The 229,018-nt window shown below is 42.3% G+C and overlaps 6 protein-coding genes across 21 annotated transcripts; 3 read left to right on the forward strand and 3 right to left on the reverse strand.

Moving 5' to 3' along the window:
* Positions 1-498: 498 nt before the first annotated feature.
* Positions 499-42,209, forward strand: tnfrsf21 (tumor necrosis factor receptor superfamily, member 21). The gene is made up of 6 exons (XM_061811582.1): positions 499-1,776; positions 12,491-13,166; positions 17,679-18,245; positions 32,813-33,078; positions 37,681-37,921; positions 41,321-42,209. Exons 1-6 carry the CDS (start codon positions 1,750-1,752, stop codon positions 41,548-41,550), a joined length of 2,007 nt encoding a protein of 668 aa, XP_061667566.1. The 5' UTR covers positions 499-1,749; the 3' UTR covers positions 41,551-42,209.
* Positions 42,210-56,384: 14,175 nt separating this feature from the next.
* On the forward strand, positions 56,385-117,102 carry LOC133496245 (adhesion G protein-coupled receptor F5-like). Of its 3 annotated transcripts, none has more exons than XM_061811578.1 (28): positions 56,385-56,442; positions 60,631-60,795; positions 62,128-62,280; positions 62,778-62,948; positions 65,135-65,287; positions 65,919-66,089; positions 66,227-66,268; positions 66,337-66,489; positions 68,467-68,637; positions 68,748-68,792; positions 68,871-69,023; positions 97,985-98,155; positions 98,236-98,283; positions 98,614-98,727; positions 99,060-99,170; positions 100,465-100,571; positions 100,652-100,710; positions 100,786-100,925; positions 101,003-101,218; positions 101,296-101,499; positions 101,571-101,723; positions 101,807-101,985; positions 107,167-107,331; positions 107,416-108,813; positions 108,910-108,951; positions 116,392-116,457; positions 116,592-116,658; positions 116,737-117,102. In XM_061811578.1, the coding sequence occupies exons 1-28, from the start codon at positions 56,400-56,402 to the stop codon at positions 116,805-116,807; spliced, it is 4,731 nt and encodes a 1,576-aa protein (XP_061667562.1). In that variant the 5' UTR covers positions 56,385-56,399; the 3' UTR covers positions 116,808-117,102. The 3 variants fall into 3 exon arrangements, with proteins under 3 accessions (XP_061667562.1, XP_061667563.1, XP_061667564.1); XM_061811579.1 differs by lacking the exon at positions 56,385-56,442 and adding an exon at positions 57,390-57,751; XM_061811580.1 differs by lacking the exons at positions 56,385-56,442; positions 60,631-60,795 and adding an exon at positions 57,390-57,751.
* On the reverse strand, positions 74,723-76,155 carry LOC133496249 (autotransporter adhesin BpaC-like). 2 transcript variants are annotated; one of them, XM_061811589.1, is made up of 3 exons: positions 76,029-76,155; positions 75,921-75,950; positions 74,723-75,282 (listed from the first exon to the last, which is right to left on the reverse strand). In XM_061811589.1, exons 1-3 carry the CDS (start codon positions 76,081-76,083, stop codon positions 74,804-74,806), a joined length of 564 nt encoding a protein of 187 aa, XP_061667573.1. In that variant the 5' UTR covers positions 76,084-76,155; the 3' UTR covers positions 74,723-74,803. The 2 variants fall into 2 exon arrangements, with proteins under 2 accessions (XP_061667573.1, XP_061667572.1); XM_061811588.1 differs by having other exon boundaries at positions 75,909-75,950.
* Positions 90,031-91,678, reverse strand: LOC133496248 (uncharacterized). 3 transcript variants are annotated; one of them, XM_061811587.1, is made up of 3 exons: positions 91,569-91,678; positions 91,351-91,486; positions 90,031-90,705 (listed from the first exon to the last, which is right to left on the reverse strand). In XM_061811587.1, exons 2-3 carry the CDS (start codon positions 91,394-91,396, stop codon positions 90,050-90,052), a joined length of 702 nt encoding a protein of 233 aa, XP_061667571.1. In that variant the 5' UTR covers positions 91,397-91,486; positions 91,569-91,678; the 3' UTR covers positions 90,031-90,049. The 3 variants fall into 3 exon arrangements, with proteins under 3 accessions (XP_061667571.1, XP_061667570.1, XP_061667569.1); XM_061811586.1 differs by having other exon boundaries at positions 91,351-91,650; XM_061811585.1 differs by lacking the exons at positions 91,351-91,486; positions 91,569-91,678 and adding an exon at positions 91,070-91,344.
* Positions 93,940-96,755, reverse strand: LOC133496247 (adventurous-gliding motility protein Z-like). 2 transcript variants are annotated; one of them, XM_061811584.1, is made up of 4 exons: positions 96,628-96,755; positions 96,519-96,548; positions 96,302-96,379; positions 93,940-95,340 (listed from the first exon to the last, which is right to left on the reverse strand). In XM_061811584.1, the coding sequence occupies exons 1-4, from the start codon at positions 96,680-96,682 to the stop codon at positions 94,007-94,009; spliced, it is 1,497 nt and encodes a 498-aa protein (XP_061667568.1). In that variant the 5' UTR covers positions 96,683-96,755; the 3' UTR covers positions 93,940-94,006. The 2 variants fall into 2 exon arrangements, with proteins under 2 accessions (XP_061667568.1, XP_061667567.1); XM_061811583.1 differs by having other exon boundaries at positions 96,507-96,548; positions 96,628-96,697.
* A 9,360-nt stretch (positions 117,103-126,462) lies between the features above and the next one.
* Positions 126,463-223,262, forward strand: disp1 (dispatched homolog 1 (Drosophila)). 10 transcript variants are annotated; one of them, XM_061812386.1, is made up of 13 exons: positions 126,502-126,636; positions 144,254-144,446; positions 155,016-155,137; positions 173,202-173,306; positions 187,593-188,282; positions 205,187-205,216; positions 205,559-205,682; positions 209,854-209,981; positions 211,278-211,372; positions 211,536-211,633; positions 214,617-216,206; positions 220,092-220,355; positions 221,186-223,262. In XM_061812386.1, the coding sequence occupies exons 5-13, from the start codon at positions 187,627-187,629 to the stop codon at positions 222,932-222,934; spliced, it is 4,734 nt and encodes a 1,577-aa protein (XP_061668370.1). In that variant the 5' UTR covers positions 126,502-126,636; positions 144,254-144,446; positions 155,016-155,137; positions 173,202-173,306; positions 187,593-187,626; the 3' UTR covers positions 222,935-223,262. The 10 variants fall into 10 exon arrangements, with proteins under 10 accessions (XP_061668367.1, XP_061668369.1, XP_061668376.1 ...); XM_061812385.1 differs by lacking the exon at positions 144,254-144,446 and having other exon boundaries at positions 126,498-126,636; XM_061812390.1 differs by lacking the exon at positions 173,202-173,306.
* Positions 223,263-229,018: the final 5,756 nt, after the last annotated feature.

Genomic DNA, 229,018 nt, shown 5'->3' on the forward strand with positions numbered 1-229,018 from the left:
CACTGGAGAAGGTATGCGCCGGGTCGAGGAAAGACATACCTATGACATTTATGGAATGTTTTATGTCTCCTATGTATGGAGACTTATGGGGCACCCTGTAGAAACCATCCATACTATACAAAAGCACAATAAAACAGCATGCAGCTGTGCCACGTACGTCATGTGGACCATTTCAGAATCAATATGTATCTAACATTCTAACTCAAACATACACCATGTTCATCAGAGATTCTGATTAGTAAATGTAATATGTGTACAGATCTGTTTTTTGCAAGTTGGAGTTAGTTTACTTTGACCAACCAATTAGAGAACAGGCAAAAAAAGAGCAAATACTCCATGAAAAACTTGCAAATTATAACACAAACTGTTCAAGCCGAAGTTCAATGTGTTCAAAAGTATGATTAAATGAGTAAGGCTTTTTCAAAACCTCGGACAAACTAATTACAATTCTGGGGACCGAGGCTTGTATCCCGGCCCCACCTGTGTGTACTTTGCATGTTCTCCCCTTTTGCCTGCCTGGGTTTTCTCTGGGCACTCCGATCTCCTCTCACATCCCCCCAAAAAGCATTAATTTGACACTCTAAATTGCCCCTAGGTATGTGACTGTGTGTGCGACTGTTGCTTGTCTTTGTGCCCTGCGATTGGCTGGCAACTAGTTCGGGGTGTACGCCGGGTCGTCCCTGATTAAAGCTGGGGTATGCTCCAGTTTTCCCACGACCCTGGTGAGGATAAGCAGCCCAGGAAATGGTTTCATATGGTATACGCGCCCAATAGCAGGAGTGTTGTAGGGATTTGCAAGTTTGGACCCTACGCGTGTTCATGAGTCGAGGAAGATATGACCAATGATTAGAAAAAGTTAACAGCAAATGGATTTTTTTACAAAGGAATGTGCAGTACAGACGTCCGGGTCTTATCTAGGGATCTGCCACACACGAGACGTGTGTCTTCAGGCAGGATAGCCAAAGAAGAAGACAAAAGCTCCCCAGTAACACAAGGTTTTCATATGTATGGGTCCGTGGTAAAGGTGACTAACCCCCCCGCAGTCTGGTCCGGGCCCGGGATGGTAGCTTTACGCTCCTTATCGGGTGTCGTTCGTCTCCATGGCGACGCCTGGCAGAGGAGGATGGCGCCAGCCGGTTTTCTGCGTACAAAGATCAAGGACAATCACCGGCTCCACAACACATCCTTGTCTGATTAGCAAATGGGCAACACTTTATCCGTTGATTAAATGTATAACGTCATATTTAACCAATAATGAAAGGCAATAAAACTAAAATAGTCTTAAGCGTGCATCCTTTTGTCAGCAGTCACTCAACTGAACTCGCCTCGTCACATGAAACGCACAGGCAGAGTTGAGTGCACGTGCTTCCTCTGTCTTTGACCACGCCCCGCCATCTGCGTCATCGTGTCCGAGCTTTCCGCGGTGCTCGGCAGCGAGAAGACAGCCCCGCACTGCTCACTCAACAAGCATGCACGGGGTGAGGCGGCGATCCCCGCGAGGCCCCCATCCGTCACCGCTATGGAAATGACCGCAGCGTTCTTTGTGAGATCAGCCCTCGGCCCTCACTACCTTCGAGCGCTCCATCGGGACCCAGACAATAAAACAGCAGCTGAGCGGCTGCTTTCCTCCGTAGTGCACTGAGAAGGAGGAGGAGGATGAAGAGCAGGGACACCCACAGAAGTGTTTGTCTTGTCAACTCGCACATGGACGTTTGTTTGACCCCCATCTGAGTTCTGTACGGCTACACAATGTCCGCCGTGTGTATTTCTGCAGTGGTGAGTGCATTCATTTTGTTCTTTATCCGGAGGATCCCTTCAACAGATTCACAAATTAAAGGGGCAGTGCCTATTTTTCCACCCCACATCCTTTCCAGTCAGTTCCAGATTGAACTTTAGACGCAGTGTTCCTACATTTTCACAATTTTCACAATGACCATTTGTCCCCTCCACCCAATATTAACATGTCATCAGTAACCAGTTATTTCTTTGTGGGCGAAGCAACACAAAACTGCTTCCAGTGGTATGCTTGTTTGTCACGTTGCTCTTGTGTTCACCAAATGACTCGAAATGTCAGTCATTGAGCACATCACAGCAAAGATTTTTTCCTGATTGACTGAACTGAAAGTTGTTGAGACAACACTCGTTTGCACTGTTTTTGGAAGCCTATTTGACCCTGAAGTGAAGTCCTTGTCAGTCTTCTCAGAAAAAAAATACACAAATAAAGAATAATAATAACAATAATGGCGGCAAGAGCATTTGCCTCACAGTTCTGAGGACCTGGGTTCAAATAACCTCGCCTGTGTATAATTTGCATGTTCTCCTCGTGCCTGCGTGGGTTTTCTCCAGATACTCCGGTTTCCTCCCACATCCCAAAAACGTGTGGTAGGTTAATCGAAAACTCTGAATTTCCTTTGGTTATTAACATGAGTATGAAAAGTTGTTTGTTAATATGTGCCCTGCGACTGACTGGCGACAAGTTAAGGGTGTACCCCGCCTCTGACCCACAGTCAGCTGAGATAGGCTCCAGCACGCCCATGACAATCGTGAGGATAAACCATACGGAAAGTGGGTGGACAGATAGTAATAATAATGTCGTATTTTTCTTTGTTTTGTTATGAAACTGGAGGGTGGGTCTGTAGCCTTGAATAATCACCCACTCCAGCTCAGTGCAGTCTCATCCCAGTCTCACCAAGCCGGAAGGTCTGCAGTACAGGAAACCTCATGTTGTTTTTGTTGTTGTTTCGCTTCCTATCTGATGCAGACCGCAGAGTTCTAATCAAGATTAGTCAGTTAGGGCATAAATTTACATTGAAATTTTTTTCATGTTGTGATGGATTGGCTGAAAAGTAAGTTTAGAAACAGAAGTTGCTGTAGTTGCCAGCTGCCAGCTGTTGTTGGGTCACTTATAGATCTTGCAAAAAAATGACAGTCTGTGATGTATTCTATGATAAAAGAAAAACACAATTCTCTGGTTATGTTATTGTTTTAACAATAGCTATTTCTTCCACCAATATGATAACTGATGACTTACTGCTTCTCCAAAGCCTCCCAAATCATTTTATAATGGTTTAAATCAGGGGTCTTCAACAATCTCCAGGCCAAGGATGCCCAAACTGATGGCTCGGCGCTGGGACTCTTATTTGTGTTATGCTGTTTATAATTGTGTTTTATGTAAAAAAAACCTGCTGTATAACAAGATATCTTTTTATTGTCACAGTACACTCGTAGAATGAGATTGAGATGAAAGGCCGTGTATAAATGTGTAAATGTTGTGTTGTGCAATCAATATCAAGATTTTCAAACAAAATAGGTTCAATTTTTTTTATTTGAAACATAACAGTAGGAGAACATTTGTATCCATGTCTATTTAAAGACAAACAAACCCAAATTTGATTTCAGCAAATCCTGGCAACCACATTTTTTTTTTTTTTTTTTTACAGTAACAAGCAACAGTAGCCCCTGGTGACCAGAACACTACTGAATGAGACGGGACGCCTTATCGTTATTTTTATCAATATCGGGCAGATCAGTGTGATATAATTTCTTCCCTCGTATCGGTCAATAACTGCCGGTCCTTATAGTTATCGTGCATCCCCTGTTAAAACGTACAAGCTCCGCTTGGCGCACTCCTCTGAAAACTAACATTAGCAATGACATAACATGAACAACACGTTATAGTGCAGACAATACTGCAGACCACTGAACTTCGTGGTCAGGGCTGTTTGTTCGTGTTACAAGCAATGGATCATCAAAAACAATGTGTGAAGCATTAAACCGGTTGTGCCCTCTATTAGTGTCTGTAACCCACTTTAAACATGCATCCTGTTAAGTTTTACTTTATTATTTGAATCTTACTATTCCTCCAACGCACAACAAAGAGGATCTGTCCAAACCAAAAGCTTGTATCGAGTCATTTGCCCAACGGATGAGCACTTGTCAACTGTGATGTGACACAACCACACAAATAATCATTAGCTTTTGTCAGCAATGAATTCACCGTGAATGAATCCAAACAGTCTTCTATCACTTTGAGCGAAAATGTGCGGACACCCGACAACAGGTGCTCCTTGGTGTGAACAAGTGGATTGGGGGAGGGCTTCAGTAAATAAACACATACAGGGAGGGAAGGGGGACACGTGCGTATCGCTATCCTGAACATGTGTGCGCGTTAAGCCCAGCTTTAATTAGATAGTGAATGCCGCCGCATGCTATTCTGCCACCCACACCCAAACATATGCATGCACACCTCATTATGTAAACAGAAAACAGATTGTTTTTATCTGTGACCCACCCTTAATAACCACTTTAAAAGTTTTAAGACATCAAACGCTGCACCGGGCCCAACATTAGTAGCAATCTCTGTGGGAGCTTCTCATGGTTTTAGTCCCACAGCTTCAAAGTTTATACATACTGACGGTGCATGTTACATGTGATGGATAAAGACTTGATGAAAGAAGAACATTATGATCTTAAATGCTTATTTTAAAATTATGTTTTGGATCACCCGGGGCTGCTATGAGTGCTATGATTTTGATGTTGAGTTCTTGTGTGCTCCCAGATCTTGACTGTGATGTAGTCTTATTATAATCTAGTCCCCCATACACATTTTGCAACCTTTTAGTTGTGGTTCCCCTTCCAAAGCAAATAATTCAGTCACAGCTCTCTGCTTTTGATGGTCATCGCAAATGACATCATTTACACAATTGGACAGGCCAAAGTCATACTTTTTAGTTTTCAACACATCTTCAAACAAGCAGTTCAAATACAAACTGTGAACATTTCTTGAAAAAAAAATGCAGGTGAAATGACATTTGGCTTATTAGTAGTTTAAATTGGGCTCATAACGTTCTGATTGCCTCTCATATTATGTCCCTGGTGATTGACTGCCAGTCTGTCAGGGTGTAGCCCACCCTATACCAGAGTCATTGGGAATGGGGTCCTGCTCACCCGTGACCCTACTGAGAACAAGCATTCTAAAAAATAAATGGTTGGATGCATTTCAACTTTCCTTGTGGAAAGTCTTTGTGTATGAGGGCTATCACAGATGTAGTTTCAGAGCAGCAGTGTTTCTGTTATCTGTTGGATCGTCCTAGCTGTTTTTTTTGTACAGTAGACACAGAAACAAAAACTATTAGGTTACATATGCCACAACATGGTGGATGGAGGGATTGATACCCATATTTACAAGTACAGTACATGACAAAGCAGTCCTTTTTGGAAGTTAAATGATTTTTCAGTGTCTCGAGACTGGTCTAACAGCTGGCGCCTTATGTTGTATTACAGGTTGTGCTGCTCATTTGCTCTGGGACTCCATAATCTAGGGGTATGTGGGGTATGTATTGTTGTGCTGGGATGCTGCAGCGTGATGTAAACAAGATCTGTCTTACCAGCAACCACACCTTAAGATGTCCTTTGTCTCTCGTCGTTCTTCCTGTTAGTGAGTCACAGATTCAGTAGATTAAAAAGTACCTTTACCTCGTGGCTGCCTTTTTGATTGGGTGGTGTCTGTTTGTGTGGGGCAAAGAAAAGATCTACGTACGAGATGGAGTGATAGGAGCATAAGCATACTGCAGACCTGCCTGAAAAAAAAAATCGCTGCGTGTAGAGGTGCAAGACTGTCTGCCTATTGTATACATAAGCAGGAAAGTACTGGGGGAAAAAAGGACTTTGCTGCATATTTTTCCTCTTTTTCTTGTTACTCTTTCTTTTGTGCATAGTTGGCGCTTGTGGTTTATGGTATCTCATTTTCCTCATACTCTGATACAATACTAGCTATACTCGAAATAGTCTGTTGATTGTTTTCACCTTCATCCATCCATCCATCCATCCATCCATCCATCCATCCATCCATCCATCCATCCATCCATCCATCCATTTTCCATTCGGCCTTCCCTCACTGTGGTTGCGGACATGAAATAATCATTCGCCCTCACGTTCACACCTGTGGGCAATTTAGTCTTCTATCAATCTTACCATCCATGTATTTTGGATGTGTGTGTGTGTTTGTGTGTGGTGGTGGTTGTGGTGGTGGGGGGACCGGAGTATCGAGAGAAACCCCCCGCAGCTACGGGCACAAAATGGAAGCTCCACAAAGGCGAGGAACACGGATCCTCAGCACTGTGAGGCAGATCTGCGAACCAGTCTTGTCTTCACCTGAAAAATGAAATAATACAGAAATGTACTGTAAATCTAAAAATAATGGTCTAGCTTTTTTTTTCTGTCTTACAGAATTGTTAAAAAAAAAAAAAACCTCAACGAATCTGCCAAAGACGGTGTTACCCTTAATCCTTTGTTGCACTGCATTTGAGTCAATTACCCCAACAAAACGATTCATATAACTCTCAATGAGACATTGGCGATCGGGGTTTTTTGGCCCAATCCACCCTTGCAATTTGTAGCAAGAGTAACTGCCCCAAATTGGGTACTCCTTGCAGATACAATACATAAAGTAACTCTGACTCTGTTAAATAGGAATTTGATCAATGCTTTAACACTTGTATGCATAACATGGATCCAAATTAATCTGTGACTTTGTTTAAGTTCCAAAGGGCAGAAAAATCGACTGATCCATCTCAGAGGTCGCTGCTATTTACACATGGTAGTTATTATTCATATGCAAAACAATAACTTGTAATTTCCATGACCTGCCAACCTAAGAAGAGTTGAGGAATAAATGGTTTCAATTTGGTTTGTGAGAAATTCCCAGGCATTTTGGTACCAGAATTTTGCTACAGTATATTTGGCACATTTTGTAAAAGATGACTGTAATATTCGAGGAGTGCAGCTCAACGTGGACTTGTGCCATCATCATGCAGGCTACACACCTTTCCACCATCCATAAGCACTTTTATCTACAAAAAACATATTGAACAAAATCACATCACCACCACATCTGTACAACGCTAGTATGGACTGTCAATGTAGCCCCAGCAGCTGCAGCTGTATCCAGTCAGATTCAAGCAATATCTTGGTGACTATCATGATTATTTTTTGCAACAGCACATCATCAGTAAGGTTAAACGTTCCTGTCTTGCGACAGTTTGATTAGTGGGCGAACGAGCCAATGTGGCTTGAATTCTGTTTCATAACGACAGGCAGAGCCGATGTCAAAGGATCACAAAGCCAGCTGTCACCATGGTAACTTTTCTGATACCTGTTACAAACTTTGCAGCTTACTACCAATAAGAATAAGGCTGTTTTCTATTTTCAAATTACAGCGATATAATCAGAGCAATGCTTATTTAAATGTTGATTATTCTTGAGAAATTCACTTGTCTCATCTGCCAGGTGTTTTTGGACCAAGTCAAAGAGCTTGAAAAATGGGATATTGGGAATTTCCTTCCCAAACTATTTTGAAAACCCAATAAAAAGAAAAAAATATATGTTTAAGAAAAGTTGTAGCAATGGACCTTGAAAATATACATTCAAATGGACTGACAAAAATAAAATCAGATATATGCTTTAAATTGAAATTGGGCATTTGGAAAGAGATACTTATATTTTTCTTTAGTTTGTAGTGTACTCCTGTCATGGTACGCAACACATGTCACAGTAACCTTATTAGCGTAAAACGAGTTGCAGACAGAATCAGTGGTCAGTCTGCTACTGTTGAACTTCATTGGTGACAGATCAAAGGGATAAAGAGCCTGTCTACCAATTGTAAGATTGGAAGTTCTCGCATAGCATTGTCAAACTACTGGTGACCACACATAAATAGTTATAGTACAAAAAAAAAAAAAGGTATCTGCTGGTATCATTATTAGGGCTATGAACTGTGGGAAAAAGCCAGAGTAACACAGAAACCGAGGAGACCATGCAAAGTCCATATAGAAAGGTCGCAGCTATTGCACATTTAATGCACTAACAGACAAATAATGACAAAGCATTGATATTGGATCAGGGATGAGGCTGTTGTTTGTAGTGCGGCTTTGGCTGGATGACTAATATGTGAATTTTGGTGTGGGCCAAGCGCGTGTGCCTTCTGGCTTGCATCCATGTTGAAGTTGCCTAAGAAAGCGTGCCCTGAGTGGATTAATACACTGCGCTTCATTCCTGTAAAACAACGTCTGCCTGTGGAGTATGTGTGAAAGAGATTTCCTGTTTTATACCAGCGCGGGCACATCATCTGTTCTCCACCCTCATATGAACATTAAAGGTCAAACCAGGACATGGGGTTTCGATAACAATCTGACAGGAAGAGCCACAGTGGGGGCGTCCATTTACCATGATCAAATGATATTTTTCGCCAGTCCCCCACTGTTGCCTTGAAATGATAGCTTCTTTAATTACCCGCGTGTATCATGAACCTTCTTTCAGAACAAAGATTTAAAATCTGCATACATATTCAGGACTGGAAAGCCCTGGGATCTTCATTTACCATGATTCTAAGGCTGCTGCTAAGTACACAACGTGACTAGGGAAATCACTGGAAGAATGGTGGACTCAGATAACTTAGTAAATGCATTCACTGGGTCAGTTTATCAGACTTACTGGAAAACAGCAATTGTTTGTGTTTGTAAATATTACAGTCCATATTTTAATTTGAACATTTCTTGCACATTTATTTATTTTCATCTATTCATAAAATCAGAGATAAGCTAGTACCGATACCAGGTATATGCAGGCATTATTTCAAGGTATTGCGTGCCCATGAAGGTTGCGAACACCAGCAGCCGATATTTAAGGCAGCAAAAAATCTACAGAGTAAATCCTCCTTCTTAGTTGTCAGTGCTACACTGCAGCAGTTTGACATGGGCGAATCATTATGTGTATCAGAAATATTTTTTTTTTGTTTATAACCCTAACCTGTCATTGTTTTTATTAAAATTGTATGCTTCATAAGTAGAAGTGGTGTCACTTATTGATATCGGTGAGTGCTCAATATTGACTACTTGTACTGGTATTGGTATGAAAAAAAGTGGTGACCAACATTCTGACTATCACTTTTTAATTTGTATTTTGCTGTTTTTGGGAGTGTTTGATTTTAAAATAAATGTATGTAACCGGCAGAACAGTGGAGCAACTGGTTAGAGCATCTGCCTCACAGTTCTGAGGACCAGCGATCAAATCCCGGACCGTCTGTGTGGATTTTGTTCTGTCCGTGCCTGCGTGGGTTTTCTTTTGGGACTAAGTTTCCTCCCAAATCCCAAAACATGCAACATTAATTGGAGACTCTAAATTGCCCGTAGGTGTTATTGTGAGTGCGACTGTTGTCTGTCTCCATGTGCCCTGTGATTGGCTAGCATCCAGTTCAGGGTGTACCCCGCCTCCTGCCCTTGACGGCTGGGATGGGCTCCAGCACTCATGTGACCCTTGTCAGGATAAGCGGAATGTAATATGAAAGAATGTATGTAACCTAATAGCATTTTGGAAGATCCATTTTTACAACACTTTTTGCACATGCATAGCACTATAGATTCTGTACTTGGCGAAATGTCTAAATAATGCCTAAACTGGTCGAAATCCTATAAGACTACAACACTTGAAAGTTAGGAAGAAAAACAAACTTTTGCTTGGTCTAATATCTCTACTGTTTCTCATGGATGACAAGCTTTCACATGTCATCAGCAAAAATTTTCCCCCTACCTCATCATTTTCAAGCCGACCATGCACTTTTTGTCCTACATACCAACACAAGCTGCTAATCTCTTTCAATATTTGTCAAAGCCTACACAATCTACTGTGAAAAACACCCTTGCAGATCACAGTATAGATAAACCCCACAAACAATTTTCTTTTTCAGCTGATTCCACCTTATGTAGTTGGGAAATAATTTTAATTAAACAAAATTTGACCTACTTTTAACTTCAGGATAACATGGAAATTGAAAACCTAGGCATAGAGATGCATGGTTTACTGTGTGTATTGCATTGAAAATACTGTATTACTACCCATTATCCTACTGTAATTCTTCAGACCTGGTGGGCAGGCTTGCTGGATTTGTACATATGTTAAACCGCAGTAGCTCTCCTTATCAATGTCCAATATATGTGTATGTGCATAAAACACAAATTAAAAGCTCAGAAATTATTTTTCTTCAGTTTGGCAGGAGGAACACATGTTTAAATGACACATCAGATCCCCCCCAGAATTTTAACCCTACATGTGCATATCAGAATTGCAGATTGTTGTGGTGTTGAGGCAAAAAATTTAAAAAAAAATTAAAAAGGTTGACCCTAGCGCAGGGAAGCATGGGACTCAGGTGTTCAGTATTTATAAAAATAATAAGAATAAAAGCATTTTGCACTGTTTTATGCATTGTGTGCGTTTTGCAAGAAATGACAGTTATTCATTACTGCTGAGTGGAGTATGGGTTTGAGACTTATTTTTCAAACTTGTTTTGGGGGGTGAGTAAAATTTTGAATTGTATGATGTCAGAACAACATCGGTATGTCTACGTGTTATTCGCAACGTTTTGGGTGCTTTTTCTTTACACAAGTACAGTGCAACTTTGTGTAAGACTTTCAAGGAGCTGTTTCCCTCTTTTGGAATGGAACAGATTTAGAAGAGATATTCATAATAATCCAATGTATACGTTTGTGTGTGCGTGCATGCGCCTTTGTGTAGGGGGATCTATTCTTTCTCACACAAATGCTGGATACTGTCTTCAGTGTTCCCAGTTTAGGAACATAGTTGCTCAATTTAGCTACTTTTCCAACCTCTCGTGATCATTTTAGAGAAAATGCAGTCAACAACACAATTTAGCTATGTTAATTATATATAGACACACACACACACACACACACACAACACAACACACACCACACACACACACACAGGCGGCACGGTGGGTCAGCTGGAAAGCGTTGGCCTCACAGTTCTGAGGTCCAGGGTTCAATCCTGGACCTGCCTGTGTGGAGTTTGCATGTTCTCCCCGTGCCTGCGTCGCGTTTCTCTGGGCACTCCGGTTTCCTCCCACATCCCAAAAACATGCAACATTAACTGAACACTCTAAATTGCCCCTAAGTGTGATTGTTAGTGCAGCTGTTTGTCTCCATGTGCCCTGCAATTGGCCGGCAACCATTTCAGGGTGTATGTTGCCTCCTGTCCTTTGACAGCTGGGATAGGCTCCAACAGTCCCACAACCCTCGTCAGGATAAGCAGCTAAGAAAATTGATGGATGAATATATAGTATATATATATATATACATATAACAAATAGGGGGACGCCCCGTAGCTCAGTGATTAGAGCACTGGTTTTGTAAACCAGGGGTTGTGGGTTCGTATCCCACTGGGGGCCTCCACTCCCTGATGATACGCTGTGGCGATGCCGAAAGATACACACATATAAACATATATCAAATGTGGCCTTGCCTGTGCGTTCCTTTTATATCTCCACTCTGTTTGCTTGAACATTTTTTTAAAGGAGCCATATATTGCCTTTATTCTCCATTTTGTCCTTGATCTAACATTAACCTACCAGACAAAGCTTACAATGAATTAGAGGCATAACAGGCGTGCCAACATCATTTCTCTGACATGATTGTGTCTGTCCGTTCACACAGTTAATGAGACGCATCCATTGTGATGGGTCGAGATTCAGATTTCAGGCAGAAACAATTGCTTTGAAAAGCAGAGTCCTTCGGTGCTGAACTTTACACCTTGATCCTGGGTTTCGGCTATTTCCTTTCACACAGTCGCCCCAATGCCTTTATTCATCTCGAACTCTACCTTGGAAGATGGAAGACTTTGGGGTCAAAATGCACCAGTGCCTGTCACAGGGGACGATAACACAGTAAAAAAGCAAATTTGGATGGGATTTTCCATCTGCTCTGCCCCGCTTGTGTCTGCCAATCAGCTCCTTCCTTTCCCTGGCATCTTCTGCAGCAGAATTTAGTCAGTTTTTGTGAAGAAATTGTTAATTCAACTTGTCTGGAAGGAAATTATTTAAAATGGCCATGATCCAGGCTGAACTACTAAGACTGGTACAGCTAATCGATGCAGCCATGCTTTGGAAAATGTTTCTGGGAGCAATATTCTGCTAAATATGACTAATATTTTAACTCTTTCTCTTTTTTCCTAAACATTCAGAATGAGATTATGTTGCAATACTTAAAAATCCATAAATTTTCCAATTCGCGTATCTTCACAAGGGTCGCGGGAGTGCTGGAGCCTACCCTCGCTATCATCGGCCAGGAAGCAGGGTACACCCTGAACTGGTTGCCAGCCAATCGCAGGACACACAGAGACAGACAACAGTCATACTCACAATAACACCAAATGGTAATTAGGAGTACATGTTTTGGGGATGTGGGAGGAAACCAGAGTGCCTGGAGAAAACCCACGCAGGCATGGGGAGAACATGCAAACTCCACACTGGCGGGTCTGGGGTTTTCACCACGTTCCTCAGAATTGTAAGGCCAACGCTCTAACCAGTTGCTCCACTGTGCTGCCATACTTAAAAATAACTAATCAATATTATTTCTCTCATAGTCATTAAATTTATGTTGAATGTCATGCCGTAATGAATATATCTCACTGTCTTCCTCAGGTCCTGTGGACATTGGTGGTTGAAATCTCAGCACGGGTTTTGACCACAACTAACCCAGCTGATCTGCCCTTCCTTTCTCCCCGCCACTATCAATATAAAGACCCAGAGTCAGGCTCTCAGCTGGTCTGTGACAAGTGCCCGGCTGGTACCTATGTGTCTGTCCACTGTTCTCGAACTGCAGTCAGGGAGTGCAGCCCCTGCCCTGAACATACTTTCACACGAGGTGAGAATGGTGTTGCGCAATGCCATCACTGTCGGGCTCCATGTCCTGGAGGCCTCATTGAAAAGGTACCCTGCACTACCACCCAGGACCGTGTGTGTACGTGCCCCCCAAATAGCTTCCTGTTGGAGGAAGCTGGCACAGAATGTAAGCCCCATTCGTTGTGCCCTCCTGGGACAAGAGTGAAAAAGCGGGGTAGTGAAACAGAAGATGTTATTTGTAAGCCGTGCACCAAAGGAACTTTCTCTAATGTGGAATCAAGTGTGCTCAAGTGCCGAGCCCATGTGGACTGCCGAGCTCAGGGGTTGACGCTGCTCATAGCGGGGACAAGAGAGACTGATAATCTCTGTGGACCCTTGTCTACAGTCCCCTCATCTGCATCTTCCTCCACAGCCACTGCACAAGGACGAGAATTAATGACATCCAAATCTTCCTCGTCACCATTAGATCACAAAGGTGAGTGCCTCATTAGTGTCATCACATTCATGGAATCCAATTCAAGCGAGAAGCTTTAAGGAGCACATTCTTAGGCATGGCAACAATGTGCTCACTTGTACTTGCTTTAGGAATGTTACTATTTGTAGTCATGCAGAGGTCAAGCGTTCTTCTTCCTCACCATTCCTCAATTATATGTCGGATCAAGGATCATGAGTAATTATCTCTCCCTTTTGTTGATCTCCATCTTTCTCATCACCTCTTCTGTTAAGTCATTGGGTGATTTCTGGGAAGCAACCAGCTATGCCCGGTATCCCGCACCCCCTCCCACACTCATACCTATAATGCTGTCTGTAATTTTTGTGTTTTGGCACGGCACCGATAACACTCAATGATGTCACTAGTCAATGGGGATGACAAAGGACCAATTTATTATACACAGCAAAAGAGCAAAGTACAAAATGTATATACAGCATTGTCTAATTGTAGTTTTATTAATGTTATCTGATGGTTTTAAGGCTTTTTAAATGTTAGTCAATGAAGTACTCTGAAGTACCAGTTTCTGGTAAATAATGAACATAACAAAATGGTTCACTGCACCATACTTGCAAGAAGACATTAATACTGGTTTCACTGAAAACTTTTATTGGACTTTTAAGTAGCTTTGAGGCCGAAACATCAGGCTGTCAACATTTCATTTCATTGGGTTTTAAAGAGTTTGGATGTTTCAAATTGCTGATTGTCACAATATAAGATTGTTCGAATGTTTTTAGCTTGTGCTATCAAAAGTGTTTTATGTGTTGCTGACATTAAATTATATGGTTCAGAACCATCCAACATCCTCCTAACATAATGCCTTTATAACATTTAAAAAATGTATATCCACAATACATGCTTGATTAAAAAGTCATTTCAAGATAATTATTGTAATGTGTACTATGAGTTATTATAACAATATTACATTTATATCATTATTAATAGTTACAAAAATAACAAAGCACTATAAAAGTAACGCAGTCCTGGGTTTACGATAGTTCTGTCCTTATAGTACTGAGGTGCTCCAAGTATGTGCAAACTTCATCTGAGAATGATAGTAACAGATGGTGTCTTCTTGTTTCACATAATTATGTGTTTTTGTGCTGCTGAGCAAATTGGTATATTGTGCGTTTTTTTTTTAAACCCAGAAACGTTGGACATTAGGGCATCATAAATCAAAGATCTACTGTATGTATTTATAATTACAATTATTTCTTTCCAACCCTAATTTTCTTCTAATGAACACTAACTGAAAAGGGTCTGTGTTAAAGTCACGAAGAGCACAATGAATGAGAAGGGAATTTAATCAGTATAATAGATAACGAGGACTGTACGAACCTCTCATTAAGTTAGGTTACCCAATTTAAATCAAAGATTAGTACAGTAGATACACTCTTGAACATTTCATTTCCATACAGTTTATCCTCACAAGGGTCACGGGTCTACTGGAGCCTATCCCAGATGTCTCTGGACGAGACGCAGGGTACACCCTGGATTGGTCACCAACCAATCCATGGACACATAGAAACAAACAACCATGCGCCTTCACATTCACACCTACGGGCAATTTAGAGTCTTCTATTAACCTATCATGGATATTTTTGGAAAATGGGAGGAAACCAGATCACCCAGCAAAATCCCATGGAGGCACGGGGAGAGTATGCAAAAACCAACCATCCAAGGCCAGATTTGAACCCACATCCTCAGAACCGAGAGGCAGGCAGATGGGCTAACCAGTTGGGTACCATCCCGCCCCTCTTGAACCCATCCATCCATCCTTCCATCCATCCATTCCTCCATCTTCAACCACTTATCAGGTTGAGTCGCAGTAATAGCTTTAGCAGGGAAGCCCAGACTTCCCTCTGCCCAGCCACTTCATCCAGGTCTTCCGGGAGGATCCTAATGCGTTCCCAGGTCAGCCAAAAGACATAGGATTTTGTTCTTTCGGTCACAACCCACAGTTAATGACCAGAGGTGAAGGTATGAACGCAGATTGACTGGTAAATTGAGAGCTTCGCCTTTCAATTTAGCTCCCTCTTTACCACAATGGACCGGTCCAAGGTCCACATCACTGCAGATGCAGCACTGATCCACTTGTCAATCTCGAGTTCTATTCTTCCCTCATTCATGAACAAACCCCAAGATACGTAAACTCCATTTAGGGCAGGATCTGATCCCCAATCTGGAGAGGGCACGCCACCCTTCTGACTGAGGACCATGGTCTCAGATTTGGAGGTGCTGATCCTCATTCCAGCCGCTGCACACTCTGCTGTGAACTTCTCCATGTGAGTTGAAGATCACTGTTTGATGAAACAAATGGAACCACATCATCTGCAAAAAGCAGAGATTCAATATGTTGGCCACTGAACCGGAGCCACGCTATGCCTCGACTGCGCAAAGAAATTCTGTTCATCAGAGTTATGAACAGAATTGGTGACAAAGCGCAGCCAACTGACCCTCCTTTTTAGCACCCCAGCAAGGGTGAGGAGTGTGATCCACCTGTAGTTGGAACACACCCTCTGGTCGCCCTTCTTAAAATGGGGGCCCACCACCCATTGGTGGACTGGTCCACCAATCCAGAGGCATTGTCCCTAATGTCCATATGATGTTGCAGAGGCATGTCAACCAGGACAGCCCCACAACATCTAGAGCCTTTGGGAACTCTGGGTGAATCTCATCCACTCCCGGGGCCTTGCCATCAAGGATCTAACCATCTTGGTGAGTTCAACACCAGAAATAAGATCCAGTGATATATGTATATGGAATAAATGTCATGATCCTGCCGCTCCAGCACGAGCTGTGCGGGTGCCCGCGTGGGTGCCCGTGCGGGTGCGCTGATGGAGGTGCACACCTGCGCCTCATGCAGCCTGATTATGCTGTGTATTTATATGACCCCGATGACAACTGGCCGGCGGCAGTTCGTTGATCTTCATGTCCCGTTCGTTTGCTCCGGTATCCCTGATCGAACCTGTGTGTACCGACCTTCGCCCGTTCTCCGACCACCCTTGTAAGCCTGACTCCTTTGATACTTCTGCCTGCCTTGATCGTTCTCCTGTGTACCGACTCCTGCCTGCCCGCTCACCTGCTCTCTTCACCCGACGTCCCAGCTACCGCTGCTGCACCGAACTGCCTGCTCGATCCCCGACCTTGGCATATAATAAACGTTTCTCCTTGAATTACCTTGCATCGTCCTAGTTCTGCATTTGGGTCCTACTCTCATTCCGATGGGACGTGACAATAAATGTTAATGCTGACCCTCTCATAATTTCCTTTTGAATTTTCTTTTTTAAAACTTTACTGTACTTATGTGTAATACGCACAATTAATGTTGAAGTTTGTTTTTTGGGGGGAGAAAAACATGCATTATACATGACAAATTACCGTTATCATGAGAATTCTGTCCAGTCAAAATAAATCTCTCAGTTTATGATTCAACCCAGTGGTTTAGGTTCACACTTTAACTCGTTCACATACTGAGGCACACTTCTATAGTACATGCCATTTACAAGACAAGCAGCTTTACATTAAGTAGTATACATCCGCTATACTGACTGTTTGGTGAATGAGTCCTATTTCTTTCTTTTGTAGAATTTGCCAAATGTTGTAAAGTAGGGAAGTTGAGAGATTTATAAAACAAAACTACACTTCTGGCTGGCATGCTCGCAGCTCAGGTCAACTCAACTGTGAAAGGAACAAATCAGTGAATGTATTTATTACATTTAGTATGTTCACTCAAAATATCTGTTTGCTTGGCGAATTGTTTGTGAATGACACAACACCATAGTGAGAACAAATAGTATTTAGGGCTTCTGCCTCAGTGTCAAGCAGTCCTTGATTTTTATTTCAGCTGAGGCCTTTTGTGTAGACTTTGCATGTTGTTCGAATGCATTTGTGTGATTTTTCTGGGTACTTTGGCTTCTGCTCCCATTCTCAAATCATACTTCTTAAATTCACTGCAGACACAACATTGTGAATGATTGTTTTGTATTTGTACCATGTAACGAAAAAGTGAAAAAGTGAAAAAAGGTGGACTTTAAAGGCGGACTAACAGGTCTCTGAGGGTCAGAATTCTAGTTGATAGACAGGTGTTCAAATACTTATTTGCAGCTGTCTCACACAAATAAATCGTTAAAAAATCATACATTGTGATTTCTGGATTTCTCTTTTTAGATTATCTCTCTCACAGAGGACATGCACCAATGATGAAAATTTCAAACCCCTGAATGATTTCTAAGTGGGAGAACTTACAATATAGCTGGGTGTTCAAATACTTATTTTCTTCACTGTAACTCCATAACAGTTCAGGGTGTACCTGACCTCATTTCAGATGGGCTTGGCTCAAACTCACCCTTTGTCATGCTCTTAGTTTCATTAAGCCATAATTGAGCAACTTGCTTGAGAATGTGAGTTGCACTCCTAATGTCAATTATTTTTTTACTTCTGGTATATTTTGTCACTAATCCTTCTCTTTATTTTTATCCCTGTGTCTCAATCTAGGAATCAACAGCCATTCAGCTGCCATTCAACTTGGAGAAAACCAGAGTGTGAAAGAAGAGGGTATTACACGCAATCATGCAATAAGCACCATTCCAGCAATCCGAAACCCCCCTCATGCTTCACCCTCCACAATGCGAAAAGATCTGGTGCTTCGCAACCAACTTTGGGATGAACGAAATTCCAACCTCTTGCATGGGCCCAACAAGATGACAATAGAAGGATTTGACAGTTCAGAGGTCAGGGTTGGGATGGGGATCAGTAAGATTGCCGTGCAGTCGAACAGAGACAGAGTTTCCAATTATAACCGTCCCACTCGAAGAGGATCACCACGGCCGAGCACTCGTGATCACTTTGACATAAACGAACATCTCCCCTGGATGATTGTCCTGCTGCTACTGCTCGTTCTTGTGGTGATTGTCATGTGCAGTGTGAAACGGAGTTCCCATGTGCTGAAGAAAGGCCCAATGCAGGACCCAAGCACAATTGTTGAAAGGGCAATTCAGAAGAAACCTTCTATGCCCTCTGGACAGGTCAAAGAGAAGTGGATCTATTACTCCAATGGACAAGGTTTGTCGGTTGTTACAATCACTTTTTACATCATTGATACTTAAAGTGGGACTGTCATCCCTATAAACATTCTAAAATAGATATTGTAATGAAAAATACATATAACAGTATTCACTTCAATGTCTACACACAAAAAAAAAAGTGAGCGGAGAGCGCGTCATCCATGCATAAAGTTGCGCAATTGAGTGTCCCTCGACATCCAAGTGGTCGCCATACTAGTCGCGTCCTCTGTCCTTGACGTCATCATCACTTCCGCTGTTGAAAACGCACAGTGCCTGCTACTCTGGAAGCCAAACAACGCCCCTTCTGACACCGAAGCTCTTTTCGAAAAGGACAGCACCACGCAACCGAGTGAAGTTAACGGGCAATATTACACTATTGTTTCGAGCCATATTCAGATGATATCCGATCTCGGCCAAATCGTATTCCCGTCCGATCCACTTCCACGTCGGAGATTAGCCATCGCAGCTCATCGCAGCCGGCCGGTGTGGTTTATGACAGAGCCGAGCGGCGCTGCTTTAGGGGGGTGTTCACAGATGCCGCAGTACTGAGCAACACAGTCGAGCCGGGGCGCTTTATGCGCGCACGCAACTGAGTAACGCATTCTCGGCTGGGTTCTTCAGAGCCGCCCCCGTCGCAAAGCCCAACACGCAGCCGTGCCGCTTTGCAGAAGCTGTGACTGTCGAACGCGGCGCCTCAGCCGGTGTGGCTGATTTTTGGCGGCGTGGTATATAAAGAGGAGGTGGAGCTGAGCCATGGTGCTTTTAGGAGTGTGTTCAAAGCCACTGCAGTACGCGGTGAACACTATCGAGATGAGGCTGAGTGAGACATTGTTGGCTGGGCGCCGTGCACATCGACACATTTCATACACGGATCTTTTGTTACGTTATGAGAGAGACCGTTTACGTGGTCCGCCCCAAACTATTATTTTTTTTTAGTAGCTGTATGTGCACATCAACACATTTCATACGCGGATCTTTTTTTACGTTATGAGAGAGACCGATTACGTGGTCCGCCCCAAACAATTTTTTTTTTTTTTAGTAGCTGGATACACACCTACCTGTTATTTGGAAGACACAAAGCTCTCGTCCTCTGCACCCGTGCAATCTATTTTTCACAACAAACAGGGTCTCTTTCAAACTTATGAAGGGTAATTTTATTCTCTCGAGTGTTCAAGCAATGTCCAGCAATACAATGAGCCGGCATTTTGGCTAACACAAAGGAACAACGAGATACCTTCCCGGAGGTAAAACTAATGGAAACAAACGAGTCCACAAGGGGGCACCGCTGTCCTTTACGTCTTTTCCTGCTTCTTCTCGAAAACAAATCACTGACAGGATTTTCATGGCGGGAGTTACAAAAAGCTATATACGTCAAAATTATGTTTTGTGGTGAAAAAACACATGGGACCATATTGGCTGCGAGTTTTTCATTAATAATATACCAAAAAAATCCGTTTGACGACACTTGACCTTTAAACCACCTCTGAATCACCCCTATAAATGCATGATTTTTAGTATGTTATTAATGAAAAAACGGCAGCCGACATGGACCCATGCGTTTTTTCACCACAAAACATGATTTTGACGTATACAGCTTTTTGTAACTCCCGCCATGAAAATCTTCTCAAGGGATTTGTTTTCGAAAATAAACAGTAAGTGACATAAAAGACAGGGCCGCCTTCAAATGGACTCGTTTGTTTCTATTAGTTTTACCTCCCGGAAGGTAGATCGTTGTTCCTTCGTGTCAGCCAAAATGCCGGCTCGTTGCATTGCTGGACATTGCTTGAACACTCGGGAGGATGGATTTACCCTTCATAAGTTTGCAAGGGACCCGGTTCGTCGTGAAAAATGGATTGCACGGTTGCAGAGGACGAGAGCTTCGTGGGTTCCAAATGACAGGTAGATGTGTACACAGCTACTAAAAAAAAATAATAGTTTGGGGCAGACCACATAATCGGTCTCTCATAATGTAACAAAAGATTCATGTACGTATGACAGGCGTCCTAAATGTGTTGATGTCCGCATCGGACGGCATCAGGCTGTTGCGTCACTTTGCCAGCGAAGGCTGCGCGTCGGGCTTGCGGATGGCGGTGGCTCTGAAGAATGCAGCCGACAATGCCTCACTCAGCCGTGTGCGACGACAACGCAATAAAGCGCCCCGGCTCTACGGTGTTGTTCATCGCATAGTGCGTTACAACCCCCTAAAGCAGCAGGGCTCGGCTCCGTGATAAGCCACCTCGGTGCCGAAAATGAGCCACACCGGCCGGCTGTGATGAGCCTGTTTGTCTCCCATAGTAGGATCCACCGCGTGTTTTCATTGGCGAATGTCCGGGTGACGTCACGTTAGCCAAAATGTTGGCTCGTTGTATTGCTGGATTTTGCTTGAACACTCAGGAGGATGGATTCACTCTTCATACATTTCCAAAATAATCGGCGTGAAAAATGGAAAATCTTTGTGGCTTCTAAATGACAGGTAGGTGTGTACAGAGGTATTAAAAAAAATAATAGTTGGGGGGGCGCGACGTAATTCTTCTCTCAGAACGTAACAAAAGAACCGCGTACGTAAGTCAGGGGTACTAAATGTGTCGATGTGCACGGTTGGCCTTGTTCATCAATGGCGGGCCCGGCATTGTTCATCGCCGCCAGGGCCAGCGTTGGTCGCCGCCACCGGGGCCGGCATTGGTCGCCGCCGGCATGGCTGGCGTTGGTCGCTGCCGCCTAGGTCGGGGTTGTTCATCGCCGCCGCCACCAGAGCCAGCGTTAGCTCCGACGCGGCGGTGGATCAGGCGGTGAGGTGGTTTGGTCGCGCGTAGGAGGAGAAAGGAGCACTCTCGGCCACCGGTGTCTGGTCACCTCTGAAGTATTTACTTCGCCCGGCATGGGTCCTCCTGAGTACACTACATACATGCTTTTGGGGAGTCTGTTTTTAGTTAGAAGTGATCCGCATATCAACTAAGTTTGGCTCGAAACGATAGGGTATTATTGCCCCGGTCACTTCACTCGATTGTGAGATGTTGTCTTGTTCGAAAACAGCTTCCGTGTCAGAAAGGGTGTCAGAAAAATCCGAAAATATCAATTGTTCCTCTCCCATAGCAGGTTGCACTACGTGTTTTCTATGGCAACTGTCGCAATGTGACATCTGCCAATGACGTTGCAGACAATTTGGCCGCCACTGGGATGTGGAGTGAGGCTTTGCGCATTCATGACATGCTCTCTGTTCTTTTTTTTTCTTTACAGACACTGAAGTGAATAATATTATATGTAGTTTTCATAACAATATCTATTTTAAAGTGTATACTGGGCTGTCACTGGCCATTTAAAGGTTAACAGTATGGGGGTTTACATGTAAACTTGTAATCTGTAATTGATTTAGAAGCCCAAACCAAATAAATAAGATCCAAATCAACACCTTAGTCGGAATAACCAAATCCCAATTCCGGTTTCACAGGAGTGGATTATTCCTTTTGCCAAACTGATCAGAAGTAAATTTTAATCATGTAAACCACAGGTGTCAAACTCAAGGCCCGGGGGCCCACAACATGATTTTATGTGGCCTGCGAAGCCAAATCTAGATTGTCAATTTCCATGATGCTTGTAAAAATCTGTACCAAAATTTCAGATTGTCATATATCATAAATGATAATGTTGAGATATTACAAGCATGTGTTAGCAAACATGAATAGTTGAAAAACACATTACCTTTGATTTCTGATTCCAAAACTAGTTCGTAAATTAATGATGTAAATATGATGATATGATGTGATTTTTTTTGTTGCATAGTCATAACGGCCCTTTGAGGGAAACCAGAACAACAATGTGGCCTGTGAGAAAAATGAGTTTGACAACCCTGATGTAAACTGATTTGGAATGGTGTTGGAAATTGCATGTTTATGCACATAAATATGGCAGCTTCAAACCAGAGTTCCTATGTGACAGAAATCTTATTACATGTCACTTTTTATCAAGCAGTTGTTTTCACAAAAGTGAATAAATAATCCTGACAACTGCCCTCTATCTTGATAAATTACATGATGTTCATGTAATTTATATACCTGTACTCAATGAGAATAAGTCACACCAACGAACGGTGAAATATCTTCAATCAGGGTTGGAAAAAAAAAACATTTGCATGTAAACCCAACCATTTAGGCAGTTGAAGGCCGAGGTAATGCTTCCAGTTATATCACTGTTACAGAACCACTCTAGGTGTGTGAGCTGCCCTGAGACTCATCGTGTGGAGGGCACTGGTTGCACAAGAAGGGCCCATTATAGAAGAACATTGCTGTCGCTTTCCACACAGGCTTCCACACAACACTCAAGTTTTGCCAGCAATTGCTTTCTATCTCCCTTCTATTCTTGCCTGCTCTGTTCAACCTCGTTCAAAAGAAGAGAAAAACGTCTAGTCACGATTCTGTTCTCTGGTTCCTTCCCGGCATTATGTCTGCATGGTTCTTTACATATTTTGCAATCCCCTCCTGTCTAAGTCAGTTTTTCTTGTTCTCTGGCTCTCTTATGCATATCTGTTGACATAACAGCGAGACATAACAGGTGGAGAGCTCATTTTCCCACAGAGAGAAGGAAAGAAACACTTTAAAGCAGATTGTGTGTTGTGGATAAACTGTATGTGTGTGCATGCTTGTGTGTGCTCATGCACTAAGATAAAGAACAACCCTCCCTGTCTCTGCTCAATGACTGACCACCGCGAACTGGAATTATCTGGTTTCAGCTGCATCGAGTTTCGTTGTTTTTGTACATTCACAGGTCAAACGGGCCCCCAACAGTGAGACAAAGAGATGTACAGCATTGATACAATGATGTGAAAAAGACAGTGGTCAAAACGGTAGACTTGTTAGTGCAGTGCGTGCGTTCATGAATTTACAAGTCAGAAAGTTAAAAAAGGCATTGTCGTAAATACTCTCTCGTCAACTTTATCTCCATCAATAAAATGTTACTACTGGTACCTGTACATTACATAAGTAGTGAGTGTGATGGCTGGCTTTTTCTATATGTGCTCTTTAATTGAAAAGTTCTGCCTTTTGCTCGAAAGTCAAATAAAGGATAAGGAGTATTAAAACAACTGACAGATGTATGGATTTTAACATTCTAAAATGTCATCCATCCATCCATCCATGCATCCATCCCTCTATTTTCTGAGCCACTTATCCTCACAAGGGTCGTGGGAGTGCTGGAGCCTATCACAGCTGTCATCAGGCAGGAGGTAGGGTACACCCTGAACTGGTTACCAGTCAATTGCAGGGCACATAGAGACAGATAACAGTTGCACTCACAATCACACCTAGGGGCAATTTAGAGTCTCAAATTCATATTCTAAATCCTGCATCCCGCAAAGTGAAAATGTCTTCTAAATTTGACAAACCATTGAGAAGAGTTTTGTTCCAAACGGTACCAAATAAAAATTTTAAAAAATCACCCTTTGTGTAAAATTAGGATTCAAAATTATGAAATTCAAATCATTCACTCAGCTTTCAAGCACCATGGGCGGTGTTTATCACTAAAACCCAACCCATCAGGAACCATTGAATTTCAGCACTAGTCAATTCGGAAAGTTATGTTTCAATTAAGAACAATCTGTTAACATCCCTATCGGCAACCCCTATCCCCCAAAGGAACACCACTTTCCATCATCCTCTGAGCTCCGTTTTCACAGCCATCTTGATGACATTATGTGTGATTTATATAAATACATTTATTATTATTGACTGACTTTGGACTGTTGTTCAAACCCCATTCCATTAAGCAAAAATGCTCTAAAGCCTGAGTTTTCAGTATTTGTACATTTCGCTCAGGTTTTGTTTTTCTGATTGGATGACTAATCTTGTGCCCAAGTGTATGTATTTAAATGTCGAAACGTATGCACATAAATAACAACCCAACAGACATTTTACACTGCTATTTACCTTCTGGAACAATGACTAAAACAGCTTTTTAATCCTTTCAAGGTGCATGGTTGGCTCCCCTAGAAGGATGGAATGTCCATTTACTAGCGTAGTTAAAAAACTTAGACAATAAATGAAGAAAGAAAAGGAAAGGTGAAAGATCTCCCACAGACCGAGTTCACCATTTGTTGAGAAACAGCCAGTAAGTGATGTAAATACATACTCCTCTAAAGTCTTCTTTTTATGATTGTTGCAAGGCAATATTTTTAATGCACGATATCCACTCTACCACCTCTTGTCTTGTCATTCTCATTACGAGATAGATGATCTCCAGTGTGCTCTCCTCTTGTACCTGATTCAGACCATAAGTCATTTTTTCGGCAACTGAAGGAGTGTCTTTTATGACACATGATATCACAGAGATGTTCGATTGGTTTTTGGTCTGGGGTCACTTCGATGCAGAGAGACTCCTGAATTTTGAGATTGAGGATTGTTGGAACCTAACCCTTTAAGTCAAGGCCCTTGAAGGAGTTTGTTTCTGACAGTTTAGACAGAAACATGCACCTATTTGGCATAATGATTGTCCTTGAGGAGCTGCACTACCAGTATAACTAATGTAAGTCACCAGTATCGGAACAAATACTACAATTGATTCTAGTTTATGTGTCACATTTTCAGTTATAGTACATATATATATATATAGTATAAGCAGTAGTTAAACGCGCACGTCTGTTTTCCAGTGTTCCACTCCCAATTTCAATGTAGTTGTGATATTGTGTGGATTATAGATAGAACAGAAAACAAAGTTTTGAATTTTTTTTAAACCTATATTCAGTTGAATACACTACAAAGAAAAAAGATTTTTAATATTTAAACTGGCCCCGCCTTTTCTCTGTTCTCTGCATGCCTACATGGGGTTTCTTTCTTCCTCTCACATCCCAAAAACATGTATTAATTGGAGTCCCTAAATTGCCCTTAGGTATTATTTGTTTGTCTTGTTTGTCTCTATGTGCCTTGCGATTGTCTGGCAACTAGTTCAGAATATACCTTGCCTCCTACCCAAAGATAGCTGGGATAGCCTACAGCACTCTCACGACACTTGTGAGAATAAGCGACTCAGATAATGGCTGGATGGATGTTTAAACTAGTACTCCAGTTGCCTCTCACGAGCCAATAACATCTATGGTAGTTTCACTGAAGACTCTAAATTGCCTGTAGTTGTGAAAGTGAGTGTGAATATTTTTTGGTCTGCGGTTGGCTGGTGACCAGTTCAGGATGTACCCACCTCTCACCTAGTCTCAGCAGGGTTTGGCTTCAACACACCTGCAAGCCTAGTGAGATTAACCAGTAAAAAAAAAAATGGATATACATATATAAATATACACATTTATTGACAGGACAACCAACGTTAAGGCACCATTGCAGTAAAAAATGGCATCATTGTGTAAAGGGTATTGCCTCATGGACTCAGGAACACTTCAGAAAACTACTGTCAGCACAGTTTATCGCCACATTTCCAAATGCAATTAAAACTCGCCCAACCGACCAAGCTGTGTATCAGCAACACCCTGAAATGCCGCCAGCATCTCTGGGCCCGAGCTCATCTGGGATGGACTGACACAAAAGTGAAAAAGTATGCATTGGTCTGACAAGTCCACATTTCAAATTGGTTTCGGGAATCATGGATGTCATGATGAGTGTTTTAAAGATATTGAGTTCATCCACGGGGGAAGGTTTTGGGTTTGTCTGACTGCTATAGCTCTATAGAGTCAGAATTCACTATGTCAAAATGGTGGTGGCCGTGGGCAGGATTCGTGCACTTGTCAGAATAAAGTAAGCTGTATTTTATACTTTGACTTATTTCGATTTAAATGCAGAATTATGATTTTGGATTCATTTTTTTAAGTGTACCTGTGAGTAAATCCGAATTGCCACTCATTCCTAGGTAGCACGAATAATTCCAGTGGCATGGTTGGATTTGGATCGGTAGCTAAATAGTGAGTAGCAGTGGTGTCAAGTCCTCTCTCCTCTGTTGGTGCATGAAATATGTTGCTGCAAGTACAGCTTTCCTTTTTTATGGTTTCCATGGTTCAATTCTCCGGTCACAAAGAAGACTGCATCACGTTGGATGGTTTTGTAGCTAACAAGTGCCTCGTGTACTGGAGTTCCAACGGGACAGTGATCCACTTGTCCTGAAATATAAACATCACCGGGAAGGTAGAAGAAGCATTATTTAATGTTCAGGAGCTCCAAAACTTTCCAGGAATGTATGAGAAAGGGTCTGTGGTCATCACATCTGAAACGATTTCAGCTTAACACGGCGTGTCTTGTTATTGAGGTTGCTTTCTACCTGCTGTCTGTGCCATTTGCACCACAGCAGCGATAGTAAAACAGATTGGTATCACAGAACTGTGATTGGATTTGCAGGCTTGGTTGGGTCATCTTAAAAATCACAGCCGTGTCAAAGTGGCTTCCTTCCTCCTCTCTTTTTTTCATTGCCAACAACACAAACTGTACATTGACCATGTGCAGCTAAGCTGTCATGGAGTGTAACAGATTTAAAATAGGTCAAACCCTTTGGCACAATTTCTACACACCAGATTAAAATGATCACGTTTACAGAGACATATGCAGACTTCCATCTTATCCTAAAAGATGGAACAAACCCTATTTATTTGTGTCTATGAGGAGAGGACATCTTTTTGGGTGAATAAATTGAGTCCACTGTCATGCCACATTGTTTCTTTCCACGGCTGATCAACCCAGGTTTAATATTGTTCCAACATGTTAGTCTTTATAGCGTTTTGGCCTTGGCAGTTTGAAGAAGCTGCTCTGTGGTAATTGCTCTCATTTTTATATACATCAATTCAAGGCCTTTTATCTGGGTAGTATGCATGATTGGGATTAAAAATCCTGTATATGTAGCTGCAGGACGGCAATATTTAAGTCTTGTCGGCTTGTCTCGTTAGGGGTCGCCACAGCCTGTCATCTTTTTACATCTAAGCCTATCTCGAGCAGCCTCCTCTCTAAGACCCACTGTCCTCATGTCCTTCCTCACAACATCCATCAACCTTTTCTTTGGTCTTCCTCTCGCTCTTTTGCCTGGCAGCTCCATCCTCAACACCCTTCAACCAATATACTCACTCTCTTGCCTCTGAACATGTCCAAACCATCGAAGTCTGCTCTCTCTAACCTTGTCTCTAAAACATCCAATTTTGGCTGTCCCTCTCATGAGCTCATTTCGAATCCCATCCAACTTACTCACTCCAAACGAGAACCTCAGCATCTTCATTTCTGCTACCTCCAGTTCTGCTTCCTGTTGTTTCTTCAGTGCCATGTTCTCTGATCCATACATCATGGCCGGCCTCACCACTGTTTTATAAACATTTCCCTTCATCCTAGCGGAGACTCTTCTGTCACATAGGATGTCAGACACCTTCCGCCAACTATTCCACCTTGCTTGGACCCGTTTCTTCACTTCCTTACCACACTCTCCATTGCTCTGTATAGTTAACCCCAAGTATTTGAAGTCATCCACCCTCGCTATCTCTTCTTCCTGGAGCTTCACTCTTCCTTCTCTGCCCCTCACATTCATGCACATATATTCTGTTTTACTTCGGCTAATCTTTATTCCTCTTCTTTCCAGTGCGTGCCTCCATCTTTCTAATTATTCCTCCGCCTGCTCCCTGCTTTCACCGCAGATCACAATATCATCTGCAAACATCGTAGTCCAAAGGAATTCCAGTCTAACCTCATCTGTCAGCCTATCCATTACAAACATAAACAGGAAGGGGTTCAGCGTGGATCCCTGATGCAGTCCCACCTCCACCTTAAATTCTTCTGACACGCCTACAGCACATCTCACCGTTGTTCTGCTGCCCTCATACTGTCCTGTACTATTCAAACATTTCTCTGCCACGCCAGACTTGTGCATGCAGTACCACAGTTCCTCCTTGGTACTCCGTCTTAGGCTTTCTCTACAAAGACACAATGTAGCTCATTCAGACCTTCTCTGTACTTTCCAAGAGCATCCTCAGGGCATCTGTGATAGTCTTTCTAGGGATGAAACATACGCACGCAGATACTTACTTCTGTCCTGAATCTAGCCTACACTACTCTTTCCCATAACTTAATTGTGTGGCTCATCATCTTTATTCCTGATGTTATCGAGCTGGGCTAGGCAAGGCCGCGTAGCTTCAACGCGAATGAATACGGCTCCATTTTGTACTAAGATTACACAGATGATGGTTTTAGTCTACTGAAGTCGTCACCAGGGGCGTCCTACGTCAAGTATTCACAACATTCGGTCCAAATTGTCAAGTATTCACAATATTCGGTCCAAATTCAGCAGGATTTATTTATTGTATGGTCTTGCAGGTCGGCGCCTCCTCGATTTATTGTCACCAGTTCGGGAACTGGAAAATATGACGCTCTTCAATTTACTGTCAAATACAGTGAACTCCCTCCTGTGACTGTTCATTAAATCACCTTCCATCCATACATTTTCTATGCCGGTCATCCTCACAAGGGTCGCGGGAGTGCTGGAGCCAATCCCAGCTATCAACAGGCAGGAGGCAGGGTACATCCTGAACTGGTTGACCTAGAGACAGACATCCATTTTTTTTTGTCCTGGTTAACCTCACTAGGCTTGCCGGCGTGTCGAAGCCAATCCCAATGTTTTTGGGATGTGTGGGAGTAAATTGGAGTGCCCAGAGAAAACCCACACAGGCACGGGGAGAACATGCAAACTCCTCACAGGGAGGGCCGGATTGAACCCGGATCCTCAGAACGGTGAAGCCAACACTTTACAGCTGCGCCATCGTGTCGCCACTTCACCTGTTTGATTTTTTCTGTGGAACCTGTTGATGGTATAAATTGGGGTCTAGAGTAGTCTGTAGATTTTTTTTCAGGATCAAGTCATCTGGAAGGAGTTAATAATTAAGGTTAATGTTTGTGATATATTCAAGGGTCATACAAAAAAATTCATTTTCTATGGGTATTTATGGTAGAACTGTACCCCTACACAAATTGGGCTTTACTGTACTGAAGACTTGATGGCCTTAACTCTCAAAATAATACCAAGAATTTGGGAAATGCACTGACCACATGATCTGAAATGAAACAAATAATATTTGTCAATCCATCCATTATCTAATTCTCATCATTGTCGGGGTCACTGGTTAGCTGGAGGTGATCCAAGCCAACGCGGGCCATGGAAAAACAACATCGTGTTACTGGAAAAGAACCTCACAAGTAGAAGTCTGTGCTCTGTGTGAAAGAATTTAATTTGCAACATATATTTCCGAAGCAAGTTGGAAAATGCAGTGGAAAACATGAAGAAAAACAAGGTTATACCTGTCCACTATCCCCCCTTGTTAAATATCCACACCGTTAATAATGCCAAGTTCCACATTATGGCCCAGCGGGGATCCGTGTGTTAGGATCTACTGTGTGCTGCAGTACCAGGGTGGGCCTAGGTAGCCTGTTCTCATACCAGCCTGGGTGTGATCATTAACAGCATCATTCCAATGGAAGGTTCACCCAAGGACAAGTTTCACAAATTTTAATCAGGTGATCTCCATTTGGAATGAATCTAAGTCTGTGATGTATTTTGTATAAAATCAAAGGTATACCAGAGGGTGAGGCTTATTGGCTGACACAGATATGAATGAATAAAGCAGGTGAAACATTGAACAAAATCAAGAAGCTCATACGGGCAGAAGTAAAATCAAAAACTTGAAAAGAAGGAAACAGACTTCGGAATAATGTAAATATCAACACAATGTTGAAAATATATTAGCTGGAATATGACTGCATGGTCCATTTTCTGTACCGCTTCTCCTCACAAGGGTCGCAGGTGTGCTTGAGCATATCCCGGCATTCATGTACATCCTTAACTCGTTACCAGTCATTCGCAGGGCACAAACAACCATTGGCACTCACATTCAAACCTGCAGATAATTTTGAATCTTCGACCAACCTACAGTGCATGTTTTGGGGATGTAGGAGGAAACTGGAGTATCCGGCGAAAACCCACGCAGACATGGGGAGAACATGCAAACGCCACACAGGCGGGGCCGGGATTTGAAATACAGTCCTCAGAACTGTGAGGGAGACTAAGTAATTGGAAGTGTTGTACAATGCAGTTTTAATGGGCTTGCCCAGTGTTTATTTTTTTTTTCAGGGTGGGGGGTGGAATTTTCTCTCCAAACTGCAAAAAAAAAAAAAAAAAAAAAACGTTTGGGAACCTCTGGGTTTGCCTAAGACAGGAGATAATGTCATGAATGGAATTAAGATGAGTCATTGTCGACACACAGTGAGTTTGTCAGCTGGGCCTTGGACTCAAGTGTTGCTTGTCAACACAACAAATGTTACGACAAAAAAAAAACAAAAAAAAAAAAAAACCTCTCATTATGTGCTGTTGCTAACCATGCAAACCCATATCCTCCGGTATCCCTTCTGGGCAATTTATATTTGCTCTGAAATGTTAAAATTGTGTCCAAAGGAGATATTAGCAGCACGGTTCTATAATGTGACAGCATTTGAGGAACTGTTAGTCGAGATTGTTTTCCACACAGATCCATAGACGCACATTCTCAGGGCTACGACTTCCTCGTGCAAAGACATAAACAGATCTGCTGGCTGTCAAAGTGAATCATCACGAGACTTATATAGGCCGTCCAAGTGCGTCCAGATAACAGGGACAGTGAGGCATGCAGACTGAGGGGATTTCTCGACTGTCGCTGTCTGTTATTGCCAATGAGGCGGCAGGCTTTTGACCCACAAGGCTCGCACGCGAGGTCCTGCGGGTCCGCATGAAGCACTCGTCTTTATTAATCTTGAGTCTGAATGATGGATTTTGTCTGTGGGTTTTTATGCATTTACGTCTGACTGTTACGGTGGGCATGGACTCTAGCCATTAGAAACATTTTGGAGAGGAATTTTTACAAAAGTAGGTCAAAAGTGTGGCTGATGAGATAGGGTAGTTCAGTAGGTTTGCACCAAAAAAAAAAAGTGTAGCAATGTTGAAGTATTTACACTGCGCGTCATGTACTGCGTTCATCACATCACTGAACATATCTAGTAAATGTGTGCACTCCACACATGTCTCATTATATTGGCCTCTAGACCTACTCTATAATCATTTATATTATTTAGTGTGTGTGCGTGTTTGTGCGGGATCTAGATCCCCCTGCAGTGGTTTATTCATTTAATCTCTCAGAATCATTCTGGATTTGTGCATTTAGTGTATTTGCCTGTGTGGGCATCAATTAGGGCTCAACTTGATCTTTATCAAAGTAGATGAATAATTCATTGTGCATGTGCGTGTGTAGAGGCTTTGTTGCAGTCAATACGCAGTCAATACGCCACTCAAAAGTTAAAAGGCAACTCAATGAACTCAATAGGAAACTGAAGTGTGCTGTGTACTGCATTAGTGATTTTATTGGGAAAATCAAAGCAAAAACAAAACATTTATTATACTTTAGTTTTAATATGTATCTGTCTGTGTGTAGTTACAATGTTTTATTATTTATTGTTATTATTGTTTTGTTTAGGAAATCATTTTATGTCCTTTCTAATTTGAAAACTAATGGTCCCACACCCTGAGTGTGGCCCAGTGTCTATTTCAAATTAAAATGTAGACAACTTGTAGTGGTGATTGACAGCCTTGTTTAGCACCCGTCTTATTATCATGATCCGTGTTTTTGTTGCCGTTGATTTAATTCGAATTACTTTTGTCATGCAATGTTGCTTGTGGATGTTAATGGTTTGTCCTGCTTGTTAGGTTTTCCACCTGATCTCATCAACTCCCCTCCCCCGACCAACCAGCTCCTCCAAGCCACTCATATTTTGTTCAGCCACTCCTTAATGTCTCATCAGTTGGCTTGCATTTAGTTCCCCGCTCATTTATTGAACATTGTTAATTCAGTCATTTGTTGGTTATTCCACATGCATTATTTGTGCTTTTGTTTTTTTTTTTCAATTACATTTTAAAAAAAATTCAGCCTTGTGTCCCTGCTTCCCTGGTTTAAAGTTTCTCGGGTCCCATGGTGAAGAGAGATGAATAAACTTGCAACAAGAAAAAAAGCAAACCGAAAACTCACAAAAAACTTTTGCAATGCGTGGTAGTGTGATTTGGCGACAGTCGAGTGTCCAAGGGAATCATAAAGCATCATGGGTGAAGATTGATGTCCCTCCTAGCCAATGTGATGCCAGGAAGATGCTGCAGCGATAGCCAATGGGATGCCAGGAAGATGCTGCAGCGATAGCCAATGGGAAAGCAGTTCTATCACGCCACACAAACCAAGACACAGGATGTTTACGTTTGGTGGAATTTGGGGAATCCAGCTCCAATATTTTCCTTTCGTGAATTTTCTTTGTAACTAGAGACAATTTTTCTGAAGAGGCATGTCGTAACCTGAATTTTTTGCGACTCAAGACAAGACGTAGAAGCACCACTGTACACTACTGTAATCATATCGTTCTGCACTACGACATTAATTAGATTTAACACTTGTTTCAGTGCTGCTCTTTATTCACTGAAACATTGAATCTTCTTGTCTGTATTCTTGAATTGTAAAATTCATCAACCTGCCTTCTTTCTTCATTTATTGCAAATTTAAGGAAAGTTCGTCTTTTTAAATCCATTTGTTTATCTTTTTCTTAGGAGTGGACATTCTAAAACTGGTTGCAGCTCAGGTGGGCTCACAGTGGATTGACATTTATCAGTTGCTGGCCAACGCCACAGAGCGGGAAGTGGCAGCATTCTCTAGCGGCTACTCGGGAGATCACGAGCGGGCATACGCTGCGCTGCAGCACTGGACAATTCGGGACAGCGATGCCAATCTGGCCAAGCTGATCAACGCCTTGCACCGACAGCGCCGTATCGACGTGGTGGAGAAGATCAGACAGGTCATGGAGGACAATCCACAGGTAGGACAGAAAAATTTGGAGAAACCGGTTTGGCCCACAAAGTTTGGGATACAAATATTTTTGGGACAATTATGTGACATACTTGCAATCCCGGTGAGCAAACTGCCACAAATGCGTGAAACTAATTAGCTGGTATATTCTCCAGCACTCTCGTGACCCTTGTGAGGATAAGCAGCACCCTGTTAAACTAGAGGGCAAAAATATAAAACAACTCAATGAAAAACAACAAGTACGTCTGCAGCCTTTTTGTGGCGTATGACGATGTATTGTTTGATGCACACGGTCAAAATGTTATAAATTGGTATTGTCATAAACCAAGGATTAAGTATACATACATTTCAGTCAGTAATGTATCATGTTTGTTGACAAGTTAAATGAAAAGACTAAAAATGTATATTACATTCATTATGCAATTGGCCTTTAAATACTGTAGGTCTTGTAAATATATGTAGCTGGCTTTCTTGTCTTTGCAATCTCCTTGCTATTTAACATGTTTTTTGTTTTTTTTTAATATTCCAACCGGCAGTTGCTTGTGTCTGATCTAAAACAACAGAATGACGTGTAATGTGTATCTTTGTTATGTTGAACTACGTATTAACATGTTGCTGCTAGTGAAAGGTTGAAAAATTCAAGCCTGTTTCTCATGTTTTGGAATGCACAGAGGTTGTACAGTAGATGACCATTACTGTATATGCCCAATTTTCACCATTTTGTCAGTTGCCATTTTTATTTGGGGTGCTCAATACACTTTTATTTCAGACTGGCATCAGGACAAGTATATACTCCTAACTATTCACTGATACCGATACCATTAGTACTTTTAATAGATCAAATTTCAATTCAATGATAACCAAAATTCATTCCCCAGTTGAAAAAAATCGCAGGATTGCAGATTTGACTCTGTTGTAAGATGAAAAGATTATAAATACAGTTTCAAAACAAAATTGCAAAAAAAGAGTTAAAAAAAAAAGCATCAGCAATTTATTGCAAACAAAGTGAAATATAGTCTTCATCAGCCTTTAACTAAAAAAATCTGCTCAAAAATGTAATTTTCTGTCAGCTATTCACACTGTCATGAAAAGTTCTTTTTTTTTTAACTGCATAATCATGGCTTCATTTTTAATCCTTTACCAACATTTTATTTTTTTAATAATTACCTATCCTTGGTCATATAACTCCAGGTCAAAGCCCAACAATTAAAGGTATTGTCCACTTTCATTGACTTTCTGTCTATCAGTACAGACAATTGTACCTCTCGTTGCTGCTTAATAACCAGTGGAAGATTTTCTGCCGCTGCATTCTCTGGCTTTATTATTTATTGTTGAGTTTTATTGCACTTCACAAATGGTTCATCAAGGGAGGCATGCTGATATATGATATATATTTAGACGATCACAGTCCATTGCAATAGAACACAGCTTTCATTGCTAGTTAAAAAGATTTGAAGTACTTTCTTTTCATTTGACCATTTTTTAGTTCGTCAGATGGTTATGGTTATGGCTTGTAAACACTGTAAAAAAAAATGTGAGTGACTTAACATCACTGTTTCGATTGTTCTTTTTCTCTGTGAACTACTTCATTGTTCAGTTCATTGGGGAGGAGGCTGGGTACACCACGAAGTGGTGCACAAGCCAATCGCAGGGCAATGGGACAACAGCCGTACACTTTTAGCTGACTGCATATTATGACCTGCAAAATTGATGACAAAGACCCAAGCATTGAGTTTCCCTAGCCCCGACACGAAGTCCGGGCCAGGCCAGACGGGGAGGGGGAGTGCATATCAAATTATCCCAGGCAAAAGAGTAGTGGACTGGATTCCCTCAGTATTCACTGACTGCAGGTATCTGACCTGCAGGGGTAACAGAAATAAAACACAAAGCTGGACAGAAGTTTAGCGGTAAATGTTATACGCAATTGGATTTTAAATGAACAGGAATAAAATTAGAAAAAATAATCATTCTTTGAAGTTGTCTTACAGCCTGTTGTTTTCAGCTTTTTGTAAACCAGTTTCTGGGATGCCATAGTGCTCTGCCTGTTGTTGTCTGTGTTAGTCTGTTCTTCCAGTTTCATCACATACATCTCTAATGCTGTTCACCTCCTGTTTTTTTCACACCTTGCCTATCTCCCAAGTTTTCTTTGTATGATAATAATACAGTGACTGCCCTTTATTTGGGGTTGGGTTCCCATGCATAGAAAACACACTTTCATCTTTCTATACTTCCTGTTTTTCCTTCTGTATTCTCTCCGCGTCATTCAACTAAGAAAAACAAAACATTTCCTCGCATGCTACGATGGAAACCAACAATAAAGCAAAATTTCTTCCTCAAGCGATCATTTATAAGTGCTCTCTATCCTTTCCAGTTCAATTTAATAACTAAACAAAATGACACCCAAGACTGATTTAGAAAAGGATGGAAATTTGCAAGGGTTAACTGAGTCAAAGACATCATCAAAGTGATTTTTTTGTTGGAACCTGTGATGGGAAAAGCCAAAACTCACAGCATGAAACTGCACACGAAATATCTTATACTGTAAATTAGTGGCAACAATGTAACTCTTCACTGTAGTTAAATTAATAGCTCATCTGCTTCAGGGATAATGACAAAATTAACTGAAGAAATAATATGGTTATGAAGGTTGAATCAAATTATTGTATTTTAGTAGGGGAATTTCTTTCACTCAATTGCCAGGCATACTAGTCATCGATTGGAAGGAAGGCGTCAAAGTCCACATATACTATTTAGCAATGCTGCAGAATGAAAAGAAAACAAAAGCGCCAAGAAAAATATTCAGTGGGTTAAAACAGGCGTCTATTTTCGTAAACAGCACATTTGTGGCATTTGTGCAAGTGCAAGCATTTGTGGGCTTGTCCACAAATTTGCCAGACTCGTCTCTGCCACGATGGTTTTTCCTGAACAACGTGAATGTGTCCCTTGAGATGCACCAGGCGTTGTGACAATTTGGTAGCAGCAAGCCGGTATAAGCTTAAACCTGCTCATATCATGTCTAAATACTGGCATGAGGTCAAATGTGGCATTAGTGTAACATGATTTTGGTGAACTGAGATACATGCAGAGTGATACTGAAGTCAATGGTCACATATAAGTCATCAGCTCATTCTGTATTGAATTATTAATTCAGTGTAACTGCTCCTATTGCCTTCTGCCGTACCACACCAAGGCAGTGGCAATGCAAAGCACAGATCATTGCGATGATGTGTCGCCCTCTTCTGTACAGAGATGTCGCCATCGAGAATGTCCTTGTGCCACATTTAAAGGGAATGAGTTTGCCACCACCACAATTGGTGGCAAATAAAGCTAGCAATAAATACACCCATATCTACAAAATGACCAACACCAGTCCAACCCGTCTGATGTACAGTTTCAACAGGTGCCATACCGAATTTACACCAGTCATAAAAATAGGGCAATGAATATTAAATTTAGTCAGTTTTCTCCTGACTTATGACACCACTAAATTCCTGCGCCCACAGGTTTGTAAATCTGTCATTCTCTTATGGGTCGCTTTTATGTCTGCATCGGTCCTCCAATATGTTCCACTTTCATCTGCTTCTGTTTACTGGGTAATTGTGTTTTGTGGGTTTATACAATTCTGCTTGCAGGAAATGCACTGATATGGCAGTATTTGTTTTTTTCAGAACTGTGGAGCAGTGATGGAGTTCTCAATGAATTGAAAACATATAAATTAGAGCAGTGGTTACATTTCTGCTGCTCACCTCAGGCTGGGAAAAACAAGACTTTCCCCTCATGAGCTCATCTCCAAACCAGTCCTTACTGGTTGGAACTGAATGTTCATTATTGCTCCAGAGGGACAGACGGGAGAGGAGAAGGGTTTGCACAGATAGGACAATAGACAGAGGATAGTCTGGAAATACATAACGTGGACATGATAAAAAGAAACATATCAGTATATAACTAAAATATATTCATTTCAAATTGCATGAACACTTGTCAATTTCTATATCAATCTTGTCAATTTCATGTACAAGGAACAGGTTTAAGATGGAAGAAATAAATGTCCTAAATTTCCTCGCCAGGGGAGCTTTCCACAACACCATCTTATTTTGTAGGTGTATACATTACTCCAATTTCAAATGTGGCTTTTTTGTTGTTGTGGTTGTTGGAACTGCTCTGGAAAATGTACTCATCATTTTATTTTCTTCTGCAAACTGTTATGGAAGCAAACTAGTAGGACTGAAATTACGTGGTCCAAAATTATTTCATTACCAAAGACAATGTACAGTAAGTAGTAATCATATCCTACATTGATTTAAATGTGTGATCGAGATCGAATGCCACTTCAACAATGCAATGATACGTTTTAATCACAATTTTGGGAGTAAAATGCCAGTTTAAAATCATCTGTACCTACATTAGAATATGAAGTGCTGGAATGGAGTGATGTTCTCTGCGCTTTCAAAGTAAACTTACCAGTCAATTTATGGTCACATAACATTGATTTGGTTTGGTTAGATTCCTAATTTTCCTCGTTAATCATCATTGCAGCATATTCCTTTGCAAATACCAAGTCCATTGCAAAACTATTCACCTTACTCATATTTTGTTGTCTGTCTTTCCCCAGTTTGACATAAACCAGCTGATGACGTCAGTGAATGTAAGCCAAAGCCTCAGTCCCATTCACAAGCCTCCTGAGTCTCCCAGCAGCACTGGCGGCAGCGGCAGCAATGCTGTTGGTGTCGAGCAGTCGCCGGTGGACCGTACCAAAGGCTTCTTCCACGACGAGTCGGAACCGCTGCTCCGTTGTGACTCCACCTCCAGCAAAGACTCTGCTCTCAGCAGGAACGGTTCATTCATCACTAAAGGTGAGTGGGAAACTAGTTGTGGCAGAAGGGACGTTTTACGCCTCTACAGATGTCTAACCCATGTGAAATTTATTTCTTGACGTGGTGGTGTTAGAGCTTGTTGCCACCCAAACCTTTTTGCATGTTCCCCCCAAACCACTTCGTTAGATCACCTCTTAGTTTTCCATCCATCCATTTTCCGAGCTGCTTACCCTCATGAGGGTCAAGGGGGAGTGCTGGAGCCTATCCCAGCTGTCATTGGACAGGAGGCAGGGTACACCCTGAACTGGTCGCCAGCCAATCGCCGGGCACATAGACACAAACAACCACTCACACTCACAATCACACCTATGGCAGTTTAGTGTGTCCAATTAAAACCCATGCATGCATGGGGGAGAACATGCAAAGTCCACACAGGCGGGACCAGTAATTGAACCCCGGTCCTCAGAACTGTGAGACCAACCCTCTAACCAGTTGCATCACCGTGCTGCCTTCTGTTAGTTCGTCCAAATTGAAATGAATTGAAAAAAAGTCAAAAATAATACAAGCGGGACGATGGCACAAGGAGGAGCTCTCTGGCTTCCTCCCTTATTTCAAGAACATGCATGGTAGGTTATTTGAACGAAATTGTCCATAGGTGTGCAAGTGAATATGAATACTCATTTGGAAATTAAAGGAAAGATGAATGAGTTATGATTGCCCTCTTGTGGTTGTCATTGACATTGTACTCTACTACCTTTCACGTTGCACTTTATTTTGATTTTTATGTTTGTGATTAAGAAATAGGGAACATGTGAACAAGAATTTGGATAAAAACAACAACCTTAAAATGACATCCTCACACTGCAGGTGATGCCTATTTCGCATCTGACTGTGCTGTAAACGCTGGATTGGGCCCCACCCTTAAAATGGCGCATTTGCATGAGGAGCAACTCACACTGAGATTCACATCTTTTGGAAATTTTGAATCTTCAATTTACCTATTATACATGTTTTTGGAATGTGGGTGGAACCCAAAGGATAACGTGCAAATGAGATTTGACTCCAGAACCACAGAACTGCGAGGAACTGCTACCATATTGCATATATAAGACAACATATATTGTGTTTTACCCCTCCTCGAGCCGTCACCTTATCGTGGTGGAGGGATTTGTGTGTTCTGATGATCCTAGGAGCTAAATTGTCTGGGGCTTCATACCCCGGGTAGGGTCACCCATGGCAAACAGGTCCTAGGTGAGGGACCAGACAAAGTACGACTCCAAAACCGCTATGATGACTACAAAATTGGATCTTGGTTTCCCTTGCCCTGATGCGGGTCACCGGGGCCCCCCTCTGGAGCCAGGCCTGGAGGTGGGGCTCGAAGGCAAGCGCCTGGTGGCCGGGCCTGCACCCATGGGGCTCGGCCCGGCACAGCCCGAAAGGGTAACATGGTTTCCCCTTCCCATGGTCTCACCACCTGTGAAAGGGGCCATAGGGGTCGGGTGCAATGTGAGCTGGGCGGTGGCCAAAGGCGGGCACCGTGGCGATCCAATCCCCGGCTACAGAAACTAGTTCTAGGGACATGGAATATCACCTCTTTGGCAAGGAAGGACCCCGAGTTGGTGCGTGAGATCAAGAAGTTCCGACTATATATAGTTGAACTCGCCTCTACGCACCACTTGGACTCTGTTCCACTCAGGAGTTGCCCACAGGGAGAGACGCCGACAGGTGTGGGTAATGCCCCCCGGCTCTGGGCCTGTACGTTGGGGTTTACCCCGTTGGATGAGAGGGTAGCCTCCCTCCGCCTGTAGGTAGAGGGACGGGTCATGACTGTTGTTTGTGCTTATGCACCAAACAGTAGTGCAGGGTAGCCACCCTTTTTGGAGGCCTTAGAGGGAGTTCAGGAGAGCGCCCCCTCTGGTGACTCCATCATTCTACTGGGGGACTTCAATGCCCACGTGGGCAATAACAGTGAGACCTGGAAGGGCGTGATTGGGAAGAATGGCCCCCCCGATCAGAACTCGAGTGGTGTTGTGTTACTGGACTTCTGTGCTCATCACGGATTTTCCATAACAAACACAATGTTCAGGCATAAGTGTGTTCACATGTCTACTTGGCACCAGGACACCCTTGGTCGCAGTTCGATGATCGACTTTGTGGTCGTGTCATCGGACATGCAAACACATGTCTTGGACACTCGAGTGAAGAGAGGTGCGGAGCTATCAACTGATCACCACCAGGTGGTGAGTTGGCTCCGATCTTAAAGGAAGATGCCAGGCCGACATGGCAGGCCCAAACATATTCTGAGGGTCTGCTGGTAATGGCTGGCAGCTTCCCCTGTCAGAAGGTGGACTTTTAAAAGCGGACAAACAGGTCTTTGAGGGTCAGAATTCTAGGTCATAGACAGGTGTTCAAATACTTATTTGCACCTGTATCACACAAATAAATCGTTAAAAAATCATACATTGTGATTTCTGGATTTTTCTTTTTAGCTTATCTCTCTCACAGTGGACATGAACCTACGATAAAAATTTCAGACCCCTCCATGATTTCTAAGTGGGAAAACTTGCAATATAGCAGGGTGTTCAAATACTTGTTTTCTTCATTGAATTTATTGAACATGAGCACAAAATAATGAACCAGAAATATGCAAATGAACTTACAGGAAGCTGTAGACAATAGTACTAACAAGTATGCATAAAAGCACAAATAGGTGCCACTAAAGTAATATTTTACTCCAGGGTTTCCCCAAACAAGTTCCAAAATGGGTCGGCAGTAGGAGTGATTCTAGAATCGGAAATCTAAGGAGGCTGAGCCTCTGGCCAGGAAACACATATTTTACACTTTTACACATTTTAACACAATTTGTATGAGTGAAAAGCAAAAAAATTCTCCTGGCGCTCCGGTTTCCTCCCATATCCCAAAAACTTGCATTCATTGGAGACTCTAAATTGCCCATTGTTGTTATTGTGAGTGCGACTGTTGTCTGTCTTCATGTGCCCTGCGATTGACTAGCAGCCAGTTCAGGGTGTACACTGCCTCCTGCCCGTTGACAGCTGGTATAGGCTCCATTTCTCCCGTGACCCTTGTGAGGATAAGCGGCTCAGAAAATGGATGGTTGGCAGTTAAACAAGATGGCTTTTTTTCTTAAGAGGATCAGCAGCTGCTGTGTCAACGATGAAAAGCAAGGGAGACAGTACAAAACCCTAGTGGTTACCTGTGTTTGCGGATATGACTGAAAACTTGCTTCTTTTCACCAAATCATCTCTCTTGGAGTATTTCCCTCTTGCTGCAAAAGATAATTGCATTCAACTGTTCCTTTCAGACTTAGAGCAACTCATATTTTTTAAATATATGTTTCTTGGTGGTACGAGCAGAATTAGTGTAATTGAATTAGTTGTAAAAAATTTGATTTTCTACTTTTCTCGGTCATTCTTCCAGAGAAGAAAGACACAGTGCTTCGTCAAGTGCGCCTGGACCCCTGCGACCTGCAGCCCATCTTTGACGACATGCTGCACATCCTGAATCCCGAGGAGCTCCACGTTATCGAGGAGATCCCCGCTGCTGAGGACAAGCTGGACCGGCTTTTTGAGATCGCTGGAGTCAAAAGTCAGGAGGCCAGCCAGACACTGTTGGACTCGGTCTACAGCCACCTCCCCGACCTTTTGTAGACCAAGAAGTCACAGAGAGGAGCAGATAAGGTCATAAAACTTGCAACAAGCCGATCTGAGTCCGTTCTGATTGAGCTCAAATTTAATCTGACACAGTGATCCATCATCATCATCATCATCATCATCATCATCCGTTTTCTACTTTGTTTGAAGCTTCTTTTATTGAGTTTGACCTTTACTCTTCCTATTATCTTGGATTGTGTGTTTGTTATTCCTTCATCCTCTAATACAGAGGGTCAAAGTCAATACTTGTTTTCTCTTTCTACCAATTGTATCAAATACATTCTGACTTTTAAAATGCAAAATGGCTCAAGAGCTTCTTGTTGAACATATCGTTGCTATCCAATGAAAAGTGTCACCAAGTTTTATTCACGATTCATGGAGATAAATGTTTTTCCATTTATAATGACAATATGTCAGATTTAATGAAAAATACAAAGCACTTTCTTTATGTTAAACTTGCACCATTCATGGATGATAGTGGATTTTCTGGCATCAGGTCTTACAACATAATAAAAAAAAGTAAAAATAGAAAAGTAAAATGAGGTTTGACTTCAAACAAGTCAGTGAACTGGTATCGTTCATCTTGTTTTTTTTTTTTAAGAGGCTCTTCAACAATCAAACATACATTATTCACATTTATCAATGTATTACCAAAGGTGCAGTGTAGACTGATGGTAAAGCGTTGGAGTTCTGATGTCCCAGGTTCAATCCCGGATCCGCCTGTGTGGAGTTTGCATGTTCTCCCTGTGCCTGTGTGGGTTTCCTCTGGGCACTCCGGTTTCCTCCCACATTCCAAAAACATGCAACATTAATTGGACACTCTAAATTGCCCCTAGGTTGGATTGTGATCGTGGGTGTTTGTCGCGATGTGCCTTGTGATTGGCTGGCAAACCAGTTCAGGGTGTACCCTGCATCCTGTCCTTTGACAGCTTGGATAAATTCTAGTACTCCCCGCAACCCTTGTGAGGATAAGCGGCTAAGAAAATGGATTGAGATATATATACATGCAGAATATAAAGCTCATAAAATGGAAGCAGTATAATTTTTACATCGCCAGTCTGCTTTTATAGAATTAATGCCATATGTCCTGAAAGATATAATAGTTCACGATACACACATTTTGTTCTCTGCTAACTTCCTTTTCCCATTCACTTTGTAGTCTCTGTGTCACTATGATGGAAGTACCTTTTAAAGTTTGTGTCAAAATGTATTAATAAGGCACTCATTATTTTGTGGTTATTAGTCCATTACAAATGTTTGTGTGTGTATGTGTGTGTGCGCAGACCACTAGTGCTAAAATCTGCATTTTGTGAAGTTATGGCTTCGTTGTTATTTCAAAATGGGACAAAATGGTGTCTGTTTTCAGTTCTGATCAATCCATGATATCAACAAAGGTTTGATAAAATTATGGCAGCGGGGGGGGGGGGGGGGTCAACTGGTTAAAGCATTGGGCTCACAGTACTGCGGACCGGGGTTCACATCCTGGCTCCACCTGTTTGGAGTGTACATGTTCTACCCATGCTTGCATGAGTTTAGTTTGCATACTAAAAACATGCATCAATTGGAGACTCTAAATTGCCCGACATTTTCACTTTCCGGGATGTAGGATTTAGAACATGAATTTGAGACTCTAATTTGCCCCTAGGTGTGATTGTGAGTGCGACTGTTGTCTGTCTCCATGCACCCTGTGATTGGCTGGCAACCAGTTCAGGGTGTACTCTGCCTTCTGCCTGAAGTTTGCTGGGATAGGCTCCAGCAGTCCTTGTGAGGATAAGCGACTCAGAAAATGGATAGATGGATGCTAAAATTGCAGTTAGTAACTTGTCCACTGGGTCGATCTTTTATGCTTTAATTGCGCATCACTTCCACTTGCATACTGGAATCCATGAGAAGAAAAAAAAACAGATATCTGGTACAATGCATTCTGGTCACTGAGGTTCATGTATTTTCTTTTTTCCTGTCTTTCATTATGAAATGTTGTTAAAATAAGCTTGACATTTTTTTTTTTTTTTTTACTATTCAGTTTCACAATGGTTTGTCGCAACCCCTTATTACCATTTTGTTCGTTTATCCCCCCGCCCCCTCCTCCTATGGTTCTTGTGTGTATTGCCCCCTCCTTGGCATGACACAATTACAAGCTGGACTATGATATGCATTCTCCAACATTCTATACTTGAAATACTGTATGACTACATAGGCCATTTGATTCAAAAGAATGACATAATGCACTCTGATTTCCTTGAAATGTACTTTAAAACGAACTGAAAAGTACAGATAATAACAATAAAACATGGAACTTTGGTGGTCAGTGTGACGGTAGCAGCAACCTTGACGCTGAGTGTGAAACAATCAGCAACGAGCATGACACATGCGCAAACTCAATCCTGACATCTTCATTAGAGTATTCCTGAACAAGAATTGAAAGATATGCTGCTGTGTAATCAATCGACAGAGGCAATGAAAGAGGATAACAATGATGTCCTGACTCAAAACTCAAGAGTGAGAGGGCTGCTTTTTTTTTTTTTTAATTGATGTATGAAAAAGGACGAAGGTGATGGTGGATAGTGGTTGAGTTCAATATTCAAAAGCATAACCGCTATGTTTACTTTGTAACTTTAAAATCAATCAATAAAAGCTAATATTTGTCATAACATGGTGTGTGATTGTTACTCATGTCGCAGTACTCAGGGAAATGGGGATTTCATACATAGTAAAAGTATTGAATGGATTGCAATAATGTAAAATAACTATGAATGACAAATTTAATTATTGAATTATGAAGACAACAAAATGTGATGCAACAATATCAAACACCACAAGACAATCATAGAACACTGCAGAGAAATGTTAATCAACATTCCAATAATTCATCTAGATTGAACTGACTTGGTGCAGGCATTCCGGGTTCAATTCCCGCTCAGTGACGGTGTCGATACGTGCTCCACGACTGACTGGTGACCAGGTCAGTTGTTGTCCACCTTTTCGCCAAATTAATGAAATTATGAGGATAAGCATCTTGGAAAGTGGATGGATGGGTGAATTGAAACTGGACATAGAAAACAAAATCAGCATACTGTACAGGCACTCACAAAATACTAATATGAGACAAATGGAAAGAATATGAGAGCAGATGGGCAGCGAACTGACTGACAAAAGTGGGATAGAGAGGTGGACAATGATAAACACATTGAAATAAGAGGAAGAGTTTATATTTCAAACTTGTTCTTCCATAGTCCACATCAAACACAGTAAAACACTAAACATCCCTGTTGTTTCTCATATAAAACCAACAATTTTGCATGTCTCAACACCTCAGGCAGGTTGTTGCAGAGTTAAGGAACTTTGGTTTTAAAATGGATAGTGATTTTAAATTATATTGGCCAATTAAATTAAAATTCAGCTTTTTTCTATTTAATTAGGTGACTGGCAAAGGTAAAATCCATCCATCAATTTTCTGACCCGCTTATCCTCACATGGGTTGCAGGAGTGCTGGAGCCTATCCTCGCTGTCTTCGAGCAAGATTTGGGGTCCACCCTGAAAATGATTATAAATGAATAGATATACGTACAAATATAAAAACCATTCATGCACATATTCACACACTTACTGGCACTTTAGAGTCTACAATGAAATCATGTTTTTCAGGACGTGGGAGGAAACGGGAGTGCCCAGTAAAAAAAACAAAAACACGCAGGCACGGGGAGAATATGCAAACTCCATTCATGCAGGGCCGGGATTTGAACCATGATCCTCAGAACTGTGAGGCAAACATGCGAACCAGTCAGATCCTGTGTGATTCACTGTCCAAAGGAGCACAAAACTCGGGCTACCTACATTTGAAAATTCTTTTTACGGGAACATAGTGAAATTTAATCTATGTGTGTAATAAAAAGACGGGTTTCCCCAAGAAGCCCCCTTTAATAAGAAAAGCATCACTCCTTTAATGAATTTTTGTATGAAGCAATATGAATATGAATCAACGACCAAGACTGTTTGAACACTCTTAACTTTAATGTTGAATGATGAGGATACTGCAGGTTTTCATTGTTTTACATTATCACAGAGGCGTGTCTACTTTAAATTACACTATTCTGTATACATTTAGATGTTCAACTGCTAATAGATATGCTATGAAAGGGTAATCAATAAGGCTAGGTGTTTATATTTATTTTTGTTGTATTTATCTCCGGAATGATAATCAATTAAATGTATTCAATATAAACTACTGATTTGAACATGAAATTATTACTGTACAAGAGTAAAACTTTCTTTCGGCTTGTCCCATTAGGGGTCGCCACAGTGTGTCATCTCAGATGGACGCTCATATTTGTTTGGCACAGTTTTTACCCCGGATGCCTTTCCTGATCCAGCCCCTCTTGGGGAGTATTACTGTACAAGAGTAACCCCTCATTAATCACAGGGGATACATTTCAGAAAATCTTGTGATATACAAAATCTGCAAAGTGACAACTTATTTCTGTATTTATGTCAATTAAAATGTTACTGTGATACTTTTTGAAGTGCACATATTCTACTTGTCCAGTTGAGGTCACCATCCAATCAGTCTACATACTGCCTTTAAAATATAGGTACACTTTGTGAGAGTGACGTGTGTTCAGTATGTACTTTTGATTCTTGTATTTTGCTACTGTTTGCTAAATAAAATGGTCAACAACATTTCTGTGTTTACATCCTCATTCTTTCTTTATCCCTTGGTTGAGATCACTTTTCCTATTCACAACTGGTGTTGGCAAGACAAAGCATCATGGGAGGAGGTATTGCAGAGTGCGTGGGTTTTCTCTGGGCACTCCGGTTTCCTCCTACATCCCAAAAAACATGCAACATTAATTGGACAGTCTATATCGTAAGTGTGATTGTGAGTGTGAGTGATTGTTTGTGTCTATGTGCCCTGCGATTGGCTGGCATCTAGTGCAGGGTGTACCCTTCCTCATGTCCATTGAAAGCTGAGATAGGCTCCAGCACTCTTGTGGCCCTAGTGATAAGTGGCTAAGTAAATGGATGGATGGATGGATTATTATCCTCTGAGTCATTACTGGCACATTACAATCAGATATCCAATCATGTTCACGGCAACGATAATAAATAATAAATGATAATTAACAAAGATGATAACAATAAATTAAAGAAAAATCATTGTTGCTGAACCTAGATCTAGTGAGGGATTTCTGTACTGTACTTCAATTAACAATTCAATCAATTAATCAACTATCAAATGTCTTGTTATTTTACAGGTAAATTTGGCTTCCTCATTCCAACTCATCATCATTATATCTTGTTTCATTTTTTTTTTTTACTCCATATAAACAAAGGAGGTGACACGGTGGTCAGCTGGTAAAGCGTTCGTCTCACAGTTCTGAGGACCCGGGTTCAATCCTGGCCCTGCCTGAGTGGAGTTTGCATGTTCTCCCCGTGCCTGTGTGGGTTTTCTCCGGGCACTCCGTTTTCCTCCCACATTCCAAAAACGTGCAACATTAATTGTACACTCTAAATCGTAGGTGTGATTGTGAGTGTGAGTGGTTCTTCGTGTCTATGTGCCGTGCAATTGGCTGGCATCGAGTGCAGGGTGTACCCTTCCTCCTGCCCGTTGACAGCTGGGATAGCCTCCAGCACTCCCTGCGACCCTCGTGAGGATAAGCGGCAAAGAAAATGGATGGTGGATGAACTAAGGAACCGTCTCACACATAATCTTCAAGCATGTTCTTTTCTTGTCTCACCTGATCTCAACTACCTTTTGTTCTCAACTACAGGGCCACAATGAACAGATGGCTCTAGTTTCACTATTGCCACCTCAAAGGTGCTTCTCATCCCCACCAATAAACAAAAAACGTTTGTGAAGTCACGCACCAGAAGAGAAATTAGAGAAGAGAATAAAGGGTGGTTCATTCAGAAACCAATCATACAGTGGCTATGTTGGGAAAGTACAACTCAGAACTGTTCCGAGTGTAATTAAATTAACCCGGGTCAAACATACATAAAGAGAAGGGGACTGGAGGGTGCAGACTGGCCAAGACGATACAGTTTTTTCATTTTTCTTTTCTTTATTCAATAATTTGGAAATTATTTAAATGTCATTTCCTTGGCTTTCAAGCTCTCTCGGGATGCCGCATTGTTCATGCTGTAGTTTTTCCATTATTCAGACGCTATCTAAAAAGATAAATGTTTTAGTAATCCCACTTGGGAAATTAAGGATAATTAATTTGGCTCCAAGAGTAGCAAGATTCTGACAATCCAAAGCTTGCAGCTAAGGCTAGAAGTATTTTTTTCCAAGTGGTTAATGAGTAAAATTAGAGTGTTCACCACATAATCACATGAAACATATAAACAACCATCACATTCACGTTCTCACGTAGAGAATTTAGAGTGAAGAGGTTAAGTGAAGAAGTGAGGCAGCTGGGCTAACTATTAAAGTATTGTTCCGTTCCCAAAAAATAAAAAAAGATTGAAATGAAATACAATTGTCCCAGCATTAATACATTACATTAATTTTATTTACAAGCGCCTAATTAATTTACTTAAATGAATAAATGAATTTAAAAAACGTCCACATTTTAGGGGCAATAAATAAAATGCATCCATCCATCCAATATAAAATAAAAGCCCATATCGATTACCACAATGATTACTATACAGAAATGCCTCCGGTAACTATACTCTTTGATTGGCTACTTTTATGTTCAGTTGTAAAAATAATAATGGAAATTAAATTACAATTAAATTAATTAGATGCGTCCAGAGATGTGTAATTTTTCAAAAGATCATTTTCATATTATTCCACTCTTGGGTCATACGGATACAATATATGACAAAAAGGAAACAGTCACTTTAAGACATGTGTTTTTTAAACAACACAGAGACATTGACAACATTGACAAGATTAGTTCTAAAATCTAATCATGCTCTTCAAATAACCTGTTCTAGATGAGCAGCGGGCTCCCTTAATATTTTATTGTAGAAAAGTGATGTATTGGTCTTGTCACTATTTGAGAGAGTATATTTGCTTTTGTACAGTGGTGCACTTTCTGTGACTTGAATAATAAGTTTGACCCTGATTAGCATGGCACGCGTGTCTGTAGTTCTAATTTGTTATTGGTGTCAAACTCAAGGCCCAGGGGCCAGATCCAGCCCACCACATGATTTTTTGTGGCCCGTGAAGGCAAACCCATACCAAAATTTCATATTGTCATGTATCATAAATGATAATGTTGTGACATCACAAGCATTTTTTTGTGTTACCAAACATGACCAATAACTGAAAATACCATTACCCTCAATTTAGGATTCCAAAACTAGTTCCTAAATTTCACGTGCAAATATTTTGAGATGGTTAAATATTTTTATGGTTTTACACTCATAACAGCCCTATGAGGGAAACTGTAACTACAATGTGGCCCCTGACAAAAATTACTTTGACATCCCAGTGTTCAGAGAATCAAAATACTGCAGGGAAAACTGAATGATATTCATTTCATTGTGCATACTCATACAGTATATATTTGCCTTCCAGTTCGAAGGACATTTGTCTTGTATCTTTTCATCATCGGACAGGACCATCTGCACAGTTCCATCAAGGGTAGTAACAAGACCTGTCAAGTCCGTCTGAGCAGTCTACGCAACCATCAAACCAAACAATTTAAATCAACCAAGCCATTAAAGAGCTTGTATGATAAGTAGCGCTGTAAAGTAAAAATTAAGTGACATTCTTGATACTGTAGTACAACTGAGATCCTACTATTCAAGAAGTTCCAGGCCCACATTGTCATAATACTGGTTGGAAATTTACGAAATCACTTCCAGTTAAAACAGTTGAACGAAGTTAGTTTTTTCCTGATAAAAAAAAAAAAAAAAAATTGAACCCCAAATAAATATATGAAACTTGTGACTCAACCATTCTTGATGGGTGCAATGATTCTGTTTCTGCCTGATTTGACTGTACAGGGAGAGAAGAGCTGACGATGAAATGACACGGGCTCGGGATAATAGTTTTTTCGCTGCTTAAGTTGGTGAACTCTCTCTCGGTTTCACAGTCTACGGAATTACATGCTGTATGATATTTAGATACTGCAATGTAAATTCATTGAAGACGCGAAAACACTCACAAGTGTATTTGATGTCATGCTGCCATTGTGTTGTGTATACCTAATGTCACAACCAGTTGCAGCTTACATGGACTAGTTAAATGTGAATGTGTCACTATTTTGCTGGAGGCTATTCATTCTCAAGTTGTTATTACATGACATAATTACATAGCAGAATTTCATTTGGATTCTTTTGTTTTTTAATTAATGCTGCAATTCTTATTTGGAAGAAAAGACAAAAATTACACACAAAGAGTAGTAAATACACACAAGGAAATTGGTGAAAATTGTCATCATATTCGAATGTGTGTGTGTGTGTGTGTGTGTGTGGTGTGTGTGTGTGTGCATGTGTAGATGTGTGTTTGTACGTGTAGGTGTGTTTGTGTGTGTCTTTGCGCCTTACCAAATTTCAGGAAGTATTTCGAGAGGCATATTTCCCATAGTGCAGGATACGGGTTTGGCAGCCTTTTATAAGCAGTAAGCGTCTGTCATGAAATGTACTAAACACAGAAACAAAAGGACCAATATCAGAAGGAAAGGGAGGCTATCCAATCTAAGGTAAGAAAACTATATATATATATCCACCGATTTTCCAAGCCACTTATCCTTGTTATGGTACCGCTTATGTTTATTTTTTCAGTAACGGATTAGTTGGCTGACCGCTTTTCTTACAAAACATGGGAAATTATTGACAGCATAGTATTGGAGTTCATCATCATGTATATTAACTTGGGTTACTCATTGTGTATGTACAATCTGGTATCAAGTTCAGCACTGAACTTCAGTTATTTTATGTTTCAAAATATTACGCTATGTAGTTATTTACATGATGTTTTTGGAATTAAAGATCAATGTTCACATTACATTTCAGTAGATTTTTAAAAATGTTTTTAAAAAATAACAACAGAACAAAATGCATTTAATATATAATAAATAAATTTATAAACGACACGATTTTTACTTTTAAAAATGCTAATCATAATAATAATGACATGTTATTGTTTCAGCAGCCAAACAAACCAAATTAGCCAAGTACGTAAGAGAAGCAAGCTGATTCAATATTACATTCATAATCATCCATCCATGCATCAGTTTTCCGAGCCGCTTATCCACATAAAGGTCACAGGAGTGCCATCTATGGGCAGGATGCAGGGTACACCTGAACTGGTCGCCAGCCAATTGCAGGGCACATAGAAACAAACAACCACACACACACACACACTCACAATCACATCGAGGGGCAATTTAGAGTGTCCATTTAATGTTGCATGTTTTTGAGATGTGGGAGGAAACCGGAATATCTGGAGAAACCCCACTCAGGCACAGGGAGAACATGCGAACTCCACACAGGCGGGGCCGGGATTTGAACCCCGGTCCTCAGAACATTGAGGCCAACCAGTTGCCACAACATTCATAATAATTTTGTTGAATTATTTTTGTCATTAGATTCTTAAGTAAGCGGCACGGTGGATCAGATGGAAAGCATTGGCCTCACAAATCTGAGGACCCAGGTTCAATCCCAGCCCTCCCTGTGTGGAGTTTGTATGTTGTCCCCGTGACTGTGTGGGTTTTCTCCGGGCACTCCGCTTTCATCCCACATGCAAAAAACATGCAACATTAATTGGACACTCTAAATTGCCCCTAGCAGTGAGTGTGGCTCTCTATGTACCCTGCGATTGGTTGACAACCAGTACAGGGTACCCTATCTCCTGCCCGTTGACAGCTGGGATAGGCTCCAGCAATCGCGCAACCCTTGTGAGGTTAAGCAGCTAAGAAAATGGATGGATTCTTAACTCTGAATAGTTGTCCGTCTTTTTCTGCCCTGTGATTGACTGGCAACCAATCCAGGGTGTTGGCCGCCTTCTGTCATATTCCCCTTGAACAGAATAACTAGTATAGAAAATGGCTGCATGAATGCTGGCTGGTCATTGTGGTCAAAATATCCCACCAGTAAAGAATTACAGCACATTTACCAATCTTTTTATACCCTTTTACACCCTTTTAAAATCATGGTGATTTGAGGCTCTTTATCCTCACCCCACTTCCCCCGAATGTGCGGTGCTCTAAAGCAAGTACAGATTTGTATTTAGTATCATGACTAGTGGAGGCACGGTGCATCAGCTGGAAAGCGTTGGCCTCACACTTCTGAGATCCTGGGTTCGATCCCGGATACCTACTGTGTGGAGTTTGCATGTTCTCCTCGTGCCTGCATGGGTTTTCTCTGGGCACTCTGGTTTCCTCCTACATCTCAAAAACATGCAACATTTATTGGACACGCGAAATTGCCCAGGGATGTGATTGTGAATGCTGGCAACCAGTTCAGGGTGTACCCCGCCCCCTGCCTATTGACAGCTGGGATAGGCTCCAACACTCCCAGCAACTTTTGTGAGGATAAGCGGCTTAGAAAATGGATGGATGGATCATGACCAGTGCTCGAGGGTGGTTTGTGTCGCCCCGTAAAAACTGTAAAAGCATCGACTGTATTTTTACTGTAATGTCGCACTCCATAACTAAATATGCAGCAGACACCTCCCCATATACATTAAAAATAATGATGACATTACAATTGCCCAAAATTATCAGTTGGCTGCTTTCACAAGCACGCATCACAAAAAAAAAAAAAAATCATTACATTTCTTTGAAATTTCATGGATTGAATTGATTCCATGAATTTGGAATTGATGGGCAGGCACACATGACCCAATTATTTGTATTCAAACAATTAAAAAGTCATTTTTTGAAATAATACAGGATATGTTTGTTTATTTTCCTTATTCAAATGCAGTTTGTGTTGTGATCACAAACTTTCCATGTTGATATTACAGATTCCTGAAACCACATCTTTATTTGTAACTTAAACAAGGTGCAATACTTGATTCCATGAGTTATCAGTTGTTTTGAAATCAGTGCATTACATAACATCATTTTTTTACTTCCCTTGCATCTAAAGTAGGGTTGTCCGATATTACTCAAAATTCACATCACATTATGAATGTAATCCCTTCATGGTAAAAATATATATTGACGTACAAATACAATTTAAAAAATATGAAATGGGTTAGTTATTGACTTTGAAAAATAAGTTTAGAAAAACTAAAAACAAAGACAAAAATGCCATTTTGAGGACATATATTGTACAAAAGTAACATCCATCCATCCATTTTCTTAGCCACTTATCCTCACGAGGGTCATGGGAGTGCTAGAGCTTATCCCCGCTGTCATTTGGCAGCAGTTGGGATACACCCTGAACTGGTTGACAAACAACAGCCGCACTCACAATCACATCTAGGGGCAATTTAGAGTGCAATCAATGCTAAAGTAACATAAAATGAAAAATAAAAATGGTAGAACCAAGGCCGACTGGTTAGCACATCTGTCTCACAGTTCTGAGGCTCTACAAACAGTTCCCCCAAACGGTTTTCACGTCTTTTGTGGACTCAGAGAATCCATTCAATTGCATACATTTGGGGGGTACTTCTAGAGTATGGTGTACCGAACTACCTTTTTGGGCTGTTTTGTCCCTCAATGACCAGTGTTTGAGTAATTTATGTATTTGTTTCCGGTGAGCGTCGGACTCTGCCAAGGCTTCCCTTTGTCACCGATTCTTTTCATAACATTTATGGACATTCGTAAGGAATACATTGAGATGGACTGTAGGGCAAAGGTAGAGGTGGCGAAGGCTGAACAAGAGGCATATGACGACATGTACTCCAGGTTGGATCCGAAAGAAGGAGAAAACAGGTTGGCCAGACAGACGGATAGAGATGGGAAGGATGTGCAGCAAGTAGAGGTAATCAAGGATAGCAAAGGAAATATGTTGACTGGTGCAAGTAGTGTGCTAAGTAGATGGAAAGAGTACTTTGAGAAGTTAATGAATGAATAAAATGGGAGAGCGCGTCTCAGCGTTTTTCACTACGAGGCTGATTAACAGATTTCAAATACTTGCTAGATAATTGCATTGCTCAGGTGCAAGCCATTTTTTGTTTCACGAAAAGACTTTCATGTCCTGTGCAGTTGCATCGTCATATTCAGCATGTCATAATTAACAGAAAATACCAAATGGACTCAAGTAATGCTGATACATGTTGTTGACGAAAAGCTATTGAGGCTGGCAGAAGTCATGAGAAGTTATTTGTAAGTACAGTATATACAGTAGGTGAAGGATGAATGGGGAAAAGGTACCGGTAGTTCATTGAATTCTTGTTTTTTTTTTTTTTACCTTCTTTTTCTCTCTCTTAGGAATGGCAACATATAAGAATGGCCTCATCATTATTTTCCTCGTGGTAACACTCTGTATTCTGGAAACAGGAAACATCGTCAAATTGTCAAATCTGGTGTCACCGGTAAGTTCACTGTGTTTCTGTTGTCCATTTTATGACATAGACCAGTGATTCTCGATGTGTGGCAGTTGCGGTGACAAAATAATCATTGCATACTGTGAGCACTGCACATTTTAATTAGATTTAACTTGAGCTCAATACCTTTGCTCTTAGTGTTTAAGAATGGTGTGTTGAAATGGTTTGTTTGAAAACATGTAATGTGTACTTGTATTATTATTTGAGGTTTATTTTTCAATATTTTGGAGCGGTCTTAATGTAAAAACTGTGCATACAACCACATTTACAACCACATTTCTGTGTTTAGGAATAAAGTCTCTTTTTTGATGAACACTTGGGCCCAGTTTGCTACTGTACTGCATTTTAATGTTGAGCTAATTCAGGGGTGTCAAACTAATTTTTCTCACCGCCCACATCATAGTTATGACTTATGACCCATATATGTAAATAAAAGATTACCCCATCTACTGAGATAACATACAGTATACTCAACACATTGATGAATAGCCAGTTTTTAAATCAGAAGACTATGAAAACAAGTTTTTCATACATTCATTTACATTTCTAGGCGGATTCGTCACCAAAAAATGCTTCCAAGTATCTCAGTGGTATTACACAAGAACACAATGAGCAATTTTGGTTTGCGTTTGCATGTCAAATAAAAGGATGTGGCAGGTTTGATCTGGCACCCGGGCCACTAGTTTGACACCTTTTTAGGCTTTGTATAAAAGTTTGAGAATCACTAACATAGATGACACAATTAAAATGTTTTTTTTTTTCATTTTTTAAACATATTCAGGTACGCTCCAGAGAACAACACAACAGTAGGGAGAAACGGGCTGGTGAGTGAGAATAATTGTGCAGAAATTTTTTGGGGGAAATACAGCAGTCCAAACACAATCCGTTCCAGAATGAAATTTCCCACTTGTTACCCATCTATCCATTCCCAAGCAGCTCATCTCATAAGGGTCACAAGAGAAACAAACCCTATCCCAGCTAACTTTGGGCCAAAGGTAGGCTACACACTGAGATGATGCCAGTCAGTCGCAGGGTACTTATCAACACCATCACCGAGCCGGACACGATCCCAGGCTATCCGCACCGAAGTCAGGCGTGTGTACTACTACACCATCAGTTTGTTGTGATTACATCAATATTTCCCCAAGATGCCTTGCTGAACTGTCGTTTTACTGTGGTGGAAGGGATGTGTAACTAAATTATCTGGGATTTTAAGACCCTGACATGGTCACGCATGGCGAACAGATCCTTAGTGAGGGAACAGACAAAGCATATCTCAGAAAGCTCGATGAAGAACAGTACTTTTGGAATTAATTTTCCTTTGCCTGAATGTAAGTCTCTCTGCCCCCTCTTGAGCCAGGCATAGTGGTGGGACTTCGTGGAGTGTACCAGGTGGCTGATCCCCAGCTATAGAAGCTTGCTTTAGGTACATGCAATGACACCTCTTTGGCAAGGATGGACATTGAACTGGTGGATTAAGTCAAGAAGTTCCAACAACAACTGTGGCTGAAGATACAAGTTGAATTCGTTCTGTGACCATACTCTTATTTCTAAAGGTCCACAGACACATAAAACATAATTTTTAGTATGGTTTTGATGAAGAAAAAGTCAGCTGGAATGGACCCATCCGTTTTTTCACCACACATCAAGATCTTGTCGTATGTGGATCTTTGCATCTCCTCCCATGAAAATCCTCTCGAGGCATTTGCGTTGAAGAACAACCAGGAAGTGACATTTTCTGCAGATACCCACACAGCAGGGTTCGTGTGTTTATACCTCTTTTACTGGCAGGAAGCCACAACCAAGGCGCATATAGACAAATGACCATTTGCTTATACATTCACATCTAGGCTATAACAACTTGAAATTGAAAGACTTCATTTTGCACAAACATTAGAAATGTGAGTACTCAACACCACTGTACCTAATGTATTGTCCCAAGAAAATCAATGTTAATTGGTGATGGCTGGACATTGTTTCATCTGCTGCCTCCACCTGTCGGTGGGAGGTTGAAAGCGCACTCGTTACACAAAATCTGGACAGGTGGTCACTGTTGTTTGTGCTCATGCACCAATTCGTGGATCAGCTTTGCGGTTGTGTCATCGTACTTGTCAATCGGGTGAAGAGAGTGGCGGGGCTGTGTGATGAAACATAAGAATAGATCATACTAACCTAAGTAAACTACACAAAAATCATTACAAAAAGAATAAAAAAAGAAATACACCATCATTAAATTGTTCTTGATTGTGTGTAATTTCTGAGATCATTAATTTTTTCTCCTATAGATCTGCCTGGCCAGTATGAGTATGACGTGTCCATTGAGTTTAATGTGACAAGTATCGAGACAGTGGACCATCTTCGCAGCCTGTTGGACAACATTAGCTTTCCTCTGTCTATGGGTCCAACAGCCAATTTGTTAGACACTGATATCACCACAGGTAGGCACTTAAATGGAATCATGCCATGTTTTTGAATGTTTGAATGGAAAAGAAGGCCAACACCCACATTGTGATCAAAGCAGGGTCATGCAGTTTGTCTGCTTGGCATGTATAGCAAACCCCAAAAAATATTTATTAAAAAAAACAGGCTCATTCTATATATAACAATGAATCTTCGGTCCTCCATGGAATCTGTTTACTTTGTTTAAAGAAATACCCAAAACAACAATGTCAGACAAAGATCAGACAAAGAGATTATCACAGTTTTATGTTTCAGAACACACTGGGCCAGTGCTGTGCCTAGTCACGTCAAGTCAGGTTTTTCTGGTTATTTCTATTGTGAAAGGTGGCTGTTGTGATTATAACTAGTGAGAGGAATGTTCTTTCTAATACATGTGTAATTACAATTACAAATGCATGTATCTTCTTCTTTTTCTACAGCGTGTAATCTTTTCCATCTAAGCCTATCTTCCTCTCTAACAGTCCTCATGTCCTCCCTCACAACATCCATCAACCTTTTATTTGGTCTTCCTTTCGCTCTTTTGCCTGGCAGCTCCATCCTCAGCACCCTTTTACCAATATACTCACCCTCTCGCCTCTGGACATGTCCAAACCATCGAAGTCTGCTCTCTCTAAACTTGTCTCCAAAACATCCAATTTTGGCTGTCCCTCTCATGAGCTCATTTCCAATCCCATCCAACCTGCTCAGTCCGAGCGAGAACCTCAACATCTTAATTTCTGCCATCTCCAGTTCTGCTTCCTGTTGTTTCTTCAGTGTCATCGTCTCTATTCCGTACATCATGGCCGGCCTCACCACTGTTTTATAAACTTTGCCATCCATCATAGCGGAGACTCGTCACATAGAAAACCAGACACCTTCCGCCAACTCTTCCACCCCACTTGGACCTGTTTCTTCACTTCCTTAACACACTCACAATTGACCCGTCCGTGGATATTGCGCAATCCGCGTCACTGACCAGATCAGAGGCCAGAGATCTGCATAGACCAAAGCCCGTTTTTGCTCCCGCCATTTTCTCTGACAACATTGAATGGTCCAGTATAGGTTTAGTTAGCGTTTTATCGCGTATTTGGGTTATTTAACAAAAATATGGTGAAGAGGTGTAGTCACGGACTTTGTAATAGTGACGACAGGTATCCTGAAAGGCTAGTTGGTGGAGTTCGATTCGTACCCTTTCCAAAACCGAAGACCAAGTACGAAAAATGCCTTCGATGGATCAAACTTTGTGGAAGACCGCATCATCAACTAAATCCATCTAATATCAACCGGAACACATATGTTTGCACGAAGGTATGCCCTATATTTGATTTTCAATAGATGTCTCGTATAAATGAATTCGAAGTTCTTCGCTAGCATAACACTGCTGCGTGTGAACGATTGCCACACTTATTCTTTGTTGAGCGATATTTAGCGATGATCGGACTGCACAAACGTATTGATTTCTTGCTTACTCGCGGCCAGAAGCTTAACCACACGGTGTTTGCACGAAGATATGCCCTAAATTTGATTTTTAATACACGTCTCGTATAAATGAATGAGACGTTCTGCGCTGGCATAACATTGCTACGTGCGAACGATTGACACACTTATTCTTTGTTGAGCGATATTTAGCGATGATCGGACTGCACAAACTTATTGATTTCTTGCTGGCTCGCGGCCGAAGCTTAACCAGACTGTGTTTGCACGAAGATATGCCCTAAATTTGATTTTTAATACACGTCTCGTATAAATGAATGAGACGTTCTGCGCTAGCATAACATTGCTACGTGCGAACGATTGCCACACTTATTCTTTGTTGAGCGATATTTAGCGATGATCGGACTGCACAAACGTATTGATTTCTTGCTGGCTCGCGGCCGAAGCTTAACCAGACTGTGTTTGCACGAAGATATGCCCTAAATTTGATTTTTAATACACGTCTCGTATAAATGAATGAGACGTTCTGCGTTAGCATAACATTGCTACGTGCGAACGATTGCCACACTTATTTTTTGTTGAGCGATATTTAGCGATGATCGGACTGCACAAACGTTTGATTTCTTGCTGGCTCGCGGCCAGAAGCTTAACCAGACTGTGTTTGCACGAAGATATGCCCTCAATTTGATTTTTAATACACGTCTCGTATAAATGAATGAGACGTTCTGCGCTAGCATAACATTGCTACGTGCGAACGATTGCCACACTTATTCTTTGTTGAGCGATATTAGCGATGATCGGACTGCACAAACGTATTGATTTCTTGCTGGCTCGCGGCCGAAGCTTAACCAGACTGTGTTTGCACGAAGATATGCCCTAAATTTGATTTTTAATACACGTCTCGTATAAATGAATGAGACGTTCTGCGTTAGCATAACATTGCTACGTGCGAACGATTGCCACACTTATTTTTTGTTGAGCGATATTTAGCGATGATCGGACTGCACAAACGTATTGATTTCTTGCTGGCTCGCGGCCAGAAGCTTAACCAGACGGTGTTTGCACGAAGATATGCCCTAAATTTGATTTTTAATACACGTCTCGTATAAATGAATGAGACGTTCTCCGCTGGCATAACACTGCTACGTCTGAACGATTGCCACACTTATTCTTTGTTGAGCGATATCTAGCGATGATCGGACTGCACAAACGTATTGATTTCTTGCTGGCTCGCGGCCGAAGCTTAACCAGACTGTGTTTGCACGAAGATATGCCCTAAATTTGATTTTTAACACACGTCTCGTATAAATGAATGAGACGTTCTACGCTAGCATAACATTGCTACGTGTGAATGATTGAATGAAATCAGAAGCATGGCGTCGCTCTCAGTTAAGAATGTATTGTATTGTATTTGCCATTTTTACTGTTTGTCTTACGTGAGCGCACGTGGCGTGATGTCACTTCAGGAGGCGTGGTTAAGTGCCCTGTACGGAGGGGTCAATTGCGCTGTATTGTTGACCCCAAGTATTGGAAGTCGTCCACCCTCGCTATCTCTTCTCCCTGGATCTTCACTCGTACCCCTCTGGCCCTCTCATTCATGCACATATATTCTGTTTTACTTTATGTAATCTTCATTCCTCTCCTTTCCAGCGGGTGCCTCCATCTTTCTAATTGTTCCTCCGCCTGCTCCCTGCTTTCACTGCAGATACAAACATACAAATATACAAATGCAAATATATGTATAGGTCACTAAAATAAATAAAGAGTGAATTACAAAATTGTTATTGGACAATGATATGGTAAAAACTCACGATAACATAAAATGAGAGGGACCACTGCATGACACATGTGGGTGTGAAGAGAGTGAAAAAAAGTAAATGAATCCAAGGTTGAAAGGAGTTTGTTGCATAGGCAAAATACATTAAGAAGCTCCAAAATTGCATTGCTCAATAGATAATATCAAAATCAGAATCAGCTCTATTGGCCAATTTTGTCAACAACACAAGCAATCTATCTCCGGTAGTTGGAGCCACCCTAGTACGACACATTCAGAGTATAACACCAGACAGTCAATTAAAAGCAAACTTTTTTTTTTTTTTAACTCACAGTTTCGCAAAGGATGCAGTCTTCTTGCGTTTAGAGCAATTACAATGCCTATTGGAGCGATAGTCCAGTAGAATGACCATTGTGCGAAGGGAGTCAAGACTTCTACACTTCTTGTATTGCAGTTTAAAGGGACTTGTCGTTCGATAGTCTGGGACCACGTCAGTTGTGCAAAATGTTGCAGGTACTACTCAGTCATTGTTGCGATAATTTTTATTTCTGGCATCACAGAAAATGTCTGCACTCCTTGTCACCTCTCATTTCGCTTCCGCCTCCTTGTTATGGTTATTATGCACAGCGTGCTAGTGGCCACCTACTGTACCTTTTAATTGTGGAATTTAAAGACCCCAAATCATCCATTGGAATTTATTTTTTTTATCAATCACTTTGTGTGTGCTGAGTTCATCTTTTTGCATGTACTCCTCCAGAACCTACAAAATGAAATGTGCAGCAATTACAGCAATGCAAAAAACAAAAAAACAAAAAAACCCTCCTAATGTATAGTTCTCTGTTTTACTGGTTTTAATCTTGAGCAGACCCAAGAATTTTAATGAATCTCCTACAAGGGTTTTGAGTTCAACATGTGTCATGTGCATAGACCCTGAGGTTATAAATTTTGTTCACATTCTTTGTGCTCACTTCCTGATTAGTTTGCTATGCCAACGTGAGCAACTTCCAGTGCCGATGTGAGGATGGCTTTTTTTGGACATATGACAACTGTGAGACATATCAAGCCTGTGATGAGATCGTTGATGATACTTGCACATGTATCAACAATATTCCCCTCAAAGGGCAGTATTGCCTTCCAAAGACAGGTGATACAGTCTATTTTGATCATTTTGTGGAAATTCATCTTCTTCTGAAAGCACTATACTTTTATATTATGAAATATACTCTGCTCCTCCCTCGTTGTATTGCAGTTAGTTGTAGGAATTTTTTCAGGTACTACATGTTGACTTATTTTCTCTGATAATGGCAGACAGTTATTAAATGTGTGAATGCTACACTAAGAGACATATATTCAGAGGAGAAGTGGCGATCCCCCCCGACAATTCTTCCAAGTATGCAAACTGCAAGGGAAGGGCAATGTTGTGATGGTATCTCCTCAAACTGCCCAAGTTGCATGAATCAAATAACTATGATGTCATTCTTATGCCGAGGGATTTTACAGTAATTGACCAAAATTTCCAATGAATTATGGAATTTTGGTTGACGTCACATCGGTTGTACTTTGGATGCAAAGCATCCAGCATCCAGCATGCATTGCAACATAAAATGTTGAATGTTGCTGTTATAAAGACATTAACCCTTCATGTTGATAAATGATAAGGATTAATGTAACATTTATCACATGTAAATGTTACCCGTTGGTTATTACAGGTCTGTCTTATTTAACTCTTGCATTACATTTACAGTATGTTGCATTTTGTTTTCCTAAAACACTGACTGAGGTTTATGGTCAATAAGGTGACATCTCTATCACAAAACAATGTTCAACCAAGTCATTTGCTAACATAAAGTATACAATATATTCTTTCCAAATGAATTCTGTGTGCTTAAAATGTTCATCCTCACTGGTATAGCAGTTTGAAAAATGTTTTTCTGTTGCTTTGGGAAAACGGTCTTGGCTTAAGAGCACAAAGGATTTTGAAGTGCTTATTTAGAGATAACCTCCATCCAGCTATTTTCTGATTTATCCTCACAAGGCTAGCAGGATTGCTGGAGCAAATCCCAGCTGTCATTGGGCAGCAGGTGGGAGACACCCTAAACTGGATGCCAGCCAATCACAGGGCATATGGAGACAGACAACAGTCACACTCACAATCACACCTCGGGAAAATTTATAATCTCCAATTAATACATTTTTTGGGGATTTGGGAGGAAACCGGAGTCCCCAGAGAAAACCCACACAGTAACTGTATGAACTTTAGCTTTTCATAACTTTTACTCTGTTAACCAATACAAACTATACAGCCTAGGCTTCAAAACAATTGAAATACAGAGCTATTACAGCTGGAGTGAAAAATTAATGATTTATTCGATGCAAAATGATTTTTTTCCCCACTCACAGCTATACTTTTGTCTTGCTCATGTGCCTTTCGACAATTTGTTATTGTGCCATGCTCCCATTGAATGTCTCCCAACAGCATCTCCATTTGTTTATGAAAACGTCATCTCTATCGAGTTGATAACCACAGATATGAGTGTAGTGAACCTACTGAGGACCAGCCTGAGAAATACTACTTATCCCATATATTTCAACAGCTACTCAAAGGTCTCTGCCATCAACATAACTACAGGTAAATAAAACATGTCATTTTTGAAGTACCAATCCATTTAAGTGTGTGATACATGACTTTTGTAATAAAGATAAGACTATTGAATTACAACAATACCATGCTGTTACCATGCACAGTCATTAAACTGACAATATTGCTTAATACTAAACACGGTATTTTACTTTATATAAGGTGAATTTCTTTTAACTATTGCAAGGGACAGGTCAAAAGGTAACTAAAATACCCTTAAAGTCTTTGCACGCGATGGTTTGATCATGTCCCACCTGAGAACAATGCTTTTATGAATTTATATAGTATACTCTATAGTCATTCTCACACTTTCACCAATAAAATAAAAACATTACCTGAAGATGCATCTCACTAGTAAGTGGTGCTTATTTATTTTTTTATTTATATGGTTGAAAAATAATGTGGATAATTAAACTGTGCTGCTTCTGTGTTGGTAGCCCCTGATTTGAGAAGGAAGGGAGGTAACCATCATTTTCTTCTCATTATAGTTTGCAGTCCAAGCAGTGATGGTTTCCAGTGCAAATGTGAGGATCACTACAGTTGGCCATTTAACCAGTGTTTGCTGCATGGATCGTGTAACAGCATCACTAATGACACATGCGGATGCATCAATGCCATTCCTTCTGGTGGACAATATTGCCAATCTGTCGATCAACACAGTAAGACATTTTGAAACAATGACATTGGTTGTAACACACAAACAATTGTCGGTAAGCTGAAAACAATCCCACGGGCAATGACAGTGAGACCTGGAAGGGAGTGATTAGAAATAACGCCCCCTCTCCTCCCTCTGATCAAGTGAGGACTATTGTTTGTGAGCAGGCAACTGCCTGAAGGCTAGTTTTGCATGTGTGCAATGAGGATGTGCGTATTTTCTGTCTACAACCTGGTGTGACCTGTAATGAATAGTGTGGATAGAAAGAAAGGTGGAAAAAGTTACATTGGCTTGCTGCAGCACACTTTACATTTTCTTGAGCACCGACGCACAATCACACTTAAACTTATGCAGTGTTCTGTTATTGGAGTTCTGTGGTTGTCACAGACAATCCACATCATGTTCAGACATAGATGTGTCCACATGTCCACTTGGCTCCAGTAGGCTCTAAACCGCAGTCTTATGATCAACTTTGTGGTCATGTTGTTGTCGGATTTGCAGGTGCATGCTCTGGTGAAGAGTGGAGCTAGCAACCAATCACCACCTCGTGGTCAGTTGACTGCAATGGTGGTGGAAGATGCTGGTACAACATAGCAGACCCTACCGTATTGGGAGGATCTCATGAAAATGTCTCTCCGAATCCCCTATCAGAAGACGTTTCTGCTACCACTTTCAGCAGAGCTATTCCCACGTCCTGGGGTAGGACAATGAGTCTGAGTTAACCATGTTCTCCGCTTCCATTGTTGAGGCGGCTGACGGGGGCTTTGGTCATAAGGTGGTCAGTGCCTGTCTCCGAACCCATTGGAGGACACCAGTGCTAAGGGACGCCGTAAAGCTAAAAAAAAGAGATCTAATTGGATGCCAGTTAATTATCCATCCATTTACAAAGTACGACAGTATGATGTCCTCATTTTTCAAATAAAGTTAAATCGAATGATGCAGTTGTTCACTTCTCTCACCCTATTTGGGCTTTTTGGCCAATGGGACTCTGCAGGAAGCTGATAGTTATCTGCTGAGCAACCAGACCGCAGGTTAAGTGTGGCTGAGGCAAAAACACTGATGTGGGAGGAATTTGGTGAAGCCATGGAAAACAACTATTGAATGGCTACAAGGAAATTCTGGTCCACATTCCAGAGTTTGGGGACGGGAAAACACTGCACCATCAACACTATGTATACTGATGATGGGGCACTGTTCTCCTCACTTTGAGATATTGTGAGTCGGTGGAGAGGGTATTTAGGTGTGTCCCTCACGGATTCCTCTGGAAGGTACTCCACGAGCATAGGGGACAGGGCTATTGAGTCCGTGTACTGCATTGTCGGCAGTCAATTGAACACTTTTCCAATGAGGGCTGAACTTTGACACGGGTGCTCTTTGTCAAGGATTCTCTTCATTCCCTCCATTGACAGAATTTCTAGGCAAACTGTGATTTCGGCTCTCACTTGAGGTGTTCATGGGCAACTTTTAAGTGACCAGGATGAAGAGAGCACTTTAAAATCTGAGACCCTAGATCTCAGTTTCCTCTCCAGGTCGTGGAAGAGATCCTGTCACAAATTGAGGAGTTAAATTATCTCGGGGTCTTGTGAGGGAAGAATGGAGCAGGAGATCGAGAGGCTTCTTGGTGGAATGTCTGCAGTGGTGCGGACTTGATATTGGTCTGTCAGGCTGAAGAAGAAGAATGGTCACGAGCTGTGGGTCATAACCGAAAGAAGATCTCGGATACAAGTGGCCGAAACGAGTTTACACCTCAGGCTGTCTGAGCTCTCCCTTAGAGATCGGTTGAGACGCTTGGTGAACCAAGACACTTCACGTTGGGAGGAAGCCCAGGGGAGGGCGTATAGGACACGCTGGACAGACTACATCTCTTGCTGGGCTTTGGGACGCATCGGTATCTGCTTGGAAAGCTGGATGAAGTGCCTGGGGAGAGAAAATTCTGGGTTTCCCTGCTTAAGATGCTGCCCCCGCATCCCAGTCTCAGATACGCAGATGTAAATTGAATGGATGGAATTTGCAAATGTGTCGGTACAATGTTTATCTACGTAATTTGCATAATATTAACTTCTGACTTCACATATGATCCCGTTACAACACCTTCACCAACAGCAACGTGTAACTAGACAATTTTTATTCAAACGAATGTGAAACAAGTGATATTGGAGACAAGGATTGTTGACTTTGTTTTCCCTCCAGTGCCTTCATTTGATCATGAATACCTCTTCTCCATTGAGCTCCACACAACAGACTTGAGTTTGATAACCCAACTCAGGAGAGTTCTGAATAACAGCTTTTATCCCATATACATCAACAGCTACACAAAAATATCTGGTGTCAACATAACTACGGGTAAATATATATATTTTTTGGTGGGGGGGACAATCAGTCATATGAAATAAATGAGCTCTATTCTTTACATGAAGGTACAGACTGTTGAATGACAATGACCATATTAAATACTGTTAATAAGTACAGTTATAAAAAAGTGAATATATCGCATAATATGAGCCAGTGTAATGAACAGTACAATACTTTATTCATGGTAGATTGTTTGAGATTATCAACTAGTTAGTGGTAGTAGTTGGCAAGTCTACTTCACAGTTGTGCTGTCCCAGCTTCAAATTCCGATTCAGCCCCTCGTGTGTCTCACGATATTTTGCCTTTTTCCCATGTTCCAAAAACACCCATCTTAGCTTTATTGAGGGCTTGAAATAGGTTTGAAAATGTAAATGGTTGTTCATCTATATGTGCCCACCTCTTGTCCAGCCAACAGGATCGGCTCTGTTTCAACCTTATTTAAAAAATAAGGACATCATAGTACTTTGTAAATGGATGGATCCTTAATCGGCATCCAAATGGCCCTTAATGTCGAATACCTCTTTGTCTTTGTGAGAAACTAAATAATAATAATAATCATTTGAATATAAGAAATTGGTGTAGAGGATATGAAGGTAATTGTTCACTTCTCTATTATTTTTAGTTTGCAGTCCAAGCAGTGATGGTTTCCAATGCATTTGTGAGGATCAGTATCGTTGGTCATGTGACCAGTGTTTCCTGCATGGATCGTGTGACAACATCACAAATGACACATGTGGCTGCATCAATGCCCTTCCCTCTGTTTTACAATATTGCCAACCTATCAATCGACACAGTAAGATGTTTTTAACCAATGCTGTACAATAGTACGACACAAACAGTTGACATTTGAGTTGAAATGTATTAGTACGTTTTTGTTGTTGTTTCTTACATAATTAGCATGATGTAATTTTTTCTCCTTCTAACTTACAGACTTTACTGTTTGTTCTGTTACAACGTCTCCAACAACAACAAGTAAGTCACTTGACATTTCTTACAATTGGTGTTGGAGAAAAAGACTTTTGATTGTGTTTTCCCTACAGCTTCTCCATTCAATCATGAATACCTCATCTCTATTGAGCTCAACACCACAGACACCAGTGTGATTACCATTCTAAGGAACCTTCTGAAAAACACCACTTATCCCTTAGACTTCAACAGACGTGCAAAAATCTTAGATATCAACTTAACTACAGGTAAATGTAAATATCTTTGGGGTTCAATCAATATTTTACACTGCAATACATTTATCTGTACTCCGCTAAAACTATGCAATGACAATGATGAAAAGTAGTAAACATGCACAGTAATAAAAGTTACTTTATCATGCAATATGAAGAAACTTTCTATGAACAAGTTTAAAGTTTAAAAGTTCAAACTCTGGTCCGCGGACCATCCAGTTTTCATTGGCCCACGTCAACTTCTTCAAATACAGTACACTACTGTATATAACTGAATATGGCCTGCAAACCAGTGGAATGGTGGCGCAGATTTAAAGCACACAGTGGACTCACTATTCTGAGGACCCGGGTTCTATCCCGGCCCACCTGTGTGGAATTCGCATGTTCTCTCCGTGCCTGTGTAGGTTTTTTCCGGGCACTCCGGTTTCTTCCCAAATCCCAAAAACATCAGAATCAGAAATCCTTCCATTCCTTGACCTCGTGTAAAAACCTTTACTGTGAGTCAGCAGAAATGGCAGCACTGAAGAAACACAAGCCGTGAAGATTTCAGTGGGGACTGAAAAATTTCTTCAAAGTCAACAGAAAGTGTATCTGTTTGGTCTGCAAAGAAGATATGGTTATGAAAGAGTATAATATACGTCAGCATTATATCAGACTTACACATAATACATACAGTACATCGGTGCCGAAACATCACAGAAAGTCAAGGAAATGGCAGCCAGCCTGCAAGCTCAACAGCAGTGCGATGCTAACAAAGCACAGGAGAACACCACAACAGCAACCTGTGAAGTCGTGAAACTTATTGCACAGCACGGCAAACCATTCTCAGACGGAGGTTTTATAAAGCAGTGCCTCATTAAAATCAGGGAACTACAGTAATGTGCCTGGAAAAAGTGCAGGATTTCAACAACATGAGCTTATCCAGGAATACAGTGGTGAGGAGATTCGAGGACATGTACAGAGGACCTGATTGATATGATAAGCCCCCCCTCCCCCAACAAAATAAAAAAAAGGCACAACGACTGGGAGAGATATGTTTGCAGCGGTGTCAGCTGTGGTCATTGATGGTGTGCGCTCAGGTAAATAAGAGTCTCAAGAACCAAACTTTTTCCAGACATGTCAGCGATCCTTCAATTCGGACAGCATCACTGCTCCCAGAGAGTGCATAGTCACATTATAGGCCAGTTAGAAAGGCATGGAACACAAAGTAAAAATCCATCCATCCATTTTCTTTGCTGCTTATCCTCACGAGGGTTGCGGGGAGTGCTGGAGCCTATCTCAGCTGTCAACAGGCAGGAGGCGAGGTACCCCCTGAACTGGTTGTCAACCAATTTCAGGCCACATAGAGACAAACAACCACACTCACAATCACACCTAGGTTGTTGCATGTTTTTGGGATGTGGGAGGAAAGCGCCCGGAGAAAACCCACGCAGGTACGGGGTGAACATGCAAACTCCACACAGGTGGGGCGGGGATCGAACCAGGGTCCCCACAACTGAGCCGCCGTGCCGCCACACAAAGTAAAATTTAATTCCATTTGTTGATTACTGTATTCCGTATTCCTTGACAAAAATAATTAAAAACAATAATCATAAAAAACAATTGTGAAAAAAATTCAACGATATTACTGGACGGCATGATAGATTTATACATATGTCAATTATCAATGATCTATTCATTGACATAGGGAAGTTTGAAACCTCTAATGTGCAGCCTGGCCCTTTATTTATTGGTCTGCATTTGGCCCTCTATAAGTTTGGACACCCCTGCTTTAAAGGAATATACTGTACCTTTCAATGTCATAGTTCAAAATCTTGACCTGAGTTAGCAAAACCATATTGACCATGTGATATTTGAATTCAACACTGTGTAAAATAAGGAAATACATCTTGGGCAAAAAAATAGTTGTTTACCAGCATAATTGACTTTTAACATGACAAATGATTGGGATAGAGGACATGAAGGTAATTCTTATCCCCATATTACTTTTAGTTTGCAGTGCAAGCAGTGACGCTTTCCAGTGCATATGTGAGGCTCAGTATCGCTGGTCATGTGACCAGTGTTTCCTGCATGGATCATGTGACAACATCACAAATGACACATGTGGATGCATCAACGCCATTCCTTCTGGTGGACAATATTGCCAATCTGTCGATCAACACAGTAAGACATCTTGAAGTAATAATGAAGTATTACACAAAGAGTTGACATTTAGGGTTTTTTTTTTTTTACAAAATTAGCATCATATTAACTTTTCCCCTTCTTCCTGACAGACTTTACAGCTTGTCCTGTTACAACAACATCTCCAACAACAACATGTAAGTGTCAACATTTGTTGAAAACCATGGAAAAGAATTTGCTTTCAAGATAAATTATTGACGCTATTATTGTCGCAGCTGGTCCAGCCATTCATGAATACCTCATCTCTGTTGAGCTGAGCACCACAGATATGAGCATGATAAACCTACTGAGGAACATTCTAAGAAACACCAGCTATCCCATATACATCAACAGCTACTCAAAAATCTTTGAGATCAACATAACTACAGGTAAATAAAAATGTCTTTCTGAAGGGAGCAAACAATATTTTACCTACCGACAGCCCCATATACTTTGTAACATTAATATTATAATGAAAATTACATACAGTGAAGAAAATAAGTATTTGAACACCCTGCTATATCACAAATTTGCCCACTTAGAAATCATGGAGTGGTCTGAAATTTTCATCGTAGCTGCATGTCCACTGTGAGAGAGATAATCTAAAAAGAAAAATCCAGAAATCACAATGTGTGATTTTTTAATGATTTATTTGTGTGATACAGCTACCAATAAGTATTTGAACACCTGTCTATCAGCTATAATTCTGACCCTCAAAGACCTGTTACTCCGCCTTTAAAAGCCACCTCTACTCCATGTGTTATCCTAAATCAGATGCACTCGTGTGAAGTCATTAGCTCCATAAAGACACCTGTCCACCCAATACAATCAGTAAGACTCAAACTTGTAACATGCCCAAGACCAAAGAGCTCTCCAAAGACACCAGAAACAAAATTGTACAACTCCACACGGCTGGAAAGGGCCATGGAGAAATTGCCAAACAGCTTGGAGCAATCATTAGAAAATGGAAGCAGGTAAACATGACAGTAAATCTCAATCGGAGTGGAGCCTCTTGCAAGATATCACCTCGTGGGGTCTCAATGATCCTTAGAATGGTGAGGAATCAGCCCAGGACTATACGACAGGATTTGGTCAATGACCTGAAAAGAGCTTGAACCACTGTTGGTAATGCACTAAGACGTCAAGGTTTGAAATCATGCATGGTACGGAAGGTTTTATATATATATTACCAATACTGATTGGACCAGCAGGATTTGAGTAAGTGTCCTAACATGGCACAAGGCAGAAAAATACTGGGTTCGCTGATCAAGAATTTAATTACTTAATTGCTTTTGACTTCCATTGATCTGTCGCACTTGCCCGACGGAAGGAGCTGGAATAGCTGGTGGCCAGGATGTGGAGGATCCGAAAGGATCCTGTCTGCTATGGACCTAGTTCGTGTTGCGTGAAAGTCGTCAATATAGGGTAGCATGTTGCCAACAATCCGTTCAGCGGTTTTGTTTGTCCATTGCATTGTGGCGGCCCCAAACCAGACTGTCATGGAGGTACACAGTACTGATTGGATAACCGCTGTGTAGAACAGTCTCAACAGCTCTTGTGACAGGCCGTGCTTCCTGATAAGACACAAAAAGTACATCCTTTGCTGGGGGGTTTTGAGGATGGATTTGATGTTCATCTCTATTTCAGGTCCAATGAGACCGTAATTCCCAGGAACTTGAAGTCTCGACGGTTGACACAAAACCATTGGACAGTGTCCGGGGTAGCTGTGGTGAGGATGCCTCCTGAAAGTCCACCATCATCTCCACAGTCTTTAGAGTGTTCAACGCCATGTTGTGTTGACTACATTAAAGCCCCTTCCTGTCTATACGCAGACGCATCGACGTCTTTGAACAGGCCGATGACCGTGGTGTCATTTGTGAACTTCAGTAGTTTGACAGTCGGATGCTACGAGGTACAGTCGTCCGTGTAGAGCGAGAAGAGCAGAGGGGGGAGGACACAACCTTAGTGTGCCCGGTGCTGATAGTGCGCGTGGATGAGATGGGGTCCCCCCGGCCTCACCTGCTGTGTCCTGCCCGTCGGGGAATTGTAGATTCACCGGCAGATGGCAGGTGAGATGGTAAGCTGGAGAAGTTTGAAGGAGAGGAGTTCAGAGAGGATTTTGTTAAACGCAGAGCTGAAGTCCACAAACAGGATCCTCGCATAGGTACCCTCACTGTCAAGATGTTCAAGGATGAAGTGCAGACCCATGTTGACGGCATCATCCACAGACCTGTTAGCTCCATTGGCAAACTGCAGTGGGTCGGGTTGGGGATCTGTGACGCTCTTGAGGTGGTCCAGCACAAGGCGTTCAAAGGATTTCATGACCACAGATGTCAAGGCAACAGCCCTGTAGTCATTAAGACCTGAGACTGCTGTTTTTTTGGGGACCGGTATAATGGTGGAGCATTTGAAGTAGGTTGGTACTTCACACAGTGGTAGAGACCTATTGAAGGTCTTTATGAAGACAGGAGCAAGTTGATCTGCAGACTTTGAGGCAGGATGGGGACAGAAGGTCTGGGCCCAGCGCTTTATTGATCTTTTGTTGTTTAAAGATGTCTTTAACGTCGCTTTCATGGATGTTGTAGTGGAAATGTGGTGCGGCTTGGTGGGTGTTTAGTGGGGAAGTGTCTATTTCAAATCTGCAGTAAAAGCGCTTTAGGTCGGCGGCTAGCCTGCTCTTGTTTTCTACTGCGGGAGAACGTCGCTTGTAGTTAGTGAGCAATTGTAATCCGTGCCAAACTGATTTGGAGTCATTAGCGCTGAGATGTTTTTGCAGTTTAACTGGATAGTCCCTCTATGCAATGATAATTTCTTTAGTCAGCCAGTTTCTAGTGCGATTGTAAAGGACCCTGTCCCTACTACGATATGCAATCTCTTGAGCCTGGAGGAGATGTGTAAGTCTGGCTGAAAACCACAGCTTGTTGTTATCGAATGTGCGAAAAGTTTTTGTTGGTACACATAACTCTTCACAGAAACTGACATATGCGGTAACAATATCCGTGAATTCATCTAGGCGGCGCGTCAAATTTTCAAAGGCACTCCAGTCTGTGCAGTCAAAGCATCTTTTTTAAGTTCTAATTTTGCCTTGTTGGTCCACCTTTTAACAGCTTTTACTAAAGGCTTTGCACATATACAGTAAGTGCTTGCCTGTATGTAGGTATTAAGTACAGCAAGCAGTGATCAGAGGAGCCAATGGGTGGGCGGGGGTTTGCACAATATGCGTTTTTAATGAATGTGTAACAATGGTCTAGAGTTTTATTTGTCCTTGTTGGACATTTCATGTCCTACTTGTATTTAGGGAGTTCGTGGTTAGGTTTAGCTGTGTTAAAATCTCTTAGGATAATTAGCGATGAATCTGGCTGTTTTTTCTCAATCTCGTTTATCTGCTTGGCGATAACAGCGCTGTGTTCATGCTAGCTTGAGGCGGAATGTAAACACCGACAAGAATGTAAGATGTGAACTCACGTGGTGAATCAAACGGCTTACAGTTCAAAAACAGCAACTCTAAAAGTGGGCTGCAATGCGTGCTGAGTTTAACTTTTTCCGCCAATCCAGCGTGCGCAGATTCATACATATATTTTCTCCCAGCTGTCAAAGTTTTCCTCCTCCTCTGTCCCCCATCATGCTTTATGCTTGTCACTCACCTTTCCCTTCGCATAGTAACCCAACGCCAAAGGTAAATGAACATAACTTTTTTTTATTATTATTTACATTATGTACTTTGGGGGGGGGCGATCACAGGTCTTGAAACGGATTGAGCTTTTTACATGTAAAATGCGCTTCTACGTAGAAAAAAAAATCATGTTACGAAACCAATTCCAGAACAAATTAATTTTGTAAGTAGCTGTACCACTGTATTATTTTTACCTCTTCAGTTTCAGTTTTTACACTCATTTCTACGGATTTTGTGCTCTCGTTTTATTGATAGCGACCTGACGCCTTTGTTATAGCAATGAAAATTGTAAACATGGGGGATGAAAAATTGTCAAGGGGGGGGTCTGAAATAATACACCCCACCCACGTCATGATGTTGCACATTCTCTATACAGTTTGAAAACCACTACACCAATTTAAATGAACAAAAAATAATTTCATGTTTTGTCATATTTATCAGGCACTGTTGAGCTAAACTTTTATATTTCAGCATACTTGTTTCTTGAGAAATTTCCGTGGAATATATATATATATATATATATATATATATATATATATATATATATTTGGTAGTTTTGACTGACGTATACCCACGTAAAGAATTTGTACTTTTTTTTAATTCTTCAGGCTGTAGTTCATAGAAAAGGTGACTATTTACTCAGTTCTTGAGGAATAATTTCGGTGTAAAGTTTTCACTAGTATTTTTTGGAGGCATACGATATACTTGATTCATATTGTCAAGTAACAGTACTTTTACTTGAGGACAGTGTTCAATCATCCTCGATTGCTACTCTTATGTTTAACATTTTTGCTTATCAGTTCATCCTGTGTGGTATTTCTTGTGCTTGTTTTTATTGTATTTTCGCACTGAGGTGCTCCAGGTAAGGGCCCCGGTTGTAGTCAGAACTGGAGCACACATAACATCGGCAACCACAGCTAATCTGCTAGTACATGTTGGATTGAGAAATACGGGTACAATTGTTTACTGACATTAATGTTTAATGTATTAAGTGATTGACCATGGTCTGATCTGGGATCATTAGTGGAGCACAAGCAAAACCTTCTGGTGGTTGAAAGCTAAAGCAATACTAATATTTAGTGTATTAAATTTCAAGGTTTAGGTTTTAGCCCAAAGACACATTTTGGATCAATATCCATAGTTGGTGATCCGTTTTCCCATTCCAAAAAGGTGCAAAAGCCATGGCTTATACATATATTTTTATAATAATGGATCCAAAACAGAACAGATTCAAATACACGTTGAGATCCTGGCTATTATATCAATATATCCAACACAAAGTACATTTATTTCCCCAAAAAAAACCCAAATATTCAGTTTACAGAATTGGATTCTGCATCTACGAAAACTGGAAAAAAACAAGATGGTCCAGGAGTGCAGTTCTTTGGAACGGGGTTCAAATCCCGGCACGGCCTGTGTTGAGTGTGCATGTTCTCCCCGTGCCCGCGTGGGTTTTTTCTGGACACTCCGGTTTCCTCTCTTATCCCAAAAACATGCCTTCATTGGAAAGTCTAAATTGCCCATAAGTGTGATTGTAATTGTGACTGTCTCCATGTGCCCTGCAACTGGCCGGCAACCAGTTCAATGTGTCCCCTGCCCCGAGATAGCTCGGATAGGCTACAGCACTTCCACGACTCGTGTGGCTTAGCGGCTCACAAAATGGATGGATCGATGGAAAAAAATGAATAAAGTAGCACATATTTTTATGAGTCATAACTGAGAACGTATTGTGATGTATAGCATACATGCAAATAATTGACCCTATGTTGAAATTTGCTTTTGAATTCAAAATGGGCCATTTTGGTTTGCTCAGTGTTCCTGGGGGGTTGGTGTAGGGTTACCGTTATCATTTGCTGTTTCATACTCCTTGAACATTGGGAGCCAGATCCATTCCACACAGATAATTGTGAAAATTACTCCACGGTGGACTAAAATGTGAGCGCATCAACCTGACGTTGCCCCTGTGCGTTCTGGACCTGCTTTGGAAAAGCTGCCAATGATGGGCCCTGCAGTTATTTTAAGTGTACTGAGTCATTCCATTCAGGCCTTCGAAATGATTTGTTCACTGAATCATTTAGTTCTTTTCCACAAAATCATTCAAATGTTTTCGTTCCGTTAACTCATTCAATCCCAGCCATTTTTCAAAAAAGATAACCTCCCTCACTCCCAGCCATTTTTCTGATCCTTCAAAGCTCACAGCATTGTGACATGTGCTTGAGGAACAAAAATAAGTGAACAATCTTCGCTTTGAGCTCTTTAGACTTCCAAATTGCCTAGTTAAAAATGAATAGGGAACTCAGCAGGTGCATAAGTATATCCTGAGATGTTTGTCAACTTTTTATCACACATATTGAAAAGGATTTCACAACATTCCCATGTACCTATAGGCCAGTAGTCTTTAGCACCAGTTATGAGAACGTTTAAGGTAAAATTTTTTAATTTTCAGATAGATGTTACATTAAACAGATCAATGCTGCAGCCATCAAGAAATACATTTCAAACATAGACAGCAAACACACTATCACCGACACTACCATTCTGGTCGCTGTTACTTATGTCAGACAGGTAATGATTCTCACTTTGGTGGCCCTTGGCGCTCGCGTTGTGGCCCAAGGCGTCGTCCAGGTGGCCCTTGGCGCTCGCGTTGTGGCCCAAGGCGTCGTCCAGGTGGCCCTTGGCGCTCGCGTTGTGGCCCAAGGCGTCGTCCAGGTGGCCCTTGGCGCTCGCGTTGTGGCTCGGGCAGTCATGGCTCAAGACGTCGTGCAGGTGGCCCTTGGCGCTTATGTTGTGGCTCAAGGCATAGTCCAGGCGGCCCTTAGTGCTCACGTTGTGGCTCAAGGAGTCGTCCTGTTGGCCCTTGGTGCTCAGGTTTTGGCTCAAGGCTTCATCCAGATAGCCCTTGGCTCTCACGTTATGGCTCACATTGTCACTTTTTTGGTTGTAGCTCACTTCGTCATGTTGAATTTGTTCACCACCTTGACAAAGGGGAAGAAAGGAGAAAAATCATTAGTCACCACTCAAAACTAGATTCAAATACTAATATGTAGTCCATTTAATTTATACTCAAACTGATTGAACGTTCCAAGTGTATATTGTGATAATGTCCAACAGTTTATATAATTTTTAAAAAAAAAATTGTTTCCAATATAAAAAGGTACAATAATTGACATGGTCTTCACCACTAAACAAAGGAAAACATTACTGCATGTTAAAAATTGAGACAATGTGAAAGATGTGAATTATTTTTATATACACTTGATTGGCCCACAGAACTTTAGAATTAAATTCATTAGTTTCCTAAAATGTGCAACGGCATGGCTCTCATTGCACGCACACGTACTGTAGCTCAATTAAAGACTCTAAAAATAGTGTTTCAAAAGATAAACCACAATTTTCCCACCTTTATGTTACTTCAGAAAAGAATCCCAAGACTGACAAAGTTCCATTAAGTCAGGTAAAAAATGTCTTTGTCAAGCAAATAAAGTAAGTCTTAAGATCTCAAAAAGGTTTCAACCAAAGATACCTAGGATAGCATCCAGCACACCCACAACCTAGATGATGAGCAGGACAGAAAATGGCCTGATGGAATAAATTTTCCCACCTGTGGACATACCTTGTTTTACCCCAGGTGGAAAACAAAGGCCTGCAACACAAACATATTTTAGCATGTAGAGATGCATTCTGCTTGCAATACAAATATGGGTCAAGAAATGATGAAAACCTTTATCCTGCAAGACAGTATTCAGCAAAACAACCACAACCCAAAAATGAGCCATCGCTTCAGTGTCAGTTGTGAAGGGGCCTGACTCAAGGAGCTTTTATAGCAGATGACAACAGATCACACCAGGTGCCCATTGGCTCTAATGAGTACTAGCTATTATGACCCAACATAAAAAAATAAAATAAAAATCGACCCAAATGGTGCAGATGAAAATACACGTTAAGCTCCTGCCTATTATATGAATTTATCCAACTCAAAGTATATTTATTGAAAAATATACAGATTTATATTTTGAAAGAATTGGATTCTGCATTCATGAAAACTACAAAAAACTGAGGCAGTACGGTGGAGCAATTCTGAGGACGGGGTTCAAATCACGGCCCCACCTGTGTGGACTTTGCATGTTCTCCCCATGCCCGCGCGGGTTTATTCTGGGCACTCCGGTTTCCTCCCAGATCCCAAAAACATGCATTCATTGGAGACTCTAAATTGCCCCTAACCATGATTGTAATTGTGAGTGACTGTTGCCTGTCCCCATGTGCCCTGCGATTGGCTGGCAACCAGTCAAGGGTGTACCCCGCCTCCTGCCTCATGACAGTTGGGATAGTTTCCAGCACTCCCATGACCCTTGTGAGGATAAGCGGCTCAGGAAATGGATGGTTGGCTGGAAAATTTGAACAAAGTATCACATATTTTTGTGAGTCATGATTATAGTTGAGAAAGCATTGTGATGTATCGCATACTTGCAATTTAGCCGCCTTCTGGTGAAATTTGCTGTTTTGAATTTGAAATTGGCCATTCATATCCCCTTGGGTTTCTTAGAGGATGGGGATGGGGTTGTCGTTGCCGTCATCATTTGCTGTTTCATACTACTCGAAGTTTGGGAGCTACATCCATTCCAAACGTCCACACACAGATATATAATTGTGAATAGTTCTCCATGGTGGACTAATATGTGAGTGCATTGCCCTGAGGTTCCACCTGTGCATTCCGGACCTGCTTTGAAAAAGTTATTCATGATGGGTACTGCAGTTATTTTGACTTACCAAGGGGCAATTTAGTGTACAATCAATGTTGTGTGTTTTTGGGATGTGGGAGGAAACAGGTGTGCCAGGAGAAAACCCACGCAGGCACGGGGAGAACATGTAAACTCCACACAGGCGGGTCTGGGATCAAACCTTCAACCTCAGAACTGTGAGGGCAACACTTTTCAGCTGCGCCACCATTCCGCCCTCATTCAAATCAGTCCTTTAGAAAGATTTGTTCAAAAGATTTGTTCACTGAACCATTATATTCTTTTCCACAAAATCGTTCAGATGCGCCCTTGTTCAGTTAACTCATTCAATCCCAGCCATTTTTCAAAAGATAACCTCCCTCACTCCCTGCCATTTTAGATAATTTTGACCGATTCTTCAAGGCACACAGAATATTGTGTTCAGTGGCGATATAGACATCAAATGAAAGATCAGACACTCATCTTCCAAACAAAAAACCCGTAAGGCCGATGTGCTCACATATTAGTCCATCGTGGAGTAATATTCACAATATATCTGTTTGTGGATGTGTCGAAAGAACCTCACTGCCAATGTTCAAGGAGTATGAAACAGCAAATGATGACAGCAACGGCAACCCCACCCCCAGGCCCCAGGAAAACTAAACGGATCGAAATGGCCCATTTTGAATTCAAAACAGCAAATTTCACCAAAAGGCAACTGATTTGCAGGTATGCTATACATCAAGATAATTTCTCAACACTAATCACGACTCCTAAAAGTAAGTGCTACTTTTTTTCAGTTTTTTCCAGTTATTGTGAATGCAGAATCCATTATTTAAAAAGGAAAATCATTTTCTGTGCTGCTTCTCATCACTTAGGTTGTGGGTTTGCTGGAGCCTATCTTAACTATCTGTGGTTGAAACCTCTTTATGATCTTAAGACTTGTTTTATTTGCTACAGATGTGCTTAACAAAGAAATTTTACCTGAGTTAATGAAACTTTGTCGGTCTTGGGAGTCATTTCTGAAGCAACATAAAGGTGAGAAAATTGGGGTATTTGTTTTGTACTCTATTTTTATAGCCTTTAATTGCGCCACGGTATCTGTGTGAGGGAAATGAGAGCCTTGTTTTTTTTTTTTTTCTCCCCCCACATTTTTTAGGGAGGGGACAAAAGACTGTGGGAGAATAGAAGGCAAGGCGAATTTTCCCTTTGAAATTAATGTTAATGCCGTTAATCCGTTCCAGACCCGGTTAGCCACCCTAACCCTAAACCGGCCCCTGTGCGTTCCGGACCTGCTTTGGAAAAACTATTCATGATGGGCACTGCAGTTATTTTGAGTGCACTGAGTCATTCAAAGTACTCCATTAAAAAGATTTCTTCAAAAGATTTGCTCACTGAATCGTTAAGTTATTTTCCACAAAATCATTCAAATGCTGAAATTTGGCATGGGAACTGAACTATGTGCAGTGGAACTGTGAGTGTGTGCATGTGTGTGTGTCTACAATCCATAGTATTTACACTTGCCTTGGCGCAGCATCTTTGTTTTTTTTTTTTGGTGGGTTTCAAATACAATGGTACCAGGAGATGTGAGTTTATTTTATCTCGTAACTGAGCTCTTACCTCAAGTTTCTATTATCCATACATCCATTCATCCATCCATAAATCCATCCATTTTTTTAGCCGCTTATCCTCACAAGGATCACAGGAGTAGTGGGGGTTATCCCAGCTGTCAACGGGAAAGAGGCGGGGTACACCCTGGACTGATTGCCAGCCAATCGCAGGGCACATCGAGACAATCAGCCGCACTAACAATCACACCTCGGGGCAATTTAGAGTGTCCAATTAATGTTCCATGTTTTTTGGATGTGGGAGGAAACTGGAGAGCCCGGAGAAAACCCACACAGGCATGGAGAGAACATGCAAACTCCACACAGGCAGGTGCGGGACTGTACCCGGGACCTCAGAACTGTGAAGCCAAGGCTTTCCAGCTGAACGACCATTCCGCCGAAGTTCCTGTTATGTCAAAGTTAATGTAAATCCCATTAATCCGTTTCAGCCCCTAAAATTACCCCATTTTTTATTTTTGACATGTCTTTAAATAATAACTGTATTTTTAAATAACAAATGCAGAATTGTAGTATATAAATATATCAAAGAAAATGGAAAGAAAGGAACTGCTTTCATAAAGTGTACTTAGCTTAGAGGTGTGGTGACTTTTGGAAACAGAAGATACTGGTGGAGGTGGAGGTTGGAGAAGGCAGATGGAGGATGTGGTTTCCGAGTCGGTTTCACTCTTTACTCTCTATCTCTAAATTACAATTTGTTTTTCTTCGACTTTTTCTTAACTTGTGTCATTACACTTGGCTCCTTAGCCATACTCTTAATGTTACTGTATACTTAATGAACTTGAATGACCTTAATTGCTCCTGTCATTTTTTTTTTTCAGTTTTGCTTAATTTTCTTTGTCTTTTCACTTGCACGATTTGGGCCTTTTTTGCAACACATTCTTCTGTGTCAACAGATGGCTATTTCAAAAAATACCTGTCCAAAGAGGTTTCAGCCTCTTTTTGACCATGTTTCTTAAAGCCCAAGTGTCATCCCTATAAACATTCTAAAATAGATATTGTAATGAAAAACACATATAACATTATTCACTTCAATGTTTATACGAAAAAAATAAATGTGAGCGGACAACGCATCATCCATGCGCAAAGTTGCAGAAGTGTCATTCTACGATATCCAAGTGGTCACCATATTGGCGGCGTTGCACCCTAACTATGGGAGGCAAACGTGCCCCTTCTGACACGGAAGCTCTTTTCGAAAAGGAGAACACCACACTACCAAGTGAAGTTACCGGGGCAATATTACACTATTGTTTTGAGTCCTCGAGGCAATATTACACTATTGTTTCGATATGATATGTGATCACGGCCAAACCCCATCCCCGTCCGATCCACTTTCGCGGTGGAGATGAGCCATCGCGGCTTCTCGCCCCCGTCCGCAAAGCCCGACGTGCAGCCTAACCCTAACGCAGCGCCTCAGCCAGTGTGGCTGATTTTCGGCGCCGTGGTGGCATATAATGGAACCAAGCCGTCCTGCTTTTAGGGGGATGTTCATAGCCGCCGCAGTACTCGATGAATGTCGTCGAGCCGGGGTGCATTACTGTGCGCTCACGCCTGAGTGAGACATTCTTGGCTGGGTTCTTCAGATTCGCCGCGATCCGCGCAGCAGCCCGACGCCGTCCGACGCGCACATTGACATATTTTGTACCCGGATCTTTTGTTAGAGACCGATTATGTGGTCCGCCCCAAACTATTATATATTTTTTTTAGTAGCTGTATTCACATCTATCTGTCATTTAGAACCCACGAAGTTCTCATCTTCTGCACCAGTGCAATCCATTTTTCACAACGAACCGGGTCTCTTGCAAACTTATGAAGAGTTAATCCATTCTCCCGAGTGTTCAAGCAATGTCCAGCAATGCAATGAGCCAGCATTTTGGCTAACACGAAGGAACAACAAGCTACCTTCCCGGACGTAAGACTAATGGAAACAAACGAGTCCACTTGGGGGCGCCGCTGTCCTTTATGTCACTTCCTGCTTCTTCTCGAAAACAAATCCCTCGAGAGGATTTTCATGGCAGGAGTTACAAAAAGCTATATACATCAAAATCATGTTTTGTGGTGAAAAAACACATGCGCACATATTGGCTGACGTTTTTTTCCATTAATAACAGTAGCCCTTTAAATCTGTAAGGCATGTGTCATTACATAGCGCCAATGCACGAGCAGTTGAAACTTTTTCTGGATGGTTCTTCACCACAAAGTTTGAAACTTTCTCTTCCTTTGTCTCGGTGGTAGAAAAACTTTCTCAGTCTTCTCATCAGAATTAATCTCACTAAGCTGAAAGAAACTTACTTACACACGTCTTTTCCTGCTATATCTGTTGCTCTTTTCTTCCTTTGTCAGCTCATAGCTTCAAAATAACTTTCACCCCCTTGACTGGTGCAATCGACTTGAATTTGTTCTGCTTGAGAATCGTTTCTAATGTAATACTGTACCTGGAACTTTGCGTGTGTAAGTTTGCGGGAGGGGGGAGGGTGAGCGTAAAGTAGACTTGGTGGGAGAGTGAGTGGGCGGGCAGAAGCTCGCTGTTAAGAGTGTTAAATGTGTGCTGCCGAAGGGTTATATAAAAAGTGATTAAAACCCAGTTGTGACTCCTTTTCCTCATCGCCCTTGACCGAGGGCATTAAAATATGGATGACGATCTTATGTAATTCTTTGCCAAGTCGATCACTCGTACACCCTGTTTGCATTTTTCTATTATTTCACGTTTTAATTCTATCGACATCATCCTCTTCCTCTTCTCACCACTTTCATTAGCACTTGCTTTCGTGGGTTGCATGGTGGAAAATGGTTGAAAATTCAACTGTACTACATGCAACATAACAAAATGCGAGCACAGCTGCACAGAGAATCTACCAATCTGAAGTACACATATGGACAGACCGAGTGAAGCTCAAAGAGCTGAGTAGAAACTCGATGTTTCAGCATCTTAACAATTGCAGTGCCATCTACCGGCAGTCATTCATACTTCAAATCCTGGCTTGCAAGACAAAGCAAAAAATTGTCCCGGTGGTGGGTTGTAACTCGCCCTGACTATTGTTGGGCAGCACAATATTGTGCTACCTGCCTGCCGGTATAAATGAAGAGGGTTGCGTCAGGAAGGGAATCCGGCGTAAAACTCAAACATATATGAGTATTCATCATACGGATTCCATAACGGTTAGGTCGTGGCCCAAGCTTCCTACGCCCGCACCCGGAAATGTTAATCTGCAAGAAGTAGGTAAAAATTCTGATTGGTCAAAGACAAAAAAGAGGAGGAAAGCGGCTTAGTCAGCAGAAGAAGAAGAGAAATGCACAGACCATACAGCTGTTTGTAGGGACTTTGAATATTGGGGGGACTATGTCAGGAAAAGCTCAGGAGTTAATTGACATGATGATTAGGAGAAAGGTTGATATTCTGTGCATCCAAGAGAACAAATGGAAATGTAGTAAGGCTAGAAGTTTAGGAGCAGGGTTTAAATTATTCTACCACGGAGTAGATGGGAAGAGAAATGGAGTAGGGGTTATTTTAAAGGAAGAGCTGGCTAACAATGTCTTGGAGGTGAAAAGAGTATCAGATCGGGTGATGAAGATGAAACTTGAAATTGAGGGTGTTATGTATAATGTGGTTAGCGGCTATGCCCCACAGGTAGGGTGTGACCACGAGTTGAAAGACAAATTCTGGACGGACCTAGACGAAGTAGTCCTGTGCATCCCAGACAGAGAAAGAGTTAGGATTGGTGCAGATTTCAATGGACATGTTGACAAAGGAAACAGGGGCGATGAAGAAGTGATGGGTAAATTCAGCATTCAGCAAAGAAACTTTGACGGGCAGATGATGGTGGACTTCGCAAAGAGGATGGAATTGGCAGTGGTGAACGCTGATTTCCAGAAGAGACAGGAAGAGAATAGAGTTGTCATGCTCCTGGCTTCTAGCCCGGGCTGGGCGTGGCCAGCCGATCAGTAGACACACACCTGCACCTCATGAACTCAAATGACACCCAGAATAGGACCTTGGGTACCACTGGTCCTTTGCCAAATCGTTGCAACTCATGCCCCGTTCCTGCACTCCCGTATCTCTGATCGTGAACCCGTGTGTACCGACCTCCGCCAGTTCTCCGACCGACCCCATAAGGGTGACTCCTTTGACACTCCTGCCTTCTTTGATCGATCTCCCGTGTACCAACTCCTGCCTGCCCGCGGACCTGCTCTCTACGTCCTGACTACCGCTGCTGCACATGACTGTCTGCCCGATCCCAGACCTTGGAACAAGAAACGTTTTTCCCGAATTATTTCTGCATCTCCCGAGTCCTGCATTTGGGTCCTCTCTCCGTCTCGATGGGTCGTGACAAGAGTGACCTACAACAGCGGAGGGAGAAGCACGCAGGTGGATTATATTTTGTGCAGATGATGTAATCTGAAATTTATCAACTGTAAGGTAATGGTGGGGGAAAGTGTGGCTCGACAGCATAGGATGGTGGTGTGTAGGATGACTCTGGTAGCAGGTAGGAAGATTAAGAACACAAAGGTAGAGCAGAGTATCAGGTGGTGGAAGTTGAGAAAGGAAGAGTGTTGTGTGGCCTTTTAAAACGAGGTTAGACAGGCTCTAGATCTTCTTCTTTTCCTTTCGGCTTGTCCCATTAGGGGTCGCCACAGCGTGTCATCTTTTTCCATCTTAGCCTATCTTCTGCATCTTCCTCTCTAACCCCAATTGCCCTCATGTCTTCCCTCACCACATCCATAAATCTTCTCTTTGGTCTTCCTCTTGGTCTTTTGCCTGGCAGCTCCATCCTCAGCACCCTTCCACCAATATACTCACTCTCTCACCTCTGAACATGTCCAAACCATTGAAGTCTGTTCTCTCGAATCCAAAACATCCAACTTTGGCTGTCCCTCTAATGAGCTAATTTCTAATCCTATCCAACCTGCTCACTCCGAGCGAGAACCTCAACATCTTCATTTCTGCTACCTCGAGTTCTGCTTCGTGTTGTTTCTTCAGGGCCATCGTCTCTAATCCGTATATCATGGCCGGCCTCTCCACTGTTTTGTGGACACCTTCCACCAGCTGTTCCAACCTGCTTGTACCCGTTTCTTCACTTCCTTACGACACTCACCGTTGCTCTGGATTGTTGACCCTAAATATTTGTAGTCCTCCACCCGTGCTAACTCTTCCCCCTCCACCTTTCTCATCCACGCAAGTATATTCTGTTTTACTTCGGCTAATCTTCATTCCTCTCCTTTCCAGTGCATGTCTCCATCTTTCTAATTGTTCCTCTGCATGCTCCCTGCTTTCACTGCATACCACAATATCATCTGCGAACATCATGGTCCAAGGGGATTCCAGTCTAACCTCATCTGTCAGCCTATCCATTACCACGGCAAACAGAAAGGGGCTCAGAGCTGATCCCTGATGGAGTCCCACCTCCACCTTAAATTCTTCTCTCACACCTAAGGCACACCTCACCATTGTTCTGCTGCCATCATACATGTCCTGTACTATTTTAACATATTTCTCTGCCACATCAGACTTACGCATGCACTACCACAGGTGTCAAACTAATTGGCCCACGGTGTAAATATATTTGGCCCGCGAGTCAATTTCAAATTAATATTAGAGCTGGCCCGTCGGTATTACAAGTATTACACACTTGTTTGGTTCCATATTAAAAGGTTCATTTGTTGGCCTGCGGCTTTGTTCATTTTAAAATTTTGGCCCACTGTGAACTTGACCCCAAATGGTACAGATTTAATAGATGTTTAGCTCCTGGCTATCATGTGAATATATCCAACATGAATATTTCTTGAAAAAAAGATTTTCAGAATTGGATTCTAGATTTAAGAAAATAAAAAAAAAAACATTTTTGTGACTCATATTTATAGTTTAGAATGCATTGTGGTATATAGCATACATGCAAATCAGTTGCCTTTTGGTGAGATTTGATGTTTTGAATCCAAAATGGGCCATTGAGAGCTGGTTAGTTTTTCCTGCGGGGTGAGGATGTGGTCGACGTGCTGGCATCACATTGTTTCATACTCGAACATTTGCCACAAGGTCTTTTCCACACATCCACACACTGATATAATTGTAAATATTACTCCACGGTGGACTAATATATGAGCCGTCGGCCTGAGGTTTCCTCTGTGTGTTCAGGACCTGCTTTGGAAAAGTTACTTTGATGGGCACTGCAGTTATTTTGAGTGAATTGATTCATTCAAATCATCCATCCATTTTCTTACACACTTCTCCCTTTACTGGTTCCCAACCAATTGTAGGGCACATGGACACAAAACATCACTCAATTACAATCACAGTTAGAAATTTAGTCTCTGATGAATACATGTTTTGGGGATGGAGGAGGTAACTAGATTGCTCAGTGAAAACCCACACAGGTATGAAGAAAACATCCAAACACCACACAGGTGGGCCAAAATTTAAACCCCAGTCCTCGGAAATGAGAGACAAAACTCAACAGCTGCGCCACCGTGCCTGTCATTCAAATCAGTCCTTTGAAATGATTTCACTGAATTCTTTTCCACAATCATTCAAATGCATCCTCATTCTGTTAACTTGTTCTATCCCTGCCATTTTTCAAAAGACAACACCGCCACCCCCATTTTGACCAGTCCTTCAAGGAACACAGAATGCTGTCTATGGGCTATATAGACATGAAAGACTAGACTTTTTCAAATAAAAAAAAAAAAGTCATAATCTTTAATTGCAAATTGATTAGTGAAAAATGGTTAGTGACTTTAGTAAATTCTTTTTCAGAATAAAAGTACTTGGAACAAAAAGGTGTTCATATGGTACAGCTTGAAGCAGACACCATGTGCTGGAATTGATGGGCCTAGCTCAAGCTGGAGACCAGAACAAATTGGAGAGGGGAGAAAGTACTTCATGTACTTCAGCAGTATACAAAAGTGTGAAGAACTTTTGTGCTCTTTAGTGTTCCCAAATTGAGTCATTAAAATTAAGGGAATGGGACAACTGTACAGGTATACCAAGATGCTTGTCAACTTTTAATGTCTGAGAACCAACATTTTTGTGCATCTACTGAAAATTCCACAACATTCCCATGTACCTGGATATTAGTAGTCTTGAGCATAAGCCACTATAATCAGTTTATCCAAAGAAAGTTTTTCAGGAAAATTTTTTAATTTGACAGGTGTTACAAGAAAGATTAATGCCTCCAATCATGCTGCAGCCAATAATCCAAATATTCACAGCAAACTCTTCAACAAAACTGTCATTCTGGGAGCTAAGGCCCGAGGCGTCGTCCAGTCGGCCCTTGGCGCCGAGGCGTCGTCCAGTCGGCCCTTGGCGCCGAGGCGTCGTCCAGTCGGCCCTTGGCGCTAAGGCCGAGGCGTCGTCCAGTCGGCCCTTGGCGCTAAGGCCCGAGGCGTCGTCCAGTCGGCCCTTGGCGCTAAGGCCCGAGGCGTCGTCCAGTCGGCCCTTGGCGCTAAGGCCCGAGGCGTCGTCCAGTCGGCCCTTGGCGCTAAGGCCCGAGGCGTCGTCCAGTCGGCCCTTGGCGCTAAGGCCCGAGGCGTCGTCCAGTCGGCCCTTGGCGCTAAGGCCCGAGGCGTCGTCCAGTCGGCCCTTGGCGCTAAGGCCCGAGGCGTCGTCCAGTCGGCCCTTGGCGCTAAGGCCCGAGGCGTCGTCCAGTCGGCCCTTGGCGCTAAGGCCCGAGGCGTCGTCCAGTCGGCCCTTGGCGCTAAGGCCCGAGGCGTCGTCCAGTCGGCCCTTGGCGCTAAGGCGAGGCGTCGTCCAGTCGGCCTTGGCGCTAAGGCCCGAGGCGTCGTCCAGTCGGCCCTTGGCGCTAAGGCCCGAGGCGTCGTCCAGTCGGCCCTTGGCGCTAAGGCCCGAGGCGTCGTCCAGTCGGCCCTTGGCGCTAAGGCCCGAGGCGTCGTCCAGTCGGCCCTTGGCGCTAAGGCCCGAGGCGTCGTCCAGTCGGCCCTTGGCGCTAAGGCCCGAGGCGTCGTCCAGTCGGCCCTTGGCGCTAAGGCCCGAGGCGTCGTCCAGTCGGCCCTTGGCGCTAAGGCCCGAGGCGTCGTCCAGTCGGCCCTTGGCGCTAAGGCCCGAGGCGTCCAGTCGGCCCTTGGCGCTAAGGCCCGAGGCGTCGTCCAGTCGGCCCTTGGCGCTAAGGCCCGAGGCGTCGTCCAGTCGGCCCTTGGCGCTAAGGCCCGAGGCGTCGTCCAGTCGGCCCTTGGCGCTAAGGCCCGAGGCGTCGTCCAGTCGGCCCTTGGCGCTAAGGCCCGAGGCGTCGTCCAGTCGGCCCTTGGCGCTAAGGCCCGAGGCGTCGTCCAGTCGGCCCTTGGCGCTAAGGCCCGAGGCGTCGTCCAGTCGGCCCTTGGCGCTAAGGCCCGAGGCGTCGTCCAGTCGGCCCTTGGCGCTAAGGCCCGAGGCGTCGTCCAGTCGGCCCTTGGCGCTAAGGCCCGAGGCGTCGTCCAGTCGGCCCTTGGCGCTAAGGCCCGAGGCGTCGTCCAGTCGGCCCTTGGCGCTAAGGCCCGAGGCGTCGTCCAGTCGGCCCTTGGCGCTAAGGCCCGAGGCGTCGTCCAGTCGGCCCTTGGCGCTAAGGCCCGAGGCGTCGTCCAGTCGGCCCTTGGCGCTAAGCCCGAGGCGTCGTCCAGTCGGCCCTTGGGCTAAGGCCCGAGGCGTCGTCCAGTCGGCCCTTGGCGCTAAGGCCCGAGGCGTCGTCCAGTCGGCCTTGGCGCTAAGGCCGAGGCGTCGTCCAGTCGGCCCTTGGCGCTAAGGCCCGAGGCGTCGTCCAGTCGGCCCTTGGCGCTAAGGCCCGAGGCGTCGTCCAGTCGGCCCTTGGCGCTAAGGCCCGAGGCGTCGTCCAGTCGGCCCTTGGCGCTAAGGCCCGAGGCGTCGTCCAGTCGGCCCTTGGCGCTAAGGCCCGAGGCGTCGTCCAGTCGCCCTTGGCGCTAAGGCCCGAGGCGTCGTCCAGTCGGCCCTTGGCGCTAAGGCCCGAGGCGTCGTCCAGTCGGCCCTTGGCGCTAAGGCCCGAGGCGTCGTCCAGTCGGCCCTTGGCGCTAAGGCCCGAGGCGTCGTCCAGTCGGCCCTTGGCGCTAAGCCCGAGGCGTCGTCCAGTCGGCCCTTGGCGCTAAGGCCCGAGGCGTCGTCCAGTCGGCCCTGGCGCTAAGGCCGAGGCGTCGTCCAGTCGGCCCTTGGCGCTCAGCCCGAGGCGTCGTCCAGTCGGCCCTTGGCGCTCACGCCGAGGCTCGAGGCGTCGTCCAGTCGGCCCTTGGCGCTCACGCCGAGGCGTCGTCCAGTCGGCCCTTGGCGCTCACGCCGAGGCGTCGTCCAGTCGGCCCTTGGCGCTCACGCCGAGGCGTCGTCCAGTCGGCCCTTGGCGCTCACGCCGAGGCGTCGTCCAGTCGGCCCTTGGCGCTCACGCCGAGGCTCGAGGCGTCGTCCAGTCGGCCCTTGGCGCTAGGCCCGAGGCGTCGTCCAGTCGGCCCTTGCGCCGAGGCGTCGTCCAGTCGGCCCTTGCGCCGAGGCGTCGTCCAGTCGGCCCTTGGCGCCAAGGCGTCGTCCAGTCGCCCTTGGCGCCGAGGCGTCGTCCAGTCGGCCCTTGGCGCCGAGGCGTCGTCCAGTCGGCCCTTGGCGCCGAGGCGTCGTCCAGTCGGCCTTGGCGCTCACGCCGAGGCGTCGTCCAGTCGGCCTTGGCGCTCACGCCGAGGCGTCGTCCAGTCGGCCCTTGCGCTAAGCCCGAGGCGTCGTCCAGTCGCCCTTGGCGCTCACGCCGAGGCGTCGTCCAGTCGGCCCTTGGCGCTAAGCCCGAGGCGTCGTCCAGTCGCCCTTGGCGCTAAGGCCCGAGGCGTCATCCAGTCGGCCCTTGGCGCTCACGCCGAGGCGTCGTCCAGTCGGCCTTGGCGCTAAGGCCCGAGCGTCGTCCAGTCGGCCCTTGGCGCCAAGGCGTCGTCCAGTCGGCCCTTGGCGCCAAGGCGTCGTCCAGTCGGCCCTTGGCGCCAAGGCGTCGTCCAGTCGCCCTTGGCGCTAAGGCCCGAGCGTCGTCCAGTCGGCCCTTGGCGCCAAGGCGTCGTCCAGTCGGCCCTTGGCGCTAAGGCCCGAGCGTCGTCCAGTCGGCCCTTGGCGCCAAGGCGTCGTCCAGTCGGCCCTTGGCGCTAAGGCCCGAGGCGTCATCCAGTCGGCCCTTGGGCTAAGGCCCGAGGCGTCGTCCAGTCGCCCTTGGCGCTAAGCCCGAGGCGTCGTCCAGTCGGCCCTTGGCGCCAAGGCGTCGTCCAGTCGGCCCTTGGCGCCAAGGCGTCGTCCAGTCGGCCCTTGGCGCCAAGGCGTCGTCCAGTCGGCCCTTGGCGCCAAGGCGTCGTCCAGTCGGCCCTTGGCGCTAAGCCCGAGGCGTCGTCCAGTCGGCCCTTGGCGCCAAGGCGTCGTCCAGTCGGCCCTTGGCGCCAAGGCGTCGTCCAGTCGGCCCTTGGCGCCAAGGCGTCGTCCAGTCGGCCCTGGCGCTAAGGCCCGAGTCGTCCAGTCGGCCCTTGGCGCCAAGGCGTCGTCCAGTCGCCCTTGGCGCTAAGGCGAGGCGTCGTCCAGTCGGCCCTTGGCGCCAAGGCGTCGTCCAGTCGGCCCTTGGCGCCAAGGCGTCGTCCAGTCGGCCCTTGGCGCCAAGGCGTCGTCCAGTCGGCCCTTGGCGCTAAGGCCGAGGCGTCGTCCAGTCGGCCCTTGGCGCCAAGGCGTCGTCCAGTCGGCCCTTGGCGCTAAGGCGAGGCGTCGTCCAGTCGGCCCTTGGCGCCAAGGCGTCGTCCAGTCGGCCCTTGGCGCTCAGGCCCGAGGCGTCGTCCAGTCGGCCCTTGGCGCTAAGGCCCGAGGCGTCGTCCAGTCGGCCCTTGGCGCTCACGCCCGAGGCGTCGTCCAGTCGGCCCTTGGCGCTCAGCCCGAGGCGTCGTCCAGTCGGCCCTTGGCGCTAAGCCCGAGGCGTCGTCCAGTCGGCCCTTGGCGCTAAGCCCGAGGCGTCGTCCAGTCGGCCCTGGCGCTAAGGCCCGGGCGTCGTCCAGTCGGCCCTTGGCGCCAAGGCGTCGTCCAGTCGGCCCTTGGCGCTAAGGCCCGAGTCGTCCAGTCGGCCCTTGGCGCTCACGCCCGAGGCGTCGTCCAGTCGGCCCTTGGCGCTCACGCCGAGGCGTCGTCCAGTCGGCCCTTGGCGCTCACGCCGAGGCGTCGTCCAGTCGGCCCTTGGCGCTCACGCCGAGGCGTCGTCCAGTCGGCCCTTGGCGCTCACGCCGAGGCGTCGTCCAGTCGGCCCTTGGCGCTCACGCCGAGGCGTCGTCCAGTCGGCCCTTGGCGCTCACGCCGAGGCTCGAGGCGTCGTCCAGTCGGCCCTTGGCGCTCACGCCGAGGCTCGAGGCGTCGTCCAGTCGGCCCTTGGCGCTCACGCCGAGGCTCGAGGCGTCGTCCAGTCGGCCCTTGGCGCTCACGCCGAGGCGTCGTCCAGTCGGCCCTTGGCGCTCACGCCGAGGCTCGAGGCGTCGTCCAGTCGGCCCTTGGCGCTCACGCCGAGGCTCGAGGCGTCGTCCAGTCGGCCCTTGGCGCTCACGCCGAGGCTCGAGGCGTCGTCCAGTCGGCCCTTGGCGCTCACGCCGAGGCTCGAGGCGTCGTCCAGTCGGCCCTTGGCGCTCACGCCGAGGCTCGAGGCGTCGTCCAGTCGGCCCTTGGCGCTCACGCCGAGGCTCGAGGCGTCGTCCAGTCGGCCCTTGGCGCTCACGCCGAGGCTCGAGGCGTCGTCCAGTCGGCCCTTGGCGCTCACGCCGAGGCTCGAGGCGTCGTCCAGTCGGCCCTTGGCGCTCACGCCGAGGCTCGAGGCGTCGTCCAGTCGGCCCTTGGCGCTCACGCCGAGGCTCGAGGCGTCGTCCAGTCGGCCCTTGGTGCTCACGTTGTGGCTCTGGTCGTCTTGGCTGAAGGAGTCATCCAGTTGGCCCTTGGTGCTCACATTGTGGCTCTGGTCGTCTTGGCTGAAGGAGTCATCCAGTTGGCCCTTGGTGCTCACGTTATGGCTTAAGACTTCATTTCTCACATTGTCACTTTTTTGGTTGTAGCTCGCTTCGTCATGTTGCGTTTGTTCTTCACCACCTTGACAAAAAGGAGAAAAATGATTAGTCGCCACACAAAGCTGAACTCCAACTAATATGGAGCACATTGAATTTCTACTCACATACAAACTGCATAAATGTTCAAAGCATACATTGTGATCATGCCTGAAAAATTAGTTTTAATAAAAAAAAAAAAGCATAAAAAGTTCAATTGACATAAAGTGGTCTTCAACATGGGAATCCATCATTGCATGTTAAAAATGGCAAGTGCAAAAGATGGGATTCCTCCCCCCCGACACATTTATCTTTTCTTCCACAATCTTTTGTACCCTTCCTAAAAAGGTGAAAAACCCATGGCTCTCATTTCCACACAAAAATATCCATCCATTTTCTTTGCCGCTTACCCTCACAAGGGTCACGAGAGTGCTGGAGCCTCTCCCAGCTGTCAACGGGCAGTGTACATTCTGAACTGGTTGCCCGCCAATCACAGGGCATATAGAGAAACACCCACACTCATGATCACACCTACGAATAATTTGAAGTTTCCAAATGTTGCATGTTTTTGGGATGCGGTAGGAAACTGCACACAGGCGGGTCTGGGATTGAACCCAAGACCTCAGAACTGTGAGGCCAATGCTTTACAGCTATGCCACCAGTTTAAAACTAATACCCCAATTTTCCTCACCTTTATGTTGCTTCAGAAAAGACTCCCAAGACCGACAAATTTCCATTAACTCTGGTAAAATTTGAAACTAGCTTGATGGAATCATTTTCCACATTTGTGGACATATCTTGTTTTACCCCAGGTGGAAAACAACGACCTGCAACAAACATATTTTAGCATGTAGAGATGCATTCTTTTTGTAACGCATACGTGAGTCAAAAAAAAAAAATCCTGAAGACCTTTATCCTGTAAGACTGCATGCACCAAAACAACCACAATCCAAAAAGCAGCAATCACTTCAGTGTCAGTTGTGAAGGGGCTTGACTCAAGCAGCTTTTATAGCAGATGACAACAGACCACAGCTGGTGGCCATTGACTCTAATGAGCGCGAGCCATTGTGAGCCAATATTAAAATAAAATTTAAAAAATGACCCCAAATAGTCCAGATTTAATAGATGCTTAGCTCCTGGCCATCATATGAATATATCCAACACGAAGAATATTCATTGAAATAAAAAATAATTTTCAGAATTGGATTCTAAATTTATGAAAATTACAAAAGCACGTATTTTTGTGAGTCATGTTTATAGTTTAGAATGCATTGTGATGTATAGCATACATGCAAATCAGGTGCCTTTTGGTGAGATTTGATGTTTTGAATCCAAAATTTCAAGCCGCTTAGTTTTTCCTGCGGGGTGAGGATGTGGTCGACGTGCTGGCATCACGTTGTTTCGTACACCTTGAGCATTGGCAACAAGGTCCTTTCCACACATCCACACACAGATATAATTGTGAATATTACTCCACGGTGGACTAATATGTGAGCCGTCGGCCTGAGGTTTCCCCTATGTGTTCCGGACTTGCTTTGGAAAAGTTACTTTGATGGGCACTGCAGTTATTTTGAGTGAATTGATTCATTCAAATCATCCATCCATTTTGTTAGCCACTTGTCGTCACTGAACTGGTTGCCAACCAATTGCAGGGCGCATGGAGATAAAACATCACTCACAATTACAATCACAGCTAGGAGAAATTTTGTCTCTGATGAATACATGTTTTGGGGACAAGGGAGGTAACTAGATTGCTCAGTGAAAACCCACACTGGCACGATGGAAACATGCAAACTCCACACAGGTGGACCGAGATTTGAACCTCTGTCCTCAGAACTGTGAGTCCACCGCTCTACAGCTGTGCCACCATGCTTGTCATTCAAATCAGTTCTTTAAAAAGATTTGTACACTGAATTGTTCTTTTCCACTCATTGAAATGCGTCCTCGTTCTGTTAACTCGTTCTATCCCAGCCATTTTTCAAAAGACAACCCCCCCACCCAAATTTTGACCGATCCTTCAAGGAACACAATGTTGTCTATGGACTATATAGACATGACAGAAACAAAAGACTAGACATTCATTTTTCAAATAAAAAAAACCTTTTGATTTCATGTCATCTTTATGCAGTTAAAGATTTTAATTTTAGAATTGAGTGAAAAATGTGGTTAAAGTTATTTTAGTGAATTCTTTTGCAGGACAAATTTTTTTGGAAGAGAGGTTCATGTGGCACAGCTTGAAGGAAGCATCATGTCTATGGGCACTGCAGTTATTTTGGGTGTATTGATCCATTCAAATCATCCATCCATTTTCTGAGCCACTTGTCCTCACGAGGGTCACAGGAGTGCTGGAGCCTATCTGAGCTATCAATGGGCAGGACAGAGGAAATACCCTGAACTGGTTGCCAACCAATTGCAGGTCATCTGGAGACTTAACTTCATTCACAATTCCAATCACAGTTAAGGGAAATTTAGTCTCTAAAGAATACATGTTTTGGGGTTGGGGGAGGTAACTAGATTGCTCAGTGAAAACCTACACAGGTATGAAGAAAACATGCAAACTCCACCCAGGTTGGCCAAAATTTGAACCCCAGTCTGCAGAACTGAGGCCAACACTACAGCTGTGCCACTGTGCCAGTCATTCAAATCAGTCCTTTAAAAAGATTTGTTCACTGAATTCTTTTCCACAATCATTCAATTGCATCCTTGTTCTGTTAACTTGTTCTATCCCAGCCATTTTTCAAGACAACCCACCTGCCCCAACCCCTGATTTTGACCAATCCAAGGAACACAGAATGTTGTCTATGGGCTTCTGTAGACATAACAGAAATGAATCTAGACAATTTTTCAAAAAAAAAAAAAAAAAAAATCCAATTTCTGCATCTTAAATTGCAAAATGATTTGTGAAAAATGTGGAAGTGATTAGTAAATTTTCCAGAACAAAAGTACTTAGAAGAGAAGGCGTTCATGCAGGACAGCTCGAAGCAAGCATTACGTGCTGGAATTGATGGGCCTAAATCAAGCTAAAGACCAGAACAGAGAAGGAAAAAAAAAAAAAAAAAAAAAAAAAAAAAACCGTACTTGAGCAGTACACAAGTGTGAAGCCCTTTAATGTTCCCAAATTGCTTCATTAAAATGAAGGGAATGGGGGAACTGTGCAGGTATACCCAAGATGTTTGTCAACTTTTCATGACAGAAACATTTTAGTGCATATACTCAAAATTCCACAACATTCCTATGGACCGGTAGGCTAGTGGTTTTGAGCACAAGTCACTATAATCAGTTTATTGAAAGAAAAGTTTTAATTTTCAAAGAGATGTTACATGATTAATACCTCCAATACAACTACTTCAAATATTGACAGCAAACTCATCACCTAAACTGTCATTCTGGGAGTCGGTGCTCATGTCAGACAGGTCACTCTGGTGACCGTAGCTCACTGAGTCGTCGAGTTGGCCCTTGGTGCTCATGTCAGACAGGTCACTCTGGTGACCGTAGCTCACTGAGTCGTCGAGTTGGCCCTTGGTGCTCATGTCAGACAGGTCACTCTGGTGACCGTAGCTCACTGAGTCGTCGAGTTGGCCCTTGGTGCTCACGTTGCGGCTCACTGAGTCGTCGAGTTGGCCCTTGGTGCTCACGTTGCGGCTCACTGAGTCGTCGAGTTGGCCCTTGGTGCTCACGTTGCGGCTCACTGAGTCGTCGAGTTGGCCCTTGGTGCTCACGTTGCGGCTCACTGAGTCGTCGAGTTGGCCCTTGGTGCTCACGTTGCGGCTCACTGAGTCGTCGAGTTGGCCCTTGGTGCTCACGTTGCGGCTCACTGAGTCGTCGAGTTGGCCCTTGGTGCTCACGTTGCGGCTCACTGAGTCGTCGAGTTGGCCCTTGGTGCTCACGTTGCGGCTCACTGAGTCGTCGAGTTGGCCCTTGGTGCTCACGTTGCGGCTCACTGAGTCGTCGAGTTGGCCCTTGGTGCTCACGTTGCGGCTCACTGAGTCGTCGAGTTGGCCCTTGGTGCTCACGTTGCGGCTCACTGAGTCGTCGAGTTGGCCCTTGGTGCTCACGTTGCGGCTCACTGAGTCGTCGAGTTGGCCCTTGGTGCTCACGTTGCGGCTCACTGAGTCGTCGAGTTGGCCCTTGGTGCTCACGTTGCGGCTCACTGAGTCGTCGAGTTGGCCCTTGGTGCTCACGTTGCGGCTCACTGAGTCGTCGAGTTGGCCCTTGGTGCTCACGTTGCGGCTCACTGAGTCGTCGAGTTGGCCCTTGGTGCTCACGTTGCGGCTCACTGAGTCGTCGAGTTGGCCCTTGGTGCTCACGTTGCGGCTCACTGAGTCGTCGAGTTGGCCCTTGGTGCTCACGTTGCGGCTCACTGAGTCGTCGAGTTGGCCCTTGGTGCTCACGTTGCGGCTCACTGAGTCGTCGAGTTGGCCCTTGGTGCTCACGTTGCGGCTCTGGTAGTCTTGGTTTAATGAGTCGTCGAGTTGGCCCTTGGTGCTCACGTTGCGGCTCTGGTAGTCTTGGTTTAAGGAGTCGTCGAGTTGGCCCTTGGTGCTCACGTTGCGGCTCAATGAGTCATCCAGTTGGCCCTTGGTGTTCATGTTATGGCTCAAGGCTTCGTTACTCACATTGTCCCTTGAGTCACTTTTTTGGTTGTAGCTCGCTTCGTCATGTTGCATTTGTTCTTCACCACCTTGACAAAGTGGTGAAAGGAGGAAAAAAAAATGCTTAGTCGCCACACAAAGCAGAATTCTAGTCCTAATATGGTGAGAATTTAATTTTTTCTAAAAACTGCATGTTAAAAGTAGTTTGAGATGGGATTTTTCTCTCTTCTATATACTTAGCTCAGTTAAATTTTAGAATTATAAAAACATTTCTGATCTAGTCTCCCACAGTCTTTCGTTCCCTTCCTAAATTGCGCAGAAGCCATGGCTCTCATTTCCCCTCACACAGGTACTGTGGCAGTCACTTACATTTGACACCTGCACATCGGCACGGTCAAGCACAGAAAAATCATGCGTGTCAAATCTGTTTGTTTTGTTAAAATCAAAAAAAGATTCCATGAGCATAGACTGTTCAATAATTGACATGAAGTTGTCTTCAACACTATAAAAAGGGAAACCATCATTGCATGTTAAAAATGGTGTGGGACGGTACAAGAGATGGGCATTATTTCTCTATATACACTTATTAGCTCTGATAAATTTTTGGAATAAAACATACATTTCTGATCTATTCTCCCAGAATCTTTTCTACCCTTCCTAAGAAGTACAAAAGCAATGGCTCTCATTTCCCTCACACACAGGTAGTGTGGCTCAATTAAAGGCTGTAAAGTTTAAAACATTCATTAATTCATTTTCTTAGCCGCTTATCCTCACAAGGGGCACAAGTGGTGAAGCCTCTCCCAGCTGTCAACAAGCAGGATGTGGGGTACACCCTGAAGTGATTGCCAATGCAGGGAACATAGAGACAACCAGCCACTCACAATCACACCTTGGAGCAATTTAGAGTGTTCAATTAATGTCGCATGTTTGTGGGAGGAAACCGGGTTGCCTGGAGAAAATCCACGCAGGTGGGTCCGGGATTGAACCTGGGTTGTCGCTTTTTCAGCTGTGCCACCAGTTTAAAAATAAAACAAAATACCAATTTCTCACCTTTATGTTGCTTCAGAAAAGACTCCCAAGACTGACGAAGTTTCATTAACTCAGGTAAAATTTCTTTGTCAAGCACATCTGTAGCAAATAAAACAAGATCATAAAGAGGTTTCAACCACAGATAATTAGGAGAGGCTACAGCACACCCACAACCTGAGCGATGAGAGGCAAAACAGAAAATGGCTAGATGGAATATTTCACCCACTTGTGGACATACCTTGTTTTACCCCAGGTGGAAAACAAAGACCTGCAACACAAACATATTTTAGTATGTGGAGATGCATTCTTTTTCCAACACATCTATGGGTCAAAAAAATGCTGAAAACCTTTATCCTGTAAGACAGCATGCACCAAAACAACCAAGAGCCAAAAAGCAGCCATCCCTTCAGCGACAGTTGTGTAAGGGCCTGCCTCAAGGAGCTTTTATAGCAGACGACAAGCGACCACAGCTGGTGCCCATTGCCTCTAATGAATACTAGCCATCGTGAGCCAACATTAAAAAAAATAAAATAAAATAATACCCAAATCCATACCCAAATGATACGGATTTCATCACACATTGAACTCCTTATATAAATATATCCAACACAAACTATATATATATGGGACAAAAAATAGTTTTTTTCTTTCTTTCTTTTTTTTTTATTTGAGAAGTGGATTCTGGGTGGCACGGTGGCACAGCTGTAGAGCGTTGGCCTCACAGTTCTGAGGACCTGGGCTCCAATCCCAGCCTACATGAACAAAACAGTTTGCATGATCTTCCTGTGACTGCGTGGATTTTCTGTGGGAAATCCAGTTTCCTCCCTCATCCCAAAAACACGCATTGATTGGGGAATCAAATTGCTAACTAAAAGACTAAATTACCCCTCGCTGTGGTTGTAATTGTGAGTGAAGTTGTGTGTCTGCATGTGCCCTGCGATTGGCTTGCAACCACTTCAGGGAGTACTCTGCCTCCTGCCTGATGACAGGTGGGATTGGCTCCAGCACTCCTGCGACCCTCGTGAGGATCAGCGGCTAAGAAAATGGATGGGTGTATATATATACACGCACACATATTTACGCACCTCGTCCCACGTGTTTGTAATGTAATCGTAAACTGGAGTACCCAGGCAAAACACACAAAGCCACAGGGAGATCATTCAAACATTACACAGAGAGGCTGAATTTGAACACGGGACTTCAGAACTGTGATGGGAATGTGCTAACCAGTCAATCACTATGCTGCCTGTGACAATGATGAAATGGTTAATTACATGCACAGCAATTAAAGGGACATTATGACACAATATGAAGCATTTTTAGTAAACTTTACTTCTGCTTTATATGTTGTAGTTTTAGTTGACTATTGTAATTGTATTGAAATTTATTTAAATTGTGCTGAATAGCCAATATCCATTCTGCATTCTAAGTAATTGAATGATAAAAGGAAGAAAATATTGATGGAGATCGAGGATAGAATACCTCAGTGGTTAGAACATTGGTTTGGTAAACCAGGGTTCGTGAGCCTCTACTCCTCAAGAGGGATTGTGTCAGGAAGGGCATTCAGCGCAAAAACTTTGCCAAATAAATATGAGCATTCATCTGAGATGGCACACTGTGGCGACCCCTAATCGGACAAGCTGAAAGAAACTTACTTACTACCGAGAAAGAAAACCCTCATCATTTTTTTTCTTTTAATCGTAGTTTGCAGCCCAAGCAGTGATGGTTTCCAGTGCACATGTGAGGGTCTGTATCGTTGGTCATGTGACCAATGTTTCCTACATGGATCATGTGACAACATTACAAACAACACATGTGGATGTATCAATGCCATTCTTCCTGGTGGACAGTATTGCCAATCAGCTGAGAAACTCAGTAAGCAATGTTGAATTATTGAATATCCATTTTGGTTATCAAGGTGTATTTATAATGTCTGTTTTTTTTGGGGGGGGGAGATGATACTTTTTGTCCCAGCACAACAACAACTACCTTCCCTACAACATGTAAGTAAGACAAAAATTTTTAACAATCAATGTGAAGCAGCTCCATGGGGGAAAAAAATCCTCCAGCATGCGACAGGAGGTTATGTTTGGATTTATCTTGTTGTATTTAATTATTGTTGATACATAACCAACATAACCCCAAATTATACAATGTTAAGCAAATATTCCTGCAGCTCTATGGGAAAAATATCCTCCAGCGTGAGACAGGAAGTTATGTTTTGATTTATGCTGTATTTGTTTATACTGTACATTACCAACATAACCCCAAAATTATATATATTACATTGCTTCACTCGGAGATTATAATAATGCTTAATCTTTTTTTTTCAGACACAACCCTATCAACAACGTCTGTAACAAATACCACGACAGCTCTATCAACAACGCCACCAACTCTAGCAAATACTACGACAGCTGAAACACTCCCAACAACAAGATTGACAAGTAAGAACCTATTTGTACATTGTGTTGTAAACTGATATTAATCACAAAGAAATTGCTGTTACATGCAAAAGTGATCCTTTACCCAAAAGTTTGTGTAGTGGGCAGTTCCTGTGTTTAAAGGCTGTTTTTAAATGTCTCACTTTCCCAAGTTGATTAACTTTTTTTCAATACTTCCGACTAAATATTGAATATCTTCTACAACAGCTTCACCAACAACAGGTAAATTCAAGTATATCACATTAACAACGCAGCAATAACAAATAATAGTGAACCGTTTCAATTGGTACTATGTTTAAGCTGAGACAATATAATGACTTACCAAATCCCCACAGTAAACACTCCGGTTTCAAAAGAAACTACGACTTCCACGACTAAAACGTCCACCACCAACACCACCAGTACAACTGTTTCTGGACCAGTGACAACAACTCCTGAAAAAACAGGTGTAGTAAAAATTATAATTGATTATTTTAATTTTCAACTCATAACAAACTGATGTTTAACCTGAGTCATTTCCATCAATCGTGTTGACGAAACAAATCACCAAAGTAAATGACCAGAACTACCATGTAGGCTACCACCACAAAAACCTCCACGACCACCACGACGACTACAACCTTGAAGATCAGTCCTTAAATAACAGCTATAGTATACAGTATAATTCATACATTTCTTTTGACAAAAAAAAATGGATGCTTTTGGATTATTTGGCAAGAGAAATTATTATTGAAAAGTAAATATGATCAAGCATTTATTGAGTGGAAGCATCTGACCTCTTCAACATAAGATGTGCTCTGGTGCCAATTCTGGAGTGGGTATAAAGCCAGCCCCAGCAGGCAAGTATCATTTGAATCTACCTTGGCCACAAACCTGTTCCAAAAATCACCAGTCTACTGTACCGTGAAAAATTAATCAGACCTTGATTAGAACGTGAGAAACATGACGGGCGCCATTGAAATGTGACCGGCCGTCAAGGAATGTACTGGAATCTATGGAACAGTTGTGGAGCTTTAAGCAGCAGTGCGTTCCCTCCCACAACACTTAAAAGTTACCGTGATAGCAGTTGCAGATTGTGCATTTGGGAGCAGACCCCCCTCTCCCACCTCATTAACAAATGAGAAAGCTTCATGTAATGTTATGTAGTGCAAGTCCTCACAAGTAGCTTCAGACCAAAAAGAAAAGAGAAAAATTCTGATGTTATGGGGGGCCTGCTCTGTGGTGCTCTTTATTGAATCCAATTAATTCTGAAATGTGAACTAAAATGAAGAAACACACATTTTTGTTGTGTGTATTTGTCATCGGCCAGCAATCTTGAGTCTGAAGGCCCTGGGAAGATCGCAATCATATGATAAGACACAAATACAGTAAGATGAAATCTGATTAGATTCCAAAAATTAACCCTTAAATGATTGGAGGCAGCTCTGGAAAAAGACACACTATAAAATTAATAGAGACCGTTGGACACATATTGATACAATTTTATGTAAGTTGTAAATTCAGGTCAGTGCTTTTGAAAAACCTTTGGCCAACAGAGCAGGCTCTGAAAGTCCCCCCACTCTATGCCTCTGCAAGATAGACAGTCATAAAAGTCAGTAAGGGTTGAACATGGAAAAGAAATGGGCAAAATCAACCTTCGCTTCAAAAGACCGACTGGTGACAGATTTGGGATAATTATAATTATCTTTATATCCATGTGTCTACTCTTTTGTGTTTTATCTTTTTTCTCTCTCTCAACAGTATTCCAATTAGAAATGTCCATCAGCTTCGATAAAGAGTACACTGCACAATTGAGCGATCCAACAAGCTCTGATTACATGACCTTTGAGTCTCAAATCATTGGTGTGGTAGGTCCTAGGAGTAGGAACATATCTTTTGTACATATATTTTCACTTTTCCAAGTCCTAATGTTGATGCTCACTCACAGTTACATGACCAATATGAAGACCTAGGAGGGTTCGTTCATGTTTTTGTGAAGAGTTTCAGGTAAACATGGTACAAATACAGTCAGACATTTGTTTAAAAAAAGGTCTCATTGGTTGCTTCTGCTTCTTCTTACAGTCCAGGAAGTGTGATTGCAGAGTATGTTGTTGAAACATCAGAAGTTGACAGTGAGAAACTGATTCAGGTGAATCAAGGACTCCCTGAAGCATTGCAGGACATTGCTCCTGTCCTTGGCCCTGTTACTGCCCGTTACAATAGTAAGTTTCACATTTTCTTTTTGTTTGTTTTGGCAACTTTATCCAACTATCAATCGTTCCATATATGTTTTCCTAAGGTCCAAATGAAATCAGATTTCCGGCTGTGACATATACTGGAAGGTTAATGACATTGACATGTGGCCCTGCTTCTGACGGCATTAATCTGGGAAGGATCGCTGAAGCCAAATGGAAATTTAATGGACGGGAAATCAAAACTGGTGGACGAATTCAAATAGTTTTAACGTCTACAATGTCTAATCTAATAATTAATAACGTGATTCAGGCCGATGCTGGTAAGCAAACTAATATTTGTTGATGATTGAATTACAATAAAGCCGAATAATTACACAACCACTTTTTCTTTTAACAGGTATTTATGAATGTAATATGAGGTTTAGTGCTTTGACTTTTGTGCAAATGGGAACTGCAAAAGAAATCAAAGTAGCTCCAAATGTGCGAGTACCGGGTAAAGTCAATGTTCAGTGTGCAGATGGAGAGACGCATCCACTTCAATGTTGTGTGCAGTCAAACTATGATATCCAGTGGTTTCTGGGCACAAGTACTTTAAACTCAGGTAACCCAGAAATGAGAAGTTCACCACCCCACCATGGCATTCTTCTGAGCAATATTTTAAAATGTTCACAGACACAAGTAGTGATGGAGAAAGCAACTGCATTTTGCACGGATACAGTTTGAGTGGCTGTGGAGATTCTCCCCGAGAATTGAGTTTCACATGTAGAGTACTAAATGAAGCAGAAGTATTTGAAGAAACAACAAGAATGATCATTTTTACTGACAGTAAGAGAAACATTTAAAGCACTACTTTCCCTTTTAATGAAATATTCTTACCATATTTTGTGTAACTTTATTTTTCCCTAAAGATGCCATATGTCGTAATTCGCTGTATGGGAACGGACGACCAGGTGACATCGCAACCATAGCGTGTGATCCTGGTCAAGAGGGGAACAGGATGGCAAAATGCAGGGATACAGGGGAATGGAGTCTTTTTGAAGACAATTGCATTGTGACTGAAATCAAGGAATTGCTCATTGATTCTGAGGTAGGTGATCAAATTCAACATACGGTCTTTCCCTCTTCATACCAGTGGATGAGTAAAAGAGTGAACGGTCCAAACATAAATTCAAGACTTCCTCGTCTCTCCACTGAGAGCACCCAGGGACATGTTCCCTGTAGAGTCCTTTCAGTAGGACTTGTACACATCACCCCGCAAATCCCAAGAGCAAGGTTCCTACTGCTGATTCGTCACCTCGCCAATGGCTAATTGAAATAAGATGTGGCGAAGCAAATACTGCCCACGTTGCCATGATGGTGAATCAAAATTTCCTGTGTGAAAACTCAAAAGCCGTTCCTGATAAAACTTAAAGTGAGAATAAATAGACGTACAGTCTTAGGGGTTTAGCTTTTCCCCTATTTCCATAAAATGCTTCAATCCACTGTTAAGTGCCTGCTGGCTAATTACTCAAGCCCAGCGTCGTTTCCAGCTATGGAAGCGGTGCATTGGAGAAGACCCAACTCAAATCCACTTGGCACTAAATTGAAGTGTCATGATCCTGCCGCTCCAGCACGAGCTGTGTGGGTGCCTGCGCGGGTGCGCTGATTGGGGCGCACACCTGCGTCTCATGCGGGCTGATTAGTCTGTGTATTTATATCACCCCGATGACGATTGGTCCCCGCCAGTTCGTTGAGCTTCATGTCCCGTTCCAGCGCTCTCGTATCCCTGATCGTAAACCTGTGTGTACCGACCTTCTCCTGTTCTCCGACCAACCTTGTAAGCCTGACTCCTTCGTTACTTCTGCCTGCTTTGATGTTCTCCTGTGTACCGACTCCTTCCTGCCCGCTCACCTGCTCTCTTCGCCCGACGTCCCAACTACCGCTGCTGCACCGGACTGCCTGCTCGATCCCCTATGTCTGAAGTGTCCTGCAAGTATTATAGTGTGCTGCAATTCACATTAATTCTTGCAGCGAGCAAGCTCCGTTCTTCATCAATACATGAGCAGCTAATCCCACTTTGGTCATCATGCTGAGCGGCAGTTTCACTGGCTTGACACAGCCCTGTAGATAGTCATTTGGGGACTCAAGGCAAACATATTTACAACCCCTGCTTGCCCACTTATGTAATTTAGACCACTTTGTCCTGTATTTGAACTTGGTTACAGTTTTCTGACAGATACTTATACAATTAATATTCACCCAATATTTAAATTAGTGATAGTTATCTTGAACCAAAAAAAATAATTTTGGATCATTCTTTATCAAGGCTTTAAGATACGTCTTGAGGATAATCGAATAAGTGAATTATCTCGATACTAACACTTTAAATGGAAAGAACTTTAATTAACATTTAATATAGTTTCCCATTTGAGCCACTTTTATACGCAGATCATGACGATGAAAAGCATCGTTCAAGTCACTCCACTTTGGGTCTATACTCTCTGTTGCACAACAAAATTGTTCCTGTTCCTGCACAAAAAGCATATAAGTAGATCTCCTATTCTCCAAGGCCATGCAGCTGGGAAGATCAGTTAAAAAAAAAATTAAAAACAAAAATACACAGAATAAACAAGGTAAGGACATGGCAGGACCAGTTGTGAGACATGTATAAATGAGAACCTTGAATTCAGAGCAATGTATTTTCCTCATGTTACAGAGACATGACCAAATTTCATAGAGGTTAACAACCATTGAGAATTGTTTTGTTTAAAAGTAGCCTCTGAAAACATATGTCCAGTTGATTATATGTTTAAACGCCATTTCAAATGAGTTTGCTCTGCCATCAAAGGCATACTGCCTGCCATGACATCAAAAGGCCTCTGTACTCTACAGGATTAGACTACATAATATTTGTGTTTTATACAAGCTGTCTGTAAGAATGATTCCCCCAAATCACGCCCTTGGGTTTCAGAAAGAGAAAAAAAATCACATTATGCCAGGTTTGGTGCATGGGGTGGTTTCCATCACAATGTCATTTTCGCCCATGAAATGCTGGATGCTCGGAGAGTTGGGATCAGGGAATGGCCATTGTGAAACTGTCAGGGCACTGCCGGTCCTTGTCCAGGCTGTGCCGGTCCCCGACGCGGCACACACCTGCAGAAATCAGATGAGGCGCACACCTGCGCCTCATTTCAAGTAATCGTGTTCCCGCATTCTCCTGATCCTGTTCTTGCTCCCACGTGTACCGACTCCTGCCTGCCTACTGACCTGCCTTTCATGCCTCCTGATTCCCTTACTGGTGCTCCTGTGGACTGCCTGTTGGGTTCTCGACACCGGACTGAATAAAGACGCTTCCCAAACTGGCTTTGCTCCTCCTGAGTGGTGCATTTGGGTCCAACCCCGTGTTCTGGTCATGACAGAACGATCTGGCCAAAACATGGACCAAGGCGACTTAGCTTCGCTCTGTCACTACCTGCAAATCCAAGGAAGACGTATCACCGAGCAGGAAGCTGCTCTCCAAATGACTAATTAGGCTACAGGAGATATGTGCTCGGCTGGATTCCTGAGTCACGTCCAAGCCCAGTGCTAGCGGCGCCTGTCCGAAGGCAGCTACAAGTCCAGGTCTATCCGAGCCCGCTTCTCTTCAGGTCACTGACGCCCAGCAGACCGTGTGTTCGCCACTCTCCTGGCCCGAGCGGTTCCCGGAGACTCGGGTAATATTAAGCCCTTTCTCACACATTGTAATCTCCACTTTGAGTTACAGGCCTTCGCCTTTCCCACCGACCGCTCCTGGATAGCTTTTGTGATCTCCCACCTGACTGGGAGGGCAGAAGCCTGGGGCACAGCAGAGTGGAGCCACGGTTCCGACACATGTCGCACCTGCGCCTCCTATGTGAGAGCAATGATGTAGGTATTCCAATACGAGTCCCCGGAACGTGAGGCAGTGACTTCGTTGATCTCGCTAAGGCAGGGGAAACGCAGAGTCACAGAATGCAATCGAGGTCTGCATCGGGTGGCCGAGAGCCGGTGGAATGAAGGAGCACTCCTTGTTGCATTCTTCCTGGAGCCGTGATCAAAGACCGCCTCATCCCATTGGAACTGCCTACGAACCTGGACTCACTTATCGCCCTTGTCTTGAGGATCGACCAGGGGCTTGCAATAAAGGAACGGGTCGACTCACTACAGAGGGATGCCTGACAGAAACCCTGACCGCACACCGCTTTTCAACCAGCCCAAGTTGATGGGATGGAGCCCATGCAAGTCGAGGGTGTCAACGGCTCCCCCGAGGAGAGGGAACGACGCCAGCGACCGGGCCGCTGTTACTACTGTGGACGGCTGGGCCACCTCATGGTTTGCTGTCCAGTCAACCCCGGACAACCCGCTCTCAGGGTATCCACGACGGTGAGTTTAAATTACAACGCAGGCAGTTTGACGCAATCCCTGTTTCATGTGACACTAAGCACAGGCGGACGTTCATGTATGGCTACAGCGTTCATCAACTCCGGTTCTGACACGAGTCTCCTGAACCCACGAGTGACTTATTGGGCTTGGAGTCATTTAGAACGGCAAGTTTTTGTTCCGAACAACCCACCACACTCAGAGTATGGACATGACGTTCCCTGACACGCACACCGAACACTTGAGTTTCCACGTTTTCTACTCCCAGAATAGTGGAATTATTCTGGGGAGCCCCTGGCTCAAGCAGCATAACCCTCTCATTGACTGGCCCTCTGGCCAAATCAAGTTATGGGGCTCGAAACTTGGCATCCTTGGACACTCCGGAATTACCGCGGGACTCGCAGCCGGAGCCGAACTTGACTCTAGTGCCGCCCTGCTATTCTGATTTGAAGGAGGTATTCACCGAAGCAAAGGCTAAGTCTCTTACGCTTCACTGGCCGTATGACTGAGCTATCAATGTATTGCCTGGCACCTCACCCCCGCGGAGGAGACTCTTCTCTCTTACAGGACCACAACACCAAGTCATGAGGGACTATGTGGAGGGGTCGCTGGCGGCAGGCCTCATCCGACCCTCGTCATCACCCGCCGGAGCCGGCTTCTTCTTTGTTGAGAAAAAGGAGACAACCCTGCGCCCCTACAATGCTGTGACAGACCACAAGAGGATGAGGGCACCGAACTATAAAGTAGGACATGCGTCTGGCTGTCGACAAAAGGATTCCCGGTCCGTATGGAGTCCCGCAAGCTGGCTCCCAGATTCGATGGCCCTTTCCCTGTCACTAAGGTGATTAACCTGGTTGCAGTGTCTTTAAAGCTCCCGAGATCGATGCGGGTCAACCTGACCTTTCATGTGAGCCTGCTCAAGCCAACTCGACCATCCCCGTTGGTCACGCCTGTCGATCCCCCTAGATCCCCCTGCATAGTTGATAAAGGCCCGGTCCATGCTGTCCACCTGCGCCTGTTGTCCCGCCATCGGGGGAGGGGAGTTCAGTACCTGGTGGACTGGGAGGGCTACAGTCCCAAAAAACGGTCTTGGATCCCGTCCCGGTTCGTAGTCAATCACAAACTCATAAAAGACTTTTACGCCTCCCACCATGAGGCGCCTGGCCCGTCTGGGGCCGGCCATTAAGGGTTGGGGGGTACTGTTATGGCCCTGTCGGTCCCTGGCCGGGCTGTGCCGGTCCCCGACGCGGCACACACCTCCAGCAATCAGTGGAGGTGCACATCTGCGCCTCGTTTCACGTAATCATAGTCTATCCAAATCGGACCTCACGTACAGTTTAGCCTTTGCCAGATTGTTGCCTCATGCCTCGTTCCCCCACTCTCCTGAACTTGTTCTTGCTCTCATGTCTACTGATTCCTGGCTGCCTACTGACCTGCCTTTCATGCCTGCCGATTCCATTACTGTTTCTGCCGTGGACTGCCTGTTGGGTTCTCAACACCAGACTGAATAAAGACGCTTCCCAAATTGCGCCTCCCGAGTTGTTTGGGTCCAACTCCATGTTCTGGTCGGGACAGAAACAGCCACAAGTTGTCCCTGAACAATGCAAATGTCACGGACCTCTTTACAGACATGCTGGATGATCGTCCAGCCCTCCTTTCGTTGTTAAAAAAAAAAGTTTGAGTGTAGTGTAAATATTTCGTATATTTTTCATAAACAGTGACTTCTCAAGTTATGTAGTGTAAGTGAAATTCAAGTCGAGTCACTTGAATACCAAGTCAAAAAGAAATGTACATTTTAGGCAAGCAAGTGCTACTGGTTCAAATGGCTTGTTGGCTGATGAATACAGAAATTTACATAATTCCAAAAATGTTTGTAATCTTGAATTTCCAGGATTTGGTTGTGGAAGAAGTGCCACAATTTGCTGCAGAACTTAATGATCTCGTCCAGAAAGAAAAAGAAGAAATCACAAATTCATCTGCAACCATATCAGCCATTGTTGACATTCTGAACACCATCGCCAAAGTTTCAAATGAATTGAATGAAACTGTCATGACGGTATGAGGTCTTTTTATTATCATTGAAAATGGAGCATAATCATACAATACTGAATGTCACCTGGAAATATTTCTTCTTTTGTAGAATATGCTGGAAACAGTTGACGTCCTTATTGGTGACGACGCGAGAGAATCTTGGGAATTTCTGAGACAAACTGGTCGCAATGACAGCTCACGATTGCTTAATTCAATGGAAACGCTGGCTGATGAATTAGTTGGACAGTTTACCATCAGAACCGGATCAATTCTACTCAACACGACAATGTTCAATGATTCCTTCATGGCAAACTTTAACTCCAGTGTTGTCATTGATATTTCAAACACCAACAGTACCAATCTCACTATCACCACCATTGTTTTCTCCACCCTCGATAATGTCCTACCACCGCGGGACTCCAGTTATAATGCCACGGTTACAGATACCAACGGCACATCTGCTTCCTTTAATGAAACCATTAATGCTGCAGTGGCACTTGTCACAGTAAAAACAGAGATTCAGAATATCAGTCTGAGTTTCATAAAACAGAACTACTCCTTGACACAGAATCCACAGTGCGTTTTTTGGAACTTCACGCTTTTTGACAATTTAGGCGCTTGGGATGATGAGGGTTGCACGTTAGTGTCCGATATAAACAATACCGTGACTTGCAATTGTGATCACCTCACCTCTTTCTCAATTCTGATGGCAACAGATATCCCTGAATCAATCCGAGTTGCTTTGGATGTTATCACATATGTAGGAGTTTGCATATCTCTGGCAAGTCTCATCATATGTCTCATTATTGAAGGATATGTTTGGAAAGCCTTGACTAGAAACAGCACTGCGTTCATGCGCCACATGTGCATTGTGAACACGGCTCTGTCTTTGCTGATTGCAGACATTTGTTTCATAATTGCTGCTGCTTATGCCAAAAACCCCCTTGAAAACCCCGGAGAGGATCATAAAGTTCCCCTGGGACCATGTACCGCAGCAACATTTTTCATGCATTTTTTCTACCTGGCTCTCTTCTTCTGGATGCTTGTGTCAGGTCTTCTTCTGTTCTACCGAACCACTTTGGTCTTCTCCCATATGTCTAGATCAACCATGATGGCTTTTGGCTTTGTTTTGGGCTACGTTTGCCCTCTTATTATAGCTGTTGTTACTGTTGCTGCCACAGCCCCTGGAAACGGATACATCAAGGAAAATGATGCATGTTGGCTGAACTGGTATAAGACCAAAGCCCTGTTGGCCTTAGTGATACCGGCCTTGGCTGTCGTTTTTGTAAACATTTTGATTACAATCGTGGTCTTGTACAAAATGCTGAGGAGAGGTGTCGGAGATGCAACCACTTGTGATGAAAAGCACACGCTGGTTGTCGTTTTCAGATGTGTGATCATTTTGACTCCTTTATTTGGACTGACATGGTCTTTGGGAGTGGGAACCATGATATCATCTACAAATGAGGGGATCCACATTGCTTTTGCCTTCTTCAATTCACTACAGGTATTTTCTTCTCTTCAAGCCTAATTGTCTTGCTAGGATCTACATTTTGTGTGATGCACTGTAACTTCTGTCTTCTTTTAAATTATTATTTTTTAGGGTTTCTTTATTTTAGTGTTTGGGACGCTGCTGGATTCCAAGGTAATTTCAGTCATTTTCACTTATCAAAACAGTTATGTCACATTAAATGTATAGCACTCAGGTAGTTTAAGAATTACAATCTCCCACTTTTATGCCATCAAAATATTTTTTTCCCCTACTGTTTTATACATAAAAGTGTCAGTGTCTTGTGGGGGCATATATGGGACACTCCCCCTTAAATGCATAACTCTGGCCCCCCAAATGAGTTGTGCCCTGACACAGGTCCGTATGGTGTAATCTTTTCATGCCAATGTTTATAAATACATTTTGGGGGCTTTACACCTATCAGGATTTTTGGGACCAATCACCATTCTGCGAGTTTAAAAAAATGAAAACTGATCACCAATCCGATCAAAAGATTGAGCAATGTCTCTCTTTAAATGATTTGTTCATTTATTGTATATAGTTGTGAACTGTATACTGAGTATTCTCTCATCAGGTCATGATTTCTAATCTGTCATGTCAAACCAACATTACAAAATGGCAGAGATAAAACTCAAAGTTAGCACATAACTTAGTGTAATTAAATTACTTATTTGTAATAAAATTACTTCAGACACACCAAACCTTTATAGCGTGATTGGACAGGACTCCAACATGTTTAGTAGAATCATTAGTGCTAGCACTATCTTGCTAGGCTACATCACAGTTTGTTGCCTGCTTGTAAGCCATACATTTTCTTGCAGTAGTGTGACATACTGACCCAAGCCCGGATAAATGCAGAGCGTTGCGTCAGGAAGGTCATCCGGCGTAAAACTTTGCCAAACACAATGAGCATTCATCAAATGAATCCCGTACCGGATCAGTCGTAGCATGGGTTAACAAAGTCCGCCCTCGGCCCTGTTAACCTGCAGGGCGTCGGTGGAAATTCAGCTACTGTGGGTCGAAGACAAAGAAGAGGAGGAAAGCGGCTTAGTCGGCAGAAGAAGAAGAGGCACAGAGCCTACAACTGAGTGAAGGGACTTTGAATGTTGGGACTGTGACAGGAAAAGGTCAGGAGTTGGTTGACATGATGATAAGGAGAAAGATTGATATATTGTGCATCCAAGAGACCAGGTGGAGAGGTAGTAAGACTGGAGGTTTAGGAGCACGGTTTAAATTATTTTACCATGGAGTAGATGGGAAGAGAAATGGAGTACGGGTCATTTTAAAGCAAGAGCTGTTAAGAACATCCTTGAAGTGAAAAGAGTAGAGTGATGAGGCTGAAATTTGAAACTGAGGGTGTTATGCATAATGTAATAATGTAATAATAATATAATGTGTCTCCGAGAAGGCTGTGAAGAGCTTAGGCCGATGGTACAATGCTTCTCTTAAGGACAAAGAGCAAGTAGAGCAGCTCCGAAAGGAGAAGGCCAGTGGCCTGGAAAGAATTGACAGAACCCTGCTTCCTGGGTATTTGAAGCTCTGGTGCTTGCAGAATGGGTTACTTCTTTGACTTCTTTAGGCATTCACCCTCTATGATATCCCACCTTCAAAGGTAGAAAAGCTGGAGAGACTTATTAGCTCGTTTGTGAGGAAGTTCCCAGGTGCCTCAACAGCATTGAGTTTTACGGTAAAAGGATGCTACACCTGCCCATTTCCAGCCTTGCAGAGCAGTACAAGTGCAAGTACAAAGTAAGACTGGAAATAATGCTGCTGGATTCCAGCGATCTACTGATAGCCCAGACTGCCCCCATCCTGGTCACTGGGAGGAAGTGGACACCAGTGGCTGCAACTGAGCAGGCAAAGGCAGCACTCAGACACAAGGACATCATTGGTGAGTGCAGGAGGGGAGACGTTGCCTTGGGCTTGGGGCCATTAGACCAGTATGGAGCAAGGCCAATACTGCTGAGTGGCACAAGCTGGTGGTCCAGGAGGTACGTCGAGAAGAGGAAGCACAAAGGTGCGTACAAGCCTGTGTCGCAGGCCAAACAAGGGCAGTGGTTGGCCTGGGATGGAGTGGAGGCAAGGAAGATCACCTGGAAGGAGCTGTGGGAGATGGAGGCATTCAGGGAAAGCTTTACCATCAGAGCTGTATATGACGTCTTGCCTTCTCCCACAAACCTAACCCAGTGGTATGCCAAAGATCCCAAGTGCCTGTTATGCCCAAGTCCTGAAACACTGAAGCACATCCTGGTTGGTTGCAAGACCAGCCTTACTCAAGGCCGTTACACCTGGCAGCATAACAAAGTGTCTCGCTGGTGTTCTAGAGAACTAGCAGATGAGGGTGAATGCCCTCCCACCCTTGTCAGCCAACTGGAACCAAGGCTGTTTGTTCAGGAGGCGGAGAGTCAAACCGGCCACATGAACAAGCCACCAGACAGCAGACAGCTGGGCAGTGCACGAGACTGGAAACTGCGGCAGACCTGGACAAGAAGCTCTGCTTTCCAGTTGAGATTGCAACTACCACCCTACAACCAGATTTAGTGCTTTGGTCTGCCTCTCTCAAGCTCATCCACATCATCTAGTTCACAGTGCCCTGGGAGGGGGCAGTCGAGGAGGCATATGAGCGGACGCGGCTAGGTATGCAAGACTTGTGGCCAAAGTGCAACAGCAAGGCTGGAGAGCAGAGGTACGCCCGGTAGAAGTTGGCTGCAGAGGGTTTATAGCCTCCTCAACATCCAGGCTACTCAGAGAGATGGGAGGCCGAGGGAAGGCCCATAGGCAGGCTGTCAGAGATCTCTCCAAGGCGGTGGAAAAGGCCAGCCATTGGCTGTGGATAAAGAGGAAAGACCCAAATTGGGACTTCAGGAGAATTGATGGCACCTAGGGGGTGAACCTGGGACGCTGGTATTCACTCCTGAACCCTCTTGACAGTGTCGTGGGCCTATCAACGATACACTTGATGACGGAAGGAAGCCCACTTGATAAGCTGTAGAGTGCCATCATTTATTTGAACATCCCACAGAGTCTCATCAGAGCCAAAATATGCATAAATAGAGGGATTTTAACATCTAATCCTACATAATAAATCTGATTAGCGGATATGCCCACAGGCAGGATGTGACCGAGAGTTGAAAGAGAAATACTGGAAGGAATTCGATGAAGTATTTCTGGGCATCCCAGACAGAGAGAGAGAGTTGTGATTGATGCAGATTGCAATGGACGTGTTGGTGAAGGAAACAGGGGCGGGGAAGAAGTGATGGGAAAGAACGGCATCCAGGAAAGGAACTTTGAGGGACAGATGGAAATTTGTTGACTGGCGCCAGTCGTGTGCTGAATAGATGGAAATAATACTTTGAGAAGTTGATGAATGAAGAAAATGAGAGAGAAGGAAGAGTAGAAGAGGCAAGTGTGAAGGACCAGAAGGTGGCAAGGATTAGCAAGGGGGAAGTTCGATAGGCACTACAAAGGATGAAAAATGGAAAGGCAGTTGGTCCTGATGACATACCGGTGGAGGTATGGAAGCAATTTGGATAGGTGGCTGTTGAGTTTTTGACCATCCTATTCAACAGAACAGTAGCGGGTGAGAAGATTCCTGAAGAATGGTGGAAAGGTGTGCTAGTTCCAATTTTTAAGAACAAAGGGGACTTGCAGAGCTCTGGCAACTATAGAGGAATAAAGTTGATGAGCAACACAATAGAGTTATGGGAAAGAGTAGTGGAGGGTAGACTCAGGTCAGAAGTCAGTATCTGCAAGCAACAGTATGGTTTCATGCCTAGAAAGACTACCACAGATGCATTATTTGCCTTGAGGATGCTAAATGAAAAGTACAGAGAAGGTCAGAAGGAGCTATATTGTGTGTTTGTGGATCTGCATGTGGAAGTCTAGTGTGTTGGAAAAATATGTTGGAAAAGGACAGGACATGTATCACGGCAGCAGAACAATGGTGAGGTGTGCTGTGGGTGTGACAAAAGAATTTAAGGTGGAGGTGGGACTGCATCAGAGAGCAGCTTTGAGCCCCTTACTTTTTGCTTTGGTAATGGATAGGCTGACAGATGAGGTTAGACTGGAATCCCCTTGGACCGTGATATTCGCAGATGTTGTTGTAATATGCAGTGAAAGTAGGGTGCAAGTAGAGGAAACAATTAAAAAGATGGAGGCATGCACTGGAAAGAAGAGGAATGAAGATTAGCCGAAGTAAAACAGAATATATGTGCGTGAATGAGAAAAGTGGAGGGGTAAGAGTGAGGCTACAGGGAGAAGAGATAGCGAGGGTGGACGACTTCAAATATTTAGGGTCAACAATCTAGAGCAATGGTGAGTGTGGTATGGAAGTGAAGAAACGGGTCCAAGCAGGTTGGAACAGCTGGCGAAAGGTGTCTGGTGTGTTATGTGACAGAAGAGTCTCTGCTAGGATGAAGGGCAAAGTTTACAAAACAGTGGTGAGGGCGGCCATGATGGATGGATTAGAGACGGTGGCACTGAAGAGACAACAGGAAGCAGAACTGGAGGGAGCAGAAATGAAGATGTTGAGGTTGTCGCTGGGAGAGAGCAGGTTGGATAGGAATAGAAATGAGCTCATTAGAGGGACAGCCAAAGTTGCATGTTTTGGAGACAAGGTTCGAGAGTGCAGACTTCGATGGGTTGGACATGTCCAGAGGCGAGAGAGTGAGTATATTGGTAGAAGTTTGCTGAGGATGGAGCTGCCAGGCAAACGAGCAAGAGGAAGACCAAAGAAAAGCTATATGGATGTTGTGAAGGAAGACATGAGGACAGCGGGTGTTAGAGAGGAAGATACACGAGATAGGCTTAGATGGAAAATGATGACACGCTGTGGCAACCCCTCACGAGACAAGCCGAAAGGAAAGAAGAAGAAGAAGTCTGACATAGTCCAATTGTGAAAGACCAAATTTGTCTTGTAGTCTGATCCAGGTGTTATCGGCCTCAGACGTGTTGTCTGTCCCACACTGACGACTTTTTTTAATCTTTTTTGGTCGGATTTTTTCAGTACTATGTCAATAGACATGCAACAAGGCTAAAAATAAACTGGGTTTTGGATTCAAATATACTGTACACTTACAGCTAAATGTCTTTTGCAGAGCTGATCACTGGCATCATTGATCAGATTGGCAAATTATCACATTGAAGCTGACTAGCCGATTAGCATAAAATGCTAATTATCGGCCGGTAGTGATCAAGTTAATCAAATCAGTGTAAATTCTAAATAGTAGCAGCCTACTCAAGAAATAATTCTCCCCTTTGAGAAATGCATTTTCAGATGATGACCACACAATATTCCATAAAATAAAAGGCCCACGTCGGACAAGCTGGTGTTTGAGGGGTGTGACATTACACAAGTGAGTAAAAGCATTAAAAAGTGCTAACCTCGCCAACCAAACGCCCACCTGTCCGACACACGCTGGCGCTGACGTTGATGCGTAATAGACTGAAATAAGTCTCTGACCTGGGTTATGGTTGTCAGCCAAGCAGTTTATCAAGTGAATCCAATTGACCCCTCCGTGGATGTTGCGCAATCCGCGTCACTGACAAATCAGAGGCCAGAGATCTGCATTATCTCGGACTCAAATCTCAGACAACGCTGGCTGGATGGTCCAGTATAGCTTTTGTTGTCGTTTTGTCGCATATTTGGGTTCTTTAACAATAGATATGGTTAAGAGGTGTAGTCACGGACTTTATAATGGTGACGACAGGTATCCTGAAAGGCTAGTTGGTGGAGTTCAATTCGTACCCTTTCCAAAACTGAAGACCCAGTACGAAAAATGTCTTTGATGGATCAAACTTTGTGTAAGACCACATCATCAACTGAATCCATCTAAAATCAACCGGAACAGAAGACCGAGTACGAAAAATGTCTTTGATGGATAAAACCTTGAGGAAGACCGCATGATCAACTGAATCCATCAACCGGAACAGATATGTTTGCACGAAGGTAAACCCTAAATTTGATTTTCAATACATGTCTCATATAAATGAATTAGCAGTTCTTCGCTTGCATAACATAGCTAAGTGTGAATGATTGACACACTTGATCTGTGTTGAGCGATATTTTGCGATGATCTGACTGCACAAACGTGTCTGTTCGGCGCTCCCGAGCGAAGCTAAACCGGACTTTGTTTGTTTGCACGAAGGTATGCCGTATATTTGATTTTCAATACATGACTCATATAAATGAATTAGCAGTTCTTCGCTTGCATAATATAGCTACGTGTGAATGATTGTCACACTTGATCTGTGTTGAGCGATATTTTGCGATGATCTGACTGCACAAACGTGTCCCATTGTTCGCGGCAAATTAGCTAAGCTAAACCGGACTAGCAGTCCTAAAAGCCTTGGACGTGCACCGAGACACCAAGACTGAAGGAAGGATGTTTGAGGACACTAAAGTAGTGATTGTCGTACTCGGTCGGGACTTGCGTAGGTTCGGCACTAATTCAAGAATAATTATTGAGGGGAGCGCGAGACGTTACACAAAGAAAACGAGACAAACAACTCGTAAATCAAGCCTCGCCTTCTTTTCTTTCATACGGTGGTTCACAAACGGCTATACAGATACATATACAGATTCTGCACACAAGTGTGATATGTAACACGAAAATAGGAAACTGTCAATGACGAATTCGTCTTTGGGTTATAATATATTATATTATGTGGCTTCTCGGTCTTCCTCTGACTCTGGAAAGATCTTGCGCTAATATCAATGGTTTCTCCGTCGATATGCATATAAATACCATTGAAATACCCCTCGCTGAAATACTTGAACCCTGCTGTCTGCTTTTCAACAATATTTCACTGTTAGCTAAGAATGCGAGTGAGAAATCAGCCGGTAAATCGGACAGTTTCGCTCTATTCCTTTCTTGCTGCGCCGATATTTTTCCTAATTGTTTGTTTGACGTCAGCGCATGTGGCGTGACGTCACTTCAGGAGGCGTGGTTAAGTGCCCTGTACGGAGGGGTCAATTGTCTTTAAACAACAAACTGCTTCGCAAATGACACGTTTTGAAATCTCAGATGTTGTGATGTAGTTGTGCCAATTAATATTCAAGTATCAGCCCAATTCATGATTGCTACATGGTCTCTTATGTCAGGATAAATGGCTGAGTGACAAACCGCTGTGTCTGGTGTAATGCTTAAACCTACAAAATTCAAAGGAGTTGAGGAATACATGTATGTCTTGAATTTATTTTTGAATAAATTCCTAAATACTTGGAACCAGAATTCTGGCCCATTTCATGGAATATGACTTGTTAAACATAGGTTTTTACACACTGGAGTTTTCACTCATTTGATGCTTCAAGTAGCTCTGCTTCAACTTCAGGCCAAACTTAAATTGGGACTGGTCGACGTCACACATTAAACCTCATTGTGAAATAGCAAAGTTGAAAAAATAAAATAAATCACTTGGTCAACTTTCCGGTACAACCTCTAAACGTGAGTTTCAAATTTATATCCAGACTACTTTGAAATTTCATTCGAATACAAATACAATTGTTTCAATGTTAAGTGTTTGCATGACTATATTACTCCCAACTTTAACCACCACCTCTGATTACAATTGTAGATCAGAGCCATTCTCTCCAAAAAACAACTTGTATCAAGCTCAGGCTCCGGCTCCAATCAAACTGCAGTAAGTCTTTTGCGACATCTCGTTGCACCCTTGCATGTCAAACAGTACAATACAGAACAGTTACTGTACTAAAGTAAGTTCTCTTCTGTTACTTTCATTTTTAATGACATTTTCTCGATATTCTTTTAATTAAGAGTACAAGTGGTGGGATTTCTTCATTGAGTGGTCTAAAATGGCTTGGAAAACTTCGTGGAAAAAGATGTAAGTTATTTAATTTTTTTCCCAAACCTACATATTTGAATTGATTTTCATAGTAACACCTTGTTTTTGGTCCTGCAGATGTCTACCGTGTGTCAGAAGCTCTGAACTCAAGTAGCACTGGTGGCTCTGAGTCATTCTCGAATATTTGAATCATATTATCAATCCCTCATAAAATGGGCTTCGTTCCAGATTTTATAAATCAAACTGCAGCGAGTCATTTCATATTGCTTTTTTTTGCTAAAATAATTGGCACAAACACTTTTCATGCGTTCACTGAATAACGTATTCTTGTATTGTGCTGCATGTATTGTTTTAAGGTCAGCTTCAGTTATATTAAAAGGTAGAATAATAAAACACCTTAACGTTGACAGCCATGTGACAATGTATTTGGTGACACTGTTCCTCATATGTAAATAAATAAATAAAAACAAATGTTAAATTCGTAGTTAAGGTCTTATGAGGTCCGCAGAGATTTTGCGAGGTTTCGTGGAAATTTACAAGCATTTTTTCATAAGCTTCAAGCTTATTAACAAAATGTGGAAACTCAGACACTGTTCGTCCTTGACTGTATACCATACGGCTTTCTAGAACACTATTAGCTGCAACTGCATTTATAGGTCAAGTGTCATGAAATGGAGGATTTTTAGTATGTTATTAATGAAAAAATGTCAGCCAATATGGGCCCATGCGTTTTTTTCACAACAAAACATGATTTTGATGTATACAGCTTTTTGTAATGTTATGAAAATCCTCTCGAGGGATTTGTTTTCGAGAAGAAGCAGGAAGTGGCGTAAAGGACAGCGGCGCCCCCAGGTGGACTCGTTTGTTTCCATTAGTTTTACCCCGAGGAAGGTAGCTCGTTGTTCTTTCGTGTTAGCCAAAATGCCGGCTCATTGCATTGCTGGACATTGCTTGAACACTCGGGAGAATGGAATTACCCTTCATAAGTTTGAACTAGACCCGGTTCGTTGTGAAAAATGGATTGCACTGGTGCAGAGGACGAGAGCTTTATGGGTTCCATATCACAGGTAGGTGTGTATTCAGCTACTAAAAAACAGTAATAGTTTGGGACGGACCACGTAATCGGTCTCTCATAACGTAACAAAAGATCCGCGTATGAAATATGTCGATGTGCGCGTCGGACGGCGTCGGGCTACTGCGCAGATGGCGGCGAATCTGAAGAACCCAGCCAACAATGTCTCACTCAGCCTCGTGCACGCAGTAATGCGCCCCGGCTCGATAGTGTTTATCGCCGACTGCGGTGGCTGTGAACAACCCTCTAAAAGCAGCACGCCTCAGCTCCATTATATGCCACCACGGCCCCGAAAATCAGCCACACTGGCTGAGGCGCCGCGTTTGGCAGTCACAGCTTCTGCGAAGGCTGTGCTTCGGGCTTTGCGGACGGGGGCAGCTCTGAAGAACCCAGCCGAGAATGCGTCACTCAGCCTCGTGCGCGCAGTAAAGCGCCCCGGCTCACTATGTTGTTCATCATACTGCGGCGTCTATGAACACCCCCCTAAAGCAGTACGGATCGGCTCCGTCATAAGCCACACCGGCCGGCTGCGACGAGCCGCGATGGCTCATCTCCGCCTTAGAAGTGGATCGGACGGGGATGTGGTTTGGCCGTGATCGTATATCATCTGAATATGGCTGGAAACAATAGTGTAATATTGCCCTGAGGGCTCAAAACAACAGTGTAATATTGCCACGGTAACTTCACTCGGTTGTGTGGTGTTGTCCTTTTTGAAAAGAGCTTCCGTGTCAGAAAGGACGTGTTTGTCTCCCATAGTTAGGGTGCATCGCGGGTTTTCATTGGCGAATGTCTGGGTGACATCACCTACAGAGGATGCGGCCAATATGGCGACCACTTGGATATCGTAGAATGACACTTCTGCAGCTTTGCGCATGGATGACGCGTTCTCCGCTCGCATTTATTTTTTCATATGGAGATGTGCACTGCAATTGACTGGCATGATTGACCACTTCAGGGTGTTCCATGCCTCCTGCCGATGATAGTTGGGATAGGCGCCAGCACTCCTGTGACCCTCCTGAGGATAAGCAGCTCATAAAATGGATGAATGGACAATGAATGCTTCAATGACAATTACTAAACTGTCATGAGCAAGACTTGGCCACTGCCAAGGTGCGTGGCCACGCCACTGCTCTGGGTGATGTCACCTGTCACCGCTCACAGCTGTTTCACATTGCGACTGTAATTACACAGTTAAGTTGGAGTTTTTGTCGCTTGCGTTTGCCAGTTCGTTGCTTTGTGTTTGGGTTAGGGTTTGGGTTAGAGTTGCATTCACTGCCTGTGGGCCTCTCCGCTCTACGCGTAAGTTAGAGCAACCTTAGTCACAGCAATTCTCCGCCCTTTTATTTGTTCCTCTCCTGTTGAGTTGTTAGTTTGCCCCATAGTCATCGGACCTTGCTGCATGTCTTTTGGATCCCGCCTAGCCTAGCATTTCTGTACCTCTACCTTGTCGGACTGCTACACCATGTATGACCCAGTTTCCAGAATAAACTACATTGAACGTTATGCCTCTGCCTCGAAGTCCTGCATACCGGAGTTTCGTGACAGAACGAACAGGCCAGAACAGGACCCAGTGGGAAAGGTGAGGCATCGGCGACCACATCGCTGGGGACGCCGCCCGCTCAAGGACCAAGAATCTTCCATTCGGGTGGGCTCCGTTATATCGTCCTCTCCTGCCCGGTCAGCCACACCGCCCGTGCGTCACAACTACGTGCCAACCGTGACCTGCTCACCACCGCATATCCTTTTGGACTCAGATTTATCGTATTATGAGGAAGACCTAAATTTATGACTGGCTGCCTGAGTGTGATTCAGATATTGAATCTGAATTTTACCTCCCGGTGATGAGTCTCAATGAGTTTGTTTTGCGCTGCGCAGTGAGCAAAAGACACCGCCATCGTTCATCTATGCCTCGCTGGCAACGACCGAGCCTGGGGGCCCGGAGGTGATGGCTTAACTTCCAGCCCAGAGGGAGGAGGGGTCCGCAACTCCCGAGGTGCAGCGACGCAACGATCACGACGTTTTCTATCTCAAAATGCGGGCGGAAATAGAGCAGCAGTGTGCCGAACTTAAGGTCCTCACAGACCAGGTTCGTTGGGAATTAGATCACCGGGAGAGCTACAGCGTCAAAGTTAAACAGCGGACTTGGCGAACGAAGATAAGCCTGACATAGCGCCTCCAGTGTTTGTTTTCCAAAAAGACAAAACTCAGAAGTGATTTGCAGAGGGCTTAAGTACAGAGGATGGAGAGGATTGAGATAAAGACGAGACAAACTATTTTCCTCCAGGGAAAAGGGGGAGGACTTTATTACTCCCGTCGCTCCATTCTTTTTCCAAGAACAATGAATTCATGTGCCCCAGTTTCTGCCAGTCTCCCACCGGGAACTCTTACCCTGAACCAGACAAGAAGCCAGTCGGGTTCCATCTAAACCTTCGACTCTCAATCATGGGCAAGCGCCCAGTTCAGGTGTGCTAAGTCAGAAAGCACAACAACAACAACGCAGCATTCTGCGACCTACGGTTCTTTAGGAGCCACCTTCCAAATCCTACGCTAATGTTCAGGCGGCGACGACTCAGCGCCTGCTTCCGGCTCCTGTCCTGGCGACCACGACAGGTATCCGGCCGGATACCTGTCGCGGCCGCCTCAAGTTCCTGTACAAGGAGCGGCGAAGACTCGTCGACGGCCTCACGTTCCTGTCCCGGCAGCGGCAACAGCTCGTCAGCCGCCGCAAGTTCTTGTCCAGGCTGTGGCAAAGGCTCGTCGGCCACCTCAAGTTTCTGTCACGTTGGCGGCGACAGCTTATCGTCTACCTCATGTTCCTGTCCCACAATGGCGAAGGCTTGTTGGCTGTCTCACGTTCCTGTGCCAGCTGCGGTAAGGGCTTATTGGCCGCCTCACGTTCCCGCCCTGACAACGACGACATCAGGGCCCCCTTTTTACCGGTGCCGGCGGCGACAGGTATTTGGCCATCTCATATTCTTTTCTCGACGGGTGGCGGCTGCTGGCTCTTGCTACGATGGCGACCCATCCCCGGCCGCCTCTTGCGGCTGCGTCACGTTCCCGTCTTGACAGTGATCGGCACGAGGCTGTCTCACGCGCCTCCGCGCAGCGACAGGTATTCTTCCATCTCATGTTCCTGTCTCGACAGCGACAGGTACACGGCCGCATCACGCCCCAGTCTCGACGCCTGCTGCCTCCCTCTCCTGCTTTGATGGCGACCGATTCCCGGCCATCTGAGGACAACACCACAGCGGCAACCGTTCCACGGCCGCCTCATGACCAAGCCTCGGCGGAAAACGGTCCCTGGCCACCTCACGATCACGTCCTGGGAGATCTACGTCTGGAGCCGTCTCCTGCTCCCGTCTGGTTCCTGCTTCGCCTTTGGGTTCCTCCTCGAGGATGTCCACCTGAATCACCCCGTGGGGACCCTGGTGCTTGACATCCGGGCCAACCTCCTGACCTGCTAGATCGGACACCTCGCTTTGGGTGGCCTGGATGTCCACCATATAGACTGGGGTAGGGTGTTTTTTATTTACTGTTGCATATAAGAAATGCTATTCATGTTACATACCGCAATTAAACAACAACAAAATATATTAGGCCTGCTTTGTACATCCAATTAAAATTTGGACCTCAGTTTCATGTGACATGCTGTGACAAAATAATTCTGATGAATCATGTGGGATATTTTTTCGTCTTCACAAAGATCTTCAACAGGTTTCTAGACCTGTGTGAAGTACCATCCTTTCTTCAATCGCTCCACAATCATGTCGCTCCCAAAGAAAAGCAGCAGTCTCAACTCTTATGTAATGACTACAGCCATGTTGCCTTGACATCTGTGGTCATGAAGTCCTTTGAACGCCTTGTGCTGGACCACCCCAAGAACGTCACAGGTCTGCAAGTGAACCCGCTGCAGTTTGCCTATCAATCCAACAGGTCTCAGGATAATGCCGTCAACATGTGTCTGCACTTCATCCTTGAACATCTTAACAGCAAGTGTACCTATTCGAGGATCCTGTTTGTGGACTTCAGCTCTGCGTTTAACACCATCATCCCTGAACTCCTCTTCTCCAAGCTTCTCCAGCTTAGCATCTTGCCTGCCATCTGCCAGTGGATCTACAACTTCTTGAAAGGCAGGACGCAGGAAGTAAGGCTGGGGGACACCCATAGGTTGCGTCCTCTCCACTCTACTCTTCTCTCTCTACACAAATGACTGCACCTCAAGGAACCCGGCTGTCAAACCCCTGAAGTTCGCAGATGACACCACAGTCATTGGCCTCATCAAAGACGGTAATGAGTGTGCGTATCGACAGGAAGTGGCGAGAGTGAAACTTTGGTGTGGCCAACACAACCTGGCTTTCAACACTCTAAAGACTGTAGAAATGATTGTGGACTTAAGGAGGAATCCTTCACCACAGCTGCCCCTCATGATGTCCAACTGTCTTGCGTCAACCATTGAGACCTTTAAATGTTTGGGAATTACATCGAACTCAACCTGAAGTGGGAGATGAACATCAACACCATCCTCAAAAAAGCCCAGCAAAGGTTTTATTATATTATAGACAAGGTTTGTGGCTTCTGAGGAAGCATGGCCTGTCACAAGAGCTGCTGAGACAGTTCTACACATCGAGGCAGTACTGTGTACCCCCATCATAGTCTGCTTTAGGGCTGCCATAAAAATGGACGAACTCCGACTGCAACAGACAATCAAAACCACTGAACAGATTCTCGGCACCACCTTACCCTCCCTTGAAGACATGCACGCCACTCAAACTAGGTCCAGAGTGGGCAGGATCCTTTCAGACCCTCCACATACTGGCCACCAGCTATTCCTGCTCCTTTCATTGGATAGACACTACCAATCAATCCTAATCAAAACTAGCAGGCATTCAAACTGAACCTACCATTTTCTGCCTTGCTCCATTGTTGCGACACATTATTAGTATTAGTAACATATACTGCAGACTATCGCACGATTCCTGACTTTGCACTGCACCCGTTGTACAATTGTCATTGCACTGGTCTATAACGATGAACCGTGAACAGGTAAGGGCACTCTGTACAATCTTGACAGAATGTGGGCAGTTAACCCAGTCTAACTGCTCAAAACACGAGAAGACGCAGTATCTTTGCACACCTGTGATTCTGTCAGAACTTTTCCTAGAAAAACAGCTAAAACAAGTCTGAGGACTGTAGAGTGAACTCAAACCAACCAAGATTGTTTTTCTCGCGAAAAACAGATAGGGAGAAACACTGTGTGAGTGCGCTCCCTCAGACTGCCAAAGTGGTAGTCCCTGTCTGCTCTTTTTATTGCTTTCTCAGGTCAAATAGTTACATGGTGAAAATTCTGACACAGATGGCTACACCAACAGCACATAAACATTAAGGCTGCAAGAGTGTCCTGATAAACCCACAAGAGACAAAGCAGGGAATTGTTTAAAGAAACGTTTATGGCATTTGGGGGTATCATCTTGTGGTAGAAAGGCGTTATCTCCTCCCAGTGTTGAGGAGTATTTGCTTAAGATCAAAAGGGAAACACGCTGAGGTCACGATGGAGACATCGCTTCCCAGTGTTCAGGAGTATCATCTTGAGGTTGGCAGGGGGGCATCACCTCTCAGGTGTCACTGAGTCACACTTCAAGACATGCATGCAGCTCACAAAGAGAATAATTCAGACTAAGACTAACAGAAACAAACACATGACAAAACAATCCTAACAGCAACTATAGTAGATAGATATACTTTTATCATGAAAACTAACATAGTCATGAATTCCTTAACACACTTTTATAAGGAATACTTCCCTATTAATTGAATGTCTATTGTTCTTTGTTCTTATTAGTTGTTCTACTCAGAACTCAACATGAATGTCGCACCAGGGCGACACTGACTGGCAAAGACAATTTCCTTGTGTGATTACAAACTTGGCCATTAAAGCTGATCCTGATATGAGCATTACTGAGTTCCAAACCAGTGACGCTGTGAATATGTGTCCAAATGTATGTCTGTGTCTATATATCACCTGCCACTAAATAAAACCCAGTGAAGTCCAGAGGTGTGAACCTCATAGAGTGGGGCTGCTTTTCAACAAATGGTACTGGAGACTTCGCATCATTAAAGGAAGATTGAAGAGACAAATCTAATGAGACATTCCTGACAAAAATCTACTGCCGTTTACATATGAGGATGATGAAAAGAATGAAACCATCCAATGCATACTGTCAAGGAAATCTCCTGGCATTAATCTAATTGTAAAACCTAGGATAATAACTGAAACTCCATCCATCCTCCATACATATTCTCAGATGTTTAATCTCACAATGGTCATAGGAGTGGTGTAGCCAATCACAGCTATCTTCTGGCAGGAGCCAGTATACACCCTGAACTGGTTGTCAACTAATCAAAGAACACACCTAAACAAACAACCATTTGCTCCCACATTCACACATACGGGCAATTTAGAATCACAAATTAACCTATCACCGCCGGGCCTCTCGCTAGAGTGAGGCTGCTTCCAGTCAGAGCCAACATCGACGACCTCACCACACTTACCACAACCAAGGCCTGCACTGCACGATTGTTAAAAAAGCTGCAGGAAAACATCGAGCTGGCACGCATGAAGATAAAGGCGAGTAAATCTAAAAGCATTTCCATCATCAAGGGAAAACTGTCAAACCACCAATTTCATATTGGTGAGGAACCAATTCCAAATGTCTCAGAGAAGCCTGTGAAAATCTTAGGCCGATGATACGATCCCTCTCTTAAGGATAAAGAAGTAGAGCAGCTTAAAAAGGAGGTGGCCAGTGGATCTGAAAAGAATCAACAGAGCCCTGCTTCCTGGGAAGTTGAAGCTCTGGTGCTTGCAGTACGGGTTACTTCCTCGACTCCTTTGGCCACTAACCCTCTATGAGATCCCGCTCTCAAAGGTAGAAAAGCTGGAGAGACTGGTCAGCTTGTTTGTGAAGAAGTGGCTAGGCCTTCCCAGGTGCCTCAGCAGCATAGGGGCTCTACAATAAAGGGATGTTACACTTGCCCATTTCCAGCCTGGCAGAGGAGTACAAGTACGTCAAAGTAAGATTGGAAATTAGGCTATTGGATTCCAGCGATCCACTTGTAGCCCAGACAGACCTCATCCTGGCCACTGGGTGCAAGTGGACTCCACTGGCTGCAATTGAACAGGCAAAGGCAGCACTCAGACACAAGGACATCGTTGGCCGAGTGCAGGAGGGGAGGAGTGGCCTTGGGCTTGGGGCCAGTAGACCAATATGGAGCAAAGCCACTACTGCTGAGTGGCGCAACCTGGTGGTTCTGGAGGTACATCGGGAAGAGGAAGCAAAAAGATGCACCCAAGCTGTGTCGCAGGTCAAGCAGGAGCTGTGGTTGGCCTGGGAAGGAGTGGAGGTAAGAAAGATAACCTGGAAATTCAATTCAAGGCAAGCTTTACCAACAGAGCTGCATATGACGTCTTGCCTTCTCCCATGAACCTAAACCAGTGGTATGCCAAAGATCCCAAGTTCCTGTTATTCCCAAGTCCTACAACACTGAAGCACACCCTGGTTAGTAGCAAGACCGACCTTACTCAAGGCCATTACACCTGGCGATACAACTGCTGAGAGTGTCATGGGTCTATCAGCGAAACACTTGATGACGGAAGGAAGCCCACTTGATAACCTGTAAGGTGCCATCACTTAATTGAACATCCCACAGAGCCTCATCGTAGCCAAAATATGCATGAATAGAGTGATATTAACATCTAGTCCTACATAATACACCACGCATCCTTCTGGGATGTGGGAGGAAACCAGAGTGCCCAGGAAAATCCATGCAGGCACAGGGAGAACATGCAGGTGGGTTCGGGATTTGAACCCTCGTCCTCAGAACTGCGATGAAGATGTTCTAACAAGTTGCACCACCATGCCTAAAGGTTATGAACAGAATTGTTGACAAAGGGCAGCCTTGGGGGAGTCCCACCATCTCTAGAAACAAATCTGACTTACTGTCAGCAATGTGGACCAAACACATGACACTGGTCATACAGGGAACAAACAGGTCGTGTTAGAGTACAATCCAAAATAGTGCCAGAGCACCCCCTATACCAAGGCAATATTCTTAAAGTCCTGTTGTAAAGTAAATGTAGACTTGTTGTGAACTCCCATGCACCTTCCTGGACCCTATTGGGAGTGTATTGTAGAGCTGGGCCACTTTTTCCGCACCCAGGACAAAATCAATGCTGCTCCTCCTAAATCTGAGATTCAACTTCCCATTGGACCCACCTCTCCAGAAACCCTGAATAGACTTAACCAGAGAGGCTAAGCAGGGGTGTGATCCCATGTAGTTGGAACACCCATCGCTCCATTTTTGTTTCATTAAGCTCACTATGGTTGCAGGTGTGCATTCACTTGTGGTGTTTACATAATTCACCCGCGGGACCTCGAGTTGGGGTGCGGAATTTGGTTAGGTGGGCTGGTCGATATCCGGGGACACCCACGCGCTCTGCCCTCGGCTGGGCTTTCTTGTGAAAGGTGATCCCAGGAGAGCTGGTTTCGACTGTTACCATATCTTTAAAAAGTGAATGAGATTGAGTGTGTTGGTGGGCTGGTCGATATCCGGGGACACCCACGCGCTCTGCCCTCGGCTGGGCTTTCTTGTGAAAGGTGATCCCAGGAGAGCTGGTTTCGACTGTTACCATATCTTTAAAAAGTGAATGAGATTGAGTGTGTTGGCCACATCCAATATGGCAGCTAGGTCGACGTAGAAACCACATCCAATATGGCAGCTAGGTCGACGTAGAAACCTTCACGAATGGGTTATCTTTGTATTTATGCATATGTCTGTATTGCAAACAAACTCTACGCAGCTGCCCGCTACAGCCAACCCACTTCAACGTGCTGCCTGGAAAGCGGATACTTCAGCTGTTCTATTCGGCAGCAACGTTCCTGGAGGATTAGGTACAATTTCCCTGTCACGCTTAAGAGCTCTTTGTGATTTGCCTCCATGAGTGTTAGTAACCCTCTTTGGCTCTCAAAGTACACAACGTGTTGTTCAACCAGCTGTTTTAGTTTGAGATGTCCGCTTCACTTAGCTAAGACACTGGACATTTGCTAGCACAATGAACGATACCTTTCCTCCAGTTAAGAGACGATTATACTTATTTGGTGGTTGTTTCGGAACATTTAATGGCGATGGAAAAGGTTTGGGTACAGGTTAGCGCAAAGAACCAGCTGTGATTTAAAATCAAAAGAGCGAAGCTTTGAATCGGTGCACCTTTGACATGCTTAAACGTGTATTCTGCGTCCTCGTGACGTCACTGTTTGTTTACGACCCCATATTGCCGGTCAACCAAAGCTGCTCAGCAATGTGGGAATTGCTGAACCGGAGTAGATTTTTCATAATGCCTGAAACCTGTTGTGCTGTTTGTTGTCACAATAAATGAGACAGTTCTTCAAAGATATAATTTTATAGAATACCAGTTGAAAAGACCAGAAAAGGTCAATGGATTTTGGCAATTAAACAGGATGGATGGTGCCCTATGAAATACTTTTAATTAAATACATTTAATTTCAGGTAGGAATTACTCATCTCAATTTCAAATTATTAAAAAGTATTTATAATGCCATGTTGACTCATTTGAGAACAATGCGTTTTTAAAAATAAAACGTCACAGAGAGTTTTACGAAGGACACCTCCCTGTCCTAATTTCCTTTTTCACAATTTGGTATTTGTATTGAAAAAAAACTATGTGGGATTTATTCCTGATTGAGTACAAATCAAGGGAAATTGTATACTTTTAATTGGGCCTGTATCTAGCCTCTGCAACGACGGATTACCAACGAAGTATTTGTCTGCGTCCAGACTTGTATACGCTTTCAAACTTAATTGTGTAAATCTCAATGACTTTCTCACCAGATACATGTGTATATCCAGTTGTCCAAGACAGGGAAGTGAATTAATCGTCAAGGTTCTTATTGGCGAAAACATCCTCTTTGGCATTAAATATGGATCCTCTTTGCCAAGGGTGCTCAATCCGTCAATCACGATCGACTGGTCGATCGGGAGGCAGTTTCGGTCGATCGCAACAGCGTGCTGAGAAAAAAAAAAGACATCAGCTGTATTTTTTTTTTTTTTTAAAACTTTAGCTCACCGCCCATGTGCAAACAATGACAGTACAGGAAAACAGGCTATCAGTGACTTCACCCCTATTTTAAGCTCTCGCTTAATAAATCTTAACAAACGTGAGTATGGATACTCCAGTAAAGAAGACAAAAAAACGTATCACTTTCACACGAAATGGGAGGCGGACAATTTTTTAACAATGTCATTTTCAAAGTGCGTTTGCCTCATCTGCCAATGAAGTTAAATGCTTAGCAGCATTTTCAAACTGTTCATGGAAAATACGACACCGACATTCCGCCGAAAAGCAAGCTGAGGATGAGAAAAGTGAATGAATTAAAATCCCAATTGGCCGCACAGCAGTCACATTTCACACAATATACCTTAATTTTTCCACGTACCTCTGTTTGTTTTCACCTTCTAAATGTTTAACAGTATCAGACAAAACGGAATTAACTTTCAACAATGCTTTGTTTGACCGGCAGTATGGCAGCATAAATAAAAATCCCGTAATTTTATGACGTAGGTGCATTCCCTCTATGTGATATAGACATTGACTACTGTAAAAGAAATGCCATACAATAGTAATTATGTCTCAGTTTTGGAAAAACAGTTGTGTACAAGCATTGGTGAATATGTAACTGCTTTACACGTTCCAATCTACAACGTTAGGACTATCTTTTTGAAAATGTGGCTTTATGAATAACTTCATCATTGAATGAAGCAATTTTTACAATTTGTACTGCCAAATAGAATCTTGTGCAGCCCTCTTTCATTGCTGATACCTCTCACATGAGGATTTAAAATGTTAGAAATGCCTTTCAGTGTGATAGTTCTGTATACTACAGCCACAGCAATAATACTATCATAAATTATGTACTAAGTCTTATCAGATGTCACACCTATTTAATTATTTTGAACTAACGCACATATAAGATTCAGGGGTTACACGGTGTTACCCCATCAATCAATTTTATTTCAAATAGCACTTACCGTTTTGGTGGCTTTTGCTTGACATTCACTTCAATTAAAACATATGACTATTAATAATTGAGCCTCTCTGTTGGGGCTTTATGCGCACTTTTATCATGTTAACCATCTAAGTATGTACACCAAATCTATCAGTTTACAAAGGTGACAAAGCTGTCTTTGCGTGATTGCTTCAAATAACAATGTCTCAGGAGTAATGTTTACATCATCTGTAAATACACGCTTATGGCACTGCTCGTGAATTTGCATGAAGGAATGACCTGTTGGAAATTGCTATTTTATATATGGATGTAAATTCATATATTGTAAGATAAAAATCACAGTATGGTATGTTAATTGAAGATTTTAAATTAGTAGGTGTGGAGTGTGAATGGTGGTTTATACTGGCCCTGCGATTGGCTGGAAACCATTTCAGGGTGTAACCTCCCCACCCACCTGCCTGAAAATAGCTGGGATTGACTCTAGCACTTCCTTGACCCTGACTCATAACGGTCATAAACGGACAGAAAAATGGATAGATGGAAAAACTTTTTTTTTGTAGAGCGACTTGTTCGATTACCCACTTAAAACTGTGACATGCTTTTGATTTGTTTTTCTCTCAAGTTTTCACACTCTAATCCTCTTTTTATAGCTTCCCAACAATATCTGTTGAGTTTTAATGAATATTTTGAAGATAATGTATGTACCGGTAAATGCAATAAAACTGATCATGTCAACAAAAAGAAATTCAAGGACTCTGGGCACAATCCATTTTTTACACTTTGAAAGTAATTGTAATAAAAATAAGTCTTGGAGTCAAAGATTCGCACAATCAAACACTGACGCAAAAGTAAGTGGTTTAAGTAATCTTTTTACACTAAATGTCAATTAAGTGTGAATATAGGCCTTGATGAAAAACATTTTGATTCCCAAAAGTAAAGCAGAAGTTAATAGTATGTATCTGAGGTACAAAAAACCTTCATGTAACTCGGGAAAAAAAAAATATATATATATATTGGGGGGAGGGTGATTCTCTCGAGATCGCTCATTGTGATGCAGTCACCAAGAGAAGATTGGAATGAATGAGGTCATTTAGTGTGCATATTGTAAGTACCTCAAAAATATTTCGCACACAGCCAGGGGTGCACCATACTGAGATATTTTTTTGGGATGGATAGATTTGTCCAGATGCTATTTTTGACACATATTAAGATAGCCACTTGGGGGCAGTGTTGTGAATGCTATGGCGCAACAGAAGTTCTGTTTTGTATATCACAATCAAAACGTATTAAGACCTGCTAGAGTGTATGTAAGGTGACTAGCCTTTTTTGCAACAAAAAAATTAATAAAACACTTCATGTTCAAAAACATTACAAACCCTATTTAACTGTGAATGTCATTTCCTGACTGGTAATAAAAAAAATGAGCAATAATAAATATCAAAACTATTTTGACCAAATACCCCTAATAAGTACGAATTTTCTTCTATCCAGATCAGCAGGTGATCCTTGTGTGACGATATATTGCATATGGTATAATGCAGTACACAGCCACCTCTTACAACAACCTAAAAATATGCAACACTTTTAATGACTCAAAATGAAAACAACTTCCATGCATCCATTTTCTTAGCCGCTTAGCCTCACAAGGGTCACGTGAGTGCTGGAGCCTATCCCACCTGTCAACGAGCAGGAGGCAGGGTACATAGAGCAATAGCAATCGCACATAGAGAATAAAACAACTCAATATCCATATTGAAGACAATACAAATGCACTCTCCTGTAAATAGTTTGACTTTAAAATTATATTTTAAGTGATGACTGTCACCGTTGTTGTTTTTATTTTCTTTCTGTACCATTAGCAAAACTTAACCCTTTTGCTTCTCATTTTGCTACCAAGGCTAAACTGATCCTCACAGCTGATTTGATGTTGACCCAAAAATTCGAGATAAAGACCTCGTGATGCCAAAAAACCATCTCACTATGTTTACACTTGAAACTGTTACACAGTATGGCTGTTTTAGTGGTGGCTGACTGACTGGAGCCATTTAGAAGGAAATCTTCAAGCGGATCTTTTCGCTACTAGTGTTGTTTAGGGACATGGCTTCAGATATGTTCGAGATAAATATTTTACTTTTCAACAGGGATGAAATCCTACCCAGGATCCAGATTTTGACATGCTGGTTAGTCTTGCCTTAAAAGCCTTGGCTAACCTCTAGGAATTTTAGGCATGTATCCACCATATTATTGTCTTAACCTTATTTAGTGATACAATATATCCATAAATGTTGAGATAATTTTACATGTTTCAAATGATCAGTTTCCCTGTGCCATCTTTGCACCAGCCCGGCAGCAACAGAAAGAATCCCATATTGAGTGTTTTCTATTTGTTCATTCATTTAATTTGCTTTCAATGTTTGCAATTAGTGGAACAGTGGCTGAGTTGGAAAGCGTTGGCCTCACAGTTCTGAGGACCCGAGTTCAATCCCCCGCCTGTGTGGAGTTTGCATGTTCTTCCCGTGCCTGCGTGGTTTTCTCCGGGTACTCCGGTTTCCTCCCACATCCCAAAAACGTGCAACATTGATTGGACACTCTAAATTGCCCCTATGTTTTGTGTTTTTGCTCCCTGTTTACATTTGTGTGTTTTTCGGTCGTCTTGGGACTCAAGTACACAAGAAATGACTTGCTAACCATCAGAGTCTTTTCCGGACTTTTTTTTTTTACAACTCTCGGCAATTTGCAGAATGGAGTTCTCCCTGTGCCTGCGTGGGTTTCCTCCGGGCACTCCGGTTTCCTCCCACATTCCAAAAACATGCAACATTAATTGGACACTCTAAATTGCTCCTAGGTGTGATTGTGAGTGCGGCTGTTTGTCTCTATGTGCCCTGCGATTGGCTGGCAAGCAGTTCAGGGTGTACCCCGCCTCATGCCCATTGACAGCTGGGATAGGCTCCAGCATTCCCACAACCCTCGTGAGGATAAGCGGTGAAGAAAATGGATGGATGGATATATATAGTTGTCATTTTTATTGTTTTTATCCCGTTTTAAATGTTTTATCTCTTTGTTTTCAAATGCTTTTCATCATGTAAAGCATATTGAGTTACTTTGTATGAAATGCGCAATACAAATAAATTTGCTTAGCTTTGCTTTATGTCAACTGTTGAGACTTTCAAGTTCTTGGGAATTACAGTCTCACAGGACCTGAAGTGGGAGACAAACATCAATTCCTTCCTCAAAAAATCCCAGCAAAAGATGTACTTCTTGGGGCTTCTGAAGAAGCACGGCCTGTCACATGAGCTGCTGAGGCAGTTCTACACAGTGATCATCCAATCAGTACTGTGTACTTTCATCACAGTCTGGTTTGGGGCTGCCACTAAAACAAACTCCAACTGCAACGGACAATAAAAACCGTCGGCACCACCCTTTCCACCCTTGAAGACCTGCACGGCACACAAACTCGGTCCAGAGTGGACAGGATCCTTTTGTACCCTCCACATCCTGGCCACCAGGTCTTCCAGCTACTTCCATTGCGTAAGCACTACCGATCAATGCGAGTCAAAACTAGCAGGTATTCGAACAATTTTTTTCCCTCAGGCAATTACGTCATTAAATTCTTGATCAGTGAATCTACCATTTTCTGCCTTGCGCAGTCTCTACAACGGGACACATTATTATTATTATTAATACCTACTGTAGACCACGGGTGCCCAGACTGTTTTACCCCAAGATCTACTTCTCAAGCAGCCTCTCGCAATGGGGTGAGGGGGTGAAGGTGACTTTTTTTTTTTTTTCGAATGAACAATGATGAAATAGAAATACCAAGTCACAAAGATCTACCCACTACAAAAATGCAAAGCACATTTATTTTAAAGCATATTGAGGATTCTTTATGTGTAAATGTATGTTTGTGTGTCTTGCATAACTGCATGAGCCAATATTACACAACATAATTAAATAAAAAAAACATTTTGTAACTATCTGAGTTCACGTTGATGATCACTAAACGCCATACGAAAGAAAATGCACACCTGGGCTGTGCCAATCACGTCAGTTGATTCGTCCAACTGCAGTGAGAAACACAATCTCCGATGTCCTTCCACACATCACCCATGGCTTCACAGTGCCGTATAAATACTCCTTTACAGCTGCAGAGATTTTATTGAAGATAATATTTCCACCTTATTTTTAAAGGTCAAGTGTCATCCCTATAATCATTCCAAAATAGATATTGTAATGAAAAATAAATATAACATTATTCACTTCAATATCTATACGAAAAAATAAATATGAGCAGAGAGCGCATCATTCATGTGCAAAGTTGCAGAAGTGTCATTCTACAACATACAAGTGGTCACCATATTGGCTGCATCCCGTCCGTGACGTCATTCGGAAATTCGCCAATGAAAACACGCGGTGGACCCTACTATGGGAGACGAACACCACCCTTCTGACATGGAAGCTCTTTTCGAAGAAGAGAACATCTCACAACTGAGTGAAGTTACCGGGGCAATATTACCCTATTCGAGCCATATTCAGATGATATGCGGTCATGTCCAAACCGCCTCCCCGTCTGATCCACTTTCGCGGCGGAGATGAGCCATTGCGGCTCATCGCAGCTGTCCGGTGTGGCTCATATTCGGCGCTGAGGTGGCTTATCACGGAGCCGAGCCAGGCTGCTTTAGGGCGTTGTTCATAGCCGCCGAAGTACGCGATGAACAACACCATCAGCCGGGGCGCTTTACTGCATTGTTGTTGCACGCGGCTGAGTGAGTCATTGTCGGCAGCGTTCTTCAGATCCGCCGCCGTCCGCAAGCCCAACGCGCAGCCTTCGCTGAAGCCGTGACCGGCGGACGCGGCACCTCAGCCGGTATGGCTCATTTTCGGCGCCGAGGTGGCTTATCACGGAGCCGAGCTGGGCTGCTTTAGGGCGTTATTCATAGCCGAGCAGTATGCTACAAACAACACCGTCGAGCTGGGTCCCTTTACTGCATTGTCATCGCACGCGGCTGAGTGAGGCATTGTCAGCAGCGTTCTTCAGAGCCGCCCCCATCCGCGAGCCCAACGCACCGCAGCCTTCTCTGGCGAGCCCGACGCCATCCGAAGCGCACATCGACACATTTAGCACGCCTATGATTATGCAGATCTTTTAGTACGTTGTGAGAGACCAATTACGTGGTCCGCCCCAAACTATTATTTTTTTTTTAGTAGCTGTATACACACCTAACTGTCATTTGGAACCCACAAAGCTCTCGTCCTCTGCACCTGTGCAATCCATTTTTCACGACAAACCGGGTCGCTTGCAAACTTATGAAGGGTAAATCCATCCTTCTGAGTATTCAAGAAATGTCCAGCAATGCAACGAGCCAGCATGTTGGCTAACACGAAGGAACAACAAGCTACCTTCCCGGAGGTAAAACTAATAGAAACAAATGATTCCACTTGAGGGCGGCCCTGCCGTGCACGTCACTTCCTGCTTCTTCTCGAAAACAAACCCCTCGAGAGGATTTTCATGCATTTTCATGAAGTTACAAAAAGTTGTCTACGTCAAAATCATGTTTTGTGGTGAAAAAATGCATGGGTCAATGTCGACTGCCGTTTTTTTCATTAATAACATACTAAAAATCATGCATTACATGACAGTTGCTTTTTAAAGGATTGCAACGAGCCAACTATGCTTCTTTATGTGTGATGTGACAAAATTACGCTTCAGGGACTGGTGTGCGGCCAATTAGGATTTTAGTTCGTTCACTTTTCTCATTTTCAGCTTGCTTTTCGGCGGAATGTCGGTGTCGTATTTTCCATAAAAAGTTCGAAAATGCCGTTCTACATTTCACTACACTGACAGACGAGCCAAACGCACTTCGAAAATGACATCGTGAAAAAAAAGTCCGCCTCCCATTCCATATGAAAGTGATAGGTTTTGTCTTCTTTCCTGAGGCATCCATACTCATGTTTTTTAAGATTTCTTAAGCGAGAGCTTAAAATGGGAGGGGAGGGGGCACTCACTGACAGCGTGTTTTCCTGTACTTTCATCGTTTACACCTGCGCGGTGAGCTCAAGTTAAAAAAAAATACGGCTGATGTCTTTTCTTTTTTTCCTCGGCAAGCCGTCGCGATCGACCGAAACTGCCTTGCGTCGATGGACGCATTGAGCACCCCTGTTGTACACGATGTAGACTGTTTGACATTGCAAATTTGATGCAATAAATGGATTAAAATAAAGACTTAATTTATTCGTGATTATGATGAGAAAGTAATGAAAATGTGCAATAATACAGTATTTAGTTGTATTCTTATCCTATTGTGTTAAATTGTGATAATTGTCCCACGGTAATTTACATAATTTTAAAAATATGGAAGTTCAGACAAATCGTTCCAGAAGCATGTTTTTATTGGTCAGCAACTCTCAAAGTAATTGCTTTCTGTTTTGGCCATGGGTTTGGCCATTTTTATTTTCATTTTGTTTTTGGTTGTTTTGGACATTAATATTTATTTCAGTGTACAGTATCACTATTTTGAACTCAGATTTACTAGAATACTCAAAACCATCATATGGATGCAAAGTGTAATTCTGGTAGTAATCATAGCGTCCATGTGACGTTAGTAATCTCACTTGTGATGTAAATTTCAGTCTATAGCAGAGAGCGACATTGCCCCAACATGGCCACACTCAGGAATAGGTGAAAAATTGCATTTATCTGTTTAATTCTTATACCAGAAATGGCATAAGAATTAAATGTTATTTAGACTAATGGCAGCACATGCAAACTATCCATCCATCGATTTTCTTAGCCGCTTATCCTCACAAGGGTCGTGGGCAGTGCTGGAGGCTATCCCAGCTGTGAACGGTCAAGAGGCGGGGTACACCCTGAACTGGTTGCCTGCCAATCGCAGGGCACATAGACAGCAGTCGCACTCAAAATCATACCCTAAGGGCAATTTAAAGTGTCCAATTAATGTTGCATGTTTTTGGGATGTGGGAGGAAAACGGAGTGCCCGGAGGAAACCCACGCAGGCACCGGCAGAACATGCAAACTCCACATGCAAACTATTCTTCTGTAAAAAAACAAATGTTGCGTTTCCTTTCCCCTGACATCATCAGGGTTAGGCTTTCACACTAAACATTATACCTTGTGATGGAAACACAAGTTCTCTTTTTTTTTTCCAATGCACATGACTAAAATCATTTTAGTAAAGCTTGAAGTTTCATCTTATGTCTCTCAGATAGGTCGATTTGGTTTGGTTCAGGAATGCAGAACATTTAGGCTGTGCGTTAAATGAGCCAAATGCAGAACTCCAGGGTCAGTCTGTAGCAAGAAACATGTCCCTGGGAGGAAAGGTCCTGATTACACCCTCAAGCCAGTCCACATTCCTGTGTTTCTACAACACATCCTAATGAGGCTACACTCTGTGCGGGGAACAGACCATGACTTTTATCTGAATAGCTAAACAAGCAACCCAAGATCCATTGAAGGAATCCGCTCACTTACAATCTCATGCTATCCCTCAAGTGTAAATCACGAGTGATGAGGTAAGACATGTAAAGCAATTGGAAGAGCTAAGATGTTTCTTTGAAAGCTTTAGCCCTCATTTTTCAATTGACTATTGAAAAAATCCAGACTTTGTTAAACTGTTATGCATATTGATTAGAATGTTCTTATGAAGTTAAAATAACCATCTTTATTGTATGGGCTAATCATTAGTATGTCCATAAAGAAAGACGTTGTGTAAATGCCAGGATTGACTTCAAAGACCAACTCATAGTTTAGCATAATATCGATCCCTGACAAAAAAAAAAATAGATCCTAAATGTCAAAGTCAGATATTCAATATATTCCATCTTTGATTGGTGTTTGAACAAACTCAACGCAACACATTAGCCAGGAGAGACAGTGGGATGTAAAATGTATTGATCTGTATAGGGAGTTGGTCCACGTGAAGTGTATTAATGTTTTCTTCCGCAGTGCCTCATCCAGTTCCTCAGGAAAGTTCCCTTCTTCCTTAAGGAAATTTCAAAAAGTCAGATTGCCAAAATTTTTTTTATGCCAAGTCTATTGATGGCCGAGTGGAGGCACTAATATGCAACACCTGTTTCTTTGTGGTATCTGTCAATATATCAAATATACAAATGGTGACAGCTGCAGTGCCAGTGGTGACACAGCAGGTCTTGATTGATGTGAAACACTAAGATAAAGGTTTTTTTTTCTGCCAATATTTTGGTTGCACACCCTTTGTTTCTTGTTTCTATTTACTTTTGCGCTCTAATTTTTTTTTGGGCTTAGTGTGGCCCTCGAGTTTTACAAAAATGGCACTTTTACAGTGTTGTGTGCAAAGTCAACCAATCATGGTGGGGTGTATGGCTCTCGGGCACGCGCAAACAGGGAAATATTTTTCTGAGTGAGTGAAAATTACAGCAGCGTTGCCATGTAGTGTTTTACTAGTAGTTTTGTACACAACTTGTTGACACAAGCATCTTTTTATCTTTTTTAATTCATTCATTTTCCGAGCCGCTCATCCTTACCAGGGTCCCGGTGGTGCTGGCGCCCATCCCAGGTATCATCGGGCAAGAGGTGGGGTACCCTCTAAACTGGTTGCCTGCCAATTGCAGGGGACATGAAGACAGACAACCGTTGCACTCACAATCACACTGAAGGCCGAATTCGAGTCCATAATTAATGCATGTTTTTGACGATGTGGGAGGAAACCAGAATGCCCGGAGAAAACCCATGCAGGCATGGGTAGAACATGCAAACTCCCCACAGGTGGGGCTGGGATTTGAATCCCGGACCTCAGAACTGTTAAGCCAATGGTCTAACCAGTTTGGTCCACTGCGCTGCCTCCTAGTTTATCTTAATGTGTTCAACTTTTTTAAAAAAATATATGTTTGAGAAGATCTTGACAAGTAGATATCTTTTAAATTTCTAGTTGAAATTGGCCGCGAGTACATGTGTACCGATACCGCAGGCCAGCCTCAGCCGGATGCTGCCTCCAACGGCTCAAAGGTGAAATGAGTTTGAGACCCCTGCTCGAGGGGAAAGTGGAATCCTAGTGTTTGTCGAACCGAATTTCAGAAACATTGAATTGGTATTGGTAAAAGATCATTGTATGCATAGTGTACTGACTAAAATATACTCAGAGTACTTTATACTGTATGTACTATAGATTTTTATTTTTTTGTCATTCTAAATGTATTGTTACGTATCTGTATCTCGTAATGACAATCAGCAGACATGGAAAGATCTTCTTCCCAGACTAATATAACCTTAACATCTCAGAGTTTTGTACATCCACTTTATGGACATATCCAAATCAGTTTCAGTACCTTTACAGGTCATGGTGGCCAAACACTCATTGAATTATGTTTACAATGTGTATTTGGGACCAAGTTGATAAGCCCCGCTGCATACTGTGCAATATGGTCTTATGAAACCACATAAATCTCGCAGGCTTATTTTCATTTTTGCTCTTTGATTATTTTTTTCTTTTAGTTATTGTCGGTTTTGAATAAGATTAATTGTGACTAATGTTTTGAAATGATTTGTCTTTTCCTCAATTTTAATCAAGAGAATGTATTTGAACAGGACTTTGTTGACTTTTTTATATCCACTATATTGTGTTTTTTTTTTCTTTTAATTTGCTAACATGTCACTAGTCATTTATCCCAGTGATTGCTATGTAGTGTGAGTGTGAAATCTCTCCTGCCAAAATTTATTCAATTGATTTTCATTCTTTGTCTAATTGATGCTTCCATTCACCACTTATCCTGTTGGTCGCTGGGCGCTAGATCCAATCCCAGCTGACTGGTGAAAGTAGGAATTTGAACTGGTCTCCAGTCAGTCAGATTCACACTGTCACTGAGTGGAAACTCAATTCACGCTGCCCATACCAAAGGCAGGTGAGTGTACCACGACACCATTAAGTGACCTCTTTGTCTGATGTAGGTGAATAATTTGTGATAATTTTATGCTGGTATGTTTACTAAATGTAGCTGTTCATTATTATTATTTTCAAATTAATACTTGTTAGTGTTCCTTCACACCTTCCATGTAAGATATTGTTGTCACTTGTGAACAACCAGTACTTGTTCTTGTGTTTTTTTAGACACAAACGACATACATTACTATAAACATGCATATTTTAGTATACCCTGCTCACAAAGTTTTCTTTTTATCCTTCCTGATTAATGAGTAGCCCACAAAATAATATCTATGATAATAATTGAAAAATAATAATGCAACTTTACACAGCATACCTGTTGGAGAATTGTCACGCATATGCACAAATAAAACCCTTTAAGCTAATGGTTAAGAAATTCCCCAAAGTCTAATACCTAATTTCACCACACTGCATGGCCACTTCTAACATGCACTCAACTATGCTACTCTTCACACTTAGTAGAGTGTATACATTTTCTGCGTTTACACCTCCAATATGGTTTGTATACACGTGTGAATCCAAATATGCTTAACTGGGTGACATTTGCCAGCAACATTTTCTTACATTTTCTTGGGAAGCAGCTCAGTTGTTAGGGCTACAAGGGTTGAATAGTAGAAAGTTCACTGTTTACAGTCATTCAACAATGCTCCTTTTACTTAAGCTTTCAGGTGGACACAGCAGCTGTAGGACGTAGCAATGCTAGGGCAAGGTCAGTGGACCCATGACCGTAGTTTATGTCCTTGGTTGGCTCTTGGGGACACAGTGTTTTGGCATTGCCTCCTGCCTTCTTTCTTCAAGTCTATATACTAATGGTGTTGGCAGATGCCCACTCTCCATTATATGGGCTCTTGTCTGCACTGCATAATTACATTTGGCAGGGGCAGAATGTTCATAGCAGGCCTGGATTTAAAGCACAATTGAGCTTAATTTAATCTTTTCCTTTTTCCACTCACATACTTTTTGTGAATGAACAAAAAATATTTAAATGAAATAGTAAAGCTCTACACTACATTCAGTGAAGAAAATAATTATTTGAACACTCAGCTATATTGTAAGTTCTCCCACATAGAAATCATGGAGGGGTCTGAAATATTCATTTTTGGTGCATGTCCACTGTGAGAGAGATCATCTAAAAAGAAAAATCCAGAAATCACATTGTATGATTTTTTTTTCTAATGATTTATTTGTGTAATACATCTGCAAATAAGTATTTGAACACCTGAGAAAACCAATGTTAAAACAATGTGAAAACAGAGGTCAAACATTTCCTGTAGTTGTTCACCAGGTTTGAACACACTGCAGGAGGGATTTTGGCCGACTCCTCCACACAGATCTTCTCTAGATCAGACAGGTTTCTGGGCTGTTGCGGAGAAATACAGAGTTTTTGTCTCTGGTGTCTTTGGACAGCTCTTTGGTCTTGGCCAATTTACAAGTTCGAGTCTTACTGATTGTATGGGGTGGACAGGTGTCTTAATGCAGCTAACGACCTCAGACAGGTGCGTCTGATTCAGGATAATGTGTGGAATTGAGGTGGACTTTTAAAGGCGGACTAACAGGTCTTTGAGGGTCAGAATTCTAGCTTATAGACAGATGTTCAAATACTTATTTGCAGCTGTATCACACAAATAAATCATTCAAAAATCATACATTGTGATTTCTGGATTTTTCTTTTTAGATTATCTCTCACACAGTTGACATGCACCTACGATGAAAATTTCAGACCCCTCCATGATTTGGGAGAACTTGCAATATAGCAGAGTGTTAGGTTATTCAAATACTTATTTTCTTCACTATAATTGGTGCAAAGATTTGTGCATGTGACTTTATTCAGTCAAGTTAGGAGTCCTTCAGGACATAAAGGTAGTCTATTACACCTTGAGGTTACCACTTGCCTTTTCAAATTTTCAACGAATTCTGCACACGTTACCAAACATGGCTTAAAGCCCTTACCCCATTGCTCGTATATTTAATATCTTGTAAGAAAACAATGCTTTATCGGAGTTTAATGAATTATTATTATTTTATTATTGAATAAGCTTTGGTATTCAAAGTGCAAGATGTCAGAAATATGTTCTTCCTTATCTAAGGAAATGTATTTGTTTACTTTGAAATTCCACCTCATGGTGTCTGGTTTGAGTGAGTGTAACAGCAGGCAAGACCTAATGAGCTCACTGTGATCTAAGAGCTATACCACCTACAGGAATTCACGCAGGCCTCTGACGAATACCAAACTCACAAACTGGTTACTTTATGAGGAAGAGGTATGCTCACATCAGGCTTTTTGATCTTTAAAGTTAGTTTGGTGAAGTTTAATCTAATATACAACAATGTCCATTAATGAAATGGATGATGGGGATAAATGAAAGTGAGAGGTTACACAAAAATCCCGACACTCACCCCTGCACTCATCCATTCCTTCCCCAAGTAACCTTTGGCATGAGAGGTCATTATTTTCTTCTGCTAGATGACCTTTGGTAATAAGAAGGAAGGTCTGCGGGTAACCTGGAAATGCTTTGTCTCCACTCTCTTGGGAACACAAATAGTGACTGAACTCAGGCATACAAGAACAGCTGCAAGGTCATCGTTGTCCTGTTTTGCTCTGCTGAATATTTTCATTTTGTGTGAAAAATGATCAGAAAACTATCAATACAATTTGGACCATTCAGTCTCCCATTCCCATTTTTCTGATGTTTTAAATCACCACAACTGGATTTACAATCTCTTTAGGATCCCAAACCGATTGAAAATGTGCTAGATAAACACCTCAGTCGGAATAAACAGGTCAAACCTGATTTACAAATAATATTTTTACCATACCAATAAGAAGTACATTTTTGTCACATTCGTCTGTTCATGCTCTGCCTTGAAATCAGTGCCTATTGATATCATTTACACACTTAAAAACGTCATCACTTAAACACTGGTTGCTTCCTACCAGAGCTGGTCAATGACGGGGGCGTTTTTAACTACTTAAAACTAGTTTTTAATCAAGCTGTTAGGTCAAAAGAACAAGGTAAAACTAATTGCTACATGTTGTTCTATATGAACTACTGAGCTACATCATGATAGATGACTACATATTCGCGTGGTAGCCTCGGTACATTGCACCCTAGTATTGTTTACGTTTTTGTGTTTTTTTTGCTCGTCTACGGACTCAAGTACACAAGAGATGACTTGCCAGCCATCAGAGAGTCTTCCACACACTTTTTTTTCCAGCAAATGTGCTCTTTTCCACAAGCCACTCACCGGAGCAGCAATGGCCAAAGTGTCTGTACGCAAAGGAACGTGGAGGAGGCAAAGACGGCACAGGCGGACAGGGGGCAGAATCCAAGTGAAACTCCGCAGGAGAGGACACAGAGTGGCGCTCCCGTCAATTCACCTTGCGAATCTACGCTCTCAACAATGTAGACTATCTTCATCTCCTGATAAGGAAAAGCAAAGACTTCCGGCTTGCCGCCGGCCTGTGCTTCACAGAGAGTTGGCTGTGCGAAAGCATTTCCGATGTAGCTATAGATCTAACCAGCTTCCATATTCACCAGGGGGATGGCATCCTAACAAAAACAGAAGACGGTGGGATATACTTCTCTATGAATGAGAACTGGTGCACGGACATCACACTGCAACCTCCTTTTGGAGTCACTTCTTGAACTGTAACCCATTTCACTCATCCTGTGAGTTGGCTTCGTTTATATGCAATATTATTTGGCCCCCTTGCATTAATACTTTGTAGCACCACCTTTTCCTCCTAATACAGCTGCAAGTCACTTGGGGTATGTCTCTATCAGTTTTGAACATGGAGAGACTGAAATTTTTGCCCATTCTTCTTTGTAGCTCGAGCTCAGTGAGATTGGATGGAGAACGTTTGTGAACAGCAGTCTTCAGCTCTGCCCTCTGATTCTTCATTGGATTCAGGTCTGAAGTTTGACTTGGCCATTCTAACACCTGTATACTTTTATTTGTGAACCATTCCATTGTAGATTTGGCTTCATGATTTGGATCATTCTCCCGTTGGAAGATAAATCTCTATCCCAGTCTCAGGTCTTTTGCAGAATCCAACAGGTTTTCTTCCAGAATGGTCCTGCATTTGACTCCATTCATCTTCCCATCAATTTTAACCATCTTCCCTGTCCTTGCTTAAGTAAAGCAGACCCAAACCATGAGACTGCCATCACCATGTTTGACAGTGGGGATGGTGTGTTGCTTTTATGCCAAACATATCGTTTGCATTGTGGCCAAAAAGTTCAATTTTGCTTTCATCTGACCAGTGCAACTTCTTCTACTTTTGGTGTGTTTAGAGGGACGGCCGGGTCTTGGTAGATATGGAGTCGTCTGATACTCCTTCCATTTCAATATGATGCACAGTGCTCCTTGAGATGTTTAAAGTTTGAGAAATGTTTTTGAATCCAAGTCCGGCTTTAATCTACTCCCCAACAGTATCTTGGACCTGCCTGGTGTGTTCCTTGGTCTTCATGATGCTCTCTGGACTTTACACAGAACCCTGGAACTATCACAGAACAATTGCATTTATACAGAGACTTGATTACACACAGGTGGATTCCATTTATCACCATTAGTCAACATTGAATCATTCAGAGATCCTCACTGAACTTCTGGAGTACGTTTACTGCACTGAAAGTAAAGGGGCCGAATAATATTGCCTGCCCCACTTTTCAGTTTTTTATTTGTTTAAAAAAAAAGTATAAAATATCCAGTCAATTCTGTTCCACTTCACGAACGTGTCCCGCTTGTTGTTGATTCTTGACAAAAATGAAAATTTTATTTCTTTATGTTTGAAGCCTGATATGTGGCAAAAGGTTGATAAGTTAAAGGGGGCCGAATACGTCACAAGGCACTCTATATAAATTGGAACTCACATTCACACCTACGGGCAATTTGAGAGTCTTCATTTACCCAACCATCCATGTTTTTAGAATGTGGGAAGTAACTGGATAACCTGGAGAGAAAACAGATGTGCAAAGAACATGCAAAGTCCACACAGGCTGGATTTGAACCTGAGTCCTCAGAAATGTGAGTTAGGTGTGCGAACCAGTCTTCTATTGTGTCACCACATGTAAATGGCTGACCAGAGTTTGTCATCTGGAATGTATTTAATTTCAATTACATAAAAAGCCTGCATTTAAACATATCTTATGTTCTTCCTGTTATCAATCCGAATCATCTTTTGGTGACTATATTTACTTTAGCCTACGTATACCTTAGACCAAGTACGCCCACACTTTTTTGACCCAAGATTTACTTTTCAAGTAGTCAACCCTCACAATTTACCGTGACTGCCGTGGACAAAACAAGAGACAGACGGTAAGTGGGAAGCCAGCTTGCTAGAACCCGCGCCCCCTTTTATGTGCACATGCACGCCTTTATGTGCACTTGTCCAGTGACATGTCAAAAGAGGCCAGAATAGGTCAAACCTAATGTCAATCAATCTACCCATGTGGTCGACATACCAAAAAACATGCATTAATTGGAGACTCTAAATTGCTCCTAGGTCTGATTGCGAGTACAAGTGTTGTTTGTCTCCATGTGTCCTGCAGTTGGCAACCAGTTCAGTGTGTACCCTCCTCCTGCTGACAGTTGGGATTGGCTTCAGCACTCCCATGACCTTCTTAAAGATAAGCGGCTCAGAAAATGGATGGATGTTCCCTGTGAAATGTGGCATTCAGAAGCAGTTCCACTATCTGGAAATAAATCAAACATCTGAAATAAGGAAAGCAGCAAGTAGAGCAGGTAGCTACTTGTTCCATACATCCATGGGCTACAAAGATTGCTAATCTTGCATTTTTTTTCCTGCTTATGGGAGGACAGGTGCTCTGTCCCAATGGAGTGCAAACTTCATGAAATACAGGATGTGAAATCGAGATATGAAAGTATACGATTTGATGTCAACTGGTAGAATATGCGCAAAGCCATAAAATATTGATCTTTTATCACCTATTGAATATGATAAAATGTTTATTTTACAGTGCCTTTAAAATCATTCATATACATTCATATTTCACATTTCCCACCTCACAACAACAAATACCGTTTTTATTGGGTTTTTATGTGATAAACCAACACATTTTGGAATGGAAATAATACATATTTTCAAGCTTTTAAAACCAATTTTGCAGAATGTGTATTTTTGTATCCAGCCCCTCTATGGGAGTACTTTGTAGAGAACCACCTTTTGCTTCAATTTTGGTTCTTTTGTGGCCAGCTATGCACATCTTGACACTGACATTTCTGACAACTTTTCTCTGCAAAATAGCTCAAGCTCTGCCAAATTAGATGAAGAGCATCTGTGAACAACAATTATTTAGTCTTGCCGCTGATGCTAAATGGGATTTAACTTTCGACTTTGACGAGGTATTCTGACACACGAATGTTCTTTGACCTAAATCATTCTCCTGTACCTCTGGCTTTATGTTTGGGATCATGGTCTTTCACGAAAATGAATCTCCTTTCCAAGTTTCAAATGTTTTGTAGCCGTCACTTGTTTTTTAAAGTATTGTCCTGTATTTAGCTCCATCCATCTTCCCATCAACTCTAACCAGCTTCACTAGTCCTGCAGAAGAAAAGAACATCGACAGTATGATGTTTCCACCATCCCATTTCACAATGGGGATGATATGTTCAAGATAGTGAACAATGTTACCTTTACACCAGATTTTTTTATTTCCTGAGCTCCTCTAAAGTGAACATCGCCCTCTTGGCTGCTTCTATGCCCAGTCAGTTTAGGTGCATGGTTTTTCCATTTTTGGATGATGAATTGAACGGGGCTTTTTCATATTTTCAAAACTTGCAAAATACTCTATGTACACTCTATTCCCAAATGTTTTCACTCATGCATCAAATAATCAGTCAGGTGTTTCTGTCACTTCTATAGCTGCAGGTGTATAAAGTCAAGCACCTAGGCATGCAATCTGTGAAATTATGGCTCAGTGAATTCCATTATGCACCTGCATTTGGATGCCATTTGTGCAACAAGTTCAGTCGTGAAGTTTCCTCTGTGCTAAATATTTCAAAGTGAACTGTCAGCTGCATTATAAGAACATGGCCCCATTTGTAATCGACAGGTAGTAGGCTGCATACAATGACGGAGTGGGGTCACCAGACCCTGAGGCGCATAGCTCGAGGAGGTCAATAACTTTCAGCTAAGTCGGTTGCTACAGATCTCCAAACTTCACATGGGCTTCAGGTTAGCTCAAGAACCCTCCATTTTTGCTGAAATCAAACCATTTTTCAGGGAAGAGTGGACTAAAGTAGCTCCACAGAGATGTGAAACAGTCATTGCCAGTTATAGAAAAGGCTTCATTTTAGTTGTTGCTCCTCAGGTTATCCCTATTATTAGGTTTAGGAGGTCATTGCATTTTCCCACACAGGGCCAGTTAAACCAATAGGTTTTTTTCTTTAATAAATAAAATCATCATTTAAAAACAGCATTTTAAATTCACTTGGTTTGTATTAGTCTGATATGCAAAAATAGAAAATTTGAGATGAGGACCAATACTTTTTCACAGGACTTTGTGTGTGTTTGTGTACATAAAATGTTCATCATATATAACATGCACCTACTCAGTTGACCTCAAAATTCAGGAAAACTCTTTTACCCATGTATAATGCATTTTAACAATGCACGATTTTTACTTCTACCCATACGATCTGATCTGATGATGATTCGGAAGTTCAGCACTTTTTTGAGTACCTAATACTTTATTTCCCTGCTCTTATTTTGAGATTGACAGCCCTATTTTTATTTTGTGAATGACAAAACACTCAGTTGTGCTTATATGTTTGATTACCCAGGAAGAACTTGTGAGATGTGTACAATTCTTGAAGGAAATCATTGATCAGGTGAATCACAATTGCATTTTAATGGGATTCAAATTAAGGTAAGGTTTTCAGAAAAGCATTACCATCAGTTGTATTAAAAAAAAAAAAGTATTTCACAAATTCTGCCAGGGTATGTAAAGTTATGTCCACAAGTGTACATATACGCAGTCATATGTACCCCGTCATATTGGAATGTAAGTGTAGGCTACATATTTTTCAAATTCACACTTATATGCTACTTTGTGTTGGTCTATTGCACAAAATACCGGATGTATGAATGTATGAATGAATGAATGTATCTATTCAGTACATTCATATTTGTGATTTAAAGTCACTAAATGTGGAAAAAGTTCAAGGGGTTTGAATACTGTTTAAAGGCAGGGTTCTTGCTCAAATTTCAGATGATCACATCCAAGGGCTTTTCATCTAAGAGGTATTGTGATCAGTTCCTTTGATTTTGGTTAGAGCATTGGTTTGGTAAACCAGGGGTTGTGGGTTCGTATCCCACTGGGGCCTCCCCTCCCTGAGAAGGGTTGCGTCAGGAAGGGCATCCGGCGTAAAAATTGTGCCAAACAAATATGTGCGTTCATCTGAGATGACACGCTGTGGCAACCCCGAAAGGGACAAGCCGAAAGAAACTTACTTACTTACTTTTACTTCAGATACTCCACTATTTGGATTAAACCTAACATTCAGCCTTTGAAATTGTGCTGGCTGACAGCCATTTGGTCTCATTCCACAAACCAATTTTATTTTCCTATTGTCACTCACTAGTGAGTTGACATTAATTTTATTTATTACTACAGACATTGAAAAGATGGACTGTTTTATCATATCAGGTCATGTCAGTAACCTCAAATCTTACATTGGCCAAAAGTGTTGTGATGCGGGCTGCAGTTTCTATCCTGCAGTGTATTGACCTGTAATTGGAGCTTCAGGAGACTTCACTGCGGCATTGTCTGTCTGAAGGAAATGAGTCGGCTATCCAGAGACATTTCTCAAATTCCTCCCCTTGTGTCATTACGGCTAAAGCAAATAACGGCTTAAGGGAGAAAATTCCACCACTGAATCAACAGATTGTGTCTTCGGAGGCTCACTGCAAATTGTGGAAAGGTAAAAGTAGTCTAATTTGCTGAGCCTTTGTATTGTTAAACTCCCTTGTACTATTAAACTCATGACCGGAGTTGTTAATCACCCCCGTTACTGAAAAAAATATCCAAAAATATCATCCTGGTTCTGTACAATAGTTCCTTTGAAGGTTTTAGGGTTTTTGAGGAAGTTTTGTAAAGTTTTGTTTGTGATTTTTTGACAGTTTTTGATTGCACAGTTTTTTTCAATAATTTATTTTTTATTAGTGTGACACTAAGACTGCTGATGACCTCACCGTGTTGTCCCACACACATCAGCAGATGCAAGAGAAAACCACAGAATGACAGAGAATTTCAGCAGAAGTAGGACTCAACATCCACCGGGAGAAGACCCAGACAATGGGAGTCAATGCCACCAGCAACGAACCAGTTATACTGGAATGTGATGCCCTGCAAGAGGTGGACTTATTTCTCTACCTTGGTAGTAAGCAAGCAGAGTGCAACAGGTGAAAATGTGAGCTCCCAAATCAGCAAGCCCCAAGCAGCATTCATCCATCTGAAAAATGTCTGGTGCTCCAGAGTGCTCATCCGCTGAACCAATCTTGGGTTCTTCAACTCAAACGTGAAGTCAGTACTGCTGTACGGAGCTGAGATGTGGAGGCTCACCAAAGCCACCACACATCGAATCCAAACCTTCATCAGCACCTGCCTTTTGGAGATTCTCTCCATCCTCTGGCCAGAGACCATCAGAAACTCCGAACTCTGGGAGTGGAGAAACCATTGAGTACAAGTGGACCATGCTCCGCACCTCTATTGCCGAGGTAGCCGACCGGAGATGTGGCCTTAAGTTAATCAGCCTGTCATGGCGGCAATTCCCGAAATTGTTTGTGGACACCAGCTGTATGGAGTGCCATCAAACAGAAGTAAGCGTCTTATCAGGCTTTTTGGGCCTGTGGGAAACTCTGAGGCAGCTGATGGGTAATGGCTGGTCAAGCGAAATGCAGCTTTGGTGGTCACTGAGGCAAAAACCCGGGCATGGGAGGAGTTTGATAAAGTCATGGAGAATGACTTCCGCCTGGCTTTGAGGAAATTCTGGTCCACCATCTGAGGTCTCAGGAGGGGAACGCAGTACACCATCAACACTGTGTATAGTAGGGATGGGGCGCTGTTGACTTCAACTCGGGATGTTGTGAGTCATGGGAACAATACTTCGAAGACCTCAATTTTACTGACGTAGCTTCATATGTGGAAGCAAAGTCTGGAGTTTCTGAGCCGGGCTTTCTTATATCTGGGGATTAATTCATCAAGGTTGTTAAAAAGTTCCTCGGTGGGAATGCCCTGAGGGTGGATGAGATTCACTCATTTCTTGAAGGCTCTGGATGTTGTAATACTGTCCTTGTTGATACACCTCTGCAACATTGCGGGGATATGGGTTACATTGCCTCTTGATTGGCACACTGGTGTGGTATTGCCCCTTTTTAAGAAGGAAGACTGCAGGGTGTGTTCCAGTTACAGGGGGATCACACTCCTCAGCCTCCCTGGTAAGGTCTATTCAGGGGTGCTGGAGAGGAGGGTTTGTCGAGAAGACAAATCTCAGATTCAGGAGGAGCAATGTGGTTTTCGCACCCCCCCCCCCACACACACAAGAGTAGTGTGATTCATTTAAAATCTGGAAGGGAAATGATCTCGGGAGGGGGGGGGGGTCTGCCAGGCATGACTGGCTAACAACAAACCCTCCTCTCCCACCCACCCACTACCTGGGGTGTATATGATGCATTTAGAAAGAGGGATGCATGTGTTTCATGCATTTAAAATCAAGCGGGCCAGGCAGGGCAGACGGACCAGGAAATTGCACTGATGTTTGAAAACTCGACACCCACACCCCCGCGGACCCATACCAATCCTTCAGTAACTCTATGATATGTTTCTGTGCCCAGATGTAATTAGCGAGAAAATTATGTACAATGAGTATGTGTTAAGTGAAGGATTAAGAGGCATGGGTCCAGGAAGGTCAGGTCCATCAGCCCGGATAGCCACCGACGAAGAGGGGTCCCCCAACCCTAACCCAAAAACACTGCAAAAAATTTTACTCTCAAGGGATTTGTTTTCGAGAAGAAGCAGGAAGTGACGTACACGGCGGGACTGCCCTCAAGTGGACTTGTCTGTTTCTGTTAGTTTTACCTGCGGGGAGGTAGCTCTTTGTATCTTCGTGTTAGCCAAAATGTATTGCTGGATATTGCTCGAACACTTGGGGGGATGGATTCGCTCTTCATACTTTTTCTAAAGACCTGGTTCGTCGTGAAAAATGGATTGCACAGGTGCAAAGGACAAGAGCTTCATGGGTTCCAAATGACAGGTAGGTGTGTATACAGCTACTAAAAATAAGTAATAGTTGGGGGGGGGCGTAATCCGTAAATCAGGGGTGTTAAAGGTGTCATTATGCCACTTCAGCCGAAGCCGTGATCAGCGGACGCGCGCCGCCGTGATGGCTCGTAGCAGCACCGGACCATGGTGGCTCATCTCCGCCACGGAGTTGGATGGGACAGGGAGGCGGTTTGGCTGCACCGTTGTTGTCGCTTGCGGCTGCAGGCGCTGTTGTTCATCGCGGCCGCAGAGATGGTTTGACCGCATGCGGTTTGACTGCGATCCGCATATCATCTAAATATTGCTTGAAACGATAGGGTCATATTGCCCCGATCACTTATCTCGGTTGTGAGATGTTCTCTTCTTCAAAAAGAGATTCCGTGTCAGAAGAGACATCGGAAAAATCCGAATAGCTCTGTTGTTCGTCTCCCGTAGTAGGTGGCACCGCGTGTTTTCTATGGCGAATGTCCCAGTGTGATGTCACAGACAGAACATGCAGCCAATATGACAACCTCTTGAATGTAGAATGAGAGTTCCGCAACTTTGTACATGGATGACGCGCTCTCCGCTCATATTTATTTTTTCATATAGACATTGAAGTGAATCATGTTATATGTATTTTTCATGACAATATCTATTTTAAAATGTTTATTTTTTTTACACTTGACCTCTAAATCAGACTGCTTAGTGGTGAAGTGCTTATTTATTTTTTAGTTTTCGCTGCTATAACTTTAGTAACTTACGTATTCCGTTTCTACCTCTGCTCTTTTTTTTCATATAAAACGTCTTTCACCTTTTATCCGTTTCCGGACAATTATCAATTACTTAATTTCTGAAAATATTTGTATGGGATTGCTAATTTTTCCACATTGTGTGACTAGCTACCGCATTAGTGGTTCTTTGAATTAACATGAAGAACAAACAGTAGTTGGATTTGAGAAAGAAAATGTGCTGACTAGTGGTGGTCTACAAAACCTATCGCATGAACTGATGAATCCGACTAGGGTGAGAGGCCAAACATTTTCAAAACAACCACAAGTGTCTAGTTGTGATTGATGTAATGCTGTGTGAATGAAATGACCTGGATGAATGACAAGCATGTTTTTCATTTGGGTACAGCTCTTTCAGTTTCATGACACCATCATGTTCAGAACGTTGGCCTGCAAAGCTCATAAGCCTGATTGAATTCAAATATCACTCGAAACCCCTGACACCACTTGTTCAGACATAGCTAATGAATATCCATCCATCCATCCATCCATCCATCCATCCATTTCTGACCCGCTTATCCTCACAAAGGTCGCAGAAGTGCCGGAGCATATCTGAGCTGTCATCAGGCAGAAAGCAGGTTACACCCTGAACTGGTTGCCAGCCAATCGCAGGGCACATGGAGACAGACAACAGTCGCACTCACAAGCACACTTCGGGGCAATTTAGAGTCTCCAATGAATGCATGTGTTTGGCGATGTGGGAGGAAACCGGAGTCCCCGGAGAAAATCCACGCAGGCATGGGAGAACATGCAAACTCCACACAGGTGGGGCCAGGATTCGAGCCCTGGTCCCCAGAACTCTGAGGCCAACGGTCGACAGCTGCTCCACTGTGCTGCCCCCGATAAAGCTCGTGGTGCTTTATCTTTTTAACTTAAGGTTTACCAATTAGACATTCATTGAACTGGACAAAAAGGAAGCAAAGACACCAGTTTAAGTCTCGCGAGGAGAGGAACTGTCTCGTACAATTCACCACTGCACTCTCTGATTATCCTCTCCTGAGCACCTCTATTTAGTTTTAAGACCGTCTTTATTTACATGGATGTTACAAAAAGGAGACGGCAAGCAAAACAGTTGGAAACAAAGTGTACTTGTTTGTGTATGTGTATGTGTATATGTGTGTGGAAGATTGCTGAGTACATGGGTGGTCATCATTTCTTTAAAAAGCAGCAGTTCTAACAGTTCTGATGATTAGATGTTTTTGTTCTTGCTATCTCCTGATAACAGTTCTAGAAGAGAAGCCATAACGTCATCACCGTGGTAAAAAATATCACTTGTCATAACCCTGTTGTTCCAATAGTGTATATATGTCTGCCAATTTTGAATTTGTCGGGGCAATAGCAGTGGTTATAAGTTGGTTAAGTGTTACCTTTATGCAGGGAATACAACAACATCCACATAATGCAAGAATAGGTGCAAACAGCTGTAGAAACTAGGACAGAGAACACCAAGTTTTTAGATTTGCCAAACTCTTTCTTTCAAACCACTCAGACCAGGCTGATGTGTTTACACCAGAGTGGTCCTTCATCTTGTGGTTCAGGGTGCGGAGGCCTTGAATGGCCCTTATGAGTGACCCATCAGGTGCTGTGATATTTGGAATAGACAACACTGGTCACCGAACATTGAGCAGTTGCCACCCTTCTCGGCCAGGAACATGTCGACCACTATGCAGTTCCGGAACGTCATGAGTGAGGTTGCAGCTGGTTGTTCCCTTATGGCAATAAAGCCTGCTTCCGTATAATTACCTAGTTTCTGTACATTGTAATGCATGTAATTGATTCTGTCAATGTTTTTATTCAAAGTTATCCATAACAAGATGGATTCTCATCCTGCAGCAATAAGGTTAGCCAACTTATACTCATTCCATTTGCATCAATGTATGTCGGATCTCCATCTTTCCAAGAGGACCTTCGCCTTCGGGAGAAACCAAGTGGAGGTCCAAAGATGAATGCGGCCAATTGTATATCCTCTGCTTTGGATGTAAACACAGTCACAGATAAGAGCAGTGATACCAGTGCACACGTTCCTGGTGCATTTATCAGTGTGTCATACAACTTTTGACCAACACACCACCACCACAAATTGCTGCGTGGGACCAGTCGGGCAGTTTGCCGATGGATATCATAACACCATGTTTTTTTTGAGACTTCCCACCTTAACACCTGTCCCTGTAAAGCTAACACAGGAGAAGCTAGCAAATGCAACATTAGTAGAAAATATCAGTTCATCATTTACTGCCTTAGTTGTTGGATAAACACTATTCCATTTCTGATAAGTGGTGAAGGAGTTGTTTTAGTCATTACCTCCAGGGTACACTGTGTTGGAATGTATGCTGTAATGCCACGTAGTAGTGGTCTATGGCCCTTGCATGTGATGCAACTATAGTTTACCCAGTTAGCTGCATTCTACATTAACAACCAGTTGTTTCCTATTTGTAAAATAATAATAAAAAAAATGTTCCTCACGCTTTTTCAGGTGAAATACTACAACTCCCTCCATAGTATATGTACTCTTTTGTATGGCATTCGGGTTCAAGGTAGCATTAAATTGGCAAATGGTGAGAAGAAAATGGGGGTTTCCTTTAACATAAGCCCATAGATGGAATGCAATTAGACTTGGCCAAGGAATTAAAATACTGCTTAACTGATTCATTGGGAGGCACACACGGAGTCCTCCCCTCATTCCTCAGTGACTGCCTCATAGTTGTTTATCAATGTTATTTGAAATGAGGATGCGCCTCTTTATCTTATGTGTGGTAGGTACAGTTGACTGAGTATAATTATTGGTTCTGTTGTTATGTGTTTTTGTCAGCTTTACAGGTGCCCAAAGGTACTATATGAACAAAAATATAATTACAGCTGTCAATGTTTGCAGCCCAACATGCTATATTATTTAGCTATTTCGATGTCATGTTGACCAAGTCACCCCTAAATGAGTCAGGTGTCTTTTAAATCTTCACCAGCCTTCAGGTATTTTCAGATACTATAAATATACCGTATGGTGGACTTTGCTCACCTTTCCCTTTGGGTGACTCAGCTGGGATGGCCTTTTACAGTGTGTAAGGTGTATCCACGTGTTTATTTCTGCTATTTTGTCCATGTCATTCAGCTCTTCCTCAGTTTATGCCAGTGTTTGGGGAAAACTGCACGTACAGTAGATGTTAATTCATACACAGACATAGGATGAATAGACAAATGGCAATAATAAAGTTATTAAAGCACAGTAACTTCTTACATTTTTTTTCCAGTCTGATAGTGTAGTGCAGGGGTGTCAAATTCATTTCTCTTGTGGGCCACGTTGTAGTTCGGGTTCCCCTCACTGGGCCGTTTTGAGTGCAGTCAGCTCAGTGACGGTGTCGGCATCTGCACCGCGACTGGCCGCCGACCAGCCCGGGGTATAGTCTGCCTCCGCACCAAGTTAGCTGGGATAGGCTCCAGCTCTCTTTCCGAATAAATGCAGAAGGGTTGCGTCATGAAAGCCATCCGGCACCACCATGACAATGGGACAAAAATGATTTTACACATCAATGCTGATAAATTTCCGAATTTGTTTCCAATCCTATCAATTTGATGCATATGAAATTTCCTAGTGACACATGATTACAAAACAATGTTTTTTGTTTTTCAAAAGAAGTTAATGGATACACAGAATCCCCCAACTTTCTTTTTTTTTTTTGCATTCGTTATCAATTAATATCACTGGTATTATCTGCGGATCTGTGCAAACAACACAATCTTTTGGACACATTTTTTGTATGTAGTTATCCAATTAGTTTTAGTTTTGTTTTTTTTTTTGGGGGGGGGACTTTGGGTGGTAGCCACAGGTACCACTCGAACAGAAAAATTAAAATAACGGGTAGCGTTTTCATCCAACACCCAAAAGCAAAAGTTAACTGTTTAGTCACCATTATGACAGCAGTCTCCCATGTGTAAGCGGACTACAGTGACCTTGGCAGTGGCCAATAAAAACAATGTAGTTTTTTGTGTTAACAATGGTTTCAAAAGCAATAACTTTCTTGCAATCGACAAATGAACTCAAGTATCCCTTTTTGCAATTTTTTAAGCTGTTTGGGGTTGTTAACTCCTGAAAGGGACCCACTTGTGAGGTTTTTTTTCGTCATCATTCGTCTATCTTCCATTGTATGGAAAATATTGGTAATTTGTATGGTCTCCCAAACAGTGTTTTGAATGGAATGAGACCTGTCGTGCTTGAAATGTACAGTATGTATAGTTACACTAAATCTATCCATTGTGTCCAACAGTGAGTACGGCTGTTTGTCTCCATGTGCCCTGCGATTGGCTGGCAACCAGGTCAGGGTGTACCCTGCCTCCTGCCCGTTGACAGCTGGGATAGGATCCAGCACTCATCGCGACCCTTGTGAGGGTAAGTGGCTAATAAAATGGATGGAGGGATGGATGGATGTGTAGCTTGAGGAAACTGACCACGTTTTGGATGCACATTCCCTTGTGGATTATGTTGAGCACGGGTCAGACAAACCCTACAAAAATTTTTTTGCGTAAAAGTTAAATCCATGGATCATGTAATGCCTTTGTACCAGGGCTACCATTCCCCCTGTTGAGACCTGAGACTTCCCATGGCTCAAGATTGCCGCCCACTTGAAAAAAAACTGTTGGAAGACTTTTTATTTTTTTTTTTATTTGTGCTGACATAATTCCCTTTTTGTAATGTAGCACCTTTATTTTTGCACATTTTTAGTTTTGCTGGTAAGCTTTGTTGTTGCATGTTGTTTAACACATCATCTGAAAGTATGTCTTCATTTGTTGCATAATCAGCTAATCCCATAAAGGTTTTGGCTGCTACTTCTTTTGCTGTTTTATCTATAAATCAATTTCCTAATGATACTTTGTCTGTATTTGATGTGTGTATTGTACATTTACATGGCTATTTCTTTTGGTAATTGAACTGCTATGAGCAAGTTTTGTCTTAGCTCTGCATGTACCACTGTTGTCCCTGTCATTGTCACCATTCCTCTATGTTTCCAGTATTGTCTGTGTGGATTTTGACACCACTGTGAATACAGCAGCATTTGGTCTCAGATTGTTTAACACTGTCCATTCAGGTATTGTATGTACATTTTAGTCGTCCCAATTCAAATCTGGTTCTTTTTTTGTCCAATCAGGAACATTTCGTAATACCAATACAATTTGTCCCAAACTCTTCCACTCCTGTTAAGTTTGTTTGTGCAATGACGTGTGTGGTGGTGTCCATTCCTTGTGTAATGCATTTAGTTTGTCAGTCAATCTTGTTCCTGCCACCACGGCTGATATACCATCTGAATATAGATACTCAATCATGATTTTGTCTGGTGTGGGCTGTTATACGTTTACAGTATCTTCTACTACATAGTCACATGCAATGAGTCACTTCCTCCGTCATTTTGTGGTTGTTCAATCACGTCTTGAGTTGTTTGCAGCAAGAAATCTCTTGTTCTTGTGGGAGGTTTGTTTGGAATATGTAAGTTGTGATAATAGAGCGCTGGATTCCTATTTTGTAAGATATTTAACTGTCCTCCCAGGAATTCCTTTTTTTTTTCTTTTTACTTCTATATTTCCCGTCAGAGAGGGAATTAAGCCCAGTCCTAGTTTCAGCAAGCCATCCCTTCCCAACAAACGTATGTGGCAAATTAAAAAGTTGCATTTGGGAGCATTAGTTTTGACATTTTTGATGGGGAGATGGCTGCTTTAGTTATGCGGTGGTGTGTGTTTTGTTTTTAGGGCAGCCATGTGAAATGTGACCTTTTTCTCCACAACACCAGCAAATAATTTCTTTTTGATCCTCCCCATTACTCTTCCCCTGCCTCTTCCTCATCTGCGGCCACAATTATGAAACGTTACGCATAAAGCTCCATAAATTTCTCCTTCCTCTGTCAGAAAGGTGTCAATTTTCTTTTTCTCATTTTGTAGCACTCTTTTTGCGTGTAGTGCTTGGTTAATGTATTGTTACAGGTTTGCCAACCCAATGTTTTTCAATCCATTGTTTTGTAGCATTATTTGAATTCGCATGATGAGCATTTTTTTAATTGCTCTTGATACACACTCCCTGGAGTGTGATCTTCAGGAATACCACTGTTTGCTTTAAAACATGCAGTCATTCCAATTCTGTATTCTTCAAATAGTTGATTGTTGTTTTATTTTGGTCTTCCAATGGCAGAAAAATTAGCTTTTTCTCTAAATCTACCAGAAGTGCACTATATTAACCCTTGAACTCCCTGCTACTGTGAGAACGTACTTTGCTGTCATCCAAATTTGTTGTACTTCCACACCATTTAAGTGTAAAGATTTTCTCAAGTCTTACGTTCCCTGGCCGAATTATCTTACATCAACTTTATGAGATGTGATACCTTTTACGGCCGTTTTCACATCTGGAGTCCATTTTTTTGTGTGTATGTGTGTGTTTCTCTCTTATTTTATCCTGCAGATTAAGTATATATATTTTGTGTGTGTGTGTGTGTGTGTGTGTGTGTGTGTGTGTGTGTGTGTGTGTGTGTGTGTGTGTGTGTGTGTTGAGCTGGGCAGCAAAGCCATATTGTGTTATCCACAAATTTAGATGTTTTGTTTTAGTAGGACATTGGCTTTCTACAAACTTCTAGTCCTTACATATTCATTTTTTCCCAGATGTTCTGTTTCATCTATTTTGCTATTTATAAACTATTTTGCTATTTGTTTTCTCCCTGTTGGAGTCAGTGGTTCACCTAGGGTGACTATACTGACTTCCCCCTGAACACGGTGAGAATTAGGTTCTGTTTGAGGTAATTCTCAAGCTTCTACCACAAGTGGCAGAGAATTCTTACCTCTGCATCCTCAAACAGTTGTCACTCAATTTCCTGTTCAAATGAGGTAGCGAACCTCCACTCACACTTTTACACATGAACATGTTTCACGGAGCTCATATACAGGACACACGTTGCCCTTTTCTCAGTTTTATAGACTAATTAGTCTACTTGATAGAGACTAGTATTCTCGAGGTTTGGTTTATCCGCAGTCACCCAGACGTGCATTCACCCGTTCTTCATGAGTGTGGGAGTTTCCTACTCACCAGAGATGCCTTTACTTCCTTCGACTTCTCGTCAACCCTCAGCCTCCAGACGCAAAGTTGAGGCCCAGTCCCAGAAAGGGTCTCAAGTGCTGTGGCCATGGTCTTTGCCTGGACGTCGACTCAGCCCCTGGAAACCTCAGGTATCTTGAGATCCGGCTCGAAGAACCAAGTAAATGTCAGGTTTACCAATTAGACATTCATTAAACTGGACAAAAAGGAATCAAAGTCACCAGTTCTGATGATTAGATGTTTTTGTTCTTGCTATCTCCTGCTATGCGGCTGCCATGTTATCTAGAGCAGAGCAAAGCATTTCTTTACTGGAAGCAGATGTATGATAATTATATTCACAATTATTCCAAAACTTAATGTTTACATTTTTTCCATCCTTAATAGTAGTTGGTTTACATCGCAATTGTTTATTATGTATGCAACCGCACATTTTAATTTTGTTGAGAGATCCCTGAATAGGCAGAATTGTGGGCAATTGGTTAGCACATGTAACATAAAATTCGTTCTCACCTGTGTGGAGTTTGATTGTTCTCCCAGAGCTTGATTGGGTTTTCTTTGGTATTCCAGTTTCCTCCCAAATTTGAAAAATGGCCTTTCCACGATCAGGATATTTGCGCTAACAATGAGTTTAACAAAAAAAAAAAAAACAATCTGATCACAAGACAGAGCATATTTAGTCAGGTCATGTATTCTAATCAGTCAGGTCTAAACAACATTAAACCATGACAGAAATACTGGGTGCTAACTTAATCTAACTAAATTACTTCACATATACCGAAACTTTAGAGCATGGGTCAACATAACGCCGGCATGTCTATGTGCTAGCGCTAGCTTGCTAGGCTGTATAACGTTTTGTTGCCTGCTTGTGAGCTGTATTCTATTAAAAGCACATGACCACGCAACAAATAATCCTTGAATTTACGTCTTCTGCCGAGCACTGGTTACCACCACCTTTTTACCCCATTTCATTTTTTTCACCAACACAGTGTACACATAATCAAATTGGGTTAAATATGGTGAAGCCTTGTAATTGTAAATGATGTCAAAAGGTATGCAACAAGACAAAAAATAAAAATGCTTTCGAATTCAAATATACTTTATATGACTGATGCTGAGTAAATGTCATACTTTGTCATACTAGTGTCCAGAAAGAGTCCCTCTGACAGCTACTTCTATTTGACCCAGTTTTGTGTCTGCTATTTCCATATTTGGCTAAGACCACCGCCTTTCATTGACCGGTTGCCTCTGTGTAGAAGACAGAAACCCAACCCTCACTACTGAGAGCATGTTTATTTTACGTCATCATTATAGAGAATTGCCCCGGTGCCGTCTGACACCAATGAAAGGTTGGAGCACATTGCAACTACATTTGAGAGTTCAACAGCAAGAGATTTAAAAAAAAAATAAAAAAAAAAGAAAAACACTTTACTTTGGTCACTAATAAATAATCAATGATATAAATATTCTTTTCTTTCACTGTTGAACTCTCAAATGGGTGGCAGGCAAGACTTGTAGCGACACACAATAAGCACCACCTGCCGCACATTACTGTTTTTCCATTTCTTATGATAATTGTGAGAAGGAAAAATTGTTATCGTGATTAAAGTCAAATTAATTGCCAAGTCCACACATCAATTATATTATTTTGTAAGAATTGTGAGATGTTATTAAGCCCATGTGTCTGCCTTCATGAATAATGGGGAAATGTGAAATGTCTAGCTCTTTGTGGTCTGTCAATCAATATTAACTTTTAATCTTTGTATTTTAATAAACAGAGTAAACATTATTTCCATTTAAAGTCTATGGAAGGTCCTCAATGCACCTTTTTACTCATACAGTTTTTTTAAGCAGAATTCGAATCTGAAATCCGTTATAAAGGGTTAGGATTAGGAAACATTTTTATTTTTCGATTATCGGCAAAAAATGATCGCACATTGCTGGATTTGCCGGAAAAAGACGGAAATGAATCGGAAACAGCTGTGTAGGAAAATGACGTCAGAACCAGTGACAACAATGGCGAGCCTTGGAATACAATGTAAGAACGCAAATGAATTTTCCGATATTTCGAGCAATGAACACTATTCTGAAGGGTCCCGTGAAGACAGTGAAGAATACGAGCTCTATAAAGGCGTTTAAGGTTATCATTTTGAGCCAGTTAGACAGCATATACGTCCGAATGCAGAAGAAATAGCTGGCCATGAAGAAAGTGCCGAGCATGCATGGAGCAGGATATGTATGGCTCATGTTGGACACAAAGACTGCTAAGCATTGGTGAAGTTTTTGTTTGGTTTAGTTAGTCATAACCTGATAAATAGTAAAGGCTTCAATATCCTGAATGTATATACGAGGTTTATGTTCTTGTTTTAAAATTATGCAAACGCAGTGTATTTAGTAAATAGGTACGCGACCACCCAGCCGTTCATTTTACAGCGAAATGGATCTGCCTGTGCTTGTAGACTGTCTGGCGTACAATGTGTTTACCTGCAGTGAGGTCAGAGGTCGCAGCTAATTCATAAACATTTATATTTTTGGGTAAAAATATCAAAAAGGTTATGCATTTTATGGTACAGTTGAACATATATTTTTGTCTAGATGAGATAATTTGCATTAGAAATTAGACATTCCATACACTTTAAAGAATATATGTACTCTATGTATAATATTACCGAATTGGGGCATATTTGGTTGACGACTTGTCAGACAATCTTGTTGGTTGTGTTGGTTTCACTCATTTGTCCAGTTTGAAGTTAAATTCTGTAGACTGTCCCTCTTTCTACAATTCTGAAATGCGCATTTTTCAGTTTTGGACAACCTTGCCTAATTTGTTCAGCTGCTGGAAGTTCACCACTTAATGTATAACTGTAACTGTTTTCTCTCGTTCACTTTTATTGACTGTATGCTTATCTGGTCACCCGGTAATATCTGTCACACTTCTCAATCATCACTTTTTGATTTTTCTTTGTGATAAAGTTTCCGACAAAATAACTGACAGCACCATCTAAAACTAATAAAAACATCGGTAGACAAAATAAACTTCTTTAAATCTGTATGTCTTTAGACTTGTTGACTTAAAACAGCATGATCCAGACTGTATTATCCAGTGACTGATGCCTCCACCCCTAGTGCTATCTTTCTGTTTAGCAGCTGTGTTGACTGTCTCGTGCTTGGGAACCCTTGTTCATTAGGCTGACTGTACAACTATAGTGAGACTGGCTGCCATTTCATCACACAAAACAGCCTTTTAACTTTGATCATGCTAACCTGTAAATGACTATAGGACTGTTTTCAAAGGCCTCCGGTTCTCCACCAGGCTTTTCTTTTTTTTGTCTAATGAATGGTTTGGGATGTTTATCAATCTTGGTCTGGCTGAAATTGCCTCTGGCAATGTTGACAATCACCATGTTTGCTTCATTAAACCCTTCAGCTGCAATGGCTTTAGGATGATGTCTTCTTTCAAGTTCATATGTGATAATGTGCTGTTTCTTGATGTGATTGAGAGGTGTTAAATACGTAACACAAGATGAATGAATGATAATTTGTGACAAAGGTATAGAAAAATGTCATTTTTTCTCTAGTCTTCTTAGTGTACTGTAGGACATAAAAGACTCAATTTTTGTTTTTTTCCAGTTTTCTTCAGTTTGAGCCATGTGTATCTGGTGTTCTTTGCGACACTCTCAACTGATCTTTTTTTTAGCCTCCCCTCTATTTCTCTGTGGATTCCAGTCCAGTGCCTGCCTTGCGATGTTGTCTAACCAGTTTAAGCATCTGCCTTACATTTCTGAGGACCGGGGTTCAAATCCCAGCTTCACTTGTGTGGAGTTTGCCTGTTTTCATCGTGCATGCGTGGGTTTTCTCCGGGCACTTCAGTTTCCTCCCACATCCCAAAAACATGAATGGTAGGTTCAATCTTCTTTTCCTTTCGGCTTGTCCCATTAGGGGTCGCCACAGCGTGTCATCTTTTTCCATCTAAGCCAATCTCGCGCATCTACTGTGCCACCTCGTGTTGAAATGCCAGTCATTGCAAGAGAAAATCAAACGAGGTCAGACCTTAATTCTCCACCAATCTTCAGTGGGCCGTAGTTGGCCTACCTGACCTAGACCATAAATTAAGCTCATGTGTAAACCACTCTTTAAGCACTATTCACTTTGCCCTTGCAGCACTGTATACATTACCCAGATGATTATTCTGCTACACTGTTGATAAATGTCTATAATTTAATACACTGACCATAATCCTCAAACGAGTTCACTGCTGCTCATATAGTCATTGCCACACGTGTATATATTGTATATAGCAAGTGCAGTTCTAAGCAATTGAGCCAGATTGACCATATATATTATACTGTCCATCATATAAGAGACAATGTACATATTTTAGACAGACCAGGTTATTTATATTTTGTTCATTTATTTTGAACAACATTTTTGCCTTGAGGGCGTTGATGGAGAAGTACAGAGAAGGTCTGAAGGAGCTACATTGTGTTTTTGTAGACCTAGAGAAACCCGATGACAGAGGATCAAGAGAGGAACGGTGGTACTGCATGCGCAAGTCTGGTGTTAGCAGATAATTATTTTTGGACTCTCAAGAGTTCTTTTCAGTCTCCTGGTAATTCTACAAACTCCTCAGGTCCTACTGATAAGTATGAAAATACGTTAAAGAACAAACAAGTCAGTTGTATTGCAACAACACTGTCCTCCCCAGTTACTGATTGTACAGTTGGTGATGATGCAAGCCTCAATGACAATGTTGATAGCAATGTCAAGTTTGATGATGTGAGTGATAATGCTTCACCAAAGTGAGAGCATCCTCTTCTCTAACACCCACTGTCCTCATGTCCTCCCTACCAACATCCGTCAACCTTTTCTTTGGTCTAACTCTCGCTCTTTTGCCTGGCAGCTCCATCCTCATCACCCTTCTACCAATATATTCACTCTCTCGCCTCTGAAAATGTCCAAACCATCTAAGTCTGCTCTCTCTAACCTTGTCTCCAAAACATCCAACTTTGACTGTCCCTCTAATGAGCTCATTTCTAATCCTATCCAACCTGTTCATTCCAAGCGAGAACCTCAGCATCTTCATTTCTGCTACCTCCAGCTCTGCTTGCTGTTATTTCTTCAGTGTCACTGTCTCTAGCTTCTATCTTCCTCCTCCGCCCCTCACATTCATGCACATATATTCTGTTCTACTTCGGCTAATCTTCATTCCTCTCCTTTCCAGTGCGTGCCTCCATCTTTCTAATTCTTCTTCCGCCTGCTCCCTGCTTTCACTGCAGATCACAATATCATCTTCGAACATCATAGTCCAAGGGGATTCTAGTCTAACCAAAGGACAGGTCAAGATTTTTGACGGAATTCAACCTTTCTTCCAGTCTCAGTGGAACTAGTTCCTTCTAGATTTTTTTTCGTTCTGTTTTTGGGTGGGGCTGTAGCATTTTAGCTGATTCTGTTGAATTTGCTTTGAGCTCTTCCAGAGTGATGCCATATGAACCCCCAGTCTTGCTCTTCATTTTAAGATGAAATCACCCTTTAATGAACCAGTGAGGAAAAACTGAGAGAAAAAATAAAAAAATAACAATACATTCTATGAAACAGTTACACAAAATGACTTAAGTCTACTAGCAGAGTTGCCCAATTTATTTTTGACTTACTGTCACAATATTCAACAACAATTCCAATCTGCTTGCTGAAAATAGTTTTATCTTTATTTATGGTTGGATTTTCAGTCATTAAGGTAATGTAGAAAAAAACGTACAAAAACGACTTTGGGAATTATGCTACTAGGGTGCCAACGCAGAGTTCGAATTGAGTCTCTGATGAGTCAATTAATTTGAGGTTGAGATGACAGAGTGTAGTGACTAGTTATGGCCCACACTGCTGGTGTGTTGTACATTCTGATGGCAATGGCTACAAATGAAGGCCGAAAGTGCTTGGTTCGGCTCCTGGGTAGAATAATTTTGAAAAAAGTTTTATTATTGCGTCCTTGGTTGGTGAACATGTGGATGCTCGGCACATTGTTCCATTTACTAGGTGATGGATTTTCTATTAGTCTCCCTATGTGTGTCTCTCATATGTTGCCTGGATGATGAGTCCTGCTTCTTCTGTCATCTTGTAAATGAACCCCCTATTGTCTACTTTTGGGCTCTACTTCACTATTGACTGTTAATTTCCCAATACTCTTCTCTGAAGTATTTTCCTCTGCATATCTTGACAGTGGTTTATGATTTCTTTCAGCTCTTTCCCCTTTTAAATTCTTCAATCTAGTTTCAGTTAGTTTAGATAGAATCTTAATCTAGTTCATGAATACGTGTAAATTCTACTTTTTATAAACCTTTGACATACACAGGTACAATTATTGTCACCCAGCTTGACATAATGTCACTAAGCGATGCAATATAGAACTTAAAATAATGTGATGTAATATAATATAGCTAGTTGGGATAGGGTCCAGTGTCATGCTCCTGGCTTCTTGCCCAGGCTGGGCGTGGCCAGCCAATTAGTCGGCGCACACCTGCACCTTGTCCCGGCTGATTGCACCCGGTACATATAGAACCCGGGGGACGACTCGTCCTCCGCTAGATCGTTCCCTTTGATGCCTCGTTCCCGCAGTCCCGTTTGCCTGACTTTTGCCTTCTGTGTACCGACCCACGCCTGTCCCCTGACCACCCTTGTCAGCCTGCCGTTACTATTACCTCTGCTTGTTTGGACTGTCTGCCTGATCCCTGACCTTGGACCGAATAAAGGTTTCCTCTGTACTGCCTGCTTGTCTCTGGAGTCGTGCATTTGGGTGCGCCCTCGAGCCTCGTTCGTGACATCCAGCACTCCTGCAACACATGCGAGGAGAAGCGGCTTGGAAAATGAATGGATAATATAAAATTACATAATATTCCACAGAACCCTCATAATTTATACTCAGTTCCATTAATATTGAAGCATTGACACGTTTCACATCTTTTTGGCTGTAAACACCACCACAGTGGATTTGAAATAAAATTATTTACATGCCTCATTTTTTTCAAGGAAACCAGAAGTATTGGGGCACCTGGGCAGTTGGGCATGGATGGTTTTAATAAACTGGGGATATGCATTCATAATATTTCATTTTAGTCTTCATTGTCCAGTGTTATGAATCCTTTAGTGGTACTGTCTCCAGAGTTTTACTGGTATTCTGTCATGAAAACAACTCTCAATCAGGAACTGTCTGGTGTCATTTTCACAATTTCTTTTTTGTCCTGGGTTTACTTTTTTCTTCTGGTCTGTCTGCTCATGACTGTGACGATATACACTTCCTTTAACTGCCAATTCAAGCCATTACTGCCAGTGGATGGATGTCTTATACAGTACTGTATCCCTGTATTGGGCCAGTGGTGTATGTGTTTTTAAATGCCAGTGGGGAAGGAAAGACTGCAGGCTTGTAAGTGTCTTGTCACAAAGGGCCCTTTTCCCCTCCCACTCATTTTCCTGCCAAGCTGGGAAGAGTAAATATTTATCATCCACCACAACAATGGCAATCTCAGAGGGAAAAGAGACTTTAACCTGAGCACATGCAAAGTTGGTATCAGGTCTGGGCCAAAAGCTGGTTTGTTATAAGGTCTTAGATGAAGCATCTCAGTCACCCACCTCATCAAAAAAAAAATGTTGTTTTTTTTGGTGTTGTTTTTAATACTTGATGGGCAAATCAAATATTAGCACCAGGAACCCATTAATGGAAGAGTCTCCCAAGATGAAGCATGCGCTCTTTTCTTCATTTCATTTTTACTATTTTTGCTAAAGAATTTTGATGGAGGCGTCACGGGGGCTCAGCTGGTAAAGCCTTGGCCTCACTGTTCTGAGGTCCCGGGTTCAATCCCGGACCCGCCTGTGTGGAGTTTGCATGTTCTCCCTGTATTATACTTAACATTTTCTATTAGCATTCTTTGAATCTGTCAACTATAGCATGATGTGCCATGGTCAGAAAATTGATGCTGAAGGAACAGACAGGACCAAAGAGTCTTTGTCCATACTTCTTGTCACTTGTCATCAAATGACATCAAAGACCTTCAGGCTGCAGGCATGGAGTATGATTAGATTGTAACAGTGCATTTGTGAACAGAACTGGGCAACAATTGTTTTAAGTCTCCCCCCCAACAAAGAAGGGTGGGTTTTTCTGCAGCAGTGTTTAGTATGCAACATGTGGCACTTGTAAGGCTGCATTTGTAAAGAGATGAAACCAAAAGATATTTGCAATATTCAGTTTAATGCAATTTTTAATCAAGGATTATTTCATCACTACTTCAGTGATGAATGTGCTTCACATATTCACTTTCTTAAGCAATGAGAATTTCTTTGCTGCTTGACTTTGTTTTAAAATGTGTTGTTGGCTTTATTTCAAAGAATTGTTTCACCTTTGTGATTCAAAGTCAGGAGTAAGGAGGTTTCATGTGTCGATTTGGTTGAACAATAGCTGCGAATTCATTGACATAGAAGTCTAGCATCCTGTGGTTACCACAAAAATACTTGGTTGAGTAATAAAAGGAAACTCATCACCTATTGTGGGACCCCATAGTAGTAAAGTTTGTGTAATCTACTTTCACGTTACACACTATATTTTCACTATCCGTAAATATAGAAAAAAAATATAAAACAACTAAAATCATCCATTAATTTCTACTTTCCATACTGCTTATCCTCACAAGGGTCATGGTCATGCTGGAGCCTATCCCAGCTATTTTTGGGAAAGACGGAGGGAACACCTCGAACTTGTCATCAGCCAATCACAGGGCACATATCCACAAACAACCGTTCACACTCACATTCACACCTACGGGCAATTTAGTCTTCAATCAACCTACAATTCACGTTTTTGGGATGTAAGAGGAACCTGAAGAAAACCCATACAGGCACGGGTAGAACTTGCAAACTCAACACAGTCGTGGCCAGGATTTGAACCCCGGTTCCTTAGAACTGTGAGGCAGATGTTAACCGATTGTTTACTGTTCCATTTACTGTAAACATATGTCATGATCCTGCTGCTCCAGCCCGGGCTGTGCGGGTGCCCACGCGCTCGCACTAATTGGGAGGCACACACCTGCACCTCATGCGGGCTGATTATCCCGTGTATATATAGGACCCCGATGAGGACTGGTGCTCCGCCAGATCGTTGAGGTTCATGTCCCGTTCCAGCACTCTCGTATCCCTGATCGACAACCCGTGTGTACCGACCTTCGCCTGTTTTCCGACCGACTCCGTAAGCCTGACTCCTTTGAGACTTCTGCCTGCCTTGATCGATCTCCCGTGTACCGACTCCTGCCTGCCCGCTCACCTGCTCTCTTTGCCCAACGTCCCTGCCCGATCCCTGACCATTTAATAACAAACGTTTTTCCCCGAACTATCTTGCATCTGACGAATCCTGCATTTGGGTCCTACCTTCGTTCCGATGGGTCATGACAACATATCTTTTATTTTCTGCTCTGGTGTACTGCAACTTTTATTTTATTTTTTTTTTGTAACAGCACCGTCAAAACTGCAGCTATCACTCGTGTGTTGCTGCTCTTACCATCATTATTTTTTTCAGGGGTAGCTCTAAGACTCAAAGCATGATGTAATTTCTTCAGCCTGTCACTAATAATTTCTCTCTCATGTTTAATGACTCCCAAGATTAATGCCAGACCATAACTGGGGGCCCCCATCATTTTTAGATTTTTTTTTTTCCCTCATCACCATTTTACATGCCAAACATATAAACCCTCATCTTGCCATGGCTCATGTTCATTCTGCAGAGTATGACTGGATTTGAAACAAGGGATGTCACACTCATCGGATTTACATCCACTAACGAAGAGCAAACTATTGCATTAAATGCATTAAATCTGGACTTTTAAAGTGGGCATTAACACCCTAGAGACTCTCTTTTTAAAAGTTAAAGTACCCAGTACACTTAGACTGTTGGATTGGAAACCAAATTCCACTTGCATGTACACTATACTTCCAACGAATGAGTACAATTGCTGGCTTTAAAGTGCATGCCTCAGTCTCAGTGGTGCAAATATAACTTTAATAGTCACATGAAGTATCTTTGAAATGACATCAGTTAAAAGAAGTACATTGTTAAATGTTTATACATGTGAGAAAAACATAGCTGTTTAAGATATTGTGACATATGTGAAACGTTAAACAATGACTTTGCGACAATGCAAATCTGTAACTAAACAAATGGGCATGTTTTAAAAACAGTTCCTCTGTAATTACAAATGAATAGAAATGGTGAAAAAATTGTTAGTACATGATAAGTGGGAAAAAAAGTAACACTGGTAAACAGGCAAACATCCAATACTCTTCAATTCTGCCTCTCATTAACCTAACCTAATGGTAGGCCATGCATTTTGTACTTGGGCCTTCACTGGGGACTAAACTGATTTTACCCACCTTAGCATTTTCCCACTTACCCACTGTGAGATCAGTTATAGAAACCAGAGCTACCATACAGTCACACAAAAGCAGCCCATAACTGGGATGCACATCTGGAATAGTTAAGATTTTTTTTTAAGCTAATAACCTTCCAAAAATGATGATTATTACATTTACGGCATTTGTGGGGCAGGGTGCTACAGGTGTGTTTTGCTGGTCAAAATTGACTGTAACAAGTTTTGCGCTGATCAACCAGTAAGAAGATATCTGATGGCATTGAGGGCCAGCAAGCTGGCCAAATAGATATCAGGCTAGACCTGAAAAATCAAATTTGAAATCTGATTGATTAAGGAAACAGGCCCAATGCTATTATAGCTCATTACATATAAAATTGCATGACCTCACAACTCACTACGGTTGTTCATCATTTAGCTCGTTGTTCCTCATTTCTCTGCATGTCCTGTCCATTCCACAAATCTTGCCATTTTATCCTTCCCTTGCATAAATCGCAAATCAAAATGTAACCATGGACAGTGGTACCTCAACTTACAAATGTAACTAAAAATTCAGGTTACGAAATGCCTCCTTGGAAAACAATTGTCTCTAGTTATTAAGGAAAATTCAGGATATGAAAGGAAAAAAATAAGTGCTGGTTTCGGAGCGCCCAAATTCCACCAAATGTAAGCATCCTGTATCTTGGTTTGTGTAGCACGATAGAGCTGCTCTTCCATTGGCTATCGCTGTAGCGTCTTCCTGGCATCCCATTGGCTAGGAGGGACATCAATCTATACACATGATGCTTTGTGTTTCCCTTGGACGCTTGGCTGTCACTTAATCATGCTAGCACCCATTGGAAAAGTACAACTTTGAGGTTTTTTTTTTTTTTTTGGCGAGTTTATTCATGTTTCTTCAGCATGGGCGCCAAGAAACTTAAGTGCAATTAAGTGGTGTGCGTGTGTACATTCGTATGTGTTTTCTCTCAGCTGTAAAACGTCTGCCTCCTCCTCCGTCCCCCACGATGCCTTTTGCTTGTGACTCATCCTTCTGTGTGCAGTACTTTACATTATGTACTTTGAATGCTTGAGTGACAATTTTTGATGGGGGTGGGAAGGTTGGGGGCTTGGAATGGATTAAGCTATTTGCATGTAAAAAGTACTTCTACTTACAAAAAAATCAGATTATGAAACAACTTCCGAAACAAATTAATTTCTTAAGTAGAGGTGCCACTGTATTTTCATTCCTAGCACCAGGTCTGTAGCACTATCTTCCAGGATTAATTGGATAGGTGACATCTTTAGACTATTTTCAAGAAGAGCTAAAAGTCATCTATTTTTCAAACATTTCTTTATATCTCGCTTTATTTTATTCAAATTGATTTCTCTTGTGGTCATGTTTGCGACATTTTCTACTTTGTCATTTTTAATCCGGCCCACATTCCCAGAAATGTACTTTATTCACACCTGTCAAGGAATACAGTTGCAGACACATCAGCACCAGGATATATCAAAGTATCGTACGACAATTACCGACCTGAAAAACTTGAAAGAGATCCACACTGGAGAATCTACTCGAAGCTTATTGGCTGGCGGCTCAAGACATTTAATACATAAGGAAGACAAAGCAACATAGTTAGGATAGATATACAATTAAAACTCTACAGACAAACCAAAACAATTCACGACCTTTAGCCCAGTCAATAGCTTCATGCAAATTACAATACATAGACAATAGTTCCATTTTTAATTTCCTCTTGAAGATGGAGAGAGAGTGTGGGCGTTTTTGAAATGACCACCAAGCTGATTCCTGATCTGTGGACTGTGTCACACCTCATTTAGGCTAGTGATATTTAGCCTTTGCTTTCCCCCATGATAAGGTCTTTGTGCCTCGTGTTGTGCGCATGTAGAGAATAGCTAATCAGGATTAGTTCATTGCGTCTGGATTTCAAACTCTCAATGACATGATGAATATTGGGAAGTCCTAATATCTATGAAGCTATTTGTAACTGATTTAAAACTGCTATATGAACAAATCTTTATTTGTATTATAACCCCATTTTAGTCAAGTGTTGCATTTAATTTTTTTTTTTTACTTTATAGTTGTAAAAGTACGGGTTGAAAAAACTAAAAGGGATTATTTTTTTTTTAAGAGTATAGATGTAGTTATTCTAAGACATTTAACTGACACATTTATGTGGAGGCAAACCTGCAATTTACTCATATCTCAGAAGCTCCCTCAACAGCCCACGGGTGATCCTGCGAGATGACACAGGATAAGGTGATTCCTGTCCTTATTCTCACTTGGTTGCTTGTGAGCTCGAGCCTGTCTGGAAAATAAATAAAGATTTCTAGCATGTTTTATGTAAATGAGTCACCTTGAAAACCTTTCTTCTGTGGGGCAATAGGGCAGAGACTGTGCAGTCATCTGACCGCCTGGGTCCTTTGATTGGTCAAATTGAGTCAAAAATGTCACTTGTAATTATTTTGGATTGGTGAAAAAGCAACAAATACATTTAAAGAGGAACATTGATAAAACAGACCCTATAATAATGGGTATCGTGGTCCGTCAGGACTGAATAGTTTGCATTTGTCGCTTAAACTGCTGTGAACAAACTGTTAATTCCAGAATTGGCAGATGATGTTAACTGACAATGTGGTGGAATGCGGGTAGAGAATGGTACTGACTTATATCTGGGTTACAAAAAAAAAATAGATACAATTTTAAAAGACGTGCCTGCATTCTCTAAGTGGTGAGCATGTTGAATGTGAGGCATTTACGTGGAGACCATGTCATGATGGCTATACCTAGCTATGGTACCATGAAAAAGTATTCGCCCCCCCCTTCCTGATTTCTGTTGTTTTTGGATATCTATCACACACAAAGGTTTCAAATCATCAAACAAACTTTAACATCACTCAGAGACAACCCGAGGAAATGCAAAATGGAGTTTCCAAATGATAATTCAATTTATTAGGGCACAAAAACCATCTAAAGCTTTCTGACACTGTGAAAGAGTAATTGCCCCTGAACCAACTAACATGTTGTCAGTCACTCACATTTGAAAAATGTACAGGTGTGGTCAATCATGCCCGCAGGTATAAAGTTACGGGTGTGGCCCACCAGTCATCCCCGCAGATATAAAGTTGCGGATGTGTGTTCTGTTGGTAATTATGAGCGTACCCCTTTAAGAGCAGAGGAGGGGTGTGTCAGGTAAACTAGGAAATAGAAGTAGGTTGAGCAGCAGCGTTGTACAATGAGACCGTGTGCTTCCGTGTTAAAAAAAACATCAGGCTGTGGTTCTCTGCACTGGATCGTTTTTCATGTGGGCTGAGAGTGGGCGACAAGGGCGCAATTGTGCAGTGGCGCATCTTAAAGGGAACATTGGTCAAGACGACACAAAATAAGTGACGTCTTTCAATATCTACGTATTTCTACTCGTAACAAATTTTATGTGTGTGATTTTTCGTGCTCAACTGTAGATTTGCGAGTGCGATGGTGCACCGGCACGTATGCGTCTGTCAAATCAGAGTGACTGGGTTGTGCCACCCTTGGTAGCAATAACTAAAATCAGGCATTTGCGATAATCGTTGATGAGTCTTTCACATCGCTCTAGAGGAACTTTATCCCATTCTTCTTTGCGGAATTGTTTCAACATAGACAGGTTTTCTAGCATGAACTGCCCATCTAAGGTACCACCACAGCCTTTCAAATGGATTTAAATTTGGATTTTGACTTTTTTTTTTTTTTTGGGAGCCATTCAGTGTTGGACTTACTGGTGTAGTTTGGATTGTGTTCCTGCTGCATGATCCAAGAGTGCTTGACCTTGAGGACACGAACTGATGGCCGGACGTTCTCCTTCAAGATTTTCTGGTCCAGAGCAGAATTCATTGTTCCAACAGTCACAGCAAGTTCTCATTGTACTGAGACAACAAATCAGCCCCAGACAATCACACTGGCACCATCATGCTTCACTGTTGACATAATTTTCTTTTTATCAAAAGCTGTGCTATTTTTATGCCAGATGTAATGGACCGCACACCTTCCAAAAAATTCACTTTTTCACTTGTCAGTTGTTTCTCCAAAAGTCTTGAGTATCATCAACATTTTTGTGGGGGCAAATGTGAGACCAGCTTTGTATGCTTTGCTTACAGCAGGGGTTTTCCCCTGGGAACTGTCCCATGTATCTCATTTTTGGCCAGTGTCTTTGTTTATGGTAGTCATGAACACTTAACATTTACTGAGGCCAGAGAGGCCTGCAGGTCTTTAAATGTTGTTGGAGGTTCTTTTGTGAAAACCTGGATGAGTCGTCGTCACACTCTAGGAGTAATTTTATTTAGTCATCCACTCCTGGAAAAGTTTTCCAGTTTCCAGTTTTCTCCATTTGTGGATAATGGGTCTGACAGTGGCTCGCTGGAGCCCCAAAGCCTTGGAAATGGGTTTGTAACCTTTTCCAGACTGATGGATTTCAACCACTTTCTTTCTCATTTCTTCTAAAAATTTCTTTTGATTGTGGCATGATACATTGGTTCTTGAGATATTGTAGCCTACTTCATGTTCTCTGACAGATTCCATTTAATTGATTTCATGATTCAACACATATGGTAGTGATCAGGTTTGGGTGTAGCTTGTGAAATTGAACTCACCTTTCCCAAATTTGTGGTTCGTCAGCGTGACCTTTTGATTTAACGGGGGGCTTTTTTTTTTTTTGGTGCCGTGATAAATTGAATTCTCATTTGAAAACTGCGTTTTGCGTTTCCTTGGGTTGTCTCTGAGGGATATCAAAATTGGTTTGATTATTTGAAACCATTGTGTGATATGCAAAAAAACAAAAAAAAAAACAAATTTGGAGGGGAAAAATACACTTTCACAGCACTGTATTGTAATTGACTCGCACCGCAGCGAGAGGCGGGATACGGCGGCAGTGTTAACTGAGGAATACAAACACGTCTCTGGAGTCTGAAACCACCTTAGAGTTTTTTTTTTTTTTTGTTTGTTTTTGTAGAGCCATTCACCTTTGCCACTGGATTTGGAACTAGAATGCAGATGAATTCTTCGCGGCTCATGAAAACAACTCTCCTCTGAGTACTCTGCATCAATAAGATCTCAAGTATGTTAAGTTTGGGTTAGATATGAAACTTTACAACATTTTCAAGCTTTGTTTTTACATGTATTTACAAAGGATTTGTACTGTGCTGGGTGTTTTAGTCTATAAAAAACAATCTTGTATTGTACAGTAGTATTAGTGCATATGGCTTCCCATAATAAATAAAAACAACTATTTACTCGTACATGCAATGGAAAATCTGCTATAATGGTATCCCCCATGCTTATTCTGTTCTGTCGAGGTTCCACTTAATCTAAAAATACAATTAGCGACTAGAATTTATCTTAAATTCATGGAGTACAGTAAAAGTAGTTTCTACGTACTATAAATACTGAAGTAAAAAGTGTGTTGCATTAAAACTACTTTGACAAGTACTATTTATCTAAAAGGTTAATTAAGAGTAAGAGTAACTGTAGCTCACCGACCTTTGCTCATAAATGTAAGAAAATATTTATCTGATGTGTTTTACAGAGCTGCTATGATTCTGTTCTGTTGTGGTGAGCAACAACACAGTGCAGTGATGTCTCTGCCCTAAATGTAAAATAGTCCCAACCCAAAACTAAAGAACCAACCATGCAATCAACATTCTGTGAAGTGATATATTTCAGCTCATCTGTCCACGATGAGATCAATAATGGCCAGATCCTCCGAAAGCACATCACGATTGGTGAAGAGAGACATTTTAATGTGACCAACAAGTTAAAGAGGATGTTCTGGACAGCCCTTGTTTTGTAATCCATCTGCAAAATGTGGCAACATTTTGGTCATAATGTCTCTTGTACTGATCGTCGCTTATGAATTAGTTGAAATCCATCTTCACAGAGCTCCCCTCTGCCACTCTTGTTAACCTAATGACCTTTCTCTCCTTAATTCTCACATTATGCTCATTTTTTTCCTCTCTCTCCCCTTTTTCCCCGTATTTCCACCTATGTTTGAGTCTGTCAGAAATCCAAAAAGGTTTATTACAGCAGGACGTGATCTCATTCCTCCTCCAACATTTTCAACCACACAAAAAATGGCCTTCCCAACTCCATCTAGTCCACCGCCCTCAGAGGCCTCAGAGAAATTTGACATTCGGATGTGATCTTTCAAGGATTTATCACAGTACTTCTTTCAGAACACTGCTACTCTTTTTAAATTTTTACTCTCAGACAGTCTGTACACATTTGAGTTGAAAATTAAATTACAACTTTACAATACCATGCTTTTTCCATCCTCTCTTTAACTACTCTTAAACGGGACTCAGGCTGTATCCAAACTAGGATTAGATGCTATCAGAAAAAAAAAAAATTAATCCAGCCAAGATTATGATTTACCATAGTTTCTGAATTTAACAGAACTACTTTTCAGTACCCTTTGTTGGAGTACCGATTCCAGTGGTTTTTATTGATTGGTCAACAGATTATAAGACTTCTTTCATCATAAAATAGAATAAATTGAATTAAATGCAATTCATTTTGTTGTAATTATGTTGATGATGTAATTAAGACTAAAGATCTATTTTGTTTGTAGTTACTACAAGAGCAACATTTTTTTAATTAATTTAACTAATCAATGAAGTCAATTTACTTTTTTAAAATATCTTCTCAACAGCTTGGTCATTCTGAATGCTGGGTTTGTCTATCTACTGGAACACTTTTTTTTCTGTGTGACGGGAGTTGGAAATACTCCCTGTGTCGTTGCATGTCTTGTAATATTTAATGTGAATGAAGTCAGACTGAGCATGGTTTGTGAGGGAAAGATCTGAGAATTAAAGGCACGAAGCGGAAAAGAATAATGGTACTTATGATTACATAGTACTCTTTGAAGTAAATGCTGTGCCACACTCTGTGAGAAAGGAATGTACCAAGTAGCAAGTGTGACAGGGCACGAGTAGTAGTAGTACCAAAGTATGGTAGGAAGGGCTACGTAGTGCCTCAATCCTGTCGGGAGTCCAAAATACAAACGAGAGGACTGTCCAGGGAGGTCATGTCATCATTAAATCTCTGTCAGTGTGAGTGGCCCAAATCAGGCAACTACACCCCATAGGTTTGGCTTCATAGATACATGAGTGAATCAACACCCTCACACGTGCATGTTAGTCGTGTGGTGTCAGGAGTTGCAGGGCACTGAAGGACTTTCCCTCACCCATCTGAAAGAGAAGCACGGGCTAATGAAAGGTCTGAAAATTTGGTGCCATTACAGTCACTCTTCTATTTCTAGCCAGCATTGATGCTTTAGATTTGGTTGCAGCTGTTTCGTGACATAACTGGTTAGCTAAATAGTAATCTCTAAAGTTGGTTGCTTCCAATTATCTATCAGATTTATTTCTCTAAAGATGGATATCCTAAAACTACTTTCTTATTGTTAGTATGAAAATTAATCCAGGGTCTATAGTTGGAAACAACTTTTGTGTGTTTAAATGGTATCATTGAAAATTAATTAATTTGGGGTAAAGTTATTCATTTTTACAATGCCCATAAGCAAGATGTTACTTCAGCTAGAGGTATTACTATGCCGACTACACATTCCTTTGTCATAATGCCGGATTGATTAGAGTTTACGAGCTAGGCATACCATGGTGATCTGAACTGTATGGCTTTATAGAAACATCTCTTTATTGTAACCCATCACAGTAAAATAAAATGCTATTTGTGACACCCACTGGATTAATGGACAGTTTGGCATCTCCTACTGTGACAGGGGGCGCCTCTGATTTAATATCCCTAAATACCTGATTTAATATGCCAAATGCCTTGTGTCATTTGGTCACAGAAGGCATTCTTAATCACACAAAAGAAAGAAGTATTTACAAAGACCTATGGAAAAAAAATGAAAGGTATTAAACAGAGTACCGGTACACGGCTGATAGTTTGAGTGACTGACGTTGCGATTGCGTGTAGAGTGACATACTGTACACTTTGTCACAAATGTATATTGTGCACTTATTTATGGGATCATAAATACTAATATCTTTTTAGCATGGAGGATAATTATACCAAAACATTTTTGTGTGGATTTGTCCACTTTAGATCAATCAGTGTAAGCTACCTCTTGTTCTTCTGAGTCTCCTTTAAACCACCCTGTGTCACTGACACCCTGCTTGTGTTTAAAGTTTGATCCAACCCCAGGACTGTGTTCAAGCAAATTAAGACCTCTTCTTCCCAACTTTGCTCTTTGGTTTGCAAGTATCCCTCATTTGCAATGTTTCCATCTGCTTTTTCCTTCCTTCTACTTGATAAAGACCCTCGGTTTGCATACCACCTCTTTCTCCATCTTCTTTTAGGTCAGTCCCTCCCACACTAGTCTCCCTCTGAAAGACAACAATAAAAGGAGTTCTGATTGAACCATGTCCTTTCCCAGACAAACAAGTGGCTCTGTCCCTCAGAAAAAAGGGGAGGGAAGAGAAAGTCATTGGTGTTGTACTTTGAGAAATTATAATTGCGTAAAATGGCTACTCTAAACTACAATAAACAATTCTTTACAATAACAGTATAATACTGAGTAAAAGGATTCTGTCAAAAGTCTTATGTTGAAGTGGCACAAGCATGTTCCTAATTTATTTGCATGACATTGTTCCACTGCCAAATGTTAACAGAAGTTCACCACCGATTTTGCATGCTGCTGAAAAAACAATTTCAGCTAATGAGCATAATAAGGTCTGTAACTTTCCTAGTTTTATGCCATGACTCATAAAATGTTATGAGCCATGTATAAAGTTGATGTTAATGGAAAAAATACTCATTCCATGAATAGGTAACTTTTTCAGTGTACTTTTACTGCCTGCCAGTTGTTGTTATTAAAGTAAATATCTAAATTAGTGAATGCAATATTTTCTAATCTTCATGTGTTTTAAAATTTCTCTTGCATATCTAAGAGAGTACAAATCTGGGTGAGATTGATTGGAATTAGTAAGAACCTCAACAATACTCATGCTCTGTTTGCTGTTGACAAGCTCACAACAACCCCAATCAGATAGATCCAGAACTCGTAAAGGCTGACAAATGCAATGAAGTTGCCTGTTCTTTTAGCAAAAAAACACAATCCATCAGGTGAAATGTCAGCACAAATCAGCTAATGATTTTACATGTGAAGCCACCCAGGGAAAACTCTATAAACTTGTTAGAATTTGATACAGTTGACCAAGAAACTGTATGGAAAAACGTTCAGCAGTTGTAAACTTCGAGCTGTCTCGACTCAATACCATCTGAATTTTTCAAAGCTATTGTGAGGTCAGTGCTACCTGATTTGCAGCAAATAATCAATTGCTCACTTCAAAGTGGCGAGTTTCCCAAACCTCTTAAAACATCTGCTGTCAAGCCTCTTCTAAAAAAAACCACACTGGATGATTCCATGTTAGCAAGCTATAGACCCATCTCAAATCTCCTGTTCATAGCCAAGATTATTGAAGAAGTTATTTTTAATCAACTCAACAGTTTCTTGAATTTAAATGGACTTTTTGACATATTTCAATCAGGTTTCTGAACTCATCAAAGTATAGAATCTGCTCTTATTAATGTGATAAATGATACAAGGTTGAATACTGACTCTGGAAGGTGTCAATTTTGGTCTTGTTGGATCTCAGTGTGGCTTTTGATACGGTTGATCATAATATACTGCTGAACAGGTTGGAAACAAAGGAGCTTCTTTCTCACCATTGGAAGTACTCAATCTCAACAAATGGCAATGACCAATGGGGTCCCTCAAGGATCAATCTTTGACCCCTCCTGTTCAGCCTTATATGCTACTCTTGAGTCAAATTCTTCAAAACTTTAATTTTGATTTTCAGAGCTGTGTAGATGACACACAGTTATATATAGCAGTGTCTCCAGATGACGACAGTTCAATGAGGTATTGTGCCACTGTCTAAAGAAGATGAACAACTGGATGAGCCAATATTCTCCTCAACTAAATCACAACAAGCATTTACGTTGAAAGTCATCAACATAATGAGCCATGTCAAAGGAAATTCAGTTACACCAGGGGTACTCAATGCGTCCATCGTGACGCAGTTTTGGTTGATCGTGTGACGGCGTGACCAACAACAAAAAAAAGACGTTAGACTATCATCCACCTCGTCGCTTGATTCACCCGCACCCCCCTGCATTTGCGCACTTGTCATACACTCTCATCGCAGAGGAAAACAGATCCAGCGCTGTGGACTACAACCTGACGTGGTTTTTTTCGTGTGTTTTAAAACACGGCAGCACACTGCCTCTTACTAAGAGCTGCTGCTCGGCCACACCAGGCCACACACACTACTTCCTAGTTTACCTGACGCGGCCCCCCTCTCCATTTTAAAGGGCTACACTCATAATTACAAACACCGGGGTATGTGAATAATAGAAGAAAAAGTGGTGAAAGTGAATGAGATTTTCTCTTTTTTGAGTGAGAAAGGTCTGGTCTGAAGCCAAAGTCGAAAGTGCAGGATGAGATGGTGTTTAATGTTAAAATTCACGGCACAGACAGCACAGACGATACATTGCCCAAAAAGCTAATTCTTTATTTTAAATATAGGAGGCAACCTTAAAACTGTTTTGGAGCATCATTCAGCTTTCAACATGAATTGGGAATGATATTCTGCAAGCAATAATTCAGTTTTACACCAAGAAAAACAGACGAGGATATCATTGTGGATTAAAAAAATATGAAACAAAGTTGCAAGCGACATTTCAAATTTATAGTTAATAGTTGGCTTGGTATGTATTTTTATTGTAATGTATTTTTTTTGTTTGTTGGCATTTTCAGTGTAAGTTTGCAAAAACACAAAATTGTTCTTAAAAATGTTCTGATGGGAATGTCATCTGAACCTTTTAATGAGCCATGTAACTTCAACGGATGACACTGATTGACCACAGTGCATACGTCTGATGTTGCTCACAGTGGTCAAAAGGAGCACTCACGGCCTTAGTGTGTTTGTCTAAATTGCCCCTAGGTGAGATTGTGAGTGCGGCTGTTTGTCTCTATGTGCCCTGCGATTTGCTGGCAACCAGTTCAAGTGGTACCCCGCCTCCTGTCTGTTGACAGCTGGGATAGGCTCCAGCACTCCCGCGACCCTCGTGAAGATAAGCGGCTAAGAAAATGGATGGATGGATGTTTAGCATGTGGTTACTCAGTATTTGCAAGCTGTCTTTTTTACATCTAAAGGCTCAAAACAGATAAAGGAAGTACAATCTCACCACTTATTCCAAATGTGAGTACGATGGGACACCACCATATTTTATTATAAAGTTCTTGCTTGATTAAATGCAAAAAAACAATGGCTCTCTGTACAACCAGATGACGTCCATGGATGTAAAGTGTTTGTCGTTGCATGGTTGTAGTCATCCATCACAGTCAAAACAGCAATGGCAGAACACAATGCCGTAGTAACGTTTGTGCAAAACCCACATTTACGGCATTGCCATATGCCTTGATCCGTATAATACAGTACAGTACATATTCAAACTGAATTAAATCCTGGAGGAAAAAAGTAATGTGGCTTGGGCAAATATTTTTCAGCATAAAACTGTGTATTACAGTGTAGCATTTTAAAATCATTATTGCCGGTCTGTCTGTACGGGAATGATTAGAATGACATTGTGATCTGCACATGAACCTTTTCAATTACCTAAACTGAAAAGTGTTTATTTTTTCAGCATGTAAAACAGTTTTACTTCTTTTACTACTAACTACAGTTGGGTAACATAGCGCTTAATGCTATGCTCCTGATACTTTCAGGCAATTCTCCGTCCCCTTGGGTCCTTGTCAGCAGATGTCTAGGGTGTTGGTGTTAATTTGGGGGGATATGTCTGTTCTCACTGCAAGGGTGTCAAAGGGATTGAATTTCTTTAGTTTTTAAATCTTAGCTCAAGAGAAACCAGGGAGCAAATTGAGCAGAGCTGCTCAGGTTCAACTGTTGTTTTTGTTCTTATTCTCACATCTTTCATTTTTACTCCAATGCATTGGTCGTGGTTTTCAAACGTGTTGAGTTATAAATATGATAAAACTCTGGTTCCTATCCATTTACTCTTGATTCACTTTTTTAATTGTCATCCTATTTTCTGGAGATTTTTCTTCTGTCCACGTATTATGACAATGCACAGCAATACAACAAAGGAGCAGAACTAAAATAATTGCAATGCTTCCAAGTTTATCCTTTCTTTTTAACATGAATGCTGAAAAGATTATTTTCTTGTACTCCCACCCTTCTCAGATTTATCTCCCTCTCTTATATTTTTGCTGTTGTCTGCTACACTCGTCACGTTGATGAGTAGTGTGCAGTCGTCTTAAGAGCCTGTGGGTTTTCCTGTTGGGCCTCTGTCCTTCCTAAGGGCTTTGATGTGGTTTGCCGTTTTTGGCTTCATGCAGACCAAACCCTGCATTGCCGTTATACTGCCACGTGATACTCATGGTAAGGCAAAAAGATAAGGATGTCACCATGCCTCAGTCCGTTTGGCACCGTTATTATTATTAGAGATGATCACAAAGCACTTAACGACTTGGGCTTTGACTGGCCTGGAGGCCAGATGCGTTAGAGTGCCTCATGACTGCAGATGATTACTGTTCGCCAGATGAACTGTGCCTTAATCTTGGCAGACAGCTGGATTTAAAGCCAGGTACGGGCCTTAGATTTCTGAGCATTCTCAGTGATAAAATGTCTTCCCTGCTGAGGAAATATTTTTGGGAAAAAATTTTTATTCACATGGTCCGTGAGGTTTCTTTTAGAAAAGTGCACGAATAGTGGAGACAAAACGCGCTGATAATTTTTTATTTAATTTCTGCAGTGTGCATTTACGTATGTGGCCAGCATGAGTTAAAGATTTGACCAGTCAAAATTAAAGTCCACTTTGGACTGCATTGTATTAGCATTGTGAAATGAAACGTTTTAATCTTTAAGACTTGAAAGGGAATACTAAATTTAAAATATAATTCATTTTTGCAGAGAGACTGAAGCGCCTAGGTGGGTATGATGATGGAGTTTTTGTCAGTTGGTGGCTAAAGTGTCTCACTGGCTTAAAACACTTATTGATAGGAAAATTTTCTTTGCCAAAAGGGGAAGTGCTACACCTAAACACATTTTTTTTCTTTCACCACGCCAAAAGGGATGGTGCTGGAACATCAATTTGGGTCTGTCTATGCACCCCCCTGCTGTTTGGGAATCTGGAAGAAAGGCAGAGTACCCAGAAAAAGTGCAAGCATGTGAAGAACATAGAAATTCCACAACCGCAGGAGTGTCACATGAATACGCTAATATGATTTAATATTGTTGTAATATTGAATTGTTTTTAAATCAGTTATTTATGAGGACCAAAAAATCATGTTGCTTTAAGTTTTCATCTGTGCCATTTCTCCAGCCAAAATGCTGAAACTAATGTATATACAGTACATATAATTACACAGTTATTTACATGGTAAATGTTTTATGTTAATTGGCATGCACATATTGGCTAGCATTTTCCAACCGTTATTGAGCGAAGGTATCTGTTCGAAATTGGACAAAACTTTCAGCACACTAAACAAAACTTACAAAAAGCATGAGTGGTAAAATGATGATCTTTTCTCAATTTACTGTACTGAAATTGAAATAGTTTGAGATTTGGGCCTGTTTGTTTAAACACATGGCTGATATACTAGTAATGAGCCATAACTTCTGTTGCATGGATGGCAACAGGTAGATATACTTGTGCATTCTACCAAGCACCATGATCTTAAGATCTTTTAAATGCGATACCAGTACTACTAGTAGTACATGGGGGGGCGGGGGGATGTGTAATGTTACTGGAGTTTTTTTTTAAGTCCCACGGTACATTTAAGCACCTGTTGGTCGTTTAATTTTAAAATGGAATACATTTGCATTTAATCTTTGAGAAATTGATTGTGCTCCATTTTTTTAACGAGCTTAATTAATTAACATTTATCATTAATATATTTCAATAAAATAATTTTTCTATAGTTTATTTTGTTTATCTTGAAATAAAGTGTGGTTAATGTTACAGTGCTTACAATAGTATTAAATGTACTGTATTTTTGACGAATAAAACTACTCCCTCATTTTTGATGGACATGTCGACCACAGGTGTCAAACTGAAGGCCCCAGGGCCTGGAACCGGTCCACCACATAATTTTATGTAGCACACAAAAGCAAATCATGTGTGTCAACTTCCACACAACTTGCTAAAATCTGTACTAAAGTTTTCATATGTAATTATAAATAACATTTTGGTATCGCAAGCATTTTTGTTCCCAAAGGGCATTTTAGTTCAGAGTATCTTGAACAATAGTTCATCATTAGTCATCAATAGTTTATAAAATTTGTTCTCTATGTACACTGTAATAATGTGATGAGGGATTTAAACATTTATATGATTTCAAAGTCTATAACAGCCCTTTAAGGGAAACTAACGACAAGGTGACTCACAACAAAAATAAGTTTGACAGCCTTGGTTTAGGCTTACTACCTACTATGTTTTTATTGTGGTCATGGTAGTTGTTCTTGGAGAGGGATATCCATCCATTTTCTCACCCGCTTATTCTCACGAGGGTCGCGGGAATGCCAAAGCCTGTCCCGGCTATCTTTTGTACAAGTGGTGGGGTATACGCTGAGCTGGTTGCCAGTCAGTTGCAGGCTAATGGCAATTTAGAATCCACAATTAAAGCATGTCCTTGGGATGTGGGAGGAAACCGGAGTGCCGGTGAGTGAGTATGTATATATAACCTAATCCTATATATACGTTCATTTTCTGAGCTGCTTATCCTCAGCTTTTTTTTTTTTTTTTTTTTTTTTTGAGGGAGGGGTGCTTTGTGTGAAACGTTTGAAAACTACTCATGGGAAAGCCTTTAATGTTCAGCTTGTCACTATCCGTAGCTGTCATAGACGAACAAAGATATTTGTCAGATATCAGATAAGTTGAGTGCAGTTAGGCCCCGGCCCTCCCTCGACCCTTGTGAGGATAAGTGGCTCAGAAAATGGATGGATAGGCTCATTTCTTAAGGCACCCCTGAACTGATCTATTTTTATGACACACTAGAATACCACGTCACCCGAGTGGGGAATTGTTGCACTTCTGTGGCAGTGAGCGGGTTAAAGCCGAGAAGGCAGCTGTCCTATCAGTGAGTTGCGGTCCCGACAGTCCCTGCCCACTGCCTCCTCCCAACCTGCCTCTGGAGAAAACACTGGTGTGTGACTACACCGCTGTTGGCCGTCTGACACGCTTCTGTCTTTCCGGGCTGTCGGTGTTCATTCAGTCTGCGGATATTGGTGCTGCACGCGAGGACGTTTTTTTTTGTTTGTTTGTTTTTTTTGACGCCGCGTGTTGCAAGGATTGGGATAAAACCACCGCATACGGTAGGTTGAGACTCAAAAGTGGCGTGTTTCTCATTTGTGTGGGGGTTGCTTTTCCTGTCTTGAGGCGCTGTCTTGAGTTAGCCAATCTACCAAAGTCAACGCAAACGTGCACACAAGCTGTGGAGACATCGTTGTGATGTTGATGATGGGGCTACATGTACGTATATTTGTGATTATTTTGTACGACGATGATGTGGCAAAAGAATTGTTTGAATAAAAAAAAGGAGCACGTATACGATCTGACTTTACAGTTAATTGTTTGGCATTCAGCAACTGGAAGTAAGCATGAAATTTAAGTTGAAAGATTTGAAGTAAAATGGTTTCAGCAACTCTTCTAAATGTGATTTTAATGTGATGGTTTAAATGTAAAACAGTTTAAAACCAAACCACCTCAGCACCCCCCCAAACTCTCTCTCTCTCACACACACACACACACACACACAACACACACACACACACACACACCACACACACACACACACACACACACCTCGATAGTGTATTCCAAATCCCCAAATTTTCTTCTTTGTATCACCAAAATGTTGCAAACCGTCCTCCGCGATTCTTCCAGTGCACTCACCAGACTGCACTGTGATGCTGTTGTGGCTAACCAAGTGTTTTGTTTCGTTTCACTGCAAAGCAAGTTTATTCACATTTGCTATATGTGTTAGTGTGAATGTGTAACAGAGAAGACACTAATTTGAGTCTTGTAGTAGTACTTTGTTGTCCACTATTTAAATTTGAATTAAGGTGAAAGAATTATTCCCAAATGTCTATTCTCCTCAATTAAATCCCACAAAAATAGTGTTGAAAATTGATATTGTGTTGCCATGGCGTTTCCCTCATTACAATAGCCAGCAGACGCAACAGCAACCAAGTTTCAGTGAGGCTGCCCAGTTTGGTATGTTAAACAGCCGAGCAGTAAAAAGCAACACTTGGGGGTCGACTTTGGGGTCAAATATATCCGTAGTCTCTCCTGACAACTAGAAACATGTCGAAGAGTACATCAAGATGTATCAAGTGGGGAGTGTTGCATGTTAATGTGAACTGTGGGTCTTAACCATCTCCTGACTGAGACCTGGTAATTACTGCATATTAGCCGAAATTAAAGGGATTCTAGATGCCTCCAGTTGTTACTGCAGCCAGCTGTCGCCCAAGGTGTGTCAATCACGCCCACTCCCACTAATCAAAACCCCACAAGATATTGCTGAAAGGGTTCTTCGTCATCAGATGCGTCATTCCAAAGCACTTACTTTTGGGAATTGCTCCAAATGTCTTGCCCTGGCTTCATGTTGCGTTCAGGAAAAAGTAATAACTAATAGTAGCTTCATCCCTGTTGCATTAGGTGATGTTGAAGGATTAGGTTTTATTTTACAGTATTTTCCCCCTGCTCATTTTTTTTTTTTGCAGTTTCCCAATTTTGTTTGATTAAATGATTATTTATTAAAGGGGAAAAAAATCTTCAAAGCCACCTAGTCTTTTTTGTAAAAAGTAATAGACACATCGCATAGAGCTCGTGCATGTGACGTCACAATTTTCACAGCACCATATTGCCGGTCAAAAAGAGCTGCTTGACAGTTTGGGGGGACATTGAACCAGAGGAGAATATTTACATTGCCTGAGACTTGTTGTGCTGTTGGTTGTTACAACAGACGAGACAGATATTCAAAGAGGTCATTCTATAGAATACCAGCTGAAAAGTCCAGAAAAGATCCCTGGTTTTACACAAACTCGCACTCATTAACTATGTTTGGGGGGGAGAAAAAGACGACAGGTTGACAGCTGATGAACGCGGAAGCCTGTTGTGGCCACACATTAAACTTTGGTAAACCTCTCGCCGACAGACGTTTTTTTTTTTTTTAAATATGCATTGTTCTCAAATGAGTACAATGCGTATTTAAAAAAAGAAAATAAACCGTCAGTCACAGAAAGATTTACGTAGGTACACGTGTGGCTGTAACACAGTTCCGTGTACGGGGGCTGAAGCCTAATCCAGCGGTTTATTTTCTTTTTTTAAATACACATTGGACACATTTGAGAACAATGCATATTTAAAAAAAAAAAAAGTCTGTCACAGAGAGGTTTACCCAAGTTTAACATGTGGCCGCAACACGCTTCCGCGTTCACGAGCCGTCAACCTGTCGTGTTTTTTTTCCAGTCATTGTTAATGAATGCGCGTTTGTGTAAAACCCGGGGGACATTTATTTAAATATTGGTATTTGTATTGAAAAAAATCTGAGTGGCTCTATCACTATGTGGGATTTATTCTTGATTGAGAACAGATCCAACAACGAAGTATTTGTATGCGTCCAGACTTTTCTACGCTTTCAAACACTTCCGTGTAAGTCTCGACGACTTGTAGATCCAGGTGTCCAAGTCAAGCGGTAGTGGGTTAACAGTCCAAATTTCTTATCAGCGACAACATCCAAGTGTCTCTCATTTTTCCATGTACCTTCGTTTATTATCACCTTCTAAATTTTTAACGGTATCAGAGAAAACTCTGGGAGACATATTTTCGTGTTGTCTCCAACCGACTTAGCATTAAACAATGCTTTGCTTGACCGACAGTGTGGCCAGTCACGTGATTTCAGTGACATAGGTGCATGAGCTCTATTAACTATGTATAGCATATGCTGCAGGATAGGCAAATACATTTTTTTGATAGCTCCAGTCCTTCATTCACATCCCCTATTATTGTTCATGTTGTAGTCAGTTTTGTTAGAAACCTTGCTTCAGGTCCCTGTGGGATTAACCTGAAAAAAAATGCTCTTCAAAACTACAAAGTTTTTCCTTCCAAGAAAAGAGAGGAGAAGTTATTTTGGGCCTTGGAAATGATTACAAATTACAACCAAGTTCTTGAAAGTGTCTCCAATGTACACAGTAGTGTTAAACTTTGGTAAACCTCTGTCAATGAAGGAAGAGCCTCTGATGGCTCTCAAAAAGGCTTCCCGGAAGGGGGCAGATTGAGTTCCTCGTCAAGGTTTCTTCTGGGCATTGTTTGGTCCTCACTATGAGATAAGTCCTTTTTTTTTATCTCAACCTTGGCACCGAGTACAGATGGATAATGTAGGAAATAAAATATGTTAACAGTGAACAGTTTAACCCCTGACTTGTGAAAATGAAATCTATTTATCTTAAAAAGATCCCTAAAAAATGTTAAAATGTTTAATAATATGCTCTGAATGGTCACCACATGCCGATAAAAGCATTTTATTCAGTGCCAACAACCTATTGAATCTTTCCTCTCTGACGGGTGATACCGGTCCACTGATTAATACAGCTGCAATCAGCTAGCTCACTTTATTTAATAGTCCAATAAAGTCCCGTTTTAGAACCTCAGATTGTTGCTTGGACACATTGTTTGAAGCCTCTATGCACAACAATGTTACATTGGGACATTCATCTGAAATTTTAAGAATTCTCCCCTTCAGATTATTGACCACAGGATCAGTTTTTCCTCATTATTGTTCATGCTGGAGTTTCTAAGGCCATCGGAATCTTGACGCCAATACTGAATAGCCAAAATTAGCAGATAATTGGCACAGTTTCTTCATTCATCAGGCTCAGGAATTTCTTAATTTTGTTTTGCCGAATGCAAAAGTTAAATTTATCATGTTTTAATGTGATACTTGTCATGTTAAAAAGCAAAACTTTGGAAGTCAAAACAAGAAATTCATCACATTAAAATATAAAACTGGACTTTCGTGGTAATATGCTTCTGTACCTTGTGATTGGATTGGATTTATTTATTTTTTTTTTTACCTAAATAAATATTGAATAACCATGAAAAAAAAAACACCAGTAACCCCTTTCAGGTCCCCCCTGACGAAAATGAGGAAAAATTGGGAAAAAATGTCCAGAAATAGGCTGGGGGTATGCAGGGATCCACTGGTTTCAGGAAGGCTAATGCATTCTCAAGCACTAATACTTGGGGAACCAAACCAACCTTTTATGCCTTTCCTTTCTGTTTTCTTCCACCCCAGACATAATTCCAGCCAGTCCCATTGGGAGAGGAAAATGGCCCTGAGTGACGCAATTGATGACCCTGTACCCCCCAGCAGTCAAGGACAACATCCTCTTGGTACCTGTGGAAATGCATCTTCAAACACCAGTATACCAGACATCAATGTCCTCGAGCACATCACACCTGCCTCAAATAGTGACAGCCTTTCAGCAGTGGGAGCTGAAGAAACCTCACTCAGGAATCCAGCATGTAGACATTTGCAGAAGAACCCGAAGTCACACATCCATAGAACAAACAGACCAACCCAAAACGGTGGAGTTGTCAAACAGAACGGAACCCTGAGGACGCTCCCCCACCCAAATGCCGCTGCCACTTCCCCCAGTGTCACAGACTCTCAGATGTTAAGCAAACGGCACCTTTCAAATACTCCATCCCCCACTGGACTTCAGCTCTCACCGCTCTGCTGCCAGCACTCCTTTTGCTGCCCCTGTGGTCAGCAGGAATGCCCTCGCTTCCACATTCCAGGCTCGGGCCGTGGGCCTGGCTTGGTTCCGCAACCTCTGACCTCCTCCTGTTGTTCACCTGCCTGCACTTACTCAAAACCCCGGGCTCATCTGACTCACCCGACCACAACACTTTATCGACACCACCACAATCACCAGCACTGGCAGGAGCACCTCCAGAGTTCAACACACCCAACTGGAATCAGGTATGTTTTGTGTTGTTTGTTAAAAACAATAATGTTTATTGCTTATGTCAGTAGCATACAGTATGTGTCAAACTTCCTACCAGGTATTTAATTACAGACCCTTGCCAAACACTCACATTCACTACCCGCTCGTTTCGCCATGATATGGGGTTAGTATTAGCAATACTGAACTCCACCGCACTGTTATTGTTATGGAGTGTGTACGAGCACAGCACATGCGCAAGTACTGTCAATGCCGTGATTGGTTGCATTGCGTATTTCCATCGTATCGTATGATTGGCTGGACACCTGTCACTCACCGAATTACACAGCAAAATGATACAGGAAAAAACGTTATATATCCAATTCATTTGCACTGTGTTCACTGCGCCGGGTAGGTTTTCTTGTGGGCTGAGAGTGTGCGAGGAGTGCGCAATTGCATAGCCACGCAATTTAGAGAGAACATTGGTTTGTACATTATTACATCCTGCTCACATAATGACACAAATGTGAATGAGGTTGCCTAATGCTGCAAGAATAGAGTGCCATTAATTGCACTGACAATATAACTTAGGGAGCTAGATTTACCACCACCAAAACCACGTCAGCAGAGCTTGGAACATTATTAAGGACAATATACCCCCGGTTCTCAAATGTTTGAGCTCGGCGGTAATGATGCACAAACGCAAGGACCAACAAATTATTTTTTCTGAGACGCATCATCACCCTCTCATTTTTCCTCAAGATATGCTATTAATCAATATGTGAAGGCATCTTGATTTTCAACATCTTATGCAATACATGTTATGCATTCCATTCGATATGTGTATCTGTGTGTATTTTTTTTTTTTACTTTATTTGTTTATATTTTTATGTATTTATCTGAACATCACCTGTCTGGGAATGAAGGAGCCTGAGCTGTTGTGTGAGGTCAAGGGGTACTCTCTAGATATAGTCAGACTCTCCTCCACACACCGCTTGGGTTCTGGTACCAGCCCTCTTGAGAGGGCTTTGACTCTCTTCCACTCTGGAGTAACCTATTGTGCGAGGGACTGAGGAGGTGTGTAAATATTTATTGCCTCCCTGCTCACTGCCTGTACGTTGGGTTTCACCCCGGCAGATTAGAGGGTAGCCTTCCACCGGCTTCAGGTGGGGGGGATGTGTACTTCCATCCGAATATTCAACATTATTCACAGCCGAGCGGGGGAGCGAGCTCATGGCTGCGGTGCCAGAATTTACAGCCATTGGTTCAAATCTGTATGGAAGCATTCCTCTGTCTTCGCGATCAACCGATACAGCTATTTATTCATCAGATGAAGGTAAATCCGAGAAATCAACGCTGGGAATAATGGTGTCCCATGTAATTGAGCATTTGGAAGGGCATGTAACACGTGACATATGCCCACGTAGGTCATGTGACTCACGAAAATGGCAGCGCCCCTGAAAAATTCTAATTATCGATAAAGGTCTTCTCAAAACACTATTAAATGAAAGAGGATTTAACATCACATTAACAAGATAGAGTACATATTACATGACCTATTGGATACATTGTTAATGCAAACCACTGGATTTCCCCTTTAACCTTAAAGGGCCACTGTCACGAAATGCATGATTTTTAGTATGTTATTAATGAAAAAAACGGCAGCCAACATGGACCCATGCGTTTTTTCACCACAAAACATGATTTTGACGTATACAGCTTTTTGTAACTCCCGCCAGAAAATCCTGTCAAGGGATTTGTTTTCGGGAAGAAGCAGGAAGTGACTTAAAGGACAGCACCGTCCTCAAGTGGACTCCTTTGTTTCCATTAGTTTTACCTCCAGTAAGGTAGCTCGTTGTTCCCTCGTGTTAGCCAAAATGCCGGCTTGTTGCATTGCTAGACATTGCTTGAACACTCGGGAGTATGGATTTACCCTTCATAAGTTTGCAAGAGACTCGGTTCGTCGTGAAAAATGAATTGCACGGGTGCAGAGGACGAGAGCTTTATGGGTTCCAAATGACAGGGAGATGTGTATACAGCTACTAAAAAAAATAATAGTTTGGGGCGAACCACGTAATCGGTCTCTCATAACGTAACAAAAGATTCGCGTACGAAATGTGTCGATGTGTGCGTCGGACGGCGTCGAGCTGCTGCGTCGCTTCGCCAGCGAAGGCTGCGCTTCGGGCTCGTGGAGGGTGGCGGCTCTGAAGAACGCTGCCACAATGCTGAACTCAGCCTTGTGCAACGACAACACCATGAAGCACCCGGCTCGACGGTGTTGTTCATCGCGTACTGTGGCGGCTATGAACAACCCCCTAAAGCAGCACAGCTTGGCTCCGTTATACGCCACCATGGTGCCGAAAATGAGCCACACCGGCTGAGGCGCCGCGTTTGCCGGTCATGGCTTCGGCGAAGGCTTTTCGTCGGGCTCGCGGACGGCAGCGGCTCTGAAGAACGCTGCCACAATGCCGCACTCAGCCTCGTGCAAAGACAACGCCCTAAAGCGCCCCGGCTCGACGGTGTTGTTCATCGTGTACTGTGGCGGCTATGAACAACCCCCTAAAGCAGCACGGCTCGGCTCCGTGATAAGGCACCTCGGCGCCGAAAATGAGCCACACCGGCCGGCTGCGATGAGCTGCGATGGCGCATCTCCACCACGGAAGTGGATCGGACAGGGAGGCAGTTTGCCCGTGATCACATATCATCTGAATATGGCTCGAATATTGCCCTGGTAACTGCACTCAGTTGTGTGGTGTTCTCCTTTTCGAAAAGAGCTTCTGTGTCAGAAGGGGCGTGTTCATCTCCCCTAGTAGGGTGCACCGCGTGTTTTCATTGGTGAATGTCCGGGTGACGTCACGGATAGACGATGCAGCCAATCTAGCGACCACTTGGATGTCGTAGAATGACACTTCTGCAACTTTGCACATGGATGACGCGCTCTCTGCTCATATTTATTTTTTCGTGTAGATATTGAAGTGAATAATGTTATTTATTTTTCATTACATTACATTTTGGAATGTTTATAGGGATGACACTTGACCTTTAAAAAAACTAAAAATATCACTTTAACAATTACACTATCTGTACAAAACAACAGTTATGCAGGGCAACAGCCAAGTGTGATAATTGTAACTCCAGCAAAAGATGCTGAGAAGCGTATTCTCCTCTTTTCCTCACGTTGCCGTACTCATGAGCAATTGCAATCAATCTGGAGAATCTCGATAGATCTTCATATCAACTTTGTATGTTTATTTATATACCTCGTTTCCCTAGAGTAACTGTAACATTGCAGTGAAACGGCTCAAACTTCGAAAATAAGTTCGTTTTTATTCATTCTCCTGTTCTTTGGAACCACTAAAGTCATTGTCTTCGCTATCGGAGTTGAAGAGCCTCAGAAACTCTGTCACACACCATTAGAGTCTGTCTGTTGCTCTCAATGTCATTTTTAGCTTGAGTTAACCCAGTTCTCCTTACATAGCAGTCCGGCCTTTTAATCCGTTAGTGATCGTAGATTCTTTCAAGCTGCTGTTTAAAATTCACTGACAAACCTCAGAAAAGGACAACCTTTGCATGTGGCCAATTTCTGTAAAAGATTTTAAATTAATAAATTAAAAATATGCATCTTGCGTTCGTGCATGTCGTGAAACGTCCTGATTTGAGGGCACCAAAAACTAACGCAGTCTTCTCCGGCACACACTGGAAGTAGCTGCGTCTTCTTCTACGGGCAGTTGAGGTAGATTCTTCCTCTTCTCCGTGCAATTGAGGTGAATGCTTCCTCTACACGCTCCGAAAGTAGTTTACTTCTTGTACATATTTGAGGCATCTGCACATGCTCAAACGCGAGTGCATGTTAGGAAATGGCCAAATTTTTACTTTATTCAACCAAGTTTTTGTTGTACTTTTAATTCATAGACTATAGCAACAAAAAGAAAAATCATATTTTAGCTGCATTGTTAAATATGCTGCATGGTTTTGAGTGCCTGCTGTCAGAGGGGCCTTTTCTGGACACTTGTATATGACAATTTATTTACTTTTTAATGGAATTGACACTTTTATACTAAGTCCATGTCAGAGAGTCACTCTGATGGATGTCTAAATATTCAAAATACAGGACATTTAAGTTGATTTGTTTGGAAAAATATTGTGCTGTCGGCTGCGATTCATATTTATGTTCGAAACATTTGGTTTAGTCTCTTCAATTAATGTGTAAACTGTTTGACCCACTACCCAAAGTTCAGGCTCACTATGCATTGAGTTTCACACCCCTGGTCACTGTAGCCTACAGCTGCAATGTATTGGCAATTTTAACATTCTTAACCAGATAGGTTTTCTTAAAACAGGTGTGTCCACACTTTTTTTGCACCAAGAGAAACGTTTCAAGGAGCCAGCCTCTTTCGATCTACCGACGGGGGGTGCTGGATGTATCATTGCTGCGATGGGGGAGGCACATTGCTGCAGCTGCCATGGTGAAGCAAGAGACGGTTAATAGGAGGCCAGCTTGGTAGAACGCACCTTGTGCAGTGATACATGTCAGAAGAGTCCAGGATTGATCAAACCGTCTTGTCAGTCAATCAACCCGCGCAATTGATGTACTTTCTTTGTTTTTTTTTGGGGGGGGGTGTGGGGGCGCCACGTGGTCACACCATCAACCAAAACGCCCTCGGCGATCGACATATTGGGCACTCTTGTCTTAAAAGCTCAATCAAAACATATACAGTCCACACACACATGGCAACCATACTTTTTCCTGTCAAAGCAGTATTCTGGTATTGCAGCCATTTGTTGGCAAACTCTTCTTTCCAAGCGATCCATATTTAGTGAGGAGGGAGTTGACTTTTCCTCTGAAACCACAGCCCATCACCACATCTGCAACTGGGACCATTTAAAGGCATGCATAATCATTTGCATAGTCCTATATTTACCAGTGCTGCAAAAATTGGGCATCATTGGGTGAAAATTATTTACTTGCGAGCTCATTTTTCAGCTAGCAATTTTTATTTTTTATTTGTACCTTGATTTCTCACTTTTAAACATGCAATTTTCTTTACTAGCCCTCAGTAGGACCTCTACCACCTGTAACAAAGAACAACTTTTTTTTCAGTAGCATTGTAAAATGGGATTTGTGCAGTCACACACAATCAGTCTTAGGTGGGCAAAGTAAGGCACTGAGTTTACAAGCATCTGTGCCTCATTCTACAGGGTTTTATTCCACGTTTTCCTATTTTTTCTTTTACTTTCATATACTCATTTTACCTCCTTAAATGAACCCAACTCATCATTTCTCTTGTGAATGTGGAGCAGATGTCACGTTGGGTCTTTGGCCCGTTAAATCTTGAACTAATTGCTTACTCACCTTCCTCACCTAATAATCATCTGCTTTTCATCAAAGTGACTGATTGTCAAAATGTACAAGTTCCACAAATGATATGTGTGCATCGTCTCGTGCAGAGTTGGGCATTCTATGGTCCGTGGGCCACATCTGGCCCAATGTATGATGCTGTCTGACCCACCTGAGGCCAATCACAAATTAGAAAATACATTTTAAAAAATATGCATGGAATAGAGGTTTGTTGCTTTGATTTTGTTACGTTCGGATTTACTTCCGTGTGGATCCATGTGCGAGCAGTGAACTGTGAATGTAGGTAAGCGGCAACAAATGCTGTACCCTCAAAATCATGGCAAGAAAAGAAAAGTTGATAACGAAATTTTCAACAAGACGTGGACTGCCATGTACATCGTTACAGACGTCAAACAGAGTGGTGTGCTTAATTTGTGGTACACAGGACGTGTTAAAAGACGAGAATTTGTATTGCCATTACATGACCAAACATAAGTATAAATACAGAATTCTGTCTGATGAAACGCAAGGAGGGGAGTCTGATGCATAACTAACAAAACTGCAAAGCCAACAAGGATTTTTTTTACAAAACATTGCACACCCAGAGGTGCAGCTGTCAAGACAAGTTATGTCATTTTTCACTACAGGGTTCGCACGCGGCCCTAAAAGTCCCTAAAAAAAACCCTACATTTTCGAAGGTGCATTTAGGCGCTCCTAAAAGTCCTTAAAAATCCGTGAAAACCGGTCAAGCCCCTAAAAAGGCCTTAAATTAAAAAAAAAAATCAAAGGGAGAACCTCTACCGCCAAAATTCTCCCTAAAAAAATTATCTTTTATTTTTAAAAAATAGCGATCCGACTGGCGTCCAAAACACCCGGAAATTGTCACCGGAAGTCACCGTCTTGACAACTAGTCGCCATCTTGTCGATATTACATTGTTTGTTTCCGTGAGTAGGCATTTCACTTCGTCTTCGTTACGACGTAGCGTAGTTCTTTCATCGATCCAACTTGTATCACGGGGAAGTGCATTTTTCAATATGCTTGGGTTGAAAGTAAGGAGTTTGGGAGCTGGGTTCGTCGAGATCCAAAAGATCGGCACATGTTTTACTGCCATCTGTGCAAGCAGAGTTACCAGCTTGAAAAGATGGGCGTCAAAGCGCTGGAGTCGCACCGGAAAAACAGGAGACACGCTGATTTGGCGAAGACTCTCTCATCTTCCGTTGGTATGAATCTTTCTAAAATATCAAGATAGTGAAGCATCAACTTCAGGCAGTGGTACTAGCAGTGCATGCGCACTAGGGATCGCAAAAAAACGCTTACTTTCATAACCGGTTTTAACCGAACAGCTGTAGCAAAAAAAACGGTACCATAGTGGTGTTTACATAATTCACCCGCGGGACCTCGACTTGGGGTGCGGGGTTCCGCACGGACTGTTTTTGTTGTTGCTCTTCTGGAGTCACGAGTTCACAGAGTTCCCCCCGTTATGTGAGTAGTGTTTTGATGTCTGCCAATATAACAAGTATACTCCCATACTTTGGAGCATTTCCTCGATGCCATGTTTGTTTCTTTGATTTAACTGAATGTTCTTTTGAGTCCAACTTTACTCTAACAGCGAAACTTGAAAAAAGTGGAAATGATGTTGAAAAAAATAGTGCAATGTGGAGTACCGGAACAGGAAGAAATTATTGGAAATTTTAACCGATTTCGAAAGTCCGATTACGGTTTCGGTTTTAAAAAAAAAAAAAAAACGAAAACCGGTTATAACCGGTTATTTGTAAGCGGTTGCGATCCCTAATGCGCACCTACAGTTGTCCAGCCAGAAGTCAGGCTTTATGAACGTAGTTCAATACACGAAGACGGACTCGTTAAAGGCAGAGATGGTGTGGACTTTAAAAGTGATCTGCAGCCATTACAGTTAGTTAAGTGTTTGCAGTCATGTTCCCAGACAGTGACATTGCTAAAAACTTCCACTGTGGGGAAACGAAGACCGTACCTGGCTACATTTGGCATCGCTGCCCACTTTTCATCTCTACTGCCTCAAAGCCAAAAAAGCCAGAATAGAGACTGACATATCTACGCTTATTGAGAAGGCTGACAGGCTGTGTGAGGAGGCAGAAGAAAAGAGGATTCTGAGGTTTATCACCGATGCCAATGCACTCAGAGGCAGAGCAAAGGACAAGAGAGCCACTTCGGCACCTCTGCAGCAACAAATAGAGGAGGCACTGGGTAGGCTCAAGGAGCTAGAGTAGGGGTGCTGAGACAGACATCAGTAGAAGACATTTGTGTATATAGTTGCAATTGTAGTTAGAATCTGTTTTTCTGTAGACTGTCATGTAAAGACATTGACAATGGTCATATCATTGAGAACTACCACAAGGGGCGACAGGTGATCACTGTCACAGGTACTGAGGTACTGGAACATTTGATGAACCAAGAACGGTTGATGGCACCATTGGGTGAGTCTTTTTTCCTTACTCTTGATTTCCCACGATGGCCCTAAATTTTTTCCGTGTCAGCCCTAAATTTTTCGTGTCAGCCCCTAAGAATGCCCCTAAAAAGCCCTTAAATTTTTTTGGTCAGACTGAGTATGAACCCTGCACTAAGTCGCAGAAAAAAATGTAGGGTGTTTTCTGACGGAGAGTTTATTAAGGAGCGCTTATTGGAACCTGTTGCGCTGATATGCCCGGAGAATCGGGTGTCAGGGGCGTGGCCAGGCTGCTGCTCCTGTGCATGGTAATTATTCCATGTTTTTAAACTTCATGTGTGCCGTCACTAGTTAGCATTTCATTGTCTGAGAGTCTGTGAGTCTAACGTGCGTTTAAGAGCTTCTTGCATTTGTCTTGTTACCACATCTCAGCGTTCCTATGCCACCACTGCTATGTCTAGTCCAGTCTTCTTTTTTTTCATGTTTTTGGGCCGTGTTTTTGTGTGTTTACCTTTTTTGGACTGCTTGCCTGTGTACGACCTCTGCCTGGAATTAAACCACCTTGAAAATCACGTCACTGCCTCAGAGTCTTGCATTTGTGTCCTACCCCATGTCTCATGTTCGTGACAAAGCATTTGAGAACGTGCCACTCTCCTAATGCACTGTAACCAGACAAGTTGAGGACATCGCTGAAAACTTGGGCGCTTCAGCTGAAGAACAGAGCAGTGGACTTTGGCTATTTTTCTGTGGCATTGGATGAGAGCTGCGATGTACGTTAAACTGCTAACTTGCCTGTGGGATAAGTGCAGAGTTTCAAATCACAGAGAAGCTAGAAGCCATCCAATCAATGAAAGGGACCACCACTGAGAGTAATTTGTTCACAGAGGTAAATGGATGTTTTGACAAGTTAAAACTGAAATGGGACAAGCTGGCAGGTGTGACAACAGAGGGTTGTCCAATTCTGACTGGGGAAAAATGTTCAACTTTTGAAGAGAATGCACGATAAGGTGAGAGAAATGAACCCTGTGCAGAAATATACACTTACTTTGGATATTAAGATCAAGCTTCTCCTCACTCATAAACGTATTGGAGTTTGTGAGGTTACTCAGTCTTTTTAAGAACCTCATACATTCAGTATTTTTTTAATCAAGAAGAATACACGATTTTGTTTGACTGTCTTGGCTTTGTTTGTCCGCAGTGCCCGGAAAAAACACACACTTATTGTCTGGAGTGGTAATTTATCATTTTGAAATGACATTATACATTATGATATAAACTTTGTATAACGAGTTTAAAGATAGGCTTAAGTGATAAAACACGTTAATAAGCTTTCGAGAAGTTTTGAACATTGTGAAAATACGAAACATGCTTTATTACCTCACATCCCATAAGCACAATGTATCACTGTTCTCCCACTGAAAAAGACCCAACACAAACCATAAATTTACATTTAAGTTATTTTTCTTCTTCTTTTTTCAAAGGCAAACAATCCCCCAGGTACAGCATATGATCTAGAAGGGTTAAGTATGCGTTTTACCCACCACCAGTTTCAAGTCTTTACATGAGAACTTATGCTAGATTGTGTGCATAATAATAAGTGTGTGGGGAAAGAACAAGTCATATGTATGGGTGGGGTTACAAGCCACCTGATCTCAAGCAGACCTGCTCCTACCTGCATGGTAAACGCAGCATAAGCCAATTGTCTGAGATCTATAAACTCACCCCACTCAAACATTATTCACCTGGAACTCAACATTAATCCAAGTTTTTGTTGTTTATGGCAACCACAAATTAAGCTTTATGGTTCGTAATCAAACAGGAATTCTTAGGTCACTCCCATTTTTAATTGGTTGTCAGAGTTCATCTTGTGCACGTTTTTAATTTTCTATATTTATAGAATGCATTTAGTTTTTGTTGTTGGAGTGACGTGCACATACATAACAAGCCCAAAGTTGTTAAGAACATTGGCAAGGTTTAGTGCAATTTCATTCATGAAAGCACAATAACAAATCGTCGTGGGTCAGCTGGTCGGGGTGTTCGAATACATCACAATACGATACAATCGAATATTTTGGTTCATAAACCAAAGCAAAAAAATCTCGAAATTTTCGTTCAAAAACTGATTTTTACAAAAACAAAAACGTTCAAAAATCGAGGTATCACCGTGTGTGTGTGTGTGTGTGTGTGTGTGTGTGTCATAAAAATTGAGAAATACAATCATAAGAATGTAAGAGTAATACAAACTACTAAAAACAAAAACATGTAAATCTGTATCTAAAATGCTTAAAGTGCCAATCCAGAGGAAATGTATTTTATTTGTATATCATACAAATGTAGCTAAAATTTAATGAAAAAATATTGAAAAAATTCACAACACAACGGAAATGAAATAAATTAGTGCCAAAGTGCACATTTTTTTTTCTTTGGAATCCGAATCCCTCCCATGTCTGTTTCAAACCGAGGCTCTGTTGAAGCTGCTTCCATGTGGAGTCACACAAAAGTCACCCCCAGTAAAGAAAATGGCTTCCTACAAACAGTCATACACGCTCTGAGTGGGATGTCAAGGAGATAGACAGCAGTGATGAAGACGTTTGTATGGAATGCTCTGCGGAAGAGATAGGAACTGAGGAGGAGGAATTTTCTGATGATTCCCATGTTCGAAAAACAGCTGTAATTCAACCTTACATGTTCGAACGCAACACAAGTACAGGATTCAGCGAGACCTGACCAAGTTGATGTGGAACTTCACACCCAAAAAATAAACTGGTAGGTTTCTCAAGAAATCTATGAATGCTTTCTTGACAAAATAATCTAATTCAATTATGTTTAAATGTATGATGCTGCTTGCACACAACACTGTCGTTTGTTGTTGTTGTACTAACGACTGAGTTGGCGTAAAACAAAAATCGAACCCTCCAGTATCGTTCTGCGTTTAACGATCACATCTACAGTGCGCTCAAAGTTAGACAGTACAGTACACTCACATTGAGCCAGTGATTCTCGTTATTTAAACTAAATGATCAGTAGTTGTAGCTATTAGCCATATACATTGAAATATGTAATTTGGATTTGTATCAGTAGGACATCAGGGGTAAGTTAGAAATTTAACATTGTCAATTTCTTAATTGTTGTTAAGGTTGCTTTGCATGCATTCAAGAGTGTCGTGTTTTCACTCTTTAGTCAGAAGATAATGGATGAATAAATGATCAGCCTTTATGCCACAGCGGCATTATTTCAGCCTTATCTTGGTGAGCAAAAGGTAATAATAAAATACAACTTTGTGCTTAAAATAAACCAAATAACATTATTTTACCTGATTTATATTTTTACCCAGGTGTAAATGTGGAAATTGCCAGCCAATGCCTTCCCAGAGAGAATCGCGCTGCTGTAAGGAAATTACAGAAACCGCCTGGAAGTTGGATGGGAAAACCGCCTTGGCTTGCATTGTTAACCACAAAGGCTTTCACCCAGTCTTTGGAGACAGCCTGGCATGTCTTTCAATACAATTATGGCAGAAACATCTTCACAGTAGAAGGACATGAAAGAAATCGCCACTTGGCCTACAAGCAGTTGGTGAGGTGGCGTTGGGGGCCTCTCGGCAAGAGCAACAGGGTTGTGATACCATCATGTGCTCTGCAGAGAATCTAAGCAGAATTTCCACCCCTAGGACTTGAAGATGATGCCATATTCACAGGATTTATGCCCAGCTGATGAACATTACCCTTTTCTTTGCATGAAAACTAAAGTGTGGGTGTTGATCCTTGCCTAATAATTGATGGACATTGTTGTAATTATTAATATATGTAAATAACTCACTCTTTTCCACAACAGACTGATACAAAGATTTCAATTTACCAGTCAGTCTACGTTCCTACCTTCACCTATCAGCACGAGCTGTGTGTCGGGACCGAAACAACAAGATCCCGGATATAAGCGGCTGAAATTAGTTTTCCTCCGCAGGGCATCTAGGCTCTCGCTTAGCGATAGGGTGAGAAGCTTGGTCATCCAGGAGAGGCTCAGTGTCGAGCCGCTCCTCCTCCACATTGAGAGGAGCCAGATGAGGTGGCTGGGGCATCTGATCGAGATGTGTCCCGGACGCCTCCCTGGTGATGTGTTCCGGGCATGTGCCACCGGAAAGAGAACTCTGGGATGACCCAGGACACACTGGAGTGACTATGTCTCTCGGCTGGCCCGGGAACACCTCGTGATCCCTCCGGAAGAGCTTGAAGAAATGGCTGGGGAAAGGGAAGTCTGGGTATCCCTGCCGAAGCTACTTACCCCGTGACCCAACCCAGAGAAGCGGTAGAAAATAGATGGATGGATGGACAAAAAAGATAGAACAGAAATATAGGGACAATCATGAACAGTGACTCGCACGCCCCAAGGATTTGAACCAGGGTTACGGGGGACGGAACCCAGGGTGGATGGACCGTGCACCATCATTCCCTACAAGAAGCATGGGCAATGCCCGCAAGTCATGGTGGGGTTTCCTAACCCTATACTAAGTATGGTACACAATAAAGTATTGTATAAAGTAAGTATAGTACACAATATCTTCTGAAATCCGTCTAATATCAACTTTGTGATAGAAACAAGCTATAACATATGTACACTGTACAGTACAGTAGTTTGTATTAGTCTTCTGAATCTGTTGAAAACACAAGACTCATCCCCACAAATTTTAGGTTTGGAAAAACAGGCAGGATTCCTGACTGACTTAAAACAAGGTCTCTACTCATTGAAAAACATTTATAGCATTGCAAAAATATATTAAATTATTTGTGTTGAGCAATTGCTTTCGTGTCTGGCTTTCAAAGAGGAGGCACTGACGTACCACCTTACTGGCACTGGACCATGTTTTTCTACATACTCGTATAATGATGTTTCAAAATGGGTGCACAAGGCCTATTTCATGGCTAGCTGGAACACTCATCATGTGCAGCGTTCCGGCAAGAAACGCACATCAGAGCTAGGGAGGTCTTATTGCTGACACTAATTGGTCCAACTTGAAGGCCAGTTTTATGGAATATTTACACACCTGTCTAAAAGGGTAACGTTCCACACTATCTGAACTCGGCCCCTCGACACATAGACTTGTGTTCACGGAGTTATTGTATAAGCTCACAAATAGGTGCTTTCTAAATTGAAGATCAAAATAATTGTAGTTTTGCGAGTTGATTTTCGTTGATTACATTTTTAGTCGTCATTGTCAATGCTTTGCCATGATTTGTTGTCATTTTCAATCCACCCATTTTAGAAAGTTGTGATCACCTTGTGCTTTTTTTTTCCCTCCATTGAATGGAGGCTTTGAATGTACAACTAAAGAAACCCCTATACTTTGACATCAGCGAACATTGCTTTTCTTTTAGGGTCTAAGATACCAGTTTTGAATCATCCATACATCCATTTTCTTATGCCACTAATCCTCACAAGGGTCGCAAGACGTGCTGGAGCCTATCCCAGCTGTCAATGGGCAGGAGGCGGGGTACACCCTGAACTTGTTGTCAGCCGATCACAGGGCACATCGAGACAAACAGCCGCATTCACAATCACACCTAAGGGCAACTTAGATTGTCCTATTAATGTTTTTGTTTTTGGGATGTGGGAAGAAACCTGAGTGCCTATCCCAGCTGTCAATGGGCAGGCGGCAGGGTACACCCTGAACTGGTTGCCAGCCAATCGCAGAGCACAAAGAGACAAACAGCCACACTCACAATCACACCTACGGGCTATTTCGAGTGTCCAATTATTGTTGCATGTTTTTGGGATGTGGGAGGAAACCGTAGTGCCCGGAGAAAACCCATGCAGGCACGGGGGAGTACATGCAAACTTCACACAGGCAGGTTCAGTATTGAACCCGAGACCTCAGAACTGTGAGGCCAACGCTCTCCAGCTGAGGGCACCGTGCCGCCAGTTTTTAATCAATGTTTAACAATTTAATGACAAACTCTCATAATGATATTCATTTAGGTAAGCTCATATTCGGCCTGTGTTTACCTTATTAATTAGCTCAATGATCCACAAAGACTATCATGTGTAAATAGAAAAACAGTGACCATTATTACATAGAGGAAAGAAAATAAAATAGGGTAAGGAAGAGAGGAAGAAGTTGGACAGAGAGAGACTTGAAGCAATTCCAGTGTATTTACTTTTTGCCTTACAAGAGGCACACAGAATGCAGCATCTTATCATGTAGTAGACATGGTTTCTGGGATGATATGTCAACACTGGTTGATTGCAAATTTTTCATTATCCCCTCCTGGCAAATCATTTCTTTTGAATTGAATCACAATGTATGTCTATACATAGCGAAATACCGATTACCCAAATTTGAAATGGAAATTGTGTGGACTGTAAATTGGGGGGTCGGGGGATACCTTGAAATGCCCCCTTTTTTTCAACCCAGTTTCTAACCTGATATTTACACAACACTTTAAATTGAAGCCCATCAAACATGCCATTACCATAAAGCAGACATTTCCAACCAGCATGCTGTGGCACGTTATTGGGTCATGAGCCCTCTTCATGTGTGCTGTGGGAAATAATCAAATTCCATTTAATTGCTCAAGAAATATTTTTTTCATCTAGTTATGCATGTGACAGACAGAAAAAAAATACAAGCTCTTCTATTAGATGGCAGAAAGTACAGTCATGTTTAAAATAATGGGAGTCCAATGTTACTAACCAGATTAATCCAGGTTTTCACAATATTTTTTATTGCAACATCTCAATGAAGTTACCGGTTGCAGTAGAATCTCGAAAAAAAAAGACCCAGCTTTTATGATATAGAGGGAGTTCTCAGTCTACAACTGAGATCCATTCCCACAGTAGCGATTTAACTCGAATTTCGATTTAAGTCGGATTTCACCGTTAGTCAAAATTTACAATGACCGCTGGGATTGGCTTCAGCCATTCCCACAACATCTCATGAGGATAAGCGGCTAGGAAAATGGGTGGGTATGGGTACTTCATCTAAAAAACTATAATACAAGTAAAAAATACAAGATGCTTCACTTTCTATTAGGGACGGGAGGCTGGGATGGTGAAAAATGAAGGGAGGCTGCATCCACTCAGCTATTGCTAAATAAGCAAGTGCAGGTAGCGCTTGCTAGCGATTAATTCCTCCTCGGCATCCTCTCCGTTCTGTTCTTTCAAAGTTATTAAAATATGCCGTGCCTTTTCCCTTCATGAACATGAGGCTGATATTAAGCCTACGTTTATTCGGATCTTCGATCCATAAAGTATGTAACCTTTACATCTCTGCAACGATCTAAGAACTTTGCTTTGTTTTTTTTTCCTTCACAAAAAGAGTTGCTTCGTGATGACTTTGTCCCTCGTAGGGGTGAAACCCTTCACATGTGCTAAAATATGGGCTTTGTCCTTAATAATAATCCCCACGGTCATCCGACTGAAGCACAAGTCTTTATGTCCGTCATGTCCATTGTTTTTTTTTTTTTTTTTTTTTTTTTTTTTAAATGATGTTAAGCTTCAGTTCACAGTCAAAAAAAATAACAGCTTTCTTATTTTGGGGCATAATGTGTAAAAGGGTGGGCGAAACGAGCAAATAAACTTCCAACGCACGAACACAGATAAGGCAAATAAATGCATGAGCTAAGCAGAAACACGATGGTGGTGGGGCGATAATGGCGGACAAGACTCTGGTGTCGTGAAGTTGAAAGATCTTGGGACGTCTTAAACTGAGAACTCCCTGTACACACTTTCAAGGGTTTGCAACTGGGCAATTTGTTGAAAGGGATGTGTTTAAAAAACAATCGCATTCAATCAGTGAGGTCATCAATTTTGTGAAAAACAGGTGTGAATCAGATAGCCCCTATTTAAACAATTAAGCCAGCACTGGTTGAACATGCATTTCTCCTTGAAATCCTGAGGAAAATGGGTCGTTCAACATATTGTTCTGAAGAACAGCGTACTTTGATTAACTTTGATTGGAGAGGGGAAGCCTTATAAAAAGGGTAAAAAAAAATTAAAGGCTGTTTAGCTAAAATTATCTCTAATGGCTTAAAATGGAGAGCAAAACTAGAGACAAGTGGCAGAAAACAGAAGGCAATCATCAAAATGGATCGCAGAATAACAAGAATGGCAAAGGCTCAGCCAATGATCAGCTTCAGGATGATCAAAGACAGTCTGGAGTTATCTGTAAGTACCATGACAGTGAGGAGACATCTGTGTGAAGTTAATGTACAAGAATCCTCTGAAAAGTCCCCCTGTTGAAAAAAAAAAAAAAAAAAAAAAAAGAAAAAAAGGCAAGTGCAGAAGAGTCTCCCAATTTGAACACATCAACTGACCTAAAGAGAAATGGAGGAACATTTTGTGGACGGATTAGGGTAAAATTGTTCTTTTTGGGTCCAGGGGCCGTAGCCAGTTTGTGAGACGACCCCCAAACTCTGAATTCAAGCCACAATTCACAGTGAAGACTGTGAGGCATGGTTGTGCAAGCATCATGATATGGGCGTGTTTCTCCTAGTATGGTGTTGGGCCTATTTATCGCATACCAGGAATCATGGATCAGTTCACATGTCAAAATACTTGAAGATGTCATGTTGCCTTATGCTGAAGAGGACATGCCCTTGAAATGGGTGTTTTAACAAGACAATGACCCCTAACACACTAGTAAACGTTGCCAGGTCTTGGTTCAAAACCAACAAGCATTTATGTGCCTTGGATCCATAAGGTTGGAAATCACTGCTATAGAATATTTTATATGAAATATGGTTGGTGGATTTTATCAAACATTGACGCAAATGAGGTCAAATCTGTGAAAAGTGAAATTTACCCAGTGTACCACAGATGATCTCCAAAAGTGAGGGCAAAATTATGACTCCCTGATAGAGATGAAAACGGCATTTCCATAGTTGTCTATGTGACAGACAGTAAAATTGTATTATTCTTTAAAATTTCACCTATCAATAAATGGAAAAAAACCTTTTCTCAATCTATTTTGTTCAATATCAAAATGAATGCAGTACTATAATTTTTATGGTTTCCATTACATACTGCGTACTGCATTGTATTATAAACGCTGCTGCTCATGTTACGATCCAAAGGTCAAATGGAATCATAAATAATTTCTCCTCCTCCCAAACTCTTGCAAAATATGGATTGGCTGCTGCTTTGACATCAAAATGTAAACATTATTTATTTGTCTCATTTTGTTTTTCAGCCCTGCATGGCCCTTTCGATTCCCCAAAAGGTAAGGCCTGCCAAAAATGAAGTCTCCTGTTCATGGTCTGGACTGCAAAGCTCTCTCCTCCTTCTTCTCTCTTCCATTATTCCTGTCGTCCATCCATCACTGCTGTCATTCCTCAGTAGTGAGTCATGAGTAATCTTGTGGGAGTTGTCCGTCTCTTCTTAACTTTTGTGAACCAGCATACTGCATCTCATCATATCTTGGTTACACAGTATCTACAAGCATATTATGCTAATCCAATATGTGTCCATATCCATATTTTGTCTGATTATGTGAGAGGAATGTTGGACAGCTTTGAAAATTGTAATCTTTCACTAATTTGGACTATCCTTCTTGCATTTTCAGCTATTCTGAGCTGATAGCTGATTGGCCAGTGGTGGTGCTCGGTGTGTGTACAGTGCTAATTGTAGTGTGCGCCCTGGTGGGTGTCCTTGTTCCTGACCTCCCTGATTTCTCTGACCCTCTTTTGGTGAGTACAGATCAAAAATAGCTGCCTCACCAAAAGGGACTGACCCACTAACAGCCCTGTAACACAAAGTTTACAAGTTGCAAACCTCAAGAAGTATGCATGAAAACTAAGTGACAACCAAAGATGAAACAACAGAATCAGAATCGGGTTTAGTGGCCAAGTGTGTAAAATTATAAGGAATTTTTCTTCAGCAATCAGTGGTGCCCTGGTACGACATTCAGAACAAACAGCAACGTAACAAGAACAAAGAACAAGAGACATTTCTGTTTATAAGAACTATTCCTTATAAGACAGGAACACTTTTTAGCCCATTTACAGTTACCAAAATTTTCACAGTTCTTAGTATTATGACATGAGTATTAGCTATATGAATTGTAAACTAAACCAAAAACCGTGGCTGCCACTTCACCAGTGCATACACCCATGCAGTTTTCTCATTTAAGTCCAGTTTACTTAAGATATTCATGCGGGACCTGAAAAATGTTTTCTCCTGTTGTTTTTTTGTTGCAATGGCTTGCAAAAAAAGTATTCTGTTTTTGCATATCTCCAAACTACACATTGGCCAAGAATTGGCCATGTCCACAAATATCAGTGGACACGTCAAGTTGCAATGCAAACTTAATACTTATATGGACCTTTTCCAAAAACTTTTGATGTCTGCAGACAAGTCACCAAAACGTCTGGAAATGGTGTTAAATGAAAGACTTTGGCTATTTCTTTAGCAGCTTTAGGTCCAAGCATCTCATTTACTATGGCTTTACAGGCGGAAGTATTAATGTCTCTGCCACAGTGTGTGACGTTTTAGATTTGGCTACAAGTTCAGCAATGTGATACCTTGCTTTAAGGACTTTCTCATTTATCTTTGTGTTTTTTTCCTCATCAATGTTGCCTGTTCCTCCGCAAGTTGCATGAAGACGAACAAAATCATTTCCATTCTTGTTCTGTGAAGTGAAGGGTATTTCATTTGGAGATGTCGTTTAAACTTACTTGGAACCATTGGACTTTTGGATAACTTTTCACCACTTACCAAGCAGAATAGAGTCATAATTGTTGGATCCCTGGTGAGAGTAAGTCCACATGAAAGATAGCTTTCGCTATATTGCCTCACAGCAGAGACTTTCCGCGAGCCAACCATCTTAGGTTTCTTCTGACCTTCACTCATATTCGGGTGTTTGTCTGAGTCACAATTTTGTCCATAGTCCATTTCCAAGTTAGCATCTTTCCTTCTCAAAATCTTCTCCATCACTGTCATTGTATAGCTTTGCTAGCAACAATGTGACAGTCACCACCACCTGACGCATCGCTATCAAATGTCAGGGGCGTGGCCAGGCCACTGCAATGGGCGCAGACGCTGCTGGCAGTAGCTCCTCACCTGCACCTCATTTTCACTAACTACGCCATATATTTAAAGGTCTAATCCAGAGAAATGTATTTTGTCTATCATACAAATGTAGCTAAAATTTTATAAAAAAAAAAATTTAAAAATCCTCAACACAACAGAAATGAAATAAATTTGCATTAAAGTCAGTCTCAAGATTTTGTTTGAAATGTCACATAGATTCGGCAAGTTCCGTAACTCTCCAGAATGTGACGTCATGTCACTACATTTAGCCAGAGAGTGAAAAAGCTAGCTGGTGATGAAGTGTGTTGTATACAGCTGTTCTGCGTCACATGCTGACGGAGTCAGCTTACATGAATGGCTGAAAGATGAGCAGATAGGCAGGTTATGGACCAGGTTTGCGAAGCAGGCGCATTGGACTTACAAATCAAAAGTGGAAAGTAATATGTTCCAAGCATTTCACGGAGGACTGATTTGAAAACCCGGTACAGCTTTCACTTAGCTTCAGTAGCAAGTAAGTACATACATGTTCAATTGTTTAGTATTGACAAGTATTTACCTCGTTGTAAATGTAAGTACAATACCGATACAAATATATATGTCAGCTAATATCCGTGTCCATGTGATGTTTAGGAGGTGACGATATTTGGACACTGTATAAAGTTAGTGTACTGTTGACGCTGAGGTCTTCCTGAAATACAACTACGGCAGTGTGTGCTCTCAAGTGTTATATGCATTATTTCAAATACGGGCTAAATGCATGTAAATAACGTGAAGAATGGCCTATAAACATGTGATCTTTAAACGCAGAACGATACCGAAGGTTTCGATTTTTGTTTTATGCCGACTCAGTCGCTAGTACAACAACAGCAGCAACAACAACAACAAATGACTCACTGTTGTGTGCAAGCAGCATCAGACGTTTAAACGTGCTTGAATTAGATTATTTCGTCAACAAGGTGTACGTAGATTTCTTGATGCACCTACCAGTCTGTGTTTTGGGTGGTCCTTGTGTTGCATTTGTCAACTTCGAACATATATGGTTGAATGACACCTGCATGGGATGTTTTTTTGAACATGGGAAGAATAAGAAAATTCCTCCTCTTCAGTTCCTATCTCTTCCACAGAACATTCCATAAAAACTTCCTCACTGCTGTCTATCTCCTCTATATCCCACTCGCAGCGTGTATGATTGTCCATGTAGAAGCTATTCTTTACTGGGGTTGTCTAGGCGTGACGTCACATGGAAGCAGCTTCAACAGAGCCTCTGTTTGAAACCGACATCGGAGGCATTTGGATTCCAAAGAAAATGTGCGCTTTTGCCGCTAATTTATTTAATTTCTGTTGTGTTGAGAATTTTCAAAATATTTTTTTTATGAAAAATTAGCCACATTTTTGTTACATATAAATAACATATAGGTCCTCTGGATAAGACCTTTAAGCCTTGTGTTGTATTTTTACCTGCCAGTTCGTGGCATGAGACTGCATTAGTCTGGTTTAGTATAGTATAGTATACGAGCCTCTTGTTGTGTTTTTGCCTCGTTGTCACGGCCAGCGATCCTATGGCGCCATAGCCAAGCATAACTCAAGTATTGTTTTTGCCTAGTAGTAATCTGACCTCGTTTTCATATTTTTGGACCTTGCCTTTTGCCACATGTTTTTGTGCCTTTGCCTTTTTTGGACTGCTTACCTGTGTATGACCTCTGCCTGGAATAAAACCACACTTGACATCATGTCACTGCCTTGGAGTCTAGGATTCGGATCCAACCGCTTGTCCCATGCTTGTGATATGAAAGTAAATAGCTCCCAGTTGCCACCTACTGATAAATAAGCATACTACATGATTACAATATCCATCATTGGACAGCACGGATAGTCAGTGACTGCACAATATCTGTGGATTCATTTAAGCCAATTAGGTGAAATTGGATGATTTACCACGGCACAACAGACACTACATAGTGGTTGAAAAACACTGGCCAAGACCATTAAATACTAGGACTCCTACAGTTAAAAGGATTTTGAACCACAACACGAAGATTTCTAAAGGGATTACCACATGAGCTGATGTAGAACTCATTACATTTTGATGATAATCTGGGTCACTGGGCAAATATGTACAGTATTTCAAGGGCAAAAGTTCACTTGGACTCAATATAAAAGTGGAATGGCTTCCTTCCTGAGCATTGTGCAAAGCATTGAACCCCCAAGGTGCGCATCATCATTGAACTTCCTCGTCAGGGAATCATAATCAAAATCTGGATCTGGAAAAACACAATGTTCTCACTAATATATTGGGAGCCGTGAGGAGCCAGAACTACTTTATTTTCCTGGGAATGGAGTCTACAAATATCTGGAGCATGGGATGAACAGCATTCTTCCTTGATACATTCTCTCTTTTGGTGTGTTTATGATTGTAGAGCCGAATTCTCACAAAGATGTTGACTCATCTCCAATAGGTGTTAAAATGGAGTGATAGATCATTTCAAAGGTCATATTACATTGATTCTAAAATGTTTCTACATAGTAACGCTGTGTATGAACCTTTGTTTTTTGTTGTCATGTAGCCCTTATTTAGAATTTGTCACCTCTTTTTATATTTTATTACTATTATACTAAATAGAAAAAAAACTAAGAACTATATGTTCATCTAACACTTTGTTCTGATTTACTTATTGATCTCAATTTTACTCAAATTACTCAATATTATTTTACTGCTCCCTTTTATGCCAACCAGTTGTGCTTTTGCATTTATCCAAAAGTGTACCCTTTTGCAACTTCATTTTAGCGGAATGGGTGCAAAAAATCAAACTTGTTTTTGTTTCTCCAAAGGGTTTTGAGCCTCGGGGAACTGCCATCGGTCAACGGCTGGTCACTTGGAACAACATGGTGAAAAACACTGGCTACAAAGCAACACTTGCCAACTATCCCTTCAAATATGCTGATGAGCAGGCTAAAAAGTAACTGAACGCAGCCATCTCACTGAATAAACACAGGCATCTTTGTCAAACATTTTCATATTGGGCAAAAGTTTTCAATGTGCATAGGATCTTCCAACTGCATCGATCTTTTTTGCATTGGCTTGAGTGATTCCATCTTATTTGTGAATTTCAGAAATACCTGACTTTTTGCAGAAGAAACAAGGGAGGCCTAAGACTTGCACAGATTTTGTATTTGGCTTTGCGCAGTCATTCGAAGAGTAACTTCTTACTGTGTGAAGTCAGACTTTTCAAAGTATGAATCGCCCCTTGCATAACTCACCATAAAAATGAACTTTACGGTCAGGTTATATGTACATTATATGTATCACTACCAAGTGAACCAATTGTGTTGTGAAACTAAAGTTAATACTGTTTCACAAATTTGCCATGTTTTAAAGTGATATTTTTGGGCAATATTTAAAATTGCACATTCCCCTCTTATATTAGGTTTTTGACATTTATTTGCTATTATACATTATCCAGTACACCCTGAACTGGTTACCAGCCAATCACAAGATCACAAAGCAATCAACCATTCACACTCACATTCACACATATGGTCAATTTAGTCTTCAATGGTTTTCGGATGTGGGAGGAAACAAGAGTAGCCAGAGAAAACCCACAGAGACACGGGGAGAAAGTGCAAACTCCACACAGGCGAGGCCGGATTTGAACCAGAGTCCTCAGAATTGTGAGGCAGATGTGCTTACCTGTCAATTACCATTCATGCACTAATTAAAGAATAAAATCAAAAGCTACTCACCAGTTAGGACTTCCATAGCTTTTTTTTCATGGAATATTTACTGAAGCCTAAGTAAATATTCAGACTACTTTTTACTTTGAGTCATATTATAATGGAACAGTACTCTTACTTGTCAGGTTTTTGGCTACTCCACCCACCTCTACCCCTTTGTAAAGTCTCTGCGGATGCCACATTATGTATCCTTCCTGCTTTGAGCATTAATTTGTGTATAAATAATAATTTAATAAATTTAGAAGCAAGGGCTTTCAATAAACCTGCACAGAATTTAGTGATGCGTGCATTCTTTTGGAAGTTATTAGGAAGACGTGAATCCAAATTCAATGTGTCGCAATATGATGAGATAAAATCAAATTATCTTTTGGACTGTGTTATACTTTTTGTATATTTTTTTTTTTAGCCTCACAATGGTTGTAGTTTCTTCATTGGTTGAGATGACAACCCCTTTTTTTTAAATTCCCGTTATATACATATGATATAATTTGATAATCTCATGATAATTATTTATTTTCTAGTCACCAAGAACCCAAGTGGCCTGAAGACCACTTTGATCGAGAAAAACGTCACGCAGAGTGGGACTTCAGTAAGGAGTTTTTCTGCGATGTGCCTGGTAAATTTTGCAGTCCTGAAATAATTCTGCATTCATCAAAAGGGGTTTACAATGGGACGCATTGTACCTTTTGTTTGTTTAATGTAAAATAAATAATTTCATTGGCCTTTTATTTTTGCCTAACAATAATTAAGATAATATATTTCTTCTTTATTTCATGTAGGCTCCAGCTATTCAAGACTGGTTTTCTCATCTGCTGAGGGAAAGAACTTGTGGAGTATTCAGGCCATCAAATCCATGTGTAATCTGGACAACACTAAGGTACGAATGAGGGACAGTGCAAGAATGCATCATGGTTATGTTGTTGTTATTTAAGTTTATGCAATATGGTTGGTAGAATGAGTTCCGAGGTAGCAGGTTAAACCAGGTTGTTATCTCACAGACGCAAGCGGCTAGTTTTTTTAACTTAAGGGGGCTGTCTGCACTGGTGGCCTTAAACGGCAGACTTTATTTTCTGCCAATCAAAGCGGCTTATTTCATTAATTCCCTTTATTTAATCAGGGGCGTGATGGTCTTGTGTGCACAGAGAGAGCTATGTGTGTATGCTTGGAGCAGTTTCACTTGCTCGATGTGGCAACAAACATCAATCCATTTACCTTACCACCTATCCTCAATAGGGTCGCGGGCATGCTGGACCCTGTCCCAACTGACTTTGGCTGAAAGGCAGGGTACACCCTGAACTGGTCACCAAACAGACAACTTGATTAAAATACACTATGAGCTGGCGATAACAACACTTGAGATTAATATATCCGTGGACCTCATTAATCCATCCATGTTACTGACACCCCCGGTTTACATATTTATGAATGAAATCACAGATGTCTGATGCATCCCACACTTCTGCTGAGCTTATGTATCTGCCTTCCCACTCTGTATTTTTTTTTTTTTTTTGGGGGGGGGGGACTTTTGTGGACCAGCGACCCCCAGGGCATTTAAAATGGGATGTCCGCTAACCCTAACCCGTCTAAAAGGGCGATCCAAATAGTCTTGCATGATATCGTACCTGCAGAAGAGAACAAAACAACCTGGTTTACTGGGGCATTGAACATCTGTCGTACGTCGATCTTCCTTGATATTCACCAATCAGAGTCACCAAAATTGCGTTAAAAATTATATAAGTAGGCCTAAGAAGGATTTTCTATGGGCTGCGATGTCACTCCGCAAGTACAGTGAAGAAAAATAAATATTTGGACACTATATTGCTCTGCTATATTGCAAGTTCTCCCACTTAGAAATCATGGAGGGGTCTGAAATTTTTATCGTAGATGCATGTCCACTGTGAGAGAGATAATCTAATAAGAAAAATCCGGAACTCACAATGTATGACTTTTTAACGATTTATTCATGTGATAAAGCTGCAAATAAGTATTTGAACGCCAGAGAAAAACAATGTTAATATTTGGTACAGTAGCCTATGTTTGCAATTAAAGAGGTCAAACGTTTCCTGTAGTTGTTCACCAGGTTTCCACACACTGCATGAGGGATTTTCACCCACTCCTCCATGCAGATCTTCTCAAGATCAGACAGGTTTCTGGCTGTCGCTGATAAACACGGAGGTTCAGCTCCCTTCAAAGATTTTCTATTGGGTTTAGGGCTAGAGACTGGCCAGGCCACGCCAGAACCTTGATACGCTTCTTACGAAGCCACTCCTCGGTTTTCCTGGCTGTGTGCTTCGGGTCATTGTCATGTTGAAAGACCAGGCACAACCCATCTTCAATGCTCTGACTGAGGGATGGGAGGGAGGGTTGTTCCCCAAAATCTCACAATACATGGCCGCGGTCATCCTCTCCTTAATACAGTGCAGTCGTCCTGTCCCACGTGCAGCAAAACACCCCCAAAGCTTGATGCTACCACCCCCATGCTTCACAGTAGGGATGGTGTTCTTGGGGTGGAACTCATCATTCATCTTCCTCCAAACGTTGTTAGTGGAATTATGACCAAAAAGTTCAATTCTGGTCTCATCTGACGACAAAACTTTCTCCCATGATTCCTCTGTATCATCCAAATGGTCATTGGCAAACTTATGACGGGCCTTGACATGTGCTGGTTTAAGCAGGGGAACCTTCCGTGCCATGCATCATTTCAAACCATGACGTCTTAATGTATTACCAACAGTCACCTTGGAAACGGTGGTCCCAGCTCTTTTCAAGCCATTGACCAAGTCCTGTTGTGTAGTCCTGGGCTGATTCCTCACCTTTCTAAGGATAATTGAGACCCCACAAGGTGATATCTTGCATGGGGCACCACTCCAATTGAGATTGGCTGTCATGTTTAGATTCTTCCATTTTCTAATGATTGCACCAACAGTGGACCTTTTTTCACCAAGTTGCTTGGCAATTTCTCCGTAGCCCTTTCCATCCATGTGGAGATGTACAATTTTGTGTCTGGTCTCTTTGGACAGCTCTTTGGTTTGGCCATGTTACAAGTTTGAGTCTTACTGATTGCATGGGGTGGACAGGTGTCTTTATGCAGCTAATGACCTCACAGAGGTGCATCTGATTCAGGATAATACATGGAGTGGAGGTGGACTTTTAAAGGAGGACTAACAGGTCTTTGAGGGTCAGAATTCTAGCTGATAGACAGGTGTTAAAATACTTATTTGCAGCTGTATCACACAAATCGTTTAAAAAAATCATACATTTTGATTTCTGGATTTTTATTTTTAGGTTATCTCTCACAGTGAACGTGCACCTATGATGAAAATTTCAGACCCCTCCATGATTTCTAAGTGGGAGAACCTTCAATATAGCAGGGTGTTCAAATACATGTTTTCTTCACTGTAGAAACTCCACCCAGCTGGGCGCAGACGTCTGCAAATGCGCAGTGAGTCTTGCGTTTGCACAAAAATCAAGGTGCATCAATGAACACAGAGACCTCAGTGGCCAAAATTTCCGTTCTAAGCAGAAGAAGCCAAAGGACACATCATCGCTGCGCCGACACTGTCTAACTTAGTGCAGACCGGGGTGCCAAATACTACTGGCAAAGACGTGCACCTCGCCTTGCGCTGGCAGAAATATCAAGATGGGCATCCTATGTGCTTCTGGGCATGTTGCACAGCCTACGAATATAGAGCCCCAGGTGTTGCAAAGCCCTGCTCTTGATGCTGACTGATCTGAATTTTCACACAATTTTATGTTGTATCTAGTACAATATAGTGGAACCTGGAGTTTCCACTGTATGTTGTATGTACACTGTATTCAATGTGTATTTTGTAATTACACTGATTTGCCCCTGTTCACAGGTGCGCTCACACCGCGACTACTGGAGCCTCTGTCAGCGCACCAATGATGCTTCATGTTGCCCCAGCTGGACACTTGGTAACTACATAGCAGCCCTCACAAATAGGTCATCCTGCCAAATGATCACGGAGCGGGATGTATCGCACACACTCAAGATTTTGCGCTCGTGTGCCAAGTATTACCACAATGGCACACTGGGACCTGACTGCTGGGACATGGCCCTGAAGCGCAAGGATCAGCTGAAGTGTGGCAATGTGCCCCGGAAGTGCATCAAGTACAATGCCGTCTACCAAATGATGCACTTCCTGGTTGATAAGGACTTCCTCAGTCCAAAGAGCCTGGAATATCCACCACCTGTGCTGATGTATAGCATGCTGTTCTCGCCCACAGAAAAAGGAGAGTCTATGATGAACATTTACTTAGACAATTTTGAGAACTGGAACTCTTCAGACGGCATCACTACAGTCACTGGGATCGAGTTTGGCATTAAACACGACCTCTTTCAGGACTACCTTCTCACAGACACAGTGTACCCCGCTATAGCCATTGTTATAGTCCTGTTGGTCATGTGTGTGTACACACAGTCAGTTTTCATTACGCTCATGACAATAATAGCCATTATTAGCTCCCTCATTGTGTCTTATTTTTTATACCGAATGGTTTTCAGCTTTGAGTTTTTTCCTTTCATGAACCTCACAGCTCTTATCATCCTGGTAGGCATCGGTGCAGATGATGCCTTTGTGCTTTGTGATGTATGGAACTACACGAAATTTGATAAGCCCCATGCTGAGCTGGCAGAAACTGTTAGTGTGACTTTACAGCATGCCGCCTTGTCAATGTTTGTAACCAGCTTTACCACCGCTGCTGCTTTTTATGCCAACTATGTCAGCAACATCACTGCTATACGCTGTTTTGGCATTTACGCCGGAACAGCCATCTTGGTTAACTATATCCTTATGGTGACGTGGCTCCCAGCTGTGGTGGTGTTACACGAGCGGTACCTACCAAATGCGTTACCCTGTTCCAAGCCCCAACACCAGCAAACCGGTTACGGCATCCAGATGATTGTGTCAGTTTTTTGCAAGAAGGCTAGCAAATGTTTGTTTATTGTCTCTGAAGCCTCTAGAATCTTCTTTGAGAAAGTGCTTCCCTGTATCATCATCAAACTACGCTACCTCTGGCTTCTCTGGTTTCTAGCTCTCACAGTGGGCGGGGCATATGTTGTTTGTGTCAACCCTAAGATGAAGCTTCCGTCACTGGAACTTGCTGAGTTTCAGGTGTTCCGTTCTTCCCACCCTTTTGAGCGGTACGATGCAGAGTACAAGAAACTTTTCATGTTCGAGAGGGTTCATCATGGAGAGGACCTCCACATGCCTATCACCATCATCTGGGGTGTCACACCTGTGGATAACGGAGACCCCCTGAATCCCAAAAACAAGGGGAAGCTGATGCTGGATAGCAGCTTTAACATCGCCAGTCCAGCATCTCAGCTATGGATCCTCAATTTCTGCCAGAAGCTTCGAAACCAGAGTTTTGTCTTTCAGTCAGATGAGCAGGACTTCACCAGCTGCTTCATTGAGACCTTCAAGCAGGTCAGTTCTCTTGAAACCCCCACACCATTTTTTCGAGGTACAGTGGTGTGAAAGTGTTTGCCCCTTTCCTGATTTATTGATTTATTTTGCATGTTGGTCACATTCAAATGTTTCCCATCATCAAACAAATTGAAATATTAATCAAAGACAACACAAGTAAAAATACAAAAGCACTTCTTAAAAGTAAGTTTTTTATCATGAATTGGTAAAAAAATTTAAACCTACATGCACATGTATGAAAAGGTGATAGCCCCCAAAACCTAATAACTGGTTGGGCCACCTTTAGCAGCAACAAGTGCAATCAAGTGTTTGGGAAAGTTGCAGTGAGTCTCTTTCAAAATTATTGAGAAATTTAGCCTACTCATCTTTGCAGATTCTCTGTAGCTATATTGAATGGTTTTTAAGCATTAACTGCCCTTTTAAGGTCACTTTCATGTAAATAGAGGTGCTGCTCTATCAAAACAAGTGTTCTTCTCCCAGAAATTAGTTTTTTAATAATGTTTAGTGTATGATTCTTTATTAATTTTATAATCATTTTACTGCAGCTCAGCATTCAAATAACATTTAACAGATTTGATGTTTTAGTCACAAACTTTCCCCAAAAGTCTTATGGTTTTCTTTCAAAAATGCACAAATGAAATTGCATTAAAATGTACAAACCAGCAACACGGAAGCTCAGCTGGAATGCGTTGACCTCACAGTTCTGAGGTCCCGGGTTCAATCCCGGACCCGCCTGTGTGGAGTTTGCATATTCTCCCCATGCCTGTGTGGGTTTTCTACGGTCACTCCAGTTTCTTCCCACATCCCAAAAACATGGCAACATTAATTGGACACTCTAAATTGCCCCTAGGTGTGATTGTGAGTGCGTCTGTTTGTCTCTTGTGCCGTGCGATTGGCTGGCAACCAGTTGAGGGTGTACCCTGCCTCCTGCCCGTTGACAGCTGGGATAGGCTCCAGCACTCCCCATGATCGTTATGAGTATAAGTAGCTAAGAAGACGGACGGACGGAGATGAGCACTAGCTTAAACCTCTGATCCTAGAATCTTTCCTGCTTAGCTGTATAACAGTTAACTGTTAAAGGAAGACTCTCCCCAAATTTCATATGTACAATAAACCCTCCAATGTGAAGTAATATTATTATTACATATATTTTGTATATTAATTGGGGAAAAAATTGAAAACAAAGAACATTTTTGAAATCCAAGCAAAATCTGTATATGTGCCAGCTTTCAGAGCCAAACGCGGAAGAAACATCTTTGACTCCACCCCTGACGTCGCCACTGCTTAGCATTACAGACCAATCGTTATAGCTAAGCCAAAATGCAGCGGTGTTGTGCAACACAACTGAGAAAACGCACCCAAATTTCTTTAACCTCTCATGGTTAACCTGACAGGATACAGCTGTGGCTGTCACAGTTGAGGCTCATTCACCAGCAGGAGATATTTGCACGCATCTAATCATTACTGGTTATTAGCTGCTGAGTTATAGCCTCTCGTGCTAATACTGTATGAGCAACAACATACATTATGAGGGTGGCACAGCTGTTCAATCCCGGACTTCCGTTTGTGGGGTTTCCATGTTCTCCGCGTGTCTGCGTGTGTGTAAACTTGCCTCCTGCCCATTGACAGCTGGGATAGGCTCCAGCATTCCTGCGACTATTGTGCAGCTAAGAAAATGGATGGATGGATATATACGTGGAAGCACACAACACTTTCCGGTTACTATTTATGGCGATTCGCGCATGCAAACCCCCCCTGAATCCCCCCCCCCATCCCCGCTGCTGGTCGAACGCGAGAAATGGAGTGCTTGAAAAGTACAGTTTGGGGAAAACAAAAAAAGTCTGGCCACGCCTGCTGTATAATCTACATTGAAACCAACTCCGCATCAAAGCTACACGGTCCATTTCATGGGACTGTTATTGTTCGTCGTCAACACCACGCTCCTCCCGACATGTTGACTCCCACCTGTGTGCATTCTGGCTCAAACGCTTGAACATTGTACATTGTTATTTTTGTTTTGTTTGCTCAGTGGCGGGGTTAGTAATAGCAAGGAGCATCGACTCGCTGTTACACTCGCTTTGTTGGCTCTGAGCACACAACACTTCCTGGTTACTATTTACGCCGTTGTGCGCGTGCACCTACCCCCTTCCACCGGTCGTTTGCGAGAGGTTGACTGCTTGAAAAGTACAATTTAGGGGTCTTGCCAGGCTTGCTGTATAATCTCTATCGAAACCACCTCCTCTGAAAAGCATCAAATCTCTACGGTCCATACAATAGGACTGTTATTGTTCGTAGTTAGTGCCACGCCCCCTCTATAACACTCAAGTGCTGGATGTGTGTATTCTGGCTCAAGCGCACAGGCTTGAACATTGTACATCATGGTATTTTTGTTTTGTTTGTAATTATTTTTCACAGAAATCGGCCACAAAATGCCAGATAATGGACGTTCTCTGTTCATTGAAACGTATCCACGAGCAATGGGGATCAGAACAGGAAGCACTGCAGGCGTGGCAAACGCTGATTGGCTCTCAGTTTTCCAGCCAGGCTCATTGGAATGTCTAAGCGAGAGAGGAATTTCGAAAATACTTTTCCAATTTAGAGATATTTCTTGGTAAAATCTGTGGATACCTCTGGCATTGAAAGAAACACTGAACCCTCATCTACTAACTTTTAATGTGTGCTCCCATTCCTATTAGTTTTGACAAAGTCTTCCTTTTATTTAGGCTGAACTGGATCACTTGGTGGCAATCTAGATTTTGTCAATAATAAAACCGATTTAATGTCCTGGGGCGTTGGTTCTCAACTATTCAGTCAGGACCGGAAATTGGGTCCCTGACCCATAGTGGGTGGTTTGTGGACAGGTACAGTAGTAAAGCACCTCGACGGTACTGACATTCAATGTTTCAAGTATCCAAATAGTATGAAATAAATGATTTTGCCCAGTGGTGAATATGTGGTCGTGTGGCAAGAGAAGGCATCCGCAGTTAACGTCATGCGCATTATTTTTTTAATTGAAGAGCTTATAATAGAAATAGCTGGTTTAATTAATGACTTTGTGTTAGTGTATATTCATGAGACTACGGCAGATGACCGACCAACTTTGATACAAATTCTGTATCTGAGGAAAACAAAACTGTAGACCCCCAGTAAAGTGAAATATTCAGCATATCCCAAATTGGAATTGACTTTAATTTGGAAAATGACGTTGTTCTTAAAAAGAACTCAGTTTCATGATGAGTAACATTTTTTTGACAATGTTTTGTGCAATTGTGATGATTTGTTCATGTATTTTCGCACCTTGTCATCCTTGTTCATCCTGATACAATGTGCTCTGAGAGACACTTTGAACATATAACCAAGTTTAAATATTATATATGATAAACCTTTTCAAAGGCTATTTTTTAAGAATTATGTTATTTATTTGCCATGACTTGGTGAAAATGAAATAATGCAGTTCCTAATATGACAGTTATTGAGAACCATTCTATAAATTCAAGCAGAACACAGTCTAACCTGTTTCAATAAGACTTCACACAGACACCCTGGGCACCGCTGTTAATCTGCACATAAATGCAAAATCTAGATCATATCATGGCAATAATAACATTACCGCCTGTGACCTAGTAGTAGGAGCATATGAGCAAAAACCTTCTCTAAGGTTACATTCCTTGCATATGAGAGCAGATAGTGCTCCATCGATAGATTGATTTTCATCAGACTTCAAATATACTTAATGTTGCAGTGAATGAGGGTGTGTATATTAGTAATTTAAAAACACTATATATATATTTAGTTAAGATATAATCTGAGTCTTTTGGCAACAGATAAATTGCATTAAAAAAAAATCGGGATTGGAAACACTTGACTCCAACTTTATTTTCACAGTGGATGGAAAACCAAGACTGTGAGGAGGCATCTGTCTACCCCTGCTGCAGTCAATCCACCTTCCCCTACAAGCAGGAAGTCTTTGAGCTGTGCATCAAGCGGGCCATCATGGAGCTCGATCGCAGTACCAATTACCACCTGGACAGCAAGACCCCTGGGCCTCGATTTGACATCAATGACACCATCAAAGCCATTGTTTTGGAGTTTAAAAGCACATTCCTCTTCACGCTGGCTTATGAGAAGATGCATCAGTTCTATCATGAGGTCAGAGCCCAGTGGATGTATTGTTAATTTTATAATCTTTAGTATTATACTATTATCTCAAATGATGGCCTCTCCTCGATTAGGCACTATGGCCCATGTAATTGTTGGCTGTATTTTCCAAATGAAAAAATAAGCGTGCAGAATACAGTGATAACGACCTTACAGTATGATATTATCATCGTCGGGGATTGACATTAACTTTTTTTTGCTCACAAGCCACTGTGGCTACAAGTTTCCCTGAGTTAGGAACTATTCAGCATTTTTACCTGGTATAATATTTCCAGAACTTTTCCCAGTCAAAATATGCACATCTGTCAACATAGCGTGGTGTTGGAAGATATTTTTCCCAATTGAAATACATTTGTTAACTGTGACCTTGTGTTTTTTGGATATTTTTGCTGATTGGAATACAACTTGCCGAATTGTCTCATTAGAGTGGCGGTGTTACCATCTGCTGCTGAAATTCACCGAGTTACTTTGTGTTAATGTCAAACCCTTATTGTAGCACATACTTACTTACATACTGATGTAATTTATATTATTTTAGTTATTATTTGTGATTTGTGATTTTTTTTTTCTCAAATATATAAAATAATTATGCACAATTGTCTTTGTAAATAATGCATTGTGCAAGTAAGGGCTGTTTAAAAAGAAAAAAAAACATAATGGGCACCTATTAATCTGCAGCTGAGTAAAGTAGTAAATGCCTGAGGACGTAGTTGAAAGAAATATGGTGTTTTAAATTACAATGTGTACTAACAGTAGTTGGAGTAGTGGTTTCTGGAATGTTTCCTTTGCCCTGAATGTAATGTTGCCTCTTGGTTATCCAGGTGGACGCCTGGATAACCGAGGAGCTACGCCACGCCCCAGCAGGCCTCAGTCATGGCTGGTTTGTCAGCAACCTGGAATTCTTTGATCTTCAGGACAGTCTCTCTGATGGCACTCTGGTCGCCATGGCACTGTCTGTAGCTGTAGCCTTCAGTGTCATGCTGCTTACCACATGGAACATCATCATCAGTTTATATGCAATCCTGTCCATTGCAGGGACTATTTTTGTCACTGTGGGCTCTCTGGTGCTTCTCGGTTGGGAGCTGAATGTTTTGGAGTCGGTCACGATTTCTGTGGCGGTGGGACTGTCTGTGGACTTTGCCGTCCATTACGGTGTGGCGTACAGGCTTGCTCCAGAGGCTGACCGTGAGGGAAAGGTGATCTTCTCCCTCAGCCGCATGGGTTCCGCTATTGCTATGGCTGCCTTGACCACCTTTGTCGCAGGGGCCATGATGATGCCCTCGACTGTTTTAGCCTACACCCAACTGGGCACTTTCATGATGCTTATTATGTGCATCAGCTGGGCCTTCGCCACATTTTTCTTTCAGTGTATGTGCCGTTGTTTGGGACCTCAGGGCACCTGCGGCCAGATCCCACTGCCCAAGAAGTTGCAGTGTCAGGCTTTCTCTGAGGACCCATCTGAAGGGTCTTCATCAGAAGGGAAAAGCTCCAGCTTGGGGAAATTCCAGTTAGACAGCAGGGAGGGACAGGCCGAACATTATGAATTAGAGCCACTTGCGTCAAGTGATAAAGTTGAAGACAAACCTCAAGAGCATCATGAGGTTTGTACTCAGATTTACAATGGAGTACACCCTCACTGCCACACTTCCCAATATTCACACGCCCAGTATAATAATAAAACCGAGGGTGGTGGAGCCAGTCCTGAAAATGGACTTGTTGCAACACACAACACGCCATCCCAGTGCCAGTACTCCCAAAACACAGACTGCTCATGTGGGGAACCACCTCCACAGTGGAAACTCCAGTCCTGTCCTCCATCTCTCCAAGACTCGCATTGCCTCCCCCAACTCATCCCTGTTGCAGGAAACTGTCCAAACAAACTGTTGCCAACAAACATGGACCCAGTCTGCATGGATTGTTGCAAGCACTACGTCCCCTGTGCAGCTTCCCACTTGCACTGCTGCAGCCCAGCAATGATCATATGCCCCAGACAAGCACCTGCTCCCTGCTCCCATCTCAAGACGATTTGCATCCACAGTGCAAGCCCGGAGGGTACTTCAGAACATGGACCCGCAGGCTTAGCCTTAAACCAGCGCATGGCCCAAAACGTTGACTCTTTTAGCGGCCCAGACCCAAACACACAAGAGCCCTGTCATCAGCCAAAAGTGCCAAGCCCAATCATCAGCACGCCAGTCCCAACACAGACTCCGTGCCCATCCTCCACAAAGGGTCTAACTCAGACTGACATACATCAAGGATTTAATGAGAGAGACGGGGGTTGGAACCATATGTCCACCATAGCCACAGAAACCACAACACAGGAGGATGTTTGGTGTAAAATCCCTAAGCAGCAGAGTGCCATCACTCCTCAGAAGGAAAGCGTCAAAAAGTGCAAGCAGAACTCGAAACGAGAGCGGGCATCTTCTGTCTCGCCTAAGAAACTCTACTGTTTTAACCGGTCATTGAAGGTGAAGTGCAATTCAGCTTCAGAGTTTAGTGTGCCGAAAAATGAAACAAGCGTGCCTCCCATTATAATAAACAACAGTCGCTCCTCTGAAAGCTTATGTTAGGGAAAAAAAACACACTGTAAAAAATAATGACCGTTATTATGATGCTAAGTGCCTCAGTGTGATTTTATGCAGACTCGCTGATCCACTAGTTTCTATTTACTTCTATGTCCAAACCGTTGTTTTTAAAGCAATCTTAACACATAATGCTTTTTTTAACTGTCAATATACTGCAGACATTTGCACAGGCAGGAAAAAAACAAATCCCACATATTTGCGATCAAATGCTTTAAATGCGATCATTATTTAAAACTCATTGCTTGTCCACTGTTTTTTGTGCAATGAATTTCTCTAGTGGATTATGATCTCTATATTAAAATGTTTCGCTTCATTCCTGTTGTCTTGTTCATCAACAGACTGCAAAATATGTCAAGGCTTTGTGTAATTTTATTAATAAGATTAACGGAAACCCCTTGCTATGTTGTGCTTCACTTAGTGCATTGTTGTTTTGTAGGTTAATGTAGTGTAACTACTCATCTACACATTTCCAAAACAGTTAGCTTTAGTTTGTGGCAGCAATGACTTGCATAAGTTTAACTGGTGTCTTAGTCATTCCCCCCCACAAAAAAAAGAAATCTTACTGAGTCATCTCGTTCATTTAAGTCATCAAATTGCTTGAAAATAGAGAGTGTGACCAAGAAGTCCTTGTTTAAAACCCAGAGCACAGTTTTATTTTATTCAGAGCTATCAATATTAGCCCGACAAATACCTAAAGCATACACGCAAAAATATTGACATAGCAAATACCAATGAAGAGCAAAGTTTGCCTTGATTTTCTACAACTACTGTGCTGCAGTTAAAAACATTACCAGAGGGAAGTCGGGCTTCCCATAATGCTTTTAGCTGACTACATTGGCAGGATTGTCAGTGTCAGGAACAATGCCAACGCTTAACACAGGAATTGACCCATTCACACCACTTCCGCAAGGGCTGTTCACGTTACTTAAGACCAAAAATGGTTGTGTAGAGTATGTGGATGGTCACCTAAAATGGATAAATAAACCACCAGCGCCTCGTCCAAGTATCACATATCAGCATTGAATTAAATATATGAAACATATAATAGTGTGATAAATTGTCACTACTTTCCAAGGGTTTTCTGGAACTTAGCCCCCCACAGTTAAACAAGGGTTTCCTGTACTCGTCTAATTTACTTACTAATAGTGGCGCCTATACTTCTGCGTGTGGGCTCAGGTAGTTGACAGGATTCCAAGTCAGGTTGCAGTTTACTTTTAGATTGATTTACACAAGACCAGCTTTTATGACAGCGGCCCAGTCGATATCCAAACATTTTTTTCAGGGTCATAAAGTAATTTTAATGATCAAACAGGTCCTGCTCTGCTGCCGGGGGAAAACCGTTTAAGGTACACTACTTTTATTACAAGGTGCTGCAAATACTTGAACAACAAAGCGGAAGGTGGGACCAGATTAAGATACAATTTCCACACGTACCTTTTGATTTACACTATGACGAATGTGTAGACCAGTTGAAGTTCAATGAAAAGTGTGTTTGAGAACACTAACAGGTGTCCACAGTGACATGTGCCACCGATCATACAAAAATATAAAAAAAATGCTTATAAATGTGTTATGCCATCTTCCAAAACTGTTTTTCAAAGTTGAGCAATCCAATCAATCCAAAACTCAATATAGGCATGAATCACTTACTAGGCATTTCGGTGCTAGATTTCAACAGAACAAGCCTACACAAATGTGTCTTATCACACTATTTTCACTCGTTATTGTCTAAAAACTTTCATTCATTCAAAAACATTCAGATTGAATATAACCAACCATTTTGGCCCAAGTTTTCTTGTGAGCCAACTGTGGAGTCACAGCACCAGGAGGGTTTTGACTGAAATCTGTGCGGGCCAATAGCTGTTTAAAAATATATATCTTCAGAAAATGAGCCTTAAAACATGGTTGGGGAGGTATTCTTTCTTCAGCCAATGTTTTCGGTCCACAACTATGGAATAAGTGCTAATCTTCACAGCGTTGGATTGCGCCTTAAAGTCATTTTTTAACATCATTCAGGTTTTAAAAAAGTCAACTGCTATTTGGGTTTGAATAACATTCTTCTTCATATCCTTGTCCACGCTCCTCCACGCGCCAGCCGGCTCCAAAAGACATTTTCCCTGTTTTAAGGCTAACAGAATGCTCATCCACATGTGTCGAGGGAGGATTCTGATAATATGTGAGAGCAAAAGTAATAAAAAATAATTAAAAAGTAATAGTCCGCGATAGTGTTGTGGTTTAATAGCTAGGTAGTGGATGGAAAAAATCTGTTGATGCTGAAGATGTGTCTCCAGTTATGAATTCAACGATGTGAGGGGCATTCAACTTTATCAGAACTGCTTTTTTTTTTTTTTAATTTGGGTGTCATGAATGCGCCACCCTGGGAGTGATGTTTGAAAGCTGAGGTAAGTTGTCTGATACTGTACTTTATATTCAAGCAGCTATATCAGAGCTCCCAGTGTTTACCGCTTTTTTTGTGATGTGGTACCTTTTTCAAAGACTGCTGTGATGTGTCAAATTTAGCGTTCTATTTCAACTTCTCAACACTTGTTACTCAAAGAGGGGCCTTTTTCCAAATGCTATAGTGAATGGGAGTGAGGTCTCTTAGGAACCACTTGCTCTGGAAATCTGGTGCTTTCATTTCCTCTCATTCCCGCCACTTAACCGTGTGTGTGTACACAGACTGCAGCAAATAAAATTAATTTAACATTCTTTGTGTAAACCCCCCACATCAGAGGATTTGATCTTGTTTTGACCGCTTCAATTACCTCCAACTAACCTGTGATTGCTGTCTCCTTTGAGACTGAAGATGAGCCTTAATGCATCCCTGAAATTATATGGATTTAAACGGAGGTCAAATATTAGCTGTGGCCATGGGAGGGCTGTGGTTTACAGTTCCCTATTAGTGGGGCCCCTCTCAGAAGCATAGTCTACCAAGTTTTTAATAACTATGAAGAGATAACAATGATTATTTGTTGACGCGGTAAACATTTCCTTCACCTTTTCAAATTTGATCTCAGTGAACCAAATAGCAATACAGACACTAGGGGGTGGTAACCACAAAAATGCAATTAAACTATCCATCTATCCATCCATCCATCCATCCATTTTCTCCCACTTTTCCGGGTCGAGTCGCCGGGGAAGTTGCTTCAGCAGGAATACCAGGACTTCCCTTTTCCCATCCAGTTCTTCCAGGTCTTCTGGAGGGATCCCAAGGAGTTCCCAGGCCAGTCGACACACATAGTCTCTCCAGTGTGTCCTGGGTCATCCCCGGGGTCTTTTTCCGGTGCCCAGAATGCCTCACCAGGGAGCGTTCAGGAGGTATCTGGATCAGATGCCCCATCCACCTCATCTGGCTCCTCTCAATGCGGAGGCGCAGCGGCTTGACACCGAGCCCCTCCCAGATGACCGAGCTGCTCACCCTATCTCTAAGGGAGAGCCCGAATACCCCGCGAAGGAAACAAATTTAGGTCACTTGTATCGGGGATCTTGTTCTTTTGGTCACGAAACTAAAACTGTGAAACTACAACTAAGTAATTGAAACTTTATTGTTCAATGAGCAAGATTTGTAGTATAGTGAATCTTCCTTCGGGAAACAGCTGGCTGTGACCTTCCCTACATCCTGAAGTCCTCTGCATATTTTGAAAAGTTTCTTTTCTTGGTGTGAACATATGTCGCAATTTTAACGAATAATAATAATAAAATGGGAAGATTTGTCAGCACAGTGGCGCGACTTGTTAAAACGAAAAGCCTCATGGTTCTGAGGACTGGGGGTTCAAATCCCGGCCCCAGCCGTGTGAAGTTTGCATGTTTTCCCCGTCCGTGGGTTTGTCCGGGTCTAAGGTTTCCTCCCACATTCCAAAACATGCATGTTAGGTTAATTGAACACTCTAAATTGCTCGTAGGTGTGATTGTGAGTGCGACTGGTTGCTTGTCTCTATGTGCCCTGCGATTGACTGGCAACCAGTCTAGGTTATACCCCGCCTCCTGCCCCAAGATAGCGAGGATAGGCTCAAGAACTCCCACAACCCTTGTACAGATAAGCGTCTCAGATAATGGATGGATGTTAATACTTGTTACCATGTTAATCATACTAATACTTTCCAAGTACGGACTGTAGATTACTTACAGATACCAAGTACCAATACCACTTGCACATTTGAGACAAAATTTAAATGAAAACATAAATTCCTTTTCCTGTGCACATGATTATCCATGTCAAACCATTGCAGTGGTGCAGCAAATTCTGGTGTAGAGGACCTACTCGGTGTCTGATTGAATTTTGCCTCAAGAATAGAGATCGTGCACCTACGTCACCGGAGTCACGTGACTGGCCATATTGATGGTCTAGCAAAGCATTCTTCAATGCTTAGTCGGTTGGAGATGGCACGAAAATATGTCTTATAGCATGACGCCCAGTGTTTTGTCCAATACCGTTAAACATTTAGAAGGTGGTAATAAACGAAGGTACGGGGGAAAATGATAGACACTTGGCATAGAGGACCCATATTTAATGCCAAAGTCGACATTTTTGCTGATAAGAAAGTGGAACGTTAACCCGCTTCCGCTTGACATGGACAACTGGATCTGCACTTGTATTTGGTGAATAAGTTGTCGAGATTTACACGGAGTTCGAAAGCGTAGAAAAGTCTGGACGCATACAAATACTTTGTTGCTGGATCTGTTCTCAATCAAGACTAAATGCCACAGAGTTACGGAGCCACTCAGATTTTTTTCAATACAAATACCAATATTTAAATAAATGACCCCTGGTTTTACACAAACTCGCATTCATTAACTATGATTGGGGGAAAAAAAAGACAGCAAGTCAGCTCCGTACACGAAACATGTTGCGGCCAAACATTAAACTTCGGCAAATCTCTTCGTGACACTTTTTTTTTTTATATGCATTGTTTTCAAATTAGTTCAATGTGTATTTAAAAAAAAATAAAATAAACCGCTGGGATAGGCTTCAGCTCCCATACACGAAGCGTGTTGCAGCCACACGTTAAACTTCAGTAAACGTCTCCGTGACAGACGTGTTTTTTTAATATGCATTGTTCTCAAATGAGTTCAATGCGTATTTAAAAAAGAAAATAAACCACTGGGATAGGCTTCAGCCCCGTACACGGAAGCGTGTTGTTGCCACAAGTTGACCTATGTAAAGCTCTGTGTGACCGACGGTTTATTTTCTTCTTTTAAATACGTGTTGGACTCATTTCAGAACAATGCATATTAAAAGAAAAAAGTCTGTTGGGGAAAGGCTTCTGTGTATGTTGGAGACGACTCCCTGTCTTTTTTTTTTTTTTTTTTTTTAAATGCATTGTTCTCAAATGAGCCAACCTGGCATTATAAATACTTCTTGAGAATTTGAGATTGAGAAGAGAAGAATAATTCCTACCTGAAATGAAGTGATTGCTACACAGTCGTGTGTATTTGGATGGGCACCATCCATCACGTTTAATTCCCAAAATCCATTGATATTTTCTGGTCTTTTCAGCTGGTATTATATAGAATGACCTCTGAACATCTGTCTCATCTGTTGTAACAACCAACATCACAACAAGACTCGGGCATTGTGAATATTCTGCTCCGGTTCAATTTCCCACACACTGTTGAGCAGCTCTTATTGACCGGCAATATGGCGCCGTGAAAATGGTGACATCACGTGCACGAGCTCTCTAGGTAGGTGGCTGCTATTGGAAGCCTTTACAAGTACCCAATACCTTGAAATAAGGCCACTATATGCCCAACACTGATACCAGATATTGGTACATGCTAATCTCTAATAATAAAAAAAATACAAGGTTTATTTGAGTGAACCTTACTTTTAGAACTTTATTGGTTAAATATTTTTAACAAGCAAATCACACTGGTGGTATACTGTACATTGGATTGATACTACAACCTTAGTTCATAAATGCATAATAAGCCGAATTTTACAAACTTTTGTAAAACAAACTGACAAAAAAAAAAAACAATTTATTAATATTTCCCTTAAACAAGGAGCATAGAGGAGTACCGCACTGTAACTTTGAAAATTTTGACCTTCTGTCTAATGACACTTTTAGT

This window comes from Syngnathoides biaculeatus, chromosome 23, assembly GCF_019802595.1.
Source record: "Syngnathoides biaculeatus isolate LvHL_M chromosome 23, ASM1980259v1, whole genome shotgun sequence".
NCBI lineage: Eukaryota > Metazoa > Chordata > Actinopteri > Syngnathiformes > Syngnathidae > Syngnathoides > Syngnathoides biaculeatus.

Excerpts from the sequence above, each read along its gene's own strand:
- tnfrsf21 (XM_061811582.1), top strand. The coding sequence starts at position 1,750 with ATGTCCGCCGTGTGTATTTCTGCAGTG. Across the intron at positions 1,777-12,490 it reads CCGTGTGTATTTCTGCAGTG|GTCCTGTGGACATTGGTGGT; the intron begins GTGAGTGCATTC and ends TGTCTTCCTCAG. Across the intron at positions 13,167-17,678 it reads GTCACCATTAGATCACAAAG|GAATCAACAGCCATTCAGCT; the intron begins GTGAGTGCCTCA and ends GTCTCAATCTAG.
- LOC133496245 (XM_061811578.1), top strand. The coding sequence starts at position 56,400 with ATGGGTCCAACAGCCAATTTGTTAGACACTGATATCACCACAG. Across the intron at positions 66,269-66,336 it reads AACGTCTCCAACAACAACAA|CTTCTCCATTCAATCATGAA; the intron begins GTAAGTCACTTG and ends TTTTCCCTACAG. Across the intron at positions 101,219-101,295 it reads CGTGATTCAGGCCGATGCTG|GTATTTATGAATGTAATATG; the intron begins GTAAGCAAACTA and ends TTCTTTTAACAG.
- LOC133496249 (XM_061811588.1), bottom strand. The coding sequence starts at position 76,083 with ATGGCTCATTTTTGGGTTGTGGTTGTTTTGCTGAATACTGTCTTGCAG. Across the intron at positions 75,951-76,028 it reads TACTGTCTTGCAGGATAAAG|GCCTTTGTTTTCCACCTGGG; the intron begins GTTTTCATCATT and ends TTTGTGTTGCAG. Across the intron at positions 75,283-75,908 it reads AAAACAAGGTATGTCCACAG|GTGGTGAACAAATTCAACAT; the intron begins GTGGGAAAATTT and ends CCCTTTGTCAAG.
- LOC133496248 (XM_061811585.1), bottom strand. The coding sequence starts at position 91,160 with ATGCCCTGTGATTGGCGGGCAACCAGTTCAGAATGTACACTGCCCGTT. Across the intron at positions 90,706-91,069 it reads CTCTCGTGACCCTTGTGAGG|GTGGTGAAGAACAAACGCAA; the intron begins GTAAGCGGCAAA and ends CTTTTTGTCAAG.
- LOC133496247 (XM_061811583.1), bottom strand. The coding sequence starts at position 96,682 with ATGGCTGCTTTTTGGCTCTTGGTTGTTTTGGTGCATGCTGTCTTACAG. Across the intron at positions 96,549-96,627 it reads TGCTGTCTTACAGGATAAAG|GTCTTTGTTTTCCACCTGGG; the intron begins GTTTTCAGCATT and ends TTTGTGTTGCAG. Across the intron at positions 95,341-96,301 it reads TTTTCTGAAGCAACATAAAG|GTGGTGAAGAACAAATGCAA; the intron begins GTGAGAAATTGG and ends CACTTTGTCAAG.
- disp1 (XM_061812383.1), top strand. The coding sequence starts at position 126,491 with ATGGGTTATCTTTGTATTTATGCATATGTCTGTATTGCAAACAAACTC. Across the intron at positions 209,982-211,277 it reads GCTGATGAGCAGGCTAAAAA|TCACCAAGAACCCAAGTGGC; the intron begins GTAACTGAACGC and ends TTTATTTTCTAG. Across the intron at positions 211,373-211,535 it reads GTTTTTCTGCGATGTGCCTG|GCTCCAGCTATTCAAGACTG; the intron begins GTAAATTTTGCA and ends TATTTCATGTAG.